The sequence below is a fragment of the Bos taurus genome, chromosome 11 (genome assembly GCF_002263795.3).
Source record: "Bos taurus isolate L1 Dominette 01449 registration number 42190680 breed Hereford chromosome 11, ARS-UCD2.0, whole genome shotgun sequence".
In the NCBI taxonomy this organism is placed as follows: domain Eukaryota; kingdom Metazoa; phylum Chordata; class Mammalia; order Artiodactyla; family Bovidae; genus Bos; species Bos taurus.
The window spans coordinates 45626566-45910328 of NC_037338.1; the positions used below are offsets into that span (position 1 = coordinate 45626566).

Here is a 283763-nt window from a genome sequence, read left to right on the forward strand (position 1 = left end):
CCACCATGACCCTTTCGTCTTGGGTGGCCCCACACAGCATGGTTTAGTTTCATTGAGTTAGACAAGGCTGTGGTCAGTGTGATCAGATTGGCTAGTTGTCTGTGATTGTGGTTTCAGTCTGTCTGCCCTCTGATGCCCTCCCTCAGTGCCTACTGTCTTACTTGGGTTTCTCTTACCTTGGACTTGGAGTGTCTCTTCACGGCTGCTCCAACAAAGCACAGCCGCTGCTCCTTACCTTGGACATGGGGTAACTCCTGTCAGCCGCTGCCCCAACTTTGGATGTGGAGTAGCTCCTCTCGGCCGCTCCTGCATTGTCACAGCCACCGCACTTCTGCACATGGTGATTGCAGCCATGAAATTAAAAGACACTTACTCCTTGGAAGGAAAGTTATGACCAATCTAGACAGCATATTAAAAAGCAGAGACATTACTTTGCCATAAAAGCTCCATCTAGTCAAGGCTATGGTTTTTCCAGTGGTCATGTATGGATGTGAGAGTTGGACTATAAAGAAAGCTGAGCACCAAAGAATTGATGCTTTTGAACTGTGGTGTTGGAGAAGACTCTTGAGAGTCCCTTGGACTGCAAGGAGATCCAACCAGTCCATCCTAAAGGAGATCAGTCCTGGGTATTCATTGGAAGGACTGATGTTGAAGCTGCAACTCCAATACTTTGGCCACCTGATGTGAAGAGCTGACTCATTTGAAAAGACCCTAATGCTGGGAAAGATTGAGGGCAGGAGGAGAAGGGGATGACAGAGGATGAGATGGCTAGATGGCATCACTAACTCAATGGACATGTGTTTGGGTGGACTTCTGGAGTTGATGATGGACAGGGAGGCCTGGCATGCCATGGTTCATGAGGTCATAAAGAGTCAGACACAACTGAGCAACTGAACTGAACTGAACATAGGTAAGCTTAGGGCTTCCCAGGTGGCTCAGTGATAAAGAATCCACCTGCCAATGGAGGAGACACAACAGATGCAGATTCGATCCCTGGATTGGGAAGATCCCCTGGAGGAGGGCATAGCAACTCACTCCAGTATTCTTGCCTGGAGAATCCCACGGACAGAGGAGCCTGGCAAGCTATACTCAATGGGGTTGCAAAGTCAAACATGACTGAGCAACTGAGCACACATAGGTAAGCTTAAAGATTGGATGGATTTTAATATGTAGTAAATATTTACACATGCTCATTTCCATGTACATGACACACAGGCAACTACTAGCATTTCCCATGCTGGACTGAATTTGAATTTGCTGGGCTTGTTTGAAGCACATTGCTTCTGATTCTTATATTAACATTGGTTGACTCTCATATTTTCGTTTTAAACTTATTTTTGAGAAAAAGTCAACACAAATGACATTTAACTGGGATGTTTGTACATTGACATTTTAAATTTTATGTTAGATAAGAGAAAACGCTAGGTGAAATTTAAATAAGGGCATTTTGTGGTACAGTGAAGCCGAGAACTGTAGGTATCAAAATGAAGCTTCCTGCACGGGTGATCATATCTCCAATTTCAACTCTAAAGTGTCTTGATCTTACTCCATCAGTTATGTGGTCGTAGTCAATGACTGAGACTCAGCTAACAACACAAATCAGTAAATAATGGCCTGCACAAAGACTTAGCCTCAGATTTTGCTGGGTTTGATTTCTTCAGTAACTTTGTTTTTTGGAGAAGATATACATGTTTGCTTAAATGCTGTACATATTGTAAATACTTGCTAAATATTAAGATTCCACCTTGCAATATGAAAACAATTTGACAGTGTGAATTTCAGTTCCAAACTGAGGCACCTGCAAGCTGTAATTTTGTGTAATCCACCCCAGAGATGACCCAGCCATTCAGGTCCTTGGATCCCTCTCCTGGGCACACCTGGGACCAGCGTGAGCCATCATATGGACATCAGTCTGTTAGCAACTAGCATGTGATGGTAAAGACATCACGTGAGGTGTGCCAGTGATCCTAGAAATCCAATGTTGAGACACCGAGCCTTGGAAAGTTAGTCTTGCACTCCACTCGCTAAATTGAGTCCTGAAATGGTCCTCCATGGTGATCATCATGGGCTGGGGAGGTAGCCTGAAGGTCAGGACTGAGGGAGGTGCGTGCAGGCAGTGCCTCCTTCCCAAGTCTGCTGCTGCTACTGCTGCTAAGTCGATTCAGTCGTGTCCCACTCTGTGCGACCCCATAGACAGCAGCCCACCAGGCTCCCCCGTCCCTGGGATTCTCCAGGCAAGAATACTGGAGGGGGTTGCCATTGCCTTCTCCAACCTTCCCAAGTCTAGACGCTGGTTAACAGGGACATGGTCAGCCTCCCGGTCTTCTCCACCTCTGTGACCCCAGAGCCCAGCCCCCTGTCTGCTTATGAAATGTGCTTGATAAATACAAGGAATGAGTCAGTTTTTTCTCCAAAGAGTGGTTTCATCTTATTTCTTGATGCATCACTTTTTATAAAATGGGAGGACAGCACTCAGAAATTTCAAAAAGCCCGAAAGAAAATGTTCATGATGTTTCCTCAGCTGTCAAATAAGATGAAACACAATTACAAAGCACATTAGGACTTCAGGCCTGGACCTGTTTCCCCCAAGGATCTCTAAGCAATCTCTCAAGCTCCCCTGATGAGCGTGAGCCCAATTACTGCCCAATTTGGAAAGAGTCACTATTTCTATCCTGAATTTCCCTTTGTTGCAAACACAGCATGGAGTCGCTTCTCATCCTTCTCGCAGCAATAAAAATCTACAAATGAAAAAGTGAGCCCAACTTTTCTCTAAAGTTGCTCTCAGTAGATTCTGAATCAACCTCCTGGAGAAGAAAACAAATATTTCTACCCATCACGCGGTCTGCCATTTTACAGGTACCCATTTCCAGATGGAGCATCTTTTGTATCCATTCAACAACTAAAGCCAGGTGTATTTCAGAACGGTGGTTGAGATGACCAGAGAGTAAAGTTTTAAAACACAGATGTAATCATTTTATCAAAAGTAGCTAGGTAGAAAACCTAGAAAAGTTCTCAGAGGAAAAAAAAACAACAAATTCATTTATTTATTTTTTAACTTTTTATTTTATATTGGAATAGAGTTGGTTAACAATTTTATAATAGTTTCAGGTGGACAGCAAAGGCACTCAGCCATACATATAGATGTATCCATTCTCCATTAAACTTCCCCCCCTCGCCCCAGTCCAGGCTGCCACATGACATTGAGCAGAGTTCACTGTGCTATACAGCAGAACTTGTTGGTTATCCATTTTAAATATAGCAATGAGTACATGTCAGTCCCAAACTCCCTAACTATCCCTTCATCCCATTCTTCCCCTATGGCAACCATAAGTTTTTTCTCTAAGTCTGTGAGTCTGTATCTGAAAAACTACAAATTTATTACTAACAAAAGCAAATACCACGTTCCTGGGGAAAGGTATTTATTCCTATTCTGCATGAAAATAGAATTTTGTTGAAGAAACATGAACTGAGAATGAGGCATTGCAATGAAATATCTATTCCATAAAAATCAATTCATTAAAATAGTGTTTCTTAAATATGACTGCACATCTGATAAAATCATAAATTGGTGTATATTGGAGTCAACTGTAATTTGATGTGGATAACCTTGGGAGCCTCAGGTCAGAAAAGGAGAATCCCACTGGCCTCCAGCGCTAAGAATTGGAAGTCCTGAATCCTTCCAGAGAGAAACTGAATAGGGAGGCTGGGGCCCTCCCTCCTCAGCTCACGGAGGGGTCTACCAGGGAAGAAGTGGGAAAACTAAGCAGGCCCTCCCTTTAAAAAAGGTCTCAGCTTGCCACTCAAACAATTAATACATTCTTTGAAGTGTGTGCAGTAGAATATTTATTACTATTTGCTTAGTGTTCAATTTGATAAATTCATATATTTATTAAGATAAAATTTAGAAAATCAGTTTCTTGAGAACTTCAACATCGACTATGAATCTGATTAATTATATGTCTAAAAACATGTTAAGTGATAATAACCAATTTAGCAAGGCATGTTTATTTCAGAGGCTCAAATGCCTGAAGCATCAGAAAAAAGAAACATAAATATAGTGACTATAAATGACTATTTCTTCACTTCTACTCAAAACTATTTTAAACTGTCAATGCTGTGGATCTACTTCATTTCTTTATTACTTCTGTTACTATTTGTATACATTCCTCAGGCTGCTGATATATTTATTTTGCTATTTTCCCTGTGGCTAAGCAGTAATATTTTTGATTGCTTACTGGTCCCGCCAGATCCCAGAGACAAGGAATTCCTTTTCAGGCCAGCTCTGGACAGGAAGCCAAGGTGCCTGGGCAACAGACACAGCTTCTTGCCCCAGAAAAGCTGCGAAAAATCAGCCTGTGTGACCTTTGCATAATTAAATTTCAGTAAGCCTTTTGGTGTGCGGTAAGGATATTTAACATGAGCTCTATCTTCATGACAGTCTTCCCCAATGGCTCAGTGGTAAAGAATCTACCTTCAACATGGAAGACTCAAGAGACGTGGGTTTGATCCCTGGGTCAGGGAAGATCCCCTGGAGTAGGAAATAGCAAACCACTCCAGTATTCTTGCCTGGAGAATCCCATGGACAGAGGAGCCTGGAAGACTACAGTCCGTGGGTTCGAGAAAGTGTGGATACAACTGAACGACTGAGCACGCATGCATTCATGCGTTACCTTCCTGACAAAATGTTATGTATACAGTACAGAACTGATGACTACGGGCTCAATACTGTACAGCTTATCTCCAGAACCTACTCATCTTTTGTAAATGAAAGTTACGCCTCTCGGAAAGCAGGGACATGAGGAGGGGCTAGTCAATGGGACCTTTCAATCCCAGACTTTCTCCCTAGGTTTTAGGTGTTTTTTGTTTTGCTTTTTTATCAATACTAGCCACATTCCTCCTTGCGGTAGGTGGATCAGTGGCCCCCAAAAGGTATGTCCACACTCCTCTCCTGGAACCTGAGAGCTGGACCTTATTTGGAAAGGGAGTGTTTTCAGATCCTTTTCAGTTAAGGATCTTGAAATGAAGGGACCATCCTGGATTATTCAGGGGAAGAGGGGCAGGGGGCTAAATTCGAGAACAAGTGTCTTACAAGCATCACTCAGAAGATACTTGACAAAAAGAAGAGGAGGAGGTAATGTGACCACAGAGGCAGAGACTGGAGTGATGTGGCCACGGCCAAGGGTCACCCGGAGCCTCCAGAAGTGGATCTAGAGTCTTCCCAGGCACCCTCAGAGGGACCAGGGCCCACCTACACCCAGATTTCAGGCTTCTGGTTGAGAGCACTGCAGAGGACCTGTGTCTGCTGCTTCACACCAAGTGTGTGCTGAGTTTGTTACAGCAGTCATAGGAAGCTAATACAAAGGTGCTTTTTAAATTTATTTATATTCTGTATATTTAAATTTTTTTCTGATGTGGATCATTTTTAAACTCTTTATTGAATTTGTTACAATGTTGCTTCTGTTTTTATGTTTTTGGTTTGTGGCCTCAAGGCATGTGGGCTCTTAGCTCCCCAACCAGGGATCAACCCCACACCCTCTGCCTTGAAAGGTGAAGTCTTAACCACTGGAATAGCAGAGAAGTCCTTTTTTATTCTTTTAAAAATTATTATATTAGTTTCAGATGTCTGACGTGGTGATTTTATACCATCAAACATTATGAAATGATCATGGCAATAAAACCAGTTACTACCCACAACCATACAAAGTCATCACATTATTGACCATGTTTCCTATGTATGCATTACACCCTAATGATGCTGAATTTATAGCTGGAGGTTTGTACCTCTTACTACTCTACTTCTAAAATATTTCTTGGCCTGTCTTACACAGTCCAGAGTCAGTCTTTAGGATACATTGCTATCTGTGTGTGTGTGTGTGTGTGTGTGTGTGTGTGTGTTCAGTCATATCTGAATCTTTGCGACCCCCTGGATCGTAGCCCACCAGCTTCCTCTGTCCATGGGATTCTCCAGGCAAGAATACTGGAGTGTGTTGATATTTCCTCCTCCAGGGGATCTTCCTAACCCAGGGATCAAACTCAAGTCTCCTTTGTTTTCTGCATTGGCAGTCAGATTCTTTACCACTGAGCCACTTGGGAAACCCATTGCTATCCATAGTCTGCTCAAATTACTAAAAAAAAAAAAACAAAAAAAAAACCATGTATTCCTCATCAGTATTTTATTACTGTTAGTAGGACCACGGAGAATTGATGCTTTTGAACTGTGGTGTTGGAGAAGACTCTTGAGAGTCCCTTGGACAGCAAGGAGATCCAACCAGTTCATCCTAAAGGAAATCAGTCCTGAATATTCATTGGAATGACTGATGTTGAAGCTGAAACTCCAATACTTTGGCCACCTGATTCAAAGAACTGAATCATTTGAAAAGACCCTGATGCTGGGAAAGATTGAAGACAGGCAGAGAAGGGGACAACAGAGGATGAGATCTTTGGATGGCATTACCAACTCGATGGACACGAGTTTGAGCAAGCTCTGGGAGTTGGTGATGGACAGGGAAGCCTGGAGTGCCGCAGTCCATGGGGTCACAAAGAGTCAGACATGACTGAGGGACTGAAGTGAACTGAGCTGGACTGAGGACCACAGAGAGGGTTCTTTCATGGTTGAAGGAGGACTCTCTTCCTCAGGTGCTGAAAGAATCTGTCTTTTTGAACACAGAGCCACCTGTTTGCAGGTGATCACAAGTCAGCTACTCCTTCCTGTTTGAGGGAACAGTACCATCTTTTTCTTGGGTTTCTTGCTTGTTTGTAGTTCTTGTTTTTCTTCTTTCTTACACATGTAAAGTGAAAGTGTTAGTCACTCAGTCATATCTGACTCTTTGCAACCCCATGGACTGTAGCCCACCAGGCTCCTCTGTCCATGAAATTTTCCAAGAAGAATACTGGAGTGGGTAGCCATTTCTTTCTCCAGGGGATCTTCCTGACCCAGGGATCGAACCTGAGTCTCCTGAATTGCTGGCAAATTCTTAACCATGCCTTTTCCTTTTTAAGAAACTATGGATGCAAACTCTGACATCCAGCTCCCTGGCCCCACCCCTACCCAGTATCCCTGGTCCCAGTCAACTCCATATGTATGTGCCCCAAACCATCAAGGTAACAAAAAATGCCCACAAGTTCCCAGGGGCTCCTTAGGGAATGGGCTTCCCTGGTAGCTCAGCTGGTAAAGAATCCACCTGCAATGCGGGAGACCTGGCTTTGATCTCTGGGTTGGGAAGATCCCCTGGAGAAGGGAAAGATTACCCACTCCAGTATTCTGGCCTGGAGAATTCCATGGACTGTATAGAGTTGGACACGACTGAGCAACTTTCACTTTTACTTTCTTTACCATCTGAGCCATCAGGGAAGGACACCCATAGATAGAAACAAGTACATATTCATTCTTTATAAAAAGATTTAATAGAAGGAACAAAACACACATCTTAACAACATTCATTTATTAAAATCCACAACAATTAAGCAATTGTTTCTCACATAAAAGACTTAATGAAGACAGACTTGTGAAGTCCAGGGCCTGTATCTCATCAGCCTGATCACCAGCTGGAGGTCCTGCACTCAACCATCTCCCTCCTTACTCTTCTGCTAGCACCTTGAGAGTCACTACAACTCCACAGGTTTTCCCAAAACTGCAATCAAGTCCCTCCCCATCTGAATCTCCATCCCTGCACAGAAGAGGATGGACCACAGAGAAAAGGATCAGAGGAGTCAGGTCCTGAACCCTCCCATACACAGGAGACCAGCAGAGACACAAGTATCATGTCATCAACCCTCCCAACACAGGAGACCAGCAGAGACACAAGTATCAGGTCATCAACCCTCCCAACAGTGGAGACCAACAGAGACAAAAGTATCTTAGAGATTCACCATCAGAGATTTGACAGATTCTTAGGTAGAGCATATTAGAAATCAATACCTATATCATGATGTTTTATACACATAATTCCATTTCCAGGACCGATTCTGGCAGGTACAAAGATATATGTGTTGGGAAGCTTATCAGAACAATATTTACAACAGCAGGTAATCACATACAATTTAAGTAGGCAAACCTCAGGGTAGACTGAATGAAGTGTGTGTCTGTGTGTCTGTCTCTGTGTGTCTATATGTGTGTGTGTGACATGTAAGCTCCATGAGGTCCAGGGTTGCTTTGTTTCATTTCCTGCTGGTTTCTTAGTGCTTGTTATGCAGAAGTAGTTCCAAAAATATGTGTTGAATAGATGAATGGAAATAATAGATTACTTTGCTGTCTTTAAAAACAAATTTAGGGATTTCTCTGGAGGTCCAGTGGTTAAGATTTCACTTTCCAGTTTAGGAGGTATGGGTTCAATGCCTGGTCTGGGAACTAAGACCTCACGTGTCATGTAACACACCCAACAAAACAAAAAACAGAAGCACTATTACAACAAAATTCAGTAAAGACTGAAAAAAAAATGGCTCACATAAAAAATTATATATATATATATATATAATTTTTTAATATATATATTTAAAAGACAAATGTAAAAAGACATGGATAATTGCTCAAGATGTAATTTCAAACACAAACAAAAAGGCAAAATACAAAATCATAATGCAATTTGCAATTCCAATTTTAAAAAATCAGTTGGAGAGAAAAGAAGGCTAGAAGAAAATAAACTAAATTTTAGCACTGGAGATTTCTAAGTGATGAAAGTATGAATGATCTTTATTTTCTTCTTTATTGATTTTAATTTCCAGATTTTAAAACTAGCACAAATTACTCTAAAAAGAAAACAGAAAGCATCCAAAAAAATACCCTTTTTTGATGACCTGCCATCAGCTTCTACGTTTTATTTCCAAATGAAGTGATTCTAAACCATGTTAAGGGGTCACTTGGTAAAACCTGGTAGAATGTGTTGCTTAAAAAGTGGATTCATAACTACTCTTTATTGCCTTTTTAAAGCTTATTACCCACCCAAGATTATCTATTGACAGAGAGAAAAAATAAGGTAGAATTGACAGATATCAGCTGGATTTTTTAAATATATTTGACTTTGGGATGATGTCACTATTTTATATTATTTACTAAATAAATTTAAATCTATTTTCAAAAGCCATCCCTAAAAATCAAAAACAAATAAAACAAATAAACCGGCACATCTAGTTGGTAGCATAATGACTCAAAGGGGAATCACACTAAGCTTTAAAACACAAAAATTTAACTATACATCCATAGAAGGATGTTCCTAAAGGACAAAAAGGAAAAGCCTAAAAAATTCTAAAAACATTTTCATGATGGTGGTAGTGGCAGTCTTGTCCTGTGTTTTGAAAGATACATCAGATAAATCAGATAAATATTTGGTTTGTGAGCTGAGATTTTCAGCACAGCTGAAGGAAGCAAGATTAATGAGAGAGGAAAAGCCTGGTAGGGCACAGTGTGAGTTGGAAATATGAGGGTAAACTCATGACTTATCTATTAAAAAAATACAGAGGTGGGAGGGAGGCTCAAGAGGGAGAGTATAGTTATGACTGATTCCCATAACTGTACAACAGAAACCAACCAATGTTGTAAAGCAATTATCTTCCGATTTTTCTTTAAAAAAGACAAATTGACTACATTCCCCATCGGCAAAACCAATACAATATTGTAAAGTTAAAAAATAAAATAAAAATATTTCCTAGTTCTATACACTGAAAAGGCCTAGAAACAAAGACCATGCTAGGAGTATGACATCTCGGACTACAGCCTTCAAATTAAGTAGGGCTCCTTGAGAAATGGCTGGTTCCAATGTAAAAGATAAACCTGGAACATCTTATCCCACCAGAAACAAGGAAGCTGTCAAGACCATCAGGGTCTTGTCAAGTGGACTCAGGAACTAACTTGAATAGGCTTCTGCTGGCTGAAAACAGAATGATTTAAATATCCACAAACATTTATCGACCGCAATGGATTGAGATAGTAAATATCTAGACATTTATAATATGTTTAAAAAAGGAAAAGGCCTTAGCTCACGAACCTTGGCTATGTGTTAGGGAGCCAGCTGAGAGGATGAGATGGTTGGATGGCATTACCAACTCCACAGACATGAGTTTGAACAAACACAGGGAGATGGAGATGGTGAAGGACAGGGAAGCCTGGAGTGCTGCAGTCCATGGAGTCACAAAGAGTCAGACACAACTTAGGGACTGAACAACAACAGTCCCAATAAAATTCTTGCACCGGAATAACCCAATAGTTAATGAGGGTAAGTTTCTTTCTTGAATTTTCCCAGCTTTAAGTAAATGAAGTATGACTGAATGAGAACAGCCACTTTTTGCAATACTAATGAATTAATGAATGAATAAATCTAAACATAGATCATCAATGGCTGATAAACATCACCAATAAAAGAAGCTTCTTGATGGATAAAAGTGGTCTAGTCCAAAAAACTCCAGGAGATGGTGAAGGGTAGAGAACCCTGGCTTGCTGCAGTCCATGGGGTCACAAAGAGTCAGATACAACAGAGCAACTGTGCAACTACAACAGTCCATAAAAAGGAAAAAGAAAAGAAAGGAAAAAAAAATCAAGTCTGAATCTGATCAAACATTTAGATCTATCTACCAATTTATAGAGAAGGAAATGGCAACCTACTCCAGTATTCTTGCCTGAAAAATTCCGTGGATGGGGGAGCCTGATAGGCTACAGTCCACTGGGTCGCAAAGAGTCGGACACGACTGTGCAACTTCACTTTTTTTTCACCAATTTATAAGAGCTACATAGAACAGAGGAATGTGTTAAAAATTCTATCAGATTGAAATAAATGAAATCCAGACTATGGCAAACTCTACAAATTACTCAGTTTCTTCAACAGAAGAATTAAGGTAAGGGAGACTTCTCTAGTGGTCCAGTGGTTAACATTTCACCTTCCAATGCAGGGGGTATGGTTTGATACTTGCTCAGAGAGCCAAGATCCCACATGCCTCGGGGCCAAAAACCCAAGACATAAAACAGAAGAAATATTCAATAAAATTCAATAAAAAAGCTTTAAAAAAATTCAATAAAAAGGCTTTAAAAATGGTCCACATCAAAAAAAAACTATACAAAATTAATATAGGGGAAAATAAAAGAAACTCAAGAAATCAAAACAGGGATCTCATTTGGATTCTGATTTAAACAAAATTTAAAAAGCCAATTAGGGAAATGTGAAAACAGACTGAATATACAATGATATTGAAGGATTATTGCTTATTCTTTGTGAGGTCACAGTATTCTGCTTAGGAAGCTAGGGTACTTTTGTATACAGTTGAAAAATCAAAAATAAAAGTTTCAAAAACCCTCACCAAGGCCCCAAATGCTCTTGCCTAAGGTCATACAGATGCAATTTGCAAAGCTCGGGTTGAAACACTGTGAATAAAAGCACAAACAGGCAAGAGTCACTGCCAACAGAAATCACCCTGCATTTGTAAACCTGTATATAAAAGGTAGTTTCTTGATGTTCCTCTGTAGTCAAAATCCATCATCTTCATTCCCCATTGCCATGAAATGATTCCATAAGTGTCCCTAATTTGCTTTGATATCTGGGCATGAGAGCTGGAATGCATGTAAATGTTGGTCTTTTATTCAGGTGCTTTCATCTCAGGCACCAGGTCTGTCGGCCCACTTCACTGAGCCACTTTGAACTACTATGTCAGGCAGAATGAAATGGCAGAGAATTTTAAATGTCTTTCTCAGCTATTCCAGTTAGCCCAAATTGACCAGAAATGCCCTTGCATTTCTGGGTTTTTGTTTTTGTTTCTTCCACTCAGTTGTGCCGGACTCTTCGCTACCAGTATGGCAGCCGTGGTCATGTATAACTTTCAAAAATTAAGTATAGATTAATTAAAACTAAATAAAAATTTTAAATCCAGTATCTGAGTCATAGCAGGTCACATTTCAAGGTTCTCTAGCAACATGTAACTACTGTGTTGGACATCACAGATGAGAAAGATGTTCATCATCACCGGAAATTTTATTAAATATCACTGGTGTGGAGCCTCCTTAAAAAAGCTTTCTGAGCACAGATCCAAACAAAGTCCATGAGTGTGTCCTCAACAATTATTTACTGAATTGAAAGAAGTTAGAAAAGTTGCACAAAATATATTTAATGCATATGGGTACAAGCTCTTTGCTCTATTTGGTTCTGGGAAACTTTGTTCTAGTAAATTCCCTTCAATCAGTTCAGTTCAGTCGCTCAGTTGTGTTTGACTCTTTGTGACCCCATGGACTGCAGCATGCCAGGCTTCCCTGTCCATCACCAACTCCTGGAATTTACTCAAACTCATGTCCACTGAGTCGGTGATGCCATCCAGCCATCTCATTCTCTGTCCTCCCTTTTCTCCTTTGCCTTCAATCTTTCCCAGCATCAAGGTCTTTTCCAATGAGTCAGTTCTTCGAATCAGGTGGCCAAAGTATTGGAGTTTCAGCTTCAACATCAGTCCTTTCAATGAATATTCAGGACTGATTTCCTTTAGGATAAACTGGTTGGATCTCCTTGCAGTCCAAGGGACTCTCAAGAGTCTTCTCCGACACCACAGTTCAAAAGCATCAATTCTTCAGTGCTCAACTTTCTTTGTAGTCCAACTCTCACATCCATACATGACTACTGGAAAAACCATAGCTTTGACTAGACGGACCTTTGTTGGCAAAGTAATGTCTCTGCTTTTGAATATGCTGTCTAGGTTGGTCATAACTTGCCTTCCAAGGAGTAAGTGTCTTTTAATTTCATGGCTGCACTCACCATCTGCAGTGATTTTGGAGCCCAAAAAGATAAAGTCTGTCACTGTTTCTACTATTTCCCCAAAAATTTGCCATGAAGTGGTTGGAGAAGGCAATGGCACCCCACTCCAGCACTCTTGCCTGGAAAATCCCATGGACGAAGGAGCCTGGTGGGCTGCAGTCCATGGGGTCGCTAAGAGTCGGACACAACTGAGTGACTTCTCTTTCACTTTTCACTTTCATGCATTGGAGAAGGAAATGGCAACCCACTCCAGTGTTCTTGCCTGGAGAATCCCAGGGACAGGGGAGCCTGGTGGGCTGCCGTCTATGGGGTCGCACAGAGTAGGACGTGACTGAAGCAACTTAGCAGCAGCAGCAGGTGGGACCAGATGCCATGATCTTAGTTTTCTGAATGTTGAGTTTTAAGTCAGCTTTTTCACTCTCCTCTTTCACTTTCATCAAGAGACTCTTTAGTTCTTTGCTTTCTGCCACAAGGGTGGTGTCATCTGCATATCTGACGTAATTGATATTTCTCCCAGCAATCTTGATTCCAGTTTGTGCTTCATCCAGTCCAGCATTTCTCATGATGTATTCTGTATATAAGTTAAATAAGCAGGGTGACAATACACAGCCTTGACGTACTCCTTTCCCAAATTGGAACCAGTCTGTTGTTCCATGTCCAGTTCTAACTGTTTCTTCCTGACCTGCATATAGGTTTCTCAAGAGGCAGGTCAGGTGGTCTGATATTCCCATCTCTCTAAGAATTTTCCACAGTTTGTTGTGATCCACACAAAGGCTTTGGCAAAGTCAATAAAGCAGAAATAGATGTTTTTCTAGAACTCTCTTGCTTTTTCGATGATCCAATGGATGTTGGCGATTTGATCTCTGGTTCTTCTGCCTTTTATATAGTCAATAAGTAATCATAAAACACATTTGACATATCATATGACGCATTTTATGTGTTTTTTCTAATTTGTTATATAATAAACAGCAATTTTAAGTGGTCGTACTTTTGAAAAATTGAAGTGCAAAATTAAATTGTCAGATAGTAGTGACTTGCATTGCAAGCAGAATTACTGTATATATATATATGTGTGTGTGTATGTGTGTGTGTATAAGAGTTAATCACTCAGAACACTTAATAGCTTCCATTAATGCAAGCAATTTCGACCTATTAATTGTTTTGAGAGTGGTTATCCTTATTAATGTATTAATATGAAAAAAGGAAATAAAACTCAATTATTGTTTTTTTATAAATACAAACTGAAATACAAAATAAAAAACCATTATTTATTGTAATAATAAACTCAACAGTTTCACACAAGCTCTTTGAACTGCAGGAAAATTGACACACACTCCATGTGGGGCACCCCAAACCCAAGGGTATGTAAAATTTGTGCTTTGAGGCCTCATTATTTTACTTTCCTATGACTGGTTTACTTTTTTTAAACCTTAGTTTTGGGACTTCTCTGGTGCCTGGTGGTTAAGACTCCAAGCGTCCCCTGTAGGAGACACAGGTTCAATCCCTGGCCAGGGAACTAAGATCTTGCCTGCCACATGGATGGGGCAATGCTGGAGGTTGGTGGATCACAGAGCACCATCCTCTCAGGAGGTCACGTCAGTACAAGTCAGTACCAGCTACCCCAAATTGCTGTCAGGTGTGTCCACGCTGAAAGATGCAGCACAGAGGGGTCTGCATGCAATTCCTCAGCTGAATCCTAGCAGTTGTAATAAGCTGCAAAATACGCTGTATCCTCCCTCATACCCAAAGACAGAACAAGAGCAGAGAACTTGCCAAATACCGAGATTTATTAAAGTGATAGTTAAAACAGTGTCATGTCAGCCTAGAGACAGAACAATGGATCAGCACCACATAACAGAAAATGGAAACAAACTTGCCTGGATCTAGAAACTAGAGAAATAAAAGGCAGGTCACTGGAGAAAAAGGATCAATTAGAAGAGTAGGTATGGTTGTAAGGCGTGAGAAAAAATAAAACTGAGTTCAAATCTCACAGCAATTACAAAAATCAGTTCCATGTGGAGCAAAGATTAATCATGTAAAGCAAATGTGTCAAATTTTAGAAGATGACATAGCATAATGTTCTTATACAGATGAACCTATTTTCAGGACAGGAATAGAGATGCAGACAAAGAGAACTGACATGTAACATGGAGTTCAGGGGGAAGGGGAAGGTGGCGTGAACCTAGAGAGTAGCATTGACATAGATGACATATATACACTATCACGTGTAAAATAGCTAGCTAGTAGGAAGCTGCTATACGGCAGAGGGAGCTCAGCTTGATGCTCTGTGATGACCTACAGGGTGAGATGGGGGTGAGTGGGATGTAGGGAGGTCCAAAGGGGAGGGGACATATGTATACATGTGGCTGATTCACTTTGTTGTACAGCAAAAACTAACATAACATTGTAAAGAAACTGTACTCCAATAAAAATAAAAAGAACTTCTAAATATCAGTAAACAAAGAAGAAATTCAATAGAAAAAAATGGAAAAAAAATCCTTCAACAGGCACTTCACAGTAAAGGATCCATCAGTAGAGAAAAATATGTAAAAAGATGCTTGACTTTATTAATAGGAAATAGAAATTAAAACCACATAACATACAACTTTATTCCTACCTGGATTAGAAAGGATATTGAGGAATGAAAACACTCACCCTGTGCTGATGCCAGAGTGTTAGTCACTCAGTCGTGTCTAACTCTTTTCAATCCCATGGACTGTAGCCCACCAGGTTCCTCTGTCCATGGAATTCTCCAGGCAAGAATACTGGAGTGGGTTGCCATTCCCTTCTCCAGGGGATCTTCCCAACCCAGGGACTGAACCCGAGTCTCCTGCATTGCAGGCAGATTCTTTACCTTCTGAGCCACCAGGGAAGCCCAAAGCAGATCATTAATAAACTGTCATTCTCTTAGTTATATGGTGAGGGACCCATGCCCGGGTGCCAAAGTTTTCATGTACAGGAGTGTTCATAGTAAAATTATTTGTAAAATTATACTGCAAATAACTCAGATGCCCCTGGACAGGAGAATAAAATTTTGATGTAGTCATAAAAATGGGATCTGCACAGAAGAGTTTATTTCAGTGAAAGGAAACAACTACAGCTGCACACACCGTAGATGACCCCCCAAACATAAAGGTGAGAGGAAAACAGAAGCAGCAGAGGTAAACACACATATCACATCACTGATAGAGCTGAAATATATTCAAAATGTAGTGAGATATTATTTTAGAAATGCAGACACTGAAGGTAAAACTGAGGGAAATCAAAGGTTCAAAACTGTGGTTGTCACTGGAGCCAAGGGCTTCCCCTTGTGGCTCAAATGGTAAAGAACTCGCCCGCAGTGCAGGAGACACAAGAGATGTGAGTTCTATCCCTGGGCCAGGAAAATTCCCTGGAGAAGGAAATGGCAACCCACTCCAATATTCTTGCCTGAGAAATCCTATGGATAGAGGAGCCTAGCAGGCTACAGCCCATGGGGTTGCAAAAAGTTGGACACAACTGACTGAGCACGCATGCATAGGAGTCAATTCTTCAACCCGAGAGGAGCCAGGGCCAGTGCTGAGCAGGAATGTCCGCAGCTGCAGGGCTCACAAAGGCCAAAAGCTGGGAACAAGGCCATGCCCACCCACAAAAGGACCACTGAGTTGCAGTAAAGGCACAGAATGGGACTCTATCTAATAGTACAAGTTAATGAGCCACAGCTACATGCAATACAATTATGCAATAATAGATGAAACTTGCAAATAAAACTTCGATTAAAAGGAGCAAGATACACAAGATACATCTAGCATGAGTCTGCTTATAGAAAATTCCAAAATAAACTGTTTAAAGTTTATATATAGTTCATCCAGTTAAAAGCAAAAGCAAGGACTTTCCTGATGGCCCAGTGGTAAAGAATCCGCCTGTCAATGCAGGAGACTCAGGTTTAATCTCTGGTCCAGGAAGATCCCACATGCTGCAGAGCAGCTAAACCAGTGATCCACAATACTGAGCCTGTGCTCAAGAGCCTGCAAGCCACAACTCCTGAAGCTCATGTGCCCCAGAGCCCATGCTCCACAGCAAGAGAAGTCACCACAGTGAGAAGCCCATACACCACAATAAAGAATAGCCTCTGCTCTCTGCAGCTATTATAGAAAGCCCATGCAACAACAAAGACCCTGCACAGCCAAAAATAAAATAAATAAATAATTTTTTTCAAAAAAGCAAAAGCAAGGAAAGATAACCATGAAATTCAGGATAGTGTTACCTCTAGAGGGGTCAGTAGGTATGGTGATTAGTAAAAAGCCCATAGTGCGAGGTAGGTGGCTGGAGATATTTCTTGACCTGATTGTGTGTATTCCTACCCCTACCGAAATGTGTATCTAATTCTAACTCAGGCCACAGTTTAAATTTTAACCCAAAATATATATAAAATATTCAATATGTCACAAAGAAATGTGGTGGCAATTTAACAGATAAAAAATAAATCTTTCATCATGGGTGTGACAGGACACACACAGATCAATGCCCAGTTAGGGACACAGCCCTGACACAAACACACACTCTTCCATCCGTACCAGAAGAATTTGCTTCCTCTAAAGCTTTGGCACAATTAGAGCCCCGTTAAACAAGAAGGGAACTCAAATACAGAAGAAACTCTAAGAAAATTCTTAGGTTAACAGAAGGCAGATTCTGTATTTAGCATTGACTAAATTACTGTTTCCTTTCAAGTGTCTATCTCACAAAAAATGTCAAAATAAGAATGTTTAGGAGAAAGACTATTTAAAAAAAGAACTAGAAGTAGTATTTGATAAACAAACAGGACTTGATTATCTATTAGTTGCAAGTTTCTTGAAAATAAGCCCCCAAGAGCTAAAACATAGCATCGTGACTACAGGCAACAACACTGTATTATAGATTCAAAGTTGCTGAAAGACTAGATAGTAACTGTGCTCACAACAAATAATTAACAGTTACGTGATCCTATACAGGTGTCAGCTCACACTAAGAGGACAGTCATATTGCAGTATATAATTGAATCAAATCAGTGCGTTGTACTGTATTTTTTTTATTAATGTAACCAATAATAATTTTACTTTTTAAACCTACATAACATTACATGTCAATTATACCTCAATTTAAAAAAAAAAAGGAAAAAGAAGAAAGAAAAGATATAACACCAGCGACTCCATTCTAAGATCTTAGAGATTACTAAATTATAATTAACTCCCCATCTGCTCATGAGATTAAACAAGAGATATACACACAGCAAAACATGGCAATAAATAAACAAGTAGCCAGCACAGCAGAAGGATGGAAGGTCTGTAACAACAGGCTTTGTCAAGAGTCAATAAAACATTTATAATTCTAGAAACTTGTAAGAAAATTTACCTCACTGTCTTCCCCACCTGTCAGCTGAAAATAGAAAATTATGTTGTTATTCAATTCAGTAATTCATTTTCATTTTTTAATTTAAATTTATTTATTTTAATTGGAGGCTAATTACTTTACAATGTTGTGTTGGTTTTGCCATACATCAACATGAATCCGCCACGGGTGTACATGTGTTCCCCATCATTTTCATTTTTATCAGATTCTCAGGCTCTTGTGGACAATTATAATATGGTGCAGTGTTGCTGTTTACTTCTGTTTGGGAAAAATGAGATGCAAGATAAATACTCACGACATTTATTACCTAAGCTGATTAGCTGAGTTATTCAAACTCCAGTCTCTTGCTTGGAGTAGAATGAAGATAATACAAACTCAGCATTCTGGTCTCATAACAAAGCATTTGCTTTCCCCTGTTTTCTTAATCTATAACCATGCAAAAGCTCATAGACATATGGCTTCTTGTATTATTAAGCCAGCATAGTCACCATAAAAAGTTGCTAATCATCCAGAAATTAATTCACTTCATTACTTTGCTGGAGGGTTAAATCAGCCATATGTTTGGTCCTATAAGACCTAAACATAAAAGAAGTGGAGTCTCTGAGCACCTTAGTATTGGTAATTATTTGTGTGTGCTCTGGAAGAAAGCATCTCAAATACAATTATAGAAGCCTATGGTTTAATAAGACTTTACACAGTGCATAAAAACTGACAATTACAACTCCCGAGAGTCTTAAACTGATTTAATAAGATTTAATGACTCTACAAGTTGTGCATTCTAAAATAGAAATGGCGATGTGATTACGATATTCTGTTGAACAGACTAGGAAACTCTGGGGCACACACCCTGCTCCAGCGGATCTTCCCAACCCAGGAATCTAACCGGGGTCTCCTGCATTGCAAGCAGATTCTTTACCAGCTGAGTTCTTATTACTCTGTGTTACTGCAGCTTTTCTATTTCAATTTCTACCACTGCATAAGGAAATGAGTGGTTGCTTCCAGATACTCCCTCCATATCTTTTACTGCTCACACTTCATATTTTAAGCCACTTCACTGCTTTTTAATTCTTTTGGTGTTTCCTATTTCACCATTCTCACAACAGCTTTTTTCCACTTGGTCACTCCTGTTATGAGAAATTACCACACGGACCATGAGATGTACTTCTTTCTTAGCCCTGCGGCCAGAGTTCCAACCCTCTGCCACATTGAGAATGTCTTGTTATTTCCTTTCAAAGTAAGAAAATCCACCCCAAAGGATCTTCTCTGAGTTTCATCAGGGACCAATAAAAAGGAAGATGTGTCAGTAGAAATGAATTTCTGGTACCCGCAGTAATTTAAAACACTGTTGTGAACAGTAATTCAGTTTGTTAGTACTTTCAGTTCTATAGTCCATTCTAGTCTGATTTAATGAGTCTTTAGTCCCCAAAACTTCATAATTTAATTAGTGCCTTTGAGTTAGCTTGGGAACCCAACCACTTTTCTAACATTTTTGTTGTGGAAAAATACATGTTAAATTTTAAACAAGAAATGTACAAACCATGTTCAAAATGTGCCAGCCAAGGAACGGGTTTATATTTCATTATTGTATCTGTAGCTCCAAATTCTTTATGTACACAATGAAGATATATTCCTCCCAACTCATATAAAAGGTCCTCAAGAAAATGGATATACTATATAGGTATACAATTGCATACTATACATTATAAAGACATGTGATAATTATTAATAATAATGCATTAATAGTTATTAATGCTGCCTACCAAAGGCTGACTTCAGAGCTAAAGAGGAACAAAGACTGAAAGTGAGAGGATGGAAAAAGATATTTCATGCAAATGGAAACAATAAGAAAGCAGGAATAACAATACTCATTTCAGACAAAATGAGTCTGAATGGGCTTTAAAACAAAGGCCATAAAGAAAGACAAAGAAGAGCATTACATACGGAGAAAGAGATCGATATAAGATGAGGATATTACACTCATTACTCATTAACACATGTACACCCCATAGAGGAACACCTAAATACATAAAGCACATACTAACAGACATAAATAGAGAACTTGACAATAAGACAATAACAGTAGGGGACTTTAATACCCTAATGAAATCACAGATCATCCAAATAGAAAGTCAATAAGGCAACTGTGGCCTTAAATGACACAATACAACAGTTGGATAATATATGTCTACAGAACATTACATCCAAAAACAGCAAAAGCACATTCTTTCCAAGCACAGACAGAATGCTCTCCAGGATTGATCACATACTAGACCATGAAATAACCCTCAACAAATTTAAGAGGCTAGAAATTATCTTCTTTTGTTTTTACTACAGAAGTATAAAGCTAGAAGTCAACCATGGAAAGAAAAACAGGAAAAGAATGTACATGTGGAAAATATACAACATGCTACTAAAAAACAAAGTGGGTAAGTAATGAAATCAAAGAGGAAATCAGAAAATACCTCAAGATAAATGAGAATGGAAACACAACTTTCCAAAATCTGCAGAATGTGACAAATGCAATTCTAAGACAGAAGTTGTTATTGATACAGGCTTTCCTTACAAAACAAGAAAAATCTCAAGCAATGAAACCTACCACCTAAAGAATTAGAAAGGGAAGAAACAAAGCTCAAAGTTAGTAGAAGGAAGAAAATAATAAAGATAAGAGAAAATAATAGATAGATAGATAATCTCTCTTGTCTTCCCAAACAGGACAAAAATTAGTAATAATTTCCCCCCCAAACTTTCCAGACTCCTGATCATCAATTCATATAACTCAGATTCTGTTACTTGTTTCTACATGGTTTGTGAACTCACATGCATTCAAATTGTTTCACTCTCTTGTCATCACTATTATTTTATTTTGCAATGAATATGTATTTAAATACACTACCATGTCCTGCATATCTTTTCTCTCACCTTACTTCTTTTCTTTATATATTTTATACAGTTTCTTTTCTTTTTAATTTTTAAACTTTACAATATTGTGTTAGTTTTGCCAAATATCTAAATGAATCCACCACAGGTATACATGTGTTCCCCATCCTGAACCCTCCTCCCTCCTCCCTCCCCATACCATCCCTCTGGGTCGTCCCAGTGCACCAGCCCCAAGCATCCAGTATCGTGCATCGAACCTGGACTGGCGACTCGTTTCATACATGATATTATACATGCTTCAGTGCCATTCTCCCAAATATTCCCACCCTCTCCCTCTCCCACAGAGTCCATAAGACTGTTCTATACATCAGTGTCTCTTTTGCTGTCTCATACACAGGGTTATTGTTACCATCTTTCTAAATTCCATATATATGCGTTAGTATACTGTACTGGTGTTTTTCTTCTTGGCTTACTTCACTCTGTATAATAGGCTCCAGTTTCATCCACCTCATTAGAACTGATTCAAATGTATTCTTTTTAATTGCTGAGTAATACTCCATTGTGTACATGTACCACAGCTTTCTTATCCATTCATCTGCTGATGGACATCTAGGTTGCTTCCATGTCCTGGCTATTATAAACAGTGCTGCGATGAACATTGGGGTACACGTGTCTCTTTCCCTTCTGGTTTCCTCAGTGTGTATGCCCAGCAGTGGGATTGCTGGATCATAAGGTAGTTTTATTTCCAGTTTTTTAAGGAATCTCCACACTGTTCTCCATAGTAGCTGTACTAGTTTGCATTCCCACCAACAGTGTAAGAGGGTTCCCTTTTCTCTACACCCTCTCCAGCATTTATTGCTTGTAGACTTTTGGATCGCAGCCATTCTAACTGGCATGAAATGGTACCTCATAGTGGTTTTGATTTGCATTTCTCTGATAATGAGTGATGTTGAGCATCTTTTCATGTGTTTGTTAGCCATCTGTATGTCTTCTTTGGAGAAACGTCTGTTTAGTTCTTTGGCCCATTTTTTGATTGGGTCATTTATTTTTCTGGAGTTGAGCTGTAGGAGTTGCTTGTATATTTTTGAGATTAGTTGTTTGTCAGTTGCTTCATTTGCTATTATTTTCTCCCATTTTGAAGGCTGCCTTTTCACCTTGCTAATAGTTTCCTTTGTGTGCAGAAGCTTTTAAGTTTAATTAGGTCCCATTTGTTTATTTTTGCTTTTATTTCCAATATTCTGGGAGGTGGGTCATAGAGGATCCTGCTGTGATGTATGTCGGAGAGTGTTTTGCCTATGTTCTCCTCTAGGAGTTTTACAGTTTCTGGTCTTACGTTTAGATCTTTAATCCATTTTGAGTTTATTTTTGTGTATGGTGTTAGAAAGTGCTCTAGTTTCATTCGTTTACAAGTGGTTGACCAGTTTTCCCAGCACCACTTGTTAAAGAGATTGTCTTTAATCCATTGTATATTCTTGCCTCCTTTATCAAAGATAAGGTGTCCATATGTGCGTGGATTTATTTCTGGGCTTTCTATTTTGTTCCATTGATCTATATTTCTGTCTTTGTGCCAGTACCATACTGTCTTGATGACTGTGGCTTTGTAGTACAGCCTGAGGTCAGGTAGGTTGATTCCTCCAGTTCCATTCTTCTTTCTCAAGATTGCTTTGGCTATTCGAGGTTTTTTGTATTTCCATACAAATTGTGAATTATTTGTTCTAGCTCTGTGAAGAATACTGTTGGCAGCTTGATAGGGATTGCATTGAATCTATAAATTGCTTTGGGTAATATACTCATTTTCACTATATAGATTCTTCCAATCCATGAACATGGTATATTTCTCCATCTATTAGTGTCCTCTTTGATTTCTTTCACCAGTGTTTTATAGTTTTCTATATATAGGTCTTTAGTTTCTTTAGGTAGATATATTCCTAAGTATTTTATTCTTTCCGTTGCAATGGTGAATGGAATTGTTTCCTTAATTTCTCTTTCTGTTTTCTCATTATTACTGTATAGGAATGCAAGGGATTTCTGTGTGTTGATTTTATATCCTGCAACTTTACTATAATCATTGATTAGTTCTAGTAATTTTCTGGTAGAGTCTTTAGGGTTTTCTATGTAGAGGATCATGTCATCTGCAAATAGTGAGAGTTTTACTTCTTCTTTTCCAATTTGGATTCTTTTTATTGCTTTCTCTGCTCTGATTGCTGTGGCTAAAACTTCCAAAACTATGTTGAATAGTAATGGTGAAAGTGGGCACCCTTGTCTTGTTCCTGACTTTAGAGGAAATGCTTTCAATTTTTCACCATTGAGGATAATGTTTGCTGTGGGTTTGTCATATATAGCTTTTATTATGTTGAGGTATGTTCCTTCTATTCCTGCTTTCTGGAGAGTTTTTATCATAAATGGGTGTTGAATTTCGTCAAAGGCTTTCTCTGCATCTATTGAGATAATCATATGGTTTTTATTTTTCAATGTGTTAATGTGGTGTATTACATTGATTGATTTGCGGATATTGAAGAATCCTTGCATCCCTGGGATAAAGCCCACTTGGTCATGGTGTATGATCTTTCTAATGTGTTGTTGGATTCTGATTGCTAGAATTTTGTTAAGGATTTTTGCATCTATGTTCATCAGTGATATTGGCCTGTAGTTTTCTTTTTTTGTGGGATCTTTGTCAGGTTTTGGTATTAGGGTGATGGTGGCCTCGTAAAATGAGTTTGGAAGGTTGCCTTCCTCTGCAATTTTCTGGAAGAGTTTGAGCAGGATAGGTGTTAGCTCTTCTCTAAATTTTTGGTAGAATTCAGCTGTGAAGCCATCTGGACCTGGGCTTTTGTTTGCTGGAAGATTTTTGATTACAGTTTCAATTTCCGTGCTTGTGATGGGTCTGTTAAGATTTTCTATTTCTTCCTGGTCCAGTTTTGGAAAGTTGTACTTTTCTAAGAATTTGTCCATTTCTTCCACGTTGTCCATTTTATTGGCATATAATTGTTGATAGTAGTCTCTTATGATCCTTTGTATTTCTGTGTTGTCTGTTGTGATCTCTCCATTTTCATCTCTAATTTTATTGATTTGATTTTTCTCCCTTTGTTTCTTGATGAGTCTGGCTAATGGTTTGTCAATTTTATTTATCCTTTCAAAGAACCAGCTTTTGGCTTTGTTGATTTTTGCTATGGTCTCTTTTGTTTCTTTTGCATTTATTTCTGCCCTAATTTTTAAGATTTCTTTCCTTCTACTAACCCTGGGGTTCTTCATTTCTTCCTTTTCTAGATGCTTTAGGTGTAGAGTTAGGTTATTTATTTGACTTTTTTCTTGTTTCTTGAGGTATGCCTGTATTGCTATGAACTTTCCCCTTAGGACTGCTTTTACAGTGTCCCACAGGTTTTGGGTTGTGTTTTCATTTTCACTCGTTTCTATACAAATTTTGATTTCTTTTTTTATTTCATCTGTGATTTGTTGGTTATTCAGCAGCGTGTTGTTCAGCCTCCATATCTTGGAATTTTTAATAGTTTTTCTCCTGTAGTTGAGATCTAATCTTACTGCATTTTGGTCAGAAAAGATGCTTGGAATGATTTCTATGTTTTTGAATTTACCAAGGCTAGATTTATGGCCCAGGATGTGATCTATCCTGGAGAAGGTTCCATGTGTGCTTGACAAAAAGGTGAAATTCATTGTTTTGGGATGAAATGTCCTATAGATATCAATTAGGTCTAACTGGTCTATTGTATCATTTAAAGTTTGTGTTTCCTTGTTAATTTTCTGTTTAGTTGATCTATCCATAGGTGTGAATGGGGTATTAAAGTCTCCCACTATTATTGTGCTATTGTTAATTTCTCCTTTCATACTTGTTAGCATTTGTCTTACATATTGTGGTGCTCCTGTGTTGGGTGCATATATACTTATAATTGTTATATCTTCTTCTTGGATTGATCCTTTGATCATTATGTAGTGACCGTCTTTGTCTCTTTTCACAGCCTTTGTTTCAAAGTCTATTTTATCTGATATGAGTATTGCTACTCCTGCTTTCTTTTGGTCCCTATTTGCATGGAAAATCTTTTTCTAGCCCTTCACTTTCAGTCTGTATGTGTCCCCTGTTTTGAGGTGGGTCTCTTGTAGACAACATACGTAGGGGTCTTGTTTTTGTATCCATTCAGCCAGTCTTTGTCTTTTGGTTGGGGCATTCAACCCACTTACATTTAAGGTAATTACTGATAAGTATGATCCCGTTGCCATTTACTTTATTGTTTTGGGTTCGAATTTATACACCGTTTTTGTGTTTCCTGTCTAGAGAATATCCTTTAGTATTTGTTGGAGAGCTGGTTTGGTGGTGCTGAATTCTCTCAGCTTTTGCTTGTCTGAAAAGCTTTTGATTTCTCCTTCATATTTGAATGAGATCCTTGCTGGGTACAATAATCTGGGCTGTAGGTTATTTTCTTTCATCATTTTAAGTATGTCTTGCCATTCCCTCCTGGCTTGAAGAATTTCTATTGAAAGATCAGCTGTTATCCTTATGGGAATTCCCTTGTGTGTTATTTGTTGTTTTTCCCTTGCTGCTTTTACTATTTGTTCTTTGTGTTTGATCTTTGTTAATTTGATTAATATGTGTCTTGGGGTGTTTTGCCTTGGGTTTATCCTGTTTGGGACTCTCTGGGTTTCTTGGACTTGGGTGATTATTTCCTTCCCCATTTTAGGGAAGTTTTCAACTATTATCTCCTCAAGTATTTTCTCATGGTCTTTCTTTTTGTCTTCTTCTTCTGGTACCCCTATGATTTGAATGTTGTAGCGTTTAATATTGTCCTGGAGGTCTCTGAGATTGTGTGTGTGTCTCATTTCTTTTAATTCGTTTTTCTTTTATCCTCTCTGATTCATTTATTTCTACCATTCTATCTTCTAATTCACTAATCCTATCTTCTGCCTCTGTTATTCTACTATTTGTTGCCTCCAGAGTGTTTTTAATTTCATTTATTGCATTATTCATAATATATTGACTCTTTTTTATTTCTTCTAAAAAAGGTCCTTGTTAAACCTTTCTTGCATCTTCTCAATCCTTGTCTCCAGGCTATTTATCTGTGATTCCATTTTGATTTCAAGATTTTGGATCAATTTCACTATCATTATTCAGAATTCTTTATCAGGTAGATTCCCTATCTCTTCCTCTTTTGTTTGGTTTGGTGGGCATTTATCCTGTTCCTTTATCTGCTGGGTATTCCTCTGTCTCTTCATCTTGTTTAAATTGCTGAGTTTGGGGTGTCCTTTCTGTATTCTGGCAGTTTGTGGAGTTCTCTTTATTGTGGTGTTTCCTCACTGTGTGTGGGTTTGTACAGGTGGCTTGTCAAGGTTTCCTGGTTAGGGAAGCTTGTGTCGGTGTTCTGGTGGGTGGAGCTGTATTTCTTCTCTCTGGAGTGCAATGAAGTGTCCAGTAATGAGTTATGAGATGTCTATGGTTTTGGGGTGACTTTGGGCAGCCTGTATCTTGGAGCTCAGGGCTGTGTTCCTTTGTTGCTGGAGAATTTGCTTGGTATGTCTTGCCCTGGAACTTGTTGGCCCTTGTGTGGTGCTTGGTTTCAGTGTAGGTGTGGAGGCGTTTGATGAGCTCCTGTTCCTTGGAGTCAGGAGTTCCCTGGAGTCAGGGTTTGGACTTAAGCCTCCTGCTTCCAGTTATCGGTCTTATTTTTACAGTAGTTTCAAAATGTCTCCTTCTATACAGCACCATTGATAAAACATCTACGTTAAAGATGAAAAGTTTCTCTCCTTTCTAAGACTTGGGTTGCTTTTCTGGGTGCCTGATGTCCTCTGCCAGCATTCAGAAGTTGTTTTGTGGAATTTACTCGGCGTTTAATGTTCTTTTGATGAATTTGTGGGGGAGAAAGTGTTCTCCCCGTCCTACTCCTCCACCATCTTAGCTCCTCCTCCTCACCTTACTTCTTGAATCTACTCCTTCCTTATGAATTCATGATTCTTGCTTGAGTACACTCTATGTACACTTGATGCATCTTGTTGAAAGAGTCTTTAGTAACATTTACAACCTTCACATTCAGTCTTTGTATACTGAAATGTCTTTTATTTGCCCTCATTCTTAAAAACTCATGCACCTAGGCAGAAGTTCTAAGTTCACAATATTTTCTTGGACTGTAAAGACTTTGCTCTGTTGTCCTCTGCCTTCTTTTATTCCTGATGAAAAGGCTGCAGTAATTATACTGCTGTTCTTTTATTGGTACTCTGGTATCTTTCTGGTTTCGGGGAGGTGGGGTAGATTTTCTCTTTACACATTGCAGTTCCATTACAACATTTCATCTATGTAAAAATATGTTTATTCTATTCTAACTTTTCAACCTATGATTCCTTCACTTCTGGAGATATCTCATCCGTACCATCCTCTCCACAACTTCATACAACTCCAGTTAGCCTATACTGGACCCTCTCATGTTGTCTTTCTTATCTCTTACCTTTTCCATTTTTATCTCATTATTTATCTGTGCTGGTTTCTGAAAGATTTAATCTGTGTTCCATTTCACTGACTCTTCTTATATTTTTGTTTAATGTATCATTTAACCCATCTGACTTTTCTTCTAAGTTTTAATTGAAATATAGTTGATATGCAATATTTCAGGTTTACACCAAAATGATTCAAATATATGTGCATATATATGTTTTCTTGTTCAGATTCTTTTCTGTTAAAGATTATTACAAGGTATTGAATACAGTTCCTTGTGCTATGCAATAGGGCCTTGTTGGTTACCTATTTTACTTATGTATTTATATATTTGTTTATTTATTTATTTATTTATTCATATGTGCTCAGTCATGTCCGACTCTCTGCAACCCCATGGACTGTAGCCCACCAGGCCTGTCTGTCCATGGGATTTCCCAGGCAAGAATACTGGAGAGGGTTGCCATTTCCTTCTCCAGGGCATCTTCCCAACCCAGGGATCGAACCTGGGTCTCCTGTATCTCCTGTATTGGCAGGTGTATTCTTTACCACTAGCACCACCTGGGAATTTATATCTGTTAATCCAAATTCCTGCTTTATCCCTCCCCCTTTGTAATCATAAGCTTGTTCTCTACGTCTATGAGTCTGTTTCTGTTTTGTAGGTAAGTTCATAGATTCCACATATAAGTGATATTGTATAGCATTTAACTTTGATTTGCTTCACTTAGTATAATAATCTCTACATCCATCCATGTTGCTGCAAATGGCATTATTTCATTCTTTTTATGACTGAGTAGTATTCTATTGGGTATCTTCTTAATCCATTCATCTGTCAATGGACACTTAGGTTGCTTTCCTATCTTGGCTGTTGTAAATAGTGCTGCTATGAATATAGGAGTGTATGTGTCCTTTCAAATTAGAGCTTTCTCTGGATATGTGCCCGGGAGTGGGATTGCTGGATCATATGGCAACTCTATTTTCAATTTTTAAGGAAACTTCACACTGTTCTCCATAGTGGCTATACCAGTTTACATCCCCATATAAGTACTGTATGTTAGGTTATTTTTCATATCTACTCGTTCAATTTCACAACCTCTTTTATTCTTATATGACACTCACTAATTTCTCTTTTATCTCTTTGTTTTTAAATATACTTATTTAAGTTTCACTCATATCCTCCTACTATGGCTTCTCCCTTGGACATGCATTCGCTAATTTGGAGCCAGTAGACAGGGGTTACAGACCAATTTTCATGAAACAAACTCTATCAAATACTGTCAGCCTTCTGTTCGACCCCACTTCACATCACAGGTTCTCCATGAGTGTGCTTCCTCTGAGTTTTGGAGCCTTTGCTGGGTAGCAGTTTATTGATGGCTTTTGCCCAAGCCCTATTGTGGGTCTGGTGCTGAATATCTGGGGGAGGGTATCTCTGAATTCCATCACTAGGTGTTCCAGAGGCCTGACAACCTGCTCAGAGATGATTCTGTTTACAGCCATAACTTACCAAGGGTAGTCAGAGAGAAGGGCAGTCTGCCAGTGGGCAGACAGTCCCTACTTAGGGTCGAGCATCAATCTCCCAGGACCTGATTTCCCCTGGGGGCTCAGGTTCTGCTCTCAGCTTAGTATGAACCCTGCATATTTCGTTTTCCAACCCCACACAGTATTAAAAGTCCTGAATCTAGGGCTGTTACCCAGGGCTCAGCTCACCACCAGGGTTTCCACCTTTGAGCCTTTGAACATATTTAAACATATTTCACCCAGAAATTCTTTGTGTTTGGAATAGAAGATTTGCTCTGTTCAACCCATCAACTTGACAGAAAGTCAAAAGCACTTTTTCAAAGGACTATTCTATTTTGTTTTAAATCTCAAAGCATCTCTGCCTTTCCCAACTTGACACTAAGTAAAGTCACGTCCATGAGTGCAGTTAAGCAAAGCTGTCCCAGGCGTCTCTGTTTCCACCAGTTCACACGGGAGTTAAGGAGCCTCCCGGAAAGATGTCAAACCTAATTTGAGAGCTATGATTGGGGCCATAAAAGAAAGCTGAAGTAAACAGTGACAGGAGCATCAGGAACTAAACTAGTATGGACTTCAGGGACACTGATTGGCCCGGCAACTCTGTTGCAAGTAGCACTGGGAAGAAAAATGATGTGCAAATGTAGAGTTATAAATCCCTTGGGCCAAGTCCACCATGCAACAAAGCCCCCCAAAAGGAGGACTTCCAAGGAGGAGATGCCATTTTTCTATGAGTAAAAATGAGGTGTGGGGCTTCCCAGGTGGCTCATGAGTAAAGAACCCATGTGCCAATGAAGATGACTGCTCCCAGTGTCGGAATGAACCCCCTGGAGAAGGGAATGGCAACGCATTCTAGTATTCTTATGGGCTTCCCAGGTAGCACAACTTGTAAAGAACCTGCCTGCCAATGCAGGAGACAAAAAAGATGCAGGTTTGATCCCTGTGTCAGGAAGATCCCCTGGAGAAGGAAATGGCAACCCACTCCAGTGTTCTTGCCTGGAGAATCCCATGGACAGAGGAGCCTGGTGGGCTACAGTGCATGGGGTCACAAAGAGTCAGATAAAACTTAGCAACTAAACAACAACCACATAAAGAAAAAAAAAAAAAAGGTAAGCCAATGCAGAGAAAGAGGGCAGACAATAAAGCAGGCATTGCACTGGCTGCCCAGGTGTCACAGAAGCAGAGCCCACGAAGCAGTAGATATGCTGCCTGGCACCTGCTGAGCCTCCTAGGGAGAGAGTAACCAAGTTCAGAGAGGAAGGAGCCGTGGTAGGAGAGGGAGGAGCAGAGAGAAGCGGCTGTCCCCACACTGTCCAGGGAGACTTACAATAGGCGGCTGCCCCACTGCTGTGGAAATGGGAACTTCTCAACAGGACAAACTGCATCTCAGACAACAAGGGGGCTCCACTGTACCAGAGACCAGAGGGGGCCTCTTCTCACTTGTATGATGGGTTGATGTTATTGTTCACTCAGTTGTGTCCAACTCTTTGAGACCCCATGGACTGCAGTACAGCAAGCTTCCCTGTCCTCCACTTTCTCCCGGAGTTTGCTCAAACTCATTTCCATTGAGTCGGTGATTCCATCTAACCATTTCATCCTCTATTGGCTCCTTCTCCTCCTGCCTTCAATCTTTCCCAGCATCAAGGTCTTTTCCACTGAGTTGACCCTTCGCATCAAGTGGCCAAAGTATTGGAGCTTCAACTTTGGCACCAATCCTTCCACTGAATATTCAGGGTTGATGGGGGAGCTCAGCAAATGAAAGAAACAGTTGCAGACAGAAGCAAACACAAGGAGAATACTCACAGATGGCCTGAAAATGAGATACTTTCACATCATTCTGTTTCTTTATCTCAGCAGCCATGGAGATATGCTTTGTTTTTATAAACAAGGAGATGGAAACAAAGTGACATCATTAGAGGAAGGTTGCAGATTCAGGAGGAGTCAGGATCTGGATTCATGGCTACTGCAAAACTTGCGCTCCTCTCCATCATTTCCCCCACAGCAGTGACTATGTTACATTCATATGAACATTTGCCATGTATTATGACGGAGTTTAGCTTCTGAAAAATCAGCAAGTTAGGAGTGGATATTAACATCTTGCAAGCACTCCAATTTGCATTTTCAGGATGTGGATGGAAAATAGTCACCAAGATCACCATCTTGCACAGCCAGGGGTCCTCCGGCGATACACTCCGTCGCAGACCCTGGTATCCTGCACGGCAATGAGTTGCTTTACCCTGTACTTCACATTCTTTCTCCAAGGCCCACCTCCCATGACATCTTTGGTGAAGAGGACCATGTCCTAACTCCTGTACTTCCCTGGCGCCTCCCAGAGTATGAACTTGAAAATATCTTATAAATGAATAAATGATCGGGGCAATGATTGTGACATGCAGTGATTAATAAGGGGAGGGAGTTTAGAAAGTGTCTAATTTCTCCCCTAGTTATAACTTCAGTGCTGAACATTACTGAATTCTTCTGCTTATCACATGATTTTTCAAATGCTTTTGTATTTAATACATTTTGTGACTATGCACCTGATGACAAAGATAATAACTCTTCTCTCATTTCACCCTTGAAGGGTCAATTCCAATGTGCTGGGGTCTCTTTAAGTCAGCTGGTCAGTCTAGTCCTTTTCCTGTTGATCAAATCCTGATGTAAAATATTTGAGAATTTAAATGACCCGTAGAGACTTGCAGGAATAACAAGACAGAGTGAGGACTAGATTGCTGAACTCCTGGTGTGGGGTTCATTTCATGCCGACAGGCCGTCTCCCAGTTCCCAACCACATGGGACTCCATGCCTCCCCACTGAAAACACATCTCTCCCTTTAACAGAGTGCAAGCATTGACGAGACTCAATTAAATTTTCCAGGCACCCACGCAACAGAAAAACCAAGTTCAGTCAGAGGGGATTTAACCTGCATTTCAGTTGCTAAAATAAGGTCAGTGCGTTTGCATCCATGAGCACCAGCATGCACACAGCAAGACAATATTTAGCTGCTGAAGGTCTGTAATATGGAAACCTTCCAGTAGCTGAGGCCACCTTTTTAAGCAACAAAAGATTGCTTTTCCTGCACTTTCCTGGAAATAGTGACAGCAGGACCAAGCCCAGGGATCATCAATCTGCCTGACAGACCCCCCCAGAGAGCTCTGAATCTTTGTGACAGTTTTCTTGGCATCCTTCCTGCAGTAGAAACCATGCTGGGAGCCGTTCAGCACTCCAGGCATCACGGGAGCCAGACAGCTGTCACCACCTCCATCCCAGTCCCAGGGTGACCCCAGTTATCACCCCATCCCATCCTCACCTGCAGGCTCAGACTCCCTGCTCAAGAGGACAGGATACCTGGCTGCAGGATGAGCCAGTCTCTGGATCTCAGCTTTCAACCCCGCCTGGGGCAATGCCATACCCGGTGAGACCAGGTCTGAGCCGTGGCTGGGACACACTGTCCCTGTGGACACAGGTGCAAGTCAGCTAGTGACCAAAAGCAACCGCTGGAGATGGTGCCACCGTGGAGAGCTTTCTGATGGTTCATCTATTTTTTTGGTCATTCGGCAACTCTTCCCTCTACACAGTTTCATTATAAGTCCACTTTTCACATGGTATTTTAGATAAAATCTTAAGTTTTCACGAAACTCTTATAATAGCATAATGCATTTCCATTCACTCATTTTCTCTATATACATGGTTGCAACTCATTTAGTGTGTTATTAAGTTTGGACAAGATGGTTGGATAGCATTATCGACTCAGTGGACATAAGTTTGAGCAAACTCCAGGAGACAGTGCAGGACAGGGAGGCCTGGCATGCTGCAGTCCATGGGGGTCACAAAGAGTCAGACATGACTAAGAGACTGAACAACAACAACAAAGTCTGAACAACCAGAAATATCTGCTTTGCCCTTTTGGATTAATATTTCATAACGTGAAAGCTGAGCGCTGAAAAATTGATGCTTTTGAACTGTGTGCTAGAGAAGACTCTTGAGAGTCCCTTGAACTGCAAGGAGATCAAACCAGTCAATCCTAAAGGAAATGAGTCCTGAATATTCATTGGAAGGACTGATGCTGAAGCCGAAGCTCCAACACTTTGGTCACCTGATGTGAAGAACTGACTCATTTGAAAAGACCCTGATGCTGGGAAAGATTGAGGCAGGAGAAGGGGACAATGGAGGATGAGATGGTTGGATGGCATCACCAACACTGTGAACATGAGTTTGAGCAGGCTCTAGGAGTTGGTGGTAGAGAGGGAAGCCTGGCATGCTGCAGTCCATGGGGTGGAAAAGAGTTGGACACGACTAAGTGACTGAACTGAACTGAACATGACAACCAGAGACCATATCACTCTGTGGGGTCGAGGTCTACAGAAGGAATATTTCCATCCGTGGAAAATTTTCTAATCAGAATGACACACCAGTGTTCCACTCCGCTGCCCAAGCCTCCCCAAATTGATGATGTTTCATTTAAGGACTGGAACATGATTTTAATAGAAGCCACCTTGACTCCCAGTGGGTGCAGCTGAGTGGTGCTCACTCTCTGACTGGAGACCAGGGCATGGGGGCGGCCAGCAGGTGGGAAGAGAGGGGCCTGGTGGGCTCTGCAGGAGGAAAAGTCACAAGTCTGTGTCTCCAGAGAGGAGCAAAGAACAAGTCTCTAGCTTTGTGAGAAGCAGCGACAAGGGTCAAAAGGCCAGGGAAGCACTTTGTGAATTTCCAAACCAAGGTCAGGGTCAATGTGAACAGTGACCCAGATGGGGCATCACCAGGAATAACAATGTATAGACCTGTCCTCTGACTCACTGACATTTGGACGAGTTCGCTGTGTGTGGAGAGAGTGCTGAGGAAGCCCCATGGGGCTTCTGTCCACCAAGAGTACCCACCCCTAGCTTCCATAGACAAGCGGAGCCAGGGCACTGCTGGACAAGGACAGAATACCCACAGAGGGGACGTTGATGCAACACAGCATCTCAACTGGCACAGAACTTGAGCTTAACAAAGCAAGCAGACACACTCTGAGCACCTGTGAGACAGAAGGCTCACAAAGAAGTGGGGGATCAGGAATGAGGATGAGGAAAATGTGTGTTCGAATATGCAGGCAATTCATCTGAGATCTTATTTTTGTAAAATAGACATTAATCTTAAAATGTACCTATAGTCAGGGCTTCCCTGATAGCTCAGATGGGAAAGAATCTGCCTGCAATGCAGGAGACCACAGTTCGATCCATAGGTCAGGAAGATCCTCTGGAGAAGAGAATGGCAACCTGCTCCAGTATTCTCGCCTGGAAACTCACATGGACAGAGGAGATTGGAGGGCTACAGTCTATGGGGTCGCAAAGAGTCAGACATGACTGAGTGGCTAACACACACATAGTTGGGTAGGTATTAGTAAATGAGCAACAGATCCTCGAGGAAAAAGAGAAGGATACAAACCAGGCAGCCAACATGGCTTCAAGGAGACAAAGGGGCAGGTGGGGAGGAGAGTGGGTGCAACCAGAGAAGCCACTGCTGTGAGAAGCCCGCACACCACAGACAGAGAGCAGCCCCCGGGCCCTGGCTAGAGACAGCCCATGCTGCAGTGAAGACTTCAGTGTAGCCATAAATAGATAAAGTTATTTTTAAAAATTCATATGTTGCCATCGTGTCCCCAGGACCTCAGCATGGACAGAGAGCCTTTAAAGAGGTGATCGAGTTAAAGTGAAGCATTAGGGTGGACCCTAATCCAACCTGATACGTGTCCTAGAAGAAGAGAGAATTTAGATGCACTTCTGAGAGATACCTAGACTGTGTGTACAGAGGAAAGGCCACATGAGGACACAGAAGGTGACCATCCACAGCCAAGGAGAGAGGCCTCAAGAGAAGCCAAACCTGCCAATGCTTGATCCTGGACATCCAGCCTCTGTGAGGACTGAGAGAAATGAGCATCTGGGTTAAGCTGCAGCCTTTAATACTCTCAATAAAACTCTTTCCAGGCTCCTATTTTAAGGAAACGAACTTTAAGGTCTTCTCCAAAATGCTTCTCAAAACTACCATGCTAGCATTATGCTTATAAAATTCTTCTTTGTTCAGTTCAGTTCAGTCGCTCAGTCGTGTCTGACTCTGCGACCCCATGAATCGCAGCATGCCAGGCCTCCCTGTCCATCACCAACTCCCGGAGTTCACCCAGACTCATGTCCATCGAGTCAGTGATGCCATCCAGCCATCTCATCCTCTGTCGTCCCCTTCTCCTCCTGCCCCCAATCCCTCCCCAGCATCAGAGTCTTTTCCAATGAGTCAACTCTTCTCATGAGGTGGCCAAAGGACTGGAGTTTCAGCTTCAACATCAGTCCTTCCAAAGAAATCCCAGGGCTGATCTCCTTCAGAATGGACTGGTTGGATCTCATTGCAGTCCAAGGGACTCTCAAGAGTCTTCTCCAACACCACAGTTCAAAGGCATCAATTCTTCGGCGCTCAGCCTTCTTCACAGTCCAACTCTCACATCCATACCTGACCACAGGAAAAACCATAGCCTTGACTAGACTAACCTTTGTTGGTAAAGTAATGTCTCTGCTTTTGAATATGCTGTCTAGGTTGGTCATAACTTTCCTTCCAAGGAGTAAGTGTCTTTTAATTTCATGGCTGCAGTCACCATCTGCAGTGATTTTGGAGCCCCAAAACATAAAGTCTGAAACTGATTCCACTGTTTCCCCATCTATTTCCCATGAAGTGGTGGGACCAGATGCCATGATCTTCGTTTTCTGAATGTTGAGCTTTAAGCCAACTTTTTCACTCTCCACTTTCACTTTCATCAAGAGGCTTTTTAGTTCCTCTTCACTTTCTGCCGTAAGGGTGGCGTCATCTGCATATCTGAGGTTATTGATATTTCTCCCGGCAATCTTGATTTCAGCTTGTGTTTCTTCCAGTCCAGCGTTTCTCATGATGCACTCTGCATATAAGTTAAATAAGCAGGGTGACAATATACAGCCTTGACGTACTCCTTTTCCTATTTGGAACCAATCTGTTGTTCCATGTCCAGTTCTAACTGTTGCTTCCTGACCTGCATACAAATTTCTCAAGAGGCAGATCAGGCGGTCTGGCATTCCCATTTCTTTCAGAATTTTCCACAGTTTATTGTGATCCATACAGTCAAAGGCTTTGGCATAGTCAATAAAGCAGAAATAGATGTTTTTCTGGAACTCTCTTGCTTTTTCGATGATCCAGCAGATGTTGGCAATTTTATCTCTGGTTCCTCTGCCTTTTCTAAAACCAGCTCGAACATCAGGAAGTTCACGGTTCATATATTGCTGAAGCCTGGCTTGGAGAATTTTGAGCATTACTTTACTAGCATGTGAGATGAGTGCAATTGTGCAGTAGTTTGAGCATTCTTTGGCATTGCCTTTCTTTGGGATTGGAATGAAAACTGACCTTTTCCAGTCCTGTGGCCACTGCTGAGTTTTCCAAATTTGCTGGCATATTGAGTACAGCACTTTCACAGCATCATCTTTCAGGATTTGAAAGAGCTCAACTGGAATTCCATCACCTCCACTAGCTTTGTTCGTAGTGATGCTTTCTAAGGCCCACTTAACTTCACATTCCAGGATGTCTGGCTCTAGGTCAGTGATCACACCATCGTGATTATCTGGGTCATGAAGATCTTTTTTGTACAGTTCTTCTGTATATTCTTGCCATCTCTTCTTAATATATTCTGCTTCTGTTAAGTCCATACCATTTCTGTCCTTTATCAAGCCCATCTTTGCATGAAATGTTCCCTTGGTATCTCTAACTTTCTTGAAGAACATAAAGACATTATTTTTTTATAAATTGAAAACCTAGGTACTAAATTAATACAATGTGTCACCACCAAGACAGCCTTTATGACTACAGCAGAAGCCAAAGGAACCCAGGGGACAATGTGCTGGGACTAAATAAAATAACTTGATTTCTGCTCCCTGAAAAAAAGGACACCACATGGTATAGCTGGTTACTGAGACACTAGTGAAGCTTCTGAGAAAGTGACTTATTTCCCAATGAGAAGGTCCGGACTCATCTGACTTTACCCCTGGACCTTCTCTTTATCCTGCCTGCAGGTGGCACAACCATCTTGCAACCATGACTGCATAAGCCTCATGCAGAGAGCCAAGCAGCGAAACACCAGGCTGCCTGGCAACTCCGGGGTGCTGCTCCATCCAGGGTTGCCCCCTCGTCTGGTGAAGCCTCCATGGTAATGATTCAGCTCCCTGCAGCTGAAAACTATCCTAATTGATATAAAACAACGCCCACAAAAATGAAAAGGTCTGTTTATTTATCCTATGAATGTTTACTTGGTATCTTGGGTTGGACACAGTGTCAGGAGCTGGGCAAAGGCAGAGAACAAGATAAGGAGACGGTGGGATGAATTGAGAGAGTAGCATGGAAACATGTACACTACCGTATGTATGTAGCCAGTGGGAATTTGCTGTATGCCTCAGAGAACTCAAACCGGGGCTCTGTGACAACCTAGAGGGGTGGGATGACCTGGGAAGTGGAAGGGGGGTTCAGGATGGACAAGACATGGATATACCTGTGGCTGATTCTTGTTGATGTATGGCAGAGTCCAACACAATATTCTAAAGCAATTATCCTTCAATTAAAAGTAAATACATTAAAAAAAAAAAAAAACAAACAGGGCCGACCCCTCGAGAATTCACCAGGAGGGCAAGAGAGCCAGGTATCTAGTGATAACCTATCCAGAAGTAATCTCCTGGGGGATTAATTTCTGTATTTTTTCTTTTCCATGGGTCCTGACTATTTTAAACTTCCAGATGTGAACCTTGATCATAAGATAAAGGGCATGATGATCAAAATGACTGAAAATTATCAAAAGGGAAAAGCCTGCAAGGAGCAGAGGCCATAGCCATAAAGTGAAACGTGGCAGAGAGAGAGATGAGAGCTCCTTTCCCAGGAAGACAGGTGGGCGCTGCAGTGGCGGGTTGGGGGAAGGGAGGGTGTGGGGTCAGTGGAGGAAGCTGTCAGGCACTGAGATGGGAGGACAGATCCCGGGGTACTGGGGAGCAGGGATGGGGGTGCAGCACTGAAAGGACACAGAACCCCACCTCTCAGGGAGCAGAAGGAACCCACGATGATCAGCCCCAGCTGTATGCACTCCCCACTCAGATGCAGACTTGTGGGTCCTGCCCATCACAGAGGAGGGAGGCCCTGGGGGCAACATGCCCTGTGGGTCAACCAGCAGGTCACCAGACAGGCTGCCCCGTTTCCCCGAGTGCCATCAGAAGCCCCCCAGCTGAGTTGCTGTGACCTGTGTGTCACAGAATTGCATGGTTTGTGCCTCGAACACCTCCCCTTCGGTGGGCACGACGCCTCCTGTATGTGGGGAGGCCTTCTTGGGAAGACAGCCCCACGCTGATGGCCCAGGACATTAAGTGTCCCCCTCGAAATATGCAGAGGGCAGGGCCTGGCTGACCAGAGAGGAGGAACAGTACGGAAGAAGAAAGCCCTCACTACTGGAAGCAGGTGAGTTTGAACAATAGCGTGGGGAAACCCAGTCTCATATGGTTTATTTAACTTTGAAACAAACAGCCCTGGGGCGACGAGATCACCCATTCTCTGGCCTCTGCACTTCACTGTTGCTTGCGTGGGCATCTGACCTGTCTCTCCAACTGCTTCCTCTCCCAACCCGCTGGGACCCCCTATTCCCGCATGCACCCTGGCAGCCTGTCCCAGGGGAAAATCTGGAGACTCTCAGACAAAGATGCTGGAAGCCTGGCGACACCACAGCCGATCCTGCATGGGCACAGTGGGGAAGATGCTGAGATGGTGGTTTGGGAAATTCATATTCCATACTGGAAATTTACTCGACCCAAGTAAGAGGGCTTATTACTCAAACTCAAGAAGCCTCTGATTCCCACCCTTCCTGAAAGAGAGGTCGTCTGACAGAGAGGTCATCTGAGGAAGGGAACCTGCCCTGCTGTGTCCAGGGACAGCCACAGGGAACATGCCCGCCTATCGGACCCTCCAGGCTCTCCCCTTCTCCTGCTCATGTGTCCTCCATCATTGAATTTCTTGCCTTCCTGCCCAACCTGGTTTCTGCTTTTCATCAAAACCCTGAATTTTTGGTTTTACATCACTTGCCCCAACTCAGACTTTGCAACACCTTCAGGACACTGCTTTTAGAATTTTCATGTTGGGTTCCAAACACTCAACCTGTTATGAATCCAGCCTTACACTCAAGATATTATAGGCAAGGTCTCTGTTTCATGTGACCAAGGGCTGTTTGGGGAATAACATTTTATTATTCTTATCTCCATTATTTAAAGATCTCTTAACTATAAAAATAAATGTAAAAAGATCTCTTAAATAATGGAAATAAGAACAATAAAATGATTTTCCCCAATCCAGTCTCCATCCTGCAGCTAGAGTGACTTTTTAAAAAAAGAAAAAAGAAAAACCAATTATAACATGCTTCCAATTAAAGTAATGCTTCTCACTACTTTACGATAAAGTCCTAGGGCTTCCCTGGTGACTTAGTGGTAAAGAGTCTGCCACTGCAGGAGACATGGGTTTGATCCCTAGGTTGGGAAGATCCCCTGGAGGAGGAAATGGCAACCCACTCCAGTATTCTTGTCTGGGAAATCCCATGGACCGAGGAGCCTGGTGGACTAACAGTCTGTGGGGTCACAGAGTTGGACACAACTTAGCAACTAAGCAACTCCAATCCTAGCAGGACTTGCCCCCACGTCCACTCCCCAACTCTACCTTCTAGCCATACCCCACCTTCTAGCCATACCCCATTCCCCAGCTACACTGGCCCTTTTTTTTTTTTTTAACTTTTTATTTTGTACTGAGGTATAGCCCATTAACAATGTTGTGGCAGTTTCAAGTGGACAGCAAAGGGACTTAGCCATGCATACCCATGGATCCATTCTCCTTCAAAGCCCCCTCCCATCCAGGCTGGCACATGACACTGAGTAGAGTTCTCTGTGCTGTACAGTAGGTGCTTGTTGGTGACCCACTTTGAATACAGCACACACTGGCCCTTCTTGACCTGCTACCCAACCCCTCTCCACCTTCTGCTCCTGGAGACCAGGCTCTTCTCCATCACAGCATGGAGTCTGCTGCAACTCCACGTTGACCGAGGTTATTATCTGAGTCATGGGTGACTTTGCCCTGAGACTAGTGGTTCCATGAAGTCAGCAAGTGCCTGTTTTCACCCACCAGCCTGTGTCCACAGCCTGCAATGTAACACATCCTCTACTGAAAATGCTGGTTTTAAAAAACACGTCTCTCTGGTTCGACATGCAGTAAAACACCAATTATTTCTAACAGGCTCATCAGAATGACAGCTCACATTATGTTAGAGCAATCATGTAACATCAGTAGCACACACTGTTTCATCGTGCAATTTTCTTAGAAAGATTATTGAAGCCTTCTAAAATAGCCTTTAAAAAGCCTTTAAAAGCTATGAGCTTTCATATCTTGTGGACACACTGATAAAAAGAGCAAAGAGGGGCCTTCCCTGGTAGTCCAGTGGTTAAGAATCTACCTTGCAACGCAGGGACATCAGTTCAATCCCTAGTATGGGAAGATCCCACATGCCAGAGGAGGGGGCAAAGGGAGGGAGAGGAGGCAGTTAAGCCCATGTTCCACAACTACTGAGCCTGTGCTCTATAGCTCAGGAGCTTCAACGACTGAGGCCCACCTGCCAAAGTTACTGAAGCCCGTGCACTCTAGAGCCTGTGCTCGGCAACAAGAGAAGTCACTGCAATGAGAAGCCCAAGCACCAAAACTGGAGAGTGCCCCTACTCATTGCAACCAGAGAGAAGTCCACTCACAGCAACAAAGACCCAGCACAGCCAAAAATACATACATAAATAAATACATTGGTGTGACTTAAAAAAATAGAATTGTCAGAAAAAAGAGCAAAGACTAAAAAACTGTATCTTTCCATTACAGGAAATCCTGAAGTGCTTACCTGGGCCCAGATGTCCATGATCACCTCACAGTCTCAACCCACACACTGATGGGTCAGCACCCTCTTCAGGGCGAGGGGTCACCCCTCTTCAGGGCCACAAGTGATACTTGGGCTGCAAAGTTCTTGGTCATGGGGGCTTCTCTGTGCGTTGTGGGTGTTTAGCATCATCCCTGACCTCTATCCACTAGATACCAGCACTGCCCTCCCCTCAAATCAAACAAAAGTGTTTCTAGGCATTGTCACATATCATGTGACGGGGAAGAGGTGAGACTATCTCTAGTTGAGAACTACTGTGATGACCCAGGAACACTGATGCAGACCTGATGTCAGGCACAGGCTAGAGGCTCAGTAAGCACCCCCAGGGGAGCATCTGGCTTCCAGCATAACCATCATCGTCATCCTTACTATCAACATCACCATCATCACCATTATCACCATCAGCAGCATCCACATTACCATCAGCACCATCATCACGACAACTACCGGCACCATCATCATTATCAGTAATCATCACCATCATCCCCTCCTTCACCATCATCTCCATTATCACCATCAGCAGCATTCACATTACCATCAGCACCATCATCACGACAACTACTGTCACCATCATCACTCTCAGTAATCATCACCATCATCCCCTCCATCACCATCATCTCCATTATCACCATCAGCAGCATCCACATTACCATCAGCGCCATCATCACGACAACTACCAGCACCATCATCATTATCAGTAATCATCACCATCATCCCCTCCTTCACCATCATCTCCATTATCACCATCAGCAGCATCCACATTACCATCAGCACCATCATCACGACAACTACCGTCACCATCATCACTCTCAGTAATCATCACCATCATCCCCTCCATCACCATCATCTCCATTATCACCATCAGCAGCATCCACATTACCATCAGCACCATCATCACGACAACTACCGTCACCATCATCACTCTCAGTAATCATCATCATCATCCCCTCCTTCACCATCATCCCCAGTATCATCACCATCATCCTCACCACCACCATCACCATCATGACTTCTCTGTACCTTAGTGACACAGCTCCCTGCCCCTCCTATCATAACAAAGGATTCCATCTTCCTATCCCAGTTACTTAGGGTGCCTGGGCTTCTCAGCACTTTTGTCACACTGGCAAGAAAGCACCTTCTGAACTCTTTGTGACCCCGTGGACAGTAGCCTGCACCAGGCTCCTCTGTCCATGGGATTTTCTAGGCAAGAGTACTGGAGTGGATTGCCATTTCCTTCTCCAGGGAATCTTCCCGACCCAGGGATCGAACCCAGGTCTCCCACATTGATAGACGCATTACTGTCTGAGCCACCAGGCAAGTCCCTTTTGAACTCAAGGTTTCACTATTTCAAATCATATGCTTTAGAGGGAAAAAAATATCAGTCTATCTGAGAGCAAACAGATTCTTTGCAAACAGGGAGAATCACCTAGAGCATGAAAGGAAAAAAGTATGAGACCGAGAATTTAGAAAAAGTAGAAAGAGTGTGTTTTCTTCTGTATGACAGTGAGAAGACTCACCTCTTTCACAGGCACTGCTTCTAGGAGCCATCAATTATATGTATATATATAGATAGACGTATATATATACATCTATATATACATGTATATATATACATCTATATAGATGTATATATATGTGTGTATATATATACATGTATACATATGTACATACATGTATACATGTGCATATATATACATATATATACACATCTATATAGATGTATACATCTATATATGTACATATACATCTATATATGTATACATTTATATATATACATATATATGTATACATACATCCAAACACATATAAATGAAACAATAGTCTAAACAAAACTTGAAAAATCTAACAAAATTTAAATTCATATATGAAACAAAGTTTCACTTTTTTTAGTCACTTTGATGAATATTGTGTAGCACCATAGATTCTAGCATCCTTTCATCTTTACCTGTTCAATCAAAGTAAATGGAAATGATTTATGCTCACCTAGACTTTACATCTCGGAGAAGGCAATGGCAACCCACTCCAGTACTCTTGCCTGGAAAATCCCATGGATGGAGGGGCCTGGTAGGCTTCAGTCCATGGGGTCACTAGGAGTCGGACACGACTGAGCGACTTCACTTTCACTTTTCACTTTCATGCATTGGAGAAGGAAATGGCAACCCACTCCAGTGTTCTTGCCTGGAGAATCCCAGGGATAGGGGAGCCTGGTGGGCTGCCGTCTATGGGGTCACACAGAGTCGGATACGACTGAAGCGACTTAGCGGCAGCAGACTTTACATCCTGGAGAAGGCAGTGGCACCCCTCTCCAGTACTCTTGCTGGGAAAATACCATGGACGGAGGAGCCTGGTGAGCTGCAGTTCATGGGGTCGTGAAGAGTCGGACACAACTGAGCGACTTCACTTTCACTTTTCACTTTCATGCATTGGAGAAGGAAACGGCAACCCACTCCAGTGTTCTTGCCTGGAGAATCCCAGGGATAGGGGAGCCTGGTGGGCTGCCGTCTATGGGGTCACACAGAGTTGGACACGACTGAAGTGACTTAGCAGCAGCAACAGCAGACTTTACAACTAAACATTAAATAAGTCTGGGAAATCAAATAAAAACCAAATTTTCACATTTATATTCATATTCTTTCTCTTGGGAATTTCTGAATATCTAAGTCAGAGCAGTTTTAGAAACACTTATTATAGGATTAAGTTGCTTATAGAGTCACATATTGGCACTTCACACACTGGCAGTTTTTATTGGTTTGTTTTGCTCTTTATTTGTGGAGGAGAGATTCACTTGGGTTTTTAAAGGACAAGGACTCATTTTGAATGTAAAACAACTTTTGTATTTGCTATAAGAAATAGGGAAAGATATAAGCATTCATTAAATTAAAATACAGTTGTGATCGTTTTTAGAGTCTGAGTTGGCTTTTGACAGCTATACCTCACTTGCCCAGTCACTCAAGTTAGGTGAACTTATGGTCATTCTTGATCAACCTTTAGGAAAAAAGCAGAACAACGATAGTCACTACTAGGTCCCAAGTGCTGTACTTTACTCTTTTTTAATCCTCATTTACTGAGTTCTCACAGCACTCCTAAGAGATGGGAATTCCCTTTTAGTAGATAAATCTAAATACGGAAGGCCTGGTTCAGTTCAGTTCAGTTCAGCTGCTCAGTTGTGTCAGACTCTTTGTGACCCTATGGACTGCAGCACGCCTGGCCTCCCTATCCATCACCAACTCCCGGAGTTTACTCAAATTCATTTCCATTGAGTCAGTGATGCCATCCAACCATCTCATTCTCTGTCATCGCTTTCTCCTCCCACCTTTAATCCTTCCCAGCATCAAGGTCTTTTCAAATGAGTCAGTTCTTCGAATAAGGTGGCCAAAGTATTGGAGTTTCAGCTTCAGCATCAGTCTTTCCAATGAATATTCATAACTGATTTCCTTTAGGATGGACTGGTTGGATCTCCTTGCTGACCCTAGCTTTGAAGCCAGCATGGTGCACCATAAATGTCCTCCCAAACTCTACTATTCTAACTACTGCACAACTGCACTCATCTCATGTAATGTTCAAAATTTTCCAGTCCATGGGGTTGCAAAGAGTCAGACAAGACTGAGGGACTGAACTGACTGAAGGCAATGTCCTTCCACAACTCTGGTTGCTGTGTGTTTAACAGTAACTAAAGACTCATGACTTAAATGACAGAGCAAAAAAGATTAGCACCGCCTCATCCACCCTCCTTCCATCTGCCCAGTGTCAACACAACAGAGCTTGTAGAAAACCGATCTCAGATCATGAACTCACAAATGACTTCTCTAAATTAACAATTTTGAGAGCCTGTATCTGTGGATACTTATCATACTCTTTGTTGCTGGGGTTCAGTCGCTCAGTCGTGTCCAACTCTCTGCAACCCGATGAACCACAGCCTACCAGGCTCCTCTGTCCTCCACTGTCTCCCGGAATTTGTTCAAGCTCTTGTCCATTGAGTCAGTGATGCCATCCAACCATCTCATCCTCTGCCATCTCATCATACCCTTGGTCTCATGTAATTCTCTTTCTTTCTGGCACTCACCATCTTTCTAGTAAGCAATACCCTGGTTAATTGTTCTCAAAGAGTTATCTCTCAGATAGATTTATGTCCTTCTTTCTCCCAAATCATAAGGATATAATGACCCCAAATCTTCTTTGCTTCTTAGAATTGCATTTTTTTTCCCACTGAAAACAGATATACTAAAAAACAAACAAACACACGGCTAATCCTAGGTTTGGCACACACTTCCATAAGAATAAGAACATCTCTGCTGATTCACAAAATACTGTCAGCATAAATTCTCAATTCCCTTTTAAGGGAAAATTCAAATTCCTGTTTCACCTTTGGATAGATTTTAATTTAATTTACTTCCATATTGGGACTGTTATCTTGAAGAACAACAAACATCAACTCCTAAGAATTAAGGGTTCTTGTTGCATTTGAAATGATAAGGAAATATGATTCCAAAATGAGCTAAAATTGGAAACTTAATTATTATTCTTAACTAGCACCTCACCCATCACTGATTGCCTCTTAAAAAAAAAAAAAAAAAAGATTTTAAAAATACAACATCGCCACCTAGTGCTGTGGATAAAAATTATGAAAGTTGAAGGCTGGCAGAAATTCCACCTTAAATCCTATCTTCACTGGGAGAATCTAATAACTACATGTACACATAAATAAATAGGAGGAAATCAGCAAACGGTAATACCACGTACAGCATCAAGGTATAGGCCAGACTGAATCAACCAGTAAGTCTTTGCAGGCGACAAATGGCATTTTTGCTGATAGGTTTGCAAATTTCAAAATGTACTTATTGCCTCCCAAATAGACTTCCTGCCCACGTTCCCTCCAAAAATAGTCCAAGCTGCCTATGTTCACAGAGTAGAATATAAAACAGTAACATTGTGGAGCTTAGGAGAGCCTTGGAGGACAGCTCGCCCATTTATACTTTTATGGATGAGGACACTCAGTTCCAGCAAGACGTTGTTGCTGTCATTTAGTCACTTAGTCGTGTCCTACTCTTTGCGACTCCGTGGACTGCAGCATCCCAGGCTCCTCTGTCCTTCACTATCTCCCAGAGTTTGTTCAAACTCAAGTCCATTGAGTTGGTGATACCATCCAACCATCTCATCGTCTGTTGATTCCTTCTGCACCCCCTTCTCCTCCTGCCTTCAGTCTTTCCCAACATCAGGGTCTTTTTCAGCAGGTAAACCCACACCTTCAGCCTTGATGGTTGGGCCACTGATCCTGTCTCAGGGATGTCCATTTACTCAGCTTTCACCCTTTTTTGCCAAGATCAGTCACTGAGTCAAAATGGATGAGATTTGAATCAAGTCTTTATTTTGTTAACTGTATTATGCTAACATTGATGCCTTAGTTTTCATAATTGTTCTAACAGTAGGCAAGATGTTCACATTTAGGGGAGTGGGGTTAAAGGATATACAGAAACCCTTTTCTGCAAGCTTAAAAGTAGATCAAAATGTAAAGATTCTTTAAAAGGAAGTTTAAGCACCACTGAGTGAATAGCTGGAAGGAATGACCCTGTGCCCAGTCCAGGGTCATTCTTGCTTTGTTTATTTTAAAACCTGGTACTGTGTAGGATCCTGTGGGCACAAAAGCCTTTCTCAGTCCCCCACTTCCCCCCGACCCTGCTTTCTTGATTACAGGAAATAGGCTGCATTCAGCCTCTAGGACCTTCCCTGAGTTCCAAAGAGCCAGTTCAAACAGTTGCTAATTAGAGAAGAGAGGGGATACAGAGACAAGGGAAGAGCAGTCAAGAAACTATAGTGCAGCCTTGGGGGCAGGTCCTGGTTCCCTGTCAAGGGACACACACAACAGTACCTTAGAGCTGCTCTGCAGACACTGAAACCCCCACCAGGTGGGAGAGGTTAATTGTCTGCTGCCCACAAGCAAGGAGACGCCAGACCTGTTGGAACCAGAAGTCTGACGATGCTGACTCCCACTTACCTCACCACCCGCCAATCAGAAGAATGTCCAGAGCTGACCACCCTCTCTGAACCTTGACTATGACACCCTTCACTACCCATCCAGGGCAAGACACAGTTTTGTAGGGCTTTAGCCAGCCATGGCCCTCTTTGCCTGGCAAAGCAATAAAGTTATTCTTTTCGACTTCATCCAAAACTCTGTCTCCGAGAATTAAATCTGTATTGGGGTACAGAGACTGGATTCAGCTTCAAACCTAGCTTGAAAACTTGACTTTGAAGCATGTTGGGTGCGTTAGTTGCTCAGTAATGCCCAACTCTTCTGTGGCCCTATGGACTGTGGCCCACCAGGCTCCTTCCTCTGTCCATGAGATTTCCTGGGCAAGAATACTGGAAGAGGTAGACATTCCCTTCTCCAGGGGAATCTTTCCAACCCAGGTATCCCACATTGTGGGCAGATTCTCAGATTCCCTGAGCCACCAGGGAAGCCCTTGAACCACATAGTCCTAAAGAAAACACACTTCCAGGTACAGTCTGAGTCCTGAATTAGGAGACACTCTCACAATTTCTGCTCTCAGGCTGTTGCATCCACCAGTCATCCCATTACCATCTGCTCACATCCATCTTTCCCTTCTGTGAGTTGTGTTCTCTGCTCTCTGTTTTATTGGTCTCCTAATTTCACAATAGATTGAGGGGCCAAATCCCATTTTATGTCTTGCCATGCAGGCTACTAATGTCTTCTTTTCTTCTGCCTAATTCTAGCCAACCACAAAACAACAATTTCCTCCCAGAAGGGGAGACTAGTGCAAAGGTAATTCTCTCCTCCTGTGTCAGAGATGCAAGGAGTTAAGGGGTGTGAGTTACCCCAATTCAGACACTAACACTACAGGAAGAAGAATATTGTATTGCACACCTCAGTGTTTACCCCGGGGAGCTGACTCCTCTAAGAGGCCTTCCAGAGAGAATCACCTTCACCTAACGTTTCTTTTCATTCTTTTTTTTTTTTCGGTAGTTTCTCAGTTATGTTTCTATTAGGTAGTTAGAAAAGAAGTCCAGAATGGCGGTGGCTAAAAGGCAAGGAAGGGAAAAGCCCACGAAAACTGAACAAAGGAAGGTCCAAGGACTGGAGTGAGGACCTCAGGAAAAACAAACAGCACTCCTGGCTGGCCCAATTTACATAGGGCAGGCCCAGAGGGAGGAGAAAAAACATAAAAAGAGGAACCAAAATTGGGCCGGGACCCCTCTTCTCTTTGCGTCTTTTGGGTCGTCATGCCCTCATGCCTTGAGAATGCACTTTCCTTTACTTTCTAAATAAAACTGGTCTGTAACACAGAGCTGTAACACGGGTCCATCTGAAAGCTGTAACGCTGGTCTGTCCGAGGGCTGTAATGCTGGTCCGTCGCTTCAAATTTTTGTTTCAATGAGACAGAATCGAGGAAATTACAAACTCCCCAACATGACATTTCCATTCTAGAGTATGGAATTACCCCCTGTTATGAAACATGATGCCATTAGCACCTTATTATTCTTTTTGTTTTCTCTTCCCAGCCTTGTAAATTTTTATTTTTATGTTGTCAAGATTTAGAACTTGTTGCCTAACATTTCTGAAGGAACTCCACAACGCACCTGGGGAAGGAGGGTGAAAAGTCTCAGTGCAGAGGCAAGAGGATATAAGATTTAGGGAAGCAGATACCCACATACCAGCTTGCACACAGATTTGATTTTACCAAGCATTTTCCACTAATTGGGCTTCCCAGGTGGCTCAGTGGTAAAGAATCTGCCTGCCAAAGCAGGAGACACAAGAGACGAAGGTTCAATACTTGGGTCAGGAAGGTGCCCTGGAGAAGGAAACAGCAACCCACTCCAGTATTCTTGCCTGGGAAATCCCATGGACAGAGGAGCCTGGTGGGCTACAGTCCATGGGGTTGCAAAGAGTTGGACACAACTGAGTACACACACATTTCCCACTTATTATCTCATTTGATACAGAAAAACTTTGCAATGTATCGGACTTTTTATCCTTGTTGTTCAGATAAGAAGACAGACCTTGAGAGAATCTTCAGTGCATTTAAGAAGGTTCCTCAAAACAAAAAGCAAATTAATGTGGAGCCAGGATCAGCCTCTGTTATGACACAGTCTAGACTTTTCCTACCACTAATTTCTGTTGTTTTCTTTCTTAAAGAGGCCATCTCCATCTGCCCACAATAAGATCCAGGTGCCCACAACGCCAGCCCTCTGCTGAGTGGAAGCCGCCTCCAACCGCCCTCCACTTTCTGCAGGCCCAGTGGCCAGAGCCCCTTGGGCCACAGTGAGCATGGCTGGCCACGTGCTCAGAGATGCTACACACCTGAAAGTGAGCTGAATGAAACTAGATCTGAATCCTGGCAACAGAGATTCCTGCCCGACTAGCTTTCCAACTGATGCTGACTAAGGCTGCTGTCTCATACAAAGATGAATTGCAGGGGCTTTCCTGGCAGTCCAGTGGTTAAGACTCTGTGCTTCCAATGCGTGGGGTGCAGGTTTGATCCCTGGTCGGGAAGCTAAGATCCCACCTACTATGCAGTGCTGCAAAAAAAATAAGAATTTTTTTAAAATCATCATATAATGATTTTTTTTAAAGATGAATTGCAAATCACATCATTTTTACCAGTCAAATATATGCAGCCCCACGAGATGAAAAGCTCCACACCCACTTCATCCCCATCCTTGGACTGTGCCACTGAGTAGGTAAAAGGGGTCCTTTGGATGGAGGTGTAAATCTGTGCAATTTAAAGAAACCCATTGAAGGCACAGCACCACCCCAGCCACCAAGGAAAGAGCATCAGAATTAAGGTGTTGCCCCTGGATCTCAGATGAGAAATGAGACAGACTTTCTGGCGTCACAAGGGGGAGAACCCTGGGTTTAAAGAGAATCCTGGGTTTAAGTCCAACTACAAACCCACAGGCTCTCCTGGGCTCAACTCTGTCTCCTCCAAGGCGCCCTCTTACCCCAAGAGACTGGTGGCAAGCCTGAACGGAGACCATTTCCAAAGACAGAAGACAAAAAACACTGTTTGGGCTAAAACCGTTAACATATGCTCATCCTTACTGGAGCCTGTCTCCCCAGATCACGTATCTTGCCGTGTTTGTGTAGATACCAGTGCCAAAGCATGAGAGCAAGGAACGACTTGGAGATGCACAAAAGACAAGAGCTGCCCTTATTCCCTCCATGGCAGACGGTAAATGGCATTTCTCACCTACAATTCTTTAGGCAAGCCGAAGGCTGAGGCAATGACTGTCTCACACATCTGGCCTGCACTGCTCCGGGGCTCGCTATAAACGCCTTTCAATTTGAACGCACCAGTGAAAGCAGGTGCGCAGAAAGAGAAATGGGTGCTTTTATGGGACTTTTAAAGTGCTGTGCTCTTTGTTTCTAGAGTTATTGTCTCTGTTCCAACTCTTCCTGCAGGTTGGGCATCTTGATGTTTCATGATGAAGATCATGGTGGTTCTGGTATGAATACTAATGATGTCTGATCGAACACTGGTTCATTTTTGAGATAACCAGCTAGTGATTTTCATTTGAAAATGGGTATGCAAATAATTTTGGGCTTCCCAAGTGTCGCTAGTGGTAAAGAACCCGCCTGCCAATGCAAGAGACATAAGAGACTTGTGTTTGATCCCTGGCTCAGGAAGATCCCCTGGAGGATAGTAACTCACTCCAGTATTCTCACCTGGAGAATCCCACGGACAGAGGGGCCTGGAGGGCTACAGTCCATGGGGTCACACAGAGTCGGACACAACTGAAGTGACTTAGCACGCACTCACACATACAAATAATTGTATACATCACAGGGAAAGGAACACAATGTGTGTTTTTAATTTTTTATGTTAACAATCACTGAACAAAAGCAAAGTGAGAAGTACTTTCTCCGTGCCTTATAGATACGCAAGCTTACCTATTTGAGGACAAGTGGGAAACTATGAGCAAACTTGAAATCAGAAAACACAGGAAACTACCCATAAAATTAGCAGATGTTTTCAGGTAATTCTCAGTGATAAGGAGGGAAATTAAAGAAACAGGATTGCCTCGTGGTGGCAGAACTGAAAATTGGCAGAACCTTTCAGGAGGGTGGTTTGGCAGGATGTCTCGGTACCCTTATAACTGCTCTTCCTCTGCAGTGAGTCATGTCTGTTTGAAGAAATAATCTAGATAAATAATCCTGGATGTAGGGAAAGGCTTTAGACACAATAGTGCTCATCTCAGCATTCTTTATCCTAAGGGGAATATTAGAAATGACTGAGCAGGTATGGTAGACAGACATCATCAAAATGGTGGAATGGGTATTTTCTAAAAATCTTCTCCACAAAGGATACCAATTAAAAAAAAACACACACACTTTTTATTTTGTATTGGGGTATAGCTGATTAACAATGCTGTGATAGTTTCAGGTGAACAGCAAAAGGACTAGCCATACATGTGTATGTATCCACTCTCCCCAAACTCCCCTCCCCTCCAGACTGCCACATAACATTGAGCAGAATTCCATGTGCTATACAGTAGGTCCTTGTTGGTTACCCATTTTAAATATAAAGTATTGAACACCAATTTTAATAATTACCCACCAGTGAGAGAACCTTTGTGGAAGTGCAGAAGGGTTCCAACATGTCACTGGCACAAACATTGAGCCTTGGGCACACTAGTAAGAGGAACAGTACCACTTTACCAAGTCACCTCTTCCCCGAGGGTCACAGTTCATGGCCAGGACTGAGGTCCACGATCTTTCTCAGGAGAAAAGCGAGAGGAGATGAGTGAATGCCTTTCTTCCAGGTCAGTGCACAGCACTGCCAGGGAGGCCCGTTTCATCCGCATCCCTTGCAGAACACCGCAGCGTGTGGCATGATGGGGGTGAGGAGCGGTTGGGAGGACAGCAGCCAGAGCTCTCAGAGAGCGCCAGAGGGAAGCAGACCCTGCTCTTCACCTCATCATCTCCAACAGGAAGACTCCCATGAGCCACAAGGGACACCCTGCCTGCAACCTCCCCCCACCCCCGCTGGTCCACAAGCACCTCCACGTGCCACACCCTGTGCCTGGCTCCCTGGGCGTGCCTCCAGGGGAGGAAAGTGTGAGCTTCTGCAGATGGCTGGTGAGCACATGTAGAAAGCCAGTCAGACTCTGCAAGACTGGGAGAAACACACACACGCTTGAGCAGTTGGCACCACCAGAGGGGAAGCATGAAGTTCAGTTTTGCAGGATCTAAAGATACAGGTGTGCTAAATCGTTCAGTGATGTCCGACTCTTTGCAACTCCATGGACTATAGCCCACCAGGTTCCTCTGTCCATGGGATTTCCCAGGCAAGAATCCTGGATTGGGTCGCCATTTCCTTCTCCAAGGGATCTTCCCCACCCAGAGATTGAACCCAGGTCTCCTGCATTGGCAGGCAGCTTCTTTACCACTGTGTCACCTGGAAAGCCCAAAGAACACAATTCTAAGAATTCCCTCCAAAAGGAAACAAGAAGTGTGAAGCAAGGATATCCATAGAAAAGACTGAGAAGTCTCAGAATCCTGAGCAAAACCAATGGAAGGTGTTAGTCTTCTGAAGCCAGTGAGTAAAGACTGGAGGAGGTGACTCTTCAAATGCAAAGACAGCAACGCAAGACTTTAAGGAGCATGGAAAAACAAGGAAACATGACACCACCAAAGAAACAGAGATCTGTGATTTGCCAGATAAATAATTCAAAACAGTTGTTTTAAGAAAGCTCAGGGTGCTGCAAGAAAACACAAAAAGACAGTCCAAAATCAAGGAACTGATACACACACAAAATGAGAAACTTAACTGAAAGATAGAAATTATAAAAAAGAAGTAAACAAATTCTGGAGCTTGGAAACTACAGGGAATAAAGTGAAAAATGCCCTAGGGAGCAACAGCAGACTTGACTGAGTAGAAGAAAAAGACCTTGAGAAGTCAAAAACAGGTCACTGGAAGTTTGACCTGTTTTCAGGAGAAAACAAAGGAAATAAAAGAATGGACAGAGGGGGAGAAAGTATACATGAACCATGGGAGACAATTAAAGGAAACATCTACAGTAACTGAAGTCCCAGAAAGAGAAGAGAGGAAGTGCATTTAAAATATTAATTCTTGAGAACTTCCCAAAGCTGTGGAGAGATTTGGACATTCAAGTTCATGAAATTCATAGTTCCCAAAAAAGTCTATTCCAAGATAGCACTGGATTCCCAGATGACTCAGTCGTAAAAGAATCCACCTGCCAATGCAGGAGACTCAGGTTCAATCCCTGGGTTGGGAAGATCCCTTGGAGAAGGAAATGGTAATCCACTCTAGTATTCTTGTCTGGGAAATCCCATGGACAGAGGAGCCTTGTGGGCTGTAGTTCATGGAGTCAAAAAGAGTCAGACACAACTGAGCATGCATGTCGGGGGGAAGAGAGCATTAATAAAAATCAAAGAAAGAATTTTAGAAGCAGCAAAAGAAAAATTCCTCATATGTAAGGAAAATGTGATAAGGCTCCAATTAGATTTCTCAGCTGAAACTCTGCAATCTGGAGACGGCAAAATAACATACTCAAAATGAAGAAAGGGAAGACAGTCCAACCAAGAATACTTTACCCAGAAGATGTGTACTTCAGAAAAAAAGGAGAAAGAAAGACTTTCCCAGACAAACAAAAGCTGAGGGAGTTCATCACCACTGGTCCTGCTTCACAAGAAGCGTTGAAAGAGTTCTTCAAGCTGAAGTGAACAGAGGCTAATTACTAACATGAAAATGCAAAGTAAAGGTAAAGGTGAGTATACAATTAAATTCTAAAACTGCAATACCGAGTATGAAAACACAGCTGGATTAAAGGTAAAGGAATAGGCAGTGACAACGGCTGGACTAAGCAGTTCACCTGCAGATGTAGAGATGGGCTGGCAAGGAGGGATATCATGTGAAGACTGAGAGACAAAAGGCATGACAAACAAACCAGAAACCCTGATGGTATTTCAGGCATGGGGTTTGTAAGGAAGGAGACAACTGTCGCTACTCACACGACCTCTCTGACAGTCCATATGGTATAGTGTGCAAGCATTTTCAGTGAGGGTACTGTATTTACAGAGACCACTCCAGATATGAACATAGCAAGCCACTGAAACAGGAAGAAGCAACTGCTACAGATCTAACTGCAGAGTCATCCCTTGCTGCTTCCTGGAGTCTCTCATCAGTTGGACCAACCGTTGAAATGAATACGGGCAAGGCTGAGTCAAGAAATTCAAATTTTGCAACTGTAGGAACTGGTTCAGAAGACTGAGTGAACACCATCGAGTTTGTTCCAGGGCAGCCCTACTGTGACCAGACTGCCCCTTCCTCCACTGAAGCCCCCCTGCAGGGCTCAGTGACCAAGGAAGACTTGGAGAAGGAGCAAAGTGCAGTGGAGACCAAGAAGCAGCTCTCGCCCTATGCCGCAGTGGGGGGTGGCCACTATGGGGAGAACTCTGCGTATCTGCATGGAGACACGTGTGATATGTGTGAGCTGCAGGTCCTCCATCCTATGGATGCTGCCCAGAGGTCACAGCATATAAAATCCTGCATCGAGGCCAATGAGAAGGACATGGAGCTTTTGTTCACGGTGCAGAGCAGCAAGGACATGGTGTGTGGCATCTGCATGGAGGTAGTCTACAAGAAAGCCAACCCCAGCGAGTGCCACTTCGGGATTCTCTCCAACTGCAACCACACCTACTGTCTCAAGTGTATTTGCAAGTGGGGGAGTGCTAAGCAATTTGAGAGCAAGATCGTAAAGTCCTGCCCAGAAAGCTGGATCACATCTAACTTTGTCATTTCAAGTGAGTACTGGGTGGAGGAGAAAGAAGAGAAGCAGAAACTCATTCAGAAATGCAAGGAGCAACAAGGCAATGAGCAACAAGGTGGGCAGGTATTTTGATGAAGGCCCTGGGAGCTGCCCATTTGGAGCAAACTGTTTTTACAAGCATGTGTACCCTGATGTGGAGAAGGAAATGGCAACCCACTCCAGTATTCTTGCCTGGAGAATCCCAGGGACAGAGGAGCCTGGTGGGCTGCCGTCTATGGGTTCGCACAGAGTCGGACACGACTGACGCGACTTAGCAGCAGCAGCAGTACCCTGATGGCCCTAGAGAGAAGTCACAGAGACAGAAAGTAGCAACAGCAAGCAGATACCGGGCCCAGAGAAGGAACCACTTCTGGGAGCTCATCGAGGAATGAGAGAACGGCAACCCTTTTAACAATGAAGAGGAGGTTGTCACCTTTGAGCTGGGCAAGATGCTGCTTATGCTTTTAGCTGCAGGTGGGGACGATAACCTGACAGACTCTGAAGATGAGTGGGACTTGTTTCACAATGAGCTGGAGGATTTTTATGACTTGGATCTATAGCAGCTCAGCGGGGTGCATGAACCGATCTGCCGAACCTCAGATGGTAGTGGGCCTCCAGGGTGGTGGTCGAGCCCAGGGCCGCTTTCCTAGGCAGGCCTCTCAACTCCAGGTGCTGTAGTAGTCATCTTTACCCAAGGCCTGTCTTCTCAACCCCTCACCTTTCCCCCAGGAGTATGTTGTTTTCTCTGTTTAAAAAAGTTACAAAAATAAATCTGCAAGTTAGTTTTTTTGTAACATGAATTTAACTGTCTAGACAGTTAGTGTAGGTTTGTCCCGTCATATTTTCCACCAGGTCTACACAGTTCGAGGGGAGCGTTTCTGGATTTCCAGGACTCATTGTTGAGGACCCTGGGTTCAGAAGTAACAGCACTGGCTCCTGCTTTGGGGGTCCAGGAATCGGGTTGATGGGTAAAGGATCTGAACTGTAGCAAGGAACTGCCTTCTGCTCTAAACTTGGGAGGTGGGTACTTGGTTTCCAATGAAATCTGCACATCTGTGTTTTCTATCTGGTCCCTGTCCTGCCTTCCACCCCCTACCCGCTCCCCCACCCCCGCCCCCGTGCACTCACCCTGTGGTTTTGGTCTCTTGTTTCATTGCACACAAGTAATACTACTGGGTAACCAGAACCAGGTGTGAATGTATTTGAGATTTCTACCATGTCTAGGGTGAAAGGAAAATTGTAAAAGAACACGTATGAAAGACGGGAGTGGAAGAAAATAATGCAGAATTGGAAACTGACTCCCAAGGCTGATGGACTTGGGATGTGAGAGTGTGACTACGTGACAAGCTTCACATTCGCATAGGTGCAGTGTTTGCAGCCTTAGCGAGAAATCTCAGTTTAGTGGTTTCAGCCTCACGGGGCAAATAGATCTTAAAAAACAAAGCAGTTTATTGTTAGCTGTTAATAGAGCAGAGCTAGCTCTGTCTGTATAAACAGAGGAACGGGCTTAGCCATAGAAGTGAACACTATCTGGTATCCCATGTATTAATACAATCTAGGGCTTGGGTCCGCAGTTGTGTTTAATGTTGTATGATCTCCAAGACTTCCCAGTCCAAGCACTTTTTGACAAGCCTTTGTCCTCATTTGAGGGTTTTTGTGTTCCTTTTTTTGCGGATATTTGCCTCATTGCATCCCCAACCTTTTCTGCTAGACAGTGTGATTCAAATCTATGTTCTAAGGTGTTTCCTGTAGTGGAGTCATTGGTTGGCAGTATAGTAAGTCAGGCTTGTCCACTAAAAGGGAAAACAGAGGGTGGTAATCCACAAGATAAGCTAATGTTAGATTGTTAGGAGAATCCCTTGATCAGAAATTTTAGCTTTGCATTTTGTTGCTCTCTTTCCCAAAAATAACTTGGAGGTGCCCTGGATGTGTCCATCTACTGCTCTGATGCCTCAGATATCACTCATTCTTTTCATGTTAAGACAAAAAAAAAAAAAACTGTAATTGTTGCAGAGGTCTTTGTATTTTGCAGCTACCCTTTTGTAAGGGGCACTTTTCCCAAATAAAACAATTTCTAACCCTCCCCCCGCCCCTGCCCCAAAAAGCAAAGGAAGAGAGTAAAACATGCTACACTAAGTGAAAGAAAGAGGAGTGGGTAATTCAGTTTAGGACAGAGTGGACCTCAGAGCAAAGAAAGAAGATTATTAGCTTAGACAGAGGGATTACAATGGCAAAAGGGGTCAATTCTTCCAGAAAATATGACAGTATTTCAGTTCAGTTCAGTCGCTCAGTCGTGTCCGACTCTGTGACCCCAGGCCTCCCTGTCCACCACCAACACACAGAGCTTACTCAAACTCATGTCCATCGAGTCGGTGATGCCATCCAACCATCTCATCCTCTGTCGTATTCTCCTCTTCCTGCCTTTAATCTTTCTCAGCATCAGAGTCTTTTCCAATGAGTCAGTTCTTCGCATCAGGTGGCCAAAGTATTGGAGTTTCAGCTTCAGCATCAGTCTTTTCAAAGAATATTCAGGACAGATTTCCTTTAGGATTGACTGGCTTGATCTCCTCCTTGCAGTCCAAGGGACTCTCAAGACTCTTCTCCAACACCACAGTTCAAAAGCAGCAATTCTTCAGCACTCAGCTTTCTTTATAGTCCAACTCTCACATCCATACATGTCTACTGGAAAAACCATGGCTTTGACTAGACGGACCTTCGTTGGCAAAGTAATGTCTCTGCTTTTTAACATGCTGTCTAGGTTGGTCATAGCTTTTCTTCCAAGGAGTAAGCATCTTTTAATTTCATGCCTGCAGTCACCATCTGCAGTGATTTTGGAGTCCAAGAAAATAAAATCTGTCTCTGTTTCCATTGTTCCCCATCAATTTGCCATGAAGTGATGGGACCGATGCCACGATCTTTGTTTTTTGAATGTTGAGTTTTAAGCCAACTTTTTCACTCTCCTCTTTCACTTTCATCAAGAGACTCTTTAGTTCCTATTCACTTTCTGCCATAAGGGTGGTGTTATCTGCGTATCCAAGGTTACTGATATTTCTCCCAGCAATCTTGATTCCAGCTTGGGCTTCATCCAGTCCAGCATTTCACATGATGTACTCTACCCATAAGTTAAATAAGCAGGGTGACAATACACAGCCTTGACATACTCCTTTCCCAATTTGGAACCAGTCTTTTGTTCCACATCTGATTCTAACTTTTGCTTCTTGACCTGCATACAGATTTCTCAGGAGGCAGTTAAGGTGGTCTGGTATTCCCATCTCTTTCAGAATTTTCCACAGTTTGTTGTGATCCACACAGTCAAAGGCTTTGGCATAGTCAATAAAGCAGAAGTAGATGTTTTTCTGGAATTCTCTTGCTTTTTCTATGATCCAAGGGATGTTGGCAATTTGATCTCTGGTTCCTCTGCCTTTTCTAAATCCAGCTCAAACATCTGGAATTTCATAGTTCACATACTGTTGAAGCCTGTCTTGGGGAATTTTGAGCATTACTTTACTAGTGTGTGAGATGAGTGCAATTGTGAGGTAGTTTGAACATTCTTAGGCATTGCTCTTCTTTAAGATTGGAATGAAAACTGACCTTTTCCAGTCCTGTGGCCACTGCTGAGTTTTCCAAATTTGCTGGCATATTGAGTGCAGCACTTTCACAGCATTATCTTTTAGGATTTGAAATAGCTCAGCTGGAATTCCATCACCTCCGCCAGCTTTGTTCAGAGTGATGCTTCCTAAGGCCCACTTGATTTCACATTCCAGGATGTCTGGCTCTGAGTGAGTGATCACACTACCATCGTTATCTGGGTCATGAAGATCTTTTTTGTACAGTTCTTCTGTGTATTCTTGCTACCTCTTTTTAATATCTTCTGCTTCTGTTAGGTCTACACCATTGCTGTCCTTTATTGAGCCCATCTTTGCATGAAATGTTCCCTTGGTATCTCTAATTTTCTTGAAGAGATCTCTAGTCTTTCCCATTCTATTGTTTTCCTCTATTTCTTTGCACTGATCACTGAGGAAGACTTTCTTATCTCTCCTTGCTATTCTTTGGAACTCTGCATTCAAATGGGTGTATCTTTCCTTTTCTCCTTTACCTTTAGCTTCTCTTCTTTTCTCAGCTATTCGTAAGGCCTCCTCAGACAACCATTTTGCCATCCTGCATTTCTTTTAGGGGGGGGTGGTTTTGATCACTGCCTCCTGTACAGTGTATGAACATCCGTCCACAGTTCTTCAAGAACTCTGTCTATCAGATCTAATCCCTTGATCTATTTGTCACTTCCACTGTATAATCATAAGGGATTTGATTTAGGTCATACCTGAATGGTCTAGTGGTTTTCCCTACTTTCTTCAATTTAAGTCTGAATTTGGCAATAAGGAGTTCATGATCTGAGCCACAGTCAGCTCCCCGTCTTGTTTTTGCTGACTGTGTGGAGCTTCTCCATCTTTGGCTGCAAAGAATATAATCCATCTGATTATATTTAATCAATCTGGTGATGTCCATGTGTAGAATCTTCTCTTGTGCTGTTGGAAGAGGGTGTTTGCTATCACCAGTGTATTCTCTTGGCAAAACTCTTAGCCTCTTCCCTGCTTCATTTTGTACTCCAAGGCCAAATTTGCCTGTTACTCCAGGTATCTCTTGACTTCCTACTTTTGCGTTGCAGTCCCCTATAATGAAAAAGACATCTTTTGGGGGTGTTAGCTCTAGAAGGTCTTGTAGGTCTTCATAGAACTGTTCAGTTTCAGCTTCTTCAGCATTAGTGGTTGGGGCATAGACTTGGATTACTATGATATTGAATGGTTTGCCTTGGACACAAGCAGAGATCATTCTGTTATTTTTGAAATTGCACCCAAGTACTACATTTCAGACTCTTGTTGACTATGAGGGCTACTCCATTTCTTCTAAGGGATTCTCTTCACCATGACCCATCCATCTTTGCTGGTCCTACATGGCATGGCTCATAGTTTCATTGAGTTAGACAAGGCTGTGGTCCATGTGATCAGTTTGATTAGTCTTTTGTGACTGTGGTTTTCATTCTGCTCACCCAATGACAGACAAGGATAAGAGGCTTGTGGAAGCTTCCTGATGGGGAAGACTGACTGTGGGGGAAACTGAGTCTTGTTCTGATGGGTGGAGCCATGCTCAGTAAACCTTTAATACAATTTTCTGTTGACAGGCAGGGCTCTGTTCCCTCCCTGTTGTTTGACCTGAAGCCAAATTATGGTGGAGGTAATGAGAATAGTGGTGACCTCCTTCAAAGGTTCTGTGCGTGCACTGTCACCCTTAATGCCCCTAACCCTGCAGCAGGCCACCACCAACCCACACCTCTGCCAAAGACTCCTGGACACTCACAGGCAAGTCTGAGTCAGTCTCTTGTGGGATTACTGCTCCGTTCTTCTGGGATCTGGTGCACACAGGGTTTTTTTGTGCCCTCCAAGAGTCTGTTTCCCCTGTCCTGTGTAAGTTCTATAAGTTCTGTAATCAAATTCCACCAGCCTCCAGAGTCAAATTCTCAGGGAGTTTTCAGTCCCTTTGCCAGATCCCCAGGTTGGGAAATATGTTGTGGCTCCTAGAACTTTCTTAACAGTGAGAGAATTTCTTTGGTATAATTGTTCTGCAGTTTGTGGGCCGTCTGCTCGGTGACTCTATGATGGGGTTAATAGCAACCTCATCCCAAGGGCTTATGCCACAGGCTGTGTGACCCAGGTAGCTGCACCCAGAGCCCCTGCCTCTATGGCAGGCCACTGCTGACCCATACCTCCACAGAAGACTCAAACACAGATCTGCCTCAGTCTCTGTGGGGTCTCTGGGTCCTGGGATGCACAAGGGTTTGTTTGAAGCCAAACACGGCACCTTTGTGTCTGACTCTTTGCCATCCCTTGGACTGTACCCCATCAGGGTCCTCTGCCCATGGGATTTTCCAGGCAAGAATACTGGAGTAGGTTACCATTCCCTTCTCCAGGGGATATTCCTGACCCAGGGATCAAACCCAGGTCCCCTGTATTGCAGGCAGATTCTTTACCATCTGAGCCACTAGGGAAGCCCTTGACAATATTTAATATGTGTGTATCCAAAAGAAAGCACCCAAATCCATGAGGCTAGAACTGCAAGAAGAAACAGGTGAATCCACTGTTACAGGCCAGAGAATTTAACTCCCTGCTAGCAGGCAGAAAATCAGGAAGGATCTGCACAGCACCATATATAATCTGGACCAAACTGACATTTATAAAATACCTCATCCAACAGCAGCATCATGAACATTCTTCTCAAGTTCACATGGAACATTCACCAATGCATACCACGTTCTGGGCCATAAAACCGACCTTAACAGATTTAAAAGAATATATATCATACAAAGTGTGCTCTCGGACCATAATGGAACTAAAAGTCAATGACAGAATGAAAATCCCAAAATATTTGGAAATTAAACAACACACTCCTAAATAACAGAAGAATTTCAACAGAAATTCAAATACATTTTGAACTAAATGAGACTGAAACCACAGTCTATCAAAATTTGTGGGCTGTAATGACAGAAGTGCTTAGAGGAAAACTTATAACATTGAATGCGTACATCAGCAGAGAAGGAAGATCTAAACTCAGTAATTGAAGCTTTCACCTTAGGAAACTATTCAAATCAGAAGAGATTTGATGCAAATTTATGTGGAAGAAAATAAATTTTTAAAATCAGAGCAGAAATCAATGATATTGAAAAGAAGAAAATAATGAAGATATCAATAAAAACAGAAGGTGTCTCTTTGTAAAGGTGAATAAGCTGAATAGACCTCTAGCCAAGTTAACCAAGGAAAAAGAGAAGACATAAGTTACTGGTATCAAAAATGAAAGAGATGTCATTTCTACCAATTTGATGGACATTAAAATGATAATATTATACATAACTCTGTATCCACAAATTTGGTAACTTAAATGACATAGACTGAGTTCTTAAAAGATATAATCTACCAAACTCACACAGTAAAAATAGATAATCCAAACATTTAATAAATTTTCAGCATAGAAAGCTCCAGGTCCAGATGGGTTCACTGGTAAATTCTACCAAATATTTAAGAATTTATACAAACTACTATGCGGAAAATACTGCTGCTGCTGCTGCTGCTGCTGCCGCTACTAAGTCGCTTCAGTCGCGTCCGACTCTGTGCAACCCCATAGACAGCAGCCCACCAGGCTCCCCCGTCCCTGGGATTCTCCAATCAAGAACACTGGAGTGGGGTGCCATTACCTTCTCCATGTGGGAAATACTACCAGGATATATTCTACAACACAGGGAATAGGGGAATACAGCCAGCATTATAAGAACTATCAATAGAACATAAACTTTAAGAACTGTGAACCACTTACTGCACACCTGTGATTTAAATAATATTGAACATCAACCATGCATCAATTTTTTAATAAATTAAACTTAAAAATCATTCCAATGGGGCGGGGGCTGTATGATACTATAACGGTCGATACATGACATTATGCACTTGTCACAAATCTATAGAATGTACAACACAGAGAGTGAACCCTGATGTAAACTCTGGACTTACATTAATAATGTGTCAGTGCTGGGCCATCCACTTTAACAAACGCACCGCACCCGTGCCCGGTGTTAACTGGGGCTCCTGAGGGACTGTGCATGGCACCTATGGGAAATAGCTCTACTTTCTGCCCGATTGTCCATAAACTTAAAACCACTCTTAAAAATAGTCTATTAATTTTTCCTTTTAAAACTGGAAAGGTGACCAAGTCCCATCTGAACAGTAACCAGATGGCCAAATACAGTATTTATTCCATAGGGCAAGGCCCACCAGGTGACACCAGCTCTCTGCAGGGTAACCAGGTAGCTTGGGCTCCAAGTGGTCTCCAGCCCCTCCCCCCACCAGGTGACAGCCCAAGAACATCCCTGCCCCCTGAAGGAGCCCCAAGTCAGCAGCATCTGCAAGCCTGGCAGCTGCTGGAATTTCAGGTTTGGCTTCCTTCTAGGTAGGGGCTGGGAGGCAGTCAGTGCCAAGCCCACAGGCGGCCATGCAGGGGTTGGGATCCGAGGGGAGACCTTCCTGTGGTCCTCAGTGCCCACCGGCCTACTGGCTTCCTCCCAGCAGCTTCTCCTCCCACCCGTCTCAGCGTACCTGGCTGCTCCACTTTCTCTAAAAGGAGGAGAATGACTCATCTTCTCCTGCTCCAGTGCCTTTCACGCTCAACAGTGATGCATCCATCCTTTCGTCTTACAGAGAAAATGGCACTCAGGCATGGCAGCATCATCCCCTGACTCCTCACAGAGGAACACAGCAGCACCTCACACATCCCGGCTTTTCCCCTGAGCTGACAGTGAGGATACTGTCCATCTTCCTCCCTGCGATCAGTGACCCCCCCTGGCCATTCACCCCATCAGCCAGTCTCCAGGGCCTTGTCCTCTACAGGACGATCATGTGTGGGTATATGTAATAACTGTCTCTGCTGCAATTCACCCTCTTTAATCAGACACATCTATTGGCTTTAAATTAACCACCTCCTACTTTTCTGAGATCCTTTCTACTGCTTTTGAGTAAGTTTCTGCTTCTTGTATTTTAAAGCACACTGGGATGACTGGGTGGTGCTACTGGAAAAGAATCTGTCTCCATCAATGCAAGAGATGCAGGAGATAAGGATTCGATCCTTGGGTCAGGAAGATCCCCTGGAGGACGAAATGGCAACCCACTCCAGTATTCTTGACTGGGAAATCCCATGGACAGAGGAACCTGGCGGGCTATAGTCCATGGGATTGCAAAGAGTCAGACATCACTGAGTATTTGAGCATAGCACAGGGATGACCTTCACTTGACCTTAGCTGCTACCGTATGTCCTTTTGGACCCTCATAAGTCTCTTTAAAAGTTATTTAGAGGGTCTAGATAGAGTAATAAATTCATGTTCTTGTCCACTCCCTCTGCTACCAGCCATGATACTTGAAATAGAGAGGAAATCAAAGTGAAATGACTTGTCTCAAACAACAAAACCAAAAAGGATAAACCATAAAGGAAGATATTTATAAGTCTAAGGACATTGAAATTAAAAACATCTGTTCAAAGAAAGACACCAAAACAAACTGAAGGGTAAGGCACAGATTGAAAAAATATTTTTGTAATGCACATTCCTGAGAAAAGATTTGGGTACAGAAAACATAAGAAATTCCCTGATGTTAATAAGGAAAAATAGAAATCTCCAGAGAGTAATGGGCCAAAAGATGAGGTGACACAGAAGAGGAAGCCAAACTTCCCATAAATGAAATAAACACATTCACCTCCGTTCAGGCTCACGACCTTACATCCCAGGATCCCACTTCTAACAGTCCTCTGACATATATACAAAGAGACAGATGATGGTGAGTTAAGGACAACAGTATAGCAGTAAAAACCTGAAACAGTTTAAATGTCCATTACACATGAGCATCACATATATACACACGTTCATGCATGCATGCATTATACACATATGTCACAAACACACGTGTTTATGTTACATGCATGCACACATGTGCACTCACATTACATGCATATGGACAACACATACATGAATGCACGAACACATACATACACATTCCGTTACATGTGTGTGCACCTAGTGCACACATATACATACTGCATGCACACATGCACATGTGCACACGTATGCATGCACGCATGTGCCCAGAAGCCTGTACTCTGTTCCACTCCACAATGCCCCCCTCTCGCAGCTACCAATAACTCCCTTAAAGGCAGTGGCTCATGAGCTATATTAAATGACATCCTCCCGTGTTTTTAATTGACTCAAACACTAAAAGGTAAATTAAAAATCTAAAACAATCAATATGTAACAGTGGAATGACAAGTAAATGCTCTTGTTTTATGTGAGAGCATCATGTCCTTCCTCTTTCATCCTCAGTTTAAACCCCATCTGCTCCTAAACCTGGCCAAATTGCATGACAAGTCAGGAAATAAAGCAAGTATGTTGGAACCAAAAAAGCCTCCAGCCATTTCTGTGGACAAAGTGCCAGCTTATTAGCGTTCATTTTATTTCCTGAAGTTTAATTTACTAGACTTAAAAACCTTTAGTGATAGAAAAGAGGAAATTTCGGAGGTTCTTGAAGCTTTAAAGCATGCATGTGATATTCTAGGAGATATCTGTGAAGAGAAAATTAGAAAATTAGATTGCAAAATAGAAACATTTAACCCCATCTGAGTCACCTGAGCCTCAACTGAGCCATCCCTGGTGGCTCAGATGGTAAAGAATCTGGTGTGTCAGGTGTAACTGTTGAATATAATAACCTGTGAAGTGCTAGTGAAATAACTAATTTTGGGCCAGCCAAAATAAACATTGCCATCACAGGCATTAGTTTCTGGGGGGAAAAAAAAAGCCGGCATTTTAAATGCACCTAACCAATGACCCAGTAATTATCCTTCTTAAATTCTATTTCACAGAGAAATTCATCCCTTTATAGTCATTAATTTGATGGGTCTCCATAGGTCACAGTTTAATCGACATAACAATATTTATTCCCTATTTGCATTTAGAGAATTTCTGGAAGGGGAAGGTCACACGCAGGGCAGAGGTGTAAATAAATATCAACCAGAGGGCTGAGGACAGAGGTCCTCTGGGATCCTTTGATCCGCTCCTGCGGTTCCTGCCAGGGCAGTGCAGATTACAAGGTGAGTGATGAGTGAGAAGGGAAGCAAATTCTCAGATCTCGGTGGTTGGATTTGGCTGTCTTACCTCGTGTGGACGCCAGATGGCAGCACAACCCGCCTCTTTCTCTGTTCGGGCCACGGAGCCTACGCAGCAGTTGTGCGGGTGCAAATGAGGGGTTCCGCGCCGTCCTCGTAGGCGTGTGTGCAGCCGGCCAGGGTGAGAGGGGGTCTCCTCATTGCACACAGCTGGCCCATTCCCTCAATACCTGCAAACTCAAGTCACAACGCACTTTCAAGGTCAGAGAGGGAGCTGTGGTCTCTTTGATTTGGGGGTTTGCACCAACCCAACGGGCATCCCTGGGCTTCCCTGGTGGCTCTATTTGTAAAGAATTCGCCTGCAATGACGGAGACTGGGTTCAATCCCTGGGTTGGGAAGTTCCCCTGGAGGAGGAAATGGCAACCCACTCCAGTATTCCTGCCTGGAGAGTCCCATGGTCCATGGGGTCACAGAGAGTTGGACATGACTGAGCGACTAACATTTTCACTTCAGTGGGCACCCCAACCTTTCATGAGGTGACCCCAAAGCTGCTCCACTGTGCCTGGCCCAGCTGGGTCCCAGGACTGCACAGCCTGTGTGGTGTTCACAGGCCCCTTGGGACCACCCGGGCTAAGGCCCATTAGGTCTCCTTCCAGCTGTTCTGTGCAGGAGGAACAGAGGACCAGAGGCCACACCTGCAGTGCTGGGCCCTCCGCTCTTTCTGTTCACCCAGAGGGACAGCCTAAAAAACACAATTATAGACGAAAAGGGAAGGAAAGCAGTGATGAGAGAGAGGGCCAAGCAGGCCAGGAGTCAGGGAACGGAAACAGAAGAGATAAACAAGCAGCACAGCGTTATCCTGAGGCGCGGATGCTGTGGTTCTGAAATGAGGTGGTGAGGGGACGTGCTCTCTCTGGGTCTCTCTGTCCTTGTCTGTCTCTGTCTTTGACACACACTTCATGTAAAATGTGGGAAAGGAGAGTTGGATAAGATGAGTGCACAGATGTGAGATGGGAGTGGGGCAGATTGACAGGCAGGAACGGCTGAAGAGAAACCCTGCCAGCCTGTCTCACCAGCAAATATGTCACTCGAGTCTCTCATCTCGTTAGGGAAGTGGAACGAACAGAAGGCCTGGCTTCTGCTGGCGGGGAAGGCGGGTGAGGGGATTGTGAGCGAGTAGTTCCACTTGATAGAACAGGTGGGGCGGGGGGGTGGGTAGGGGGTGAAGAGACGCTGCAGGAGTCCACAGCCCACAGCTGGCAGACACGTGGCAGACAGGACAGGGTGTCCCGAGCAGGTCGACCTGAAGGTGGCAACGGTGAAGCATCTGAAAAGGCCAGGGACCCAGACTGAGGTTGAAGCTGCAGTTGAAACTGGGTTTCCCTGGTGGTCCAGTGGTTAAGAATGCAGCCTGCATTGCAGTTCCATCCCCGTCCAGGAAGATCCCACATCCCTCAGTGCAAATAAGCCCCTGTGCCACAATTACTGAAGTTCACATGCTCGAGAGCCCCTGCTTCATAAGAGAAGCCACTGCAATGAGAAATCCACACACCACAGCTAGAGTGTAGCCCCCTTTCATGGCAACCAGAGAGAAGCTCAAGCAGCAAGCAAGACCAGCACAGACAAATAAATAAGCCAATTTTGTTAAAAGTTGCAGAACAGAGAACATTTGGGGGAAAAAAAGGATGCAAAACAAAAGAGAAAAAACCCAGCAGCTTTGTTGACATAAATCAGTGCAGAGATCTAAAGAGCCCTGGTGATGACAGCAACCTCCAGGCCACTCACCAAGGAAATTAGATGAAGATCCAAAACATTCCCTCCCTGGAGTGAAGTGTTGACAGAAGCAGGGAAGCATGAGTTTAGCAGCCAACTCGGGAGGGGTGAGCATTGGCCTTGAAAATCTCAGTTCTGTTCCATTCTTTCCTCCCTCCCCCATTGTGGCCCTGGAGCAGGGCAGTGAGTTTCTGCCAGCCTCGCTCCTCGGGCTTAAGTGACAACACCCATCGGGTCAGAATCCACAAGGTGAACAACAGAGAGAAGGGGCGGGAAGTCCCTGCGGTGATGGGAGAGCTGAAAGGACATCACCCTCAGATGAGCAGCGGCAGAGGGGTGGGGGGTCCTGGAAAAGCTGGTTATTTGGGGAAATCAGGAGCTAGGATTACGAGTATTTACGTTTAAATATAACCTGTATGCTCAGCAGAGTGAGGATGAGATAACGCCATTTGCAGCAACATGGATGGGCCTAGAGATCATCGTACTGAGTGATGTAAGTCAGACAGGGAGAGAGAAATATGTGATGTCGCTTATATGCAGAACCTTTGAAAAGATGACACAGATGAACTTATCTATAAAATAGAAACAGACTCACAGACTTAGAGAATGAAATTATGGTTGCCGGGGGGAAGGGAGGGAAGGACGGGGGGAAGGGATAGTTAGGGAGTCTGGGATGGACACGTACACACTGCTATATTTAAAATGGATAAACCACAAGGACCTACTGTAATGCACAGGGAACTCTGCTCAATGTTATATAACAACCTAATTGGGGAAAGAATTTTAAAAAGAATAGATACATATATATGTGTAAATATACATATATTTACTGGATATGGATACTGGATAAGAATACTGGAGTGGGTTGCCATTCCCTTCTCCAGGGGATCTTCCTGACCCAGGGATTGAACCCGGGTCTCCTGCATTGCAGGCTCAGATGGTAGCCATCTGAGCCACCAGGGAAACTCCACACATATGTGTAAATATATATGTATACATATATATGCATGATATATATTAAATTAAAAAATAAGCATATACATACCATACTGGTATATATAAAATATGTATATTATATACATGTATAAAACTTATATGGGATAAATTAAACTTGATATTACAGGTACCGTATTTTTAAGGGAAAAAATGAATATATGGCTGGACAAAAAAAAAGTTTCTGATTTGTGAATTCTTATGTGAAAATCTATAAACATATCTGAAAATGAAGCCCATTTGAAGCAGTCCATAGAATGTGTGCTCAAGAGCAGGCCCCTCGATGGGGCCTGGTGCGCCCCCTGATGCGCTCCTACCAGCCCAGGGGGACAGCCTCCTTCCTCCTGAGGGGCCGGGGAACCAACATTTCAGCCTCAGTTCTCATCAGCATGGCTGAAGGCTAGTCCTGCTGGTGTCGTCTCCTGGGTGCTTCTGGAATGTTCTGAGCAAGCCGGGCCTGGCAAAGAAACCTCTCAGTGGAGAACCCCAGGTGCTTGCAATAGAAGCTTACAGAACAGCTGGGGAGGGCCACACCTGAGGGGCCTCTGGCACCATCAGCATCCTCTGCATGCAGGTGGGAGGCAGCCGGCAGACCGTGATACAGCCTGTAGACGTGGCCCCTGGGGCTGCTGCCCCGGAAGACACAGACCACTGCCCGGCCTCCCCTGGCTCCTAGGGAGCAGCTGTTCAGTCTCAGGAACAGCCAGTCAGGTCTGTTCACACAGTTCCTCCCTGCTCGTGGGGCAGCAGACATCCTCCAGGGCAGTTCTGACCCCGAGTCACCAAGTTCACCAGGCCCCGAGGTGAAGACGAGAAAGTGTCCTCTGGGAGCCACCCTGGCCAGCTGTGCCCGTCAGCGAGGGCTTTGACCCTGGGCACTGGGCAGGAGGTGACCCCTGGGATGTGAAGGGGTGCCTTCTTTATTTTGCTGGCTGCCTGGGAGTTTTCATACATCCAAGCTGACAGGAAACCCTGGACATGATGTGAAGAATGGAAAAAAAAAAAAACCATTGACAACCTAGTTTGTGGTTTCTGCAGACATTTCACTTTCCTGATTTAGTCTGAATTCAGATCTGCCCCAACGTCCGTGTCCCCGTCGAGCTAACAATATTTAAACGTCTAAATTGGCCAATAGTGTAACTGGATGAATTTTTGTCATGTGCTCCAACCTGAGTCAGTTTCTCACCCACCTTTGAAGGTACAAGACTCATTTCTCTGATTGTTTGCCTTCTGAAGTTTGAATAGAGCATCTCTAAACAGAGTTTATGACATAATCAGCTTGAGATTAAAATGAGATAAAAATATCCATCTCATTTTTTTTTGGTTTCACAGCCACTGCTGCTTCAAAAACCCATCGCTTTGCTGTGTTTATTGTCGTATCATTTATAATATGTCCATAAATCCAGAGCCAATTATTCCAGTTTCTCATTTGCTGCCAATAAAAAGTCCTCCACCATCTCAGCTTCTCCACTGATGGATCCTTTCCATAAGAAAATTAGAAAGCTTCCAACAATGCGTCTGATGTACAACTTCTGATTTTTTCTCCTTTCAAAATGACACAGGGGCTTCCCAAAAGGTGCTAGTGGTGAAGAACCTGCCCGCCAATGCAGGAGGTTGAGCAACTAAAAACAAACACACACCATGGACCCAGGGAAAGAGGGTTGAAGATGATGCCTGCACCCACCTGTGGGGCGGGGAGGAGCAGGGCAGGGGAGTGGTCAGAATGTACCAGTGAGGCGGAAAGCCTGTGCCCATCATCCAGCCTCACCCCTCCTCCGGAAGGGATCAATCCGAGTACCGCAGCTTGGCCGCTGTCTCTCCTGGATTCCCTGGACACAAATCCCTGGCTTCGCGAAATGCTTTGTCCCTAAACATCTGCATGTACAGCTGCCAAGGAGGAGGTATTGTGGCCTCTGAAATGATGGTTTTTTTCCTCCTACTGTCCATTTCTTACAACAATGTTGGGAGGTTTAACCATGATTCATCTTGGTTTCTTGTAGTAGTATTATTATTGTCATTGTTGTTATCTTAGCAGAGAGTCTCCGCGCGTTTGGGCAGGAACAGGGAGCCAGTCTCTCCTGCTTCTGTGATTTGCAGAGACAGAGGGGCCAATGCTTTTCCCACTCTGCGTCCCTCCCCCGACTTCAGTCTGCCCTTCTTCCTCCTTTGTCACTATGACCCCTTCTCCCTCTAGAGAGAGTCTACTGGCAATTTTCCCTGTGGGAATCTCTGTTTGGGAGAAAGTTTCCTTTCCGGGTTTGGCGCCTTCCTGTGCCTGACCCCAACCTCTCAGCACCTCACACAGCCCTGCTGACACCCCAGGGCCCCCTCCAGCTCAGCCTGCCCCACCGGTGCCCACTCTCCCCCCAGGGTTGTCCTGCCTTCTCTCTGCTCCCTCCGGAGGAGGACCAAGGCCCCCCCCCTGGTCCTGGGCACAGGCGCTGGGGTGAGTAGGGATCCCTTGGCACCCAGTTCTCCTGGAGATGCTGGATGCAGGTCTCTGCCTGAGCTGTCCGGTGCCACAGGCTGCCCCACCACCCAGAGCTCTGTCTAGAACAGAATCTGCAGAAGAGAGGGGACATGCTGAGAGAATCTGGCAAGACCAGCACTGACATGAGCTCTTTCTTTGCAGCTAAGATGTGTTTATTGTTGAATATCTATGACCTGCCCCTCACATCTGTCTATGAACTTGTTGAGGAAAGCTATCCTGTTTATCCATCTTCCTACCCCCAGGGCCTGCAATGGTGTCCATTATGGAAGAGACACAATCAATCATGGTTGCACTGAATTAAAGTCATGTTTCTTGCTGGAAACTGTGGTTCCTACCAGGGCTAGACAACTGCTGGGAAGTAAGAGATGTGTGCAGTCCATACAGTTTTGAAGACCCAAACACATTTTCTTTTCTTGAAGGGACAGCAGGAGAATAAATAAACCAAGGAGACCTGAGGTCAAAGTGCTAAAATCTGAGCCCCTCGTTGATAAACTTCACAGATGGACACTCCCTTGTTTAGAAAAATAATTGGTGTAAAATTTTCAAAATTGCATTCTTAAAAAGTCAATGTGGGACATCCATGGTGGCACGGTGGATAAGAATCCACCTGCCAATGCAGAGGATACAGGTTCCATCCCTAGTCTGGAGGATCCCTCATGCTGTGGGGCAACTAAGTCCATGTGCCACAACTACTGGGCCTGTGCCCGGGAGCTGCAACGGCTGAGCCGACACACTGCAACTACCAAAACCCATGCCCCTAGAGCCCCACAACAAGAGAAGCCACTTCAATGCGAAGCCCGAGCACCACAGCTGGAGAGTAGCCCCCGCTTGCCACAACCAGAAAAACACCCACACAGCAACTAACACCCAGTGCAGCCAAAATAAATGAGTAAATAAAATTATTTTTTTAAAGGTCAATGTAAAAACGGTAGCAGTTGTAATCATGCATTTTGTTGATTTGCTGCCTTGTAAGATACATCCCCGTTCAGGCAATTTTCAGAGAAATTTTGCAAAGGAAATAACTTTTATTTCCCTCTTCAAATGTCAATAACACCTCCATATCCCCTGCTCACTACAAAATTGGAGTCTTATTAGCAGAGGAGGACAGGAAAGACTAGTGTGCAAAGGACAATATTTGCCATCTTTGTTATCAGAAAAAAAAAAGTGGGTGCAGTTTCCTCAAGGAGCAGCAGAGGGCAGCACTGGGCCCACATCTCACAACAGTAGGACCCTAAACAAACCTTGATCATCTGCCTCTGACTTTGCTATTTGAGCATCACTGAATGGGCTGCCTAAGTAGACAGCAGTGACACATGTGTGATGTACCCAATAGCAACACTTCCAGAATTTAAATGTCTTGATGCCAAAATGATAAAAAAAAAATCTTAGTACTACTCTCGCCTGGAAAATCCCATGGACGGAGCAGCCTGGTGGGCTGCAGTCCATGGGGTCGCTAAGAGTCAGACACTACTGAGAAACTTCACTTTCACTTTCATGCATTGGAGAAGGAAATGGCAACCCACTCCAGTGTTCTTGCCTGGAGAATCCCAGGGATGGGGGAGCCTAGTGGGCTGCCGTCTATGGGGTCGCACAGAGTCGGACACGACTGAAGCGACTTAGCAGCAGCAGAGTATAATAACATAAAGTGTAAGGTATGTAAGAAATCAATAAGTCAAATTGTATTTAATATAAATGTTACATGATTCCAAATGAAAGTGTAAATGATGAAAGTTTAGCATTTTCTGAAAACCAAACATATCCACTGGGACTTAGAAAACAAAATCTTGGTTACCAAAAAGGAATGTGTTAGTCACTCAGTGGTGTTTGACTCTTCTGCGACCCCATGGACTGTAGCCCGCCAGGCTTTTCTGTCCATGGAATTCTTCAGGCAAGAATACTGGAGTGGGTTGCCATTCTCTTCTCCAGGGGATTGTCCAAATCCAGGGATCAAACCCAGGTCTCCTGCATTTCAGGCAGATTCTTTACCCTCTGAGCCACTGCTCATTTTATGATGGATAAGAGGTGGCCAAAATGACCTCACGGGATTTCAGAAATGAGGTCATGAAAAGCAATAGGGCTTCCTCCTACCTGCCCACCCTCCTCACCCTGAGAGCCGTAGGCCACAAGGAGAGGCCCCAAGGTCCGGCAGCAGCCCCAGCTGGGGTCTCAGCCCCCACACTGCCCAGCTGCTAACCGGAAAGGAGTCAGAACCTACCACCCCACCCCAGTCCCTTCTCAAACTGCAGATTCATGAGCAAAATACATATTGTGTGTTGTTTGAATCCACTCAGCATTGGGGTGGGTTGTTTTACAGCAAAAACCTAAAACAGATATCAAAAGAGAAGAGCATTGTTATCTTGAAAAGAAAATGTTTGGTAAAGAGTTTTTTTCTACAACAGATGGGTCTATGGAGTTAAGCATGTTTATATTTAAATGTTAAAACATTTAGATACAACTAAAAGTGTGCTGTTCTAATTTTACAGGCATTCTCCTTAATAATTCAGATATCCATTTTACGGCAAATGGTCAGAAAGTCACAGAATTTAGAGCTGAAGTGACACTGATGGTCCCCAGCCTTTCTTATGCAGCACAGAAGCCAGGAGCCAGCGTTGTTCCTGTTTATTCTGCAGAAACTGAAACATAGAGATGGACTTTCCTGCTTGGCATGACTTCTCCATTGAGGATGAAGTATACTAAATTTGATAAGGAAATATTCTTTCTTTCCTGATACAAAAACAAAAACAACAACAAAAAAAACACACTTCTGTTTAAGAAGTTAAATTTGTCTCCAGTGTTATTAAAATTCCAATTTGTTCACCCTCCAGCAAAAGTCCTACAGGCCCCACAGATATAATTTAGGGTTCCCCAAAACCCAGATGGTAATTGCAGCCATGAAATTAAAAGATGCTTACTCCTTGGAAGGAAAGTTATGACCAATCTAGACAGCACATTAAAAAGCAGAGACATTACTTTGCCAACAAAGGTCTGTCTAGTCAAGGCTATGGTTTTTCCAGTAGTCATGTATGGATGTGAGAGTTGGACTATAAAGAAAGCTGAGCGCCAAAGAATTGATGCTTTTGAACTGTGGTGTTGGAGAAGACTCTTGAGAGTCCCTTGGACTGCAAGGAGATCCAACCAGTCCATCCTAAAGGAGATCAGTCCTTGGTGTTCATTGGAAGGACTGATGTTGAAGCTGAAACACCAGTACTTTGGCCACCTCATGCGAAGAGCTGACTCACTTGAAAAGACCCTGATGCTGGGAAAGATTGAGGGCAGGAGGAGAAGGGGATGACAGAGGATGAGATGGTTGGATGGCATCACTGACTTGATGGACATGGGTTTGGGTGGACTCCGGGAGTTGGTGATGGACAGGGAGGCCTGGCATGCTGCGGTTCATTGGGTCGCAAAGAGTCAGACACAACTGAGCGACTGAACTGAACTGAAAACCCAGATGTCCCCCAAAGGCAAGAGGGCAAAGGTCCAGATGAACTGAACATTTACTTTCTGTTACCCCAAAGAAGTGTTGCCAGATGAAACACACATCACTCAGTTCAATAAATATTTCAGGTAAACAGTTTTTCTTTTCCGTTTTTAACTGTAGGTATGTTCCTTTTTTTTTTTTTGGCTACATTGAGAGGTTTGCAGGATCTTAATTCCCTGCTCAGAGATTGAAATAGGGCCTCTGGCAGCAAACACACCTAGTCCTAACCACTGGACCACCAGGGAACACATGTCTTGCATTTTATTGGCTGAATCTGGCAATAATACCCCACAGAGACTCTTTCAAATTCAATCAGTCCGAGGCACCCAGAATGGATATGTTTAAAATTCTTCTGGAAGAATGGGGTCGGAATATCATGCTCTGGAAGTTTTATTTTATTAGTATCATTTTTATTACTGAATAGAAATAGAGACCCCAGAATAAAAGGAGCTCAGTATTTAAGATGAAGCAACGTTTGCTACGTATCAGAGTGTCACATTTTACCTAACTCTGGTGATCTGTGCACAGTGGACAGCATGCGTGAGGAAGGCGAAAGGCAAAACGTTCTCATTTTCATCAGAGATGGCTGTGGAGCTGCCATCTGACTGAGTCAGATGCAGAGATCTCAGTGTGTCCAAAAGCAGGGAGTAATCACAGCCCTACACGCACAGGACAAAACTTTAACTCACCCGCACGCGGAAAACGAAACACAGGCGTCCCGAATCCCACAGTGAGTTATCTTGTCAGGGGGTCACCTTTGGAGAAGTCAACTACTGACATTGTTATTTTCTGCTGCTTTCACCAGAGGGCCGTCCTAAGTAGCACACAGTGATCTGAGAGGTGTGACTCACACCCCAAAGTGCGGTTGCTTCTCCTCTGTGGAACTCAAATCCCCTGCAGAACCCTGGTGACCGGAGCATGAAAATGTGGCTCTCAGCCTCTTACTCTCTGCAGGAAACGAGCTACGAGGGAGCAAGGGTGGTTTGGCCGTCTCCATTGTCTGCCTGTCAACAGACTTAAACGTCTAAAATGTACGTAGCAGAACTCTAGTGAATGACACTGAGAGCCTGAATGAATGGAAATACACACCTATTTCCTTAGTGGAAATAATTAATAGTGCAAAGATGCCAGCTGTCCCTAAGTCACTGCCAATCAAATTTCAGAGCAAGATTTTTTGAGGTGAAATATTCTAGAAACTCTGAATTTCCTATAACCCAGTGACAGCTCCACTCCAGCAGTCAGAGCACACACCAGGTGAGGAGAGGGCGGTGGTGGAGCCAGGGGCGGGACCCAGCTCTCAGTCTGGTCTCAGGGAAATCTCAATCATTCCCAGACCGTCTCCCCCAGCATGGACTATATCTCTGTATCACATTTGCTCACAAGCTCTAGGGAAAGGCAGTTTGAGAAGCCCTACATTAAAGTCACCGTTTGACCCTTCTTGCTTTTCATCTGGCAACAACCACACCCTAACCTGCTAACCCCATCTTCAAAGTCTGCAAAGTGTCCTAAACTGCAGAGTCACCAAATCACCCCGATGGCGTCATAGGTTCAGATACAGGGAAAAGCACAATATTTTGTTCAGTCTTTTCAAAATAGCAGCACAGTCACTCCCCCATATAACTGCCTTTCATAATGCCTTAAAGGGACCACGGGGTTTAACGTGAGTTGCTACCCTCTGGGCAAACCCTGAAAACAGCACAACATGCGTAATGTGCAGGATTTCTTTTCCTCCCAGGTCCCCAGGTCTCACTCGATCCCACTCCAGGCATCCAGTGAGTGATGTCAGGTGGATGGAGAGTTCCTAGCAGTTAAGGGCTGGAGCGATGAGTGAGGCTGGAACAGTGCACAGCATTTGAGGTCTTCCAAGAAAATCAGCATAAAAGACCAGTTAGTGACTTGCTTGACAACCAGAGAAGCTCACAGGACGCCTGGCAGCTCCTCCCGCTCAGAAGTCACTGGGCAGCTGGTGTGACTGGCGCTCAGCCCCTCGGGGACTCTCCTGGGCTCACTCTTCCCTCCCCACCCCATCCGGGGAGCTTTTCCCAAGTTCAGCGTGTACAGCAGTTTAGAACCAGCGCCAACAACTAGAGGGATATAAGAGACCCTGAAATCAGTAAAGGAAAGCAGCATTTCTCATAAATGGAGTGACTTACCTAAGCCCCACATCATCAAAGCGAGACTTCACTACTATTCCCCTCTCCCAGAAACAGAATCTGAACCTGGTTCATCAGGCATCCCCTGACCCGCACTGGTGAGGACACCCGCCTGGCAGACACCCCCTGTCCATCCCCCACAGGAAAGTGACCTTAATAACCAACCCGTTCTGTCCAGCGTAACCTCCTGCTCCCCACTCCCTTTCGCCCATAAAGTCCTCATTCTGTCCAGCTCCTGGGCCTCCTCTCTGTCTGCTGATGGGATGCTGCCTGATGCATGAATAGTTGAATAAAGCCAATAAGATCACTAACAGTTGAATTTTATTTTTTACCATTCAATATAGACAGATATCTAGACAAGTAAAGGATGGATGGATCGATCGATTGATGGATGTAGAGATGATAGATAAATAGATAGGTAGATAGACAAGCAGGATATACTTGTGAATCTTCAGATCACCACAGGCTGGGGAGGAGTAAGGAAGGGAGTGGAAGGCACTGGAGAAATGTGGGGAGGAGGTGGAAAACCACTGGGTGTGAGGCAGGTCCTGTGAACTGTTGAGCTGCCAGATTCAGCAAAAACACTGAGGTCAACTTCAATCATCAGAGGTTAAATTTTTCTTAACAACACAGCTTTCTTTAGTTAATATTAAATATCTCTCTTCTACACAATGTACAAACACAAAGGACCAATAGAATAAACCTGCAACTTGAGTTTATGAAATAAAACAGCACAAACACAGCTGGCTCTGGACCATCCATGCTGCCTTCGCCTCCTGCCCCGGCCCCTTGCAGCTCCCACTCTTGCTGCCTGGGATCTGGTGTTTATAACAGAATGTTCTCACTCTGCGGCACTTTCCTATGAGTCCGTGGACAATGTAGATTATCTTTCTGCATGTTTTCAGTCTTTGACATGAATGATGTACTTCATGTCTTCTTCTGCAACTTTTCTTCTTACTTCAACACATAACTGGGACTTATTGATGCTTCTTCTGTCTGTTGTTCGTTATTTTCAGTGATATGTAGCATCACAAATATGAATGAACCATAGTTATTTATTCTCCGGCTGACGGCCACTTAGGTCATTTCTGCGTGTTAAGCTCTTGTAAACAGTGTCGAAATAAACATTCTTCCATACACTTCTGTTAGCACATGTGTGAACATTTCTCCAGGGTATAAAAGCAGGATTGGAATTTCTAGATCTAATAACAACATAAATTTTCAATTATCTTCTTATGACAGTTCTCTTGATTGATCTCTATATCAATGAAAAGAAGATTTTTATGGAACAGAGATAAAAAAATGTCTGATTCGACATTTCATTCATTCATTACAGTGACTGTCCATCCTTGTTTTCAAGAATGAGATTGAAAATCTTGTGACTTATATAAAGTCTTCTCAGACTTGAACTATATTGAGTTTCTTAGATACAGAGTAAAACACGAAATCCTGCTACCCCTTCTTATTGTCTGACACACCCAAGCTAATCATTGTATTTCCAGCCAAGCTGTCATTCAAATATCAAGTTTACAAGGCACACTCAGAATTTATGCACCATCCTTGGTGCCCTGAGGCTGGAACTCAGACCTTGTAGTTCACTACTGGGTGACCATGAGCTCAACTTACATTAACTTTCAAGTCACTCTGTCTATAAAAGTAAGAAATACTTAATTTAGTGATGAAAGGTCAGAGATTTGACATGCAATAGGTTTCCTGACAGAAAAGAAAAAAGAAATATGAGAATTGCATCCGATGATGAGAATAAGTAACTTTCCGTCTGGAAGGAAACTTCACCCCTCAACACACACACACTGCCTGTGGTCACAAACAGTCTCTGTTGATGGATTAGTAACTGGTCCATGCCCCTTTCTTGACCACGTGATAAATACCCAGTTTCTTTTTTTTTAATTTTACTGAAGTTTAGTTGATTTACAATGTTGTGTTAATTTCTATTGTACAGCAAAGTGATTCAGTTATACATATATATTCTTTTTCATATTCTTTTCTATTATGGCTTATCACAGGATAACATAGCTCCCTGAGTTATGCAGTGGGACTGTTCTATTAATAGATATAATAGATTGGATCTGCTAATCCCAAACTCCCGATCTACCTCCCCACACCCCTCTCCCTTGGCAACCACAGATCTGTTCTCTGTGTCTGTGAATCTGTTTCTGTTCTGAAGATAAGTTCATTTGTATCATTTTTTTTTAGATTCCACATCTAAGTGACATTATATATTTGCCTTTCTCTGTCTTAGTATGATAATATAAATATACATACATTTTCTTAGTATGATAATCTCTAGGTCCATCTGTGTTCCAGCAAATGGAATTATTTTATTCCCTTTATGGCTGAGTAATATCCCACTGGATATATGTGCTGCATCTTCTTTATCCACTCATCTGTCAGTGGATACAGGTTGCTTCCATGTCTTGGCTGTTGTAAGTAGTGTGCTGCTGTGAACATAGGGGTGCATGTGTCTTTTAAAATAATAGTTTCGTCTGAATACCCCCAGTTTCTTGAGGAAGACAGTGACTTGCAGTGGTCTCCCTTGACTTTCTTGGCTCACATAACTCGTAAAGCAGCTAGCTGAGGCACCTGTGAGACCCTCTGCCCCGCAAAAGCCATCTAGACCAGCACCTGACCTCGACTGACCTCCAGCCGGGCTCCTGCCAGTTGGCAGTTACTCTGCTGCTGCCGTCCTGACCAAAGCCCCAGTGTCCTTTTGAGGCATCTGCAAGTATGTGTCTTTTCCACACAGAAGTCATTTTTATTCAAGGAGACTTCCCCCAGCACAATCACTGGACTGCAAACAATCAAATGCCTTCCTAGCTCTAACACTCCTCCATGTGATCAGCAGCACTTCTCTATTCTATCTCTGTGTACTTCCCTTGTCTTTTTTGGGTTTAATGTATGTTTTGAATCTTACAGCCTGTTTTGATTTCTTCTATACAAAAGAAAGTATTTCATAAATTCCTAATAACTAATACATTGTCAAATAAGATTAGATGTTAAATGATTTCTGAGGCAAACTGTACCATTCTAGGTTTATATCTGCCTTTTGTATTCTGACGCCTTTTTACCACCAGTGACATCTGTGCTAAGACAAAACAAACCCTGAACAAACCCTGAACCCTGTGTTACCGATGAAACGAATGCTGAACACTGAGCAAAGTGTATCAAGCTGAAAATTTGCCTGGCATTTACTGGAGGCTCATGCCTTGCCTTTTAAAAATTTATTTGCCTGTCTTTTCTGTTGGAGCCTCACAAAGAGGGGCCCAGACAAAGCATCAGGCTGGTAATATGAGCTACGTGACAAGCGTTCCATATGGACCTATATGAGCTGCTAATAAGCTCTGAAAAAGATGAGGTCAGTACAGAGCACTTGGGTCAGTCCATCCCTCTGGTTTATGGCTGTGCTGACCCTCATGCAGATAATGGTACAGCTTCTGCCTCTAGGCTTCCTCCAAGGAGCCCAAAGTGCTTTGCAAATGTCTTCTTATTGATTTTCACGTCTCTGATGCAGAGTTTTAAAGGCAGCAGACAGAAGAGGTGAGTAGGCAAGCCAACCTGTTCAAAGTCAATAAGAGACACAGCTCTGCATCCCACAGCCCAGCCTTGGTGGGCTCCTCCCTGGTGGTGGGTCTGCCCCTCTTCACATCTTCCTCTAAACAAGCGAGGAGCTTGCACGGGCCGGGGGGGGGGCGGGGGGGGTGTTTCTCTGTGCCTGCAGTTTGCTCATTTAGATAGCTATTACTTCCTTTGGAGGCTTATCCCAGTGAAGTGTTTCTCTACTGGAAAAAAGACTTCCCACTGTCCCAACCTGTTTTCTTTTATCTATAACACAATGGACAATGGCAGACACTAAGAAATTTGTTTAAAAAGAAAAAGAAGGAAAAAAGGACAGGAAATTTCTTAAAACTCCCAAAGGAAATACTTCCTTGACTTTAAATCAGCTTAAATATATATTTATATATAACATTTACATCTATTTATTATTTAAAATTTAATATACAAATTAATTTTACATATTTTAATAAAATTATACATGTATACATACATATTTGACCTTTCAGAACTAATTAAAAGCAAACAACCCTAAAGCATTTAACTTTCTGACCTGGTTTCCTGGAGACTGGAACACAGCCCAGTAAGGATGTCCAGGTGGGGCCGCGTGGAGGAGCAAAGCAGACGCCAGTGGGAACTGCCGTTTCCACACACCAGCTGCTGTGCTGTATTCACCTGGCTTCTGGGAGGCTGGGCAGTGTGGGCCTGAGAGGCCCGTGCAGCCTCCAGGAAAGCAAAAAGCACTGCATCCAACTCAGTTCCCAGCATCAGGACCAGAAATTCTCTGTTGTGTTGGGATGGGAGGGGGGTATGCTGGGCTCTGTAGAGGACTCAGTGGCATCTCTGGTGTCTGCTCACAGATGCCAGCTGACCCCTCCTGACTCTGCCAGGGAAAGATGTCTCCAGAACCAGTGTCCTTGATCAGGCACCCTGAAGGGTCAAAAACTAAACGCCCCCGAAGCTGGCTGTTGTCAAATGTCACCAAGAACACTGTCATTCCATGGAGGCTGACCCAGCAGCACCTCAGCACATGTGTGCTAAGTCACTTCAGTCATGTCTGACTTCTTGGGACCCCATGGACTGTAGCATGCCAGGCTCCGCTGTTCATGGCATTCTCCAGGCAAGAAGACTGGAGCAGGTTGCCATGCCCTCCTCCAGGGAATCTTCCCCCATCCAGGTATCAAACCCACATTTCCTGCAGCTCTTGCATTACAGGCGTATTCTTTACCATCTGAGCCACCAGGGAAACCGAAAGATGAAACACATGGTCCCCTAATCACAGGCAGAGGGAAGAAAAACTTTGCCCTCTTCCCTTCTTGGTTCATTGGCTGGTCTAATAATGAAATTGACAGAAGACAGACTAACAGAACAAAAAACAAATTTAATTTTGTCCATACGTGCATGCTGAGTTGCTCAGCCATGTCTGACTCTTATGTGACCCCCATGGACTATAGTCCCTTAGGCTCTTCCGTCCCTGGAATTCTCCAGGCAAGAATAGTGGAATGGGTTGCCATTTCTTACTCCAGGGGATCTCATAAAATAGGGGATTCAAAGAAGTGACCAAAGCAGGCAGCTTTGATACTTTTCAGACAAAGAAACTGCACATTTTTGAAGAACTGACCCGACAAAAGGGGTTTGGGCTGGGTTAGTGAATTAGAGAGGAAGTAACAAGGTCTGTTTGTACAACCTTCTCGGCCCTTAAAGTCTGGTCTCCGGGAGTAAGGAGGCTTCTTCCTCCTGTCCAAGGAGGGCACCTTCACCCAAGAGATTTATCTTCTGTGTTCAGGGGGACAGAGGGAGATCAGAATGTATCAGCTGTTTCTTAAGTAACTTTAATTCAAAATAATCAATATGCCAAAATGGCATATTTGGGGTGGCATAGTCTGTTCCCTTTCACAGGTGTTAAGAATTCACTGAGGGCTTCTCTGGTGGCTCAGGGTAAAGAATCATCTGCCAATCCAGGAGACAGGGGTTTGATCCCTGGTCTGGGAAGATCCCACGTGCTGCCAAGCAACTAAGCCTGGGCACTGCAACCACAGAAGCCTGCCCACACTAGAACCATGCTTTTCAACAAGAGAAGCCACCACAATGAGAAGCCTGCACACCAACCACATAGTCCCCTCTCACCTCAACTAGAGAAAAGCCCACGCAGCAGTAAAGACCTAGCACAGCCAAAAATAAACTTAAAAATGAAAAAAAAAAAGAATTCACTGAAAGATTACAGTTAGCAATCAACTTTAAGATGAACTGCTTTGCCCTTAAAAATGCATTCTGATTGTAGGAAAACTTAGTAATTAGCCAAGCAAATTGACACACGTTATAATCATGCTATCACACTGAATTTTTACCTGTTGATGACTAAATTATAGATTTCCACAAGAGTAAACAAATTCCCTTGCATTATAATATCTTTGTTGGGAGTTTTTAGAAAGATAAGTAATCAATCATTAAGAGTTTTTTCAAAGTGACTTATTTACTGGTTTACAAGCAGTACTATTACCACTAATTTGACTGTTAACAAGTATTAATTAAGTTATCTACCATTTCCTTTTCTTTGAAATGTTCAGCTTGGACAAAGTGCAACCCCAATGAATTGAGTCCAGTGGCTGCAGACAGATCTCATTTATAGCAAAAACAACAAAGGCAGTATTTTCCAAGGGAAGTCCCTCGGCAGGACCCTGCTGGTACAAGCATTTCGATGCTGCATCAGTAAGAATACGCCACCATGCACAGTGGATCAAACATAGCCAAGCAGGAAACAATGGGACTGCAGGAAACATTTTTTAAATGGGATCAAAGAAAAGCTAGATGAGGCCAGGAGCTGAAGCCCAGAGCCTTAAAAGGAAGCCCACAGCGAGTGAAGTAGCAGTTATATGGCATCAGCAGGGAGAAATCAGGAATTAACCAACAGAGAGGGCTGCGGTGTGTGCTTCTAATGAACTACAAGGAGAGACTCAGAGACCAGACAGGACGGCTTTATGCTACCTGACAATTATGGATTGGGTTGTAGCATTTGTTCTGAGAGTTGCCGCACTGTAGCAAAAACAGGGTAGTAAGGTAGACATGCCAGAGCCCTCACTTGCCTTTTAACTAATAAATGCTACAGCGGCTACTTTCCAAAAAGAGACAGAGCATGCTCGGGGGCTGGAAGCATCAGTACCGTTCGAATGAAAATTCTTCCCAAATTGATCTAGACACTCAGTATCATCCCAACCCATCTCCCGGCAGGCTTTTCCTGGATGTATAGACGTGTATGTGTATGGTGTGTTTATGTGCGTTTACCTGTGTATATATATGTAGATGTGTGTATGTATATTGTGTTTATGTGTGTGTTTAAGTGTATATGTATATTTGTATATACCGAAGACTCTTGAGAGTCCCTTGGACTGCAAGGAAATCCAACCAGTCCATTCTGAAGGAGATCAGCCCTGGGATTTCTTTGGAAGGAATGATGCTAAAGCTGAAACTCCAGTCCTTTGGCCGCCTCATGCAAAGAGTTGACTCATTGGAAAAGACTCTGATGCTGGGAGGGATTGGGGGCAGGAGGAGAAGGGGACGACAGAGAATGAGATGGCTGGATGGCATCACTGACTCGATGGACGTGAGTCTGAGTGAACTCCAGGAGTTGGTGATGGACAGGGAGGCCTGGCGTGCTGCGATTCATGGGGTGGCAAAGAGTCGGACACGCCTGAGCTACTGAACTGAAGTGATAGACCTGTATGTATATTGTGTGTTTATGTGTATGTTTATGTATATTTGTGTAGATCTGTGTGTATGTATATTGTATGTGTGTGTACATACATGTGTAGGTGTATGTGTATAGTGTTTGTGTGTGAATATGAGTGTTTATGTGTGTGTGTGTTTACATGTGTACGCACATATGTGCTTGTGTGTGTGTGTGTGTGTGTGTGTGTGTGTGTAGAGGTGGATTTGGGAAGAGAAATGTCAGAGGACCTGACCTGTCCGGGTCTGATGAGGAAACAGTCTCCACTCTCTACATTCTGTGTTCACAGCATTAGCGGGGCTTCCTGACTCTGGGAAGAGCAGGAGAAGAGCATGTCAGGAGGCTGCCAGTGAAGGTCAGAGAAGCTGAAGGTGGAAACATCAGTGAAAGTGTCAGGGGCAGGTGTCAGGGGGAGAACCAGAATTCTACTGCCTCCATCAGGCGGGAGCTTCTGCAGGGCTGTGTGCCCACCACGTCAGCACCCAGGGAGAGACCCACAAACAGTCCCGTCCTACCAGCAGCCCTCCTCGAGTGGGGTCTTCCCCTCCCACACCTCACACATACCCTCATTCTCTGACTGTGACCCAGAGTCACACAGGTAGGGCAGCATCCCGACCTCAGGTGGGTGGATGACAGTGCCAGTGGCCGCCCACAGCCCCACCAGGCACCTGTCCGGATTCACCCAGTACCTTCATAAGGTCAGAATCTGAACGTGTGGCCCCTACTTACAAATGCTGTCACCACCTGGATCATTCCTGGGGTTCATCCAATCCCCCACATGGCACATCCACTGGGGAGACATTGCCTTTAACACAACCACTGAGAATATGACCACAGTTCCTGTTAATTAGCCTCTCTTTATTTTCATTTGAACAGAAATAGATTCTAGCAAAGTGATGGGCATCTATTCAAATGAGTCATTAAAAGCCCACTGACAGCTGCTCACAGGCGATGATAAGTGCCTCTTGTAGAGATTTATGATGGAGAAAAGCAATGCACCTCATTTGCCATTTTCTCTCCAAGAAAGATGCACAGGGGCTCACCTTCAGGTTACCATATGTCTCACTCTTCTATCTCTTGCTTCTGAATCCAGAACATGGAGGCAGGCAGATTTACTGCCTGTAATGCCACTTCCCCGTCCTAGGATAGCAGAGACCAGTTTGTTCTTGTTGTTGTTGTTTAAATTATTTGTTTATTGGCCACAAGAGCAGCATGTGGGGCCTCAGTCCCCCAACCAGGGATTGAACATTGGAAGTCAGGAGCTTGAACCAGTGGACCACCAGGGAAGTCTCATGGCAGAGCCCAGCTTTGCTCTAAGACTTGGGTGAATTTGACGGAGCTAAGGTATTCTCTCTTCAGGAATCATTCCAGGCGGCCCAAGGAACCTTGAGGGACTTGAAGGAGGTTGTGGGTTCCTCTCAAAAAGGTTTCCCTCAGTCATCCTAGGAGCCAGGCAGGACAGCATCTCACCTCTCAGCAGATCTCGTCCTACCTGGATGTGGCACCCAGACAGCCATCTTCATGGTGAAGCAGTGTGGGAAGCGGCCAGGCTGAGGGCAGCGCAGGGGGGACAAGGCTCCTGGTGCCTAAAGTTAGGGTGGAATGCCGCGCTTGCCCCTTCTCTGCAGGACAGTGGACATTTGATGTCTGCTGCTTTCCATTAATGGACCTGGGATTATTGGCATCCCAAACTGTCTTACTTGATAGCAGCTGCTCTTATTAGAATCCTTAATTATGACCCTGGGCATCCTCGCATGCTCAGTTGCTTCAGTCGTGTCCAACTCTTTGCGACCCCATGACTGTAGGCTGCCAGGCTCCTCTGTCCATGGGATTCTTCAGGCAAGAATACTGGAGTGCATTGCCATTCCCTCCTCCAGGGGATCTTCCCCACCCAAGGACTGAATCCGAGCCACTTGCATCTCCTGCATTGCAGGTGGATTCTTTATTGCTGATCACCAGGGAAGCCCCTTCCTCTCCTCAGAAGTGAAATTTAATGGGAGCATGAGGTCACATTAAAATCTAGACTTGCCGCCTTCTTAAGCTCATCTCTGTTCCTCAGTTAAATCATCATGATAACCGATATTTCCATTCTGTCATATTAGGACTAGTCGCTAACTTTAATCCATCCTCAATGGATTTGAAAAGAAGCCAGTAATGAAATCAGGAAATCAGCCACGTTGGGTCCATAAGGAATTTCATGACTGGCGGGGCACATTTACAAGGCTTGGGTCACTAGGATCTTCCCAGAGCAAGCTGGAAAAGTGGCTACTCTTTGAACAGATGGACATATTTTATTAGTTTTTATTGATCTTATTGATTTTTTTTTTTGCTTTTATGCTTCCACAATTATAGGCTGCTTCAGCAATAAATATGTGAGAGTTTTGTTTGAAAAGGTTAGACCAATTTATTAACAGCCATGCTTTCTTTTATATTTTGGGCAGTGAATCTGATGGAATTTGTCACAAAATGTTTCAAGCTGAAATAGATGTTACCAATCACATTACTGTTTTCTTTCACTCTTTATACTGTTAATAGGGGCCCTACCTGATGGCTCAGCAATAAAGAATCTGACTGCAATGTGGGAGACACTGGTTCAGTCCCTGGGTTGGAAAGATCCTCTGGAGAAGGAAATGGCAACCCACTCCAGTATTCTTGCCTGAAAAATTGCATGGACAGAAGGGTCTGGGGGGCCACAGTCCATGGAGTCACAAAAGAGTTGGACATGACTGAGCAACTAAGCATGAGCACTGTTAACACTGCTGGTTGATTGGTTGTTGGTTAATTCTAAGAAATCTTCAAAAGTGGATGAAAATTCTGCAAAGCATTCTATCAACACATTTAATCACACAATACTTTTCCTTGAGCAGAGAGAAATAACTTAGATTTATGATGATATAAAGAGATTCATGTTAATATGGTAAGCATAATAATAACGGGGCTTCCCTGGTGGTTCTAGTGATAAAGAACTCATCTGTCAATGCAGGAGACAAAAGAGATGCGGGTTCAATCCCTGGATTGAGAGGATCTCTTGGAGGAGGGCATGGCACCCCACTCTAGTATTCTTGCCTGGAGAATCCCATAGACAGAGCAGCCTGGTGGGCTACAGTCCATGGGATCACAAAGAGTCAGATATGACTGAACTGACTTAGCATGCATGCAATAATAATATTGTAGTGATTTAAGACCTTTATATTTGAAGATAATTTCTGAAATATTTATAAGTGAAATGCTAGTGTCTGAAATTTGTTCAAAAATTCAGGGTGGAAACAGTGGGTGGAATAAAAATGAAATCAGATCAGCTGTGACTTGATAATTAATGAAGCTGATGGCAATGAACTTTTGCATATGTTTGAAATTTTCAATAACAAAAAGTACTTTTGAAAACTTTCAGGACAATCCAAAAATAAAATTTTAAAATACACTTTCATCTGCAATAACATCAAAAAGAATAACAGAAAGAAAACATAGGAGTAAATTTTTTAAAAGAAGTACAATCTTAAACCTCAAAACTATGAAACAAATAATTTCATCTACATAACCGGGGAAGGATCACATGATCATGGATCTAAAGATTTACTGCTATGATGGCAATATTCCCCAGACTGATTTACAGATTAAATCAATTCCTATTGGTTGGATGGCATCACTGACTCAATGGACATGAGGCTGCTACTGCTGCTGTCACTTCAGTTGTGTCCGACTCTGTGCGACCCCATAGACGGCAGCCCACTAGGCTCCCCCATCCCTGGGATTCTCCAGGCAAGAACACTGGAGTGGGTTGCCATTTCCTTCTCCAATGCATGAAATGGAAAAGTGAAAGTGAAGTTGCTCAGTCGTGTCCGACTCTTAGCAACCCCATGGACTGCAGCCTACCAGGCTCCTCCGTCCATGGGATTTTCCAGGCAAGAGTACTGAGTGGGTCAATGGACATCAGTTAGAGCTAACTCCAGGAGAAAGTGAAGGACAGGGAAGGCTGGCTTGCTGCAGTCCATGGGGTCACAAAGAGTCAGAGATGACTGAGCAACAGAACAACAACAATCAGAATCTTGGCCAACTTCTTTGTAGAAATTGATAAACTGATTCTAAAATTCTTATGAAATTGCAATTGATCCAGAATAGTCAAAATAATCTTTTAAAAGAAGAACAAAGTAGGAGGACTTACATTTCTCAGTACAAAGCAAGTATTACCGATGTGGGTTCTTGGACCCTTTAATCCATAAGAATTGAGGCCAGATGAGAAATTCAGGCTTTATTGGGACTTGTGCTGGAGCACGAGGAGGGAGCAAAAACAAGTAACAAGTTAACAACTAACCCTAACCCTACCTACTCCCTTAAATGGAGTATGGGTGCAGTGGTGAGCTGACCCCTTAAGTGAAGGGAGGGTGGGGGAAGATCAGTGGTGCTCAGACACAGAACAACTAGACATCAAAATGAGAAACCCACAGAAAACATTTACAACAAAACTAGGAGACAAGGTACCTCTGCGTGCCTCAAGATACAAACATCCGCACAGGAGAACTGAGAAAGAAGCTGACAGAACAAGTAAAGGGGTCCTCCTGGAAGTTGATGGATGACTCCCAAGCAGAATTGTTTCAAAGGATTTGGTTTAAAGGTCTAACATTATCTGCAAATTTTCTTTAACAGAGGTCCTAGGCAAACAAAAGCCAGCCTGCATTCCAGCTCTGTGTAGCTTTGTATTGGGCTAGTGGTATAGAACCCTCTTGTCAATGCTGGAGATGAAAGAGGCATGGGTTCGATCCCTGGGTCAGGAAGATCCTCTGAAGGAGGGCAACCCACTCCAGTATTCTTGCCTGGAGAATCCCATGGACAGAGGAGCCTGGGGGGCTACATGGGGTCGCAAAGAGACACAACTGAATCGACTTAATGTGCGTGCATACATAGCATGCATTGTATCCCTAAAGTCCCCATGGAACTTCCTAGTGGTCCAGTGGTTAGGACTCCACGCTTTCACCGCTGAGTGTCCAGGTTCAAACGCTGGTTGGGGAACTGGGATCCTGAAAGCAGCACCGCTCAGCCAAAATAACGAACCAACCAAACAAAAAGACTCTGATGCTGGGAGGGATTGGGGGCAGAAGGAGAAGAGGACGACAGAGGATGAGATGGCTGGATGGCATCACTGACTCGATGGACAAGAGTTTGAGTGAACTCTGGGAGTTGGTGATGGACAGGGAGGCCTGGTGTGCTGCAATTCATGGGGTCGCAAAGAGTTGGACACGACTGAGTGACTGAACTGAACTGAACTGAACCAAACAAAAAAGTTAAAGTGGCTCTTCTTTCCTCCCCTTGTTCTTTCAGTCAGACTGTGTCCTGTAATTTTTTTAAAAATTCCAACTCAAAATTCATCTCCTAAAGAAACCTTATAGGATTGGTCCTTCCAGGTTAATCCCTACTTGAGGATGACCCCCTCCAGTTCTCAGATGCTTAGTTTACAGGATACATTTCCTTGTGTTGAGGTTTTGTGCTTTTTCCAGGTGGGCCTGCCCAGTGAGTGCAGGTTTTCCTGGATAGGAGGCTGCTTTCCCTGCATCACCCCAGGGTGACCAGGATGGGTTAAGTAGGACACAACAGGAAAGCCATTCTGATGCCAGTTCCTGCACAATCATGGGCAAGTGGGGACCATTCATATTCCACTTTAAGCAGTCTGCTTACGGATGTGTGATCTCTGATGGCTCATCAAAGTGCTCTGTCTTGTTTTAAAATGCTGAGAGGATCATTAAAGAAAACCACAGTGTCCTTTTTACCTACTCCTGAGGGAAGTATTGAAAGTATTGCACTAGTAAACTTCCCAACTGCATTTCTGTTTGAAAACTTGTTTATAATTTAGAGAGCAAACTTACGTCTAGGTGAGCCAAAGTGACGTCCTGTGGTACATTTTCAGCAGCCCACTCAGAACATCATTGGTATTCCGCCAAAGGAATGAAGAGAGTTGGATATTACGCAAACCCACTTGACCAAGCATATTTTACAAGGCTGTCCTCCCCCGTAAAGGGTGATATAGGATACTAATTTGCGATTTAGATACTAATTAAGCAGTTGGGAATGGATCATCTTTTCCAAACAGTTAGGAGATCTCCTTTCCATTTCAAACAGGTTTCACCTCTTCTGGGAAAGAAAAAAACAAAGATGGGTTTTTAAACCTCACCCTTTTTTTGCAAGGCTTCTGAATTTTCACTCAAAATCATCTGGTATCACTATATAACCATGTAGTTAGAGTGCTTAAAAATTAATTGGACTTCTAATAGTGAACAGATTCACAGTAGATAAGGTGCCTGTTGAAAAGGCAAGGTATCTGCCTCTCAACGGCACAAATTATCGTCAAAAGCGGACTTTGTGAATTGTGATGTATGTTTGATGACTGCTTTTTATCTTCGCTGATGGGAAGTTAATTACTTAACACACCCCAGAGAAATCATCTTCTTTAATAGCCAATGCAAACTTCAGAAAATAACAAGTAAAAAATGTAATTTGCCTGTATCTGGCACTTCCCCCAAGTCCATTGGTTGGTAAGTATTCACTGGGCATTCACACTACAGCTGGCACGCACATTAACAACCAGAATTTATTACTTGCTCATCAGAAACCTTGCTCTAGTGGAGAGACGATATTACCAGTCAGATATACAAATCACAGTTTATGTTTCCCAAAGGACGCAGAGGGAGAACCTTAAGGAGACCCCAAAGGCAGTGTCTTTCTTCCCTCCCCTCAGCAACAAGAGCTCAGTAGTTCCTTCAGCAGATCCTTCACGTTCTACAGAAGTTTACAATTAAGCACTTTAAAAATGACTAGTCCCAGCAGCATTATCTACTTCTCAACCTGATCTTGGCTGATTGTCGGCAAAACCCTCTGCTCAGATGCTCTGGGGCACATAAGCCAGATGGAGAAGGGAGGTGCAGAGGGGAAAAGCTGTCACATTGTAACAGGAAGAACACATCTGACTCCCTTTCACATCTGTTTCTTTTACCTTAACCTTTGTATCCTTTTACCTTAACCTTTGTATCTGTTTGCAACAACCAATCTTTTGGATATAAAAAGAAAAAAAAAAGTGTTACTCGCTCAGTTGTGTCTGACTCTGTGACCCCATGGACTGTAGCCTACCAGGCTCCTTTGTCCATGGAATTTCCCAGGTAAGTGGAAAACCGACTGGAGTGGGTTTCCATTTCCTACTCTAGGGGATCTTCCCAACCCAGGGATGGAACCCACATCTCCTGCATTGGCAGGCGGGTTCTTCACCACTCATTGAGCCATCAGGGAAGCATTGGCTTAATAAGAAAAGTAGCAGGAAGAAAAAGCAGGTGAAGTGCACAAGGGTTGGAGGCCTGGCTTCTGCACTCTCAGATACATTGCTAGAGGCTTTCTTATCCAACATTATCTGCACCTTTTTTTCCTGTTCCTCCGGCCAAACAGGTTCCACTATGTCCTATAGAGTCCTTTCCCTCCCCAACGCCCCTGCCTGATGTGTGTGAGCAAAAACCTTACATGTGATTTCAAATTCAGCCCATGTAGCCCTGGCTCTGCACAGCCTCCCTCTTGCTGTTCTCACCTGGAAGGGGAGGTGCGCTGGTCAAAAAACAGGAAAAGCCCTGATCTGTAGCAATTGCTCATTCACATGGGAATGAGCACACCACAGAAGAGTTGTGAACACTCAGCTTTTGGAGCCGGGAAGCTGTTCAGCCAATTAACTGGGCAAACCACACTCCCAGGGAGTGATGTCTCTTTCTTGTGAATGCCTTGGCCATTCATCTGCATTGTCCTGGTCCTCACCACTTTCTACCATGAAGTATGATGGATTCTGCATGCCTTCGCTCTCCTCCCCAAAAGCATCCCCCTGCCCCCCTCCCACCCCAGCTGTGTGGACACTGACAACTTTCAGAGCCTGTTTTCTGTCTATTAAGCACAGTCCCATCAGCAACCCTGTGTCTTGGGGCTGTTACAGAACTCGGGTGAGGTGACACGTGTGAGCATCTCACATCACAGTCCCTGCCTGGCTCCTGGTGGACACAGAATAGACGGAGGTTTTCTACTCTTCTTGAAAAGTGTTGGTTGCTCAGTCATGTCCGACTTTGCGATCCCATGAGCTATAGCCTGCCAGGTTCCTCTGTCCATGGATTTCCCAGGCAAGAATACTAGAGTGGGTAGCCATTCCCTTCTCCAGGGTTTCTTCCCGACTTAGGGATCAAACCTGGGTCTCCTGCATTACAGGCAGATTCTTTACCATCTGAGCCAGCAGGGAAGCCCTACTCTTCTTAGTGTTTTTTTGTTTTTTTTTTTTGCTGCACTGAATCTTCCTTGCTTTGTACAGGCTTTCTCTGGTTGCAGTGAGCAAGGGTTACTCTCTAGTTCCAGTGTGCAGGCTTCTCATTTTGAGCATCACCAGCTCTAGGTACATAGGCTCAGGAGTTGTGGTGCATGGGCTGAGTTGCTCTGAGGCATGTTTAATCTTCCTGCAAAAGGAATCAAATGCATGCCCCTCACCTTTACCACTGAGCCACCAGGGAAGTCCCCTCTTCTTAGGCCCTTAACACTCTAGGACAGGAGTCCTATTATGATTCATTTTTTAATCATCCCAAGCGTTAAGAACACTGCCTTGTAACTAAATAGTCACCGTCAAAATATTCTTGTTGATGTATCCACTGAAAAAAAGGAGTAGCTGATAGCAAGGTTGAGGCAGGAAGGGGACCTGAGCACAGAACTCACTGGGGCAGAGGGCGTGGGCAGCCAGAAGAGGGAAGAGAAGCTCAGGGAAGTGACCTGCCCAAGCCCACAGTTTCCCTGAAGAGTCCGAGGTGGCACCTCCTTCCCTGGAGCCTTCTCATATCTGCTGGGCAAGCACTTACTGCTGCTTACTCCCAAATTCTGGCTTTGGTTGAGCTGAAAATCAGGGTCAGGGCCACCCACAACCTCCTGAGGGGTCATAAGGACAGCGGTGGCTCATCTACATGTAGTTGTTGATGGTGTTCCCATACACTTCATCCCTTGGGGCAGGAGACCTTGGCAGCAGTGTCTGGTGGTAGAAAGGAGGCTTAGGTAAGAAAGCTGGATTTAGGGACTTTTGTGCATAGGTAGCATGTGTTTCACAATTTCTGGCCTGCTTGAACAGATAAATATATATCAGTGAAATACCACCTACACCCAAAAAGCTTGGAATCCACCTACAGCTTCTATCTAATCTTGCCTTAGGGCAAATGTTAATCTTTTCTCATATATCTGCTGCTCATCTTTTATCTAAAAATCATGGAATTCCTACTGCTTAGGACAGGGAACTCTACTCAATATTCTTAATAATCTAAATGGGAAAAGAATCTGAAAAAGAATGGATATATGTCTGGTGGTGGTTTAGTTACTTAGTTGTGTCTGACTCTTTACGACCTCATGGACTGTACCCTGCCAGGCTTCTCTGTCTATGGGCTTTTCCAGACAAGAATACTGGAGTGGGTTGCCATTTCCTCCTCCAGGAGATCCTCCTGACTCAGGGATTGAACCCATGTCTCCTGCATTGCAAGTGGATTCTTCACCACTGAGCCACCAGGAAGCCCTAGATACATGTCTATGTATAGCTAAATCTTGGCTGTACACCTGAAACTAAAACAGCATCGTAAGTCAACTATACTCCAATATAAAATAAAAAATTAGAAGAATAAAGTGATCATGGTAAATAAAAAAAGTAAAATAAAAATCATGAAATCATAGGATCAGAGGAGCTCAGGGCACTACATGTTCTAGATACATCTTTTCAAAAATTAGAGGTTTAACCCAAACTTAAAATGTTAACGATGAGGAAATAAAGTTGCTGTTGTTGTTGTTTAGGCACTAAGTTGCATTGTACTCTTTTGACCCCATGGACTGGAGCCTGCCAGGCTCCTCAGTCCATGGGATTTCCCAGGCAAGAACACTGGAGTGGGTTGCCATTTCCTTCTCCAGGGGATCTTCCCCACTCAGGGACGGAATTGGGGTTTTCTACTTGGCAGGTGGATTCATTATTATGGAGTCAACAAGGAAAAAAGACTCCCAGACAAAGAGAAATTTGTCCTTGGCTGGTGTGCTTACCTGGAAGCCCACCCAGGGGGGGTCTCTGTCTGGCTCCAAAGAAAGTGTCACCTGGCAGCCTTCTTGGATACTGGAATGGGTTGCGAGCGTGTTAAGGAGTGGGCGTCCTGACAGGAGGCCGCTTCAGATGTGAGAATCCTCCTCTGGGAAAGGGCTTAACGATTTTCCTCTTGTTCCACATTTCTCAAGGTTAATGGGGAGGCCTGGAACGGGGAAGGTTGTCTTACAATCACAGAGTCATGGCATTTGTGCTGAGTAGCTAGAAAGATGTAACCAATTACTGCTTTGATTTATTGCTAATTGTGATGGTTATTTTTCTCGGAGGTTTATAACAAAGTTGAAGAAGGGCATTCGACTGTTTAGCAAAACAGCCCGGCGTTCACAGAGGTTAGAAGCGCTGCGGGCCGCTCTGAAAGGTCTATAAGGTCAGCCTGCAGCCCCCGCACTTTGGGTCTCCCTCCGGGTCGCTCCAGTCCAGGTTTGGCTAAGGTCCGAGCGCACCTGTCTTCCCCCGCCAGGGGCCCAGCTCCCCGCGGGTCCAGGACTCCTTCGGCATCTGTGCTTCCTTGGGCACAGCTCCTCGCCGGGAGCAGACATGCAATACCCGCTTATGGAAGAATTGAGCCGGGACAGCGCGTGCAACCGTGTGCTCTCGGCGCATAGCTATGGCTAGTGCACTCACTCTCCTGTAACGAGGCATCCGTTTTTCTGTAGGCAGACAGCGCGGTCCACCCTTTCCTTCCTAGTCTGTCCTCACTGTACAACACTAGCACTACTTTTTAAAATAATAATAAACGCCTTATTTTTAAAAGAAAGACGTCCTAGCTGATCAGAGGGTAAAACGCACGGAGTCTGGACATCAGTGATATGTAGGGCACTGATCGTTGCCGCTGTTTCAGCTAAACAAGCCGGGAAAACAGGTAACTTTCAGAGTGAGCTGGTAAAGAACTCCAAACACCTGCCCAAATATAGCACAAATCAGCCCGGCAACCGCCTGGCGCTCTGGTACCCAGGTCTGAGGCGCACCGCCCACCGCGGCGTCCACGCTTTCGCTTGCGCATGCGCACGCGCCGCCAGCTGGGGCCACCTCACTGCGCCTGCGGAGTAGGGCGGGGCGAACGCGGAGCATGCGCGCGGACCCCGCCGGCAGGAAGCGCGCGTGGGGCGGGGCGGGGCCTCCGGGCCGCCCCCGCCGCCGCGCTCGGAGTCGGGCGGCCGCAGCGCGCGGCCCGGGATGCTGAGCCAGCCGCTGCTTCGCCTAGTGTCCGCCGTCAGCCGCAGGAGGATGAAGCTGCTGCTGGGCATCGCGCTGCTCGCCTACGTGGCCTGTGAGTGCTTCGGCCATTCATTCCCGCCCGCGGCCTTCTCCCTCCCGCTCCGCGCGCGGCCGCCAGCCGAACAGCGGACCCTCGGCCCTCGGCCCCGCCGCACACCGGGCTGCGGTCCACGGCTCCCGAGCGTGCGGCGCCGCCGGGCGGGACGCGGGGCTGTGAGGACTGTCTGCTGGCACAGCCCCCATCGCGGCTGTCTGCTCCCAGGAAAATTACTGAGCGTTTGGCTTCTGGGAGCCCAGTGTGTCGCCCGACCCCGCCGGCCCGCGGCCGAGCCCAGGGGTCCTGGAGCCCACGGGTCTGATGCCCCGGGGTCCTGGCGCCCAAGTGTCTGTACGCCCGGGGGGGTCTCTTGGCGGGGGGGTGTCCTGGCGCCAAGGGGGGGTCCCCGCGCCGAGTTGTCCGCTCCAGGGCTACTGGCGTCCAGTGGGGGGGTCCCGGAGCCCAGGTCTCCGCACGCCCCAGGGGTTCCCCGCGCCTGTGTTTTGAGGGTGCGGGTCGACCCAGAGCCGAGGCGCACCGCGGGGGGTGGGGGTGTCTCGGCGCCGCTCCATTTTGTGTGGTTCCCCTGTCATCATTCCCGGAGGCTGCGGGACAGAGGGCAGGAGGGGACACTTTGTTGGCAGGTGGTACACCCTGTGTCTTAGAGGCAGAAGCCGTCCCTTTAAAAAAAAAGAAACCTATTGGATGGGAATGTGTTTTCCTTGATGCTATTAATATTTCCCCAAGTACCAAAATTGGACCAAGTGTGAGCTCGTTTGAATCCTAGCCACGAGGCCGATCCACGCTGAGACGAAACACCTGCTCACCGGTTAAGTTACTGAGGTCTGACTTCCTAGTTGAGGGGGACCTCCAGACATGGCTTCAGTTGAGCTCTAGGCAGATGCGCAGTCACTGAGACCTGGCCTGTCTGCAGCCCAGCTGGGGGCTGTTAGATGCAAGTATGCGGAGGAGGAAGATGGCTTCTGAAGTGTATGCCAGTCTTGAGTTAGGAAGCGGAGACCCCCAGGGGGAAGACTGCTTCAAGTTGTGTAATTCCTGTTAGGACTATAGTAACAATGTTCAAACTTGCTTCCAGTTTCCCCATGTGTGGTGAGTCTGTTTCCTTGTCTCATTTAAGTATCTCAGCAGTCCTAGGAAATAGTTCCCATCATTATTCCCATTCTAGAGGTGAGTCTGTTAAGACCAAGAGAAATTAGGCAAATGATGATCACACAGGTGAGAAGCTACAAAGACCAAAATTTTGAGCCCAGAAGGGCTGGGGACCTGGGACTGGAACCCAGGTCTGCCCGCAGGCTCCATGTAGATTTTGAGGCTTCTGCAGGTCAGAGGTCGTGGAATGTCATTCACCATTCTGCAGATAAGGAAATCCTCCTGCGTCCTTACTTTTGTCTGCCAAGCCCTTGTCTTTGTCCCTGTGCTAGGTCCCAGGGATCCCCAAGGCTTGCAGAACACCTGGGCAGTGGTTCTCAACCTGCTGTGTGCATCGGAATCACCTGGAGGGCTTTCCAAACACAGGCTGCTGCCTCCCATCTCAAGCTTCTGATTCAGTAGGTCTGGGCTGTGGCCCAGCTAATAGTTTCACCTCACATACTGTTGGTGTGTTCTGGGGACCCCCCACTTGAGAACCACTGGCTTAGATTGTGAGTTGGCCACAAATTAGGTTCTCACCTAAATGAGGGTGAAACTACAAACTGGTAGGAAGGAAGGGAAGGAATGCATGAGGGCTCCTGACAGGGGCAACCAGCATGTTTTCTCGAGGAAGTGAGGCTTGAGCTGAGAAGTGAGGCATGTGTGGGAGTTAATGGGCTTCCGAGGTCGCGCTAGTGGTAAAGAACCCACCTGCCAGTGCTGGAGACTTGGCTTCCATCCCTGGGTCAGGAAGATTCCCTGGAGGAGGCCATGGCAACCCACACCAGTATTCTTGCCTGGAGAATCCCATGGACAGAGGAGCCTGGCGGGCTACAGTCCATGGGGTCGCAAAGAGTGGGACGCCCTGTGGCATCCCGAGCAGGGCGTGTTCTAGGAATGCAGAGAATGGTGGGGGCGGGGGGGGGGGGCGCGGGGGTTGGAGCGTAAACATGAAGCGGTGATCTGGCTGACGGGCTGCAGCAGGCGGGCCTTGTGCCAGCTCACTCTTTGGGTGAATTTAGCTGTGAGGTTTAAGATAGGTGTGCAGGCAGTGTCACTAATGGGCATGGATGGTAACTCCAAGACGCTTTACAGGAAAAGCAAGATGGCGACTCCTGACTGTCCGAGAGCGGTGATTTCTAGCCTTGGCTCTCCTTGTTAATGTAATAATCTTGTCTCCTTGTTTGAGAAAACTGTCCTGGCTGCCAAATGACACACAGCCCCTTCTGGAAAGTCTCTCCCTGGTCCTCTCAGGCTCTCTCCCATCTTCCTCTGTTTCTTGAGCTCATGAGGGCCTATCCTCCTCCCTCCTGGCGTGTAACTCTTTGGTCCAGGGCCCAGGGCCTGAGCACGGCCAGCTTGTGCTGCCCTGGGTTCTTTGCCTACACATGTTTTCTCCTATGGGGTTCCAGTCCTTGTAGCCCTCAGGTCAGTGCTGGTCACTGGTCGGAGGAGCTCAGAGGCCTGATTGTCTGAGAGTCACACCAACCTGCTCCTAGGAATCCCTAGGCAGAGACTCAGCTGGAATTACCTGTAGTGTTTTTGACATGAGTACAGTTTAGAAAGTCAGATTGCCTTTGCCTGGTTTCTTGGTGTCCCCAGGCATCTCTTCCCTGCCCAGGGGCAGGCGCTTCTCTTCTCTGAACTGATGATCTTGGTGTTTGTGCCATAGCATCCTATGCTTCCTAGTTTTTCGTTTGTAGATACTGTTGTATACCTCGTGACTTTCCCCTTTAGAAGGTGACTATTCTCTTTACTTTCCCCCCACCCGTGCTCACCCCCACATAGACTTAGTGTGATTTTGAGGAGGTCAGCATTTCATGTTTATACATATGACTAAATGTTGGAGGAGGAAATGACAGTACTCTTGCCTGGAGAATCCTGTGGACGGAGGAGCCTGGCAGGCTACATCCATGGGTTCACAAAGAGTCGGGCACGACTGAGGGACTGAGTACAGCATGATGTTCACAGTACGACTAAATGTAATCAACATGAGCCAGGTTGTATGTCCATCACCTTTTATTCTTCCTGGAGCTGATGACTCTGCTCTGTTAACTCATTGGACTCCAGCGCTTGTCACCTGTGTCATCTCCCCCAAGATTTCCCCAAGGAGAGGCCCCTGGCCTCAGCTGCCCGGCTCTGTTGGCCTGGAGATCACCTGTTCCCTGACTTACCTCACCTGATGTCAGGGAGGAGGATTGGCAGGTGTTGGCCGTGCCTTCTCCGTCTTCACATTTAAGTGATGGGCGAGTGGTGCAGAATTCTAGAAAAGGCCCCTCAAAGCCTCTCAGGCAAGTCTCCGTCCCTCCTGGGTCCAGGCTCCAGCCGGCACCCCTCTCTCTATGCGACTTGATTTCTCCTGGGAGATCCTAGGTGCTGCTTCTGCCCTGGTGCCATCCTCCCACCACACACCTCGGCTTGGGCTTGGTCCCTCCTCACTCCGGTGGCCTCTCTTGGCCCGTGTGCCCAGAGTGTGTCCTTGTGGACGGTATCCCTGTGGTGGATCACTGGCCTCCTTCAGGACCGCGGTGCTCACATGCAGAGCTCCTCCCAGAGTGAGGCCTCAGTGCTGGGGCCGGGGTGGGGGGTGGCAGGGAACCAGGGGCACCTGCCAGTCCACGGATGCTGGTGACATGTGCCAGGCACCTCCAAGCCCTGGCCACCAAGGTCCTTGCTTTGCAGTTCTGAAAACTTGTGAACTGCCCTTTGGCGACCCCCCTCCCTGGAACATTCTCCCACAGGTGTGGGGTTGCCAGGTGTCATCCATTTTGTTTCTTCACGTCTATCATTTTAGACTTTTGCTCAACTTTTTGGGAACTTTGTCATCTTTATAACCAAACTCTTTCAGTGATGTAAAACATTTGTTTTTGCTGTTATTTTTTGCTCATGAGACTTTTTTTTTTTTTTCTCTTAATTTAAAAAACTAAAGCATGTGGTCTTTCTTTCAGAGTCTTCTGCCTGGTGGTCCTTTGCTCCCTTTTCTTCCCATGGAGGGTCTCTTCCCTTTGGGGCGTTCCTTTTTCCTGGGAGGGACCCTGGGCCATCTGCTCCATTTAAGCGGATCCTAGATGAGTGGAGGGCCGCCCACTGCCCCAGACCCTCAGCTGCCTCCCTTGTTGGTGGATCACTCAGCATACCCTAGGGGCAGTGCCAGCTTGCCTGGACATCTCAGGGGCCCCAAGGGAGAGCTGTGGGGCTGAGTGGTACCCTAGTCATCTCCCCAGCTGACAGGGGCTTGCCTGCTGCAGATCCTCCATCCTACCCTCTGCGGAGATGGGACTGGGCAGGGCTGCAGCTGGCAGGTGCCCCATGTCCAGGTGTACCAGGCAGGCTCCTTCCGCACCCTCCACAGGCTGCAGGTGCTCCACTCTTCTGTGCTGGTCCCAGGGCTCCTCCCCTTCTCCCTGTCTTGTCTCCCCTGTCCCTTATAAGGACACTGATCAGGGGATGGAGGGCCCAACAGGATAATTTAGGGTTATCTTTTGGTCTCAAGATGCTTAATTACACCTGCTGCTGCCGCTAAGTCACTTCAGTCGTGTCTGACTCTGTGAGACCCCATAGATGGCAGCCCACTAGGCTCTCCCGTCCCTAGGATTCTCCAGACAAGAACACTGGAGTGGGTTGCCATTTCCTTCTCCAATGCATGAAAGTGAAAAGTGAAAGTGAAGTCGGTCAGTCATGTCCAACCCTCAGCGACCCCATGGACTGCAGCCTTCCAGGCTCCTCCATAGGATTTTCCAGGCAAGAGTACTGGAGTGGGGTGCATTGCCTTCTCCGTAATTACACCTGCTAAGACCCTTTTTCCAAATCAAATCCCCAGGTTCTAGGAATTAGGTTGTGGACATGTTTTGAGGACATCATCAATTTACACCCGTCTTTTTTTTTTTTTAATCACGGAGGACTCAGAGGTTCTCCCAGTCTTTGAGCACTCCCTTGATCTGCAGATGCTCTGTGCTCCTCCTGTGTTTTCCGTGCCCAGACCTGCAATCAGCCACTCCTCCAAGGTGCCCTGCTTCCTTCCAGTGGAGAGTGTGGACTCAAACTCAGAGTCTCAGCGCTGACTCAAGTGCCCTTAGTGGATGGAGCAGCCACTCTTCCAAGGCATTCTGCTTCCTTCCAGTGGAGAGTGTGGAGCAGAACTTGGGGTCTCAGCACTGGCTGAGGTGCCCTTAGTGGACGGAGCCAGGTACAGATTTTTTCCCACCATGAGTTTATGCTGCTACCCCCAATTTAAGTCATGACGAGGTTCTTCCTCCTCCTCCTCATCTTGCTAGTTCCTTCTTCCCACAGTAAAAATTGTTTCTGACATCAGTCCAAACTCATTTGATGCGTACCACCAGGCAAAACAGTTTCAGAATTACTGCATCATTACCAGTACCAAGAAAATTCAGAATTCCTCTGTCATTCCTTTTGTCCTTAGACTCTGTCTTGCTCGGGGTGTGCTGTTACTGTGTCGAAAAAGCTCCATGAAATGTGTTTTTCTGTGCCTGATACAAGTCATGTTCCTTTTTTTGGTTTGTGTTCCGTTCGGTTTATTTTAGGATTTGCTTTTTTCTTTCCAATTGTTAAAATGTATAAGCCATTTACATGGTTCAAAAGTCAAACTGAATGAAAAGTTATGTGCAGATGTGTCTTGCTGCAATTGCTGGCCCCACCCTCTTTCCCATTGTTACTAGTCCGTTTCATGCATCTTAGGTTTCTCTTTGCAAATGCAGGCATTCATCTGCGTGTGTAGAAGCACATGCTATTCATCATTCCCGGAAGGTATCAACCCACCTGGACCATTTTGTTCTCTTTTTTTCCTGCATTGTGTTTCCTGGAAAGCTCTGGCATCAGTAAATGGAGCGCACCCTTGCTCTGTCTGTCACTCGCACGTACGTGCCCTGAACTGTCCACGACCACCTCCTGTGCAGGACACTTTGCTTATTTCAGATGCCCTGCTCTTAGAAATAACCACCGCAGTGAGCAAGCTTGTGCCTGCTGTCCCCTAGCCATGTCCCAGAGCAGCTGTGCCCACCCCCCCACACACATACCATCAGAGCTTGTGGATGGCATACCAGGCAGAAATGGTCCCTCCTAAAAAAAAAAAAGAAATGGTCCCTCCTGCTTCAAGGGGCCTCTTTCTTCAGGAGTGATGTTGAGCATCTTTGCAAGCGTTAAAGGACTGTTAACAACCTCTTCTTCTGAAAACTGTTCCGTTTTTACCCACTTTTCTGTTGAACTTTGGGTCGCCTTTCGCCTCGTTTTTAAGAACTCTTCATCTAGTGGGGATGTCAGCTGGCCTCTGTGAAGTGAATTGCAACTGTTTTCTCACGCCTTGGGTGGAACAGAGGAAAAATGTCTGTGGTCTCCGTCCCTTTGTGGCACAGATCTCCCAGAACCTCAGGGTTTCCCAAACCATAGGGGCATCTTCTATTGTTCCTAAGAAGCCCCCTTTGATCACTCTGAATTTTTGCCCAGGGGGTGACTCAGGGTGGGCCCTAGGTTGGCCTGGGATGGAGGCAGGTCACTGTCAGCCTTACCCACCCACCTCCAGGAAGGGGTTGGAGCTGGAGGTGGAGCTTTGTGGAAAATAAAAGAAACTCCTCAACAATGACATCTGATGGCTTCCCAGTAGGTGAGGCTTGGGTTCGCCCCCCGAGACCTTCTGTTCCTGAGCTGTAGCCTTCATGATGAACTGGTCGTTGTAAGGAAGCTGTTTCTCTGAGTCATCTAGCAAATGATCAAACCCAAGAAGGTGGTAGTGGGTGCCCTGACTTAGAGCTGACCGGTAAGTCAGAAGCACAGGTGACCCTGGGCCTGGAGGCAGGCATCTGAAGTGAGGTGTCCTGTGGGCCTGGGCCCCTCACCTGTGGGGTCTGCACTCAGGGCAGGTCGTTAGTGTCCAAAGGGCTGGAGGGCTGGTCGGTAGTGTGGAAAACCCACACTCTGGGAGTCAGCTGTATCCTGGGAGTGGAAACAGACCTTAGCACAGTTTTCCGGTTTTCCCTCATGGTTCTTAAGAAACGTCCAGGTGTCCAGCGGGATTCCTCAAATAACCGTTGGGTTTGGGGTTTGCTAACTGGCCAGTTGGGGGATTTCATTGGTCACCCTGTACTTTGCAAGTGAGGCACTCCCCTACTTGGGTGGACAGAACCCCTCAGCTCCTCAGCAGACCTCAAGGGACCATCCTTTGAGCTCTCTCACTGCAAGCTATGGGAATTGCAGTAATGCCAGAGCCCAGAAAGTTCTTCCTTGTGTTCCCCAGCTCCTCTGAGCAGCTATACCCACTTGGCATTTTAAACGTGTGTCTCATGTGACAGCAGAGATGGCTTCTAGGAGATTTCCCTTCTGGGTTTCCCATCTCACTTGGTGACATTTTACACGTGAAGACTTTTTAGAGGAACAGATGTCATCTACAAAGCCCACGGTTTCTTGCATTCTTAACCATTTTGTTTAAAAAAGGGGAACATCTTCGGGCAAAAAAAATTTTCCCAAGGGAATGTTAGTGTGATTTTCTTAGGAAAGTCTGTGAGTCACTCAAAGGTGTTTTATCGCCAGAGCTCGGACCTGCCAGTGGGGACTGCTGGGGCTACAGAGCAGAGAACTGCGGAGCCTGTTCTGGGGCTCATCCTGGAGGCCAGCCTGGGGGCGGGGATAGTGCGGGGTTCTCTCAGGGCCCCACAAACAGCGCCCCACATGCGGCCTGTGAAGGATGTCAGCTGGTAGGTAGCCTGCTGGGCTCCCCAGGTCACCTTCTCACCTGGGCAGCTTCCTCCTGTGTAACCACACGGGTGAACGCAGGCCTGGCCAGCTAGGCACAGGTGTGCGGTTTGGGGCCAGCTCTCTCCAGGTCGGGGAGCAGAAAGGCTCCCCGCTCTTCTGTGTGTGATGCTGTCTGAGCCTGAGCACCTGATTCTTTCAGGGGAGCTGAGGGGGAGGTTCCCTCCTCTGATAACCTCATTTTGTAGTTGGAGAATTTTAGAAGAGTATCTTCGACTTGAACCTTCTGATCTGTTTAAACAGCTCTTCTGATGCTTCTCTTGTGACACTAACGATGCTTTGTGCCACTGTGGAGTTTATTCAGGGTGGGCAGGTGTCTGCTTCTCTGGGGCCGGGGTTGTCGGGGTTCATGGGGTGAGCAGGGCACCACTGTCCTGGGCATGTTTAATGCTTTGATCACAAGGCAGGCAGCCTGTGTGGTTGGGGTGCAGGGTCCCCCAGAACTTCAGTCTGGAGCCAGGTGTTCTGCCCAGATGGGCACCTGGGGCCTGCGACGTGGGTGCTGGGCACTGGGAGGAGTGTAGCCCAGATCCAGGGTCGACAGGGAATTAAAGGCCAGGTTCCTGTCCGTGCTCTGGTTCTGGTGGTTGTGCTGCGTAAGTGACCACCTCAGGACCTGGTGGGATGGAGCGGCAGTGGTTCACCATGCTCACAGCTCTGTGGGGGTGGGAGTTTGAAGAGTCTGTTCTCTTTTTGGTGTTATCTGGGATGATGGCTGGGACTCAGACAACAGGACTGGAAGGTCCACTTCCAGAGGTTCTGCGAGCAGGTCTGCCCTGACCTTCTTTTCCCATACAGGTCGCTACAAAGTATTGAGTAGACTTCCGTGTGCTGTGCACTGAGTCCTTAGTAGTTTTCTGTTGGGTATACAGTAGTGTGTGGGTAAGTTCCTAGGATTTATTTTAACTGCATTAACCTATTTCACCCACTTCACCCACCTCTACCTCTGGCAACCGGTAGTCTGTTCTCTGTATCTGTGAGCTTGGGTTTTTGTTGTTTGTCTTTAGATTCTACATGTAAGTGAGACCCCCTGGAGGAGGGCATGGCAACCCTCTGCAGTATGATTGCCTGGAGAATCCCAGGAACAGAGGAGCCTGGCAGGCCGCAGTCCATGGGGCTCCAAAGACTTGCACACGACTGTGCGACTTAGTATGCACACACCTAAGTGAGATCGTGCATTTGTCTTTCCCTGACTGACTTCACTTAGCGCAGTGTCCTGAAGATCCATCCATGTTACTGCAGTTGTCAGGATTTCCTTCTTGTGACAGCTGAAACCTATTCCATTGCATATATTCACCACATCTTCTTTATCCACCCTTATTTCTTGAACATTTGGGTTGCTTCCATGTCCTGGCTATTGTATAGTGCTGCTAAGAGCACAGAGGTGCATGTATCCTTTTGAATTAGTGTTTTCATTGCCTTTGGATAAATGCCCAGAATTGGATTTCCTGGGTTGTATGGTAGTCCTATATTTAATTTTTTGAGGAACCTCCATACTATTTTCCATAGTACACCACTTTGTATTCCCATTCATGGTGAGTGAACTAGGGTTCCCTTTTCTCTACATCCTGGCCAACACTTGTTATCTCTTATCTTTTTGATAATAGTTGTAGTCATACTTAATGACTTTATGATTTCATTAAATGAATGGCTATATCATATTCTCAGCTATTTGTAAGGTCTCCTCAGACAACCATTTTGCCTTTTTGCGTTTCTTTTTCTTGGCGATGGTCGTAATCACTGCCTCCTGTACAATGTCATGAACCTCTGTCCATAGTTGTTCAGGCACTCTGTCTATCAGATCTAATCCCTTGAATCTATTAGTCATTTCCACTTTATAATCATAAGGGATTTGATTTAGGTCATACCTAAATGGTCTAGTGATTTTCCCTACTTTCTTCAATTTCAGTCTGCATTTTGCAGTAAGGAGTTCATGATCTGAGCCACAGTCAGCTCCTGGTCTTGTTTTTGCAGACAGTATAGAGCTTCTCCCGGAGAAGGCAATGGCACCCCACTCCAGTACTCTTGCCTGGAAAATCCCATGGACGGAGGAGCCTGGTAGGCTGCAGTCCATGGGGTCGATAGAGTCGGACGTGACTGAGCGACTTCACTTTCACTTTTCACTTTCATGCATTGGAGAAGGAAATGGCAAGCCACTCCAGTGTTCTTCCTGGAGAATCCCAGGGACGGGAAGCCTGGTGGGCTGCCGTCAATGGGGTCACACAGAGTCGGACACGACTGAAGCGATGTAGCAGCAGCATAGAGCTTCTCCATCTGATTTTGGTATTGACCATCTGGTCATGTCCATGTGTAGAGTCTTGTCTTGTGTTGTTGGAAGAGGGTGTTTACTATGACCAGTGTGTTCTCTTGGCAAAACTCTGTTAGCCTTTGCCCTGCTTCATTCTGTACTCTTCATTTCATTCTGAAATACCAAGGGAACATTTCCTGCAAAGATGGGCACAATAAAGGACAGAAATGGTATGGACCTAACAGAAGCAGAAGATATTAAGAAGAGGTGGCAAAAATACACAGAAGAACTATACAAAAAAGATCTTTATGACCCAGATAACCACAACGGTGTGATCACTCACCTAGAGCCAGACATCCTGGAGTGCAAAGTCAAGTGGGCCTTAGGAAGCATCACTCTGAACAAAGCTAGTGGAGGTGATGGAATTCCAGTTGAGCTCTTTCAAATCCTAAAAGATGATGCTGTGAAAATGCTGCACTCAATATGCCAGCAACTTTGGAAAACTTAGCAGTGGCCACAGGACTGGAAAAGGTCAGTTTTCATTCCAGTCCCAAAGAAAGGCAATGCCAAAGGATGTTCAAACTACTGCACAATTGCACTCATCTCACAAGCTAGTAAAGTAATGCTCAAAATCCTCCAAGCCAGGCTTCGACAGTATGTGAACCGTGAACTTCCAGATGTTCAAGCTGGATTTAGAAAAGGCAGAGGAACCAGAGATCAAATTGCCAACATCCCTTGGATCATCAAAAAAGCAAGAGAGTTCCAGAAAAACATCTACTTATGCTTTATTGACTATGCCAAAGCCTTTGACTGTGTGGATCACAACACACTTGGAAAATTCTGAAAGAGATGGAAATACCAGACCACCTGACCTGCCTCCTGAGAAATCTGTGTAAAGGTCAAAAATCAACAGTTAGAACTGGATGTGGAATAGCAGACTACTTCCAAATTGGGAAAGGAGTACGTCAAGGCTGTATATTGTCACCCTGCTTATTTAACTCATGTGCAGAGTACATCATGAGAAATGCTGGGCTGGATGAAGCACAAGCTGGAATCAAGATTGCTGGGAGAAATATCAATAACCTCAGATACGCAGATCCCACCCTTATGGCAGAAAGCGAAGAAGAACTAAAGAGCCTCTTGATGAAAGTGAAAGAGGAGAGTGAAAAAGTTGGCTTAAAGCTCAACATCCAGAAAATGAAGATCATGGCATCTGGTCCCATCACTTCATGGAAAATAGATGGGGGAACAATGAAAACAGTGACAGACTTTATTTTTCTAGGCTCCAAAATCACTGCAGATGGTGACTGCAGCCATGAAATTAAAAAACGCTCCTTGGAAGAAAAGCTATGACCAACCTAGACAGCATATTAAAAAGCAGAGACATTACTGTGCCAGCAAAGGTCTGTCTAGTCAAAAGTGTGGTTTTTCCAGTAGTCATGTATGAATGTGAGAGTTGGACTATAAAGAAAGCTGTGTGCCTAAGAATTGATGCTTTTGAACTCTGGTGCTGGAGAAGACTCTTGAGAGTCCTTTGGACTGCAGGGAGATCCAACCAGTCTGTCATAAAGGATATCAGTCCTGAATATTCATTGGAAGGACTGATGTTGAAGCTGAAGCTCCAATCCTTTGGCCACCTGCTGTGAAGAACTGACTTATTTGAAAAGATCCTGATGCTGGGAAAGATTGAAGGCAGGAGGAAAAGGGGACTACAGAGGATGAGATGGTTGGATGGCATGAGTCAATGGACATGAGTTTGACTAAACTCCGGGAGTTGGTGGTAGACAGGGAAGCCTGGCGTGCTGCAGTCATGAGGTCACAAAGAGTCGTACATGACTGAGTGACTGAACTGAGATGAACTGATATCATACTTTATATGATAGTACTCTAATTGTAAGATACTTTGATTTATGCCATTTTTTACATTATAATAAAGCCGTCATTTGTGAAGGTAGTTTTCTTATATGTATACTTATTTCCTGAGGATAATACTCAAAAGTAAGGTCACATGGTCCAAAAGTATAAACAAATATATATATACTTTTTTTTTTAGTGAATAGTGAAAAATATATGCTGCGTGCTCAGTCACTCAGTCGTGTCTGACTCTTTGCAACACCGTAGGCTGTAGGCTTCTCTGTCCATTGAATATTCCAGGGAAGAATATACTGGAGTGGGTTGCCGTGCCCTCCTCCAGGGGATCTTCCTGACTCAGGGCTCAAACCCAGGTCTCCCGCACTGCAGGTGGATTCTTTACCAGATCTGCGCCACCAGGGAAGCCCAAATAGTGAATATAGTTCAGTTCTATTTTAAAATCCTCCCATTTCATGCTTACTTGCCACTTTTTAGTTATTTATTGCTGATCTTATACTATCATAGTTTCTTCTGTTTGAACAAGGGCTGTGCTTTTATACTTTCAACACCCCTTTGTTAACAGTGGGAATTTCTTGTGGGGGGATGTTATTTTGGACCCTGAGAGCTATCCATTGAACATGTTATCCCTGCTGTGTACCTGAGGATGCAGCGAGAACATGCCTGGGGTCGCCCCTCACCTCGCCCCCCGCCCAGACTCACAGAATCGCTAGTCCTGGACTCCAGGGTGTGTGTGTTTGCTCTGTCCCTCTCCCAGCACCTGGCACCTGGCAGCACCTAGGGGCACCTGGTCCCTGAAGGTGAGCAGCATTGGAACGGCCATATGGGGCCCGCATCGGGATATGGACAGAGTGGGAGCCACACCCTTCTCTGTGAAGGTTTCTCTGTGAAGTAACCCTCTGATTGGGAGCTTCAGTGGGTGTCACGGTCTCCTGTGTCGGTGGTCACCCCTGGTGAGATATTTATAACTGGTTCACAGTATTCAGGTGTCTGTCGTCCAGGAGGTAGCCCTGCAGGGGAAACTGATGTAGGGGAGATGAGTGAGGGCCAGCCACAGAGTCAGGCCACCTGTAGCTTCTCTGGGTCTCATTGACGTTTGATGGATGCGGTGGGACTGAGCCCTGGCATCTCTTTTATTCACATGGTTCTTTAATTTCTGTGACTGGCTCATCCCCAAAGGCTGGACATACTGTGTATCACAATGCCTGCCCCGGGACTTCCCTGGTGGTCCAGTGGTTGGGACTTCACCTTCCAGTGCAGGGGGTGTGGGTTTGAACCCTGGTCAGGGAGCTAGGATCCCAGATGTCTTGTGGCCAAAAAAACAAAACAAAACCAATATTATAACATTCAAATTTCAATAAAGACTTTAAAAATGGTCCAGATACCCCTTCTCCCCAAAAAAAGAACCTTAAAAAAAAACACACGTGCACCATTGCACTCCAGATCCCAAAATGTTATTCTAAATTAGGAGATATATAGGATCATCTTCCCACTTAAGTTTAGTAGGGCTTATTATTTTAAAAGTGTGCATTTTACTGTCTTCGTAAGCTATAGTTTTCTTAGTGTACTTTAAGATATAGGTTAAAAATTAATGTTGTATTAGTTGGAGTCCTTGAATGTTGCAAACTTAAATATTGACTTTTCCTTTTTCTTTCTCTTACAGCTGTTTGGGGCAACTTGATTAACATGAGGTAATTGATTTTTAATAGTTTGGGCTGAAATGACACACCACTGTTACACACATACCTCGGCGGCACAGGCCGATTTGAGGACAGTGTAAAAGTGAACTGAGCTCCTTGCTGCTCACACACCCGTGTGCATCTCTCTCCTGGATGCTCCGGAGGACGCAGCTAGTGTTCAGGCTGCCCCAGGTCAGCCCAGATGAGAAGAGGGATCTCTGGGCAGCAGTGGTGGCTCCTTGGTGTTGTCCGCACCCGTCTTCCTGGCTCCTGAGATGTAAATGGCATTTCTGGGTGGTTAGAGTGAGTGCTGGGGTGCCTTTCCTAAGCCCATTAGGGAAACCGAGACTGCCCACCGCCCCAGGAGCAGACCAGTGGATGCTGAGACCACCTTCCGTCACAGGGGAGGGAAGGCCCGAGGACCTTCCACTCTGGGTGGGCATCGTTTGTGCTGCTCAACAGAGAACGAGGGGCCCTTGTAAAAATCAAATCCTGTGTCAACTGTTGTTTTAAAATTAAAAAAAAAAAAAAGATCAGTCAAAGTAATAGGCATTCACTGTAAAACCAGATTTGGTGCCATGAGTACTATTTCATATTTAAAGAACAGCCCTCTCCACTTCGTATTTCTTGTGTGACAGTCAAAGAACAGCAGTCACATTGTGGTGACAGCGGGGGCTGCAGGGCTGTGGGGAGGGTAGCTCTGCCCCACCCGCTCGGCATGCCCAGTGGGGTTTGCAGGGCGGGTGGGGCCGTGGGGACCGACTCCTCCCCCTTGGCGGATGTGTGTCTGCCAACAGAGGCCTCTGTGTGTGGCTGGAGGGCTGCTCAGGTCCCATTAAAGGAGCTCAGTCTTTTCAGTTGGAAAAATTCCACTTTGCCTTAAATCCCAGGACAGCCCAGCAGGAACTTGTGCTGCTGTAGACACACTTCCTGCCTCTGATTTAAAATCGCACGTTGGGCATCACAGGACAGTGAGGCGATCTTAGTTTAGCAGAAACACCCTGGAGGTGTTTGCGATCCCTGGAGACCCACCCCCAGCAGTTGTCTGGTCCCCTGGCCTCCCCTCGGGGTGGGGCTGGGCTGATTGCTTGGGAGGAGGTGATGGTCTGCACTGGTGTGCTGCATGTTGCGGTGGTTTGTTCAGAAGTAGACCTCGCGGTCACAGAGCCTTTCAGTCTATCTCAGTCTTGCAGTGTTCTACTCAACAGGTCCATCCAGGAGAACAGGGAGCTCAGAATTGAGAGCAGGATTGAAGAGGTGAGTCTCCTCTCTGTGTTTTGCTCCCACTGTCTGCTTCTCTCCACTTAGTTCCTTTGTCTATGCTGGTACCTTTATTGTGGCCACATCATGCCAGCCGTGATCCACGTGCTGTCTGAGGCTGTGGATGCACCTCTGTGTCAGCTTTGCCCATTTATAACGGTGCGACATGCTAAATTCTGTCCCACAGGCAAGATAGGTTCACGCTTTTATGTGACTTTTCAGGAGAGCCTTTCCAGGGTTCTGAAGAGAGAGGGCAGTGAGGATCTTTACCTGGATGGAGACAGGGGTCCGCCTCTGCTCACCTGAGCCAGTGTAGATGGAAACACAGCTGGACTCAGATGCCAGGACCCTGGGAGCTCACAGGGCAGTGGGGACACATGGGTCGGGGACGGGCCTCGACGAGAGCCGGGAAGTCTGGCCTGCTCCACAACTTCTGTTTAGAACAATTGCTTGTGTTTGAGTCCAGTGTCTGTGTAGACAGACTGTTGTAACACGGACTTGGTGAGGGGGTCGCTCACTGGGATTTGGAGCCACATGCTGGTCGTTCATGCAGTCCCAGCCCTGACATGTGGGTGCGGTGGACCGTGTGCTGGGCTGACAGCAGGTGACACGCAGGCGGCTCCTGGCGGTTCTCGGTCTCACGTGAAGAGAGGCAGAGGGAGATTCACCTGCTTTTGTGGGCCTGCACCACCTCAAACGGTGCCCATGTGATCTGGAAGGAAGAAGGTGAATTTCCTCAGAGTTCAGGCATCTCTGGAGTCAGAGATTCTAGCACGCAGTTCAGCATCTTGGTTCTGGAATTGTGACTTAGGGGCTCTGACTTAATTTCAAGCTGGAGGTAGATCGCAGAAGTAATTGGAAATCTGTTTTGTGTCACGTCCCATCCTCCTGGAACATCAGAGTGGGTGGAAGTACTGGAGGACTGTGTTTCTGCTTCAAAACTGATTCTGGTTAATTTTGTTTCAGATCATTGAACCACTAAGGGAGAAAATCAGAGATTTGGAAAAGAGGTATGTGTACCTGTTACTTGTGGTTTAATCTTTCTTGCCACCATTTGGTGCTGAAGTTATACTGCCTATAACATTTCAGTGGGTGGGATCCAGAAATTCTGCCTTTGACAGGACTGCTGTAGTTTGAGCAATTTTAATTGAAGCTTTAAAATAAATAGTTTAAGAAGAAACCCACCACAAGTTTTAGGTTGGCGGAAAGAGAACAAAATCTGCCCACCAGCGATCATTTTCGCATTAACTTTTTTGAAAAAAAAGTGAATCATTTGGATAACTTTTCTAAGACAGTGGCTTTGCACACAGAATCTCCTGAAATATGAGAATCGCATGACTCCTTTCTGTACCACACGTATGACCATCATCCTAAAGAATTTTCTGGTAACTCGTTCCTATCAAACAGGAGAGTCACCTGTAACTTGGGGCTGCTTCCCTGGTGACTCATCCTGAAGGGTTCTGTCCCTCAGGTAGTTGAGCCAGGCAGGTGGCATCTCACTGACCAGGTTACTGTTGGAGTCAGAAAGTCAGATGTGGATGAGACCTTGTGTTGGAAACTGATGGAGCTCTGTCTAGTTTCACGTTTCCTAACTTTCTGTTAGGAATGTTCACACAGCCATCCTGACCCTGGCAGCATAAGAACGTCCCTGAGGGGAACATGAACTCATCACGTAGGGGCACTGGGCCCACAAGAAGAAAGGATACACTTGAGAGGTCAGGGCCAGTTTACACAGGGAGACTCAGGGATCAGTGCTATCTCAGAAGCCTGGGTTGTGGACTCTATGGACCTTTTTTTCTTTCAAGAAAAGAGTACTGACCCCCTGGGCCCTACTCCCTGAAATTATGGTGTAACTGAGCATGCAGACTGGGCTTTAGGGGTTTGCAAATTTCCCCGAGTCATTCTCATATGCAGGCAAGTTTTATTTCTTTTTTAAATTTTACTGAAGTATAGTTGATCCACAGTGTTGTGACTCTGCAGTCTTTCTGTCTTCTTGATCACACGCCCTAATAACTTGATTATGTGCTTGATTCCATCTCCTCATCTTTTAATATTCTTTGGATAGATAGCAGGTAATAAAGCTAATTAGGGCTTCTCTGGTAGCTCAAACGATAAAGAATCCATCTATAGTGCAGAAGACCTGGGTTCAATCCCTGGTCTGTAAGATTCCCTGGAAAAGGAAATGGCAACCCACTCCAGTATTCTTGCCTGAGAAATCGCATGGACAGAGGCACCTGGTGGGCTACAGTCTGTGGGGTTGTAAAGAGTCAAACAAAGGCTGAGCAACTAACACTTTTACTTTCAATGCTAATTAAAATTCTAGGGACTTGCCTGGTGGTCCAGTGGTTAAGACTCAGAGCTTCTGCTGCAGGAGGCATGGGTTTGATCCCTGGTTGAAGAACTGAGATCCTACATGCTGTGCAGCACAGGCAAAAAAATAAAACCTTTGATTTAAAAAAAAAAATTCTAAGTACTGAGGCTGTGCTAATAAACAGGAAGGTTCGAGTCTGAAATGGGGTAAGTAATGACTGCAGGATTGATTTGGGGGTGAGGGAAGGTCCATTTTTACTGAATTCACAACTCCTGTCTTCTCGCTGCTTCTCACTCAGAAACGTAGGCTCTGGTGGGCGGGCCTCCACGTCTGCCCTGTGGCCACTGTGTCCCCAGGACAGAGCGTGGCCTAGAATAGGTACTCAGGAGAAGGTGCTTGAATACACAGATACGTGGCTGAGCCAACACCTGAGCAGAGTTTTAAAGGGTCTCCAGGCTTAGAAGAAGCCCAAACCTTGCCCTTGCCCTGCCCTGCCAGCATGGGGCCCCGGGCCTAGCCATCTTGGTCACCCAGCTCTGTCACTGTGGCCTGGGCGGGCCATTGCTTAGCTCCTGGAGCTCTGTGCCCTGGGTCCTGAAAGCAAGAAATGAGGGCTGTGAGATCATTTTTTCAAAGTTGAGTCACACAATCACACATGTGGAGTCTGAAACTCAGTCGCTACACATGGAAGAGAAGCAAGGCACGAAACCCAGCTAGTGTCGTGTTTTGTAAACCAGAGGCGTAGCACACACTCTTTGAAGCAGTTTTCAAGTATATTTCCTGCAAAAAAATGTTTGCTGTTTCTGCCTGGGTTAAATTATTGTTGCTCAGTCGTGTCCAACTCTTTGTAACCCCCATGGACTGTAGCCCACCAGGCTTATCTGTCCATGGGATTCTCCGGGCAAGAATACTGGAGTGGGTTGCTGTTTCCTCCTCTAGGGGATCTTCCAAGCCCAGGGATTGAACCCACATCTTCTGTGTCTCCTCCATTGGCAGGATTTGAAATTTGTTTACCACTGAGCCACCAAGGAAGCCGCATGTATAGATAGCATATCTAATTTCATGTTAAGTTTTTACTCAGGTACTGTTCTAAGCTCTTCACTTGGATGAACGTCGATTTCAGTGTCCACGTTTGGGCCGACCCCCACCCCTGCCTTACCCTCTGTTCCTCCTGCCCCTTCTGCCCCAAGTGCAGCCCTGGTCTGCTCCCGGTGACACTGTCTATAAACCCTGCAGGGGATGAACCTCAATGGGTGAGGGAAGGGAGGCGCCAGGAGGATCTGGAGAAGGCGCCGACAGGCAGGCCTGGGAAGTGGGCGGAGTCGGGTCAGCTGTGCCTGAAGCTGCTGGGAGCTCAGACTGGGACTTGAGCAAGGGGTATGGGGTCCTCGGAGAAGGGGGCCGGACAGGTGTGAGGGTGCCCTGGCCAGTGCTGGGCTTAGCTTTGCTGTCCTCCCCACCTCCACTGCATCAAGCACTTACATGGCAGCCAGAGCTCAGGTGGCCAGTGGATTGCCCTTGGCTCCACGGAGCAGGAAGCCCCCGTGTGCCTGGAGCACCTGGGGGGTCTTTCTCCAGGAGGGAGAGTGGGGGTCACAGAACTAACAGTGTGGAATTCTCATCCACCCCCTGGGCATCTCTCACTGGCCTGCCTGTGTTTGGTGTTTGCAAAGGGAACTGACGTCCTGAGAGTCTGGAAGTGCTTATGGGAGAATCATGTGCCCTGTCAGAAGCCTCCCGCCCCCCGCCATGCCCAACTCCCAGCCCCAGGGTCTGTCCGAGGACCTGTCCTGCTGTGTCCAATTCCACCAGCACAGGGAAGATGTGTTCCATATCTTGGGTGTGCTGGGGAGGTGGAGGGGATGGAGACTGGGCCCCCGCCCAGCGTCTCTCCAATTAAAATAATGACTCCAGAGCTGGTCTGTCCACGTTTCTTTAAAGTGCTTTTGTTTCTGACCGAGTCACTTTAAGGGGATATTTCCAATCTGCGTGTATTGACTCTCATTTGATACTTTCTGTGCTCTTTGTGCTGTACAGGTCCTGGGACATCCGTATGGGTTGGGGGATCAGTGGTGCCTTCACGGGGGTGGGAGGCATTCAAAGATAAGACGAGACTCAAGACCGGATCATATGGACCCCAGGGGGTAGGAAGGACTGATTCCCAGTCACTTTGTCCCGGGGCCTCTGGGCAGGGGAGGCTGGAATCGTGAAGCTGCGCAGTCAGGGGATAGGCAGACAGAGTTGTGGTCAGCACCTTCCTCTCTTCCTCTCAGAGGCACAGTCGGCCGGGCTGCATCTGTGACCCCACACAGCCAGCATCTCCCTCCCTGTCCTGGGCCCAGCATCTCAATGCCATGATCTCCGGTTTGTGTTTAGCTCTGGCTGCCAGTGGCTGGTTCATCCTTCAATTTTCCCCGCCCAGGGATAACGTCTCTTGTTACACCTATTTGATCCTAGACAGGGAGCAGGTTCATCTTGAACTCAAATTAGTCAGTGAGAGCTTAGTTCCTACAGCACTCATTTGGAAAGGAGAGGGGAGCAAACAGTAGCAGTTCTCACGTCCGCGTTTGTTTTGGGGCCAGGTGAAGAAAAGACTCAAATAGATGTTTGACTTTTTCTTTTATAATCTCTTTATGCTCTACAGCTTCACTCAGAAATACCCACCAGTAAAATTTTTATCAGAAAAGGACCGTAAAAGAATTTTGGTAAGTTTACACATCTGATTTATGTTTGTGATATCAAGGAATTTGCTTTTTAAATGGAAGTGTAATTTGCAACCCATGAAAGTCACTGGTACAGTGTATACAGTTCAGTGGTTTATGGTTTGTTTGCATCCTGATTTCAGAGAAACCCCACACCCATCAGCAGTCATCTCCTAACCCACCCCCCTGTCCCCAAAGCTCCTAGCAAGCACGGGAATGACTTTCTGTCTCTTTGGATTTGCCTGTTTTGTGTATTTCAAATGTTGCAATATGTGGTCTTTTTCTTAAGCTGAATAATGTTTCCAGAGTTCATCCATACTGTAGACAGTCCAGGCTCCATTCCTCTTTCTGGCTGAATAGTATTCCATTGTGAGGCTGGGCCACGTTTTGGTTATCCAGTCATCATTTGATGGGCATTTAGGATTGTTTCTGCTTTAAGGTTACTGTGAACATAAGATACAAGGCTCTGTGGACATAGCTTTCTTGTTCCTCTAGGCATATATACACCTGGGAAAGGATTTACCGGGTTGTGTGGTGACCCTGTGTTTAACTTTTTGAAGAAATGTGAAACGGCTCCCAGAATAGTGGTCTTAAAAAACCTTTTCTGGTTCACAGACCACCTTGCTGAATATGTCGGGGGCTTTCCCAGCTAGTGGTTGCCTTGTTAAACATGAACACGAATTCACCAGTGAAAGAACCCCATGTGGGTGTTGTGTAGGAAAGTGTGTTCCCAGAGACTGGCACCTTTGCCTTTTGAGCCAGTGCCAGCCGTGTTGAGATGTGATATGCCCTGAGGTGTATATTTCAGTAGTTCAAGCATGTCCACAGTTGTGCAGCCATCACCAGCTTCAGAACATCTTGTCCCCAAAGACACCCCAAGCCCATGAGCAGTCACTCCCCGTTCCCCCAGCCCTGCCACCCCAAGGCAACCACTGGGTTACTTTCTGTCTGTGGACATTTGTCAACTCTGGGTGCTTATACAGGTGGAATAATGCACAATTTGGCCTTTTGTGACTGATTTCTTTCACTTAGTGTGTTTTTAAGATTTATTCATGTTGCAGTGGGCTTCCGAGGTGGCTCAGTTTTAAAGATTCCGCCTGCCAATGCAGGAGACACAGGTTCAATCCCTGGGTTGATTGAAAAGATCCCTTGGAGAAGGAAACGCCAACCCACTCCAGTGTTCTTGTCTTGGAAATCCCATGGACAGAGGAGCGTGGTGGGCTACCGTCCATGGGGCTGCAAAGAGTCAGACACGACTGAGCACATGCAGACATTGCAGTATTTATCTGTACTTCATATCTTTTTATTACAAGTAATATTTCATTGTATGGATAGACCACACTTTATCCATTTATCCTACGAGTCACATGGCAGCTCTGTTTAACCTTTGGAGGAACTGCCAGACCTTTTTGTGAAGTGACTGCACCATTTCACATCCTATTACAGACTTCAGTGTGTGCGGGGTCCGATCTTTCCTTGTCCCTGCCAGCATTTGTCATTATATGTCTCTGTTGGTAGCCCTCCTCGTCATGTCACGTGGTGTCTAATTGTGTGTCTGTTTCACATAATGTCTCTTCATTTATTTATATTGGCTCTCTGTGCAGCGCGCGAGATCTTAGTTCCCCACCCAGGAATCAAACCGGGGCCCCTTGCATTGGGAGCGCAGTCTTCACCACCACACCACCAGGGACATCCCTCTCATTGTGGTTTTGATTTGAGTTTCTTGGTGGCTTATGATGTTGAGCATCTTTTAATGGGCCTGTTGGCCATTTCTTTTATTTCCATGGAGAAATGTCTTTTCAGACCCTTAGCCCATTTTAAAATTGGGTTCTCTTTCTTTTCATTTTTGTGTTATAAGAGTTCTTTATCTAGATACAAGTTTCTTATCAGATACACGATATACAGTTATCTTTTTTTACCATTCTGTTTGTTGTCTTTTGTTGATGGTATTCTTCGAAGCTCTAAAGATTTAAATATTGATGAAGTTTATTTTTTCTTGTGTTCCTTGTGCTTTGATGTCACATTGAAGCAGACATAGTCTAATCCAAGGTCACTGATTTGCCTGTTTTTTCCTTAGAGTTTTATAGGTTTAGTTCTTACATTTAGGTATTTTGTGTTCATTTCTATATGTGGATTTAGATAAGGGTCTCCCATCCTTTTGCATCTGGACTGCCCAGTGGTCCAGTGCCCGTCAAATTATCTTGCCACCCTTATAAAAAATGAACTGTCCATAAACCCAAATGTTTATTTCTGAACTCTCAGTTCTGTCCATTCTGATGTCTGTCTTTGTGCCAGGACCACACTGTTTTGATTACTGTTGCTTTGTAGTAAGTTTTAAAATTGGGAGTTGTGAGTTCTTCAACTTTGTTCTTCTTTTTCAAGATAGTTTTGACTGTTCTGGACCCCTTTCAGTTCCTTGTGAATTCTAAGATCAGCCTGTCATTTTCCACAAAGAAGCTGGCTGAGATTCTGATAGAGGTGAATTGAATCTGTAGGTCAGTTTGGGGCATATAGCCATATTAATGGTATTCCAGTTCTTGAACATGGGGTGTCTTTATATTTATTCAGGTCTTCATTACTTTTAATTTTTTCTTTTGTAGTTTTTCAGAATGTAAGTTTTGTACTTCCTTCATTGAATTTATTCTAAAGTGTCTTATCCTTTTTGATGCTAGTATAAATTGAATTGTCAGTTTCATTTTTATATTGTGTATTCTCTTGTTGCTTTCCTGGTGGCTCAGTGGTGAAAAATCCACCTGTCATGCAGGGGACGTGGATTCCATTCCTGGGTTGGAAAGATCCCATGGAAAAGGAAATGGCAATTCACTCCAGTATTTTTGCATGGAAAAGCCCATGGACAGAGGAGCCTGGTGGGCTACACTCCATTGGTTTACAAAGAGTTGGACACAACTTAATGAGTAAAGAAACCAAAAAAGAAATTCTCTTGGTGAATAGAAACACAATTAATTTTTGTATTTTCTTAATGTCTTGCAGCCATGCTGAATTCACTGATGAGTCTAATAGTTTTAAGTGGATTCCTTAGTATTTTCATGCAGGTCATGTTACCTGTAAATACGGGTGGCTTAGCTTCCGCCTTTTCAATATAGATGCATTGTATTTCACTTTCTTGCCTAATTGTCCTTGCTGGAATCTCTAACACTTGATGCTGAATAGAAGTGAGAGGAGCAAACCTCCTTGTCTTGTTCCTGATCTCAGGGGAGAGGTTTCAGACTTTCACCATTGAATATGGTGTTACCTGTGGGTTTTCAGAGGTGCCTTTATCAGACTAAGAAATTTCCCTTCTCTTCCTAGTTTATTTGTTTTGCAACCCATCTTGCATACCCAGGATAATTACCATGTATAATCTTTTTTCATATCTTGCTGGATTTGATTTGCTAGTATTTTGAGAATTCTTATGTCTATGTTTATAAGAGCTATTGGTCTGTAACTTTCTTGTGATGTCTCTTCCTAGTTTTTGTCTCAGAGGTGTAATGGCCTTGTATGATAAGTGGGGTAGTGTTTCTTCCTCTTCTACTTTTTGGGAAGACTTTGTGTAGATTTGATGTTAAATTGACCTTTGAACAACATGGGTTTGAGCCGCACTGGTGGATTTTTTTTTCAGTAGATACACACTACAGTACTTGACTTACTAGATGGCTCAGGGATAAAGAATCCGCCAGGATTGCAGGAGATGTGGGTTTGATTCCTGAGTGAGGAAGATCCCTTGGAGAAGGAAATGGGCAACCCACTTCAGTATTCTTGCCTGGGAAACCCCATGGACAGAAGAGCCTGGTGGGCTACAGTCCATGGGGTTGCAAAAGAGTTGGACACAACTTAGTGACTAAACAACAAATACAAGACTGTAGCCCACCAGACTCCTCTGTCCTTGGGATTTTCCAAGCAAGAATACTGGAGTGGGTTGCCATGTCCTTCTACAGGCTGCAGTCTACAGGCTACTGTCTATGGGGTCACAGAGTTGGACTTGACTTAGTGACTGAACAATAACAGTACTTACTACACGGTCCGTGGTTAACTGAATCTGCAGATGTGGAACCACAGATGTGGACGGCCCACTGTAAAGTTACCTTGGATTTTCCAGTATGTGGTAGTTTGGCACCCCTGAATGTTGAGTTGTTGGAGGGTCAACTGTGATTCTTCTTTAAATGTTTGGTGAAGTTCACCAGAGAAGCCATCTGCACTTGGGCATAATTCAATCTCTTGTTATAAATCTGTGCAGTTTCCTGTTTCTTCTTGAGTTAGTTTTGGTAGTTTCTATCTTTCTAGGAATTCTCTACTTTGGCTGCATACCCTAAGTTTTGGCCGTGCTGTTTCTTCTTTGTCATTCATGTCAAAGTATTTTCTAATTTACCTTATAATTTACTGTTTGATCCATTAACCTAAACACTTGGGGATTTCTCAGATTTGTTACTGAAGTCTAATTTCATTCCCTTATACTCAGAGAACATGCTTTGTATGATTTGAATCCCTTTAAATTTATTGAGGCTTGTTTAGTGGCCTAGAATATGGTCTGTCCTGGAGAATATTTCCTATTCTCTTAACAACTTATTGACCAGAGATGTATTAATATGTCTTTTGTTACCCAAATGGTATTGATCTGAGATATATCAATATTCACTTATATAACAAATTACTGGATACTGGATGCTTGGGGCTGGTGCACTGGGACGACCCAGAGGGAGGGTATGGGGAGGGAGGGAGGAGGGTTCAGGATGGGGAACACAGGTATACTTGTGGTGGATTCATTTCGATATTTGGCAAAACTAATACAATATTGTAAAGTTTAAAAATAAAATAAGCAGGGTGACAATAAAAAAAATAAAAATAAAAAAAAACAAATTACTGACACAGGTGTTGGTTTCTACAAAGATCCCCTGGTCAGTAATGTGTTACAAGAACTGTGTATTATACTGCGGTTGAATGGAGTGTTGCAGAGGCATCTGGCAGGTCCAGTGGGCTTGTGCTTTTTGAGTGTTTATTTCCTTTATTTCTGCTGCATAGTTCTGTGCAGTGTTGAGAATGAGTTATTGATGTTTCTGGTTATTGTAGAAGTCTCTGTTTCTCTCTTCAGTTCTTTCAGCTCTGCTTTACATATTTTGTATCTCTGCCGTTAGGTGTGTAAATGTTTATACCTGTTGTATTCACTTGATAGATTGACTCTCTTGTCCTTACACAATGCCCCCTCTTTGTCTGTGAACATTTTTTGTTTTATCTCTATTTGTCTGGTAGCATTACAGCCACTCCCTCTTTCTTATTGCTATTTCTGTGATACTGCATTTTACGTTCAGTGTCTTATACCTTTGAGTCTACAGTGACCCCTTTAGACCATGTGCGCCGCTGCCGCTGCTGCTCAGTTGCTAGTTGTATCCGACTCTTTGTGACCCCGTGGACCGTAGTCTGCCAGGCTCCTCTGTCCATGGCATTTCCCAGGCAAGAGTACTGGCATGGGTTGCCATTTCTTTATAGAATGTTAATCTTTTTATCACCAAGTCCACTTTGCCTTTTTTTGTTCCTATGGATTTGAATTAACTTTGGTGTCATTTCTTTACTGCAAACAACTTTGCTCTCACCTACCTTCTTTGCTTTATTGTTGTCAAATATGTTTCTATATTTTATAAGGATAAGTAGCACAGTTTTTTAAGGATAATACATTTTTATAGGGATACATAATACAATTATATACATACTGTTTTCAACTGGCTTTTTCTTTTTTGTTGTAGTGCTAAAACATAACATAACATTTTTATTTTAACCAGTAGGTGTTTAGTTCTTTGGCTTTAAGTGTGTCCACAATGCTGTGCTAAGTAGTTTGGTCTTTAAATTGAAAGGATTTCAGAAGAGAAGAAAAAAGTACGATTATATTGCCTTTTATAGTTAGTTACTTAATTACTTTGTTCTCCCCCTGCCTTCTAGAATCATTTGCCTTCAGCCTGAAGAATTTAGTGTTTCTTATATGGCCGGTCTGCTAGCAATGAATGTTTCTTATCTTATTTTTGTTTTTTATCTCTAGAAGTTATCTTTGGTGTTTGTAATTCTTGGCTGCAGTTTCTCTCTACGGCTTCCTCTGTCATTTGTTATGAAACGTCAGCAGTGAGTCACGGGGTTCCCTGTGCTTCAGGCGTCATTTTCTTTTCCTCCTGTTCAGTTTCCTGTGGCTGCAGTAACAATTCCACCGACACTGTAACTTACACCAGCAGATGCTCCCAGTTCTGGAAGCTGGATGTCTACACCCGCGTTGTTGGCAGGGCTGTCCTCTCTGATGGTTCTGGGGGGGATCGTTCCAGGCCTTTCTCTCCACTGTACTTTGGCCAGGAGTCCCTGAGCCCCCTGCTCTATGAGGCTTCACCCCAGTCTCGGCCTCCACTGTCACATGTTGCTCTCCCTGTGTCTCATGCTGGACTTGTGGTCCACCCTACTCCATAGTGACCTCACTGTAACTGATCACACCCGCAGTGACCCTGTTTCCAAATGACGTCACGTTCTGAGGCTCACAGGACATACTTTGCTGGACAGTATTCAGCCCCACGCAGCTGCTTTCAGAGTTCACCTTTGTCTCTGGTCGTCATCACTTTTAACGTGACATGTCTGCCTGTGACGTGTCTACCCATGTTTACATTTTCCTGCTTGGAGCTCATAGAGCTTCTTGAATGTGTGGATTACCATGTTGCATCAGTTTCGGGGAGTTTCAGCTGTTCTTTCCTTGGTATTTTCCCATTACCTGCATGTTGGGGTGGTCATCAGCACCTCATGTTTGTTAGAAGCTCTGCTCATGTTCCCTTACAAGTTCTCTCTGTTCTGCATGTTGCCTAAACCCCCTCTGGTCTGGCTTCACATTTGCACGTTCGTTCTTCTGCTGGATCCACATTGTTGACTCTGGTGCCTTCTCCTCTTTGGTTACTGCACTTGATGACAGAATCTCCATCTGTTTCTGTCTTACAGCTTTCTTCTCTTTAGTCTCTCTCCACTTTTTCAGCTGGCTTCCTCCAGTGCTTTGCGTATACTTGTGGTGGCTACTTCGGCGACCACTGAATCTGACGTTTGGGTCCCACGGGTGGGTGTGTCGCCTGGTTGCTGTCCTATGCTGATTCCCACACAGCTGTTTCTTTGTGCATCTTGACTTTTTTGGTAGAAAACTGGCCACTTTGGGTGAGCCCTGCGGCAGCTGTGGATCCTGTTCACCCCTCCCCACCAGGCCTGTTGTATTTTGGTTTGTTGGTGTGTTTGTGTCTATTCAGTGGCCTGGCTGGTCTATGTTGCTGACATGTTTCCCCTGGAGTGTGAGAGTGGTGGCTGCAGCTTCAGGCATGGACACGGTCACGCTGGAAGGTGGTCCCAGCACAGTCTTTGCACTGTTTCTTTCCCTGATGGCCCTGTTGAGCCATTCCCCTTGTGTGGGGTCACAGCAACTGTTAGGCTCCTATAACTGGCCTGTGCTGTGGTCTGTCCTTTCATCAGGACCTAATAAATTGTCCCTTGGTCCTACCCAGTTAAATTCTCGCCCCTTTGCAGAGGGCGCTTTGAGCCAAGCTGTGGAGGTTTGTCCTGACCCTGGGGGCTCCAGGGTCTCTCCCGGGTCTGCCTGCTGAACCAGCTGTCCTCGTGGGGCACCAGCCCCTCTTCGCTGCTCTCCATCCCAGTCCCCCTTACTCTCGAACTTTTCCCCCTTTATTCCAAATAAAGTCAGCTCCTTAAAGGAGAGCTTTGTTCTCTTTTTGAATTGACTCCTTCTGTCCCCAGGGAGCAGTCTCTGAGCCACCTGACAGGAAACCTCTGGAGCTGGAGGAGGGGGTGGGGCAGGAGGAGTAGCCCCTGATCTTCTTGCCTCGCCCCTAGGCCACATGGGGGCTGAGCAGGGGTGACCAGGGTCCCACAGTCACACCCTTTCATGGGGGTGGGGAGGAGCTTCTGCTCTAAGGCGCAGGTGGGAGCTGGGTGGGGAAAGGGGGCACTTGACCACCAGGCTCAGGGGTCAGGAGTCCAGACCAAAGGGGACCAGAAATGAGAAATGCTGGGGGCAGGGTTTGCCCTCCCCAGTGAGATGCCAAATCCTGTCACTGGGAGCCCCTGTTTTTGGCCATTCCTGAGAATCTCACCTTCTCACCTGCTTTGAACTGGTGGAGGTAGGGATTGAGGGTGGGGGTGGACAGTGAGGCAGTGAGCGGGCTGGGGCTCCTATGTCCAGACTGAACTTTCATGGATTTTCTTGGATAAGGGTTTCTTCATCTCCCATTACCTTAGGACAAAATCCAAAGACTTGAATATTGGGTTCTATGTGGAGCATCTGATTGACCTGTGACCTTGATGTATGAAAGGTTAGGATGCCGGGGGGTCTATTCATAGCCAACATCTCTGTTGAGGAACCATGCGTCCTGGACACCAGAGTTGACACTTGTGACTCGGAGTTAAACTGCTTCCCCCACACAACCTCCCTTTTCTTTTAGAAGTTACAGAAGGTCCCTGCCTGTTCGAGTGGCTCCTTAAATCTCACCGCGAGCAGACTCTGAAGCCTGTGTACACTTGTGTTCTGGGTATTTTCTGTCAAAAACGTGCAAGCCTTTAGGTACAGATCAGGAGAGACATCAGTGAAGAGGGCTTCCCAGGTAGTGTTAGTGGTAAAGAATCCACCTGCCAATTCAGGTTAGACATAAGAGACATTTGATCTAAGACAGTAAGAGGGTCCAGTCCCTGGGTGAGGGCCTGGCAACCCACTCCAGTATTTGTGCCTGGAGAATCCCATGAACAGAGGAGCCTGGCAGGTTACAGTCCATGGGGTCTCAAAGAGTCAGACATAACAGAAGTGACTTAGCCATACACATCAGTGAAAAGCTGATTTTCCTAATCTTCCTGTTACCACCCGTCAGAGTGATCAGAAAATCTGACACTCTGTGCTGATATATGAGCCCTGCATAGCCTCTCGAGGGTTCTTGTCACTGCCAGGGTGGGTGGTTTTCCTGTCAACGCTGAGCCCTGTGGAATTAATTTCACTTTCTGTACAATTACAGTCAATAGGCTTAGTGTTTTTCACTCTTTACCACCTCATTGGTTAAGCCACATTTCAGAGTCATTTGGTGCCTAAGGCTGGCATATGGCTGCTAAAACTTAAAGCCTTCTCAGTAAGTGTTGAAGCCTCAGCACAAAGAAGAGATTTGCTCCAACAGACTTTTTTTTTCTTTTTGCTGATGAACTGTGAGGCATAAGTTTGGGTGCTGACCTGAGCTGGACCCTGCTGGCTCCCACAGGAGCATGTGGGACTGAGATCACAGACCACAGGGGCAAGCGGAGCTGTGCAGGGCCTGATCCGTTCCATGGGCGAGGCCTGAGAAAGCTGTCTGAGTGCCAAGCTTCTGCCCATTCTGTTTCCATTTAAAATGCTTGCCTGAGGGGATGAAGCTGAGTAGAAGAAACATTTTATAAACACCCAGTTATGTTACATGGTGGCACTAGTGGTAAAGAATCTGCCTGCCAGTTCAGGAGATGTAAGAGACGTGGGTTTAGTCCCTGAGTTGGGAAGATCCCCTGGAGAACGAAATGGCAACCCACTCCAGTATTCTTGCCTGGAGAATCCCATGGACAGAGGAGCATGGCAGGCTACAGTCCATGAGATCACAAAGTGTCAGACATGACTGAAGCAACCTAGCATGCACACATGTAGCTGTGTTACGTAAACCTAAATACTTTAGATAGAAAGGAACTATTCCAGAAAAAATCTTTAATCTATTTTAAGACAGGCTAAGGTACTTCCTTCCCCAGGGGATCTTCCTGATCCAGGAACTGAACCCACATCTCCTGCTTTGGCAGGTGTTTTTTTTTGTTTGTTTTTTGGTTTTTTTACCACTCCTGAAGCCATGAAATTAAAATCACTTGCTGCTTGGAAGAAAAACTATGACCAACCTAGATAGCATGTTAAAAAGCATAGATATTACCAACAAAGGTCCGTCTAGTCAAAGCTATCATTTTTCCATCAATCATGAATGTATGTTGGACCATAAAGAAAGCCGAGCACTGAAGAATTGATTGTTTTGACCTGTGGTGTTGGAGAAGACTCTTGAGAGTCCCTTGGACAGTAAGGAGGTCAAACTAGTCAGTCCTAAAGGAAATCAGTCCTGAATATTCATTGGAAGGACTGAAGCTGAAGCTCCAATACTTTGGCTACCTAATGTGAAGAACTGACTCACTGGAAAAGATGCTGGGAAAGATTGAAGGCAGGAGGAGGAGGGGACAACAAAGTATGAGATGGTTGGATGGCATCACCGACTCGATGGACGTGAGTTTGAGCAGGCCCCGAGAGTTGGTGATGGGCAGGGTTGCTGGCCTGCTGCAGTCCATGGGGTCGCAAAGAGTCAGACCGGACTGAGCAACTGAACTGTAACCGTATTCTTGCCTGGGAAATCCCATGCACAAAGGAGTCCGGTGGGCTACAGTCCATGTGGTTGCAAAGAGTCGGACATGACTTAGCAACTACAGAGTAACAGGTGCTTCACGCAGTTTTTCGTCGCCACTGAGGCTAGTGAAATGTTGGGGGCTGTCCTGTATGACTTAATACCCTGCTTTTCTGCTGGCTCCCGGGTCTCACCTGGTTATTTAGGTGCAGAGATAAAGTTGGCATGCTATGGGACATTTTATTTTTGGAAGTGTTTGCATATCAATATAGAGTTACATTAAGAGGGGTTAAATTTCTTCTGAAAAGATGTAATTTTACTGATGTAGAAACTGTGGGAAAATGCGATTAAACAAAGGTAAGACACAGTGAAATCTCACCTGAGGCAAGCACTAGGGGTGAGCCAGATTGGAGGTTAGTTATTTTTCCAAAAAACTATTCTTTCAAATCACTGTCCAGGTGTATAGATGAAAATGTAGGAGCACGGAAGATAAAACGCACCCCAGACAGGTGGACAGGTGGTAGACAGACTATGGAATCAGGAGGACAGGCTGATGTGTCTTTCTCAGGGATCCAGGGATCCTGGCCCAAAACTCCAGCCCCCAGATGTCGGTTCTCATCCCTGAAGCAAAGGGGAGTAGAATAACAGGGTTCCCGACAGAGAACAGATGCAGCTGATGGGAGACTGAGGGGCATCAGGGCTTCTTGGTTGTGCGTGTTCTAAACCTTCGTGTTTGTATTTTCATCTGAGCACACCCTCCGATGGTGGACAGGTGTGTTGTCCCCCGCGCCCCCGCCCCTGCCGCAGTCAGCCTTCTCCCCTGCTCCCCAGGCAACTTTGCTCACACCTGGGTTAAACACTGGAAAGACGCATCAGGCTTTCTATGAACAGAGGGCTTCATGCAGAGTAAATGTTTTACAACCATAGACCTAGAGGTCATGGTGCTTTCTCCTTAGGTGAAAAGAGTGCATGTTTTCTTTACTGTTAATTCTTTCACTTTGGAACAGGAGGGTGACAGGAATGTGAGTTTTGAAGGAGAAGGTGAGATGGGTCGCCAGGATGAGTAGAGAATGTATTTTCCATCGGTTTATTATTTTTGCTCCTACCCTCCAAAAACAAGATGCACTTTATCTAGCCCCCTCTGCGTAGATTATCTGGATCAAGTCTTTTTATTAGTTAAAATTGTTTCAGTCATAATTGCCTTTTCACATTTGCTGGGTGTCTGTTTTAGAAGCACATTCCTGGTGATCTCTGGCCTCTGGTGGTCGTTCAAAGCTGCCCCACTTCTGCTCGGCCGGGTCTCTGACCGTGCACAGCTGAACAGTGCCGTTACTCATGCAGGGCCTTGATCTGCACACAGTGTCTGCTGCTGCTTATTTTGTTCTTATGAACAGCTTGAAAGGTCATAGCTTTTTATGAGGTTTCTGAGTCCAGTTTAAACATGACATCCTTCTTTTCGGTAGTTCACCAAATAGACGCATGTTCTGGTACTTTTTACAAAAGTGATTCTAAAAGATTTAGAATCCCATCAGTGATGCTCAGCGTCCCACCCATATAGAACAAGGATCTTTTAGTAATGTAAGGTTCGCCGTCGAAGAGTGCCCTATGAACTCATAACTGCTACTTTTCATATCACTTCCTGGTGGCAGTTTGGATTTCCAGGCTGCCTAGACGTATACAGGTCCAACTCCCTGCTCTAGAGTCAGAGGACCGCACATACCTGCCTGCACACACCCTCCCCACCTGCACATACACCTCCTTGCTCTCACACACCTTCCCTTGCCTGCACACACACCCCCTTGCCCTCACACACCCTCCCCTGCCCGCATACACAACCCCTTCCCCACACACACCTTCCCCTACCCACACACAACCTTCCCTGCCCCTACACACCTCCCCTGCCCGCACACACCCCGCTGCCTGCCCACACATGGCCCTGCCTGCACAGACCACCACCAACCCCCCACCACCCCCCGCCCACACACAGCCTTCCCTGCCTGCACATACACCCCTGCCTGCACACACACACCCCCGCCCACACACAACCTTCCCTGCCCGCGCACACCCTCCCCTGCCCTCACACAGCCTCCCCTGCCCTCACACAGCCTCCCCTGCCCGCATACACAACCCCTTCCCCACACACACCTTCCCCTACCCACACATACCCCCCTGCCCGCACACACATACACCCCTGCCTGCACACACACACCCCCGCCCACACACAACCTTCCCTGCCCGCGCACACCCTCCCCTGCCCTCACACAGCCTCCCCTGCCCGCATACACAACCCCTTCCCCACACACACCTTCCCCTACCCACACATACCCCCCTGCCCGCACACACATACACCCCTGCCTGCACACACACACCCCCGCCCACACACAACCTTCCCTGCCCCTACACACCTCCCCTGCCCGCACACACCCCGCTGCCCGCCCACACATGGCCCTGCCTGCACAGACCACCCCCCCTCCACCCCCGCCCACACACAACCTTCCCTGCCCGCACACACCTCCCCTGTTCAGTAGGGGCTGCACTGGTACACATCCCTGGTACAGAGTGATTACCGTGCTCTCCCCTGCTGTCCCCACACAGGTAACCGGGGGCGCAGGCTTTGTGGGTTCCCATCTCACAGACAAACTCATGATGGACGGTCACGAAGTGACTGTGGTGGACAACTTCTTCACCGGCAGGAAGAGGAACGTGGAGCACTGGATCGGCCACGAGAACTTTGAGCTGATCAACCACGACGTGGTGGAGCCACTGTACATCGAAGGTGAGCGAGGGCTGCTGTGCTGGTTGGTGTCTGGTGGGTGTGTGGGCTCGATGGGGCCCCCGGATGGGTGGCTGACTCGGTCATGTTGAGTCCCTGTCTGGTTTTGGAAACAGTCTCACCACATCTTGGGCACTACCCTGGCGTCTGTGGTGGAGACTGGATTGGGGAATGGTCTAGATTCACTGTTACGTGGCTGTCGATCTGATATTTACAGCAGGGCAGGAATGTTCTCCTGTTTTAACAAGCATTTTGTGGGACTGTGTTGGTCTGTTTGTCTCCCGGGCTGGCATGCTGTGTGGGTTTTAACAGGGTCCCAATGGTACCACTTGATCTTCATCTCCCCAGCAGAGCTCTACCAGCTTCTTCTCGGCACACATCGTATATTTTCAAAGTGTGACCACTGTGGTTTATTCTGATTTCCTATTTCCAGTGGGAAAGTAGCTGTTGTCTGGACTCAGGAGTGGGTGGTCCATGTGGTGGAGGAGCTTATAACTGGGTTGGCTCCGGGTCTGGGCGGGCACAGTGGCCTCAGGGCCCCCTTGTGGTGATGAATTATGAAATGGTCAGACAGGAAGCCTTATTGTCACAGGGGTTGTGACAGAGGCCTCTGCATTGTCGGGGTTAGAGGATTGGGAAAGAAAGTTGTTGCTTTGGAATGAATTGTAATCACGGAAATAACTTAATAAGATTGTCTATGGCTTTAAAAGAATTCTGGATTTTACCCACCACAGTGGTTAAGTTTCTGATGTTGAATCTACCCTGCAGACTAGCTCTGGAAGCAGTAAAGTGAATTATTCTCCCCCTACCCCACCCCACAACCCATTCAGGACATGGGAAGTTTCTAAGAAGCCAGGGCCAGTAGAGGGTGTGTGTGGTTTGTGGGATGGATGCCAGGCCATCGGGATGGTGGTCGCTGAGCTGTGGCCTGGAACGGCACTTTGGACACAGGCAGGTGTCTGTCCCAGGAGAGGGCCCTAGGGACAGGACAGCAGGCGGTGACCAAGCTCTCAGAGCTGATCAGATGCTCCTGAAGGGAGGGGGAGCCCCTTGGAAGATGAGCTGGAAGAGGAAGGAGCTATCTTCATGGGTGGGTGGACTTCAGGTTTCTGATCTGACCAATTGGGAGCCTGGAGTAGCCCCTCCTGTCCTCACAGCTGGGTGATGAGCAGACTGATGGCCGGCAGCCATCTCTGCTCCTGCAGGGGACAGAAGGCCCAGGGCACACTGCCCCCTGGGATCCTGAGATGGTGCTGGGCATACCTGGTGTGCCTGACTGGGCGGAAGTGAGTGGGAGCTGCCCAGGGGCTGGGACAGTGTGGATGGGTTGTAAGTCCCAGCCTCAGCTCTGGGGGTCGGGGGCCCTTGTGTTAAGTTTCCCCTCCAGGAGCCCCATGAGGGGTTCTCAGTGACAGGTTTCCAGCAAGGGGCAAGAGGGTGGGGGGAACGAACCCTCCTAAAAATCCACACAGATCACCCAGTTCTCCCCTGAAGGCTCCTCAGGGGCGACCTCCCCCCACAGCCTGACCAGCATGGAGGGATGCCCCCAGCCTAGGCTCACAACAAGGAGACCCCATCCTGGGACCCCCTCTCCCCTCACTTCACTCCCCCCTCCCCTCAAGGAGACTCCGAGGACAACAGGTGCACCAGAGGAATCCCAGGGCCCCGGGTAAGGAAGAGTCTCTAGGGAAACCCAGGGACAACCAGGGAGACCACACCGAGGTCCCAGGGGGTCAGCTCTGACCTCGAGGGCTACAGGGCAGCGAGCGCAGCTTGTGTCCAGCCTGTTCATCCCCACTGTGCCTGGTGCATGGTGCGCGTCCACAGTAAGGACTCGGTCTGAAGAGGCAAAGCCAACATCAGACCTGGAGCAGACGTAGCAGGGACATGGAGTTACCAGAATGACTGTTTAAATACCTCTGATCCATGTGCAGAGGACACGGGTGGGTAAAGTGGAGTCTGCAGAGATGGGAGGGTCACGGGGGCTGAGAGATAGAATGTGGTGGTCAAGGGTTAAGAGTCTGGCTTTCTATGCAGCGGACACAGGTTTGAGCCCTGATCTGGGGAGCTCCCACATGCTGCAGAGCAACTAAGTCCGAGCAGCCACAAAGACCAGAAATAATTAACTAACTAAAAGGCCAGAAATAATAAAAAATAAACAAAATTTTAAAAGTTACATAGAAGAGAATCTTAATTATTTCTCTCCTTTCAAAAGATGATTCTTTCCTAGTGATAAAACTAATACACAGATGCTACAGAAAATTTGGAAAAGTATAAAAAAGAAAATAGAAAATTAATCCTCATATCCAAAAATGCTCTCTCTGTTCTTGTTAATATCTAATAATTTCTTTAAATGTGATCTTTTTAGATTAAATGTATGGTTAATAGGCAATATAAATTATATGGTTCAATTTTTTTTTTTTTTAATTAAAAAGAAATGCCTTAAAAAGTCTTCCTCTTGCCTCTGTCTGCCACCTCACTCTAGGAGACTGCTCTTAACATTCGCTCATCTGCAGTTCCCTTCTGTGACCCAGTTAACACAAGCAGGTATTCATGATTCTTCCCCACGGTAGAGAAAGTAGCATTTTTTTGTGTTGCTCTGAATTTTTTCCCCCTTGCTTTTTGTATCCTGATGATCGTTCTGTATCATTCATGCAGTGCTACTTCATTATTATTTTATCATTATTTTCTTTTTTGGCACTTAGTCGTGTTCTTTTGTGCGGCTGCACCAGGTCTTTTTACAGAGACACATCTCCCCCACTCTGTGCTGTTAGCATCTCCCCATGGCGTGAACATAGCGCAGCTTCGTTACCCCATGCTGCTGGGGGCGGGACTTGTGTGCTGCACCTGGCCGTCCAGGAAGTGGACGTGGCTTGGGAAGTGCCCAGATGGATGTGAGGTCACTGCTGTCGTCACCCTGGGTTGTGTCGGAGCTCCTGATGTGTGTAGCCTGTGACTCCCCAGAGCTTCCCTGAGAGCTTGTCCCCCCGCTTCATGGGCAGCGTGTCTGCAGAGAAGGAAACAGGCAGAGAGGCCCTCGTGTTTGGGGAGCTGGGTCCTGGCCCTGACGGTGCCCTGGGAGGACATCCAGGAGCCCGGAGCCACGGGCAGCCTGACCACTGCCAGTAGCGACCCCGAGGTGCACTGCCATGTCCTGGGCACTGTTGTCACCTCTCTGTGGTGGACACGGTTAGTTCTCTGAACACGTGTCGGGTGAGCTGTTAGCCCTGGGTGCTGGGCCCTTTCTGTTAGTGCCTTGTACCAGGCAGAGGAATCCAAGGGGAGATCTGGGTGGGGGGAGTTGTCAACACCTCACCCTACCCCCCCACCCCGCAACCCTGCCAGGTGCTGGTAAGAGGTGGGACTGAAAATGGCATTTGCTGAGAGCTTGGGGCCCGTGTTTCTGTGGGCATTTGAAGAGTGCCCCTCAGATTGGAATGTTTCTGTAGAATTGTATTCAGTAATTTAAAAATTTTCCCACTTACAGTGATGGTGCAAGTGTAAGCATCGAACGCAGAGGCTGTGGGGCTGAGACCCTCCATGTAACGTGGAATTCCTCCAGGGAAGCCAGCACGTTGGCTTGTTATCGTGGGGGTCGGGCAGGCATGCCAGCTGGTGGCTGATCCGGTGCTGGGCCAGACCTGAAGCAGGCAGCCTCCCCTTGGCATTAAGTCAGTATTATTTGATATGAAGTCAAGGCACAATCCCAATCTTAATTTTCCGTGCCAAGAGAAATTTGGTCTTTACACTTTGAAAAGTTCTGTATCTTTAAGCCCTGTTTTCCATCATAGATGCTGGTGTCGGGGAGCAGTGGTCAGGCTGTGTGTGCCGTGTGGCCACGAGTGGCCGTGACACAGCAGAGGTTTGACACAGGTCACGCGGGGAACTTGGTTAAAAAAACACGGTATAAAGAAAAATACTGCAGGAAGATGTAAATATTCCGCCTGTTTCTCTGTGGATTTCCCCTTTGGTAGGAGATAGCACTTGATTTTTTCTTTTTTGTATGGATTCTGAGCAGTAATTTTGAATTATCTCACGAGCTGTTAGTTTTGAGCACTTTTTCTTTCTGTATCTATGTCTCACGTGTGCAGAATTCATTCATTTGGGGTTAGACTGCCTGGGTTTTCAGAATTCACAGGAGGGCCAGTGCACTGTGGCCACCCCACCCTGGGCCCGTCTTCCTCCCAGCATAAAAATAACATGCCCACAGCCTGCCAAGAACACTACTTTGAACCTATTTAAGGAAATTATGTGAGAAAGGAGAACTCGAGAACTTACTGTTTTAATCACTCTTTAACTTGAGCTCTTTCGGGCTCATTTCTCAAGGCTCTTGTTTTCCCAGTTGCGGTTCCGGCATGCAGCCTTGTTCTCGGGACGGGGTGGCAGGAGAGTCGCTTGGTGGCCGGCAGCCAGCATGGACAGATCGCCACGCCGGTCGCCCTCCCCCAGCTCAGCGGTTTGAACATCATGCTTGTTTTGGGTGCAGTGTGTCATGCAGTGGGCAGGCTCTGAGCACTTTTTCCTGGGTAGTGAGAGTTCACCTTGGTTATTAATGCCTTGTGGTATCTGCCTAGCACCTCTCATGACTGATTTTTTATGCTTGTTCTGAAGTTTCCCCCGCTGTCCTGCCCGTAATTCTTCCGGGAGACTGTCAGTGACTGGGAGGCCACTGGGGCCTTACTGTTACAGCCAGGACGTGTCCCTGTAGGAAGGAGACACTGCTTAAGGCAACACAAGGTCTCGTGTTACAGGGCGTGCCTTAGCCCTCCCAGGAGGGGCGAGGGGGCAGTCATTTGCTCATTGGGTCATCTGTCCAGGGACACTGCGTGATTCTCACCTCTTGGCCACTGTAATTAACGCTGCTGTGAGTGTGGGAGCGCGAGCACCTCTTTGAGACTCTGCTTTTTCACTCCCTTGGCTGTAACCCCAGGAGTGAAATGTCTTACCCTGTGTCGATTCCATTTCTAGTATTCTGAGGGAATGCCCCGCTGTTCCCATGGCGGCTGCTGTGTTTGCATTCCCACCAGCAGTGCACAGGGGCCCCAGTTTCTCCACATCCTTGAAGACAGCGTTTGTTACTTTTTGGGGGGGTTTTTGGTAGTAGACATCCTGATCCATGTGAGGCAATACCTCAGTGTGGTCTTGATTTGCGTGTTTCTGATAAGTGACATTGAGCATTTTTGCATACACTTATTAGCCATTTGTGTATCATCTTTGGATGATATATTCAATATATTCAGTGTTTGCCATCTTTTAAGTTGGTTGATTTTGTGGTGTTGTTCATTTTAGGAGTTCTTTATATATTCTGAATATTAGCTTATCACATATAATTAGCAAGTATTTTTTCCCATTCTGTGGGCTGTTTTTTCACTCTGTTGATGGTGTCCTTTGATCCTGGCAAAATGTTTGATGTAGTTTCATTTGTCTATTTTTGCTGTGTTTCCTTTACTTTTGGTGTCAGATTCAAGAAATCTTTTCTAAATTCAGTGTCATGCAGCTTTTCCCATGTTTCCTTCTGGGCGTTTTCTTCCTTTAAGTCTTGTGTTTAGGCTCTTGGTCTGCTTCGAGTTGGGTTTGTGTGCTGTAAGATCAGGGTCCAGGCTTGTTCTTTTGCATGTGGATGTGCAGTTTTCCCAACACCACTTGGCAAAGAGACTGTCCTTTCCCCACCGCATGGCTCAGCACCCTTGTCAGAGATCGTGTGATCATACACAGAGGGTTCATTTGTGAGCTGTCCTCTCTGATCCTTTGGTCTCTATGTCTTGATGCCAGTAACACACCCTTCTGTTACCATAGCTTTGTATTGTGTTTTGAAATCAGAAATGTGAGTCCTTCAACTTTGCACTTTTTCAAAGTTATCATGGCTGTTTGGACACCCTTGAGTTTCCATATGAATGTTGTTTTAGATTTGTATTTATTCATTCCTTTTTGAGGTCGAGGGCACTGATATTAAAGCGTTACCTCTACCAGGGGAGTCATGTGGGATCCAGACATTTTGCTGTTCATGGCTCTAAACCCACCTCCAGATCTGGTGTTTATATGCAGGATAAGTAGAAACGGAACAAAAGCTCTCATCTCCCACACTTCCCTACCCTTTGTGTCAGATTTGTTTTTATAAACTTAAAATGTCGTTCATCTTGATGTTCACACTTCTCTCTGTGTCTGAGAACTCAGTCTGCCTTCCAGTCTGAGCACTTTATCCGGATAGATCTTCTCAGAGAGCAATCCACTTGGCTATCAGACTGATTCCAGGTAGAGGGGAACAGGCCTCTTGAGGGGCCCCGGCACACTCTTGTTCCAGATGATCAGACTTTGTTTCTGTTCAAAGTTCTTCCAGTCGCATAAGTAAGCTAGTTTCTAAGAAGAATGAAAGGTGATGAGTAGAATTTCGCTGAAAACTACATGAGCGCCGTTTTCACATGGTCCAATTCTGGGAGGTCAGCGTTTTCCAGTGTAGTCCCTCGAAGTAACAGGTGTGTTTTGCCTCCTGCCACCCCCCACAGTGGACCAGATCTACCACCTGGCCTCTCCTGCCTCTCCTCCCAACTACATGTACAACCCCATCAAGACACTGAAGACCAATACCATCGGGACCCTGAACATGCTGGGTGAGTCGGCCCCTCGTCCTGCAGACAGTCAGGGTGTTGGGACTAGGAGTTGGATCCTGACAGTTCTGTTCTTCAGCCCCCCTTCCCCATGCATGCTTTCGGGGTGACTGGGTTTGCCGTCACAACTCAGCATGGGGCTCCATCACTGTGGGAATCGGTCTACGTTGCCTCAGTGACATCCCCTGCCTTCCAAGTGGCCGCCTGCCCCTCCTGCACTTCACCTACTTGTGGCATGTGTGCCTCGGGGCTAGAAGATTCTGATGAGAGGTGGGGCATGGTCTGGTCCCACAGAGTTGAGGGTGGGAGAGCCTCCTCGTGGGGTTGAGGAAATGAGCTCCAGACTGACTGCAGGCCTCACCCTGAAAGTGGAAGGTGAGCGTGAACACCGCCCCGGGTGGCTGCGTGTGAGCCCACAGACAAATCCAGAGAGTAGGCCACACGCATGTGGGTTGTTGAGGTCAGAGGCGCTTTTGTTTCCATGGGTTTAAAAACCAAGGGTTTTGATTAGGTGCAAAGTGAAGATGGGAACCACTTCTTTAAATGTCAAGTGAAAAGTGGATTTAATTATGGAATATTTAAAGCAGATTCTGTAATTGGGTTTGGGAAATAGCCCTGCATTTCAATTTGAGAAAAGGGCAGCAGGGAGGGGAGCACAGTCTGTTAGACAAAACCTTCGGGGCAGTGGGCTCTGCGGAAGGTGAAGGATGCTTTCTCTAACTCAGGGCACTGTGTCCTGACTGTCAGGTCACTTGGTGGAGACACCCCTGTTCTTACCACTGCACACATCTGCCCCCAACTCTCTCCAGCCCCCCACCCCGCCTCCACGTGGAGCTGGAGGCAGTGCAGAAACAGCTACCATGCTCACGGTGTTTAGAAAGATGACCTTCCTCCCACCTGTTACAGGATGCTCCCTCCTATCCGCTGACAGGGGATAGGTCAGATGAGGGTTACAGTTGGGGACTTGGCAACCACGGAGATGGAGGGATGGAGAGGTTCCCAAAGCTGATGCCTTGAAATGCCCTTAGAGCAGGGGCTCCAGGTACTGGTCCATGACCTGTTAGGAACCGGGCCGCACAGCAGGCGGTGAGCCTCGAGTGAAGCTTCATCTGTATTTACAGCCGCTCCCCATCACTCACATTTCTGCTTGAGCTCTGCCTCCTGTCAGGTCAGGGGCAGCATTAGATTCTCGTAGGATCATGAACCCCAGTGTGAAGCGCACATGCAAGGAGCCTAGGTTGAGAGCCCTTTATGAGACTCCACTGCCTGTTGATCTCAGGTGGAGCTGAGGCAGTGACGCTAGTGCCAGGGAGTGGCTGCAGTTACAGAGTATCACGAGCAGAGAGGTATGACTGCAGAGACCTGAATAAATGAGCTGCAGACTCGTGTCAGAACCCTGCCAGTGAGTGGCAAGTGACAGCTAAGCTGCACCTGGCGAAGTGTGTCCTTATTTTACTGTATATCACAGTGTAATAATAATAGAAATAAAGTGCACAGTAAATGTAATCTGCTTGAATTGTCCCCAAACCATCCCCCAGCCCCCGCCGCGTCTTTGGAATAATTGTCTTCCATTAAGCTGGCCCCTGGTGCCGGAAGGGTTGGGGACAGCTGTCTTAGAGCTTGGCCTGAGCACTGCAGGTGACAGTAGTCCGTTCTTGCTGGGAGGGGTGAAGGCGAGAAGGGGTCAGAGCTGACACGGACACAGCCAGTTGCTTTGCAGAAGCTCCTGCGGAAGCAGGACCTCAAAGGAAAGAGGGAGTGGGGCAGAGGTGCCTGAACAGGAGACGCGCTTGGGCACAGTTGGAGGTGCCCAGGGCACGTGGGGAGCAGAGGCTAGAAGGCTGACCATCAGGGAGAGAGTGGCAGCCAGAATTTGAAGGACCTTGCCCTCTGCCTACGGGGGTGGGGGTAGTTACCTGATGGAGTGCTGGTTGCTACGTTCAGGTGAAGGAATCTTTATAAAATTCCCCAAGTCATACCTTATAATAAAGCCCACAGACCGTGCATTTGGCCCTGTTCACAGTTACACATGTCCAGCTAACTGCTGTGTTTCTGGGAGTTCGTTTGTGCTTTTCTTACAGTTTGAATTTAGATTCCAAAGTAGATGCAGCAAGAGTGGATAACTTACAATGCATGGATGACCAGATACCATTTGTACTAAACCATTCCTTCAGTTGACTGTGCGCTTGTGTTTTCCGTGTCCCTTGAAGCTGACAGTGTCCTGTCATGTTTCCACAGGGCTGGCAAAGCGAGTTGGGGCCCGTCTACTCCTGGCCTCCACCTCAGAGGTGTACGGAGGTGAGTGGGTATCACTCCGTCCCCCTGGACAGCTGGCTCCTGTCACAGCAGGAGGGAAAAGGGACCAGTGAGTCTAGACTTGTTTCCAAAAGGCCCTCCCGGCTGTTCCTCTCCAGAGGGCAGCGACCAAGGTGTTCCCTCCTCCGGGTGGGATGAGCCTTTTTCTTCTGCTGCAGGACCTCCCCCACCAGGACTCGGTTATGTCACCTTGCCAACAAGCAGCAGCCACTTAAAAATCCACAGAAGTGTCTTTGCTCCAGAGGCACCTCAGGAGTCAGATCACGGAGGCTTTGCTGGTTTAGCCAGAGGATTTGCTCTTTAGTGAAAGAGCCCCCCCCCCACCCCCTCCACTCTCCAAACCCCGAAAGCTCAGGGGTTAGGAGACAGATGGTGGGGGGACAAACGTGTGCTGGTCGCCTCCACTGTTTTAGGGTAGGTTCTAAGAGAGCCTTAAGTAGGTGGAGCTAGAAAACCCTGGTGCCTGCTTTGCCCTCCCCGCCCCAAACCTTGAAGATGTGAGCGTTCAGAGGGGGCTGAGGGCCCTGTCCACTCAGGGGCTCCTGCCCGCAGGCACAGGGTTCTGGAGAACCAGTTAGTGGATGCAGCAGAAGCCAGTTGCTAATGCAGTGTGATTTTCTCCAGGCGTTGCTGTCACGGCCAGGAAGTGAGAGGGCAATGTGGGAAGAGATGCCTCTTAAAAAAATAAATAAGGGAACCAAGTGAAAAAAATCATAGAAGCTGCAGTTCTGGTGACGCAGCTCTGCTCTTTGCCTCCACTGGCAAGGCAGAACAGCCCCACAACTCTGACATCCAGGCAGTGCCCTCCTCCCACCAGCTCCAGGAAGGGGCATTGAGAGGTGGGGACCTTGTGTCCCTGTGCTTCCCACCTCTGGACTCTGCAGAGCTTGGCAGGTCCCCACGCGGTACCAGGAGGCCCATTGTGTCACGTGTCCTAGAAGCAGCGAGGCCAGGTCCTTGTTCCTGTCTCAGTGCCCTGATGGTCCCTGTCCTGTCCCGGACGTCTTTTCCATGACCCCCTACTACCCTCACTTAGCATCTCGCCTCTGACGTCAGCTTGTGAGTGATGTTAGGGTGACTCTCAGAGGTCCCCAGGTCTGCTCCAACAGTGGTGCCTGCAGGCAACCCCATCTGGTCTGCCGGCCCCCCATGCTGAAGGGGGAACGGGTTTGAGATGATGTGTCCCCTGCACCCTCGCTGTTGGAGTAGCAAAGCGGCTTTGTGAGGGGGTGAAGCTGGCACCCCCTCTGAACCTCTGGCATTTCCGCCCCAATGGTGCAAGCCGAGGAGCAGGTGTCTGTGTCCACCCTTTTCTGTTGGTCCTCTGCGGCATTCAGGGCCTCTCTGTGGGTGTCCAGCCTGCCCTGCCCTTAGCAGAAATCCCGAATCCCCTCTGATAGGTGTCTTTCCAGATGAGATGCTTATCCTGGTCTTTCCCAAACTCCGTTTTGCATCATTGTTATCCATTGTCTGTCAAACATGTGAACTTGAACAAAGGGAGGTTCTGAAAGTGCTTCCTCTTCCACCACCACCCCCCGCCCTCCCGCAGACCCTGAAGTCCACCCACAAACTGAGGATTACTGGGGCCACGTGAATCCCATAGGACCCCGAGCCTGCTATGACGAAGGGAAGCGAGTCGCTGAGACCATGTGCTATGCCTACATGAAGCAGGTATCGCGGGCTGGTGGTGTAGACAGGTCACTGTGCTGGATCGAGTACAGTTGACCATGGTTGACCCTGTCCAGGGTCGGGTTCCCCGGTTCCCCACTGTCGTAAATTAATGGTGTTGTCAGCAGCCTTTCCCCTGTCTCTTTTTTAAACAATGATTTCTGGGGATGAAGCCTTGGGTTTTGAAGACCCCAGCGTGGCTGGATCAGCTTTATGACTAACTGCCCACCAGCAGTTAATAATAAGTACTTCAGTTTTCCCAAGGCCTCCGGGTCGGTAGACGGTTTTTTTTTTTTAACTTTTTACTTCTCTTTCTGTTATCTAGTGGGTATACTTCATTTTTGCTTTCACATGGGCATCTTCAGGGATTGTTATTCACCCTCTGAGTCCCTGCCTCCTTAGTCACCCTGTGCTGTGGCCTGCCCATGGATCTTCTCACTCCCAGCTGAGGGGTGGGGTCTGGGTTCCCACCTGGCTTCCTGCTGTCTGCCCTGGGCCGGGAGCTGTTGCTCACAGGCCCTGTGCCGCCCACCTGAAGGCTGTGCAGACACCAGTGAGATGTGCAGGCCATCCGTTGTGCTTGATCAGTTCTGGGGTCCTCACTGACATACTCTTTACTAGAGGGACATGTAGGTAAATGACTGTGGCCAGGTGTTTTCAGGGCAGGCCTCTGTGATAGGGAGACCTGTTTCTCTCGGACTGAGAGACGAGACCTCTGAGACTGAAAGCTCTGAGGACTGAAAGACTAGCAGGCATCCATCCTGGGAGCAGCCTTGGATTGAGGTTCATCATCATGGCCCAGTCGGAGCTCAGTTGTCCATGGCCTTTGTGCAAGGTGGGGTGGGCGCTGCCTGGGTACCCAGCGCCAAGAACTCAGGGCTGGGCTGGGAGGCCCTGAACACTTTGTTTCTTTTTAAGCGGAGGGTGTAATTACCAGGGACTTTTTTTCCTTATATTTTTAACTTTCACAAGTGTTGAAGACCCACTGAACAACCTTGTGCTGATGTAGGTATTTACATTTTTCTGCATATTTCATATTTCTTGGCTGAACTAATCGCTTTCAAAGTTTCTCTGGGGCAAATGACTTGTATTATTCATTTATTTTAATCAGTTTTAGAAAAGACACACCTATATCATCTTTTTTTAAATTGGAGCGTAATTGCCCTACAATCTTGTGTTAGTTTCTGCTATACAGTGACGTGACTCAGCCCTGTGTATACACATATCCCCTCCCTCTTGAGGCTCTCTCACCTCACCACCCCCCCCGCCACCCCTCCAGGTCAGCATAGAGCACCAGGCCGAGCTCCCTGTGCTGCAGAGCAGCTCCCCACGGGCCGTCTGTTTCACACGTGGTAGTGTAGTTATGTCAGTGCTACCTGCAGCATTTTTGAGCCCAGGATATTTTGACACCAAAAGTTAAACCGGTCTCCCAGGAACAGCCTCTGTGTATGTTGGTGCCTAAGAACACTAACTTGAGCACGTGAGGGTACATAATTACACTTTATCGTGTGATAGGTTTGTAGACTGTAGGCTGTTTTCTTTTGTGTTCAGACTGTGGGAGTATTTCTTGGCTTTTACGGAGCTAAATAAAGGTGGTGCACAAATAGGACATTATTGTTGAACTTTCAGTTTTTGTTAAAAAATTAGTAGCGTAACTTAATGTTGTAAGTGTACATATGAGGTATGAGCTCATAATAACTAAGGGTACTTAGTAGCAGCATAGCCAGCATTTATTGAGCACTGACTGTATGCCAGGACCTGTGGCCCATGCACAGGTCTTGAGAGAGTCACACTGTCTCAAAAATCTGTACAGTAATGTACCTAGTGGGAGTCCTTTGGGTGGTGGCCTTCAGAAGGTGTCACTCACTGCCCAGCGCGTCTGCTGCAGGTGCCGCCTGCAGGGGCTGCCCACCAAGAACCCGAGCAGATGATGTTGCCTGTGTGCAGAAGTCACGTGGTGGTCAGGGTGACAGTGGGCATCCCCCTGGGGACAGTGTACACAGGGATCAGTCATGGTGTCCAGTCTAGGAGTTGCCCGTGGACACAGGCTCAGCAGTTTTTGTGACAGTGGGATCTGGGCCAACAGTGCCAAGTAACTTGTGGGTTCTGGTCAGCACGCCTGCCCCAAGACTCATGTCTGCCGCGCCCCCACAAGGCCTGCCCTGTGGGCTTGGGGGCATGTGTGGGTCCCCACTCTCCACAGCCCTCACCTGCTCCTGGTTGGGGGAGCCCTTCGGTCCAGGAGATACATGTCTGTTGTCTGGTGGATTGCTCTAAGAGTTCACTGATTCAGAGTAGGTGATAGAAACAGTTACCACTGACAAAGCAGCCTGTGAAATTAATAGTTTGCAGAAGGTTTGGGGGGGTTAAAAAATACATTCTTTCCTGATTACGTGTTTGAAAGTGTGTTTTCCGCAATTACAGAAGTAATAGATGTTTATTGTAGTGAAAACAGGAAAGTTGGAAATAACGTGCAGAAGAGAGTGAAGGTCCGCAGTCTCACCACGTGGGACTTCCATTGCTGTAATCAGTGTTAAGTGTGTATCTTCCCAGGCATTGAGCTAATCGACTGTATCAGGTGCTAGGTGGTCTGGTTTTTCACTAAACAGGTGAGTTTTTCAGCAGAACAGAAGGGGATGTAGGTACAATGTGGTCCTTCCCCAGGACAAAGTGTTGTCTTACTTTGCTTCAAATCAGCTATTAAACATTCACTGACATTTAAATCTCTGTTGAGTGATTAGTTTACACAAAACGATGTGAAAGAGATTGGGAAAGAGATGCATAACATGATGCTTGTTGAGAAAATAGATACTTATTTACTGGGGCAAAAAATGTACACCCATCATTTCCTCTTGCCCCGATTAACGGCCTCGGGTTTCTGCACTGTGTTCACGCCAGGGCCTCCTGGCAGTGGGATCCAGGGCTCCTGTGAGTTTGGGGTGACTCTGCAGACTCCAGGCTTGATTACAGAGCACATACATCCCGTGTGTGCAGGGCAAAGCCCCTGCATCTGGAAGGAGCAGCCACGAAGCACGGTGATGGTGAATCCTTCATCTGTGGGGCACAGGGCTCACATTCTCTCTGTTGCAGGAGGGCGTGGAAGTGCGCGTGGCCAGGATCTTCAACACCTTCGGGCCCCGAATGCACATGAATGATGGCCGGGTGGTCAGCAACTTCATCCTGCAGGCGCTGCAGGGGGAGCCGCTCACAGTGCGTGGCCAGCGGGCAGGCGTGGGGATGTTGTCTGTGGGGCTCGGAGTAAGGGCGTCCCATCCGGGGAAGCTGGCCCTGAGTCCCATGTCCCCGCTGCCCTCAGAGGGAGGGAGGGAGGAAGCTTATGGGAGCTGTGACTGAGGACGGGCTCAGGTCACTCTGTCCCCAGGCACAGACACCCTGTTGCCTTGGGCACAGGGTCTGCCTGTGAAGACCCCTCTCTACATGCTTTTGGCCCTGGGGCATCTCCCTGTTCAGGGCCCCTTCCCCTGGGAGGGGTGTCTCTGTACTCAGGGCCCCTCAAGGTGCCTCTGGGGGAGGTTCCAGGTCTGGTGGAGGCCCTCCCACAGTGGAACCCTGGGGTGTCATCCATGGGGGCTGGACCCTCTCCCGCGTGACCTGGCAGGGCCTGGAGCCACAGCCTCTGGATCCCGAGGGCATCAGGGTTGAGGTCCCCGTCTGTGGTTTCAGGACCCTCACTGTCATCTCCCTGCAGGTGTACGGATCTGGATCTCAGACGAGGGCCTTCCAGTATGTCAGGTAAGACCCCGGGCTGGCCGCAGCTCCCATCTGAGTTGCTCAGCCTTGGGCGGGACAGACTGCTCTGCTCCTGCATGGGTACCTGGGAGCTCTGTGAGCGGAGGTCAGGCATGCTGGTCCCTTGCTGCCACCTAGTGTCTGGTCGGCAGACCCACCGGCCCTGCCGGTCACCCGGGGGCTCCAGATCAGGCCGGTGAGGTGCTGGCCTCTGCATCCAACAGACTCGCAGATGCTGGAATCAGACCCTGTGGACACGGCCTCCTGGGTGGACGAGATCGTCCTCATTGAGGGAAAGATAAGGCCAAGTGTCGTGTTGTCAAGGAATGTGGTGTCAAAACTACATGCAGTTAAAAGCATTTTTAATAACTGTTGAATTATCTCGCAGGTAATATTTACATTTTCTCGGTCATCCTCCTAAATCTAGGTTTTTGTCAGCCAGATTGGTTGGTGGCAAGTTTTACAGTGCAATCTAGGTTCTAAGAGTTAGTGTGTGAGCAGTTACATCTACCAGACCATTCTCCCACGTGCCAGGAGATGGTGGATCCTGCATCGTTTTGTGGTGTCCTGAGTCACTGGGCACACGCTAGTTGGGTGTTTGATACGTTGTGCACTAGAATACGCCATTCCTGGAGCTCTGTGGCCACCCCAGGGGTGCTGTCGGGGGAAGTGGTGGCAGGTAGCCCCCAGCCCCACCCCGGCCCAGGGAGTCACCCTAACTTTTACCTGGTTTAAAAGAGAGAAAAAATTAAACATGTAATCACTGTAGTTTGTTTTTTTTTTTCCTGCAAGTGTTTGTGAATTTTCACATTTAGTCCAGAGGAAAGTTGTGAGTAAATGTATATAATGAGCAGTGTTTTTCTCACACCTGTTAGTATGTTGGCCAGGAGGGCAGTGCCTGAGACCATCTTGTCACTGGCCCACTTTGTTGCCCAAATATTCTGAGAAGGAATTTGAGCACAACCTAGCCGCCTGTTTCCAGGTCAGGGCAGTTGACCCCAGAGCCGTGCGTGCTGAGGGAGTGGGCGAGGTCTGTGTCAGTGTGAGGACTGTGCTGGGGGAGGGGCGTGTCTCTCAGGTACCGCCTGCTTTACTGACACATCTCCATCCCACCCCTCCCCGTCTGCGCACTTCTCGGGGATCTTGGTATCTTAGTCACATTGAATCTCCTCCAACAGCCTCATCAAGGACCCCAGACTCCTCCAGCCATACCACCTCATGGAATATTCCAGAGTCTGTGCAGTAAACAAGACATCAATCAAAACACATTCTTATTTCAAAGGCATCAATCAGATATGAAATCACTTAAAGTAACCTCTCAGATGCTTTTTTTTTGCTGATTGTTAAAGTCTTTTAAGCATCACGTGATACATGGGTTGCGTTCTGTCCCAAGCGGGACAGGACGCACCTTGCTGCCTGCCCTGCACAGTCCATGTGCCCCTCACCAGACACCAACATGCAGCCTGAGGGACCTTGATGTGGTCACTGGAGTGTTGCTGGGGACCCTCTGGGCAGAATGTCTCTTCATGGGGCTGTGCTATCTGCTGGTCTTGCTTCCATGGTCACTGGGCCCTGATACATGAGGCTCCCCCAAACTTGGGGAACGAGCTTTCCTGGCCTCCACTCTACCTTGTTCAAGGCTCGGCCAAGATGGTCAGCTCACCAGGGCTAGGCTGTTTTAAATAAGCTGGTTTATAGACACTGAGACTCTTCTACTTCACAGTTACTAATCAAAATGCACAATGTGGGGGCCTTGCATTGCGGAACTAAGTTACCCATTTCCAAAATCCATGGTTGGCCAGGAGTAGCATGGCACAGTCTCTGGGTGACTGTTGGGGTCTCAGGGTGGCCTGTGCGCCGATGTCCTGTCCTGTCTGTGCCTGGTCCTCTCGTAGGCAGATTGCATCCTCACCCCATCACAGACGCAATGCAGTGTTGTCTTAAAAAGTAGCTTTGTCAGAATGACACTTTAAAAGAACTTCAGGTTAAATGGGTATAATCTATGCAACTCTGACCTTAGAAGTGGAAGGTCTGTTGCACAAAAGATGCATGCCCCATTTCCACCTCCTCCGAATGATTACATGATGCTATCACCTTCCAGCTTAGTATGGGGACCCCCCCCCCACCATTCAGTGTTAAAAACTCATGGATGCTACTGAACAGGAGCTTTCAGTGTCATTCAAAACAGGCAGAGACGTGTGTCATCAGAGGGGGAGTTGGGATGTGGTCATTACCGCCATAGTGATGGAGGGGCCTGTGTTCGTTTCTAGGAGAGAGGAAACATCCTGGGTCACCGAGTGTTTATCTGCATCTGTGCTTGATCTGCAAGAGCAGAGTGGACTTCAGGCATGTTCCCAAAACACCCATTGGTTATAAACAAGATCCTAGAAAACAGTGTTTGCTAAATAGCAACCCCCCCCACCCCGATTTTTTTTTTTCCCCCCTCAATGAAAAGGAGAGGAAACACTAAGATCCTTTTTCAGAGGTGAGCACAGCAACGTGCTCCTTGCTGGTTGTGATGGAGGAGGAAAGAGTTTCCCAGCGGCCACGTGTGCAGAACCCCGGCAACCTCGACAGAAACAGCTGGGGGAATGCCTTAGCCCGTGCTTACGTAGCACTGAGGTGTCATTTTTACAAGTTTACTTTTTTTTTCTTGACAGAACCACCCTTTAATGGTTCTATAAATAAGAACCAAACCTTGGTTAGGGCAAGTTTGCCTCCTCACAGTCCCCATCATGGCCCAGTTGCTCACAGTCCATTGGCAGCATCTAGACACCCCGACAGTTCCCTCTGGGAGCCGCAGGCTCTGGGGGGAGGTAAGGCCCGGAGGGCCAGGGAACTCATTTTAATGCTTGGGGTTATCTGCTTTATCTGACTTGTTAGTATAGGACTCACATACTGGAGTTCTTTTTTTTTTTTTTTTTTTTGCAGGGGAGCTTATTTTTTTAAAAACCATCTGCTTTTCCGCATGGGCCAACTACCTGGGTTCATGTTAAACATCGTCTTTCCTCAGAAACTTGCATAAACACCATCTCTTCTGAATGTGTGTCTACTTTTACTTTTTAATTGTTAAACAGTTTCAGAAATACACAGCGTAGGGAACTCAGCCCCATCTCTCAGCTCCCATCCTGTCCAGTCGTCTGTCTACACCTGCCCACAGAAGGCAGCTCCCCAACACCACCTTGTCTCCTAGAATACTTGAGCATCCTCCACGCCCTCTAGCGTGCAGGATTTTATTCTGATGTCCCATCTCTCCTCCCGGGAGGTGGCTGATGTCTGATGCACCACACCTGTGGGCATCAGCGGGCACCTGAGCGGCCTCCCCTCTTTTCCAGTGACCTGGTGAATGGCCTTGTGGCACTCATGAACAGCAACGTCAGCAGCCCCGTCAACCTGGTGAGTCCATCCCCGCCACCCACTGCCTGCTTAGCAGTCCGGTTCCTATTGTGGTTCACTTGCTGTCAGCAAGCTTAGCCCATGAACCTGTTTGCCACTTAACCAGCACTAGAGGAAAAATCACAGAACAGATTGAAACAGGAGTCCGCCAAGATGTAAGGTGTCTGCAAAGGATGGATGAACCGCATAGTAAACACTAACCTGACTCCATCCACCTGGAGGCTAGGTCTCAGAGCTCGCAAAGTCTGCTGGTAGTGGGGGTGTTTGTATGTCTTTTCTCCATCGTATATCGTGCAGTTTTGTTGTCCAGTCGTTCAGTCGTGTCTGACTCTGTGACCCCATGGCTGTGCATGCCAGGCTTCCCTGTCGTTCACTGTCTCTCAGAGTTTGCTCAAACTCATGTCCGTTGAGTCAGTGATGTCATCCAACCATGTCCTCCTCTGTCATCCCCTTCTTCTCCTGCAGCTAGTCATTATAAAGCTCGCTTTCCAGGGACATAGAAAGTAAAGGATTAGGACTGTTTCCCTCCCTTGCCAGGGCTGCGGGTGGCCCAGACCCACCTTGGGCAGCTCTGTGTCTGGCTTCCTGTAGCCCCTGGCACTCCTGGCAGGGTTGGGAGGTGGTTTATCCTGCTGTCTCCTCCAGCCTTTCGCCCCTTATGCTGGAGGACACACTTCTCTGCAGAGCAGCTTGTTGTTTTTGGTTCTTGCTGGCAGAAAACTCTCCATATATTTATGGTACAACCTTGGGCTTCCCCAGTGGCTCAGTGGTAAAGAACCTGCCTGCTAATGCAGGAGATGCTGGTTCAATCCCTGATTCGGAAATGTCCCCTAGAGAAGGAAATGACAACCCACTCCAGCATTCTTGCCTGCAGAATCCCGTGGACAGAGGAGCCTGGGGGGCTGCAGTCCAGGATTCGCAGAGTCGGACATGAGTTAGCAGTTAAACAAAAACAACCCTGCCTGCCTCTGTCATCATCTTGCTTCAGAGGAAATTAGGAGATTGAGAACAAAGAGTACTTAGGACATTCAGTTGCCAGACTTCATGGTGGTCTCTCATGATGGGATGAGCAGGACTGGAAAGGGAAGGGGCTGAGGCTGCTAGAAGGTGTAGGGGAGGAAGAGAAGGAGAAAATGGTTTTCCTCAAACCCCCTAGAAGTCAGCTGTCCTTCAACCACGTCCTGTCTCTCCTGTTGGCTGCCCGCAGCCCACATCTCTGAATACATTTCGTTTCTGTCGGGCTTTGTGTCTGAGCTCAGGGGTCTTCACTACCCATTGGGGTATCGAGTGTCCCGGGGGAGCCTGCTGGCAGAACCAGGCTTTCCTGCCCAGCAACACTGCGGTTACAGAACCTTTGCTCCTGGACATCATCCTGTACCTGGACCAGGGGATGTGTCCCCATTAGCTGCCCCCGACCAAGGCCAAGGCGGGGACAGGCATAGTGCAGCCCCCAGCCGTGCTGTGCCTCCTGCGGAACCCTCATGGAGGTGGGCGTCCAGTGACTTCGTGAGCCTGCAAGCACTCCGGGGGATGTGGGTGGTGGCGTCCTGTTGCATCGACACTGCTAACCAGAGACCCTCTCCTCCTCAGGGGAACCCGGAAGAACACACCATCCTAGAATTTGCTCAGCTCATCAAAAACCTCGTTGGTGAGTAGAACAGGGGCAGGGGCCTCGCTGAGCGAAGCTGGCCTGTCGGTTAGTAACACTTTGGACAGTGCATGGTTAACACTCGCTGACTGAATTGGATGGGAAGCAGAACTGGGTCAGGAGCGCCCCACTGTTTTGAGATGCTTTAAGTAATGGAAAGATGAAGGGGAAGGGGCTGGCTTGGGTCCCTGTGGTGACATCAGGTCTTTGCACAGCGGGAACGTCCAGTTGTCCCTGGTGCCTGAGATGTGACGTGGTTAGCAGTTCTCCACCGGTGACCACTGTCTGGTGCCACATGCTGGCCATGACGAGCACAGGACTTCAGGAAGCAAGAGGGCAATGCTGACCTGTGTGCTTCTGACAGAGTCTGGTGGCCAGCTTTAGGTTCCGTATGCAGTCCTGGCCATCCTGGCCGCCCTGGCCGAGGGGGCAGGTGGTGTGGACACTGGGAGTGGCTCCAGAGAGGGTGTGCTCTTAAGCCACAAGCAGTTTGTGTATTTCCAGCTGTTCGTGAGCTGCTGGCGTCCACGGGCTGTGCCCTTTGTCACAGGTGTCCTGGGGCTCCCAGGATCCTGTCTCAGGAATGTCTGCTTCCCACGGTCGATCAGGAAATCAGAGTTTCAGACACAACCAGATTGGAATGGGTTTGGCTAAATTGCGTGAGCAAGATGTGGGCCTGTCCAGACCCCCACTTTAGCCAGCTACAGTGCCTGGGGTGGTCTGTCCTGGCACCGAGCTGTCTGCTACCAGCCTGGACAGTCGGACAGGACAGGGGATAGTCTTCCTCAGACAGAAATCTCAGCAGCCTCTGTTTACATTCTTCCCCGGCGTCTCCACTGGGGGTCTGTCCACCTTTCCCCAGTGGGGAAGCTCACCTTGGACCCTGGGCCTTGGCACCCCGAGTGAGGCCTTTCGACCAGCAGCTTCATCACCATCTTGTGAGAAATGCAGACCCACAGACCTGCCCGCATGTCCCAGAGTGGAGTCTGCATGTGACCAGATCCTCAGGGTCGTGCTCACGCTGAAGTGGAGAAGTTTGTGTAAATCCCAGGAGGACGGCTGTGTGACACACAGCCCCAAACACCAGTGGCTTCAGACAGCAGCTATTTTATTCACTCCAGATCCTGGAGTGGGGCCTCCCTCTGCAGGCCTGGCCAGAGGTCACTGGGATGTCTTCATTCCGCTGACTGGCAGGGTGTGGGCCCAGCAAGGAAGCTGGACCGGCCAGGCTTCCATCCTTCTGCATGTGGTCTGTCCAGGGTGGCTGGACATCGCTGTGTAGGCTCAGGGTGGCTCTTGTAGGGTGTCGGTGGCCAGGCCTATGTAAGGTGTTGACCAGGGCTGGCCCACATTCACTCCCCTGCATGCTGCTCGTTAGGTGGCCTGACTGCAGGCGAGGGGCTCTGGTAGGGTGTTCATGCCTGGAGGATGGCTCACTGGGGCATCTGCGGTGTGGGCAATGGGCACAAGGCCATGTTGGCTGAGGGTGGTGGTCAGCGTGGGGCCTGCCCACTCACCCACCTCAGGGTGGCTCAGGCCTGTGGAGCCAGAGCGAGGGGACTAGGACATATCACACCGTCTGCATCTGTGTTCCTGTGCAGGTGGGACTTGACGCTCATGTATAAAAATCACACCTCAGTGGTTCCTGATTCTGTTTTTTTTTTTTCTTAAATTCAGGCAGTGGGAGTGAAATTCAGTTTCTTTCTGAAGCCCAGGATGACCCCCAGAAAAGGAAACCAGACATCAAGAAAGCAAAGCTGATGCTGGGGTGGGAGCCAGTGGTAAGAGGGGGTCGGGACTATCGCCACCCCTGGAGAAGGCCTTTCCCCATGTTTATCCTTCACGGGTACTGCCGAGTGGGGCAGCCCTGGCAGGGTCCTCTCCAGGCCTGTGTCCTTCCTCCTCCATTACGGGTTGTGACCTGGACTCTTGGGGCATCTGCCATCGAGGGTCTCACTTCGCTGGCTTCACTTGGAAAGCTGCACTGAGGGGGCGACGGTGCAGGCTTAGAACTGAGTAACCCTGCAGGGTCTGGCCGTCCATTCAGCCAGGGTGTCATGGGTGAGGAGAGCCAACCTTGGTGTCCATTACCTGTCTGACCTCATCCCAACTGGCCCCCACGCAGGCCAAGCAGGGTGGGTGAGTGAGAAGCCGAAGCCTGCAAACTGCAGACCTCCCAGCTTTTCCCGTCCTCTTAAAGGCCTTCAGCCTCCCAGTGTGGCTCCCCAAGCCAGGAATGCTGTCCCCTGGACCTGGTGTCCCCAGGTTCCAGAGGCTGACTCCCGCCCCCCAGGGCATGGGGCCCCCTCAACCATCCCCCCTGAGATGAGGGTCCCCCAGGCTGACTGCCTACCTCCTGAGGCATGGGTCCCCTATCCCCCTGGCTGACTGGCCCAACCGGACTGACTGTATACCCTGTGGGCTAAATGCCCCTTTCTGTGATGAAGGTCCCACAGTCCCCAGGCTGACAGCCTACCACCCTGCAGCCTGGGTCCTCTCCGGGCTGACTGCCCCTTCCTGGGATAAGAATCCCCTGTCCCCCCACCCTGGGAATGACTGCCCCCCTTCTGGGACCTGGGTCCCCCACCCCTCTTGGGGATGACTGCTCCCTTCCTTGGGCAAAAGTCTCCTTCCCACCCCAGGGCAAAGCTCTCCTTGTCTCCTCCTGGTAGACTGCCCCTCTCCCTGGGACATGGGTTGTCCCCCCAGGACTCAGTGCCCCATCTCCGAGGTGTGCGTACCCCCAGGCTGACTGCCTCCCTCCTCGGGCGAAGGTCCCCGTGTCCTCCCACGCTGACTGCCCCTCTCTTGGGGCATGGTCCCTCATCTCTCCTGGTTCACTGAGTCTACCTGGGGTGTGGGTCCCTTCTCCCCCTAAGCTGACTGGCCCCCTTAGGGCTGTGGTCCCTCTATCCCCCAGGCTGACTGTCCTACCAGGACTCACTGCTCTCCTTTCTGGGCCTGGGTCCCCCTCCCCATCCCCTTTCCCCCCAGTTGACTGCCCCCCTCCTTGTTGTGAGTCCTCTCTGGGCTGACTGGTCCTCTCCTTGGGACCTGGGTTCTCCCCAGACTCACTGCCCCGACCTGGAGCGTGGGTTCATCTGTCCCTGCCGGGTTGGTTGCCCCCCTCCCTGGGGGTGGGTCCCTTGCCCCTTGAACTGCCCTCCTCCTGGGGCAAGGGTCCCCCGTTCCCCGGGCTGACTGTCCTCCAGGTGGGCTGCCCTTGGGCTGCTGCTTTCCTGTCCTTTGTGGTGTCTGCACGACGTGGGCACCTGCTGTGATTCCTGCTCCGTGCTTGCTCTGGCGGCCTCCACATTATGAGGCTGCCCAGTTGTCCCGGGTCCCTGTGCGGAGGGTGAAGACTCCCCGGGGTTGAAGGTGCAATGGTTTTGATTCCCTGGGAGTGACAGAGCAGAGGGTGTCAGGTCCCGGGGCGGGGGGTTGGGGGGGCTGTGACAGAGCAGAGGGTGTCAGGTCCCTCGAGGGGTGGGTGATGATGCAGAGGCTTTTGGGTCCCACGGGGGTGGTGACAGAGCAGAGGGTGTCAGGTCCCCAGGGGTGAAGGTCCAAAGGGTGGGTGTCCCCAGGAGAGTCAGGTGTGTGGCTCTTACCTGGCTGCCTTCCTGAGCACCTTCCTCCGTGGAGACTTCTGAGAAGAAGGGAGCACCGTGCTGGTCTAGTGCACCATGCAGGCGGGGGCTGCCCCTCATCCTCACCCTCTCTTTAAACAGGTCCCACTGGAGGAAGGGTTAAACAAAGCCATCCACTACTTCCGGAAAGAACTCGAGTACCAGGCAAATAATCAGTACATCCCCAAACCAAAGCCGGCAAGGATAAAAAAAGGACGGACACGCCATAACTGAAAACCTCGCCTTTCAGGACCATAGATGCCCTTTTTCAGACTTGACAGGATGTATTTTTTTTTTTTTTTAAAGAAAGACTAACTAAAACAGGTGTCATGAAGAAAAAAACTGGAATTCATACTGAAGCTTGCTTTAAGAAATGGATGTGCCTAAAAACTCCCCTAAAAAACTGCAGATTTTGCCTTGCACTTTTTAAAATCTTTTTATGTAAAATAGCGTCGATGCATCTCTGCATATTTTCAAGTTTTTTATCTTGCTGTGAGAGCCTATGTCGTGACTGTCGTCGACAGTTTTATTTACTGGTTTCTTTGTGAAGCTGAAAAGGAACATTAAATGAGGTGAAAATGCCGATTTATTTATGAAGTGGGTACTTATAAATGAGACGTTATTGTATGCATAGAGGAGAAAAAGCAGACCGGCAGTAATGTCGGGGGTGGCATACTGCATTAATTCTCAGGCAGAGAAAAGAATTCTGCTTGAGAGCTTTGTGATGTTTCTTCTAATGCAGAATTTTTCCAAGGTCTAGTTTTTAGTTGCAAACTTGACTTTGAAATGTTTCTGTTGGTTATCACGATCAAGGATATTTGAAATCACTACTGTGTCGTGCTGCATATGGGGTTGGGGTGGGTGGGACAAAATTAATATTCTTGGTTAACAAGTGGTTAAATATGCTATTTTAATAAAATATTGAAACTCATACTCTGGTTTATCTTCAGACTATATAAATCTTCTGCCTTTTACTAATTTTTCTAAGAGGAACAATTCTGAGTGTGTACCCAATTTTTTGAGGCCTTGCTCTTCCAAGGCTAAAAAAAAAAAAAAAGAAATTTAAGCTCACTTTAACAGTTTCTACTTTGCATGGTGCAAGAAAAATATTAGAGAATTTAATTTTAAAGATCGAATGGCTACAAAAAATGGTGAATTTGATTTTAAAGAAAGTTCTGTAAACATCCAGGTTGGTATAATATGTAACTTGTTGCATGGATGTGAGCTGAAACTGTGCACACAGTGTTCTCTGCTGTGTGTACCCAAGGTTAGCATCATTGTGTCGCCTTCTCTGGGAGCACAGACCAGATGGAAAAAAGGAAGTGCCATTACCGACCTGTGCTGTAGAAACTGAGAACTTCCGCTTTCACTAAGAATTCTTTCAAAGTTTAGTGTTAGGTTTTTCTAAGTTCCTCTTACAACAAATGGAAGAACATGTAGGGAGTTAAAGCAACCCATTTTTGAGTCAGTTGGCACTGCATGGTGGTGACATACCCCGCACGGACACCAAAGGGATCAGAGCATGATGCAGGGGGCACTGTGCTTGTTTCCATACTTACCAGGGTGACCTAGGCTTGTCTGTCCTTCAGAATCTCCTGGGGTGTACTTTTTAATCAGACCTGTTTTTCCAGTCAGAATCTCTGGGCTCACACCAGGGAAGCTGTGGTTTTGTTGTATTTGTCGTGCAGAGTAGGAGTGTTTTGGTGTGAGAGGGAGAGGGCTGAGGATAGCTTCTTATATTCAGTTGTCATTATTTTGGCCTGAACTGAGTGACACACCACTTTGGGGGAACTACTGGTAGTGCCCAGGGTCACCAGGGAAAGCACACAGACATGGAGTCCATGGCGTTTGGCTGTGTAGTGCGTTTGGGAGAACCCCAAAGCCCCAGGCTCCAGAATTCTCACCTTCCTTATTGCTAATATCTAGAATTCTCGGAGGTTAATTGCTTCAACTTTCTTCCCCATGATTTTCATGGAATATGTTCAAAGAACAAGGGACAGAAAAGGGGAGCTGAAAAAAATGTTCCAAGAAAAAGGGCTGACGGTTTCCTGACTTTGGCAAAGCCATGTAAAGGCTCAGATTCAAAATGCTGATGAGCATAAGGTAAAACCAAAGGAGTCCACACCAAGACCTCACAGTAAGATTCAAAACTAGAGCTGCAGGAAAAGAACGTAAAAATGGGCCAGACAGAAGACTCGTTTCCTCCCGGTGGTGATGTCTTAACACAGAATGGCAGCAAGTTCCTCAGAAACCAGGGGGCCTGGAAGTGAATGGCACATTTCTCGTGGACTGAAAGAACTGTCATTCCAGAATTCTAATGAAAATATCCTTCAGAAAGGGAGGGGAAATTGAGACATTCTCAGAAGTAAAACTGAGAAGTTTTCACCAGCAGACCTACCCTAGAAGTATGACTAAAGAAAAGCTCTCTAAACAGGAAGGAAATAATAATGGAACCTCGAGACATCAGAAAGGAAGAGCATGGAAAGTAAAAACATGGGTAAATGGAATAGGTTTTCTTTCTCTTCTCAAGTTTTCTGAGACCTTTGATGGTTGAAGCAAAAATTGTAGCAGTTTTGTGGTTTTCAATGTATGGAGACACAAAAGACCCCAAATAGCCAGAGCAATCTTGAGAAAGAAAAATGAAGTTGGAGGAACCAGGCGCTCTGACTTCACACTATGTATACTACAAAGCTACAAAGTAATCAAAACAGTATGGTACTGGCACAACAGCAGAAATATAAATCAATGGAACAGGAGAAAAAGCCCAGAAATAAACCCATGCACCTATGGTCAGTTAATCTATGACAAATGAGGCAAGAATGGACAGTGAAGAGTCTCTTCAATAAACGGTGCTGGAAAAACAGGACAGCTATATGTAAAAAAAATAAAATATAATACTCTTTAACACAAACTCAAAATGGATTAAAGATCTAAATGTGACATGGGGTATTGATGAAACTCTTAGAGGAAAACATAGGCAGAACACTCTGACATAAATTGCAACAGTATCTTTTTTGATCCCTCTCCTAGAGTAATGGAAATAACAAAACTAAATAAATGGAACCTAATTAAATTCAAAAGCTCTGCACAGCAAAGGAAACCATAAACAAGAGGAAAAGACATCCAACAGAATGCCAGAAACTATTTGCAAATGATGTAATTGACAAAAGATTAATCTCCAAATTTTACAAACAGCTCATGTGGCTCAAAAAAATAAAAATTTAGGCAAAAGACTTGAAAGTTGCTCAGTCATGTCAACTCTTTGCACCCCCATGGACTGTAGCCACCAGCCTCCTCTGTCCATGGAATTCTCCAGGTCAGAATACTGGAGTGGGTTGCCATTTCCTTCTCCAGGGGATCTTCCCAACCCAGGGATTGAACCCAGGTCTCCCACACTGTAGGTGAATTACTGTCTGAGCCACCAGAGAAGCCCCATCCAAAAAGAGGCAGAAGACCTGAGGAGACATTTTTCCAAGAAGATGTACTTAGGGCCAACGGGCACATGAAAAGATGCCCAACACTGCTAATTATTAGAGAAATGTGAATAAAAACTGCAACGTATCACCTCACGTCAATCAGAATGGCTGTCATGAAAAAGTCTGCAAATAATATGAACGCCACACACAAAAATAAGCTCAGAATTATTGAAGACCTAAATGTGAGACCAAACACTATAAAACTTCTAGAGGAAAATATAGGCAGAACACTCTGACATTAATCACAGCAACATCTTTTTTGATCCATCTCATAGAAAAATAAACAAATGGGACCTACTTAAATGCTTTTGCCCAGCAAAGGAAATAATAAAACGTCTACAGATTAGGAGGAAATATTTGCAAATGATATGACTGAAAAAGGATTAGTCTCCAGAATTTACAAACAGCTCATGATGCTTAACATCAAAACGACCCACTCAAAAATGGGCAGAAAACCTAAAGAGACATTTCTCCAAAGAGGACATACAGAGGGCCATGAGGCTCATGAAAAGGTGTTCGACATCACTAATTACTGGAGAAATGCAAATATAACTGCAATAAGAGCACCTCACACCAGCCAGAATGGCTGTCATCAAAAAATCCACAAACAAATGCTGGAGAAGACGGGAACCCTCCTACACTGTTGATGAGAACGCAAATTGGTGCAGCCACTATGGAGAATAGTATGGCGGTTCTGTAGAAAACTAAAAATAGAGCTAACATACCCTGCAATTCCACTCCTGGGATATGTCCAGAGAAAAACATGATCTGAAAGGATACACATACCCCAGTGTTCATTACAGCACTGTTTACATTAGCCAAGACATGGAAGCAGCCTAAATGTCCATCAACAGAGGAATGGATAAAGATGTGGTACATACATACAATGGAATATTACTCAGCCATTAAAAGAATGAAATAATGCTATTTGCAGCAACATGGATGGACCTAGAGAGAGTCATACTGAGTGAAGTAAGTACAAAAGGAGGAATATTGTATGACATCTCATATTTAGAACCTAAAAAGAGGTGATACAAATGAACTTATTTATAAAACAGACTCACAGACTTGTAACTTAATGGTTGCTGCAGGGGAAGGGTGGGGGAAGAGATAGGGAGTTTGAGATGGACATGTGCACATTGCTGTATTTAAAATGGATAACCAACAAGGATCTACTGTACAGCACAGGGAACTCAGCTCAGTGTTATGTGGCAGCCTGGATGGGGGGTGGGGTGCGGTTTGCAGGAGAATCGATACATGTATATGTGCGGCTGAGTCCCTTCGCTGTTCACCTGAAGTTATCACAACACTATAGAAAAAGTCTACAGATAATAAATGCTGGAGAGGATGTGGAGAAAAGGGAACCCTCCTACACTGTTGTTAGTAATGTAAATAGGTTCAACCACTATGGAGAACAGTAAGGAGATTCCTTAAGAAACTAAAAATAGATCTACCGTGCTGCTAAGTCGCTTCAGTCGTGTCCGACTTTGTGCGACCCCATAGATGGCAGCCCACCAGGCCCCGCCGTCCCTGGGATTCTCTAGGCAAGAAGAGCTACCATATCACCCAGCAAATCCCACTCCTGGACAAATAGCCAGAGAAAAACATGATTCAAAAGGACATATGCAACCCTATGTTCATTGCAGCACTGTTTACAATAGTCAAGACATGGAAGCACCCTAAATATTCATCAACAGAGGAATGGATAAAGAAGATGTGGTACAAAATATACATGGGAATACTACTCAGCCATTAAAAGAATGAAATAATGCCATATACAGCAACATGGATGGACCTAGATTGTCATACTAAGTGAAGCAAGTTAAAGACAAATATCATGTACTATTGCTTATATGGGGAATCAAAAAAAAAAGGATACAAATGAAATTATTTACAAAACAGAAACTTAGAGTTACCAAGAGGAAATGGTGGGCAGGAGGGATAGATCAGCATGTACACACTGCTATATTTAAAATAGACGACAAGGACCTACTGCATAGCATAGGGAACTTTGCTCAATAATCTGCAAAAATCTAAATGGCAAAAGTATTTGAAAAAGAATAGAAACATGTATATGTACAATAGAATCACCTTGCTGTACACCTGAAACTAACAATATTGTTAATCAACTACAATATAAAATAAAATTTTTTTAAATGAGAAAGTGAGCTCAGATGGTAGGAGACTCAGGTTCGATCCCTGGGTTGGAAAGATTCCCTGGAGAATTCCATGGACAGAGGAGCCTGGTGGGCTACAGTCCATGGGGTCAAAAAGAGTTGGACATGACTGAACAACTCAGATTTTCACTTCACTTTCACAACTATGCTATCTACAGGGCTTTGAAAATATGAAATTCAGACTTCTTACAAAATGACAGAAGCCATTAATAATCAAGATTATGAATGAAACAAGGAATACACAAACATCAAAAGGATTCTACACAGATTTGACAACATATATGAAATAGACCAACTCAGTGAAGTCGCTCAGTCGTGTCTGACTCTTTGCAACCCTGTGGACTGTAACCTACCAGGCTCCTCCATCCATGGGATTCTCCAGGCAAGAACACTGGAGTGGGTTGCCATTTCCTTCTCCAGGGGATCTTCCTGACCCAGGGATTGAACCCAGGTCTCCCGCCTTGCAGGCAGACGCTTTAACCTCTGAGCCACCAGGGAAGCCCAAAGTACAAACTCAGAGCTTGTGCTCATTCAGTCGTGTCTGACTCTTTGCAAATCCATGGGCTATAGCCTGCCAGGCACCTCTGTCCGTGGAATTTCCCAGGCAAGAACACTGGAGTGTGCTGCCATTTCCTCCTTCAGGGATCTTCCCAACCCAGGGACCAAACCCACGTCTCCTGTGTCTTCTGCATTGGCAGGTGGATTCTTTACCACTAGCGCCACCTGGGAAGCCAGATGAGGTTGCAGTGACGTGACATTCAGATGTAAGGAGGAAATGGTGAGGGTAGTATTTCTTTATTCCCAGAACAGAACCGGGTCTGAGTCACCTGGCTGACGAGTAGGAGGGTCACTGAGGGGCAATTCATCACATTCTTCGTCCCTAGCTCCCTTGATCCAATGGCAGAAAGTGGAGTCTGTCTGCTGTCAGTGCGGGAGTACAGCTCAGTGGTGTTCCCGGCAGCATCTGGGCTTTACTAATGGACACTCCACGTGTTCCCTTCCACAGTTCCTGGCTTGGTTTCACAAAATTTGCTTCTCAGCAAAAAGGGAAAGGAACTAGAAATCTGAAAATAGGATGAAAGAGTTTCATTAAAAGCAATAAAAATCCAGCCCTGAGTTGGCATCAGATGCTCACCACACAATGTGAGTAGCAGAGTGCATTTCCATGCCTTTTTAGACTATGTATATGTGTAATATATATACATGTATATTATGTATAGATGATGATGATGATGTTAGTCATTCTTTGTGACCCCATGGACTGTAGGCTCCTCTGTCCATGGGATTTCCAGGCAAGAATACTGGAGTGGGTTGCCATTCACTTCTCTTCTCCAGAGGATCTTCCCGAACCTGGGATTGAACTGGGTCTCCTGCATTGCAGGCAGATTCTTTACCATCTGAGCTGCCAAGGAAGTCCATGTTTATATATAATATATTATACATTATTTAATTATATATTATATTAATAATATATATAAATATGTTAAATATATTAAACATATAATGTATATGTTAAACATTACTATATAATGTGTATCAATCAATTCAGTTCAGTTCAGTCACTCAGTCGTGTCTGACTCTGCGACCCCATGAATCGCAGCACACCAGGCTTCCCTGTCCATCACCAACTCCCAGAGTTCACTCAGACTCATGTCCATCGAGTCGGTGATGCCATCCAGCCATCTCATCCTCTGTCGTCTCCCTCTCCTCCTGCCCCCAATCCCTCCCAGTATCAGAGTCTTTTCCAGTGAGTCAACTCTTCGCATGAGGTGGCCAAAGTACTGGAGTTTCAGCTTTAGCATCATTCCCTCCAAAGAAATCCCAGGGCTGATCTCCTTCAGAATGGACTGGTTGGACCTCCTTGCAGTCCAAGGGACTCTCAAGAGTCTTCTCCAACACCACAGTTCAAAAGCATCTACATATAACATCCTCTTCAACAAACCCTAAAAAGGAATAAAAGTAAGCATACTCATTATCCATAAAAATATTAGCTCAAGATGTAAACTCTGGGATGGAAAGAAATGGGCTACATTTTCTCTTTTAAGAATATGGTCTCTATATGAAAATTCTTACGAACTCTAAGAACTAAAGGAGGATTTAGTGATAAGAGTTCTTAATAAGGCCATGAAGCACGCACACACCACCTGTCATCTCCCTCAAATAATATAACAAAATACCTAAAATTATTTGTAAGTGCTGTGTGAGAGGAAACAAGTCATAACAAGGTCACATACCAGAGAGTGTGCTTGGATAAATCACAGCATAGCTTAAATAAAGCACCGTAATTTGTGAATGCCATGAACCAAATCTATCCCACTCCTTTCCCCATGATACTAGCACAACCAAATTAAATAAAACATTTACTGAAACATTCAAAGTATAGGAGATATAAATTTGAATAATATTTGGTGCTATAGAGAAAATGCTGCAAAGGAACGATGAAAGAAAAAAGTAACAAAAATCACAGATTATCCTTTGTACCTTCAGCATAATGATTCAACTAGCAAAACTTTAACGAAGAGAAGTTAAATTATCTGAAACCAGATGAGTTACAAACAGTTTATCAGAACAAACTCATCTATGTGGCAGAATAGAAGTTTGTAGGTAGAGGTGACAAGCCTAACGAGCCTGCTGATAGCTGATTGTTCAGGAAATGAATTTTAATTCAACTTTTAAAAAGCCCCAAAACCCCATAAATCATAATGTATTTTTAGGAGTTAATCTTAAAAGACACAGCCTTTTACAAACAGATACAATCTTCACTAGAGAGTAAAAAATAAATACCACCACTGCTAAGTCACTTCAGTCGTGTCCGACTCTGTGCGACCCCATAGACAGCAGCCCGCCAGGCTCCCCCATCCCTGGGATTCTCCAGGCAAGAACACTGGAGTGGGTTGTCATTTCCTTCTCCAATGCGTGAAAGTGAAGTCGCCCAGTCGTGTCTGACTCTTAGCGACCCCATGGACTGCAGCCTTCCAGGCTCCTCCATCCATGGGATTTTCCAGGCAAGAGTACTGGAGTGGGGTGCCATTGCCTTCTCCGAAACACCACCACAGTTGGCCTAAAAGCAACTCAATTAAGAAAGCAGTAAAGCTCAACAACATTTCCTTAATACCAATAGTAAATAAATCTACCTATTGCTCAATTACTGGACTAATCTTTTAAATAATATAAGCAATAATGTTAATGAGTAACAAGAAGTATTTCTCCTTGCCTAAGTTTATATCATCAACTGTTATTATTTAACAATAAATAAATGTAACTTAGCATTACATTGGGAGAAGGCAATGGCACCCCACTCCAGTACTGTTGCCCGGAAAATCCCATGGATGGAGGAGCCTGGTAGGCTGCAGTCCATGGGGTCGCTAAGAGTCAGACACGACTGGGCGACTTCACTTTCACGCACTGGAGAAGGAAATGACAACCCACTCCAGTGTTCTTGCCTGGAGAATCCCATGGACGGAGAAGCCTGGTAGGCTGCAGTCCATGGGGTCGCACAGAGTCGGACACGACTGAAGTGACTTAACAGCAGCAGCATTACATTGGGCTTCCGTGGTATCTCAGATGGTTAAGAATCCACCTTGCCAATGCAGGAGACCCAGGTTTGATCCCTGGGTCGGGAAGCTCCCCTGGAGAAAGGAATGGCAACCCACTCCAGTATTCTTGCCTGGACACTTCCATGGACAGAGGAGCTTCAGGACTATAGTCCACAGGGTCCCAAAGTGTCAGACGTGACTGAGCAACTTAACACTTTCACTACTTCAGCATGAAATTATTTATGAACGATACTGTTAACCCAACACAGGTATGCACCCAGGAAAGGTTAAAAAGAGTAAAAGGAGCTCTGCAATGACAAACCCCACCTATTTGTCAAAAACATGACCTCTATTAATAGCATTAGTAGTATTAGAGACACTGCCTGCCCAGTGACAATCGTTCAACGGCCATAGTATCCTAACTGTACAAAGGTAACAAAACAATTTGTTCTTTAAATAAGGACTCTAAAAACTGTGGCCATTTATATAATGGCCACACAAAGGTTTTACTGTCTCCTACTTTTAATCTGTGAAATTGATCTTTTCGTGAACTGTGGGAATAAACAAATAAGATGAGAAGACCCCATGGAACTATAATTCATTAACCCCAAAATACAAGATTAAGCCATCAAGGGATACTAAAACTATGTGCTCTGTGCTAAGTCGCTTCAGTCATGTTCAGACTCTTTGCAACCTCGTGGACTGCAGCCCACCAGGTTCCTCTGTCCATGGAATTCTCCAGGCAAGAATACTGAAGTGGGTTGCCATGCCCTCCTCCAGGGCATCTTCCCGATCCAGGGATTGAACCCACATCTCTTATGTCTCCTGCATTGGCAGTCAGGGTCTTTACCACTAGTGCCAGCTGGGAAGCCCTGCTGCTGCTGCTAAATCGCTTCAGTCGTGTCTGACTCTGTGCAACCCCATAGACGGCAGCCCACCAGGCTCCCCCATCCCTGGTATTCTCCAGGCAAGAACACTGGAGTGGGTTGCCATTTCCTTCTCCAATGCATGAAAGTGAAAGTGAAGTTTCTCAGTAGTGTCTGACTCTTAGCGACCCCATGGACTGCAGCCCACCAGGCTGCTCCGTCCATGGGATTTTCCAGGCAAGAGTGAAGCCCTACTCCAAAATAAAATGACAATGAAGAGTGGAAAAGGTAAAAAAAGAGAAAAAAAAAAGTGGGGCATGAAGAAATGCTGCTGCCTTGTGGCCATGTTTTGTAACTACAACTATAAAAGCTGTGTTGACAGGGTAGTTCACAAGGTCCTGCTAAGTCGCTTCAGTCATGTCCGACTCTGTGCGACCCCATAGACGGCAGCCCACGAGGCTCCCCCGTCCCTGGGATTCTCCAGGCAAGAACACTGGAGTGGGTTGCCATTTCCTTCTCCAATGCATGAAAGTGAAAAGTGACAGTGAAGTCGCTCAGTCATGTCTGACTCTTAGCAACCCCATGGACTGCAGCCCACCAGGCTCCTCCATCCATGGGATCCAGGGGGTTCTAAATAAACAACTGATCTCCTGGACTTTCCTAGGGGTGGTCATTAAAAAAGAATTCATAACTGGGTGAAAGTGAAAGTGAAGTAGTTCAGTCATCTCCAACTCTTTGCGACCCCATGGACTGTAGCCTACAGGCTCCTCCGTCCATGGGATTTTCCAGGCAAGAATACTGGAGTGGGTTGCCATTTCCTTCTCCACGAGATCTTCCTGACCCAGGGATTGAACCCGGGTCTCCCACATTGTAGGCAGACGCTTTACCGTCTGAGCCACCAGGGAAGTCACCTGGGTAGACCATCACAAAACCAATTTTAATTGGTATCTTTAACTCACACATTTTTTAAAAAATCACATGAAAAGATGTCAACAATGCTAATATTAAGGAAGTGCATTCAATCCTGCAATGAGGTATCACCTCACACCAATCAGATCAGATGAAATAACACCAGTCAGATCAGAATAAAACTATACGGGTTAATAATTTTGGTTGGGGTGACCTTGGAGAACAAAAAAATCCTCCGAGTGATTTTAAAGCCTAGACCTACCAGTCAAATCACATTATCACTTATTGATCCAAAAATGGATCAGCAGAACAAGTTACCCTAGGTATAACAACACAGTCCTATTCTAGAGTCCATACTGGCAATAGGCTTTATGACCTCTGTGATGGATCAGGGCACCCCAATGGTGTGACCACTATTAAAGTTTCATTTGATGATTAAAGTTCTATGTGATCTGAATTCAGACCAGTATAATCCAGGATGGTTTCTATCTATTATATATTTCTCCCAGTAGGAAAGGACAAGAGAAATAAGGCCAACTTCAAACAAGCACCTTAGAAATAATCAATGATCTCATCTTAATTAATAAGCATAAAATTTTACCCAAGAACAGGGTTTAATTAAGGTGAGAGAGACTGGTAACTGTGTAAAACTTAAACCTTTATAACCAGAGATTCAAATCCTCTCCTTGACAAAATGCTCATAATTAATATTTTAATACTTACAGTCCCTGTCCTTTTAGCCATAGCATTCTTAACACTAGTCGAACGGAAAGTTTTAGGTTATATTCAATTTTTAAAAGCCCCAAATGTCATAGGACCACATGACTGTAACCCATTGCCAATGCAGTCAAGCAGTTCATTAAAGAACCATTAACACCAGGCATGCCCTCAGTATCTATATTCATTTCGGCACCAATTCTAACCTTAAGTTAGCCCAGACCTCTGAATCCCCTACCTACTTATACCTGACTCTCTCACTGACATAAACTCTATTTATACCAGCCACCATCAAGTTTAGGCATGTATTCTACTGTATGATCTGGATAGGCCTCCAATTCAGATATGCACCAACTGGAGCCTTATGAGCAGTAACACAGTCTCACATAAAGTAACACTAGCAATCATTCTCCTGTCAGTCTTTCTAATAAATGGGTTCTTGACCCTTTACACCCTCATCATCACACAAGAACAACTGTGACTAATTTTTCCATCATGGCCCCTAGTCATAATATGACCCATCTCCACTTCAGCAGAAATCAGCTGAGCCCCATTTGATCTAATAGAAGGGGAATCCGAACTCGTCCCAGGCTTTACTGTAGAATACACAACAGGCCTATTTGCCTTATTATTTACAGCAGGATATGCAGATACTATTATAATAGGTATTTTCACAACAGTCATTCTTATGAGCATTCCACAACCCACATATGCTAGCATTGTATACAATTTATTTTGTTGTTAGTGAAAGTGAAGTAGCTCAGTCGTGTCCGACTCTTTGCGACCCCGTGGACTGTAGCCTATCAGGCTCCTCCCTCCATGGGATTCTCCAGGCAAGAGTACTGGAGTGGGTTGCCATTTCCTTCTCCAGGGGATCTTCCCGACCCAGGGATCCAACCCGGGTCTCCCGCATTGCAGGCAGACGCTTTAACCTCTGAGCTACCAGGGAAAGCCACTATTATTAACAATTTTCCTTCCTATAAATTTGAGCATCGTACCCCCGACTCTGGTATGATCAAGTAATACATTTACTCTGAAAAAAATTTCTAGCCCTATGCATATGACATGTTTCATTACCCATTATATTATCAAGTATTCCCTCACAAACATAAGAAATATATCTGATAAAGGAGTTACTTTGATAGAGTAAATAATAGCAGTTTAAATCCTCTTATTTCTAGAGTTACAGGAAATGAACCTACCCCAAAGAATCCAGAATTCTTGGTGCTACTACTTTACACTATGTTTTATAAGTAAGGTCAGCTAATTAAGCTATCGGGCCCATACCCTGTCGAAAATGTTGGTTTATACTCTTCCTGTACTAATAAACCCCATCATTTCTATTCTCATTTTATCAACCATTATTTCAAGAAACTATAATAATTATTAGTTTCCACTGACTACTAATCTGAATTGACTTTGAAATAAATATATTGGCCATTATTCCTATTGTGATAAAAAAATTTTAACACACAAGTCATAGAAGCTAAATATTTTTAACACAATCTGCTAAATCACTATTACTTATTATGGATGCTATCATTAACTTATTATTCTCCAGTCAATGAACTATTACACAAATGTTTAATCCAATAGCATGAATAATAACAACAATGGGCCTTATTGGGGCTTCCCAGGTGGCACTATTGGTAAAGAACCTGCCTGCCAGTGCAGGAGACTTAAGAGACACAGGTTTGATCTCTGAGTCAGGAAGATCCCCTGGAGAAGGAAATGGCAACCCACTCCAGTATTCTTGCCTGGAGAATCCCATGGACAGAGGAGCCTGGCAGGCTACAGTTCAGGAGATCACATAGAGTCAGACACACACGACTGAAGCAACTTAGCACAGCACAGTTAGCATCGGGCCGAATTTTATCAACATGACAAAAACTTGCACCCATATCCATACTGTATCAAATCTCACCATCATTAATTTAAGCCTAATACTAACTGTATCCAAACGATCTATCCTAACTGGGGGCTGAGGAGGACTAAACCAAACACAGCTATGAAAAATCATAGCCTATTCATCAGTTGCCCAGGATGAATAACAGCTATCTTATCACATAATCCCACTGTAACACTACTAAACTTAGTCATTTATATTTTAACTTTCACTATATTCATGATGAAGAAGGGTAAGTGTTGGTGGTTCAGTCATATCCGACTATTTGCAACCCGATGGACTATAGCCTGCCAGGCTCCTCTGTCCAAGGAATTCTCCAGGCAAGAATACTGGAGTGTGTTGCCATTCCCTTCTCCAGGGGATCTTCTTGACCCAGGGATCGAACCTGAGTCTCTTACATTGCAGGCAGATTCTTTACCATCTGAGCCACCAGAGAATCCCTATATTCACAATACTTACATGCAACTCAACCACTACCACATTATCATTATCACACATATGAAACAAAATATCCATCATTACAACTCACATCCTCGTTACTTTGCTATCAATAAAAGGTCTCCCTGCACCATCAGGATTCATACCTAAGTGAATAATCATTCAAGAAATAATAAAGAATAATAACATTATACTACCTACACTTATTTACAGCACTAATCAACCTGTATTTCTATATGTAACTTACATACTCCACAGCACTAACCAAGTTTCCTTCCGCAAACAGCATAAAAATAAAATGATGATTTGATCTCACAAAACAAATAATTCTTCTACCAACCATTGTAGTATCTACAATAATCCTACCCCTAACACCAGTTCTCTCAGTACTGGAATAGGAATTTAGGTTAAATAGACCAAGAGCCTTCAAAGCCCTAAGCAAGAATAATTTACTTAATTTCTGCTTAATAAGGATTGCAAGATTATATCTTACATCAACTGAATGCAAATCAAACACTTTAATTAAGCTAAATCCTCTCTAGATTTGTGGGCTAATTTTCCCACAAATTTTTAGTTAGCAGCTAAATAGTCAACTGGATTCAATTTACTCCAGCCACAGGAAATTCAAATTCAAAGCTCCTTCTTTCAGTTTGCAATTCAACATGTAAAATTCACCATAGGACTTGGTATAAAGGGGAATAGATCACTGTCTTTAGATTTACAGTCTAATGGTTACTCATTCTACTTATGTTCATTAACCACTGATTATTCTCAACTAATCATGAAGATGTAGGTACTTTCTATTTACTATTTGGAGCTTGAGCTGGAATAGTAGACACAGCCCTAAATTTATTAATCTGTGCTGAGTTAAGCGAACCTGGAACCACGCTTGAAGATGGCCAGATCTATAATGTGATTGTAAAAGTACATGCATTTGTAATAATTTTCTTTATAGTAATGCTTATTATAACTGGGTTTTTAGGAAACTGGCTAGTTCTTCCAATAATTGGAGCTTCTGATATAGCCTTTCCCCGTGTAAATAACATTTAAGCTTCTGATTACTTCCACCCTCTTTCTTATTTCTGCTTACGTCATCAATAGTTGAAGCAGGTACTGGTACAGGGTGAACGATCTACCCACCCTTGGCTGGAAACTTAGTAGTTTCCACTGGAGCTTCAGTAGACCTTATCACTTTTTATGTATATCTAGCAGGCATTTCTTAAATTTGAGGTGCTATCAATTTTATTACTACAATCATTAATATGAAACCCCTGCCATATCCCAGTATCAAACACCATTATTTGTATGAAAGTGAAAGTGAAGTCGCTCAGTTGTGTCCAACTCTTTGCGACCCCATGGACTGTAGCCTACAGGCTCCTCCATCCATGGGATTTTCCAGGCAAGAGTGCTGGAGTGGATTGCTATTTCCTTCTCCAGGGGATCTTTCCGACCCAGGGATCAAATCCAAGTCTCCCACATTGCAGGCAGACACTTTACCATCTGAGCCACCAGGGAAGCCCATTATTTGTATGAACAGTCCTAATTACTGCCATATTACTATTATCATTACCTATATGAGTGGCTGGTATGCCTGGTGTGCTGCAGTCCACGGGGTCACAAAGAGTCGGACAAGACTGAGTGACCAAACTGAACTGACCTGACTGATTACTAATAACTAACAGACCAAAACCTAAATACAACTTTTTTTTTTGATCCTGCAGGAGGAGGTAACCCAATCCCGTACCAACATTTATTTTTATTTTTCAGGGGTTTGGAATAATTTCACATATTGTAACCTATCATTCAGGGAACAGAGAGCCTTTGGGGTATACAGGAATGGTATGAGCTATGGTATCAATTGGATTCTTAGGATTTATCTTATGGCCCCACCATATAGTCACACTGGGAATAGATGCTGACACACGAGCATATTTTACATCAGCCACTATGATTGCTGCCATTCTTACACAAGTAAGTGTCCAGTTGACTAGCCGTGTTTCATGGGGATAATATTAAACGTTCTCTGGCCATGACATGAGCCCTGGGTTTAATTTTTCTTTTTACAGTAGGAGGACTAAGAGGAACTGTCCTGGCTGACTCACCTTTAGATATTGTACTCATGATATGCATTATGTAGTTGCCCATTTCCACTATGTACTCTCAATAGGAGCTGTATTTGCCATTATCAGAGGCTTCATACACTTATTTCCTCTCTTCTCAGGATATGCTCTTAACTCCACATGAGCAAAAATTCACTTCATGATTATAAGTATCCATGATTATAAAGGACAGACTAGAGCATTAATACTATTACTCAATTTATTTATTGGATCAACAAACTTACTAGGATTATTACTTCACTCATTCACACCAGCTACATAACTATCAATAAACTTGGGAATAGCAATTCCCTTATGAGTAGGGACTGTCATTACTGGTTTTTGCAATAAAACAAAAGCATGCTTAGCTCATTTTTTACCACAAGGAACATCAGCTCCTCTGATTTCTGTATTAATTATCATCAAAACTATTAGCTTATTTATTCAACCAATGGCTTTAGCCAGATGACTAACAGCCAATATCACAGCAAGTCACTTACTAATTCATTGATTGGGGGAGCCATTCTGGCACTAATGAGCATAAGCACCCTCATGACCCTCATTACATTTATTATTCTCATTTTACTTACTATTCTTGAGTTTGCTGTTGCCATAATTCAACCCTAGGTGTTTATTAGTAAGACTTCACTTACATCACAATGCATGCTGCTGCTACTGCTGCTAAGTCGCTTCAGTCGTGTCCAACTCTGTGCAATCCCATAGACAGCAACCCACCAGGCTCCTCTGTCCCTGGAATTCTCCAGGCAAGAACACTGGAGTGGATTGCCATTTCCTTCACTAAACCCACACCTATCATATACATATTAAACCCCAGCTCCTGACCCCTCACAGGAGTCCTTTCAGCTCTTTTAATAACATCTGGCCTAGTTATATGATTTCATTTTAATTCAACAGTATTATTACTACTCAGTCTACTAACTAATGTCCTCACGATATATCAATGATAACAAATGATAACAAGACATCATTTGAGAGAGTACTTCTCAAGGTCACCACACACCAACCGAACAAAAAGGACTTTAGTATGGAATAGTTCTATTCATCATTTCAGAAGTCCTTTTTTTTTTTTTTTTAACCAGCTCCTTTGGGTGGTAAAAATGACTCCCAATGACTCATTGGAAAAGACCCTGACATTGGGAAAGATTGAGGGCAAGAGGAGAAGGGGGCAACAGAGGATGAGATGTCTGGATGGCATCACCAATACAATGGAAATGAACTTGGGCAAACCTCGGGAGATGGTGAGGGACAGGGAGGCCTGGTGTGCTGCAATCCATGGGACTGCAGAGTCAGACACTGACTGAGTGACTGAGCAACAGTGGCTCAGTGGTAGAGAATCTTCCTGCAGTGCAGGAGACACAGGTTCTATCCCTGGGTTGGGAAAATCCCCTGGAGGAGGAAACGACAAGCCACTCCAGTATTCTTGCCTGAAAAGTCCCATGGACAGAGGAGTCTGAAGGGCTACAGTCCATGGGGTCACAAGGAGTTGGACACAACTGAGTACTGGGCTTTTTACCACTCTCAAGTCTTGCCCAAGCTGGGTGGATGCTGACCACCCACAGGCATCTTCCTTCTTAATCCCTCAGAAGTCCTACTCTTAAATTCTTGTGTATTATTAGCCTCCAGGGTATCTATCACCTGAGCTCATCATAGCTGTATGGAAAGAAACTGGAAACATACACTCGAAGCCCCCTTTCGTTACAATTGCCTCGTGCCTCTGCTTCTCCTACAAGCCTCAGAATATTATGAAACATCATTTACCATTTCACATGGATTGTCTGTCTCAACCTTCTTTGTGGCCACAGGATTTTGTGGGCTTCATGTAATTCTTGGATATACCTCTCTTATTGTCTGATTTTTACATCAATTAAAATACCATTTTACATCCAACCACCCCTTTGGCTTCGAAGCTGCTGCCTCAGCTTTGACCCTAGGATCAGCTCATCTTCCTTTCTCTATAAAATTATTTTTAGTAGCCATTACATCTCTTTTCTTTGGTTTAGAAATTGCGCTCCTCTTAGCACTCCCTTGAGCATCATGAACATAATTTAAACACTATACTCAATATAGCCCTTTTCCTAAGAATTTTATTCTTAGCAATTAAGCCTAGCCTACAAATGAACTCAAAAAGGATTGCTACTGCTGCTGCTAAGTCACTTCAGTCGTGTCCGACTCTGTGCGACCCCATAGACAGCAGCCCACCAGGCTCCCCCATCCCTGCGATTCTCCAGGCAAGAACACTGGAGTGAGTTGCCATTTCCTTCTCCAGTGCATGAAAGTGAAAAGTCAAAGTGAAGTCGCTCAGTCGTGTCCGACTCTTAGCGACCCCATGGACTGCAGCCTTCCAGGCTCCTCCATCCATGGGATTTTCCAGGCAAGAGTACTGGAGTGGGGTGCCATTGCCTTCTCCCAAAAAGGACTAGAATGAGCCAAATATGGTATCTAGTTTAAAATAAACTATTTCAACTCATTAGATTATGGTTAAATTGATAATTACCAAGTGTCTTTACTATATATAAATACTATTGTAGTACAGTATCCCTTATAAGACTATTAATATATCTATTTAGTTTAATATTATTGTTATGCTTAAAAGGCATTATATTATCCTTATTTCATTATAGGAACCCTAATAATCCTAAATACAATACTTGGGTTATCCATACTAGTAATAGTACCAAATACTATGTACAAAAATCTCAATTTACTCCAATGCTAAAAACTGTTATTCCCACAGGAACATAAATTATATTAATACCTCTAATTTAGTTATTAAACAATAGTATAATCTGGATTAATACTACTACTCAGAAGATGGTGGAGGAGTAGGACGGGGAGAACACTTTCTCCCCGACATATTCATCAAAAGAACATTTAAACACTGAGTAAATTCCACAAAACAACTTCTGAATGCCGGCAGAGGACATCAGGCACCCAGAAAAGCAACCCAAGTCTTCGAAAGGAGGTAGGAAAAAATGTAAAAGACAAAAAAAGAGACAAAAGAGGGAGGGACGGAGTTCCGTCCCGGGAAGGGAGTCTTAAAAAGAGAGAAGTTTCCAAACACCAGGAAACCTTCTCACTGCCGAATCGGTGCCAAGCCTTGGAAGCACAGAGGGCAACATAACAGGGAGGAAAAATAAATAAACAATTAAAACCTGCAGATTGCGAGCCCTATGGTAACTCCCCCAGCGGAGAAGCAGCGCAGACGCCTGCACATGCCACTAGCAAGCGGGGGCTGGGCAGGGCGGCACGGGGCGGGCTGCATCGCTTAGAGTAAGGATCTGGCCTGAATACCCCAAGCGCTATCTGAGCGAAATAATTTGGGCTAGCAAACCAGACTGTGGGATATCTACCACGCAAAAAGCCAGCCCTAACCTAAGACACCACCAGGCCCGCGCATGGAACAAAGGACTGAACAGAGATAGCCGGCTGCAGACCATCCCCCTCCAGAGACAGGCAGCCAGAACCGGAAGGGGGCAATCGCAGCCCCAGAGAGACATTATCTATAAAACTGTAAGCAGGCTTTCTTGCTAACTAAGACTTCTTGGGGCTCTGGACGGTCAACATCCACCTGAGAAGGTGCTCCGGTTGTACACCCAGATAACTGAGCGGCGGGGAGGTAATAAGTCGCAGCAATTGTGCTCGCCAAACACCTCATCACCAGAGCTGCTCGGACCTTGGAAGGGCACAAAACACAGGCCCAACCGAGTCTGCACCTCTGAGGACTACCCTAGTGCCAGAACCTGAGCGGCTTGGACCCGGGAGGTGCAAGCCGCCCAGGGTCGGCCACGGATGGTTCCTGGCAGAGCAACCTAGAGCCTGAGCAGTGTGGGCAGGGAGGCTACACGTGCCGTGAGCGGGGCAGGCCCAATGTGGCTGAGGCACTGCGAGCACACGCTAGTGTTATTTGTTTGCAGCGTCCCTCCCTCCCCACAGCACAACTGAACAAGTGAGCCTAATAAAAAAAAAAAAAAAAAAGTGTCCACCAACATCCCCTTTGTGTCAGGGCAGAAACCAGACACTGAAGAGACCAGCAAACAGAAGAAGCTATAACAGAGGGAACCGCCTTGGAAGCTACAGGCAATAGATTAAAACCCTGTGGTTAGTACCAACTGCATAGAAAGGGGCCTATAGATCTTGAGAAATATAAATCGGACCAAGGAACTAGCCGAAAATGAACTGACCCCACAATACTCACAACAAAACCAGAGAAAGTCCTAGATATATTTTTACTATTTTTACGATCATTCTTTCTTTTTTTTTTTTAGTTTTAAAAAAAATTTTAAGTCCTCTATTATTCCTTTAATTTTCACTTTTATAACCTACTATTACTTTGCAAAAAAAAAAAAAGACCCTATTTTTTTTAAAGCAAACTACATATATATATTTTTTATCATTTTTGTGACCTTGTTTTTTTTCTTTTTTCTTCTTTTCTTGAACATTGTATTTTTTAAATTCCAATCTCTACTCTAGATTTTTAATTTTAGCTTTTTGGTATTTGTTATCAATTTTGTACCTATATTTTTTTTTATAATTTTTGTGACTTTCTTTTTCCCCCCTCTTTCTTTCTCTTCTTCTTTCATATAACATTGTATACCTAAATTCCAAACCCTACTCTAGATTTTTAATTTATGCTTTTTGGTATTTGTTATTAATTTTGTACCTATATTTTCTTTATAATTTTTGTGACTTTGTTTTTGTTTTTTGTTTTTTCTTCTCTCTTTCCTTTTCTTATTCTTTTTTTTTTAACATTGTATTTTTGTAATTCCAAACTCTACTCTAGATTTTTAACTTTTGCTTTTTGGTATTTGTTATCAATTTTGTACCTATATTTTCTTTATAATTTTTGTGACTTTGTTTGTTTTTGTTTTTCTTTTCTCTTTCTTTTCCTTCTTCTTTTCTTTAACATTTTATTTTTGAAATTCCAAACTCTACTCTAGATTTTTAATTTTTGCTTTTATGTATTTGTTACCAATTTTGTACCTTTAAGAACCCAATCTTCAGTACCCATTTTTCACTAGGGAACGAGATTACTGGCTTGACTGCTCTCTCTCCCTTTGAACTCTCCTTTTTCCCCACTGGGTCACCTGCATCTCCTCCCTAACCCCTCTCTACTCTACCCAACTCTGTGAATTTCTGTGTGTTCCAGACAGTGGAGAACACTTAAGGAACTGATTACTGGCTGGATCTGTCTCCCTCCTTTTCATTTCCCCCTTTTATCCTGGCCACCTCTGTCTCCTTCCTCCTTCTTCTCTTCTCCTATAACTCCGTGAACATCTCTGAGTGGTCCAGTTGTGGAGTGCACATAAGGCAGTGATTACTGGCTAACCCACTCTCTCCTCTATTGATTCCACCTCATCTCATTTGGGTCACCTCTAACTCCCTCCTCCCTCTTCTCTTCTCCATGTAATGCTGTGAACCTCTCTGGGTGACCCTCACGGTGGAGAAACTTTTCATCTTTAACGTCGATATTTTATCAATGGTGCTGTATAGAAGGAGAAGTTTTGAAACTACTGTAAAAATAAGACCGATAACTGGAAGAAGGAGGCTTAAGTCCAAACCCTTACTCCAGGGAACTTCTGACTCCAGGGATCATTAATTGACAGGAGCTCATCAAACGCCTCCATACCTACACTGAAACCAAGCACCACACAAGGGCCAACAAGTTCCAGGGCAAGACATACCAAGCAAATTCTCCAGCAACACAGGAATACAGCCCTGAGCTCCAAGATACAGGCTGCCCAAAGTCACCCCAAAACCATAGACATCTCATAACTCATTACTGGACACTTCATTGCACTCCAGAGAGAAGAAATACAGCTCCACCCACCAGAACACCGACACAAGCTTCCCTAACCAAGAAACCTTGACAAGCCACCTGCACAAACCCACAAACAGCGAGGAAATGCCACAATAAAGAGAACTCCACAAACTGCCAGAATACAGAAAGGACACCCCAAACTCAGCAATTTAAACAAGATGAAGAGACAGAGGAATACCCAGCAGATAAAGGAACAGGATAAATGCCCACCAAACCAAACAAAAGAGGAAGAGATAGGGAATCTACCTGATAAAGAATTCCGAATAATGATAGTGAAATTGATCCAAAATCTTGAAATCAAAATGGAATCACAGATAAATAGCCTGGAGACAAGGATTGAGAAGATGCAAGAAAGGTTTAACAAGGACCTAGAAGAAATAAAAAAGAGTCAATATATAATGAATAATGCAATAAATGAAATCAAAAACACTCTGGAGGCAACAAATAGTAGAATAACAGAGGCAGAAGATAGGATTAGTGAATTAGAAGATAGAATGGTAGAAATAAATGAATCAGAGAGGATAAAAGAAAAACAAATTAAAAGAAATGAGGACAATCTCAGAGACCTCCAGGACAATATTAAACGCTACAACATTCAAATCATAGGGGTCCCAGAAGAAGAAGACAAAAAGAAAGACCATGAGAAAATACTTGAGGAGATAATAGTGGAAAACTTCCCTAAAATGGGGAAGGAAATAATCACTCAAGTCCAAGAAACCCAGAGAGTCCCAAACAGGATAAACCCAAGGCAAAACACCCCAAGACACATATTAATCAAATTAACAAAGATCAAACAGAACAAATATTAAAAGCAGCAAGGGAAAAACAACAAATAACACACAAGGGAATTCCCATAAGGATAACAGCTGATCTTTCAATAGAAACTCTTCAAGCCAGGAGGGAATGGCAAGACATACTTAAAGTGATGAAAGAAAATAAGCTACAGCCCAGATTATTGTACCCAGCAAGGATCTCATTCAAATATGAAGGAGAAACCAAAAGCTTTACAGACAAGCAAAAGCTGAGAGAATTCAGCACCACCAAACCAGCTCTCCAACAAATACTAAAGGATATTCTCTAGACAGGAAACACAAAAACGGTGTATAAATTCGAACCCAAAACAATAAAGTAAATGGCAACAGGATCATACTTATCAATAATTACCTTAAATGTAAATGGGTTGATGCCCCAACCAAAAGACAAAGACTGGCTGAATGGATACAAAAACAAGACCCCTACATATGCTGTCTACAAGAGACCCACCTCAAAACAGGGGACACGTACAGACTGAAAGTGAAGGACTGGAAAAAGATTTTCCATGCAAATAGGGACCAAAAGAAAGCAAGAGTAGCAATACTCATATCAGATAAAATAGACTTTGAAACAAAGGCTGTGAAAAGAGACAAAGACGGTCACTACATAATGATCAAAGGATCAATCCAAGAAGAAGATATAACAATTATAAATATATATGCACCCAACACGGGAGCACCACAATATGTAAGACAAATGCTAACAAGTATGAAAGGAGAAATTAACAATAGCACAATAATAGTGGGAGACTTTAATACCCCACTCACACCTATGGATAGATCAACTAAACAGAAAATTAACAAGGAAACACAAACTTTAAACAATACAATAGACCAGTTAGACCTAATTGATATCTACAGGACATTTCATCCCAAAACAATGAATTTCACCTTTTTCTCAAGCGCACATGGAACCTTCTCCAGGATAGATCACATCCTGGGCCATAAATCTAGCCTTGGTAAATTCAAAAACATTGAAATCATTCCAAGCATCTTTTCTGACCACAATGCAGTAATATTAGATCTCAATTACAGGAGAAAAACTATTAAAAATTCCAACATATGGAGGCTGAACAACACGCTGCTGAATAACCAACAAATCACAGAAGAAATCAAAAAAGAAATCAAAATTTGCATAGAAACAAATGAAAATGAAAACACAACAACCCAAAACCTGTGGGACACTGTAAAAGCAGTCCTAAGGGGAAAGTTCATAGCAATACAGGCATACCTCAAGAAACAAGAAAAAAGTCAAATAAATAACCTAACTCTACACCTAAAGCAACTAGAAAAGGAAGAAATGAAGAACCCCAGGGTTAGTAGAAGGAAAGAAATCTTAAAAATTAGGGCAGAAATAAATGCAAAAGAAACAAAAGAGACCATAGCAAAAATCAACAAAGCCAAAAGCTGATTCTTTGAAAGGATAAATAAAATTGACAAACCATTAGCCAGACTCATCAAGAAACAAAGGGAGAAAAATCAAATCAATAAAATTAGAAATGAAAATGGAGAGATCACAACAGACAACACAGAAATACAAAGGATCATAAGAGACTACTATCAACAATTATATGCCAATAAAATGGACAACGTGGAAGAAATGGACAAATTCTTAGAAAAGTACAACTTTCCAAAACTGGACCAGGAAGAAATAGAAAATCTTAACAGACCCATCACAAGCACGGAAATTGAAACTGTAATCAAAAATCTTCCAGCAAACAAAAGCCCAGGTCCAGATGGCTTCACAGCTGAATTCTACCAAAAATTTAGAGAAGAGCTAACACCTGTCCTGCTCAAACTCTTCCAGAAAATTGCAGAGGAAGGTAAACTTCCAAACTCATTCTATGAGGCCACCATCACCCTAATACCAAAACCTGACAAAGATCCCACAAAAAAAGAAAACTACAGGCCAATATCACTGACGAACATAGATGCAAAAATCCTTAACAAAATTCTAGCAATCAGAATCCAACAACACATTAAAAAGATCATACACCATGACCAAGTGGGCTTTATCCCAGGGATGCAAGGATTCTTCAATATCCGCAAATCAATCAATGTAATACACCACATTAACACATTGAAAAATAAAAACCATATGATTATCTCAATAGATGCAGAGAAAGCCTTTGACAAAATTCAACACCCATTTATGATAAAAACTCTCCAGAAAGCAGGAATAGAAGGAACATACCTCAACATAATAAAAGCTATATATGACAAACCCACAGCAAACATTATCCTCAATGGTGAAAAATTGAAAGCATTTCCTCTAAAGTCAGGAACAAGACAAGGGTGCCCACTTTCACCATTACTATTCAACATAGTTTTGGAAGTTTTGGCCACAGCAATCAGAGCAGAAAAAGAAATAAAAGGAATCCAAATTGGAAAAGAAGAAGTAAAACTCTCACTGTTTGCAGATGACATGATCCTCTACATAGAAAACCCTAAAGACTCTACCAGAAAATTACTAGAACTAATCAATGATTATAGTAAAGTTGCAGGATATAAAATCAACACACAGAAATCCCTTGCATTCCTATACAATAATAATGAGAAAACAGAAAGAGAAATTAAGGAAACAATTCCATTCACCATTGCAACGGAAAGAATAAAATACTTAGGAATATATCTACCTAAAGAAACTAAAGACCTATATATAGAAAACTATAAAACACTGGTGAAAGAAATCAAAGAGGACACTAATAGATGGAGAAATATACCATGTTCATGGATTGGAAGAATCTATATAGTGAAAATGAGTATATTACCCAAAGCAATTTATAGATTCAATGCAATCCCTATCAAGCTGCCAACAGTATTCTTCACAGAGCTAGAACAAATAATTCACAATTTGTATGGAAATACAAAAAACCTCGAATAGCCAAAGCAATCTTGAGAAAGAAGAATGGAACTGGAGGAATCAACCTACCTGACCTCAGGCTGTACTACAAAGCCACAGTCATCAAGACAGTATGGTACTGGCACAAAGACAGAAATATGGAACAAAATAGAAAGCCCAGAGATAAATCCACGCACATATGGACACCTTATCTTTGACAAAGGAGGCAAGAATATACAATGGATTAAAGACAATCTCTTTAACAAGTGGTGCTGGGAAAACTGGTCAACCACTTGTAAAAGAATGAAACTAGAACACTTTCTAACACCATACACAAAAATAAACTCAAAATGGATTAAAGATCTAAACGTAAGACCAGAAACTATAAAACTCCTAGAGGAGAACATAGGCAAAACACTCTCCAACATACATCACAGCAGGATCCTCTATGACCCACCTCCCAAAATACTGGAAATAAAAGCAAAAATAAACAAATGGGACCTAATTAAACTTAAAAGCTTCTGCACAACAAAGGAAACTATAAGCAAGGTGAAAGGACAGCCTTCAGAATGGGAGAAAATAATAGCAAATGAAGCAACTGACAAACAACTAATCTCAAAAATATACAAGCAACTCCTACAGCTCAATTCCAGAAAAATAAATGACCCAAACAAAAAATGGGCTAAAGAACTAAATAGACATTTTTCCAAAGAAGACATACAGATGGCTAACAACACATGAAAAGATGCTCAACATCACTCATTATCAGAGAAATGCAAATCAAAACCACTATGAGGTACCATTTCACACCAGTCAGAATGGCTGTGATCCAAAAGTCTACAAGCAATAAATCCTGGAGAGGGTGTGGAGAAAAGGAACCCTCTTACACTGTTGGTGGGAATGCAAACTAGTACAGCCACTATGGAGAACAGTGTGGAGATTCCTTAAAAAACTGGAAATATAACTGCCTTATGACCCAGCAATCCCACTGCTGGGCATACACACTGAGGAAACCAGAAGGGAAAGAGACACGTGTACCCCAATGTTCATCACGGCACTGTTTATAATAGCCAGGACATGGAAGCAACCTAGATGTCCATCAGCAAATGAATGGATAAGAAAGCTGTGGTACATATACACAATAGAGTATTACTCAGCCATTAAAAGGAATACATTTGAATCAGTTCTAATGAGGTGGATGAAACTGGAACCTATTATACAGAGTGAAGTAAGCCAGAAAGAAAAACACCGATACAGTATACTAATGCATAAATATGGAATTTAGAAAGATGATAACAATAACCCTGTATACGAGACAACAAAAGAGACACTGATGTATAGAACAGTCTTTTGGACTCTGTGGGAGAGGGAGAGGGTGGGATGATTTGGGAGAATGGCATTGAAATACGTATAATATCATATATGGAACCAGCCACCAGTCCAGGTTCAATGCACGATACTGGATGCTTGGGGCTGGTGCACTGGGACGACCTAGAGGGATGGTATGGGGAGGGAGGAGGGAGGAGAGTTCAGGATGGGGAACACATGTATACCTGTGGCGGATTCATTTCGATGTTTGGCAAAACCAATACAATATTGTAAAGTTTAAAAATAAAAATTAAATTAAAAAAAATACTACTACTCACAACTTATTAATTAGTCTTACAACCCTACTTCTTAAGCAATTCAATAATACTCTTAATATTTCATTAGTTTTTTCCTCTGACTCTTTATCTATACCACTACAAATTTTAACAACATAATTATTGCCTCTGATAATAATAGCTAGCCAATATCACCTATTAAAAGAAGCATTAACCCCCCAAATTATATATTACATTAATTCTAGTTAATACCATATTAGTTATACCTACAATTATTTCTAATCATAACTATGCACAAAATTTATTGCTACAGAATTAATTCTCTTCTACATCTTATTTGAAGCAACACTAGTCCCAGCACTTTTTATTATTGCTCGATGAGATAAATAGAACATCTTAACTCAGGCTTCTATTTCTTATTTTATACACTAGTAGGATCCCTCCCCCTTGTAGTAACACTGGTCCCTATCCAAAATACCACAGGGTTCCTGAATTTCTTAATACTTCAATACTGAACGCAAACAATATCCAACTCTTGATCCAACGTTTTTGTATGATTAGCATGCATCATAGCCTTTATGGTAAAAATACCACTACACTGTTTTCATCTTTGATCACCTAAGCACGTGTAGAAGCCCCATTGCAGGTTCCACTGTTCTTGCAGCAGTGCTACTAAAACTTGGAGGCTACAGCATATTATGAATTACAATAATACTAAATTCACTAACAGACTTCATAGGATATCCTTTTATTATATTATCTTCTTGAGGTATAATCGTTACTAGTTCAATTTGCTTACGTCAAACAGACCTAAAATCACCCATTGCATATTCTTCTGACAACCATATAGCACTAGTAATTGTAGCTAGCCTTATCTAAATACCTTGCAGCTATATACGGGGTGAAAATGAAATCATTAATCACAGTTGTGTCCAACTCTTTGCTACCCCATGGACTGTAGCCTCCCAGGCTCATCTATCCATGGGATTTCCACTTAAGAATACTGGAGTGGGTTGCCATTTCCTTCTCCAGAGGATCTTCCCAACCAAGGAATCAAACCAGGGTTTCTTGCATTGCAGGCAGATTCTTTACCATCAGAGCCACAGGGAAGCCCTTATATAGGGGTTACCACTCTAATAACTGCCCACGGCCTTGCATTGTCTATACTATTCTGTTTGGCAAATTCAAATTATGAACAAATTTACAGCCAAACAATAATTCTAGCCCAGGACCTAGAAATATTTCTCTCATTAATAGCAACCTGGTGATTATTATCAAACCTGGCAACCTACCCCTCTACCATTAATTTAACTGGATAATTAATTATAGTAGTATCTTTCTCATGATCAAACATTACAATTATTCTAATATGAGTCAATATAGTAATTACTGCCTTATACTCCCTATACATATTAATCATAACACGGCAAGTTAAATATACACACCGTACCAACAATATCTCATCATCCTTTACATGAGAAAATGACCTCATATCACGCCACGTCTTACCCTTCCTACTCCTATCACTAGATCCCAAAATTGTTTTAGGTCCCTATACTGTAAACATAGTTTTTAAAAAATGCTAGATTGTGAATCTAGTAACACAAGATTATCCCCCTTCGAAAAAGTCTGCAAGAACTGCTAACTCATGCCTCCTTGTCTAATAACACGGCTTTTTCAAACTTTTAAAGGACAGTAGTTATCCATTGGTCTTAGGAACCAAAAAATTGGTGCAACTCCAAATAAAAGTGATAAACTTACTCTCCTCTTTCACACTAGTCACTCTATTCACATTAATTATACCAATCATAATGACAAGTAGCAATATCTATAAAACTAACATATACCAATCAAATGTAAAAACCACTATTTCATATGCCTTAATTATTAGCATAATCTTAACAATAATATTTATTCATACAGGCCAAGAAATAATTATTTCAAACTGACACTGAATTACTATCCATCCAAACTCTTAAATTATCACTCAGCTTCAAAAAAGATTATTTCTCAATAATATTAATACCAGTTGCACTGTCACATGATCAATCACAGAATTCTTAATATGATATAGGCACTCAGACTCCAATATCAATCAATTCTTTAAGTATCTTCTCCTTATTACAATATTAATTCCTGTTACTGCTAATAACCTCTTCCAGCTCTTCATGGGATGAGAAGGAGTAGGAATTTTATCTTTCCTACTTATCAGATGATGAAAAAGACGAGCAGATGCAAACACAGCAGCCCTGCAAGCAATCTTTTATAACTCTATTGGAGATATTGAATTTGTCAGAGCAATAGCATGATGCCTATTCAGCAAAAATTCATGGGATTTATAAGTTTTTGTGATTGACTTAAATAACTCCAGTTTACCTCTGCTAGCTGCAACTGGAAAATCCACTCAGTTTGGCCTCTACCCATTACCTTCATCAGTAGAAGGCACTACCTCAGTCTCAGCCCTACCCCACTCCAGTACCCTAGTGGTAGCTGCTGCTGCTGCTAAGTCGCTTCAGTTGTGTCTGACTCTGTGCAACCCCACAGATGGCAGCCCACCAGGCCCCGCCATCCCTGGGATGCTCCAGGCAAGAACACTGGAGTGGGTTGCCATTTCCTCCTCCAATGCATGAAAGTGAAAAGTGAAAGTGAAGTCGCTCAGTTGTTTCCGACTCTCAGCGACCCCACAGACTGCAGCCTACCAGGCTCCTCCGTCCATGGGATTTTCCAGGCAAGAGTACTGGAGTGGGGTGCCATTGCCTTAGCAGGTCATCTTTTTTACTCATTCACTTTTATCCTTTGACAGAAAATAACAACTTTACTCAAACAATTATATTATGTTTAGGAGCCATTACCACACTATTTACAGCAATATGTACTCTTACCAAAATGATATCCAAAAATCGTTGCCTTCTTTACCTCTAGTCATTCAGGCCTTATAATAGTAACAACTGGCATTAACTAACTTTACCTAGCATTTCTTCACATTTGTACTCATACTTTTCTTAAAGTTATATTACTCATAAGCTCTGAATCTATCATCCACAGCCTGAATAATGAATAAGACATCAGAAAAATAGGACATCTATTTAAGGCAATACCATTTACCATGATGCAGGAGATCTGGGTTGAATTCCCTGGGTCAGGAAGATCCCCTGGAGGAGGGCACTGTAACCCACTCTAGTGTTCTTGCCTAGGAAATCCCATGGACAGAGGAAACAGGAGCCTGTTGGGCTATAGTCCATGGGATTTCAAAGAGTCAGACATGACTGAGCGACTAACACTTTTACCACAATAGCCCTCATTATTGGCAGCCTAGCACCAACAGGAGTACCTTTCCTCACTGGATTTTATTCCAAAGACCTAATCATCAAAACCCCCAGCATGTTTTATATTAATGCCTGACCCCTTTTAATAACTCTAATCACTACCTTCCTCACGGCCATCTACAATACCCGCATTATCCTCTTTGAACCTCTAGGGCAACCTTGATTCTCTGCCTTAGCTATCATTAATGAAAACAACCCCCTCCTAATTAATTATATTAGATGCCTACTGATTGGAAGTGTTTTCACTGGTTTTATTATTCTCAACAACATTCCTCCAACAATTCCCCAAATAACTATACCTTCAGTTCAGTTCAATCGCTCAGTCGTGTCCGACTCTTTGCAACCCCATGAACCGCAGCACGCCAGGGCCTCCCTGTCCATCACCAACTCCCAGAGTTCACTCAAACCCACGTCTATCGAGTTGGTGATGCTCCAGCCATCTCATCCTCTGTCATCCCCTTCTCCTCCTGCCCCCAATCCCTCCCAGCATCAGAGGATTTTCCAATGAGTCAACTCTTCACACGAGGTGGCCAAAGTACTGGAGTTTTAGCTTTAGCATAAGTCCTTCCAAAGAAATCCCAGGACTGATCTCCTTTAGGATGGACTGGTTGGATCTCCTTGCAATCCAAGGGACTCTCAAGAATCTTCTCCAACACTACAGTTCAAAAGCATCAGTTCTTTGGTGTTCAGCTTTCTTCATAGTCCAACTCTCACATCCATACATGACCACTGGAAAAACCATAGCCTTGACTAGACGGACCTTTTTTGGCAAAGTAATGTCTCTGCTTTTGAATATGCTATCTAGGTTGGTCATAACTTGCCTTCCAAGGAGCAAGCGTCTTTTAATTTCATGGCTGCAGTCACCATCTGCAGTGATTTTGGAGCCCAAAAACATAAAGTCTGACATTGTTTCCACTGTTTCCACATCTATTTCCCATGAAGTGATGGGACCAGATGCCATGATCTTCATTTTCTGGATGTTGAGCTTTAAGCCAACTTTTTCACTCTGCACTTTCACTTTCATCAAGAGGCTTTTTAGTTCCTCTTCACTTTCTGCCATAAGGGTGGTGTCATCTGCATATCTGAAGTTATTGATATTTCTCCCGGCAATCTTGATTCCAGTTTGTGCTTCCTCCAGCCCAGCGTTCCTCATGATGTACTCTGCATATAAGTTAAATAAGCAGGGTGACAATATACAGCCTTGACGTACTCCTTTTCCTATTTGGAACCAGTCTGTTGTTCCATGTCCAGTTCTAACCATTGCTTCCTGACCTGCATATAGGTTTCTCAAAAGGCAGGTCAGGTGGTCTGGTATTCCCATCTCTTTCAGAATTTTCCACAGTTTACTATGATCCACACAGTCAAAGGCTTTGGCATAGTCAATAAAGCAGAAATAGATGTTTCTCTGGAACTCTCTTGCTTTTTCGATGATCCAGTGGATGTTGGCAATTTGATCTCTGGTTCCTCTGCCTTTTCTAAAACCAGCTTGAATATCTGGAATTTCACAGTTCACGTATTGCTAAAGCCTGGCTTGGAGAATTTTGAGCATTACTTTACTAGCGTGTGAGATGAGTACAATTGTGTGATAGTTTGAGCATTCTTTGGCATTGCCTTTTTTGGGATTGGAACTGTACAAAAAAGATCTTCACGACCAAGATAATCATGATGGTGTGATCACTCACCTAGAGCCAGACATCTTGGAATGTGAAGTCAAGTGGGCCTTAGAAAGCATCACTACAAACAAAGCTAGTGGAAGTGATGGCATTCCAGTTGAGCTATTTCAAATCCTGAAAGATGATGCTGTAAAAGTGCTGCACTCAATATGCCAGCAAATTTGGAAAACTGGTCACGAAGCAACAGTTAGAACTGGACATGGAACAACAGACTGGTTCCAAATAGGAAAAGGAGTACATCAAGGCTGTATATTGTCACCCTGCTTATTTAACTTATATGCAGAGTACGTCATGAGAAATGCTGGGCTGGATGAAGCACAAACTGGAATCAAGATTGCCGGGAGAAATATCAATAACTTCAGATATGCAGATGACACCACGCTTATGGCAGAAAATGAAGGAGAACTAAAGAGCCTCTTGATGAAAGTAAAAGAGAAGAGTGAAAAAGTTGGTTTAAAGCTCAACATTCAGAAAACTAAGATCATGGCATCCAGTCCCATCACTCTATGGCAGATAGACGGGGAAACAGTGGAAGCAGTGGCAGACTTCGTTTTTGGGGGCTCCAAATCACTGCAGATGGTGATTGCAGCCATGAAATTAAAAGACGCTTACTCCTTGGAAGGCAAGTTATGACCAACATAGACAGCATATCCAAAGGCAGAGACATTACTTTGCCAAAAAAGGTCCGTCTAGTCAAGGCTATGGTTTTTCCAGTGGTCATGTATGGATGTGAGAGTTGGACTGTGAAGAAAGCTGAACACTGAAGAATTGATGCTTTTGAACTGTGGTGTTGGAGAAGACTCTTGAGAGTCCCATGGACTGCAAGGAGATCCAACCAGTCAATTCTGAAGGAGATGAGACTTGGGATTTCTTTGGAAGGACTGATGCTAAAGCTGAAACCCCAGTACTTTGGCCACCTCATGCGAAGAGTTGACTCATTGGAAAAAACTCTGATGCTGGGAGGGATTGGGGGTGGGAGGAGAAGAGGACGACAGAGGATGAGATGGCTGGATGGCATCACCAACTCGATGGACGTGGGTTTGAGTGAACTCTGGGAGTTGGTGACGGACAGGGAGGCCTGCCGTGCTTCAGTTCATGGGGTCACAAAGAGTCGGACACGACTGAGCGACTGAACTAAACTGAACTGACTGATATCTTACTACCTACAATTAATTGCCATTGCTGTAACCATTCTAGGTTTCACTCCAGCACTTGAAATTAATAGCATCACACAAAACCTAAAATCAGTTATCCATCAAATACATTCGAGTTCTTCAATTTCTTAGGATATATCTGCATCATTATTCACTGCCTTGCACCCTATCTAAATCTATCAACAACCAAAAATCAGCATTCACCTTTCTAGATTTAATCTGATTAGAAAATATTTTACCAAAAGCCACCTTCCTTATTCTAATAAAAATCTCCATGTTAGTATTAGATCAGAAAGGCTTTAATTTAAATTATATTTCCTTGCATTCTTCATCACCCTTCTCCTTAGCACGATTCTAATTTATTTCCATGAGTAATTTTCATAATCACAACACCAATTAACAATGACTAACCAGTGGCAATCACCAATCATTCCTATAGCTTCTTCACTAAAAAATCCAGAATCTCCTATATCATAAATTACTCAGTCCTCTAAATCATTAAATTTATACACAATCTCCACCTCCTCATTCTTTAAGGCATAGAAAACTATTGAAAATTCCATAGTTAAACCAGGAAGAAATGCCCCCAGTACAGTCTTATGGGAGACCCAAACCTCACCACTAACATCCCCACCAAATAAATTTAAAGTGCTATTAAATGTAAAAATGACCTGCCAAAATTTAATACAATACTACAACCAATACTACCACATACAACCAAAGCAAGCCCACCATAAATAGGTAGTTTTTAAGAGAAACCCACAAAACCAATCACAAAAATAGTACCTAAAATAAATAAATGTATGTTATCATTATTCTTATTAATCTAACTATGACCAATAACATGAAAAATCATCATTATTATTCAACTGCAAGAATACTGATGACCAACATCCAAAGATCACACTCACCAGAAGATAAGGGCTTCCCTAGTTGCTCACTTGGTAAAGAATCTGCTTCCCAATGCAGGAGATTCAGGTTCAATCCCTGAGTCAGGAAGATTCCCCAGAAGGGAATGGCTACCCACTCCGATATTCTTGCCTGGAGTATCCTATGGTCAGAGGAGCCTGCTGAGCTACAGTCCACGGGGTCACAAAGAGTTGGACATGACTGAGCAACTAACACTACTTACTTGCAGAAGACAATGGCATAATAATAGCGAAATTATTAAGGAAAATGATTGTTGACCCAAATTCTAAGCTCAGGTAAACAATAATCCAATTGAGAGAGCATACTTAGACAATATAAAGGAGAAAGAATTTGCCACTAACTAAACCTCACTCAGAGAAGGCAATGGCACCCCACTCCAGTACTCTTGCCTGGAAAATCCCATGGATGGAGGAGCCTGGTGGGCTGCAGTCCATGGGGTTGCTAAGAGTCGGACACAACTGAGCGACTTCACTTTCACTTTTCACTTTCATGCATTGGAGAAGGAAATGGCAACCCACTCCAGTGTTCTTGCCTGGAGAATCCCAGGGATGGGGGAGCCTGGTGGGCTACCATCTATGGGGTCGCACAGAGTCGGACATGACTGAAGTGACTTAGCAGCAGCAGCAAACCTCAGTAGAAAAATTACTAAAGGATAAACTCCAGAAAGAAGAAATTTCAACTCAGAAGGAACAAATGAGACCAAAAAAAAGAAAAGAGTTGACCAAATAAATCAGCAAATATGTGAACTAATTTAACTATAATCAGTTGTATAAAATTATAATAATGTCTTGAACAGTTTGAAAACAAATTGGAAATAAAATACCATAAAAAAAAGAAAATCACACCCACTACTAAAAATTATTAATAATACATTTATTGACCTCCCAGCTCCATCAAACATCTCTCATCATGATGGAATTTTTATTCTCTGCTAGATATCTGTTTAATTTTATAAATCTTAATAGGCTTGTACCTAGAAATACGCTACACATCAGATAAAATAATCACCTCATCAATCACACACATTTGCCAAAACGTAAATTACAGATGAATTATCTGATATATACATGCAAACAGGGCTCCCCTTTTCTTTATCTGCCTGTTCATCCAGGTAAGACGGCCTATACTATGCCTTCTTAGAAACGTGAAACATTGGGGCTATTCTATTAATACTGGTCACATAGTCACAGCATTTATAGGCTATGTACCACCTTGAGTACAAATTTCATTCTGAAGAGCAATAGTAATTGCTAATCTCCTTTCAGCAATCCCATGTATTGGCACAGTTCTTGTTGAGGGACTCTGAGATGAGTTTTCAGTAGATAAAGCAACTCTTGCACAATTCTTCCTTTGCCTTTCACTTTATTCTTCCCTTTGTTATTGCAGCACTAGCTGCCATCCACTTAACTATCCCTCCATGAAACAGGATCCAATAATTCAAAAGGAATTTCATCTGACATAGACAAGAAACCATTTCACCCATATTATACAGTTAAAGCTATTTTAGGTGCCTTGTTACTAGTTCTGATATTAATAATATTAGCCCTATTTTCACCTGACTTATTAGGAGACCCTGATAACTATACCCCAGCAAACACCCTCAATACACTACACCATATTAAACATGAATAGTATTTCTTATTCACATATTCAGTCCTTCGATCGATCCTTAAAAAACTAGGAAGGGTTTTAGCCCTTATCTTTTCTATCCTGATCAGTACTAATATCATTGCTTTGTACATCTAAACAATGAAGCATAACATTCTGACCCCTTGTGCATAGTCGCTCAGTCACGTCTGACTCTTTGTGACCCCATTGACTGTAGCCTGCTAGACTCTTCTGTCCATGGGATTCTCCGGGCAAGAATGTTGGAGTGGGTTGCCATGCCCTCCTCCAGAGGATCTTCCCCACCCAGGAACTGAACCCACGTCTCCTTTGTTTTCTGCATTGCAGGTGGATTCTTTACCTGACCCCTTATCCCATGTCTATTCTGAATTCTAATAGCAGACCTATTAACACTAACAGGAATTGGAGGACAAGCAGCAGAACAGGGTCATCATTATGATCAGACAGTGAGCATCAACCCTGTATTTTTCCCTATTCTAGTACTAACACCAGTAACTAGTATCATGGAAAAAAAGTCTCCTAAAATGAAGAGTCTGCATAGTTTATTTATTACCTCAGTCTTGTAAATCAAAAAAGGGGAAAAATAAATCTCCCTAAGACTCAAGGAAGAAGCTAAAGCTCCATCATCAGCACCAAAGCTGAAATTCTGCTTAAACTATCCCCTGAAATTTTTTTGTAATACATTGTCAAGATTTTTAAGTACTATGTCAGTGTTGAAATAACCTAATTCCTCCAAACCCCTCATGTACTTCATGCATACTTATATTTCCTTCTTCTATTATATATATGTAAAACATATAATTATATATTGTATTATATATAAAATATAGAGAATATAATTATATATAAATACATATATAATTATATTAACTATATATAATTTTATATACTTGTTTTAGCATGCCAGGCTTCCCTGTCTTTTATCATCTCCTGGAGCTTACTCAAACTCATGTCCATTGAGTCAGTGATGCCATCCAAGCATCTCATCCTCTGTCATCCCCTTTTTTCTCCTGCCTTCAATCTTTATTGGCATTGGGGTCTTTTCTAATATATATTAAATATACCTAATTATATTAGCTATATATAAATACATTAACTGTAACATCTGCCTCATACATGGGCTGCTTCTTGGTTTCATTTTTAATTTAATGTTATTTATTTATTTTTGGCTGTGTTGGGTCTTTGTTGCTATGTGGACTTTTCCCTAGTTGTAGAGAGCAAGGGTTTCTCACTGCAGTGGCTTCTCTTGCTGTGGCTCCCAGGCTCTGGAGCACAGGCTCAATAGTTGTGGCACAAGGGCCTAGATGTCCACGGTATGTGGAATCTTCCTGGATCAGGGATTGAACCCGTGTCTCCTGTACTGGCATGCAGGTTCTTTATCACTGAGCCACCAGGGAAGCAAGCCCCTGGTGGTGGCAGCAGTGGTATCTCTGCTCTCTCCCCAGACCAGCTTATATTAGGTGTGATAGGTGCTTGTTTAATGAGAAAAAGAAATGTACATTCCATGAAAAGACAGCTCTTTATAAATCTCAGTTCCCTGGGTTTATGCACCTGTTCCTCCCCACCAACAAATGCTTCAGCCTGATTTGAGAAGCAGATAAATCACCAAACTATTGGGTTGGCCCAAAGGTTCATTCGAGTTTTTCCGTAAGATCTTGTGAAAAAACCCAAACGAACTTTTGGGTCAACCCAAAAGTTAGAAACATTAGAAAATTTTAGAAAAGCACTGGCCTGTTGTAAACAAGACTCTTCAACCTTAACTCATTGCTTTGCAGCCTGAGTGAGGTGAATTCCTTTGGCCCTAACATTTCCTCCAATATCTAGTCTTGCCTGTGCTCCTTTTGTATGAACACTGTTACAATTTTATCCCAGAGAAACTTTTCATCAGTTTCAGAGGGATCAGGTGCCAGGTCCCTTCACAAAGGCTCTGTAGGGGTGGAGGACAGTGTGTTGCCCATGAAGAATGCCAATGGGTGTCCATCCCGTGACCTCAAACTGTAAGAGATCTTCATTTGCAAGTGCAGAATTTTCAATAAACAATCTTGACAAAGGTTCACGTACTCTTTTGGGGACACTTTCACTCTGTGAAGCAGCCTGTTCCAATTTTGGAATTCTGAGCTAACCTCAGCTTCACTGAGCATCCAGGCATGGGTTCTGGTTGTGCCCTCGGGCTCTCCAAGAACAAGACTCCTTCTCCATACAGCCTTCAGTTGTTTGTAAATGAGTGACCAGGTCACTCTGGGTGTGACATCCCAAGCAGGGGTCCCCTGGATGACCTTGTCATCCTCTCTCATGTGTCATATTCTCAGAGACTTAGCTTTAAAAATATGAGAAGAGTCAACACCTATTCTGAAACTATTCCCAAAACATGCTGAAGAAGGAACACTTCCAAACTCATTCTATGAGGCCATCATCACCCTGGTATCAAAACCAGACAAAGGTAACACACAAAAAAAGAAAATTATAGGCCAGCATCACTGATGAGCATAGATATAAAAATATTCAAAAAAAATACTAGCAACTCAAATCCAACAATACGTTAAAAGGATCATACACCATGATCAAGTAGGATTTATCACAGGAATGCAAGAATTTTTCAATATCCACAAATTAGTGTGAAACACCATATCAACAAATTGAATAAAAACCATATGATCATCTCGATACTTTTGATAAAAAACAGTCAACATCTGTTTATGATATCAGCTCTCTAGATAGCAGGTATGGAGGGAACCTACCTCAACGTGATACAGGCCATGTGTAACAAACACTCAGTTAAAATCATACTCTAAACAATGAAAAGCTAAAAGCATTTTCTCTAAGATCAAGAACAAGACAAGGATGTCCACTCTCACCACATCTATTTAACATAGTTTAGAAAGTGCTATCTACAGAAATCAAAGAAAAAGAAATAAAACTAATCCAAATTGGAAAAGAAGTAAAACTGCCACTGTTTGCAAATGACATGATACTATACACAGAAAATCCTACAGATGCCAACTAGAGCTCAGGAATGAATTCAATAAATTTGCAGAATACAAAGTTAATACACAGAAATCTGGTGCATTTCTATACACTAATGACAAAAGATCAGAAAGAGAAATCAAAGAGATAATCCCATTTGTCATTCCATCAAAAAGAATAAACTACCTAGGAATAAACTTACCTAAGGAGGCAAAAGATCTGTACTCTGAAACCTGTAAGATGCTGATGAAAGAACTCAGAGAAGACACAGATGGGAAGACATACTGTGTTTCTGGATGGGAAGAATCGGTACTGTCAATACTGTCAGAATGACAATACTACCCAAGACAATGCACAGATTCAATACAATCTCTACCAAATAAACAATGGCTTTTTTTTTTTTTTACAGAACTAGAACAAAATTATTTTAATTTGTGTGGAAACACAAAAGACTTTGACTAGCCAAAGCAATCTTGAGAGAGAAAAACAGCGCTGGAGGAATCAGGCTCTCTGATTTCAGACTATACTCTGTATGTATGCTAGTTACACAGTTGTGTTCGACTCTTTGCGACCCCGTGGACTGTAACCCACTAGGCTCCTCTGTCCATGGAATTCTCCAGGCAAGGATACTGGAGTGGGTAGCCATCCCCTTCAGGGATCAGACTATACTACATAGCTACAATGTAATCAAAACAGTATGGTACTGTCACAGAACCAGAAATATAGATCAATGGAACAGGACAGAAAACCCAGAAATAAACTCACACAATCTACGATTGACAAAGGAGGCAAGAATATACAACGGAGAAAAAGTCTCTTCAATAAGTGGCACTGGGAAAACTGGACATGCAAAAGAACGAAATTAGAACACTTCCTGACACCATACACAAAAATAAACTCAGAATGGATTAAAGACCTAAATGTAAGACTGGGTAGTTTAGAGAAGACAAAAATCAATATCTTTTTGGATCCATTTCCTAGAGAAATGAAAATAAAAATGAAAAACAAATGGGACCTGATTAAACATAAAAGCTTTTGCACAGCAAAGGAAACTGTAAACAAATGAAAAGACAACTACAGAATGTGAGAAAATATTTGCAAAATCATCATTTGCAAATGATGCAACCAACAAGGGATTAATTTCCAAAATATATAAACAGCTCAATTGCAGAAAAAAATAAACAACCCAATCAAAAAGTGGACAGATGATCTAAAGAGACTTTTATCCAAAGAAGACAAATGAATGGCCAATAGACACATGAAAATAAGCTCAAGATTGCTAATAATTAGAGAAATACAAGTCAAAACTACCATGAGGTATCACCTTACTCCAGTCAGAATGGCCACCATTAAAAAATCTATGAACAACAAATGCTGGAGAGAGCATGGAGATAAGGGAACCCTCCTGCACTATTGATGGGAATGTAAATTAGTGCAGCCTCTATGAAAAACAGTACAGAGTTCCTTAAGAAACTAAAAGCAGAGTTGCCACATGATGCAGCAATCTCACTCCTGGGCCTATATCAGAGAAAACTCTAATTTGAAAAGACATAAGAACCTCAGTGTTCTTCCATTTACAACAGCCAGGACATGGAAGCAATCTATATGTCCGTATACAGACAAATGGATAAAGAAGATATGGTACATATATAGAAGTGAAATATTACTCAGCCATAAAAAGGAATGAAATATGCCATTTGCCGCAACATTGATGGACCCAGAGATGCTCCTACTAAGTGAAGTAAGTCAGATAAAAACAAATACCATATCACTTACATGTGGAATCTAAAATATGACAAAAAATGAACTTATTTACAAAACAGACTCACAGACATAGAGAACAAACTATGATTACCAAAGGGGAAGGGGGTAGAGGGATAAATTAGGAGTTGGAGATTGACACTCACATATTATTATACATAATATTGATGAGGCTTCCCAGGTGCTGCTCATGGTAAAGAACCTGCCTGCCGATGCAGGAGATGCCTGAGACAAGCGTTCCATCTCTAGGTCAGGGAAAGTACTGCATTATTTGCTTTTGTGTGTATATGCTCAGTTGCTAAGTTGTGTCTGATTCTTTGTGACCCCATGGACTGTAGCCTGCCAGGCTCCTCTGTCAACAGGATTTCCCAGCAAGAATACTGGAGTGGGTTGCCATTTCCTCCTCCAGGGAATATTCCTGACCCAGGGATTGAACCTGCGTCTCCTACATTGCAGGCGGTTTCTTTACCCCTGAGCCACCAGGGGAGCCCATTATTTGTTTTTACTAACCCTCAACTCAAATTTAGCTTTTTGTTCATTATAATGGTAGACAACAAACTGCAATAGTATTGGTTCCTACCTGGGAGTTTGTCACCTAGTATACCTGTGGGAATACCAGAACACCTGACCTGCCTCTTGAGAAATCTGTATGCAGGTCAGGAAGCAACAGTTAGAACTGGACATGGAACAACAGACTGGTTCCAAATAAGAAAAGGGGTACGTCAAGGCTGTATATTGTCACCCTGCTTATTTAACTTATATGCAGAGTACATCATGAGGAACGCTGGGCTGGAAGAAACACAAGCTGGAATCAAGATTGCCGGGAGAAATATCAATAACCTCAGATATGCAGATGACACCACCCTTATGGCAGAAAGTGAAGAGGAACTAAAAAGCCTCTTGATGAAAGTGAAAGTGGAGAGTGAAAAGTTGGCTTAAAGCTCAACATTCAGAAAACAAAGATCATGGCATCCGGTCCCATCACTTCATGGGAAACAGATGGGGAAACAGTGGAAACAGTGTCAGACTTTATTTTTCTGGGCTCCAAAATCACTGCAGATGGTGACTGCAGCCATGAAATTAAAAGACGCTTACTCCTTGGAAGGAAAGTTATGACCAAAACCTAGATAGCATATTCAAAAGCAGAGACATTACTTTGCCAACAAAGGTCCATCTAGTCGAGGCTATGGTTTTTCCAGTGGTCATGTATGGATGTGAGAGTTGGACTGTGAAGAAGGCTGAGCGCCGAAGAATTGATGCTTTTGAAGTGTGGTGTTGAAAAAGACTCTTGAGAGACCCATGGACTGCAAGGAGATCCAACCAGTCCATTCTGAAGGAGATCAGCCCTGGGATTTCTTTGGAGGGAATGACACTAAAGCTGAAACTCCAGTCCTTTGGCCACCTCATGCGAAGAGTTGACTCATTGGAAAAGACTCTGATGCTGGGAGGGATTGGGGGCAGGAGGAGAAGGGAACGACAGAGGATGAGATGGTTGGATGGCATCACTGACTTGATGGACATGAGTCTGAGTGAACTCCGGGAGTTCGTGATGGACAGGGAGGCCTGGCGTACTGCGATTCATGGGGTCGCAAAGAGTCGGACACAACTGAGCGACTGAACTGAACTGAACTGAATACCTGTCACCTGGGTTTGATCCCTGGGTTGGGAAGATTCGCTGGAGGAGGGCATGGCAACCCACTCCAGTATTCTTGCCTGGAGAATCCCCATGGACAGAGGAGCCTGGCAGGCTACAGTCCATGGGGTCACAAAGAGTTGGACACAACTAAGCGACTAAGCACATACCTGTCAGCAGACCTTGTTATTTGTATCATTCAGAAGCACATTTGTTACTATATCACTAATTCATGTTTTAAAGTGTTAATCACTCTTTCAATATAACTGTTTTCATCTGTAATCTTGTACATTTTAGTTTAGGCATTAAAAAGCATTAATTTTAGAAGAGATTTCCCAGACACATAAAAATGGTGAAGACCATAGGATTTTAAGTAAATGGTCAGGGGACATCCCTAGTGGTCCAGTGGTTGAGAATCTGCCTGCCAGTGCATAGGACACGGGTTCAATCCCTGGTACTGAAAGATCCCACATGGCTTGGAGCAGCTTGGCTAGTACACCACAACTACTAAGACAGAACTCTGGAGCCCACACATTGCAATTACTGAAGCCCATACACCTGGAGCCCATGCTCCACAGGAAGAGAAGCCACCACGATAAGAAGCCCATGCACCACCACTAGAGAGTACCCCCACTTGCTGAAACTAGAGAAAACCCATGCAGCAATGAAGACCCAGTGCAACCAAAAATAAATAAATATTATTTATTAAGACCTCACCTTCCAATGCAGGGGTGCTTGTTTGATCCCTAGTTAGGGAGCTAAGATCCCACATGCCTGAAAAACATAAAACAGAAGCAACATTGTAACAAATTCAATAAGGACTTTAAAAGTAGTCAACATCAAAAAAAAATTTTTTTAAATAAATAGATAATCAACTGGAAGTCTCTAGTGGTAGGGCAGATTAGATAATCTGGGCTATCAATGCTTCAACGGGAGCAAATAAATGCCACATATGATTTTTAAAAAATCTTTTTAGAGATTGAATCCATCATACTGAAACGTGCAATGAGGATGCTCTGGGAGGCGGTGGATGCATGGGTGGGGAGAGGGCATCAGGAGAACAGGAACCACAAGGGGAGGGTCTGCAGATACACACGTGGAGTTAATCTACACTGAGGGGTCCCAGTTAGCAGATGCCCACATTCTAGCCCTGGCACCTGCACTCTGGGCCTCAAGCAACAAGAAATCCAAGTGCTGACTGGAAAAGGCCAACTTAATTCAGGCTTCAGTTATTCATGAACAAAAAAGTTCCAAAAATAATGAGCACATTATGGGTAGAAATCACAGGACATCCAACCAAGTCCAGGAAGCACAGAGAATTCTAGGCAGGATAAACCCAAGGAGGAAAACACCAAGATACATAGTAATCAAACCAACAAAGATTAAAGTCAGAGATAAAATATTAAAAGCAGCAAGGAAAAACAACAAATAACATAAAGGGAACTCCCATCAGGCTATCTATCAGCTGATTTCTCAACAGAAACTCTACAAGCCAGAAGGGAATGGCATGATATATTTAAAGTGATGAAAGGAAAGAACCTACAACCAAGAATACTCTACCCAGCAAGACTCTCCTTCAGATTTGATGGAGAAATCAGAAGCCTTTCAGGCAAGCAAAAGTTAAGTGAATTCAGCACCACCACCAAACCAGCTTTACAACAAATGCTAAAGGAACTTCTCTAGGCAGGAAACAAGAGAGGGAAAAGACTTACCTACAGAAAATAAACCCAAAACGATTAAGAAAATGATAATAAGATTATACATATTGATAATTATTTTAAATGTAAATGGATTAAATGAACCAACCATGAGACATAGACTGGCTGTGGATGGAAGCATGTGTGCACTTCTAGTTACCACATCACTCTGCTTGACCCCCCAAATTGTACGTAATTATTTTATATTGTTAGGTTAATCATGTTCCCATTATGGCTTGCAATTGTAATTATCTTTTATTTTTGGTCTGCCTATTGATTATGAAAACTGAGAAACATCTTTCACTATTGTGATTATGTAACCATTACTCACTTAATACCATTGTATCATGATTGGTCAACAGAAAAATTACAGAATTCTATATCATCAAAACTACCATTTAATAGAAAAAACTGTAATCACTTTTTAAAACCCAGATGTTATCAGAATTATCTTGGAATTTTTTGAGAAATACAAATGTCTAGGTATTACTTTTATTTCACCAGAGCTCCAGATATGTTTCTAATGAGCAGCCACATTTACAAACAACTGGATTATATGAGGATCTTTTACTTTTATCTAGTTTGTTTCACTTTTTCTATTTCATATACAGTGCTGCCATTTTGTTTAGTTTGTTTTACAATTTCTCCATCTCTTTTTTTGATGTTCTTTCTTAAGCCTTTGTCAAGTATAGTACAAAAGCTCTTGTATACATATATAAAAATAATATGTATTTTAGAAAAACTTATGAATTTTTGCCTAAAACATTTATGATATTTTGTTTCCACTTGTTTGACTTAGTATGAATAGAATGCTCGATTTCTAATTTAAAAAAATAGACATGCAACTAGCAAACAAATGTTTACTATAGCACAGGGAACTGCAGTCTGTAAGTGTAATAATATATAATGGAAAATAATTTCAAAAATAATATATGTGTATATGTACAACTGAATCACAAAATAAAGAATTCTACTTTTTGAAATTTAGTAATGTTTACCCTTTTGCCAGTTTTACTAAATGCCCTATGGATATCTAACAATGTATGAGATATAAAATTTTAAATATATTTGTGTAGAATATAAGATTAATATAAATAGAAATCTATTATATTTAAATTATTAATGACATAATTCAAGATGCTCCTATTCTTATTTTTTCTGCACTTGATAAAATATTCTCAGAGAAATGTTAAGATGTCACTATGATATACTTCTTTCTTTTCCCTTATATTTCTTCTGATTTTTGCTTTATGTATCTTTTTTATTGTTGTTGTTAGTTGTTTATGTGTGAATTGTACCTTTTATCATTAAAAATACCCATCTTTGTTTCATTTAAAAATGAATAAATTTAATTTAAAAAAAAGAAATCACATGACACCAAGAAGGTGAGACACTATGAATAAGAAGCAGTGGGGGCAGCCAGAATTGACCTGCAAAGACTTCAGAGGCTGGAATCTGCCTGCAATGAAGGAGACCAGGGTTCAATCCCTTGGTAGGAAAGAACCCCTGGAGAATGGAATGGCAACCCACTCCAGTATTCTTGCCAGGAAATCCCATGGACAGAGCAGCCTGGCAGGCTATAGGGGTTGCAAAGAGTCAGACACGACTAAGTGACTAAAACTTTCACTTCTTTCAAGCATATTTTTAAAAGGGAGCATAGTGAAATTTATAACCTGAATAAAGTTCAAGAAATAATGGAATGGGGGAGAAGTAACATTCAAAGGAATAGAATTTTTCCAAATTTGTTGAAAAACAGCAACCCTGAGATGAAGCCCAATAACCCCAAGCAATACAAAAACGCAGATATAGAAGTAAGTAAAAGAGGTGCATCTGTTATATAAGGCAGTGGGGAGGACAAGTGTAGTATAAAAGCTCTTGTATACATATATTAAAAATATGTATAATATATATATTTCAGAACACATACGAATTTTTGCCTAACTAAAATGACAGGTTATGGTGAAACCCTTCACGTAGGATAGTGTCTCCAAAATGCTGATTAACTCAACCAAAACCCTAAACCAAGCAACACAAGGGAACGTGTGGACTTTGGGAATTGCCCGTCGAAGGACCTGCACTAAAGGGATTTGAGGATGGTATTAAAGTCAAATGAAGAGGAGCTCAGATGCAGGGTCTGAGTCTCAAGGAGAGATAGTAAGCCAGGCTGGATATGATATGTGACATCTAATCAAGCTAGTGACTGTAAATGAGGCAAAGGTAACTAACATGGGGACATAAAGCAGACAAGATTTTTATTTATTTATTTAGGCCATGCTAGGTTTTTGTTGCTGCACATGGGCTTTTCTCTAGTTGAGGCAAGCGGGGGCTACTCTTCATCGCAGTACTCAGGCTTCTCATTGCGGTGGCTTCTCTTGTTGTGGCGCACAGGCTCTAGGGCACACAGCCTTCAGTAGCTGCAGCACGTGAACTCATTATCTGTGGTGCCGGGCTTAGCTGCCCCATGGCATGGGGGATCTTCCTGGACAAGGGATTGAATCCATATCCTCTGCTTTGGAAGGCAGATTCTTAACTACTGAGCCACCAGGGAAGTGCCCAGTAGACTAGATTTTAAATGCTGAGTTATTGTAGCTTATAAATTGGGAGAGAAGATCGCAAAATGAAGTATTTGGGGGTCCTTGTATTTTTCCAGGAGATGACTATGGCTATTGACTGCCTATAGCTTGTTAAATATGGATTAAATGGGCAAACACTAATAGAACAGATCCAATATAACCTTCAAAGGAAGTGAAAGGAAAAGAAAGATGTAAAGGAAAACAAAAGAGTCCAAATGATGGCAAGACAGGAGGAAAAGGGAGGAGAGGACAGGAAAAATGGGACAAGTTCAAAGTGTAATGTTATAGACAAAAATCACTAATCCTAATACATGTCAATGAGCTAAATTCTCCTGTTCAGACCTTAAAAGTTATACTCTATTTTAAAAAAAGCAAAAAAGATTTCAGCGATGTACTCTTTGCAAAAAACACACCTAAAGCACACAGGAAGATAAAAAGTCAAACTATGGAAAAGAGAGAACAGGCAATTAGTTGTCAACAGCAGGCAAATATTAATAGCAAAAGAGAATTCAGGCAAAAAGCATTATTAGAAATAAGGCAATGTGATGCATAAAAATAAGTGACTCCATTCACTGGAAAAATTTATCATATCCCATGTGAATATGTGTATACATGTTAAGTCACTTCATTTGTGTCCAATTCTTTGCGACCCTATGGACTGTAGCCCACCAGGGTCCTCTGCCCATGGGATTCTCCAGGCAAGAATACTGGAATGGGTCACCATGCCCTCCTCCAAGGAATCTTCCAGACCCAGGGATTGAACCTGCGTCTCTTACGTCCCCTGCATTGGAAGACGGGTTCTTTACCACTAGAACCACCTGGGAAGACCATAGCTTTCTATGAAGCCAGATTGACAGAAATTAAACAAAAAAACTAGTCAAATCCATCGTTGGATTTCAACATACCTATCAGAATCAGTAGATCAAATGGACCAAAAAAATTAGTAAGAAAATAGAGTATGTGAACAATGTCACAATTGGGCTTGAGCTAATGGCTTGACTACATTTGATGTCTGGGAAACACACATTCCCTTCAGGCACACGGGAACCCTTGCTGGGCTGGCACACACTCAGATGTAAAGCTGGCCTTGATATACTTCAAAGAATTAGGATCTGACTACATTAAACACACACACACACAATGCAATTAAGTAGGAAAACAAAGCCAATAAGATAATTAGAAAAATTCATTCACTTGGAAATTTAATAACACTTATAATCAACTCATGGGTCAAAGGAGAAATTATAATTGAAATTAGGTGATTTCATCATCTAGCTTTTCACATCAAACTCATGGAATACAGTTCTTGAAGAGGAAACTTAGAATAGTAAGTATTTGCCTTTGGAAAAAAAATAAGCCTCAAAATTGAGCTAAATCAAAGACCCACAGATGCAGAAGAAAGGAAATTGAGTGAACAGAAATTTGTGACATAGAGAAACGTACAAAAGAGCACAGCAACAAGGCAAAAACCGAATGTTTGAAAAGATTCATTAAAAACAAAGGCACAAATGTTTGAAAAGATGTTTTTAAAGGTACAAATGGAATGAAAAACAACCACAGATGCTACAGAGAAATAAAGATTAAAGGATATTAAGAGCAATTCTCAACACACTTCAAAACTTTCATATAATCAATCACTACCTAGAGAGATAGAATTTTGCAAAACAAATTCAAGGAGAGAAACAAAATTAAAATAATGCTTTACCTGTAAAATAAATGCATTCAAATAGTCAAAAATTTTATTAATACCATGAAGAAAACACTCCATCCAAATGGCTTTATCAGAATGCTCCCATTTGGGACAGAGAATTCCATCCTTATATGGAGAAATATCAGAAAATAATTCATTTTAGGAATCCAGCATAAGCCAGACACCCAAACTGACCACAACAGAACCAGAAACAAAACTACAGGCCAATCTTCCTCATGGACATGGATGAAAAAATTCTGAACTAATATTATCCAACCAGATCCAACAATGAAAAAAATCATGATCAAGTTAGTTTTATTCCACTTTACTGATGACTCAGACAATAAAGAATCTGCCTGCAATGTAGGAGACTTGAGTTCAATCCCTGGGTTGGGAAGATACCCTGGAGAAGGGAATAGCAACCCATTTCAGTATTCTTGCCTGAAGAATCCCATAGAGAGAGGAGCCTGGCCAGCTACAGTCCACAGGGTCACAATTCAATTGCTTAATATTAGAATTCTATTAATTTAATTGTTAATTAACAGATTTTAAAGGATGATTTATCAACAGATAATCTAGGATTCAGCACCCATATGACATTTTAAACTCTTCTTAGCATATTTTTAAAAGAATAGTAACTTTCTTGAGAAAAGGCATCTACCAAAAACGCCCAGCAAACATAATTTATGGAGAAGCACAGCAACATTTAAGATTAGGAATGAAACTAAGACATGCTCTCCATCACTGCCCAGCCCCCTCCCCAACACTGCACTGGGGTTTGAGCAGCACCGTAGTGGTTAAGAAACAGAAGCAAAAGTCTGAATGTAACTCTATTACAGAGTCCAATCTCGTACCTACAGGACAGGCCAATAAGTCAAGAGACGACTTGCCAGGGCAAAGAACTGCGACTTTATCCAGAAAGCCAGCAGACGCAGGAGATGGTGGAGTCATGCCCCCAGAACACCATCTTGCCTGAGTTAGAGTCAGGCTCCTTTTATATTAAGGGGGAGGGACTACAGCCAAGCATTTCCGGTTCCACCTCCCCATTCCCCCACCAGCAGCCTCTGGAGGGGGCATGTGAATTTCATCTTCCTGTAGACACTTACAGGTGGGCCTAGTCAGGAGGTTTCCTGGGAGGTAAACAAAGGTGTTTTAGCTTTATGCTTATTATCTGGGAGGCAGGGGTGCCCAAGATGGGCCATTATGTATAATATAGGCTTAAAGGCAACATCCCTTCAGTGACTAACTTGTACAGAACACAAAAGCTCTTTCCTATTACAACTCTTGGGCTTCCCTGATGGTAAATAGCAGAGACATTACTTTGCTAACAAAGGTCCATCTAGTCAAGGCTATAGTTTTTCCAGCAGACATATATGGATGTGAGAGTTGGACTATAAAGAAAGCTGAGTGCCAAAGAATTGATGTTTTTGAACTGTGGTATTGGAGAAGACTCTTGAGCGTCCCCTGGACTGCAAGGAGATCAAACTAGTCAATCCTAAAGGAAATCAGTCCTGAATATTCATTGGAAGGACTGATGCTGAAGCTCCAATAGTTAGGCCACCTGATATGAAGAACTGATTCATTAGAAAAGATCCTAATGCTGGGAAAGATTGAAGGCAAGAGGAAAAGGGTATGACAGAGGATGAGATGGTTGGACAGCATCACCAACTCAATGGACATGAGTTTGAGCAAGCTCTGGGAGTTGGTGATGGATAGGGAAGCCTGGCGTGCTGCAGTCCGTGGGGTCACAAAGAATTGGACATGACTGAGCGACTGAACAGCAAATTACAACTCTTTTATATTAAAATATAAAATAGTACAGCTGATGTGGAAAACAAATGGTGGTTCCTCAAAAAGCAAAACAAATTACTTTATGATCCAATAATTCTACTTCTGGGTATGTGCCCCAAAGTACTGAAAGTGGGGACAGAAAGAGGTATTTACAAACTGTGTTCACAACATTAGTCACACCAGCTGGGAGGTGGAAGGAACCCAGTATCTGTTGGTAGATAAACAAAGAGTGGTCTGCACACAAAATAGAATATTCCTCAGCCTTAAAAAGGGAAGAAACGTGGTATGCTACAAGGGGGATGAAGCTTGAGGACATAATGCTCAGTGAAATATTGAGTCAGTAACAAAAGACGAATACTGTATGATTCCACTTACAGGAGGTCCCTAGAGGAGTCCAATCCATGCAGACAGAAAGAAGGTGGAGCAGGGCTGGGGACTTACGGTTTCATGGACAGAGTACCTTTTTGGGGAAGATGAGACAGCTCTGGAGATGGAGATTGGTGACAGTTGCACAACAATGTGAATGAACTTAATGCACCTGAACTATGCACCAAAAAATGCTCAAAACGGGGATTTTATATTGTGTGTGTTTTACCACCAATTTTTAAAAGTTGTAGGGATTCCAAAGGATTGTCCAGAAACACTGCTCTCCTGAAGCCGGTATCTACAACCAAGCCCAGGAGTTCATTACCTGCAGCCTGTGAATATCAGGGTGTCTCAGAGATTATGTACAAATCACGTAGCAGTTTTGTGAGAAGGCTTCCAGCAGGCTGTCAGAGGGTCTGTGAGTACAAGAGCCATGCTGAGGGCCCATCCCTTCTGCAGGTGTCACCCCCCCCCATCTCCCTCCCCTCCCTTCACCCACCCCCACTTTTCCATTCACTCAGGTTGCTTAAACACGATGCAAAGTATATTCTTAAATCTTGGATTCATTAGACAAGGTTCAATTTCTTAAGGTAAGTGAAGCTCTGAAGTCAACCGAACTTTAGTGGTTTTTATATTACCCATTTTTCCTGCCTAATAATATTAAATAGGTCCAGTTCTGGCTCGGGCCATGGAAGAGCAATCAAACTTGCAAAACCACATCAATGATTAGATCCTCCAAACTGTGTTCTGTGATCTTAAATGATTTCCAATAAATTTTCTTGCTGGGCTTTGCTTGTTTGTTTGCATTTAGTGTGGACTGAATTCTAACACACTGAAGACCCCTGCTCTGTCCCATGGCTTGGGATGGTAGGGACTCTTGGAGGGGGTCACACTTGGTGCCTCTGAGAGGTTGAGAAACATCCAGGGAAGGAAAACCCTCGCCAGCTTAAGTTTCATTCAAACTTTCAAACTCAGACTTTTAAACAAAATGCTTTTATTTATAGTTTTAAATGGAATGCAGTGTTAGGAACTTGCATGGACTCTCGAAAGGCCTTTATATTCTCTGTGTTAATGCTTCCTTTCTGGCCATAGAAAGCGAGTAGGGAAGATGGGCCAAGACTAGACATGGCAGACACAGCCCAAGAGCTGTGCGGAGCCCATGGCCTGAACCTGCCCGAAGGGGTGGTCAGTAGTCGTCGTAGTTCACGCTGGCTCCGTGCCGGAAGCTGTGGGCACTCCGGGGGCCAATGGCCGAGTCCTCATCGTAGTGGCGCTGGTAGTAATCGTAGTAGTCGTGCCCATTCCGATTTCTATTCAGCCAATAGCTGATGTCATCCTCAAATTTCTGGAGAAGAGGGTGAGAAAGGATGGGATTAAGGACACCACTTCCCAGAGCACATTTTACTGGTGGTGTTTCTCTGGTGTTTTTCTTTAACAATGAATGACCCCTAATAGAAACTCCTGCAACAAGGTCCTACTGTACAGTACAAGGAGGAACTATATTCAATATCCTGTGGTAACTATAAGGGAAAAGAACCCGAAAAATAACATATATATATGTGCGTGTGTATCTGAAACTAACATTAACAACAATCAACTGTTGTTCAGTCACTAAGTCATGTCCAACTCCTTGTGACCCCGTGAACTGCAGCACACCAGGCTTTTCCTGACCTTCACTATCTCCTAGAGCTTGTTCAAAGTCATGTCCATTGAGTCAGTGATACTGTCTAACCATCTCATCCTCTGTTTCCCCCTTCTCCTGCTCTCAATCTTTCCCAGCATCAGGGTCTTTTCTAGTGAGTCATCAGGTGGTCAAAGTACTGGAGCTTCAGCTTCAGCATCAGTCCTTCCAGTGAATATTCTAGGTTAATTTCCTTTAGGATTGACTGGTTTGATCCCCTTGCAGTTCAAGGGACTTTCAAGCGTACTTCAATAAGAGAGTACTTTTCAACTGTACTTCAATAAAAAATAATAAATAGTACTTAAAAAAATAATTACTCCTGCCTACAGCATCCCTGGGCCAGAGGTCAGTTCTAACCAGCAGGAGAGCACTGCTGAAAGCCTAGTCCCCAAAGGCATATACACCCCTTCCCCTGAACCCCTACCTGCGAGTTCTGAATATACCCCAGACTTCAGCATTCTTCTCTTTTTTGGTAAAGAAAGTGGACATCTGCCCAATGCAGTAACAACTGGGCCTGCCCCCAGCACTAGGGGTCTAGTGTGGCAGATGCTGACCCCCAGTCCTGCCTGGGCTGCTGCACAGGCTATGGGCTTAGTAAATGGTGGTGAACAGAATCATACTGCAGCCTCAGGGCGTGTCTGGTGGTGACTCTCTCACAACTGTAGTGATGCTCAAACAGATCTGGTGCACCAACTCAGGCCACAAACACTACGTGGGCACAATTCCACCTTCTTCATCTGCTTGGCCTGGGGCTGCGACCTCCACCACCCTTACCACCCCCACCAGTCTCTGCTTTCAAAAGAAGATGGCTTGCTTGACTCACAACACTGCAGTTTGTCACATAGGGTAGTAGCCTCATTCTTTGGTTTTCCTAATTTTATAATCTTGTTTAAGGTTTTGCCTTAAAATAACTTTTTTTCAAAAAACTTAAAAAATATTTTATAAATACAGAAATAATGCAGACTCACATTTTACAAAAGCACGGTGGGAGGGAGACAAAGAGAAAGGGGCTATTTCCACTCCCAATCCCTACTGGTGTCTGGGTGCATGTCCTTCTAGTCCCATCTGTGCATGTTAGAACCTTACTGCATCCTCACATTTACTCACACTCAGATAAAACCATACAGATATGGTCAGAGGGTTCCTGGGAAAATCAGACTCTCCCTGAATCTAAGTCCCAGCCTCTCCGGGCAGGGAAGTCTCTGGAATTCTGCTACGAAACCCTGATGGGAGGGATCCCATTGGGCACAGCGGGGTGGAAAATTCCAGCCAACACCGTACACCTGACGGTCACGTAGTCCAGTGCCTGGCAGCTCTGGCTTTGACTTCAGGGCAAATAACAGAACTTCATTCTCTGCCCGTTTCCCTGCATGCTCTCCCACCATCTGGTGGGAATCCCAGCCTCTCCCCCGCCCCCACCCAACCCTCATCCCCCCAGGGAGAGCCAGGCCTCTGCCCCCCAACCCTGCCCTGTAGAAAGCCAGCCTCCTTTCCCCCCCTCCACCCTCAACCCTCATGGGAATCCAGGCCTCTGCCCCCCAACCCCCATTCCCTCAGGAAGACCCAGGCTTCTGCCCCTCACCTCCACTCTGCCCTGTAGGAAGCCAGCCCTCTGTCCCACCTATCCCCATGGGATCCAGGCCTCTGCCCCCCAACCCTCATCCCCACCAGGGGAAGCCAGGCGTCTGCACCAGCCCCCACTCTCCCAGGCCCACCCCTCCTGCCGAGGGAGCCGGGACACCCACCGCCTCATCGAAGCCCAGGTACAGGAAGTGCTGGTACCATTGCTGCACCTCTGGCCTCGAGCGGTCCCACAGCTGCCGCTTGGGCCTCCTAAGGCTGCTCAGGAACTCCTTGGCTCTGCTCTCCTGGACAGCCACCGGTGTCATAGTGGGAGCAGGGGCTGAAACAAGGGGTACCCCCACCACCAAGTACAAAGATGATTTCTTTCCTCACTGGGGTGAATTGCTCTTCCACATCCCCTCCCACCCTGCCTGGCAGGAGATGCTCTGTCTGGCATATCCTTCCTGCAGGACATGGGTACAGTGGGGGCTCCCTCACTAGGTCCCACCCTGGGCTCTGGGGTAGCCAGCCCTGCCCTCTGGGCACTGCCATATCACAGGCCTGGGGTTGGGGCAGGAACCGAATTCAGCTCCTCCTCTGCAGCCCCTGGCCACACCCAGACCCAGGTCCAGCCCTGGACAGGGGCTGGTGCTTCCTTGTGGGCTCTGCTGTCAGGAAACCACGGTGTATCCAGTGCTGCCTGGTGGGTGTTCACTATCCAAGTAAACAAGAGCCCTCTGGGGCTGCTTAGGAGTCCAGGGGAGAGAGAGGTGGAACAAGGGGCCCTGGGCCGGCCAGCCAGGCAAGTCCAGCAGGGGCTGTGGGGACAAGCGGTGCCACCTGGGGTCCCACTGTGTGACCACTGATGATTGGACTGCCTCTTAATGGGGTGACCCTACCTTTCCCACGGCTTCCCTGAATGCCTTCTCTCATGGCTCAGTGCTGAAAGGGCCCCACTCCTGCAGATACACTCAGGGAAGCTCTGGGTCCTGGGCTGGCCCTGCTGACTGCCTCTGAGCCCCTGTTCCCTCATCTGTGACGCTGGATGGATGGTCTTTGCCTTGAGGTTGGCATGGAGGTTGCACAGGAAAAGGAAGTCAAGTGCCCTTGTGTCCTTGCTCACATGGGTAAATACCAGGACGTTTGTATTCTCTCCACCTGCTCATCTGGACATTTCCCTCTGGGCCTGTCACACTGTTTCACACACAGTAGGTGCTCAGTATATGTTTCTTGTCTTGAGCTGGATAAACGCTGAAGGTATACACAGAGGAGTCCTGATTTTCTCGGTCACTTTCTCTCTGGTATCCCTTGCACAGGTGGCCCTGCCAGAACTCCCATCAGCCCTGGTATCCCTGGGAGATGGCTGCTCAGCCCAGGGAAGGGGCCGTCTGAGGGGCCTGGGAGGTCAGGGGTGGACGAAGGCCTCAGAAGCGGCTGGAAGAGCTGGGGAGATGCTGGGAGTACCTCTTCATACCGAGAGGAGCCACATGTGCTCAGCAGGTGTGTGTCAGGTGGAGGGGTCACTGCAGACCCCCTGGGAAGTAGCTGCATAAGCACCGGGGCCCCACAGCGGGGAACAGACTTCAAATTCAACCTCCTGGAGCCCCATTAACTCAGGGAAAAGAATAAGTGGCTAAAAGTTCACCTCAGAAATTTAGTCTTCACTCTAAGGGACAGATAACTTCCTGTTTTCCAGGTGAAGACACATGTTCCGAGGGAGAATGGTGTTGACAGGACCACAGGGTGACGGAACCCACTGCAGGGGCCAGGACTCACCTGCATGGTTCCCAGACGGTTCATGTGCTACCACCACTCCCTGAGGCATGTTCTTCACAACAGGTGTCAGCAACACAAGTCTTTCTGGTTAACCCTTTCCCAAGGGCCACCTGGATACAGAGGACGCCCACAAGCCCACTCTACGCTGCCCCAGGACTAAGGCAGTGTGTGCTCCAGACTCAGGCATGTACTCTAAAGGGCACCAGGGTTCTAAAACAGCCTTCCCTGAACACTGCCGCTCTGTTCCTTTTATTTCTGAATCTACACTGACAGTTTTCAGAGAAGCATTAACTGGCAATAATATTTATCTGATGAAATACCGCACCACATCCCCACAGAACCACCCCTTCTATCTGTTAACCTTTTAAGGAGTAAACACTTTTCATTTTCCAAACACAAGCCTCCAGTGAACACATCAACATCCCCATTTCCCTGCAACCCGCTGAAGAATGCCCCCTTATCCATGTAGGCTGTATTTACCTTCTCGTTTCCGAAGCAGCAACTTGAGTTTGTTTCCACTTATGCCACCTAAAGGAATGAAGACAGAAATCATTTCAGGATTGTACTGAACCCTTAAATTTCTCACATGCAAAAATCCACATTGGAAAAAACTCACTTCATGCCTCTATCCTGCTTTGGCAACTTGGTATCCAATGCTTGCTGCATTTCCTGTTATGTAGAAAAGGCCATTCAGGCTGCCCGTTGCTCAAACTGGTGACAAGGATTATGGCTGAGGTTTGAGCCACTGGAGACCATCTGAACTGTTCTCCAGGAAAAGTAACATTGTCCTTTGAGCCCTTCTATCATAGTATTCAGGCAGTCACCAGGAGTTAGGCGGAGAAGAGATACATGTGTATTGCATGAATGGCTGAGTCCCTCTGTTGTTCACCTGAAACTATCACAACATTGTTAACTGGCTATGTATACATGCGTGCTCAGTTGTTCAGTCATGTCCGACTCTTTGTGACCCCATGGACTGTAGCCTACCAGGCTCCTCTGTCCATGCGATTCTCTAGGCAAGAATACTGGAGTGAGGAGTTGCCATTTCTTCCTCCAGGAGATCTTCTTCACCCAGGGATTGAACCCTGGATCAAATCCTGCATTGGCAGGCTGAAACTTTATCATTGAGCCACCTGGGAAGCCCATATTCTAGTATAAAACTTTAAAAAAATTAAATAATATTCAGGCAGCTATCTGTCATATGTACCTGCCTGCAGACTTTACTAAATAGTGTCCCCCCAAATTCATAGCACCCAGAACCTCAGCGTGGGAACCTATTTGAAAATAAGGTCTTTGCAGATGCAATGAGTTAAGGGTCCGGAGGTAACATGATGCTGGGTTTAGGCTGGGCTCTAAATCCAACGACTGATGTCCTTACAAGAAGAGGTGACACCACACAGATGGCAGTCGTGAGAAGACGAAGGCAGAAGTGGGTTTTCTCTACCACAAGCCAAGGAACGTGCCTCAGTGCTCTCAAAGTTCAGCCCTGTATCGTTACTTGCCCTGACTGTCTTACAATCAGGCATCATTTGTACCATTTACTGTGGTTTGTATTCAGATCTAGAAGTGTTTATAACCTGCCCAATCGTTTAATAGGAAATGATGAGTTTGATCTCATGAAACGTACCCTCTGGCCCGTGAGCTGGTTCGAAGACTGTGGAAGCCTCTGGTCTCTGAGTGCTACTTACAGGAATGAGGCTTGTCCTGTGGAGGGGGAACCAGAGGCTCTGGGAGAGAGCACAGCCTTGTAAAGACTGAGCAGAGCATCCTTAGGTGTATGAGCCACAGTCTGGCCCAAGGATGGAGATGCTGAGATGGTGGTATCCATCCTTCAGCAGGTCCTGCCCTCCCCAACTGTGGACCAATTTGCAACTGCAAAGGTGTGGTCTTCTGGGAATAGGAGCCAGAGCTCCAGCCAAACTTTCAGAAGTGTGTGGGGCCCAAAGAAGACTAAGAAACTCTGCTTAAAAAATTTATTATGTCGTTGGGGAGGAAAAAAACACATTTGTAGCCAAAAGTCACAAATTGGCTGCTCACCGCTAAACGTGACCTGCAAGTGTGTTTTCTTAGGTGCCCCATGTTTATGGATTTAGTATTTGAATGTTTCCAGACCCAGGTCACTTGGCAGACCCCGGGGTCTGTAAACAGCACTTTACCTCTCAAGCCCCCCACAGGTGTTTGAATTTGGGTGCCTCCCACCTGCCTTTAGAATAGGGAGCCAGGTCTGGGGGGAACTCTAGGGATCCCACTGCAAGAGGAGAACACAGTGGGGCCACCCTCATGTCTTCAGAGGAGGGCTGGTGTCTCTGGGCGGTGGGCTAAGTGGGCAGTGGTCTGAATTCAGAATTATCATCTACACTTCCAGTCAGTCTACAGAGATGCAGTTGTTTAAAAAGCAGGTACAATTTTAGGCTGTGTAAATAAAAGGAGAGCGTCTTGCAGAAAGGAAATACTTGTCCTGCCTGTGTTTCAGCTTGTCTCTGATCAGCCCACCTCTTTTACTATTTGGTTCAGGTACTAACATGTGACCTTCAGATGGTCACAGAAAAACAGGAGTTCTGGCAAAAGGAAAAAGGTTTAGAAAGAGGAAAAAGTCCAGGAGGAACAAACGGCCTGTGTGTGTGTATGATAACAAATTAAAGTAATTTAGATGTTTAACTGGGGCTTCCCTCGTGGCTCAGACGGTAAAGAATCTGCCTGCCAATGCAGGAGACCCAGGTTCGATCCTTGGGTTGGGAAGATCCCCTGGAGGAGGGCATGGCAACCCACCCCAGTATTCTTGCCTGGAGAATCCCATGGACAGAGGAGCCTGGTGGGCTACAAGGCTGTAGCCCTGTAGAAAGTTGGACATGACTGAGTGACTAACACACACACACACACACACAAACACATAGATGTTAAACTAGAGGAAAGAAACTTCTGGGAGCAGAGCGATAGATGGCTCTAAGATGCCACTGTGCCATAAATCTATGGGTGGGCAGCAGGCTGCCAGCACCAGACAGCCACCCACGGCTGGAGCAAATCAACAGAGAAGCTTCCCATCCAGAGTCACTAGAGGTATCAGGGCATCAGTTGTGAGTCAGCACTGGGGAGGCTGCTGCACAGGAGGTTCAGTTACAAGGGGTGGGACCACTTTCAGTCTGTGCTTCCCTCCCAACCTCAAGAGCCAGCGAAGGAATCTACATTTGCCAACATGGACAGAGCATGAATCTGAGCATATTTTAGTATCTTAATATATGTGAGTCTCCAATGACTCAGAGTAGCCTGCCAAATTAAGTACCACCTCTCTGTCTGTATTCTGTAAGAGCACTTTAATACTGATGAATTGAAACAGACATTGGAAAAGTGAAAAGTGTTTGTCGCTCAGTCATGCCCAACTCTTTGCATCCCCTTGGACTGGAGCCTGCCAGGCTCCTGTCTATGGAATTCTCCAGGCAAGAATGTTGGAATGGGTTGCCATGCTCTCCTGCAGGGGATCTTCCTGACCCAGTGATTGAACCTGGCTCTTCCGCATTGCAAGCAGATTCTTTACCATCTGAGTGGCATTTGTGCTAAAGCTGCAATTTCTCCTAGCAAATCTGTGTCACTACTAACCCAGAAAGGTGAGCCTCATCAGATTCAGCTACACAATTGAAAAGGGTGAACAAGTCCTAAAATGATAAATATCAGCGATGCCATGGTGCCAATTACTGCCCACTGAACTGTAAATATCAATGCATGAACGTGGACACCACGCTAACTTTATTTGAAGAAAGGAATAAAGAACGAATGAGCTGCTGTGGGGTTTGTCTTGTAGCATCATGGATTTCTACCCCAACATCACTGGTCACCATTTTTAGGCTGTGCTCATACGCACTCCTGAGTTGATCAAGTTTAGCTCCCTGGCATTCGATCTCCCAGCGGGTTTGGAATTTTAAAATGCTCCCTTTGAAGCTCATGATAAACTGATCAAGAAAGGGCAATGGTCCTTTCTCCATTAAATGCTTTTGGGTGTCATAAATCACCTTGGGGACTTTACATAAAGATTTTTATTTGGTGTCATAAGAACTTTCACATTCCAGCTCAGTGACCATAATATTTTAACCAACTCCTATCACTGCAATCTTGGTATAAATGAAATAAAATACAAATCCTGAAAAGAATGGGTTTCTAGCTGATGTCCACTTGCTGTATTCAGTTATGGTTCTTAAAATGGGAGGAACAAGCAGGAGGTGATAAATCAGGTGATGGGGAGTGATTGACTGGCCTCCCTTGTGGTCCTAAATTAGAAAAGCAGTCACCCCAGCCCCTCTGTTGTGCTAATGCCCCCCAGGGCTCCCATTGCTCCTCTGGCCTATGTTTGCTCTTCCCAACTTGTGCTGACCACACAAAACACAGACGTTCAGCAACCAAGGGGGTCCTGCCTTTCCACCCACCTTGCTTGGCTGCTTTGTGGTGTGAGAAACTTCAGTCTCAGGTTCTTGAGCAGGTCACCCTCCCACCTTCCAGCCCTTGAATCTTCCCAGTAGACCTGGGGTCACCACCCCACCTCTCACACCCGCAAAGGCACCCCTGCCTGCAGGAGGCCACTCCTGAGCCATAAAGGATGGCAAGAGGGAAGTGAGCACTCAGGGTGAAACCTCCCTAAGGTGGGTTCTGTGGGCTCCCAGGGTTCAGAAGTCCACACCCCACCCACTTCATCTGCAGCCTGTGCGTGAATGCGCGCATTTTCTAGGGAAAGAACTGGGATTGCCAACCCATTCAAGAGGGCCTCCAAGAAGTAGAGATGTTAAAGAATTTCCTTTCAGAGCTTTTCCCCAGCGAGGAGGTGAGGCCCTGCTCCTGCTCGCGCAGATTTGCAGGCCTGGAACTTAACTGAGACGAGGCGCCAGAAAGGGAACACCTGGAAGGGACCCTGGGGATGAAGGCCTTTTGACTCCTCTGAGTTCTGGGTGCCACCTGCCTACAGCGCCCACTGCGCCCTGCCTCTAGCGTTCTGTCCAAGGCTCCTCCGCCTCTTTTCCCAAGGTTGCCGCGAACACCTGAAACCCTGCCCTTGACCCTGAACTCTGCCACTTCCCACCGCGCAAGGGCAGAACCCAAGACCGCTTTCAACTCTTGGCCCTTGCCAGGACTCGGGATGTACGCCTTGGTCTCCGCGCCCTCCTCTCGGCGTTAGCGCCGTGAAATTGCCTCCTTACCTGGGCCCACGCACAGCAGCAGCAGCAGCGCCAGTGCGGTCATGACCAGGAAGGCGGGCCGCGCGGAGGAGGTGGCCATGGTTGCAGCGGATGCGCTGGAGAGAGATGAGCGCGCCTTGGCCACTGCGCGGGAAGGATAAGGAAGGCGCTTGTTCTGGAGGACCCGGCGCCGGCGGACTGCGCCCTAAAGAACTGCGCTCAAGGGTACTGGAAGCGCGGGCGGTCCCCGAGTCCGGGCCGGGGCGGGACCCGGCAGGCGGGCGCTGTGCCGACGGGCCGCGGGCCAAGCGTCCGTGCCAAGTCTCCGCGCCCCTCTCTCCGGCCGCGGCTCCTCCAAGGCTGCGGGGCTGCGGGCGCCTGGGCCGCCAAAGACCGCGGGCGAAGGGCAAGAGAGGTCCGGCTGCCTCGGGAGGGGACGCGGCATCCAGCGGGGGAAGGGCTGGGTGCTCTGAGGGTCCCCGCTCAGGCCTCGGGATCTCGCCGCCACCGGCCCTCCCGACCACAGTCCCCTCCCCTGCGCACCGCGCGCCCTGGTCCCTCCAGCCCGCTCCCTCCCTCCCGCTCAGGCCTTCGGAATGTCCTGGCTTTGCGTCGCAGCTCTAAAGATGCCTTTGGCAGCTCTGTGCTTCGTGCTGTTTAAGTCTCCACGCTCTGGGCTCAGAGCTGCATTCCAGGAAAATATCTCGCTCAAGAGACTCCGACAGACGAGCCTTTCAGTAATCAGGAGAGAATGAGCCCCGCAAGTGTTCACACGTCTCCATCGTGTGCCCCATCCACGCACACTAAAGGGGCACCCGGCACCCGCGTGAGGCCACGGGAGCTGGAGCCGGCCTCCCCTGTCCCTGACCTGTGCACACACGAGGACCCCGCGGGCGGCGCGTCTTCTGGGAACTAACCCCTCTAAGCCCATCTACACTGCGGCTACTTCTCCTTTAACACCTTCGCACCCTGAGCCTGTGCTCACCAGGTAAAGAATCCGCCTGCCAGTGTGGAAGAGACGCGGATTCGATCCCTGGGTTGGGAAGATCCCCTGGAGAAGGAAATTGCAACTGGTTCCAGTATTCTTGTCTGGAGAATCCCATGAACAGAGGGGGCCTAGTGGGCTACAGTCCATGGGGTCGAAAAGAGTCCGACAGGACTAAACAACATAATACAGAAAAGTGTGCAGATCAAATATGTAACTTCACAATAGAGATGTTGCTACCTTCCCACTTCTGCAGGAGCTGATGTTCCTCCCAGCTTCTCACCCCAACATGTAGCTTAACAGTTTAGTTTGAGGCAATCCTCTTGTTTTGAGGGGGGAAGATTATTTAAAGTCTTTACTGAATTTGTAACAGTATTGCTCCTGTTATGTTTTGGGTTTTTTGGCATGGATGCATGTGAAATCTTAGCTCCCCAACCAGGGATCGAACCCCGCTGCATTGAAAGGTGAAGTCTTAACCACTGGACTGCCAGGGCAGTCCCTTAGGTAATCCTCTTTTAAAAACACTTCATTGGTATTTTATTTTCCTTTCCTTAAAGAGGAAAAGAACCAACAACAACCTCAAAATAAATACTTTTGGTTACCAGTAGGAAGACACTAATGATTAAAAGGATTAAGAGGATCAGATTCATTACTGTCAATTGAATCCAATTTAATTCAGTTCAATCCTTATCAATATCTGTTTCTCAAGATGTTCAGTGGACATTCCTATAAACAGTCTTCCAGAGTGACATGTCTTTGGCTCCCATGTTCACGTCTGCCTTACACATTATTAGTACCGTTTATCAACATGAGTAACAGCGCACAAAGCCCTGCATCCTCCTCTCTCTCTGTCTTTTGTCTGTTTCCATCTTTTGTCTGTTTCCAGGTCTTTGATTGCTTGGGTCCTACTGACTGGGCTTTCTCTCTCTCTTTCTCTTTCTCCTGCACAAACACAGAAGGGTTCCCTTGTAGAGGAGGGCAGGGGAGGGAAGATGACTTTGATGGCCCCAGGAGCCATAACTGCTGCTTCAGTAAGAGGCTCAGGTGTGATGTGTGATGAAATCCCCCATGTTCATTCACAGGGAGACAGCCCTGTGTCAGCAGCAGAACCCTCTCCCCACTACCACCTTCCTGGGGTCTGCCAAGCTCAAGTGCCCAGCTGGAGATGCTGTGCCTGTTCCAACATCCACCTTCCTTTCTGTTTGTTTACTTGTTCAACTGCACTTGCTTATAAAATGAAGCGCTTCGAAAAGTCCTTTTCTTCCTATTTACTTAAATCCACCATCCCCTTCTTCCCTCTACTGAAGCTGGTCTAGTCCTCATTCCACTGTTTCTCAGATTGGGTCTAAAAGTCCCAAGGTGCTTGTTAAGGCAGGTTCCTGGGCTGCATTCCTTGGGATTCTGATCCACTTTGTCCTGAGTGAAGCTCAAGGGTCTTTGTTTTTCTGGGGGATGCTCATGCAAGCAGTGCTCAGGGTGCGTTATGGGTCCCCATCCCCACCAAAACCCACCTGCCACCTTCAGCCTCTGCTCCACTGACATGCATACATGTGGCCTGTCCAGCATGGGGGCCTTAGGGTAGGGGCAGCAGGGAGGCTCAGGGGTCCCAGAGAGAGCATTCTAAGATCAGCTCTTCCAAAAGACAAGAAGAGGAAGCAGCTGACACCTTAAGGGCTTGGCCTGGAAACTGACCCGCATCAATGCTACCATGCTGTTGATGGGAGCAGTCACAGAGCCCACCACCTGGGGAAATTCTGGGGAGGGTCAAAGGTGCCATTTCTCAGTGGGAGGATGTCAAAGAATGTGTGGCCGTCTTTAATCCACTGTCCTCCCCACTTCTCAAGGCCAAGCCCAGATGCTGCCTCCTCCAGGAAGTCTCTCCTGCTTTCCCCTTGGGGCCAGGAGTATACTACCCTCTGAGTTCCTCCAGGCCTATTTTTCCCCTCAAGGTTTTTTCCTTCTGCTTTATTTCTCTTTGACCTCTTCAAGTTGTTTGTTTTCTTTATTTCCCTGTAAAACTGACACCCAATAAATATTTGGTGAATGAATAAATGTTGCCATCGAGAGGTGAATCTGTAGTTACTCAAGTCTTGTATAAATGAGATCATTTCATATGTTTCTGTCTATTTTAAGTTTGCTATTAAAAAAGTACATGTTACATATAACAAAAACGCATAGCAGCCCAGGAACAGTATAAGGGAAGCCCCCTGAGTAGAGACCCTCCTCCAAGGCCAGCGTAGAAACTGCCAACACCCCAGAACTGGCAAGTGCAGGGTTAATCTGCATACTCAGTGGTGGGTCCTCAAAACTCCCTTCCTGTTTATTAAGCAAATTCCCACATTGGAATTTTAATAACTTTTGCCATTTCAAATAACTAACTGAAGCCAAAGGCAGGGAATGCAGGAAAGTTTCTTTTCAGCCTAAAAAAATACTGAGAAGGACAGAGTCCTTATTATGCACAATTCAGCTCCCGGGAAGGCTCGTTTAGCAGGGTTCTGGAGGGGCCAAGGACCCCACAGACAGACCCTCAATGGGGCCCCTCAGGAGGATGCCCTTAGTGATGGGACCCCTCAGGAGGATATGGTCCTTCGTGATGGGACCCCTCCAGTGGACGTGGTCCTTAGTGATGGTGCTCCAAAGGCCACATGGTCCATAGCGATAGGGCCCCTCAGGAGGACATGGACCTTAATGATGGTGCCTCATAGACAGACGTGGTCTTTAGTGATGGGGCCCCTCAGGAGGACATGGACCTTAATGATGGCGCCTCATAAACATACATGGTATTTAGTAATGGGGCCCCTCAGGAGGATGTGATCTTTAGTGATGGGGCCACTCAGGCCACGTGGTTCTTAGTAAAGATGAACATAGGCGAACGTGGACCTTAGTGATGGGACCCCTTGGGCCACATGGTCCTTAGTGAAGGTGAACCGAGATCCCCAGCTGTGGTATAAAGACAGTCAACATCTTGAAGAAATGGGCTTCAGATCCCTAAGGGGCCTGTGGTGAAAAAGAGATGACGATACTAAAACAGATTTGCACATTAAACGGGGCCAGTTTCCAGTCTCTTCCTACGTTAAATTTGTAGCATTTTAACCAAAGCTGAGGAGACCCCAGAAACCTGGAGCAGATCACTGAGGTGGAGTGTAGCCCAGCTGCCCACGGTGGAGCAAGCCCCCTGCACTTTGCCTGAAGTCCTTTGTCCTGTGGAGAAGGGAGCATGCACGTTCTCAGTATAAAACCAGAGCAGTGGTTCGATGACCTGGAGGCAAAGGATGGTGTCCTTGTGGGGGCATCATCATGGGGGCGAGCTGCTCCAGGCAGGAGGGGATCCCAGCCTTGGGTACCAAGACCGCAGCCAGAGATTTGCTCTTTACACCTGGTCGTGGGGATACCAGGCCTCATAGTGGGTGTCCAGGGACTGGGCACAGATGGGGCAGGGGCCACAGGACCCACAGGGCCATCAGCCAGTGTGACATTCCTTAAGAAATGACTCAAAATAGTCTTATTACCTTCAACAGAGACACCCTGAATCCCAGAGCGATGGGACAAGATCTTGTTGTGGCCTCGCTCCCGTGGTCAGGGGTCAGCAGTGACTGAGCACTGCTGGGGTCTCTTTGGGGCCCAGTTAGAGCATTATCACCACATAGTCCATAGGGCTCCCCCAGGCCGCTTGGGCTCTTCCAGTTTCCTTTTGTTCTTGCTGTTATTTCATTTCATTGTTTGTTGATGCTGTGAATTACTGAGCACAGAATTTTAAGACAGCCGTGTAAGTGCCTTATATGTGTGTGTGTTTAGTCACTCAGTTGTGTCCTACTCTTTGTTACCCTGTGGAAGATAAGATTTCCCAGGCAAGAATACTGGAGTGGGTTGCCATTTTCTCTGTCAGGGGATGTTCCTGATCCAGGGATGGAATGTGTGTCTCCTGTGTCTCCTGTATTGGCAGGTGGATTCTACACCACTGAGCCATCAGGGAAGCCCTAGTGCCTTATGGGTAGATTGAAAATGTGGTTCAAACCAGCTCCCTCCAGCCCCCATGTGAGCATCTGGGATTCATTCCTTCTGCTAAGGCAGCATACTTTCAAGATGCTCTGCTCAAATACAAATATTCTTGATTAGGTTATAGCAGTATGATATCCTCCATTCACAGAGATGGAGAAGTAGCCATGGTACCATCACAGGCAAGCCTCTGTCACCTCCGAGGGTGTAGACACCTGTTAGGCATAAAGGGCTGCCCTTGGAAACAGAACCTACAACTAAACGGTATTTTCCGATTCCCAAGTCCTTCCCAGGACCTGTGGGGCTTGCAGGAGTGACCCTTCCCCCTTTTACAGTTCAGGAACCTGGGTCTCAGAGGCTGTGACTTGCCAGTCAGTCAATTGGCTGACTCAGCCCAGGCTCTGACACTCCTCTGGTCTCTATGCATCCTCAGACGGCCCAGAGACAAGAGGCTGTGCTGGGTGCCCTGCGTGGGGATGTGTAGGGGCAGATTCAAGTCCTCAGGACACTGTCAATCTAGCAAAGGGAGCAGGACACACACTAAAGTGTCAGGAGCAGCGGACTGTAGGTAGATTTTGCAGCTGTTTGAAAGCTATCTCCCAATGGGCATTTTAAGGTCCTCAAACCATCAAGGTTACTATTGTTAGGAACAAGAATGATAAAGCTTTATTTAAGTGATTGATGGTTTATCAACACCTTCACATGGAGTTCTTTATTTTAAACTCATGGTCTGGAGTGAGGGTCAAGTCTTTCTGCCAAATTTTGTCCCTCCATCTTAAGATTCTGCTCAAGAATCTTGTCACCTGAGATATTTACGCAGGAAATTTCCTTTTACCTTTGGTCGGTATAAAGCTGTTTATATCATCTTGGCATGCTAGTTTGAACTCATTTAGCTATTTCCTTTGGGAGATTTGGTCTTTGCTCTATTTTTTCTCCCCTGTGTGTGTGTGTGTGTGTGGTGCAGACTAGGAGGGAGGCAGCTTAAAGTCATTTTTGTATTTCATTTGTCAGACCCTCCAAGCTGGGGATGTGTATCCTGAGTCACTGTTTACTGCCCAGCAGGACCTGGCCCTTGCAGAGCTGCCTGCATGCGCAGGAAGGGGTGGGGTGGCCCTGAGTGCTGGGGCAGCTCCAGGACTGGGGGGAGGGGAAGGGGCTTGTCACAGGGATGGACCCCAGTTACCCTTATTCACTATTCATGTTTCTCCTTGAAGGGCCCTGCCCCACATGGGAACAACAAAATTCACAAGGCACAGCCATAAGATGACCCCCTGCAAGACCATGGCAGGTGTGACCATGCTGTGACCTTCCCTCTATCCGGTAGCCCCAGGCACCAGTCAGTGGACATAAAGTCTTTATTAGAGCCCCACTCCCTATCATGCAACCTGAGTTATTTTTAAATATTTTCATTAAAGTACAGTTGACTTGTAAAGTTGTGTTAATTTCTGGTGAACAGCCAAGTGATTCCATTACGCACATACCTCTAATCCATTATTTTTCATATTCTTTTCCATTCTGGTTTATTACAAGCTATTGAATATAGTTCCCTGTGCTATACGGTAGGACCCTGTTGTTTATTTTACACAGTTGTGTATCTGCCATAGCATCATGAATGGACCTAGAGATGATCACGCTAGGTGAACTAAGTCAGAGAAAGACAAATACCTTCTGAGTTACTCACATACAACTTTCCCCTGCTTCCCCTGACTGTCTAAGCCTGAAAACAGAGGCTAATCACATCCATGTTTTCTCCTGACTGCACTAGGGCGAAACTGAAGTCAAAGCAACAGCACACTGTTTAATGTGCAGGTCAAAGGGGTCTCAGGAATGTGTGCAGCTGTGTGTCCGGCACACATCACTCTAGAAAAGACTCTAACCCGCTGCCCACTCCTGGGTTCACCAGCTGAGGCCTGAGAGCAGGTCACCTCGGAGGGGAGCACACGTGTTTGACTTGAGGGAGGTAGTTTTAATTCCCACATCAGCCATGTGGAGCATGTGCCTGCAGCCGTGAAGGGAGACAGGGGTGACACACAGGCCCCCACAGCTCAGCTGGGTCCATGACCCTCCTGGGCTTGTGCGATACTGCACCAGTCCAAGCCCTGGCTGAGTTAGGGCTTAAGACCCAAAGTGGCACAATGCACAGAAATTTCCAGAGACAGGCTGCTCCTGATTCAACACGGAACCCTCCCACAGAGCGTTCTCCCTCAGGGTTCACGTAGTTACACTTGGGCCAAAACCACTCTGCACTTCCTCTCTCACCCCCACAAGGCTAGCAACTGAGGATTCCGATGCTCTGACTCCAGGCAGCCGACAGGGCTGAGGCTGCCAGCCAGGGAATGGAGCCTGTCTCATTAGTGAGAGACAACCAGGCTCCTCACTGAATGGTGGGGCCTTCATGTAATTTGAACATTAAAGCATTTTGTGCCTCTCCGGGAAGGGGGACATCTTTCTAGTAACTGTTTTCCTGCCCCTCACATACCCCCAGACCCCTGTTTCCAAGATTGGACTTACACCCTCAAAACTAACACAACATTGCAAATCAACTTTACTCCAATAAATTTTTTTAAAAAATTGGATTTGGCTATAATGATTGGTTCCATCTCTTCTAAGCTCCCAAGGACATGCAGCAGTGGTGATTATACCAAGCATTTTGATTTCTTATATTAGTTGGTTTTTATACAGATCAAGTCATATTTTGCACAGCGTGAAAGAGGGCCAGAAGTATTCCAATACTCTGCAAGAAAATAAAATTCTAGGGGTTAAATGTTTCCTTACAGCTCCAAGCAGCTCAAAGAATGTATAGGTAAAACTGTACATAGTTTCGAGGTCATAGTTTGAAGCTCTTTCAGGGGGTGGGCTTCCCTGGTGGCTAAGTCAGTAAAGAATTCGCCTGCAATGTGGGAGACCCTGGTTTGATCCCTGGGTCAGAAAGATCCCCTGGAGGAGGAAATGGCAACCCACTCCAGTATTCTTGCCTGGAGAATCCCATGGACAGAGGAGGCTGGCGGGCTATAGTCGGAGTCTCGAAAGAGTCAGACACATGATTTCACAACTAAATCATCAAGGTGTGGGGGGACATGTCTGCCTCTGGTATGGAGGGTGACTTAAATAACTTTGGTGAAATTTCAGAGAAAAACACATTGGCCCCAAATTGCTCTGTTTAAAAGAACCTGCTTCAATACCATGAAATCTAATACCTAAACCAACTAGATATTTAGTTGACACAAGATATATTATCAAATATTTTGGTGAAAAGGACTTCAATTAAATACTACTGACAATGGAATTCAAGTGAAACTAATTATCTTTACAAAGCTTAGATGCGCATTTTTTTCTGGGTCAGCTCTTTTTCCTTCATCAAAATTCCTATGATGGCAAAAATGCGAAGATACCCATAAAGAAGATTCAGTCATTCATACTCTGCTCTGCATGTCTCATTGCTTCCAATAAGGCAACCCCTCTCCCTTCCTCAAGCCCATTAGATGCTCAAACACTCAGGAGATTACTTAAACATCAATGATTAAAGGTATGCAGGCTATGCTTTGCAGATAAGCCATCTTCCTGCCTGTAGAAGCAGGAGGATTTAAAGTTTGTTCATTGATAGAATCAACTCCAGATCAAAAAAGAATGACAAATTCTTTAGAATGTAAAACAGTCACTTCCAGGACTACTCTTTTTCTGTTGTTGTTTGAATGTTACTCTGTTTTTTTTTTTTTTGGCTGAGGGATATGGGGTCTTAGTTCTCAGACCAGGGCCTGCGTCCCTTGCATTGGGAGTGTGGGGTCTTAACCACTGCACCACCAGGGAAGTCCCCCAGGACTACTCTTTTAAGCTCTTAAATGTACTGTTAAAGAGACCACTCTCATTCAAGGAAGTCACGTGTCTTTTGGTAAATGCCATGGAGCTGACTGTCCTCTGAATCCGTTACCAGGATGAAAAAGGCAGAGATGAAGGAGGAGAAAGAGACCGTCTGGTGAAGATTAGTCCCTTAAACAACTATTTTGCCCCTTCCAGTGCCGAAACGTTGACCAGACTCATTTCCTTGGGCTTCTTGTCCACTGACCCTTCCTGTCCTGTGATGAAACAGCTGGAGGGCCACAGGCTCGGTCACTCTTGGTCATCCCTCTTTAGGACCACTGGTTGTCCATGGTGCGATCAGAGTTTGAAGGAATTGGCTGGAGAGTAGTTGAGCTTGGCTGCCAGGAGCTGGGAAGTCTGTGCAGAAAGGACCTGGCGGGACTTGTTAGGAGCTATATTAGGAGGGCTGATCCCACCAGGCTGGGGAGCTTATTCTGGTATCCAGCAGGGCGGAGGTCAAGAAACAAAGGGTGTCATGGGAGGAGAGCTTGGATGTGTGGGTGGGGTTCCACATACTCCTCTTCTCCAGGACCAGCTCAGGGGAGAAAAACACAAGAGGACTCATGGTGAAGATCAGTGAATAAATAAACTCAGCCAACCTTGAATCTTGTCATCAAGGTAGTGGTTGGGAGCCAAGAGACAAAAACCCACAAAAACAACCAAAGCAGAGACTCAAGAGGAGAAAAGTGGGGACAGGACTATAATCAGTAAATAAACATGGGTGGCAGGGTCATCAAAGCTCCAGCTGGGAGTGAACCAAAGCAGTGCTGCAAACACGGCGACCTTCACCACTGCCAACAGAGCCCAAATGTGGTGGGTGAGGGTGGGAGGGTGAGGGTGGAGGGGGGGCTTCAGCCAGGCTCTTGTTATTACCGGGACTTACTGTAGAAACTGTAGTGCACTTCCACCATGAAGATTCTACTACAAACACACACACAGCCAAAAAGCCCAAAACAACAACAAAAATCTCAACAAGAGACCTCTTTATGGGATGGAAATGAAACCTACAGACTGTGCTAGCAAGTGGACATGGCCTGTGAGAGATGCTCTTCCCATGAGTCTTAAAAGGTATTAAAAAAAGGTGTTTTAAAAAGGTTATTAAAAAAAGGAGTCTTAAAAAAAGTATTTCTTTAGAAAAATTATTATATTATTCTTATTGTCATTTTATTTATTTTTATTTTTTGGCTGTGCCACACAGCATGTGGGATCTTAGTTCCCTGACCAAGGATTGAGCCTGTGCTCTCTGCATTGGAAGCATGGAGTCCTAACCACTGAGCCACCAGGGAAGTGCCCCTCATAAGTCTTTTAAGGAATTTAAAGCAATTGTCATGTTCTGAGATGTCATTCTGCACATTTTCAAGTTTGGTTGTGCACATCACAACTTATCCACTATTGTAAAAAGGAATAAATAAATAGAAAGTAAGTTTTAAGAATCACTGCAGCTTCCCTGGTGGCTCAGATGGTAAAGAATCTACCTGCAATACAGGACACCTGGATTTGATCCCTGTGTTGGGAAGATTCCCTGGAGGAGGGCATGGCAACCCACTCCAGTATTCTTGCCTGGAGAATCCCATGGACAGAGGAGCCTGATGGGCTACTGTCCACGGGGTCAAAAAGAGTTGGACAAGACTGAGTGAATAAGCACACAGAGGCTTTTGTGTCTTGAATCTCCTGATGAAGACACAGGAGTCTGATCATGAAGCCCTGAGCTGTTTCAGGTGAGACATGAGGGAGGTAGACGAGGGTAGTGTTGGGAGGGACAGAGAGATGTACACAGACCTCAGAATACCGGATGGAGAATGGACAAGAGTTGGTGATGGGTTGTGGAGGTTGGGATGGAGGGAGGGGCAAGAGGGTGGATGTGCTGAAGTTGAAAGACCTTTGACTCACCCAGCAGTAGTGCCCAGTGGGTAGACAGATCTCCATGGCAGGTGTGGATCTCGAGAAAGAGCAGACTGGAGATGGTTCAGGGGCTGTCAGTATACAGGGGTCTCTGACTCCACATAACTGGAGAGATTTACCCAGGGAGGTGGCCTAAAGTGGGAAGGTGAGTGCCTAAGAGAGAACCTACAAAGAAACTGACATTTAAGGGCACTGTGGTCCTGTAGAAGACTCCTGAGAGTTCCTTGGATGGCAAGATCAAACCAGTCAAAGGTTTGAAAGGAAATCAACCCTGAATATTCAGTGGAAGGACTGATGCTGAAGCTGAAGCTCCAATGCTTTAGCCAGCTGACGCAAAGGGCTGACTCACTGGAAGAGACCCTGATGCGGGGAAAGATTGAGAGCAGGAGGAAAAGAGGGATGATAGAGGATGAGGTGGTTGGATGGCATCACAAACTCAATGGACATGAGTTTGAGCAAACTCCGGGAGATAGTGAAGGACAGGGGAGCCTGGCCTGCTAGGCCATGGGGTCACAAAGAGTTGGATATAAGTTAGCAACTGAACAGCAAACCAAAGAGAAACCTAGAAATGCAATGGAGGTGGAGAGGGTTTGGCTATTTCTAAACATTTAAGTACTCCCAGAAAGGATCAGTTATTAAATTCTCATCCCTTTAGTATAAAGTGAAATATCAACTGTTCTTTTTCCTGAGAGGAAAAGGCATGAACACAGCAATCACTAAAATGAAGAAAGACCCTTGAAAGGGCTGGAAGGAGAAGTCCCAGTTGTCTGCTACTCACAGTGGAACAGCGGCCAACACTTTGCTCATCTGTGGTGTGGGGGCCCTCCCAATGCCCACCCGCTCACCCCAGGGCTGTGGAGAGAAAGGGGGATATGGGAAAATCCTACCTGTGAGCTCTGATCCTCTCAGTGCTGTGTATAGTGTGTGTGTGTGTGTGTGTGTGTGTGTGTGTGTGTGTGTGTGTGTGTGTGTGTGTGTGTCCCCCTAGGCCTGCTGTAACAAATTACCACAACTCACTGGCTTAATTTAACACACACTTGCTCTCTTACAGTTCTGGGGGCCAGAAGTCTTCAGTTAGTCTCACTGGTTCAATATCAAAGTGTGGGCAGGAACGTGCTCCCCGCAGAGGCTGCGGGGAGAGCCCGGTTCCCAGCCTTTCACAGTGCCCCGAGCTTCATGCCTTGGATTCCTTGGCTCCAGGCTCAATGTTCCATCATCTAATCCATTAACATAGCATCTCACTCTGCGGTCACATCTCTGTGTGATCTTCCGTCTGAGCCCCTCTTGGAAGGACCCTTGAAATCATACCGGGCCCACACCGGGGATTCAGGACAGCAGGCCTCGCCCCCATCTCAAGAACCCTGAGTTAATCACATAGCACTGTCTCTTTTACCAAATAAGAGAACATTCAGAGGATGCAGAGCTTAGGACATGGGCATCTTCAGGACCATTATTCAGGCAAACATACCACATGTGCCTTCCGGGGTGCGGGCGGGGGACTGGCCACATCTCAGGTCAAATCCAGCCCGATGTCCCCAGGCCCCTTTGCGTCCCATGTTCCCGTCTGAATGTGAGACCAGTGGTGCTCCGAGGGTGGTCCCGGGAACTGCAGTATCAGTGTGGGGGAACTCGTTAGGAATGTACCATTTTGACCCCACCCCAGGCTCCTAAGACAGAAGCTCTGAGGTGTTTTACGAGTCCTGCTGAAAGTTCGGATGAAGGCTCTTGGTAGCTCAGGTCTGAGTGGGGTCCAGAAGGAGGAGGGTGGCCAGCTTTTCAGCAAAACCACTCAGAGTTTTAAGCAGGTAACATACTAAGATCATGACATCCAGTCCTGTCATTTCATGGCAAATAGACGGGGAAAAGATGGAGACGATGACAGACTTTATTTTTTCGTCTCTAAAATCACTGCGGACGGTGATTGCAGTCATGAAATTAAAAGATGCTTGCTTCTTGGAAGGAAAGCTATGACAAACCTAGACAGTGTATTAAAAAGCAGATACATCACTTTGCCAAAAAAGGCTTGTCTACTCAAAGCTATGGTTTTTCCAATAGTCATGTACGAATGTAAGACTTGGACCATAAAGGAGGCTGAGCGCCGAAGAATTCATGCTTTCACGTTGTGGTGTTGGAGAAGATTCTTGAGAGTCCCTTGGTCTGCAAGGAGATCAAACCAGTCAATCCTAAAGGAAATCAGTCCTGAATATTCATTGGAAGGACTAATGCTGAAGCTAAAGCTCCAATACTTTGGCCACCTGATGGGAAGAGCCATCGCACTGGAAAAGACCCTGGTGCTGGGAAAAATTGAGGGCTGGAGAAGGAGGTGGTAGAAGATGAGATGGTTGGATGGCATCACTGATTCAGCCGACATGAGTTTGAGCAAACTCTGGGAGATAGTGAAGGACAAGGAAGTCTGGCGTGCTGCAGTCCATGGGGGTTCCTATCTGTTGGACACAACTGAGCAACTGAACAGCAACAACAGATCAGAACCCGAGGGGGAGGTTCTGGTAAGGGGTTAAGTTCCCAAGTGATTCTGAAGGGCACCCACTCCTAGTGCTGGGACCCTACCACGAAACTTAGCCTTGTAAGGAGGAATCAGGGCTTCTAAATCAGGGCTTCTCAAACTTGAGGAGGGTCAGAATCACTGGTGGGCTTGTTGGGACTCAGATTCTGGCCCCCCTTCCTCCCAGGGCTGGGCCAGCAGGTCTAGGCAGACCTGGCTATGTGCATTTCTGACAAGTTCCCAGGCAATGCCCACAGTGCTGGTCAGGACCCCACTTGGAGGATCTCTGCACCAATGTGTGAGAGCACCCCAAATACACTCCCAGCCCTAGTTAAGACTACTGAGTCTAGAAGCATTAGAAGTAAATTTATGAGATAATTCCCTCTCCCCTTTTTTGGGCAATGCCACTTGAACTTAACAATCAAAATTGTGGTAAATGTGACTTAAAGAAGATGAAAGAAATGGGGTGGCAATGGAGTTTAAGGGGGAAGAGAAGGGAGAAGGACATTGGAAACAAGTGGAGGACTTCCCTGGTGGTCTAGTGGCTAAGACTGCACTTCCAATGCAGGGGGCCTGGGTTTGATCCCTGGTCAGGGAAATAGATTTCACCTGCTGCAACTAAGACCCAGAGTAGCCAAATAAATAAAGTAAATAAATATATATTTTTAATGGATGGGATGGAGACTTTCCTGGTGGTCTAATGGCTAAGATTCCACATTCCCAGTGCAGGGGGCTTGGGTTCGATTCCTGGTCAGGGAACTAGATCCCACATACCACAATGAAAATCGGAGGTCCTGTGTGCCACAACTAAGACCTGGCACAGTCAAATAAATAAATAAATAAAATATTTTAAGACTATTTAAAATATATAAAATACATGTTTAAAATATATAATTATTTTTAAATATATAACAATATATTTTTAAATATATAATTATTTTAAAAATATTTTAAATATTTAAAGAATATTTTAAAAATACACAAAAATAGGCGGGATGGAGGAAGAAAACCCCAAATAATTCTAACTGGCTTCTCGAAGTGCCAACACCTTACTGTGGTGTGTGAGTGTGTGTGTGTCTGTGTGTGTGTGACAGGCCAGAACACTGAAAACCGTGAATAACCCTCCAATGTTCAGGGACAGTTCTCTGAGCATAACACATTTAAGATTCCTCCTCCATGTGGTGTGGTTTGAGTGTCTTCTCTTTCAATCTCTGAATGCTATTCCACTGTCTGCATGGACCACGCTCTCTTTATCCATCTCCTACTAAAGAGCATCTTGCTTGTCCACCAGGTTGTATGAATAAAGTTGCTATAAACGTGTGCGCACAGGTTTTGAGTTAAGTTTTCAAATCAGCAGGGTAGATACCTAGGCGTTACTGCAGGATAATGTACTGAGTTTGTCTAGCTTTGTAGAAACTGTCACTGTCTCCTAACGTGGCTGCACCATTTTGCCTCCGGCCCACCTGCCACCCCCAAGCCATGAGCGAGAATTCCTGCTGCTCCATATCCTCCCCAGAAGTTGCTACTGTCGGTGTTCTGGACCCTGATGCTGGGAAAGATTGAGGGCAGGAGAAGAAGGGGGTGACAGAGGATGAGGTTGTTGGATGGCATCACTGACTCAATGGACATGAGTTTGAGCAAACTGCAGGAGATGGTGAAGGACAGGGAAGCCTGGCCTGCTGCAGTTCATGGGGTCACAAAGAGTTGGACACAACTTAGCAACTGAACAACAACAACAAAATTGTGTACCAGTATTTCATTCTTTTTTTTTCCAATCCACATTGGAGCATGCCCAATTTGGAACATGGAGCAGTTTTTCCCTGGCCTTGGATTTTGTGTTGATTTTTAAAAATCTGTGTTGCGTCAAGGCCAGAGGGCTTAGTGGGAAGCGGCAGCCCTCAGTTCCTCAGCTGAACCTGTGGAGTTTGTATGTCAACAGAAGCATCGACTCGTGTAACGGGGATCTGGGGAGAGATCGGGGGAAAACAGAACACAACCAGGTAAGGTAATTATCCTCCAATTAGAAATAAAAATGAAAAAATTACCCCCTCCTCAAAGTATTGATGGCTACATTCCAAAAAAAGAAAAAGAAAAGAAAGCGACCGCAGTGGAGTGGAACCAGAGTGGCAGCTCTGGTCAGGCAGAAGAATGGCTTTAAATACCCCATCAAAATATGTACAGTTAAATAAATAGCTAAAGAGGTAAAAATGTATCAGCTTAGGAGGTGCTGGTTGAGAGTGGAGTTCTCAGTGTGTCCCCACTGCTCACAACTGTGTGCACGCAGGGCCAGGAAAAGGGAGGCTAACCCCACAGGTGTGTGACCGGTCAGCACCGGGCATGCTACTGTTTGCACTGGGTCTGACTCTCATGCCTGATGACTTCCCCAGGAGCCCCGCACTGAAAGCATGAGCACTTCTATCTCAGCCCAAATCTTTCTGTTTTTCCAGTATCTCTGCCTCCTTGGCTCCCTGCTCCTGCCTCACATTTAGCACAGATCTGTTTATGCAATTCTGCTTGTCTCAGAGGGGACTTCACAGCCAGAAAATACTGGAACATCAGACTCCCGCCTGGAGCCAGCGCCTTCTCCTCCCATCTTCCCTCCCCTCCTCCCTCCTCCCCTCACTCTGATCCTTGACGGAATCTTTGAAAGTCCTGGAATCACACCCCACAGCTGATGCCAAGATTGCTGATCCCAGAGGAGACCTCGCTGGACTCTCTGCTGATCTAGAAAATCTCACTGTTCTCTGGTCTATGCCCTGTATCTAATTTTAAAAGACAGCAATATTTTTCCATTCCTAAATGATCAATTCCAGTTTTTCAAGTCCATCGACAATGATTTGGCTGATTCTCAAAATACTATGTTGTATTGTAATAGAGCAGGACGCTGTGGGACCTTCCCAGAACAGAGCCTCCACTCCACGTCCATGCCTGAGTTTTGTCTGTAGAAAAATTTTAGACAAAGAATACATTTAATTAGAGAAGTGAGAAAATGTAGAAAGGAAAACAAGCAAGACAAAATAATAATATAATAGTTTAGCCGTTAAACAAAGTCAAGGACCTTTAGTATGTTATCAAGGACTACAGATAACATCCTGAGCTATGCCCTTTGAGCTGTTTTTCACATACTGAAACCCCCACCAGGTGGGAGAAGTTAACTCTATTCTGCCTACCAGCATGGAGACCCCAGACCAGTTGGAACCAAAAGAGTCATGATGTTGATTCCTGGTGACCTCACCACCAGCCGGTCAGAAGAATATTCACGAGCTGATCAGATACAATCCCCGCCCCCACCTCGGCTTTAAAAACCTTTCATTTCAGCACTAGCTCCCCGGATTCCTTGCTTGGAGCCTGAAATAAACACCACGCTTTACTTCACCACAGTCAGTGTCAGCACACTGGTTTTACTGCAGCTCTGAGGTGTGGAATTTATTCGAACTGAAGGTATCAGTGGTCAGCCATGATTTAGAAAAACGTGTTACTTCTCTCTCTCCACAGAAAGGATGGGAAGTAATGATGCCCCTGAAGCAATAAGCACAGTTAGTGCCCAGATTTTAGTCTAAGAATGAAAGTGTTAGTCGCTCAGTCATGTCCGACTCTTTACAACCCTATGGACTGTGGCCTACCAGGCTCCTCTGTCCATGGAAATCTCCTGGCAAGAATACTGGAGTGGGTTGCCATTTCCTTCTCCAGGAGATCTTCCCGACTCAGGGATCAAACCAGGTCTACCTGCACTGCAGGCAGATCCCTTGCCGTCTGAGCCACTAGTCCAAGAATCCCTCTCCATTAAAACCTTGATTCCTTGGCAAAGCAGCTGATTTGGGCCTGGAGCAGGGAAAACGTGAGATGAGCCTGGAAGCCTCTCAGTTCAGCAGCTACTTGCAGGAGTTTCTCAGTTAGCATGTGAGCCCCTCCAGGAACTGACACCAAAGCTGGCCATCCTGTTCATCTCACTTCCTGTGTTCTCTGTCGCGAGCTCTCATTCTGCAGAATCTGCATATTGGTGTATCTTTAATTTTGAAATTTTTTCCCACTTGTCAAAGCCTTCCTCACCTCATCTTCTCCTTTATGATAAATAAGGTTTTTGTTTGTTTCTGGCCACACTATGAGGCTTTTGGGGTCTCAGTTCCCTGATCAAGGATCCAACCTGGGCCCCCGGCAGTGAGAGTGCCCCAAGTCCTAACCACTGGACCGCCAAGGAATTCTCCAATAAATAAGGCTTTTAAAAAGCCAGTCACAGTCTGCCAGAGGATCTGGGCTTAGGCTCTGAGCTTCTTTTATGTTGTGAAGCCTGCAAAGCTTCCCTGTTAAAACTTTGCGTGAATGTTGAGACCAGAGCTGACTTGGGGCAATGTGTCCTTTTGCAGCCTGTCCTTCCTGTCCCAAGAGTCCCTCCCTCCTTCTTCTCCTGGGAAGGAGCCAATGAGGAGAGAGGGCTGGTGGTGAGGGGAGCACAAGGAGCAGGAATGGAAAACACACTTTTTCCAATGAATGCTGAACCTGTGATAGAAATGCTTTTGGCAGTGCAAATTGAATTGCATTCCTGACATGGGCTGGAGGCACCTTACACGTATCAAATGCACAGAACCCAAAAACGCATCCCCCAAGATTTTCCAGAATATTCTCAGGACACTACTCCCCCTTAAAATAAAGGGGGGGTCAGGGTCCTTTCCTCAGTATGGGTGCTTTGTTGTTGTCGCTCAGTCATATCTGACTCTTTGTGGTCTTGTGGATTGCAGGCAGCATGCCAGGCTTTCCTATCCATTACCATCTTCTGGAGCATGCTCAAACTCATGTTCATTGAGTTGGTGATGCCATTCATCCATCTCATCCTCTGTCATCCCCCTTTCCTCCTGCCTTCAATCTTTCCCAGCATCAATGTCTTTTCCATGGATGCTGTATGGACATCAAACTTTATCTCCAGACCATTATTTTCCATGTGTATCTGCTCTGAGGGTTTTTCCTGCTCCCTTGGCACATTCATCTCCATCTAATTCACATCTTATTGCCTGTCTTTGTGCTACAACCGTTGTCAGGTGCTGTAAGCATTCTGGGGCCCTTGCCGGCTTCCTGGGGTTCCAGGCAGTGGTTACAGCTTTTGTTTTCAGTCCGATGTGATTCAGGATCATGAACAGCTAGCTCATGGCCAGGAAGCTCCTTGCCAGTAGCTCCTAATTTACTGAGTTTGTGCAAACACTGTGACTTGGAAGTGAAGTAAAACCACTGACTTTCTCCCTGCTCTTTCTGGGTCCTCTGCATCACTGAGCAGCTGAATCAACACTGAGGAGGGCTGTTCCTATCCCCCAAGGCCTGGCAAGGACCCCACAGGCAGTTTCCCTCCCCTGCAGCATGGAGGCCCAAGACAGCCCTGCAGAAATGGCCCCTGTCGTACTTCTCACCCTCTTCCAGACAGCACTTCTCACATGTGAGAAACACATGGGCCATTTAAAGGGGGAAGATCATGCATAGTTGAGGGTCCCACTCAAAGGATGCTCTCTGAACAGCACTGCAGAAAAAACAGCATTTTGTTCCATAAAACTTCTGTTGCAAATTTGCATTTGCAAATTGTTTTACCTGCACATTGTTGTTTAGTCGCTAAGTCCTTATTGTTTAGTCACTAAGTTGTGACTGACTCTTTGAGACCCCATGGACTGCAGCTCACCAGGCTCCTCTGTCCATAGAATTCTCCAGGCAAGAATACTGGAGTGGATTGCCATTCCCTTCTCTAGGGGATCTTGCCAACCCAGGGATGGAACCCACATCTTCTGCATTGGCAGGCGGATTCTTTACTGCTGAGCCACTGGGGAAGCCTTCTATATACAACTGGAGTAATTTAGGACGTGCCTGCAGCCCTGGCAGTTGGGGAATGGATCGTCTTGTTTTTAGAATTGTTCTTCAAGGAGTTAAGAGGATTACACTCTTACCTCCTCTCTCTGCTTCTGTGTGATGGTATCTCATCAAACCTCTGTTGCCCAGCTAGTTTTTGATCCTCACAACCATCCCCAGAATCCGGAGGGGTACTCTGGGCTTTTCAGTAATGAGGGTGAGGCTCCCCCAGGGTCACAAGAGTGACCACAAGAGGCCAGGCCATGTGCATGGCTGTGTTGGAGGTCAAAGAGACAGGGCAGGCAGCAGAGAGAGCCATGGGGTGTCCTGGGGGCAACTTCATGCCATCCACGTCATCCACACCAGACCACCCAGAACAGAGCCAGGCTGCTCCCACCCTACCCAGACCAGAAAGGGAGAGGACAAAGCTGAGCTCTCCCCACCTCCAACCCCCTTGCTGAGCCCTGGAGACACAGGTCAGACCTGCTCCGGAGGAGGAACATTTTGTATCAGGTATGAGATTGTAGTGTTCCCTGGGGACTGAACTATTATTACAACAGGAAGTGACATTTCTCAGGTTGTCATTGATGGAGGCATAACCCAGCTGGAGGAAGAGATTTGATATCACATAGTTGTGTGTGTATGTGGGGTGACTGGAGATTTCAAGGCCCTCACATGTCTGTGTTGACAATGAAAACATCGTGATCATGTACTGAAGGATCAAGTCCATGGGATCTGGTGAGCATACTTACCTGGGCCTGCATGATCTCATGTTCCAGGTGTCCTCAGCCTGGAATGCAGGTCTGTCCCACTTGGTGGGTGGTCACTGCTGGACATGGTCTTGATCAATGGCCCTGTCTTCAGCCAGGTGACCCACGAGCACACTAAGCTCCATGGTTGACCAGAACCAAACGTTGTCTCTTTAGCCAAATCAGACACTGGCTTGTCCAGAGTCCTTCCTAGAATCAGGCTCTCAGCTCTCCCCCCTCCCCTTTATTTTAACTTTCAAAAAAGTGGCTTTAAATGTAGAATTACAGACACATTTTTAAAAATTGGAGCATAATTGCCTTATGATGTTGCGTTAGTTTCTGCTGTGCCACATCAGCTCTATGTATGTCCCCTCTATATATATGTCCCCTCCCTCTTGCTTCTCCCCTCTATCCTAACCCCATCCCACTCCTCTAGGTCATCACAGAGCACTGAACTGAGCTCCCTGTGCTAAACAGCAGCTTCCCACTGAGTGAGTGAAAACCGCTCAGTCGTGTTGGACTCTTTGCGACCCCATGGACTGTAGCCTGCCAGGCTCCTCTGTCCATGGAATTTTCCAGGCAAGAATACTGGAGTGGGTTGCCATTCCCTTCTCCAGGGGATCTTCTGGACCTCAGGATTGAACCCAGGTCTCCCTTATTGCAGGCGGATTCTTTACCATCTGAGCCACCAGGGGAACCCAAATCCTAACCCCACCCCATCCCTCTAGGTCATCACAGAGCACCAAGCTGAGCTCCCTGTGCTATACAGCAGCTTTCCACCACGGGCTATCTGTTCTACACACTGCAGTGTATATATGTCAGGCTACTCTTCCGATCATCCCACCTTCTCCTTCCCTCACTGTGTCCTCAAGTCCCCTCTGTCTGTCTGTGTCTCCAATGCTGCCCTGTAAATAGGCTCATCCATATCATCTTTCTAGATTCCATATATACACCTTAATATATGATATTTCTTTCCCTTATTTGAATGTAATACTGCACGACAAAGGCACCCACATGCTCAAACATAAGAGCCAAGCTAACCAGAGTGTGCTTTGTGAGTTAATTCCTGCAGAAGAAACTACACACACAGTCACACCCCACCACCCCCAATTATACTACTGGAACCAAAATAGTGGCGTTTTCAGTGGAGGGGTGGAACTCTAGATGATTTTTCTTCCTTTTTTTTTTTTAAATGTGGACCATTTTTAAAAGTTATTATTGAGCCTGCTACAGTACTGCTTTTGTTTTGACTTTTTGGCCATGAGGCATGTGGGCTCTTAGCTCCCCGACTAGAAATTGAACCTGTACCCCCTGCATTGGAAGGTGAAGTCTTAACCACAGGACCACGGGGGAAGTCCCATGCCTTCTTTTTATTAACATATATATTGTCTAATTTTTTATTTAGTGAAATTTTTTTCCTAATAAATGGTATTATTTAATGACATTATTCTCATTAGACCTGGAGGAGAAACTGGCAATCCACTCCATTATTCTTGCCTGGAAAAAATCTGTGGACAGAGGAGATTGGTGGGGCTATAGTCCATGGGATTGCAAAGAGTCAGACACGACTGAGTGACTGAGCACTTTCCTATTAGAGGAATTTTGTTCACTTTGCCTTGAAAGAGGAGCAGCATTTAAGTCCAACAGACGGATCCCCATGGGGTCAGCAAACCATCCCCTGCAGTGGACATCAGAGGAGATGGATGTTAACCTGAGTTCTGTTAAAGAAGGGTTTAAGGCACCCAGCTAATATTTGGCCCAGGGTACAGAATGCACAATTTTACCACTTCCCTGTGGGTTTGCTTTCTAGGTTTACAGTCATTTCTTGCTGTGAAGTTATGTCTTTACAAGGAAAAATTGCATTAAGATAATATTGAAGATTTCAGTCCATCACCTAAAGTGAGCACTGCCTTTTTGTGACATCATAACTGCTCGATGGAGACCCGATTATCATGTCACCAACAGAGGAAGAAGCCCGCAGGTAAGGAGGAAGCTGCAGGAGCAGATGAAGCCCCAGGAAACCAGGATGCCATCTTCATGCAAATGTCAAAGTTAATAAAGGAGAAGCAGGAGAGGGTGACAATTTCACTTTCATGGTATATCTGTCATCCTCACCACATGGGCTCACACTATTTTCTATGCTGCTGCTGCTGCATTTCCATTGATCCCTGGGATGGGATGATCCCCTGGAGGAGGAAATGGCAATCCACTCCAGTATTCTTGCCTGGAAAATCCCATGGACAGAGGAGCCTGCAGGGCTACAGTCCATGGGGCAGCAAAAAGTCAGACACGACTGAGCTACAACAAAGCCAACATGCTCTCCAATGTCTCCATCCTCAATGCAATGATGGAACACACTGGGACCACATCCTCTTTTCTGGTGCAGGGAGTGATGGTGAGGATGGCAGAGGCAGGGGCAGGGACACACGCTTGATGAAGCTGTTAAGGCTATTAGTCAATGTTTAAAGATAAAATGTAACCAGCAATATTTAATTAAGCTACTGTTTCCCCTAGATATAAGAGAGCTTTAAATATTTCGCTGCTGAAAGCAATTTTACTAGTTTTGTTTGTTCTTTTTCCATTATGAAGCATGCCATTTATTTTCTTCCTGTGTAGTATTTGGGTATTGTTAAAAGCACTGCATAAAAGGTAAAACCTCAAATAATGACAAGGCTCAGGGTTTAGGCCGTGGTTTCCAGTTGATGAAATATGCTGGCTCACTGAAGATTAAAATCAAAGACTCTTGTTTTCACCTTTAGGGTTGAGAATATTTTTACAAGTGAAGGTTCTGGGTGGATGAGCTCTGGTTAATTGACACTTTATTATATCTGTCCTTTAGATTAGGTCTAAGACACTTTTTCATTTAAAAGGTCAGATCTTAACAAGGACAGGAAAGGCATGTGGAATGTGAATATTTCTTTATTGTCCAAGAAGCTGGATCAAATGATGCACAAGTTTGCCAGTCACTCATTTCTGAAAGTGTAGGCCTCCTGCGAATAGCATTTTCTTTCATCAAAACTTTGTGCTGCTTCAGAAGGTAATTTCACTGTTGCCCTTCCTGTACACCTAAATTAGCCTAGCCTAGTAGGAGTGGCGAGTGGCCAAAAGGAGATACCCCTCGTCCAAAGTGAGTAGAGGTGGCCATGAGGAGATACTCCACACCCAAGGTAAGGAGCAGAAGCTGCACTTAGCTGGAGCAGCTGTGAAGAGATACCCCACTTCCAAGGTAAGAAAAACCCCAGTAAGATGGTAGGCACTGGGAGAGGGCATCAAAGGGCAGACAGACTGAAACCACAATCACAGAAAACTAACCAATCTAATCACATGAATTACAGCCTTGTCTAACTCAATGAAACTAAGCCATGCTGTTTAGGGCCACCCAAGATGGACGGGTCATGGTGGAGAGTTCTGACAAAATGTGGTCCACTGGAGAAGGGAATGGCAAACCACTTCAGTATTCTTGCCTTGAGAACCCCATGAACAGTATGAAAAGGCAAAAAGATAGGATACTGAAAGATGAACTCCCCAGGTTGGTAGGTGCCTAATATGCTACTGGAGATACATGGAGAAATAACTCCAGAAACAATGAAGAGATGGAACCAAAGTAAAAACAATACCCAGTTGTGGATGTGACTGGTAATAGAAGCAAGGTCCTAACCCTAACCCTAACCTTAACCCTCTGGAATGTTAGGTCCATGAATCAAGGCAAATTGGAAGTGGTCAAACAGGAGATGGCAAGAGTGAACGTCGACATTTTAGGAATCCATGAACTAAAATGGACTGGAATGGATGAATTTAACTCAGATGACCATTATATCTACTACTGTGGGCAAGAATCCCTTAGAAGAAATGAAGTAGCCATTATAGTCAAAAATAGAGTCCGAAATGCAGTACTTGGATGCAATCTCAAAAATGACAGAATGATCTCTGTTCGTTTCCAAGGCAAGCCATTCAATATCACTGTAATCCAAGTCTATGCCCTGACCAGTAACACTGAAGAAGCTGAAGCTGAACGGTTCTATGAAGACCTACAAGACCTTTTAGAACTAACACCCCCAAAAGATGTCCTTTTCATTATTGGGGACTGGAATGAAAAAGTAGGAAGTCAAGAAATACCTGGAGTAACAGGCAAATTTGGCCTTGGAATATGGAATGAATCAGGGCAAAGGCTAATAGAGTTTTGCCAAGAGAACGCACTGGTCATAGCAAACACTTTCTTCCAACAACACAAGGGAAGACTCTACACATGGACATCACCAGATGGCCAACACTGAAATCAGATTGATTGTATTCTTTGCAGCCAAAGATGGAGAAGCTCTATATGGTCAGCAAAAACAAGACTGAGAGTTGACTGTGGCTCACATCATGAACTCCTTATTGCCAAATTCAGATTGAAATTGAAGAAAGTAGGGAAAACCACTAGACCATTCAGGTATGACCCAAATCAAATCCCTTACGATTAAACAGTGGAAGTGAGAAATATATTTAAGGGACTAGATCTGATAGAGTGCCTGATGAGCTATAGGTGGAGGTTCGTGACATTGTACAAAAGACAGGGATCAAGACCATCCCCAAGACAAAGAAATGCAAAAAAACAAAGGCTCTCTGAGGAGGCCTTACAAATAGCTGTGAAAGGAAGAGAAGTGAAAAGCAAAGGAGAAAAGGGGAGATAGACCCATTTGAATGCAGAGTTCTGAAGAATAGCAAGGAGAGATAAGGAAGCCTTCCTCAGTGATCAGTGCAAAGAAATAGAGGAAAACAATAGAATGGGAAAGACTAGAGATCTCTTCAAGAAAATTAGAGATACCAAGGGAACATTTCATGCAAAGATGGGCCCGATAAAGGACAGAAATGGTAGGGACCTAACAGAAGCAGAAGATATTAAAAAGAGCTGGCAGTAATACACAGAAGAACTGTACAAAAAAGATCTTCACGACCCAGATAATCATGATGGTGTGATCACTCACCTAGAGCCAGACATCCTAGAATGTGAAGTCAAGTGGACCTTAGGAAGCATCACTATGAACAAAGCTAGTGGAGGTGATGGAATTTCAGTTGAGCTATTTCAAATCCTGAAAGATGATGCTGTGAAAGTACTGCACTCAATATGCCAGCAACTTTGGAAAACTCAGCAGTGGCCACAGGACTGGAAAAGGTCAGTTTTCATTCCAATCCCAAAGAAAGGCAATGCCAAAGAATGCTCAAAATACCACACAATTGCACTCATCTCACACTCTAGTAAAGTAATGCTCAAAATTCTCCAAGCCAGGCTTCAGCAATATGTGAACCGTGAACTTCCAGATGTTCAAGCTGGTTTTAGAAAAGGCAGAGGAACCAGAGATCAAATTGCCAACATCCTTTGGATCATCAAAAAAGCAAGAGAGTTCCAGAAAAACATCTATTTGTGCTTTATTGACTATGCCAAAATGTTTGGATCACAATAAACTGTGGAAAATTCTGAACGAGATGGGATTACCAGACCACCTGACCTGCCTCTTGAGAAATCTATATGCAGGTCAGGAAGCAACAGATAGAACTGGACATGGAACAACAGACTGGTTCCAAATAGGAAAAGGAGTACGTCAAAGCTGTATATTGTCACCCTGATTATTTAACTTATATGCAGAGTACATCATGAGAAATGCTGGGCTGGATGAAGCACAAACTGGAATCAAGATTGCTGGGAGAAATATCAATAACCTCAGATATGTAGATGACACCACCCTTATGGCAGAAAATGAGGAGAACTAAAGAGCCTCTTGATGAAAGTATAAGAGAAGAGTGAAAAGCTGGTTTAAAGCTCAACATTCAGAAAACTAAGATCATGGCATCCGGTCCCATCACTCTATGGCAGATAGATGGAGAAACAGTGGAAGCAGTGTCAGACTTTATTTTGGGGGGCTCCAAAATCACTGCAGATGGTGATTGCAGCCATGAAATTAAAAGACGCTTACTTCTTGGAAGGAAAGTTATGACCAACCTAGACAGCAAATTAAAAAGCAGAGACATTATTTTGCCAACAAAGGTCATCTAGTCAAGGCTACGGTTTTTCCAGTAGTCATGTATAGATGTGAGAGTTGGACTATAAAGAAAGCTGAGTGCTGAAGAATTGATGCTTTTGAACTGTGGTGTTGGAGAAGACTTTTGAGAGTCCCTTGGACTGCAAGGAGATCCACCCAGTACATCCTAAAGGAGATCAGTCCTGAATATTCATTGGAAGACTGATGGTAAAGCTGAGACTCCAATACTTTGGCCACCTGATGTGAAGAGCTGACTTATTTGAAAAGGCCCTGATGCTGGGAAAGATTGAAGGTGGGAGGAGAAGGGCATGACAGAGGATGATCATCAACTCAATGCACATGAGTTTGGGTAAACTCCGGGAGTTGGTGATGGATAGGGAGGCCTGATGTGCCGTGGGCCACGGAGTCCCAAAGAGTCAGACATGACTGAGCAACTGAATTGAACTGAGGTTCATGACATGAAAATAAACAAGTCTAAATTTCAGTGGCTTCGAACTTCAGAGTTCATTTCTGGTTCATTCAAAGTCTTTTACTGTCCAAAGGCAGGTGTTGTTGAAGTGAGGTTGAGGGATCAAGACTTTATCAGAATTGCAATCTATCTTCATACAGGCCACTCCCAGCCCCTCCCTGGGAGGCAAGAGATTGAAGAACAGATGAGCTTTCCACTGCCCATCACTTCTGGGTATGAATCTGTGACCAGATCTAGACATGGGGCCCCATCAGACTATAAGATGCTGAGAGGTGTACTTTTCTGTGTTATCATCAGGTAGGGTGTGGAAACAGACTTGGATACCATCTCTTCTGTATCAGCTGCTTTAGACGTTGTAAGAAGAAAATGTCTTTGCTGAGAAAATCTGAGACCTTGACATATTATTATATGTTCAGTGCTCAGTTGCCCAGTTGTGTCCGACTCTTTACTACCTGGACTGCCACCTACGAGGCTCCTCTGTGCATGGGATTTCCCAGGCAAGAATACTGGAGTGGGTTGCCATTCCCTTCTCCAGGGGATCTTCCCAACCCAGGGATTGAACCCATGACTCTTGCATCTCTTGCATTGGCAGGAAGATTCTTTACCACTAGCATCAGCTTGGAAGCCCATATTATATATATAATTATATATAAATATATACATATTATATAAATAACATAGTACATAGAATATATAATATGAAATATATATTTCAAGGTGTTCCTGAGAAAAAGAGGGGGTTTCCACTGCCAAAGAGGCTGAAGAACACTGAATTCTGCCTTTCACACTTGGTTATTCACAAAACACTCGGATGTATAAGGACCATGATCAAAAGCCTTTAGAGGGAGTCCCAGTTATGGGAACTTGAAGATGCCCATAGGTCCTCTAGGGAAGAACATCTGTAAAGCCGCACAGAAGTGTCTGAAATATCCATTTCAGGGTACCAGAAACCAAAGGCAGACAACAAGTTTAGATGCGTCCTTGAAAAAAGTGCTAGAGTTTTGAGAAAGCGTCTGTGGTCTTGTCACCCAGGGGTGGGCTGCTCTCTGACTCTCAAGGACAGCCGCTCTGTTGTCAGGATGTACAATCTCTGGGGGGGTTGGGGGGACTCCTGTGACTACTGGGGGGAATGTACACACTTTGTGGGCTGGGGGACCCCTGTGACTGCTAGTGGGAAGCTGAGGGCTTGGCAGGAGATGAATGAGGAGGGTAGAGACTGTCCTTGACCAGACTCCAGACAGCTTCCCCCAACTCTTCTCCTAATGCGGCCTCATCCTCAGGTCTTGTCCCTATCTCAGGCCTGCAGAGCCCAATTTTAGCAAGAAGCCTTCCATGTCAGGTTGGCACATACCCCCCACCTCCCTTATCTGATCACCCCCAGTATCTGATCAAACTCCTCATTCCCTACCATGTCTGTGGTGATAGCTGATCACTCTGGTTTATCTTCAGCAAGAAATCTGTTAAGTCAGTTCAGCAAAAATTCCCCCCACCCTGGTCTCTCAGTAATTTTCCAGCCACTGAGCCCCATGCCTGCCCCTTTCTCATAAAGCCCCGCCTGTCCTTGCTGTTTTTGGAATCGAGCCCAGTTCTATATCAAGGGCTCCTCCCCCCACCCACCTCACCATTGCAATAGCTCCTGAATAAAATCTATTTTTACCACTTTGACTCCTGTCCAGCTCTGGTTTCTTTAGCAAAGGACAGCCTGCAGCTTTAATAGCCTGAAATCAGAGACCTCAGTTAGGGCAAGCAGCAGACTTGTGAGAAATTTAACAAGGAAATTCCAGAAATGAGAGAGCTATAGAAGGGCTGAGGTGAGCCTCTACATACTCTTGAGTGACTGGAAAACTGTTCGGTGCAGAAAAGACTCCAGTGAGCCTGATGAAAAGTGAAACTTGAGACATAGCTGTAACTCGTAATGCATTCTCCAGCCCACACACCTGTCCTTCAGAGAGGACTTGAGTCTCACAGACACGAGGTCTGACGTGTCAGTGACCGCAGAGCTGTGTAGACACAGGAGCTGTGATTAGGACAGGCAGACAAAAAAAAAAAAACCTTAGTAGCGACATCGACTGAGTATCACAGAGGAGGCAATTCCAGGGTTTCAGTCCAGATGAGGAGGAAGAAGAATCACAATCTGAAGAAAAGTAGAACAGAATCTAGAATTGTTATAACGCATTGCCTAAAATGTCCAGATTCAGTGTAAAACTTTAAGAGACTGAAAAGAAAATAGGAAAGTATGACTCATACTCAGGGAAATTAAAAAAAAAAGGGAATATAAGCTGTCTCTGAACGGGCCCAGATTTGGGGTTTGGCAGACAAAGACTTCAAAGCCCCTTTTATAAATATGTTCAAAGAATTAAAGGAAAATATAACAAAGAATCAAAGAATCTCAATAATGAAGTAGAAACTATGAAAACATTAAAAATTAATCCTAAAGTTGAAAATATTTTAAAAACGAAAGAAATCACCAGGTGGGCCCAGCAGTAGATTTCAGACAGCCAAAAGATGAATCAAAGATTCATCAGTTCAAAGAATCGATGAATTCAAAGATTGCTTAATAGAAACTACCCAATATGAAGAATAGAATAAAAGAGGTTGAAAAAAATGAACAGAATTTTAGCAATCTATAAGGCAAAATCAAGTACACTAGGAGAGAAGAGGGAGAAAAAATAATTGCTGAAAACTTCAGAAATTACTTAGAAACAACCTGTACATTCAAGCTGCTCAATAACCCTCAAACAAGAAAAACAAAGAAATCCCCAAGTAGATCTTCAGACTTACCACTGTAGGCAAAGGAAAAAGAGAAAATTTGAAAGCAGCAAAAGAAGACAACATATAATGAACCATTGTTAAGATTAACATCTGTATTCTCAGACAATGCAAGCCAAAGGCCTTGGAATTGCATATCCAAAGTGCAAAGGTCAGCTGTGGACCAAGAATTCTTTGTGCAATGAAATTCTTCACAAATAAAGATGAAATTAAGATATTCTCAAATAAACAAAAGCTTAGCCCCAATCTACAGGATATTTTTAAACAATCCTTCAGGATGAAAGGAGATCGATACATAGGAATGCATAGAAAATACCAGAAATGGTAAACATGTGGGCAAATATAGGACTCCATAAAGCAGTAATCATAACATTGATCTTTTTTTAGGTAAAGCCTTCTCATATATGACACCAAAAAAGAAAAAATGCATGATAAAAAAACAAATAAATAAATTGGACTTTCTCAAATTCTAAAACTTGTATGCTTCAATGAACACCCTGAAAAAAGTGAAAAGACAGAAATAGAATAGAGACTATGAAAGAAAAATTAGAAAAAATGTAACTTTAAAAATGGCCAAAAGATCATGATAAGAATTTCTCCAAAGAATTTATTGCTGTTGTTTATTCGCTAAGTTGTGTCCAACTCTTTGCTACCCCGTGGATTGCAACACACCAGGCTTCCCTGTCCTTCACTATCTCCCTGAGTTGGCTCAAACTCACGTCCACTGAGTCAGTGATGCCATTTAACAATCTCATCCTGTCGCCTCCTTCTTCTCCTGCTTTCCGAGCATCAGGGTCTTTTCTAGAAATGGCAAATAAGCATAAGAAAAGATGCTCAACACCATTTGCCATCAGAGAAACTCAACTCAAAATCACACCAAGATACCACTTCACACTTGTTAGAATGGCATAATTAAAAAGACAGTTCTAACAAGTGCTGACAAGGACGTCAGAGATGGGAGCCCTCATACACTGTTGATGAGAATGTAGAATGGTGCAGCCACGGTAGAAAATAGTCTGGAAAACAGTTTCGCAAAAGTTTGAACATGGAATTACCACATGGCCCAGCAATTCTACTGCCCAAATTGTTCCCACCTCAGATCGACCCTAAAGGAATGAAAACATATCTCCACACAAAAATGTATACATAAATACTCATAGCAGAATCATAACAGTGAAGATGACTCAAACTGAGGAGTGGTTAAGTACAACATGTGGCATCTACAAAGGAGAATATTATTTAACAATAAAAAGAATACTATTTAGCAATAAAAAGCACTATAGCATGGGTGAAATTTGAAAACATGCTCAGTGAAAGAAACCAGTTATAGATGACCACATGTGGTATTATTTCCTGGGTATGAAATGTTCACAGCAGGCAAATCCAAAGAGAGAAGGCATGTAGTGATTGCCTGGGCTGGGGAAGGGGGAACTGGGCTGGAATAGGGAGTGATTCTCAGTGGGGCTGCATTTTTGGGTGGGGGGTAAAGAAGACATTGGGGGGCTCCCCAGGTGGCTCAGTGGTGAAGAGTCTGCCTGCCAATGCAGGAGACACAGGAGACATGGGTTTGATCCCTGGGTCGAGAAGATCTTGTGGAGAAGGAAATGGCAATCAGTATTCTTGCCTGGAGAAATCCCATGGACTGAGGAGCCTGGCGGGCTACAGTCCATGGGCTCACAAAGAGTCAGACACAACTGAGCACATACGCAGGAAGACATCCTAAAAGTGATTGTGATGATTGTCGCACAACTCTAAATGCACTAAAAATTATTGCATTGTTAAAAAGAAAAGCCAAGTGAGTACCTAGATGTGGTGTACATTTCACACTCTAATCGGTGGTATAGGGTCTAACTACTGAGCTCCAGATGTCCATACAGTGCACTAGGAGATAAGGACAGATAGACAGCCTTGTCCTTCGAAGAGCCCAGAGCCGGGCTTAGCACACGACAGGCAGGCAATCAAATTGACCGTGGACAAGTTTCAAAATAGAGAATTTAAAACAGAACAAATCCCATGCTTTCCTCGTGCTTCATTCTATCTCTTGTCTGTTCACTGATTGATGAAGACATTTCAGAATTCTTCTGCCCTCTGAACTTAATTGTATGAACTACATGAAGCCGAGGTTTCCAGGTGCTAGAACCCACGTACCACAGGGAACCTGTAATGAGCAAGACCTATGTGTCCAGGTGTGGAGGATTTTTCAACTCCCCAGGGAGTATTTTGGCTTGGATATTCTGGGTTGCTTTATGCATTTTCCAGATTGCATTGACCATAAATTACCATTGGCTTGGAGCGGTTCCCATTCTCCTCGGCAGGCTGCTGATCTAGATCGTAAATGCGCCAGCCTGACCTGAACTCACCGGCCACTGAAAACACAGCTGCTCACAAATGTGCCAACAGGCTGTGGCCACAGCAGGGGCCAAACCATGGGTCTAATCTCCATCAATTGCTCTTTCTGTGTCAGCTTGGAAGATGGTTCCCTCTGATCTGTTCCCTGTTTACCTAACTGCTCCCCGCTTCTCTCATCTAGGAGCCTTGACTAGGTCTTCAACAAAACCTCTTTCAACACTCATGCCTTCTTCTCATACAACTGCAAGGTTCTTTAGGAAGAGATGCCTCCCTTTAGCACTTCCCAAGTAGCTCAAATGGTAAAAAAAAAAAAAAAAACAAAAAAAAAACCTGCCTGCCAATGCAGGAAACGCAGTTTCGGTCCCTGGGTCAGGAAGATGCCCTGAAGAAGGAAATGGCAATCCATTCCAGTATTCTTGCCAGGACAATCCCATGAACAGAGGAGCCTGGTGGGCTACAGTCTGTGGGGTTGCAGAGAGTCGGAGCTGACTGCAGGTCTCTCATTATATGTTTCTGTACTGAGACTCACACAGCACTTTCTATACAATGAGCACAGGCAACGTAACTCTTGGTATAGCTACCACCAAGACACTAATTGGGACTTTAGAAAACAAAATGGACTTTTCCTGCCAACTATATCTGATAAGGCTTAGTGGTAAAGAATCTGCCTGCCAACACAGGAGACTTGAGTTACGTCCCTTGGTCAGGAAGATCCCCAGGAGAAGGAAATGGCAACCCACTCCAGTATTCTTGCCTAGAGAATCCCATGGACAGTGGAGCTTGGCATGTGAAAAGTCCATGGGGTCACAAAGAGTTAGACATGACTTAGCGACAGAGTATACACATTGCTGGTAAAAGTAGATTGTAATAACCAAAAGGACTGTGGGAGGAATTTAAAAAAAAGAGATTTCATAAAAAAAAAAAAAGAAACCTTCTGGGATGTGTCCAGGATGAATAGAAGTGATCCTTAGGTTTGGAGAGGAGTGGACATGTGCCACATTTTCTTGAAATTTCATCCCTAGAAATTCATCTTTTAGTTGAACACTTTTCCTACTGTGAAAATGTAAATTCACGCAAGATAGTGAGTACACTGAAGTCACATGGTTTTTACTATCGTAGTGTGGATTAGTTGACTGGTTTCTCACGTGACAGCTCACAACTCCTGAGAATTCGTTTTTGAAGACACAAAGACATGGCCCACAAGTTTGTTGTGGAGGCAGGTAAGCAGACCCAGCTGTGCAGCGATGGTGTAGGTGTGGGGTCCGCAAGTGGGCTGGGGTGCTGGCAACCCGTCGGAGGAAATAAGGGAAACAAGTGTCTCTCAGGAGAGGAGGCAAAGCGAGAAAAGAGGGGAGCGGGTGCTGAAAGGAAGGAGGAGGCACCCATCCCACAGCACGTGCGGAGAGGCCCGGGGCTGCTGGAGCACGCGCTGTTTGGGAAACACTCCATTGTATACCTGGCTGGCACGGCAGCCAAGGCTGCTGCCAGGTGTCTGATCCTGCTCACGGTGGCCCCGTCCTGCTGAGAGGTTCCTTCTTCAAGCTGTTAGAGTTTCCTTGAAGTTGGCTGAGGTGTCCTCCATGTCCCCAACCCTTTCTCCCCGCCAGTCCCTACCTACATGACAGAACTTCACTTTTCCCCCACATCCACAGCACCCCGCTTTCAGGACTCCGCCCTCCACTGTCTCTGCCTCTCCAGCAACCCGTCCCCTAATCAGACCACAAGGGCCTGGTGACAAAGCACTCATCTTCACAGACTCTGTGGCCAGCAGAGAGGAGACCCTCAAAAAATAATAACAAAAACAATTTTCTTAACAAACGAATACTATGTTTGTTTGAATTACAGTACTATGTTTACAAAAATACAGCTATGAATCAGTATTTCTCTGAGTAAATAAACCACTGAGCTTGAGAAAATTGTTCTCTCTCAAGGGCTTTGCCCCAGATGGGTTCCTCTCAGGGGTAGACAGTGATTTATGAAAGCAGGGGATTTCCACCAGGGGTAGGATCCCACTCTGTCTGCACGAATGCTCCACCAGGCCAAGAGGAAGAAGTGGGGATGTACGTGTTGCCTGGGTGACGGATAAAGCAACTGGGAGAAAGGACACTGAAACGTACTCAACACGCACACCTGACCATGAGGGACCTGGAGTTCTTCACAGAAGAGGCAGAGCCTGGGCAGGTGCTCAGCACCCACCAAGACCCACCTGCGACCAGCATCCTCTGGTGATAGGGGCATAGCAGGGTGGGATGCAGAGAGCCAGGGGGAGGGGTGATGGAGGGCACACAGAAATTGCACTTTCTGCTGTAAAGGGCCTTGGAAGTGAGATATTCCTGCCCCCCGCTCCCCCAGCCTCCCTGCCACCCTATTCTCCTAGAGAGTTCAGAATCCCTACACACAGACATTCTCAATTTCCAAAGCACTCAAGCGAGACACAATAGATCTTTCCCATCTGTAGTTTCATGGACGAATGATTCACGAAGCTGAAGGGCTCTTTGCCCAGCGCTTTGAAGAAGTTCCTTCTGTTCTTTGCCATACAACTGAAAATAAGGGCAGATCCACAGCTCTGCAGTGTACCTCGTGGGTCAGATGATGCTCGGCATTTCGGTCCTCTGGGCCCTTTCCATGTGAAACGGTTCTTGGCTAACACAGACAGATGAACTGTGGGCTCGGGGCTTGGTCTGGCAGCACTGTAGTCTCAAGGAACAGGGCACCGAGGCTGGATTCCTCCTGTGTCTTCCCTGTGAGGCTGGGGGGGTCATCCAGCTGGGAGCCATGGACCCGTGAGAAGGCCAAATCTCTCCTGAAACCAGGCTCCCCTGGGCTAATGGGGGGCCCTGTCTCTGAGACAAGCCTTTTCTGTAGGGGTTCCCTGCCCTGTCCAGTCTGGGAAAATCAAACCACACACTAGCAGACTACGGCACTAATAATATAGAGTGAAGGATTTCCAAATCTCCAAGGATAACATCCTATCAGGGATCATGACTAATTCATCCTTTTTTTGGAATGATTTTTAAGCTTGAAAACCTCTTAGATTTTTTTTTAATAGGATGAAATGATATAAAAGCAAATAAATAGGTACACAAACTGGAAAAAGTCATTTTTGCGTAAGGATTCAAATCCTGTATAATTTTTGTTTGTTCAGTCACTCAGTTGTGTCTGACTTTGTGACCGCATGGACTACAGCATGCCAGGCTTCCCTGTCCTTTACGATCTGGAGTTTGCTCACATTCATGTCCATTCAGTCAGTGATAATATCTAACCACCTCATCCTCTGCCACCTTGTTCCTCTATGCACAAACCAGTTTACTAGAACTCTAAATTAGCTAGAATTTTTAATATCCCAATATGTATATATAATCATGTGTCATTAATTTTGGTCTGTCTACATCTTTATCTAAAATGTGACAATGGCTGAATTTCTATAGCCCTCCATTTTAGAAACCTGGGATTCACTGATAAATTTACTATAAGCATCTTTTTCTTTGAACTAATCCATTTAAAAATAGCTTATACACATATTTAAAATAGCGTATGCATGCTTTTTTTTTTTTAACAAAATAGCTTATATGTACCCCACTAAGGGAAGTTTGATGGAAACAGCCACGTTTAGAAGGTGTGCAACACCGCAATGCAGTGCTCACACTGAACAGGCAGAGTGAGCACAGACTTCAGACTTAAGAAGACTCTCCACTTCAGACACCAGCCACAAGTTCCCGTGCTCCCAGGCCCCCCGCGCTTCTGACCAACAGGCTACAAAGACTCACAGCCCTCTCAGGTTCAATAACTCCCTGGCACAACTCACAAAATTTGGGAAAACATGATACCCGTGATGCCTGATTACTATCAAGAGCACAAATCAGAACCCGCCACAGCAAGGGACCCCTGGGGTGAGGTCTGGGAAGGTTCCAGTCAAGGAGCTTTGTAGAATTAAGGTACACTACTGAAAGTAGTAGGCTTCCCTGGTGGCTCAGACGGTAAAAGCGTCTGCCTCAATGCTGGAGACCCAGGTTCAATCCCTGGATCAGGAAGACCCCCTGGAGAAGGAAATGGCAACCCACTCCAGTACTCTTGCCTGGAGAATTCCTTGGATGGAGGAGCCTGGTGGGCTACAGTCCATGGGGCCTCAGAGTCGGACACGACTGAGCAACTTCACTGTTTCATTTTCACTGAAAGTAGCCACGAAGTTAAAAGACACTTGCTCCTTGGAAGAAAAGCTCTGACAAACCTGGACAAGCATATTAAAAAGCAGAGACATCACTTTGCTGACATAGGTCAGTCTAGTCAAAGCTATGGTTTTTCCAGTAGTCAGGTACGGATGTGAGAGTTGGACCATAAAGAAGGCTGAGCACCAAAGAACTGATGCTTTCAAATTGTGGTGCTGGAGAAGATTTTTGAGAGTTCCTTGGACTGCAAGGAGATCAAACCAGTCAATCCTAAAGGAAATAAAACCTGAATATTCACTGGAAGAACTAATGCTAAAACTGAAGCTCCAATACCTTGGCCATCTGATGCAAAAAGCCAACTCTTTTTGGAAAAGACCCTGATGCTGGGAAAGATTGAAGGCAGGAGGAGAAGGGGACAACAGAGGATGAGATGGTTGGATGGCATCACCGACTCAATGGACATGAGTTTGAGAAAACTCTGGGAGATGGTGAAGGAACAGGAAAACTGGCATGCTGTAGTCCATGGGGATCCAAAGAGTCAGACACAACTCAGCAACTGAACAATAATAAACAACCCTCCTGGCACACTGATGAATGGTCACCAATTAAGAAGCTGAACGAAGCTTGTCCAGAGTATTTATTCTGATTTCATTACATAGGCATGATTCCTTAAATGATTGATCCCAATCAGCCCCCTTGTCTGAACTGTGATTTCTACTTGAGGAATATACCCTGGGGGACAAGCCAAATATCTCACTGGCCCATGTGAAAGATGAGAACATTTACTTTTATCTCATTTTTTCATTTTGGTTTGGTAGTTTTTTTATGGTGTGCAGAAGATATCTATGTAGAGTACATTCACATACGTATAATGGAGCGATATACTCAGACACTTTAAATAATAAAAATTGTGTCCTACATCAGATGAAGAGCACTATTTTAGAGCTGGAGAAAGTAAGATCTCTCCAGGCTAAACTCATACATTTGGTTCCTCCTAATGAACTCTGATGTATTCCTCTCTAAACAGATGTACATCAAAACATACTTGTTTTGTTTTAACGAGGACCTCAGATCTTGAGAATAACATCAGGCTTAGCACTCATATCTTAGTGTTTAATGTTCATCCATACACTTGGAAAAAGAAGTTCTTTTTTCCCCACTCTGCTGTAGCAGTTTCCATGCTGGCAGATGCCGTCATACCATGTAATCTTTCCAGGAGGGAGGACCAAGACCGTTGATCAGGCTGGTCAGCACCTTGCTTTCTTCTCCTCTTGTTTTGGGGGCAGCAGTCAGTGTCTACACCCTGAGCACCCCAAGGAGATCCCAGAGTTGTCCTCAGGAAGCCGACAGGTGGTGCTGTGGTCCCGTGCTCGGGATGGGGCCTGGGCTGCAGTCAGAGCTTGTTCCCACAGGGAGGACAGAGGACACTGGTCACCCCTCTACCTGTGCACATCAGGAAAGGATGCTCTGCTTCACTGCATGGTGGAAATAACAGCAGTTCTCAAAGGCAGCCTCCACAGCTAGTAGAGATCAAGAAAACACTTTCATTTCCCCTTCAATGATTGACAGTAGCTTTCTTTTTGACTGGAATGCAGGGTTGGAAGTTACCAAAATTCCTAAGCCTGCAGGGCACAGCTGGCCGCGGGGGGAGGCCCCAGCTGGTAACTGCTGATGGTTACCTGGAGCTGTGCCTGCCATGATGACCTGGTAAATGGTCCAAGGGTCACTGGCCGTCCAGACGGCCCTGAGGTCCATCTCATTGGCAGCTCTCCCACCCCAGCCCCTCCCACCCCAGAGACACCACTAGAATCTCTCCTTCCTCCATCTACACACTAACAATGTACCTTTCCACGGCCTATTTGTCTCCAGTAATTGTAAAGTATTTGAATGAAGACTCCCAGAAACAAATTTTCCATGAAATTGAAAACCTTTTATCAACTTCAGTTTCTCTAAAGCTGAAATGTCTGTTAAGGTGTGTGTGGGGGGGGCTAGATGGGGGTACTGAAGGGTAGAGGGCACTTGGGCTCCCATAAAACCATTGGTTTTCCACCCTGGCTACACAGCAGAATCACCTGGGAAGATTTCTATGTCTGATGCCATAGGGACCCGCACCACGGCCACATTATGATTTTTGTGGGCCCTGCCTTCATAAAAATTATTGAAAATCATATTTTTACAACTGTGTTGGTATAAAGACAAATATGTTAATGTTTCAGGTTAAAAGCTTTCCTATGATCTAAAAGTTCATTTTGAAAAAATGTTTGTAGGTCCCTGGAAGTGCAAGGAGATCAAATCAGTCAATCCTAAAGGAAATCAATGCTGAATATTCATTGGAAGGACTGATGCTGAAGCTCCAATACTTAGGCCACTTAATGTGAAGAGTCAACTCACTGGAAAAGACTCTGATGCTGGGAAAGATTGAAGGCAAGAAGTGAAGGGGATGACAGAAGATGAGATGGTTGGATGGTATCACTGACTCAATGGACACGAGTCTGAGTAAACTCTGGGAGATAGTAAAGGACAGGGAAACCTTGTGTGCTGCAGTCCATGGGGTTGCAAAGAGTTGGACACGATTGAGTGACTGAACAACAACAACAAGTGTCGTGGGCCCACGCACAGTGCCATCTGTGTCCAATGGGTTAGTCAGTCCTGCCAGGAAGTGGACTTTCTCAGGGGAACTAAGGCTACAGTGTTTTCCTAATGTTCCAGCTTTTCCAGAGAAAAGCCAAGAAAGACACTCACTTCCAACCACTGCGGAAGGAATGCCTACTCACTGAATGGGTGACCAAGAGACCAGTTTCCTCTGGTCCCCACAGAACACAGTCAGCCAAGGTCAGCCTGAAAAAAATCTGGCAGAATAAAGCATCACTAACTCCATCATCATCCTGCCTCTGGGATTCTGACCCCACCTGCCTAATGAGACAGCCCCAAATCTTAGAGCAGAGGAGCAGGAAGCCATGTCCATCCGTCTCATTTCTGGTTTAGGAACAGCCCTGTTGCTAAAGGCCTGGACCAAGGTCATGGAGCTGCTGGAGCCAGAGCATGCCTCCACATCTCCCTGCAGGCCTAGAGGGCAGAACCTGAGCTGCAGGCCAAGTGTGCTGAGGATGGAACAGGCCCATCACTGTGCCCCGAGGCTCACTGGACCTGGCATCTCATCACACGTGCCATTCGAGCTGAGTTTGAATAAAGGTTCCTGGGTTGCCATGGAGATGAGTTTGGGGGCTGAGAGGGCACATGTGTGGAATTGGAGGGGAGTTCGTGTCCTGCAGTGCCATTTATTTAAGTGTTTTCCATTAGGAATTAGAGCATTAATTAATTGAAAACACCTAGTCACTTTCTTGGCACCCTTTGTGCAAAGGCAGCCGGAAGGCAGGGCTGAGTGCTTCACAGGCTTTTCCCTTCTGTGTGCACCCCCTGAAAGCCACTTACGATTCTTGTCCACAAGACCTGCATTCCTAGTTTCCTCATAGTCATCAAGTTAAACACTGGGGTTGGGGCATAGATAAGACAGAGCTGGAAATGGAAGCAGCCAAGAAAGTGCAGGAAAGGGCTGTGTGGGAAGTAAAGCTTACAAGTTGATGACAATGTATGTTTTCCTTGGTAGGGGTCACTTCTGAGCACTGGAATCAGTACAGCTTGGACCAGCCACTCAGAGCCCAATACTGTTTGCTGGTTATTATGGTTTCTCACCAAAGCTATGCCCAGCCACATACAGCACAGAAATATTTTAAAAGCCCTTTATCTCTTTGATATCTTGCATTACTATTTTAAATCACTGCTTAGAGGAATATTGAAGAGAAATATACCAAAATGTTAACAGGATTTGTGCCTGAGTGATGGGATTTTTAATAGTTTATCTCTCATATTTTCAACTTTTTATTTTGAATTAGATTCACAAGAAATTGGAAAAATAATACAGTGTATCCTTCACCCAGCTTCCCCCAACAGTTACATCTTACATCATAACCATAGTTACAGTCACCAAAACCAGAAAGTTAACTACAGATCTTAGAAGATTTCACCATTCTCTAACACATGCCCTTGTGTGTGTGTTTCTATGCAAATTCATCACACAGAATTGTGTTCTCTTGTTTTAAAAACTTTTTATAATGAAAAATGTATTTGTCTTGTTATAAAGAGAAAGGTTTTACTTTTAAATCTGTTTCTGGGAATCCCAGAAAAAAACTCAATATGTAAATTGCTAGGCACAAAAATATTTCCTGTTAAATTATTTATAAACAAATTTAAACCACTTACATGTCCAACTTGACATAATTGAATTGATTTAACTGGAGTACATTTGCTTAATGGATATGGTGCAACCATATGCACTGTTTATGAAAAAGGATGTGATGACAAGCAGGTGTCTGCTGCTGAAAAGGAGCAGGAGCCTATGGTCCTTCCCTCCCATATCCTCTTCCTGCCTTTTTTCTGTAGAAAAACTTTAGCCAAAGCATAAGTTTCATCAGAGAAGAAAATACAGGAGCAAAATAAACCAGCAAGCAGGACAAAATAATAATAGTTTAGTCCTTAAACATAGTCAAGGACCTTTAGTTCCTCCTCAAGGGTTATAGATAATATTCTGAGCCATGTCCTGTGAGTTGTCTTACAGATACTGAAACCCTGACCAGATGGGAGAAGTTAATCACATGAAGGCCAGATTGCATCCATGACATAAGCTGCCGCAATTCTGAGAGCTGGCCTCAAGGAAATGGAAACAAGCAGCTTGGAATTGAAGACTAACTGTACCTAAAGCATTCAAGGTGACATTGATCAGACCACCAACGACCAGTTTCAAGATGACAGTCAGAGCTGACGGTGCTGTTTCTGCCTGGAGCCCCCTCCCTCCACCTATGAAAGCTCTTGCCCCTTGCTTATCAGTTGGGGAGGAGAGTTGGCCTTTGGACAGATGTCCACCCTCCCCCTCCCACCTCCCCATACCCTCGGGTTGCCAGCATCCAAAATAAAGCAAATTTTCTTTTCTACCAACTTGGACTCTTTATTGGCTTTTGAGCGACCAGCAGCTGGACTCCACTTTCAATAACAATGAGGTTGAATGAAAGCAAGATATTAATACAAAACTGTTCAACTGGATGATAACTGTGGAAAGAGATCAATGCACCAGAAGTGGGGGAGGATGGTTGGGGGGATGGGAGGCCAACATACTAAAATCGTTCCTGTCCATTTTCCTCTATTTTCCAGACTTTCCTTCTTGTGAAGGACTTTCAAATATTGCACCAGTGTGCATCACTGGTGACCTTACTAAAGTACAGATTCTGATTCAGTTGGCAGGGCCAAGCTGCAAGCATGGCCTAACGTATTAGTTTCTAACAAGCTCCCAGGTGATGTTGATCCTGCTGTTCTGTAAGCCACGCTGTTCAGTGATGGATTATAAGAAAACAAGCCCTTCAGATATAAAGTGCTTATATTCAAAACTGACCTCGAATGCCAAAGCATACCCAAAAAAAAAAAAAAAAATCAACAAAATCTCCAGATTCCACTTGGATTTCAAGTAACAAGTGCAGGCATTGCTTTGCCCAGCCCCCAATGGTGAGATTATTCTTTGTTTCGAGTTGCCCAATTTTATTTTTTTTCCCGGCCGTGGCATGAAGGATCTTAGTTTCCTGACCAGAGATAGAACCCGCACCCTCTGCACTGGAATCGCAGCGTATTGACCACTGGATTGCTAGGGAAGCCCTAGAGTTACCATATTTTACTGGAGGTGGGAGCAGAGGTTTTTTTACCTACTCTCAACTATACATGCTTCAATCCAGGGCTTGAGCCTTGTTGACACACTGCTTCCTTGGGAAACCTTTTCTGTCTCCTTATGATGATGCCCGATGACCTAGGACCACACACAAAGTGGGAAAATGGGGCTCTCACTCCCCCTCCTTGGGTCCCACAACCACCTGTCTGTTTAAGAAAAGTAACTTGAGGAACCTGGGTGCGCCTTATCTCTTAGTGGCCTAAACCACGAAGCACTTTTTTCTTTCAACCTTTCAGCAGAGGCTGTTTGTTCTTTGGTAGCCAAATTAGATTACTGTATAAAACTTTCTATTTTTAGTGACAGAATGCAGCAGAGTTATTTCTTCTGAGTCAATACAGCAACATACGACTCCCTTTCTTTGTTATTCATAGATTCAAGCGCTCTATGAATAGTACTTGACTTTTGTAATATATTCTTATTACCTGCATGTTCTGTGCAGAATATACGGATTTTTAAAAATGTAGGACTTCCCCCGTGGTCCAGTGGTTGAGAATCTGCCTTGCAATGCAGGGCACAGGGTTGACCCCTGATCCAGGCAGATCCCACATGCCTTGGGGCAACTAAGCCCATGTGTGTGCTGCAACTACTGAACCTGTGCTCGAGAGCCCGTGCTCCACAAGAGAAACCACCCCAATGAGAACCCCGTGTACCATAACTAGAGAAAGCCTGCGCACAGGAGCAAAGACCTAATAAATAGATTAAAAAAAAAAATAAACTGCCCAAGCTTACAGGAGGGTGTGTTTTTTTTTGTTTTTTTTTTTCACTTTGCTTGTTTTTAGTTTTGCCTGGATATAACATGCACGACTCTTTCTGAAGTTGTTACCATATGTGTCAAGTTGTGTCATATCTGCTTTATCTTACTTGATCCTCAGCAGCTTCTGGAGGAGCTGGGTGGATGTTACAACTCCAGGTCATCTGACTGGCTCACCATGTGATGGTTATTCCACCATGGACCCAGAGGCTCTTGAAGCTGCTCCTTTTCAGCCTGGTCTGTCACCTCTCTGGGGACACTCCCTGAAGACCAGTCACAGCCTAAACTGCTCTGCTAATGTATCAACAAAACAGACTAATGCAGGAGGGGCAAGCTGCTCCTAAACATTAGTTGGATGAAATGGAATTTATGGAGCACTCCCATCTTGGAAGAGGTGGCTGCAGTGTACAAGATGGTTTCCATCTTTTACTGAGTCCAAGTTTATTCTGCTCACCACAGGCCAAAAATTTGAGAGATGAATTGTTGGGGCAAGGAACAGTGACTTTATTCTGAAATCCAGTAGACAAAGAAGATGGTGGACCTGTGCCCCAAAGGACCATCTTGCCTGAGTTAGGATTCAGGCTCCTTTTATCTTAGAGGGGAGGGACTACAGCATTTTTGGGTCCCTGTCAGCCTCTAGAGGGAATGTGTGAACTTCTTCCACCTGTAGCTACTCAGAGCTGGGCCTGGCCAGGAGGTTTCTCCTGTTGTTCTCTGTTGAATACTTTAAAAACACCATCTATCAATTGAGAAGTGTTCATTCCAAATGCACCATCTAATTTTTACAATTTATCACCTATTTATCTAAGGCACTTTACCCCCAAAACCAAGTTTACCACTAGAATATGTGCAGGGGCCTTGGGATCTGCATTAGTACAATGTCTGATAAATCCTTTCCAAAAATTCAGCAGGTTCTTCACTTCTGGGCTTTTTTTTTTTTTTTTTTTTGCTGACCTCCTGGAATTCTGTTCAAACCCTTTTGCTTTGGTTCCCTTTCCAAAATCATGCTGAGATACACTGATGTGTGTGTGCTCAGTCGTTGCTCAGTCATGACCAACTCTGCAACCTCATGGAGCCTGTCAGGCTCCTCTGTCCATGGGATTCTCCCCAGGAATACTGGAGTGGGTTGCCATTTCCTGCTCCATGGGATCTTCCTGACCCAGGGATCGAACCTGGGTCTCCTGTGTTTCCTGCAATGGCAGGCAGGTATTTTACCACTAGTGCCATCTGGAAAGTATGACTCAGGGAACTCAAACCGGTGCTCTGTAACAATCTAGAGGGGTGGGAAGGGGTGGGAGGTAGGAGGGAGGTTCAAGAGAGAAGGGACATAAGTATACATGTGGCTGATTCATGCTGATGTATGGCAGAAACCAACACAATATTGTAAAGCAATTATTCAATTAAAAATAAATGATTTCTTTAAAAAAAACGAACACAACGCTGTAAAACCACAGGTACCAAGGGATCATCTCTAACCATTAAAATGACGACTTTCCGCTTTGGCATCAACCAACCGGGCTGAATTGTAGGGTTTTTGGAGATTGTAGGAACCAAGTGGAACCTTTCTCTTGTCCTCGGGAAGAGAACATCCTGCTCTTGGACAAGAATAGACAGGATTTTTTCTTTTGGTTCCTTTCTTTCATGGGACATCAGGAAAAGTTTTAAATATCACCAGGTTGACTTGGCTGTAAATGGAGAAACAGTACCAAGCATAATGAAACAAACAAACAAAAAACCCAGGGGACAAATAGAATCCTAAGTAAACCCTCAAGTTTGTTTTGGGGTTGTACATATACCAAGAACACAAAGCAGGAGACCATACATGACATAATTAAAACAAGCGGAACAGCACGTGGTGCACAGGACCCCAGGATGACGCTGCCTGCCTAAACCCCCAGTGGAGACCCTTTCAGGACTGTGTCCACACATTGTCACAATAAGACACCATCTCCCCTCACTCACAGGTTTATGGCTGTAAGCAGACTACATATCCAAAATAAGCCTCAGGGAACTTTCTTTAGGGATAGTTGTAACATTCCCTGTTTCTAAAGACAAACTCAAGACAAATGAAGCAAGCTGCCCACAGCAGTGCTAGCAGCCAAAGAAGCAAGTGAACCACTTCCCAAATCAGGTGAAAGTCCAACAACTCTTTCTTCTCTCCAACAGTGTGCCCCATTCAGAGATTTAAAAAATTGACTTATTCTAGTGAAGAAGACCCAAATGGAGAGAAATGCAACTCTTTATATTGGGGGGGGCACCCCAAACACATTGATTTATTCCAGAGAAAAGACCCCAAATGGAGAGGAAGTAAATTCCCAGCTGTTAAATGCCGGGGAGACTTATTCTGTGGGCCCCTCGGCTCCCAAGTGTAGATTTCTTGCTCCAACTGCCATTGGGGTGGCTGGTATCACTTCAGGGAACTTTGAAGGGCAGACCCTCAGGACAAGTGGTCTTGGGGGCTGCTAGGGCCTTACCCGGAGAAGGCAATGGCACCCCACTCCAGTACTCCTGGAAAACTCAATGGACGGAGGAGCCTGGTAGGCTGCAGTCCATGAGGTCGCTAAGAGTCGGACACGACTGAGTGACTTCACTGTCACTTTTCACTTTCATGCATTGGAGAAGGAAATGGCAACCCACTCCAGTGTTCTTGCCTGGAGAATCCCAAGGACGGGGGAGCCTAGTGGGCTGCCGTCTATGGGGTCACACAGAGTCGGACACGACTGAAACGACTTAGCAGCAGCAGCAGCAGGGCCTTTCCAGAAAATTTCTCCAATCAGGGCCACCTGGTCACGAGCAGCAAGGCTCCTGGTTTGTTGCACCAAATTCATTAGCAAGTCCAAGCTCACATTGCTTGCCACACCACAGGATAATAAATTGAGATGAATTGTTAGGGTAAAGAATAGTGACTTTATCCAGAAAGCCAGCTGACCAAGAATATGGTGCACTCATACCCCTCAAAGAACCATCTTGTCTGACTTAGAATTCAGGCTCCTTCTATACTGAAAGGGAGGGAGTATATAAAGCCAAGCATTTCCCAGCAGCCTCTGAAGGGAGTGTGTTACTGTCTACCTCCACTCACAGGTGGGCCTGGTCAGGAGGTCTCCTGGGATCTAAACAAAGGCATTTTAGCTTAATGCTCATTACCTCGGAAACAGCGGTCCCAGAGATGGGCCATTGTGTAGAATTTAGGCTGACGCTTTTAAAGTGATTAACTTGCAACAGAATACAAAGCTTCTTCCCTTTAACACACCCAACCTAGAAAATGACACTAATAAGGAGCGTGTTAACACCAAGTCTCTGATAAACCAGCTGTGGTCTTTGTACATAGTGAAGTTCTGTGATCTGAGAAGAAATGTTCTCCAGCCACAGGCAACAGTATGAATTGATGTGTCTGTCAACAATATGAATCGATGTGTCTATAAACAGAATAGTCAGTAAAAGAAGCTAGGCACAAAAAAATACACCCTGCATGGTTGCATTTACATAAAGTGCAAACACAGGCAAAAGGAATCCATGGTGTCAGAGGTTGGGAGAGGGGTCCCACTTGGGAGTGTGGTGACTGGGAGTGGTGGGCAGGAGGCAGGATTCTGGAAGCCCTGATAACATCTTTTTTTTTTTTTGCTGTAGAAAAGACTTTCTGAAAAACCACTTTATTAAGTTATGATTGGCATGCATAAGTCTACTTGTATTTAATGTATAAAGCTTGATGAGTTTGGACATAAGTATTCACATGTTTTGGGGCTTCCCAGGTGACTCAGTGGGTAAAGAACCTGCCTGCAATGCAGGAGACACAGGCAGACTTGAGTTTGATCCCTAAGAGTTGACTTTTTCAGACTCCATGGTCATGCAGTATTTGTCTTTCTGTGTCTGACTTATTTTACTTGGTTTAATACTCTCACTGGAAAAGACCCAGATGCTGGGAAAGATTGAGGGTGGGAGAAGATTGAGGGCAACAGAGGATGGAATAGTTGGATGGCATCACCAGCTCAATGGACATGAGTTTGAGCAAACTCCAGAAGATAGTGAAGGACAGGGAAGCCTGGCTTACTGTGGTCCATGGGGTCACAAAGAGTCGGACATGATGTAGTGACAGGACAACAATAGTGTTTTCCAGGTTCATCCGTGTTATCACAAATGGCAGGATCTTTTCCTTTTTTAAGGCAAAATAATATTCAACTATATATTTACTTCCCTGGGGTAATGGAGGATGCTGCTTGGCCCTGCCCAACTTGAATCCAAGTTGGGGGGGATGCAAGGTCTTCCCAAAGTGCCTGTCTGTGCTGTCCCAAGCCCAACTGCACACAGTGGACAGAGAAGCTGTCCCGTTTCTCAGCCCTGCTCAGTCCACGGGAATATCACCCTCCTGCTTTTATTCCTTCAGACCTCAAAACACCTGAGCCTAACTGGGCAGGGCCAGTGGCAGGCCTAACCATACAGAAGGGAGAGCTGGTGACCATCTGGTAAGAATTTGATTAGCATCCCTCAGAGAGGAAGAAAAGCTGGAGCTGGATGGCAAGTTTTATCCAGATACTTTCAGTTTTGCCAGGGACAACAGTGGCTGCCATGGGGATCCAAGTGGGTTCTTCCTGGCCCCTCAGAGGGTGGAGACCCCCCTGCCGTCTCCCTGTGTCTCCCCACCCCCTCCACCCACTTGTACCAGGTGCTCCAGGGAAAATCTCCACACTTACTGCCCATGTTCAGAAGGCTGGGAAGTAGTGGCAGCAGAGACACAGCCTCACACCAGACTGTAAACCCAGTGTATGGGATGTGTACAGAGCATGGGCCTTGCTGTGAATTACAGCCCAAGGGCAGGTTGTCTGGAAGCCCTCACTCTTTGGGAGGATGCAGCTCGTTTGGAACAAATTTTTCCAGGTGGTGTGAAAGAAGTTCTCACTGGAGCGCGAGTAGAGACAGGGATGAATGGGCAGTGCTGTCAGGGGACAGGAGGTGCTTGTCAGCGAGGCGGAGAGTGAAGTCATGAGCCTTGCAACCTCTTCCAAGTCTAACATCCCCTGTTTGTAGACTCTGTTATGAGGGAAAATAGGATCAAAAGTTCCAAAGGACATCTGCTCCTTCACTCATCCGATTCACTGAGGACTGTCTGTGTAGAGGAAAAATTAAAAGTGAATAAAGTAAGCTGAGACTGTTTAAAGGTAGAGTTGAGCAACCTAAAACCTAGGAAATTATTTTAGGAGATGAATTCAGACTAAGTAGGAGCTGATGGGCAGAGAAGATGTGCAGAACTAAGAGCCCTGAGGGAGGGCAGCCCGAGGACACCAGATGCATAAAGAAGTCAGGTGCAGGGACACTTGGTGGCTCCATGAATGTGTCAGGATCTGCTCTGTCATGTCAGGTGGGTCCCATCCTCCTGGTCCAGAGGTGGACACTTCAGCCACTTGAGCCACTTCAGCCAACATCTAGGAAGAGAGAGAGTGCCGGCCTCATGGAAAGCAATTTCCTGCGAGTCCCTCAGGCAGGTCTGATGGCACCTCATTACCTAGAACATCCATCTGCAGCCTCTGTAGCTGCAGGGCAGGCTGGGATGTCTTTTGGTTGCAGGAATGCAGATTCTGTTATTTTGAGAGAAGGGAAGAATGGCCACTTTTGTCTGCCACAAAGTTAATGTAGAAAAGTCCAGGTACACAAAACAGTTAAGACAGGTGATGATTCTCCCCGCAAGTGACCTGCTTGACCTCCACATCAAAAGCCACGCCTTCAGCTCTGCATCTGAGACCCTTTCTGACTCCTATTTCCTGTCTCCTTCTACCCTCCCTGCCCACACTCACCTCCTTGCCGCCCCCTGGGCAGCCCCAAGCTTCTGCTACACGAGAGATCCCCAAGTTCTGAGTCTCTGCTCTCTTCGTCCCAGCTTGAAGTTCAACTCACACACAAGAAGCCATGTAAAACCATTGTGTTGGCCTTCCCTGGTGGCGCAGTGGATAAGAATCTGCTTGCCGATGCAGGAGGCATGGGTTTGAGCCTTGATCCAGGAAGAATCCACATGTTTTGGAGCAACTAAGCCCATTCACCACAACTACTGAACCTGTGCTCTAGAGACTGGGAGCTGCAACTACTGAAGCCCATGTGCCCTAGAGCCTGTGCTCTGCAACAAGAGAAGCGACTGCAATGAGAAGCCAGCACACCATAACTAGAGAGTAGCCCCCGCACCCTGCCACTAGAGAAAAGCCTATGCAGAAAAGACCCAGCACACTCATATTAAAACAAATAAATAAATGAAAAAATGAAACAGGAAACCGGGAGATCCAGCAGGGAGGAAAGCCTAGGCCTCCATGAGATGACAGGAAAGACACTGATTTTCACCAATACAATATCCACATACCATGCAGCTTCATCAAATTCTGTGCCTTTTCAGGCTGCACTCATGACCTGGGACTAGATGAAAAAAATGTTAAGTAGACAGTGTGAAAAGCCATTCTCACATCAACACAGCATAGAGGATATGAAGGCCTGCATCCTTCAAATGTCCACAGCCCAGGAAGAGGTCCCAAAGCTACAGTGAACAACAGGTCATGGGAATCAGAAGAGATTTGTTTACTTATAGGACGTGATGTTGTTCTTGTGGTCACCCCCTAAATATTCAGTGCACACGTATCTTAAGAAAAACTACCTAAAACTTGGAAATAAGGAGTCGGGGACAGCTGGTCCTTTCAGTGTCATATGGTGGCATTAACAAGCCTGCCCAAGGGGGTTTTGAATCTCTAGGAGAATAAACCTGCCTGATGTTGCTGGCCACTGGTGTGGGCCCAGGCTGGGATGTCACCTTTCCACTTCTCTTCACTGGAGAAGCTGTGATTCCCTCATCCTGTGGAGCATTAACCGCTGTTTACAGACAGGATGGACAATCTTATTCTGTGTTCTGTTCTTCAAAATGTCTATAGATACCCGACTCCTTCGATTGCTTTCTGAACCACCTTTTTTATTACATGTATTCTTGTATCAATGATCTAATAGATCTTTGACCCATATTTATTCAAGATTAAGATGACACTGTAGTTTTGATTTTTTGAAGTTACCCTCTATGCTGTCAAAGATGTGCAAGAATAACAGCAGGAAATCAGAAGAGAATAATGACTTAGGGCCAGAAACTTTATTGTTGTTGTTCAGTTGCTCAGTCGTGTCCAACTTTTTGCGACCTCATGGACTGCAACTTGCCAGGCTTCCCCATCCTCCACTATCTCCCGGAGTTTGCTCAAATTCATGTCCATTGACTTGGTGTTGTCATCCAACCATCTCATCCTCTGCTGCCCCTTCTCCTGTTCCCTTCAATCTTTCCCAGCATCAGGTTCTTTTCCAAAGAGTCAAAACATTCCAGGTCTCTATGCAATACTGTTCTTTACAGCATCAGATTTTACTGTTACCACCAGACACACCCACAACTGGCTGCTGTTTCTGCTTTGGCTCAGATACTTCATTCTTTCTGGAGCTATTAGTAATTGCCCTCTGCTAAATTCTTAAACAGATGGGAATATCAGACCACCATACGGGCTTCCTGAGAAACCTGTATGCTGGTCAAGAAGCAATAGTTAGAACCGGACATGAAAAATAGACTGGTTCCAGATTGGGAAAGGAATACGTCAAGGCTGTATATTGTCACCCTGCTTATTTAACTTCTATGCAGAGGTCATCATGCAAAATACCAGGCTGGATGAAACACAAGCTGGAATCAAGATCGCTGCGAGAAATATCAACAACCTCAGATATGCAGATGACACCACCCTTATGGCAGAAAGCAAAAAGGAACTGAAGAGCCTCTTGATGAAAGTGAAAGAGGAGAGTGAAAAAGTTGGCTTAAAACTCAACATTCAAAAAACAAAGATCATGGCATCTGGTCCCATCACTTCATGGGAAATAGATGGGGAAACAGTGACAGGCTTTATTTTCTTGGTCTCCAAAATCAATGCAGATGGTGACTACAGCCATGAAATTAAAAGATGTTTGCTCCTTAGAAGAAAAGCTATGACCAACCTAGACAGCATATTAAAAAACAGAGACATTACTTTGCCAACACAGGTCCATCTAGTCAAAGCTATTGTTTTTCCAATAGTCATGTATGGATGTGAGAGTTGGACTATAAAGAAAGCTGAGCACCAAAGAATTGATGTTTTAAACTGTGGTGTTGGAGAAGACTCTTGAGAGTCCCTCAGAAAGCAAGGAGATTAAACCAGTCAATCCCAAAGGAAATCAGCCTGAATATTTATTGGAAGGACTGATGCTGAAGTTGAAGCTCCAATACTTTGGCCACCTAATGCGAAGAACAGACTCATTGGAAAAGACCCTGATGCTGGGAAAGATTGAAGGCAGGAGGAGAAGGGGACGACAGAGGATGAGATGGTTGGATGGCATCACTGATTCAATGGACATGAGTTTGAACAATCTCTGGGAGTTGGTGATGGACAAGAAAGCCTGGCGTGCTGCAGTCCATGGGGTCGCAAAGATTTGGACATGACTGAGTGATTGAACTGAACTTCCCCAGTAACATATTGGACACTTACAACCTGGTGGGCTCATCTTTTGGTGTCCTATCTTTTCGCCCTTTCATACTGTTCATGGAGTTCTTGTGGCAAGAATGCTGAAGTGGTTTGCCATTCCCTTCTCCAGTGGACCACATTTTGTCAGAATTCTCCACCATGACCTGTCCATCTTGAGTGACCCTGCACAGCATGGCTCATAGCTTCATTGAGTTATGCAAGCATCTTTGCATAACTGGACAAGACTGGAAACTTTGGGAACCTTTAAGAAAGCAGGGGTGTCCAAAGAGCCTAGGCAGTGGGGAGAGGCAGGGCCATCATCTCCTTGTGCTTTGGGATATTTAATTCCATCTCTCTTACTTGTGTCTCTTTGTCTTTCTTTTCTTTCTTTTACTTTTTAAATCCCTAGACCCTCTCATCCCCACTCATCCTTTTCTGTTTCCGTTTCTTGGCCCCCAACCCCTTTCTTAGGGAAATCAGGCAGCGGCGCCTCCCACAGACATGGAGCTGAGCACGGCTTTCAGCAAATTGCCAGCTTTGCTGTCGGCTGGAGCTCATTTTAAGGCAAAAGCCCTAAGGTATTAGAGGATAAAAACCAAGGCCAAGGAGCTGGGCGATCTGCATTTATTTAAAATGGTTTCGTGGAGTTGGCCGTTCCCTTTAATAGGCAATTTAAAACAATATCAATATTCATGTGGCATTGCTACAGCAGGGACGAATACCGCCGACACTTCCATCCTGAGGCATGGAGGATTATAAAGGCCTTGTGGGTCTGAGCCTTCGGATGAGCTGAGCAAATTGCTCCCTGGAGCTGAGATCATTCTTCCAGGGCATGGGGAGGGCCTTATATAGCCCAGAAAGAAGAGTTGTGCTCAGCGGTCCCAAGAGCCCCCAACACTGGCCCCTAACCCATTCAGGCTCAGCATCCCTCCTATCAGCCAGGATCTGGATCAATCAACCAGTCAGAGCACAGTGGTCCCCAGCTGTTCTGCGTTGTTGTTGTTTAGTCACTAAGTCGTGTCTGACTCTGCGACCCTATGGACTGCAGCATGCCAGGCTTCCCAGCCAGAAGGAAGGAGCAGAGACCACCCCTTTCATTTCACAGACCCAAGGCATCTTGCCTGACTGAGTCTATCCAAAAATGGGTGACAGCAATGAGAACCAGGACCCCAACTTCAACCCAGCTCACACTGCACACACGTGTTGGCTCCTGGGGCCAGAACATGAACTGCAGGTGCCCCTGGGTCTCCGTATGTGGACCTGAGCAAAAGGCTTTCTCTCAACAACTCGACTTTCCCGTGGAAGGAACGGCGGCCCTCTCCCACTTGGAAACGCCTCTTGTTAAAATTCCTTTTTCTGGAGAGACTGAAAGCCTAACTCTGTCCACAAGTGGCTCGGCAGAGGGGCTGTGATGTAGACACAGTCGTCCTCTCCAGGTGACAGAGGTTCAGTATCTCCAACTTGCTTCCAGTGACACCAAGAAAACCTGAGTTGGTTCCAAAAGATGTTGCCTCCGGGACGACAAGACACCCCACTGTCCCTGATCTGCAGGGTCCCTGGAAGCTTCTGATCTGCTGAACACAAGCTCCTGACCTAGTTGTAATCTGCACCCATGGAAACCGTGTGGAGTCTTATAGAATCAGGGTCTGGATAACAACAGTAACAAGCGCTGCTCAGGTCAGGGAGGAGGGCCTTTGCTGTAACTGACACCAGGGCCAGGGACCCAGGCTTTTGTCTGAGGACAATCCTACCAAGGAACCAAGGGGCCTTTTGATGTTTGAAGGCTGGAAATAAAGCTAATTGTAGAGAAAAGGCAAGGAAACAAAAAGGGGAGGCAGAGACTTGGGGAGAGGGGGTCAGAGGGAGGAAGGCTGGGTTGAAAGCAGGATGAGACTTCAGAAGAGGGGCTGCCCATAGCAGAGGCTGGTCTCTGACAACCTATCTCCTCGGAGCTGCAAACCAGCTGCCTATCTGGCCAGAGATGGTTTCTTTGTTCATTAGACTGAGCACGTCAGAATGATCAAGATCACAGTAGTATCTGGGTTTTGTGTTCCCTCCAGATCAGGATCATCAGGGCTCCCATCTCCCTCCTACAACAATCCCTGTGCTTCTGAAGACAGCTTCTCCCTGCCTTCCCTCCTTTCCAAAACGTGAGCAGCCGGAGGCACCCTCAACACACCATGCTTAGTTTAGCCCGCCTTTTAGTTCAGCTAGTGGGATGCATACTGAGATGTGCCCACATGGTTGCAAACACAACACTGGTTTATATCAGGGACCTGAGCATCCGCGCACATTCAGGAACAACCATGTATCTTGACCCTGTTTTTGGGTTGCCCCTTGCAAATCCTCTTGGCATCTCGAGCTTTTGGTTTCCCCTTGAAAATCTTCCCTGGGCCCTGGTAACGTTTGGTCTCTGAATGCCGAGCCCTTGAATCAACTCAGCTTCTGCACAGGCCTCCACACAAGAGTCCCTGCCCGCTCTGCTGAGCTGTCCTTCTGGGAACTGAGGCTCTTCCTGCCTCCCAGCACTCCCCAGTCCGCCGAGTAGAGATGCACCCAGGGGATGCCTGCAGCTGGTACGGAGGAGGTAGTTGTGTCCTCCTGTGTGTGTGCTGAGTCATTTCAGTAGTGTCTGACTCTTTTGTGACCCCATGGACTGTAATCCACCATGCTCCTCTGTCCATGGGATTTTCCAGGTAAGAATACTGGAGTGGGTTGCCACGCCCTTTTCCAGGGGATCTTCCCAACCCAGGGATCAAACCGAGGTCTCCTACACTGCAGGTGGATTCTCAAACACTCACATCTCTTTCCCAACAGGAGAGAAAGTCGAGGCTCACTGGACACCTTGGCATCAAACCCAACAGATACTCTTTCTTCCTTTTTCTCAAGAAAGTGATTCCTAAGTGAGTGTCCATCTCTGTGAAGCAATCTGTGAAGCTGATGAGGGTGGTTTTAGGGTTACTCTTCCTTTTCCCAAAACTCAGCATTTATTGATGGGGCAGGTCATAGCCGAGGGAAGACGATGAGCAGCAGAGTAATTGTGGAGCCCAGAGTGATGGCGGAAGAGGAAAAGAAAACTGGTCTCAATGCTCTTCCTCTGCAAGAGGACATCATGCTGTGAGAAGGCAGTCCTCTTGCCCTCGGGGCAGCACTGGCCCTGACCGTGCAGTAAAGCTTAGAAGGACCTCATCTAACCCAACTCTTTTGACCAAAGAGGAGCAGAGTCCTGGTTTGGCGGGGCTGATCCCCTTGGTTTGTGGAGGACACTGATGACCAGAGAGGTCAAGTGCCTCACCCAATGACACACAGAGCTTCTGTCCTTGGTTGGCTCCCCTCAACCACAACTATTTTTGGCTAATTATGCCTATGTTGCTTATTTGGCAATGTTTTCATGAGTTTAAAATTTTTGGTTTCAGAGCCAACTGAATTGTTTGAAAGAAAATTGGTTGAACATCAAGGTTTTCTACTACATAGGTAACTTCTCATTTCACTGTGTGTTATTTTAAAGTGTTTAAAATTCACTTTAAAACATGTTTTTTATTTATGTTTAGAAATTTTAGATACTTAAAAAATCATGGTAAGATATACATCATCTACACAAGATGAGATTTAGCATTTTAATTATTTCATGTGTACAGTACAGGCAGAGGCTCCAGAGAGCAAATAGAAACAGCAAGGCACTCTCAGGCTTGATCTCAGGGTCGGCATAGCATCACTTCAATTCACTGGCCAAAGCAGGTTACATGGCCAACAGTTAGGGAGGGAAATGTATTCTTCTTGGGAGGAAACTGTAAATTCACATGGCAAAGATTCAGGCATAGAAGGGCTGAAGAATTGTGGCACCAGTGGTAAAGAATCCACTTGCCAGTGTAGGAGACAAAAGAGACTTGGGTTCAATCTCTGGGTCAGGAAGATTCCCTGCAGGAGGGCATGGCAACCCACTCCAGTATCCTTGCCTGGGAAATCCCATGTACAGAGGAGCCTGGCAGGCTACAGTCCATAGAGTCCCAAACAGTCAGACACGACTGAGTGACTGAGGACAGACAGGACAGAGACAGGACAGAGCAGTGCACCCTCCAAATCCAGCCATGGAGAAACAGCCAAGAACAACTCGGTCTTCCCAGAGAGGCAGCAGCAATCAGGTAGCATTCAAATGAGATTGGTCAGCACCTCAGTGAGGACCCCAGCAGGATGCAGCCAGACCCCAGGGGACATGAAAGAAAGGCCCACGTTCCTGCTCCTTTCAGGGCACTCTCTGGAGCTACCATCAGCCAAGAGTGCCTTCCCTACTTAGGTGCAAACTCTCAGATTCTCTCCATAGATTCTCATCCTCAGAACCTTCATTACATGGCAAAACCAGCTTCTGACTGTTGAAGGCAAAAGGAGAAGGGGGCAGCAGAGGAGGAGATGGTTAGATGGCATCAGTGACTCAATGGACATGAGTTTGAGCCAACTCCAGGAGATGGTAAAGGATAGGGAAGCCTGGCATGCTACAGTCCATGGGATTGCAGAGAGTTGGACAAAACTGAACGACTGAACAACAACAAACAGTAAACCCTACTCTCTCCTCCAAGAGAAAAAAAAAAAGGTGTAACTTCTTCTGTGCATGTGATTCTTCCATGATGCAAGGCCTGCTGATGTCAGAGGCTATTTGGATGGCTTTGTTTTCTGGCAGCTGGAGGTAAGCCCCTGGCATGAGCTCAAAAGCAAACAGCAAGGCCCCTCCTGATACTGGCTCTGGATCCAGGTGTGGGGCCAGATAATTAGAGCAACATTCCTGTGGTTCATCTCCTGTGGCAAGGAGCTCTCATCAAAACCAGACACACTGGAACAGAGTACCAGTCAGGCTGGGCTCCTTTCAAGATGCCAAGTTCTGTGGCCAGGGTATGTCTGGGGGGCCCCACGTCCCTTGCTGTCCGGGTCTGGTCACAACAGGAAGAGTCGGGGACACAGGAGGCACAGATGCCCAGGGCTCCTCTGCCCAGCTGCTAGTTTCAGAAGGGCCAGCCGAGGGCACTCCTCATGTCCTGAACACTCACCCCAGAGCTCTTCCTCTGTCACCAGGATCTGAGAGACTCTTTACTCAGAGAATGTCTAGGGAGCCAGGGCTCTGGGAGGGAGCGTTTATGTCATAAAGACGATTGAGGTTGGAGGTGACGTGATGAAAATGGATGTCAGGGAACAACAGGAGGGAGCCCTCTCTGTGGATCTGTCTAGAAAAGAGACAATAAGCATTTCCATTCCTAATCCCAGGTGGACATGACAGACTTTTCCATTTTACCAGACTGCGTTGCGGAGGACAGACAGATGCTGAAAAACCTGCCCCCAAACTCTTGAAATGTAAAACTAACTCAGACCTTGTGTCCTAGGCTGTGAAGACAATGGGGCCATTTCTCTGCCGACTCTGATGTCCTGGTGAGCACACAGGGCGGTAGGGTGAGGTCTAGGGGGCATGATTCGCACCATTTCAGAAGACAGGAAACTGGCAGTCAAAGTCTTGGTGGGTGCCCTTGACACAGGCAAGAGAAGCCTTCGGTGGCGCAGTGGTAAAGCATCCGCCTGCCAATGCAGGAGACAGCAGAGACTCAGATTCGATTCCTGGGTCGGGAAGATCCCCTGGAGAAGGAAATGACAACCCATTCCAGTATTCTTGCCTGGGAAATCCCATGGATAGAGGAGCCTGGTGGGGCATAGTCCATGGGGTTGCAAAGAGTCGGACATGACAGAGCATCTGAGCACACACACGCACACACACTCGACACAGGCAAAAGAAGACCTAGGTGCAATTCTGAAAGGTTTGACAAACGCAAATGAAACCTTCCAGAGGCTGGCCACGAATTTTGGGTGGAGGGAGAAAAAAAAATTTTTTTATCAAATACATGAAACTGGTTGAGAGGAGCAGATCTGTTACTATGAGTTGCAGTTAATCACTTAGCCATCATTTCCTGAGGACACCTAAAGCCTCTGCTTACAGGTTAGAGATGCACAGATCACCGACCTCAGGAGGAAATGCTGATTCAGGGTAGATTCAGTCTAAGTTGATTCTGAGTAACTCCAAGATCCAAGGGCATTTTAAACACCACATTTGCGTCACTAGCTACTTAATAACTTTCTACCCTTTCTCTAAGGTCATCAGGGAAAACCCTCTGGATTCTGAAAGCTCACTTTGGAAAGCCAGCCTGTGGTGCTAGTCCAGTCTCCAGGTGCAAGACCCACACAGCCAGGCAGCGGGAAAGCCAGATGCCCTCACAGTCTCTCTGCTTGACCCTGTGCCTCGGGGGGCCCTTCATCCCAGCGTCAGTGTGAGGTGAGGATGGTCCATCCTGATGCCTGACCAGTACCCACAAATGTTCTTGGGCCTGATCAAACTACCTGTGCTTTCCTGAAAGGCAGAGACCAACTTCCACTCAGGGACCCCAGAGGTGAAGCAGGAGCCTGGTGGGGTGTCCTATGAGTAGTGTTGTATGCAGACAGCATTTTCCTAGCTTTCTGATTCTAAATAATCCTTATACTATTGAACAAATGATTAGGCATTTTTCACATCTCAGGATATAAGACCAATATTGTTAAATGGGGTCACAAAGAGTTGGACAAGACTGAGCGACTGAACTGAACTGAACTGAACAAACTAGACAATTTATTTATTTTTTTTTCCGGTTACCTTGGAGTTTATTTAAACTAAGAGAAATAGGTCATAATGTTTTCATGCAATACATACTTCATTCTTTAAATAACAATTGTGACAAATAACAGAAATTATTAAGGAATGTTGCACTTGTGATCCATACAAAACACCAACATTTTGGGTTGTACACAATTTAAAGAAATGTCCTGAACACTTTTGAAATACTGTAATAGCCAATACATACAGGCATGCCTTAGGTGGCCACAGGAATGCAGTTTAAAAAATGAAGAAAAAAAAAATCACACTGGAACTACTTAATTTCTTCAAAACCACTGAGCAAGAAAAGCAACATTGAACTTCCATACTGATTTTATATAATGTCTATACAGTACCTTGACTTAAATCCAAGAGTAAAAGTTAAGACTCTCCTCCTTTATTTTTGGTAAACAACTGCATGGTAAACTTAGATGACTTTTTCCCCTGGATTTTACCTGGGAGTGGCCTTTTTAATTTTTTATTTAAAAGAGGGTAGGTTTGGCACTTTTATACTGATGTCACCAATGTTAATATTTCTTGGGATCTCAGGAAGATTCATATTCTTTACAGCTGATACAGCACGGGCTGGAGCTCCTGCTAAGCCAGCCTCAGATTTCTCCAGTTTATTCTGTGCATCAATTTGTGTAACAATCTCATTCATGTTGGTCTCCAGTACCATTCACCCCATCACCATTTCTGCAAGAATATTGTGAACCTTGTCTACATGGAAAATTAAATCCAGTTCACAGACGTTTTCAAAACACTTGTCTAATGTTTCCACAAATACTTGAATTAAATCTAAAATGCCAAGTTCACTTTCTGAAGAATCCACACAGAAGACAAAATATAATGTTGCATAATGTCTATAAATCAGTTTGTTGTCGGATCCTCCAATTAATAATCCTCCTTCTAGGAAATTACAAACATTTTCATCTCTCTTAGATACCAAATGGAATGTCTCCCTGATGATTTGCTGTTGTGTATCTTCACTGTAGGGCTGGTAGAACTTGGAGAGCCGCGGCTTCCCGTGGTTGTTAAAGATGAGGATCGCCTTGATCGTGGCTGAGCCGGGCGGACTGGGTGGGAGCTGGGGGCCAGGGTGGGGGCAGGGGCGCGAGCCTCGCCTCGGGATCTCGCCGGCTGTCTTTCCCCACCCGCCCCCTCCCACACAGGCGCGCGCGCCTCCCCCCCCCCCCCCCCCCCCCCACAAACTAGACAATTTAAAAACTATCCTGGGATTTCCCGGTGGTCCAGTGGTTAAGACTTCCCCTTCCAGTGCACGGGGTGCAGGTCTGATCCCTTGTGGGGGAGCTAAGATCCGAATGCCTCAAGGCCAAAAAACCAAAACATAAAAAAACAGAAGTAATATCATAACAAATTCAAACAAGACTTGAAAAATGGTCCACATCAAAAAAATTTAAGAAAAAAGGCCTCTCCTGGAACCTCTAATTTTCTTAGTTCCTTCTTATGGATCCAGCATTCCAGAATTTGTCTAGAATTGTTAAAGCAGATGAATCTGTGAGCACATTGCACCTCATAGACAGGCCAGCAGATGTGAATGGAGAGGTGGGGCTGTTCTGTGTTCCTCTGTGCCCCTCGCTCGCCCCGAGTGTTCACCCAAAACCAGGCACCAGCCACGCACAGCCTAGAATCGCTACATCCGGCATCTTCTCCTTGTGGGGTGATGGAGACCCCCATTGTCCTCCCAGCTTCACAAGTTCTGGGATGTCTGTCCCCAGGCCACTCCCTGCAGACCAGAGCGGGAGGTTGGTGCTGTTCCTCATCTCCCTTCCCAGAGCATAAGTGTCAAAGGGAAGGAGGTCTGGAGTCTAGCCCTGTCCACGTCATGTTCTGAGTCCCAGTGCTCAGCCTGGCCAGGTATTCAGTCAACATTCTAGAGTAGTGTTCAGATGACCTGCCACCCCTTCCCCCACTACTGCTCCATCCAGGCGTCTTTCCTGAGCTCCTTAGCACATCTCCAAGTCCAGGAAATAAAGAACAACTTCCGTATTTCCATTGTCACCAGATAAATCCGTCTATCCTTCTGCTCCTCATCTGAGTCACCTCCATCCTCAAGGTGAGGATGGGCACATCTGGCAACTCTGGAAAGTGAGCCCCCTGGAGTCCCTGAGGCTGGGTCCAGTCAAAGCCCACAACTCGGGGTTTCCTAGTTTCTTCGGGACAAATCAGGATCTGGAAAAGCCCTTCTTGTTCTCCTGCAGTCTCTCCAACCTTGACCTTGCTCATCAGATCCAGGGGCTGGTCGCCCTTGGCATCTTGTACTTCCTGCTCAGGGTGTTTCCATTCTGTCTTCCAGAATACCCGGCCTTGTTCCTTCCATTTTTGTTTGTTTGTTTGTTTTGTTTTGTTTTTAAAGCGTTCTTGACCTTACCCTTGCTTTCCAGCAACATTCCCATAAAGCTTAGATTGGGAGCTTGCGATCACACGGTCCTGTGGCGACATCAGCAGGTGCCTGGGTCTGTGGGAACCTGGGACATGCTGACACCATGTCAGCCCCGGGGAAGCAGGAAGGAGCACAGAGATGGACACAGCTAGCTTGGAGCAGGAGGAAGGGGAAAGGATGAGACCCACTTTTCGGGCCACGTGCTCCTCCAGGATGTAAAGTCAGGGGAGGGAAGGGAGGTGATGCTCTGGGATGAGGACTGAAAGATGCAGGAGCCAGTCTGGCCCCTCGTATGGGGAGTCACAGGCTTTCCCTCCCTGCAGTGAGCAGGTGGCTGGGTCTCCCCTCTGAGCCTCCCTACCTGCACCCAGCAAGGCTCTGTTTGCAGAGACAAGGGCCCCTGTGAATCCTCGAAGTAAGAGTGGAGAGGGGGCCTGAGGATCCTTGCTCAACCCGAGGTTTGTGCAGCTTAGCTATGGATCCAGGCCTTGACCCAACCAGGCAGAGTCGGTGCTCATTAAGGTGAGGGGGCAGCTCCTCAACCCCACGCTCTCAGAAGACAGGAAGTCACAGAATGCTGGATATTGTGTTTAAAAACCCCCATGGAAATAGCAACCTGTCATATCGAAAGCATGAGTGTTTGATGAGAAGATAAGACAGATAGTGGAGGGTGGGGGCCTCAGCTGCCATCTCCCCACTCCACTCAGCCTCTCACCAGTCACCAGCAGGCTGTCCTCCAAAAAGGCACGGAGCCCCCTTCCAGGGTCCAGCAAGACTTTGACTCATCTAAGTCCACTTCCGCTGAAATACAGGTGTTTTTTTTTTTTTTTTTTTTCAGATGTTAATTTGAGACTTGTCACCTAGCAATCTCTTTAAGCCTGTCAGATGGCAGCCGTGATGCTGGGTCGCCCTTGCCTCCTTTTCCTCAGACTCCTTTGAGAAGGCTCAAAAAAAAACCCAACAGAATAAGGAAAAGTGGTAAATGAGGCGGGGTATGAGCAGAGGGGGCAGCCTGGGGCTCGTATGCCTGGGGCAAAGCAAGCAGGAGGACCAGGCTCTCAGGGCTCTGGAGACCCATCCGTGAGCTGCAAATGTTCTCGGTGCTTTGAAGTCCCTGGACAGTGGTGGATCCTGGTGCCTTGGTGGGGAACCAGATCACTTAGCAAGTCGAGCTCAGACTTGTGGGAGCTCAGAACCGTAGGTGCCTGGTTGGGCTTCTCCAGCTGCTTGGACAGCTGGCCTTGTAAAGGGAACACCTTTAAGGCCATCCCATGGCACTTTAGGGCTTCCAAGGTGGCACTGTGGTAAAAAGTCCGCATGCCAGTGCAGGAGACCCAGGAGACGCAGGTTCCATTCTTGGGTTGGGAAGATCCCCTGGAGGAAGGCATGGTAACCCACTCCAGTATTCTTGCTTGGAAAATCCCATGGACAGAGGAGCGTGGCAGGCTATAGTTCAGGGGGTGGGAGAGTCAGACACGACTGAGCATGCGCACATGGGGCTTTCATTCTGGAACACAGAGCAGGAAGGGCTCCTTGGAGGTCTTGCAGCTGGGACCTCACTGCTCAGGTCATGATACCTGCCATCAGGCCTGGCCTGATACCTACCGTCCCACACTGCCCTGAAGTGACTTCTTCTGGATCTTCACACGTTTTTCTCCAGACAGCCCTGGAAGGTTGGGAACTTCTGCTGCAAAAGGAAATCAAGATAAATTGATCAGCAGCTTGGTCTTGTAGGGTCTTGGGGGAGGGGGTGTCCCAGTGAAAATGACAAAGAGCAGTGGGTGGGGAATGAGGAGTGTGGCTGGGTGACCATCCCCTGGCTCCTAAGACCTCCAGCCCCTGGGAGGAGACAGTGAGTGGGAAGAAGGCAGAAATACAGAAAGAGGCGTGAGGGCAGCTCTGATTCTTTTCTTTTATAGGTTATTACAAGATATTGAGTATGGTTCCCTGTGCTGTACAGCAGGTCCTTGTTGGTTATTTATTTCATATATAGTAGTGTACATCTGTTAATCCCAACCTAATTTATCCCTCCCCTGATCCCCTTTGGTAACCATAAATTCGCTCTTTGTGTTTCTATTTTTGTAAGTAAGTTCATTTGTATCATTTTTTTAAGATCCCACATATATATGATATCATATGGTATTTGTCTTCCTCTGTCTGATTTACTTCACTTAGTATGATCATCTCTAGGTCCATCTGTGTTGCTGTAAATGGCATTATTTCATTACTTTCTATGGCTGAGTGGTATTCCATTGTATACATGTACCACATCTTCTTGTCCATTCGTCTGTTGATATGCTGCTTCCATCCTTGACTATTGTAAAGAATGCTGCTATAAACACCGAGGAGCATGTATCTCTTTAAATTAGAGCTTTGTCTTTCCCAGATATGTGCCCAGGAGAAGGACTGCTGGATCACATGGTAGCTCTGGTTTCAGTTTCTTAAGGAACCTCCTTCCTGTTCTCCCTAGTGGCTGCACCAATTTACACTCCCACTAACAGGATAAGAGGATTCCCTTTTCTTCACAGCCTCTCCAGCATTTATTGTCTGTAGATTTTTTTGATGATGGCCATTCTGACCAGAGTGCGATGGTAGCTCACTGTAGTTTTGACTTTACAGATTTAGATTTTAACATATTCTGGAAACACCCTCACAGACACACCCAGAAATGATGTTTGACCAGCTAAGGAGGCTTCCCCCAACCCAGTCAAATTGAAACAAAATTAACCATCTAAGAGAGGAAATCAAAATTGAACTCAATATTTCCGCAGGTCAGGGTAAGCCTGGAGCCCGGCTTCCTTTCTCTTGCAAGGGCTGAGCTTGGCAATCCAGGGCTGGGCTGTCTCATCCAGAACCATCACCACCCAAGACCATGGAGCTCTTGGAGCGAGTCTGGTCTGACCTGAGGTGTGTTTGAGGGTCAAATATACCCTGGATTATGAAGATAATTTTTATTTAGAAAATTTCAAAACAAGAAAATATCGAGGATTTCCTTGGTGGTCCAATGGTTAAGACTCTTTGCTTCCAATGTAGGGATTGTGAGTTCGATCCCTGGTCAGAGAACTAAGATTCCACATGCTGCCAAAAAGTAAAATAAAGAAATAAATTAATTTAAAAAATAAAAAGAAACTGCTGCTGCTGCTGCTAAGTCTCTTCAGTTGTGTCCGACTCTGTTCGAACCCATGGACTGCAGCCTACCAAGCTTCTCCGTCCATGGGATTCTCCAGGCAAGAACACTGGAGTGGGTTGCCATTTCCTTCTCCAATGCATGAAAGTGGAAAGTGAAAGTGAAGTCGCTCAGTCATGTCTGACTCTTAGCGACCCCATGGACTGCGGCCTACCAGGCTCCTCCATGCATGGGATTTTCTGGGCAACAGTACTGGAGTGGGGTGCCATTGCCTTCTCCCATAAAGAAACTAGGTTTTAAAAAAGAAAATATTTCAATAATAATTTTTGACTACATGTTGAGATAAAATTATATTGGTCTATTGTGTTAAATATATTGTTAAAATTAATGTCAAATGCACATGGCTACTGGGAAATTTAATATGACATCTGTGAATTGCACTGTTGTCTATTGAACTGGCCCTGATCTAGAAGGAAACTGAAGATCCCCATTCACACCTTTTTTGAATCTAAGACTCCAGCAAGGAAAGGCCCTGGGGGGCTTCCAGAGTTTCCACTGGAAATGTCAGGTCCTCCTGGTTGTCCAGAGTCAGAGACACCCAAGCAGGTGCTCCTCGACTCAAAAATGTGCCTCCCACAAGGGGCCTTCTCAGAAGGGCCTTGGATAAGGCCCCCTCACAAAGCCCCAAGCCTGCCTTCCAGTGCCTGGTTCTCCTTGTACTCTGTGGTGTATCCTGAAAAACCTTGCTCGCAAGTTCCGAGGGGGCTTTTCCTGGTGCAGGAGTCCTCAGGGCTTTTGTCCATCCACTGTTATTGTTGTTCAGTCTTTGAGTTTTGTCCAATTCTTTGTGACCCTATGGACCACAACACAGCAGGCTCCCCTGTCCTTCAGTATCTGAGTTTGCTCAAACTCATGTCCATTGAATCCGTGATGCCATCCAACTATCTCATCCTCTGTCACTCCCTTCTCCTCCTGCCTTCAATCTTTCCCAGCATCAGGGTCTTTTCCAATGAGTCCGCTCTTCACATCAGGTGGCCAAAGTGTTAGAGCTTCAGCTTCAGCATCAGTCCGTCCAGTGAATATCCAGGGTTGATTTCCTTTAGGACTGACTGGTTTGATCTCCTTGCTCTCTGAGGGACTCTCAAGAGTCTTCTCCAGCACCACAGTTTGAAAGCATCAATTCTTCAGTGCTCACCCTCCTTTATGGTCCAACGCTCACATCCGTATATGACTACTGGAAAAACCATAGCTTCGACTATATGGACCTTTGTTAACAAAGTAGTGTCTCTGCTTTTTAAAATGCTGCCCAGGTTTGTCATAGCTTTTCTTCCAAGTGTCCTTTAATTTCATGGCCACAGTCACTGTGCTCACCAGGACATCAGAGTCGGCAGAGAAATGGCCCCATTGTCCTCACAGCCTGGGACACAAGGTCTGAGTTAGTTTTACATTTCAAGAGTTTGGGGGCAGATTTTTCAGCATCTGTCTGTCCTCAGCAGTGCACTCTGGTAAAATGGAAAAGTCTGTCATGTCCACCTGGGATTAGGAATGGAAATACTTATTGTCTCTTTTCTAGACTGATCCACAGAGAGGGCTCCCTCCTGTTGTTCCCCGACATCCATTTTCATCACGTCACCTCCAACCTCGATCGTAATAAAAGTCTGTCAGTGTTTCCCCATCTATTTGCTGTGAAGTGATGGGACCGGATGCCATGATCTTTGTTTTTTGAATGTTGAGTTTTAAGCCAACTTTTTCACTCTCCTCTTTCACTTTCATGAAGAGGCTCTTTAGTTCCTCTTCTCTTTCTGCCATTAGGGTGGTGTCATCTGTGTATCTGAGGTTGTTAATATTTCTTCAGCAACCTTGATTCCAGCTTGAGCTTCATCCAGCCTGGCATTTCACATGATGTACTCTGCATAGAAGTTGAATAAGCAGGGTGACAATATACAGCCAAGATGTTCATGATCATGGGAGATCTCAAAAAATATGTGTAATTTGTGTACTGGGAGTACGAGAGGGAGCCTTTTAGCAAGAGGCCTAATTCATTTAACTCAGGGAAAATAAAATCAATTTTCAATAGGCAGCTTTAAGACTTGCAAAGTGTTGGATTGAGGATCTTACTCAGTAATCATCTGTATTATGTCATATCCTGGCTCTGGGCCTTCCAGAGTTGGGGGGTGGGGAGGATAAGGTCTGTGGCTGGTGGCAGGGGGCTGCCAGTGGACTGGGGCTGTTCGGCTGGAAGGGAGCCAAGAAGTTCATTTCCTTCCATCCATTTTGCTAACAGTGGCTGCTATGATGTTCCACCCGAGTCCCTGCCCTCTGCACCTCCTACCACTCTGAGATCCCTCCTAGAGGCTCCATTTGGGCTCATAGATGCTTACAGCTTCTGCTCCCAGCTTCTGTCATCAGGATTCCATATCTGGCCCGTTTTTACAAAAAACAAATGCCACCGATAGGCTGGTCTTGCCACCCCAGGCATTTTGTTACTCTTACTTTGTTACTCTCAGTTTTGGTTTCATCATCACTTAACAATCATTTATTAAAAGAGCAGGCACAGTCTGCATCCACTCCAGCATTCTTGCCTGGAAAATCCCATGGACTGAGGAGCCTGGCGGGCTACAGTCCATGGGGTCACACAGAGTCGGAAACGACTGAAGCGACTTGGCATGCACAATCTGCACTTGCCTTCTGAGATGGCCCACACTATAAATACACTTCTCACCTAAAAAAAAAAATAAAAAAAATAAAAGAGCAGGTACATGCGCCAGGCTTAGGGCTAAGTGTGGACCAGGAAGGCAAGCTTTTTCTGGGTCTGCACATGTGGACAAAATTGGTTGATTTGGATTTTTAATAAAAGCCCTCATTGGTTGAATTCATTGTTCCTTTTTGTTTCTTTCATCTTCATGATAACTGAGTGCAAGTCCAGTCCTAATTCATGCTGGACCTCATCTGCCTTCAGCACCACATTGCTTTGGAATCTTCCCCCATGGTCCTGAGATGGCAGCACCCGGCCTTGGAGGGTCTCCCCTTCCTTCTCCTTGGTGTCCCATCCCAGAGCAGGGCCATGGCCAGACACGCAGTTTCCTCCGCCTCTGAGCGGGCCTGTGGCCGTGTGGATACAGCAGAGACCCAGTTTCAGCTGACAGTCTCACTCTGCAGGGCAGGAAACAAAAGAGTGATTCAGTTCTTGCGAAAACCGGTCAGATTTCCACCCAATCGTTTTCCTTCTTGAAACCACTTTTCATGTTTCCATCCCAGAAATGAATTAGAAGGAAAATGAGTTGTTGCGGATGTGCTTGGCATGGCTGGTCCCCCACAAGTGAGTGCGTTCTTGCATGAAGCTGTTGATTTCAGTTTCTAGGGTTTTTGGATGTAAAACAAATGTTTGATGTATTGTGTATTATCTGCCCTGTTATAATTAAACAGCCTCTCCCTGCTTTATTTGGAGAAGTACTTCATGGATTGGTATATATAGGGTCCTTGGAAAGCTGCTTTTACGTAAGTTTAACACAAGAGAAAATGGTCATGAGCCTTCGTTTGGATTTCTTGATGCCTGTTCCTCCCTGCAAGTTCCAGAAACTGCTGCTTCTTGCTGGCTTTTAGGTGATGGCCACGTCCAGTGATGGCCCAGTGCACATGGGCATCAAGATGAGTCTCCAATTTGGATAAAATAGCAGACTCCACTCTCTTCTTCTGTAACACCATCCTGGGCACAATTGACTAAGAGCCACATATGTACCAGAAGCTGGTCACAGTGTTTAACATGTGACTTCCTGTAATTCTAAATAGGTTTTCTATCATCTACTTCTTTCTTTTTAACGTTTATTTTATACTGGAGTATAGCAGATGGGGCTTCCCAGGTGGCGCTGGTGGTAAAGAATCTGTCTGCCAATGAAGGAAACATAAGCAACACGGGTTTGATCCCTGGGTCACGAAGATCTCCTGGAGGAGGGCATGGCAACCCACTCCAGTATTCTTGCCTGGAGAATCCCAAGGACAGAAGAGCCTGGTAGGCTACAGTCTATAGGGTCGCAAAGAGTGGGACACGACTGAAGCAACTGAGCCCTCATGCACGCATAACTGATTTACAATGTTGTGATAGTTTAGGTGGACAGCAAAGGGACTCAGTCATAAATATATGTGTACTGATTCTCCCCCAAAAGGCCCCTCCCATCCAGGCTTCCACATAACACTGAGCAGAGTTCTGTGTGCTATACAGCAGGTCCTTGTTGGTTATCCATTTTAAATACAGCAGAGTGTACATGTCCATCCCAAACTCCCTAAGTATTCCTTCCCCACATCATTCTCCCATGGCAACTATAAATTCATTCTCTGTGAGTCTGTATCTGTTTTTTAAGTAAGTTCATTTGTATTATTTCTTTTTATATTCCCCATATAAAGGATGTCATATGGTATTTCTCCTTCTGTCTTACTTCACTCAGTATGACTCTCTCTAGGTTCATCCATGGCACTACAAATGGCATTATTTCATTCGTTTTAGTGGCTGAGTAGTATTTCGTTGTATATATGCACCATCCACTTTCTTCTGCTGCAAAGTGGGGATGGATGCTGGATTCCGGCCAGGCCTAACCACCTAGAATTCACTCTTCACGCAGCTCAGAGGGGCCTAATTCATGCTTTTTGCCCAAATGTTGGTCCATCCAGGCCCATGTTTACCAGGACCCCAGGTTAGGCCAGGCCTGAGCTGGGACACCTCTGCAGTCAGCATCCCACTGCCCCTCTGGTCTAGCCTCACCACTCAGCTGCATCTGGACATCAGCTTCTGCCTTTGCTTTCCAAGACAATGCCGATGCTGCAGTCATATTCCTCAGGGTGTGCTGCGAGACAGAGCCCACATGAGCTGGTTGAAGCAAAAGGGGGTTATGACAGGCTGTAAGGTGGCTTTCAGGATGCTAGGGAGAGCAGGAGCAGACTCCAGGAGGAGCAGATCTCCAGAGCTGCCCAGCAGACCCAGCTGCACCCACGGTGAGCAGGTGGGGCTGCAGGGCCTGTGCTCAGCCCGCACCTGCTGCTCCCAGTCCACACACCCACTCTCCTCACACAGCCACGCAGGCGTTGTGGCCACATGACTGGTTCCAGATGAAATCTCCCCACTCTGCATCAGAGGGTGGACCTGAAGTGATGCCAGCTTCTGGCCGGATGTGGCCAATAGGAGGCACTGGGGGAGGCAGAGGAAGGAGCCCCAGGCCTGCCTCCAGCAGCAGCTTCACCCATTCTGTCATCACCTCCTAGAAGCCTGCCAGGTGAGCGCAGCCCCCTCGTTCTGTAACACCTCCTCCTCTTAGATCCCAGATAATGGAATTGTCTCACTAAAAAACCTGATGGGATTCACAAAAAAGCTGTTAGAATTGATGAGTTTAGAGAAGCTGCAGCATACAAAATCCAGACACAAAAATCTTACATACCTATATCCTAGGAACAAACGATTGGAAATTGAAATGAAAATCAATTTCATTTAATATCACATCAGCTATATTAAGTACTTACCAATACATCTGACTGAAGATGCAAAAGATCCGTGCCCTGAAAACTGCAAAACTTTGCTGAGGGAAATCAAAGAAGATTTAAATTGATGGAAATATAGACCTTATTCATAGGCTGGAAGGCTTGATTATTTTCAATTGATCTATACATCCAAAACAGACCCAATCAAAATCCAAACAAACCTTTTTTTTATTTTTGTAGAAGTTAACCAGCTGTTTCTAAAATGTGAATGGAAACACAAAGGACCTAGAATAGGCAGAACAACTTAGAACAAACAGAGAATTAATGCCACTGCGCTGTGCTTAGTCACTCAGTCATGTGACCCCATGATCTGTAGCCCACCCGGCTCCTCTGTCCATGCGGATTCTCCATGTGAGAATACTGGAGTGGATTGTCATGCCCTCTTCCAGGGCATTGTCATGCCCAACCCAGGGATCGAACCCAGGTCTCCTGCATTGCAGGCAGATTGTTTACTGTCTGAGCCACCAGGGAAGCCCAAGAATGGAGTGGGTAGCCTATCCCTTCTCCAGGGGATCTTCCCAACTCAGGAATCGAACCGGGGTTTCCTGCACTGCAGGCGGATTCTCTACCAGCTGAGCTACCAGGAAAGCCAGACTAATGCTACCTGCTGTCAAAAATTATTACAGAGCTACTAGATCCCCTGGAGGAGGAAACTGCATCCCACTCCAGTATTCTAGCCTGGAGAATTCCATGGATGGAGGAGCCTGGTGGGCTATAGTCCGCAGGGTCACAAAGAGTTAGACATGACTGAGCACAGAGCACAGCACAGCATACTAATTACTATACTAATTATTATAGAGACAGTGTGTTACTGGCATAAACATTAGCAAACAGAATAGAGTTCAGAATAGACCCACCATATATAGACACCTTATTAATAATCTTGACAAAGGGACAGAGACAACCTACATTAATGTGGTTATAAAACCCAGCTCGGAAAATGCTGACAAACTTCTTTTGAGAAACGGAAATTCCTTTTTAATGGAGTTGCATTTGTCTACTATTTACCTTAAGATTTCCACATTTTACAAATTTTTTTCCAGCTCAAATTCACAAAAATATAGTTTAAGGCATCCTCTAAAAGCTTTGCCTTTCACATTTTTGTCTTTATTTTGCCTGGGATTGTATCTCCTGTTACAAGAAAGGAAAAGGGGTCTGGGGTGGTGGGCTGGCTGGTCTGTCCCCTTCTTGGATTTGCAGTGCCCCCTCCATCTTCTCTCCAGACGAGAACCTAGCAGCTCTTCTGCACCTAATATCCACATAAATGTGGTAAGACTGGGAGAAGGAAATGGCACTCCACTCCAGTACTCTTGCCTGGAAAATCCCATGGACGGAGGAGCCTGGTAGGCTGCAGTCCATGGGGTCGCTAAGAGTTGGACACGACTGAGCAACTTCACTTTCACTTTTCACTTTCATGCATTGGAGGAGGAAATGGCAACCCACTCCAGTCTTCTTGCCTGGAGAATCCCAGGGACGGCAGGGCCTGGTGGGCTGCCGTCTAGGGGTCACGCAGAGTCGGACATGACTGAAGTGACTTAGCAGCAGCAGCAGTGGTAAGACTGCTCTATTCTGGGTATTCAGTTTTTGACATTTTCTATCAACTTCCTGTGGCAACAGACCAGCACCCTCTCCTCCACCTCCCTGAACTTGGGGCCTTTTCTCTCCCCTTTTCATAGCTTACCGCTAGTTCCTCTCATACATCCTATAGTTTTCTTACCTCTTTTCTCCATTCTAGAAGATTTTCTCAAACTACTGCCCAATTCCTCTGATAAATTTATTAATAAGGGTGCCTCATTTTTTACTTTCCAGGAGTTTTGTTGTTTTCTCTCCATTCCTGCTCTGGAGTGTCCTGTCCCTGTCAAGGCCACACTACACTCTGAGGACAGAATTGTTCAGGAGTGAGAGTGGGGCAGCGGCTGGAAGGAGACAGAGGGACCCAGCTGGGGGACCTGGGGAATTCAGGCAGATAAACAGCTCAGAGCAACTCTGTCCCATAAGATACAATGCGACCCAATTATGTCATTTTAAATTCTTTCATAGACACAGTTTAAAAGGGGAAAAGAAAAGAGGTTGGAATTTACTTCAACACAGCATTTTCTTTAACCCACTAAATCCAATACATTTCATTTCAACATATTATAATACTACCTAGACAGAATTTCAACATATATTATCAGTATAGAAACATATTAATGAGCTTTTTTCCATTTCTCAGTGTGTCTTCACTACTGGGTGTGAAATTTATACTTCAGCTCACCTGGACTCGCCACATTTCTTTTGTTTTAAACTTTTTATTTTATGTTGGCGTACAGCTGATTAACAATGTTGTGATAGTTTCAGGTGTATAGCAAAGGGACTTGGCCATTCATATACATGTATCCATTCTCCCCCAAACCCTCCTCCCATCCAGGCTGCTATATGACATTGAGCAGAGCTCCCTGTGGAATACAGTAGGTCCTTGTTGTCACCCATTTTAAATATAGCAGTGTGCACATGTCCATCCCAAACTCCCTAGCTATCCCTTCCCTCCATCATCCCCCCGGGGAACCATAAGTTCATTCACTACGTCTGTGTAGACTCATCACATTTCCAGTGCCCAGAAGCTGCACAAGGCTAGTTCGGGCCGGGATTGGCAGCTCAGGTCAGCTGCAGGCTCACTTCAAAGTTGCCCTGGATCCCCCAGAATGCCGTCCTGTCTTTGTGGAACTTACCCCCAGCTCTGACCACCCTCCTGGACTATCACTCCTTCCCAGATCCCTGTCAGTTGGGCCTGCCAGCCCTGCCTTGGACACCAACTATATCAGTGCATTTGCTCTGTATTTAAACCCTTTGAAGGCGCTGGTTCCTCAGGGCTCACCCAGTCGGTCTCTTTACCAGGTCTGGTTCTGATTGTCATCCTTGGGTTCCCTGTACACCCCAGCCTCACTGCCCCAGCCTCCAGACCCTGGGCTGCTGCACAGCTGCCCAGTTGCTCAATCTGGCTAGAAGTGCTGTGGCCTGAAGTTTTCAGGAAAGGCCGGACGGGGCTTAGCCCTAACATCCTGAGTCTGGACCTGGCAGGTGACCAGGTTCTGCCCAGCCTCTAACTCTGGTGTGGGGCCTCCCAATTCTGGTCACAACTGGCTCAAGAACTGGGGTGGGCTGGATGCTGTTGTTTCCAGGGCCTGCACTCTGCCCCTCAGTGCTGGTGGAGAGAAGGCAGAGTCTGGAGGAAAGCGGCAGCAGGAGGCGGAGACGTGGCCCCAGGCCAGGCATCCAGAAAGCCCCGCCCACCCAAGCTCTGAGGGAGGGGCCAGGCAGGTGTGCCTGGTGACTCAGCCCTGGGCCCCACTGCCCTCTGGATGACTTACAGCTCACACAATAGACTGATTGTGTCGCTGCCTTTAACTGCGACTTCCATTGCTACCCAGGGACTCAGCCCAGGGACCTCGAGGGACAGAGAGACGGCTGTGAGAGAAGCCTTTGTGTAAATCTGTCCTCAGGAAGGACCCGGGGTCATGGAGAGCAGGGAGGCGGGGAGGAAGAGAAGTGGGTCTGACGGCTGGTCTGTGGGTGTCCAAAGTGACCGGGAAAGCTCATCCAGTCGGTGTGTATCGGCTGTACTTTTTAACTGGGTTTTCAGACAAAGGACCTTGAAATCTGAAGTCTAAGAGGGGGTTAGCAAGGTCCCAAGATACTGCAATGATTTTTAACCTAGTGGATAATTTGAATGTATTTCCCGTTTTTATCCCCCATTGTCATGTGCAAAGACCTACTTGAGACTGCCCCTGGGAAACCCTGCAGGGTCTTGCTCTG

The 283763-nt window shown here is 45.1% G+C and overlaps 3 protein-coding genes, 2 long non-coding RNA genes, 1 other non-coding gene and 1 pseudogene across 7 annotated transcripts; 4 read left to right on the forward strand and 3 right to left on the reverse strand.

Moving 5' to 3' along the window:
- Positions 1 to 38568: 38568 nt before the first annotated feature.
- LOC532089 (E3 ubiquitin-protein ligase makorin-1-like) lies at positions 38569 to 55018 on the forward strand (annotated as a pseudogene).
- A 9649-nt stretch (positions 55019 to 64667) lies between these two features.
- LOC132346578 (uncharacterized) lies at positions 64668 to 94702 on the reverse strand. Its single transcript, XR_009496438.1, has 3 exons — positions 93596 to 94702; positions 65394 to 65574; positions 64668 to 64804 (listed from the first exon to the last, which is right to left on the reverse strand). It is a non-coding gene; the product is annotated as an uncharacterized lncRNA (long non-coding RNA).
- Positions 94703 to 94772: 70 nt separating this feature from the next.
- On the forward strand, positions 94773 to 151998 carry UXS1 (UDP-glucuronate decarboxylase 1). 2 transcript variants are annotated; one of them, NM_001206064.1, is made up of 15 exons: positions 94773 to 94923; positions 108600 to 108627; positions 109824 to 109872; positions 110842 to 110885; positions 114831 to 114891; positions 127878 to 128058; positions 134559 to 134663; positions 136899 to 136958; positions 138526 to 138647; positions 141735 to 141854; positions 142354 to 142397; positions 145730 to 145790; positions 147381 to 147438; positions 149116 to 149219; positions 151170 to 151998. In NM_001206064.1, the coding sequence occupies exons 1-15, from the start codon at positions 94830 to 94832 to the stop codon at positions 151299 to 151301; spliced, it is 1263 nt and encodes a 420-aa protein (NP_001192993.1). In that variant the 5' UTR covers positions 94773 to 94829; the 3' UTR covers positions 151302 to 151998. The 2 variants fall into 2 exon arrangements, with proteins under 2 accessions (NP_001192993.1, XP_005212843.1); XM_005212786.5 differs by having other exon boundaries at positions 94799 to 94923; positions 109809 to 109872.
- LOC112448952 (U5 spliceosomal RNA) lies at positions 151998 to 152109 on the forward strand. The gene has a single exon (XR_003037401.1). It is a non-coding gene; the product is annotated as a U5 spliceosomal RNA (small nuclear RNA).
- A 50340-nt stretch (positions 152110 to 202449) lies between these two features.
- Positions 202450 to 211851, reverse strand: ECRG4 (ECRG4 augurin precursor). Its single transcript, NM_001038113.2, is given in 4 exon segments — positions 202450 to 202817; positions 204899 to 205056; positions 206973 to 207020; positions 211673 to 211851. Coding segments are annotated over 4 exon segments (444 nt in total). The 5' UTR covers positions 211752 to 211851; the 3' UTR covers positions 202450 to 202658.
- Positions 211852 to 226687: 14836 nt separating this feature from the next.
- On the forward strand, positions 226688 to 252228 carry LOC112448780 (uncharacterized). The gene is made up of 3 exons (XR_003037177.2): positions 226688 to 226895; positions 233278 to 233448; positions 249508 to 252228. It is a non-coding gene; the product is annotated as an uncharacterized lncRNA (long non-coding RNA).
- A 17058-nt stretch (positions 252229 to 269286) lies between these two features.
- On the reverse strand, positions 269287 to 279685 carry LOC112448889 (uncharacterized). Its single transcript, XM_059891603.1, has 6 exons — positions 279577 to 279685; positions 279199 to 279303; positions 272921 to 273002; positions 271304 to 271390; positions 269627 to 270122; positions 269287 to 269518 (listed from the first exon to the last, which is right to left on the reverse strand). Exons 1-6 carry the CDS (start codon positions 279683 to 279685, stop codon positions 269390 to 269392), a joined length of 1008 nt encoding a protein of 335 aa, XP_059747586.1. The 3' UTR covers positions 269287 to 269389.
- Between the last annotated feature and the right edge of the window lie 4078 nt (positions 279686 to 283763).

Bases quoted from the DNA above. Each gene is read 5' to 3' on its own strand.
- UXS1 (XM_005212786.5), top strand. From the start codon at position 94,830: ATGCTGAGCCAGCCGCTGCTTCGCCTAGTGTCCGCCGTCAGCCGCAGG. The intron at 142,398-145,729 runs GTAAGACCCCGG...CCTCTTTTCCAG, and splicing joins AGGGCCTTCCAGTATGTCAG to TGACCTGGTGAATGGCCTTG. The intron at 149,220-151,169 runs GTAAGAGGGGGT...CTCTTTAAACAG, and splicing joins TGCTGGGGTGGGAGCCAGTG to GTCCCACTGGAGGAAGGGTT.
- LOC112448889 (XM_059891603.1), bottom strand. From the start codon at position 279,685: ATGACAGAATGGGTGAAGCTGCTGCTGGAGGCAGGCCTGGGGCTCCTT. The intron at 279,304-279,576 runs GTCCACCCTCTG...TGCTTCAACCAG, and splicing joins AGAAGCTGGCATCACTTCAG to CTCATGTGGGCTCTGTCTCG. The intron at 270,123-271,303 runs GTAAGGTCAAGA...TAAATTGTCTAG, and splicing joins AATGTTGCTGGAAAGCAAGG to TTTGTGGGGGGGGGGGGGGG.